The 213,542-nt window shown below is 41.6% G+C and overlaps 4 protein-coding genes and 1 long non-coding RNA gene across 7 annotated transcripts; 2 read left to right on the top strand and 3 right to left on the bottom strand.

Moving 5' to 3' along the window:
• The first annotated feature begins 14,439 nt into the window (after positions 1 to 14,439).
• Positions 14,440 to 45,222, top strand: dbndd1 (dysbindin domain containing 1). The gene is made up of 4 exons (XM_041192552.1): positions 14,440 to 14,685; positions 29,859 to 30,005; positions 33,755 to 33,895; positions 43,733 to 45,222. The coding sequence occupies exons 1-4, from the start codon at positions 14,655 to 14,657 to the stop codon at positions 43,906 to 43,908; spliced, it is 495 nt and encodes a 164-aa protein (XP_041048486.1). The 5' UTR covers positions 14,440 to 14,654; the 3' UTR covers positions 43,909 to 45,222.
• A 5,300-nt stretch (positions 45,223 to 50,522) lies between these two features.
• On the bottom strand, positions 50,523 to 95,647 carry LOC121280307 (AFG3-like protein 2). The gene is made up of 17 exons (XM_041192172.1): positions 95,334 to 95,647; positions 92,517 to 92,601; positions 91,788 to 91,850; positions 90,771 to 90,874; positions 89,919 to 90,068; positions 84,251 to 84,322; positions 82,135 to 82,259; positions 79,172 to 79,442; positions 78,296 to 78,433; positions 73,822 to 73,975; positions 67,870 to 67,977; positions 66,092 to 66,217; positions 65,338 to 65,448; positions 58,688 to 58,803; positions 57,334 to 57,534; positions 54,502 to 54,696; positions 50,523 to 52,656 (listed from the first exon to the last, which is right to left on the bottom strand). Exons 1-17 carry the CDS (start codon positions 95,415 to 95,417, stop codon positions 52,441 to 52,443), a joined length of 2,319 nt encoding a protein of 772 aa, XP_041048106.1. The 5' UTR covers positions 95,418 to 95,647; the 3' UTR covers positions 50,523 to 52,440.
• Positions 95,648 to 105,528: 9,881 nt separating this feature from the next.
• On the bottom strand, positions 105,529 to 166,972 carry def8 (differentially expressed in FDCP 8 homolog). 3 transcript variants are annotated; one of them, XM_041192211.1, is made up of 13 exons: positions 166,852 to 166,972; positions 153,321 to 153,369; positions 150,812 to 150,940; positions 142,259 to 142,368; positions 140,592 to 140,741; positions 135,547 to 135,688; positions 130,742 to 130,906; positions 120,804 to 120,931; positions 116,861 to 116,974; positions 115,104 to 115,184; positions 114,774 to 114,914; positions 113,419 to 113,528; positions 105,529 to 109,271 (listed from the first exon to the last, which is right to left on the bottom strand). In XM_041192211.1, the coding sequence occupies exons 2-13, from the start codon at positions 153,325 to 153,327 to the stop codon at positions 109,178 to 109,180; spliced, it is 1,371 nt and encodes a 456-aa protein (XP_041048145.1). In that variant the 5' UTR covers positions 153,328 to 153,369; positions 166,852 to 166,972; the 3' UTR covers positions 105,529 to 109,177. The 3 variants fall into 3 exon arrangements, with proteins under 3 accessions (XP_041048145.1, XP_041048147.1, XP_041048148.1); XM_041192213.1 differs by having other exon boundaries at positions 142,259 to 142,353; XM_041192214.1 differs by lacking the exon at positions 153,321 to 153,369.
• Positions 166,973 to 167,299: 327 nt separating this feature from the next.
• Positions 167,300 to 203,558, top strand: LOC121280216. The gene is made up of 3 exons (XR_005943566.1): positions 167,300 to 167,385; positions 168,508 to 168,768; positions 202,807 to 203,558. It is a non-coding gene; the product is annotated as an uncharacterized LOC121280216 (long non-coding RNA).
• LOC121280215 (tubulin beta-3 chain) lies at positions 197,047 to 207,147 on the bottom strand. Its single transcript, XM_041191972.1, has 4 exons — positions 207,034 to 207,147; positions 202,764 to 202,872; positions 201,991 to 202,101; positions 197,047 to 198,421 (listed from the first exon to the last, which is right to left on the bottom strand). The coding sequence occupies exons 1-4, from the start codon at positions 207,088 to 207,090 to the stop codon at positions 197,346 to 197,348; spliced, it is 1,353 nt and encodes a 450-aa protein (XP_041047906.1). The 5' UTR covers positions 207,091 to 207,147; the 3' UTR covers positions 197,047 to 197,345.
• Positions 207,148 to 213,542: the final 6,395 nt, after the last annotated feature.

Raw genomic sequence — 213,542 nt, 5'->3', positions numbered from 1 at the left:
CATAATGTTTAGTAGGTTCCTGGTACTGGAGGCCGTCAACGGAAGAGGCCAGTGCAAACCCTAGTTCTGTTGAAGGGTCATGAGGACTCGAAACGTCAACTCTTTTCTTCTCCGCCGATGCTGCCAGACCTGCTGAGTTTTTCCAGGTAATTCTGTTTTTGCAGTGCAAACCCTCCCAGTTAGAGCTCGGAACAAGCACAAACTCCTCAGCATGTCAGTAGGAAAATAGTCTCCTAAAGCATTAGGACAAATGTCCAGGATTTACATCGCATGAAGTAATATTTGTGGGTGGCTGCACATTTGCAAAAGAGAAATTGCAGCAATACCAATTTATAGCCATCCTTATGGTAACTGGTTAGATCATGTGAATTTATTTAATAGGGATCATCGGTCTATTTCTTTCCTTTCAGACAAAGAGAAAGATTAGTACAATATTTACCAACATGGGGCTCTGAATGCTAATGGGAGATGGTGCCTCAGATCTATCATAATTCAAGTATTTTTTTTACTGTAAGCTGACATTTTTAATGAAAATCATGGTTTCTGCGACCATTTCCACCAAAGCTGCCAGCATACATTTAAAAAGAAAGTAAAGCAGGGTGAATGTAGCCCAAGGCCTGTTGGAGCTGCAGCACCATGGACCTGAGTTTAGTAGATTAGCCGTCTACAGCTAGAAAGACCACGGGATGTTTACAATCTTTGAGGTGTTAAGGAAGAAAGCGGTCACTTCCACACTGAGAAAATAAAACCAGCAGAAGGATGATCCCATGCAACTCACTTGTCCATAATTCAGATGAAATCACCTCAGTGCCTCTCACACTACAGGTTGTGTATGTAGAGAACATTAGTCAGAGGAGGTGGAAAAATAGAGTCCCAAAGCCTCTTGTCCAAAAAAGAATCACAACCATCTATAATTTACACCATGGCAATTTACACCAGGGTCTCTCTGGGCCTGGCAGTGGCAGCGGTGGTGGTGATGTCAGAGGGGGTCAGGGGTGCAATGTCATGCCAGTGACCCTCAAAGTCACCACAGCATTGAATGTCTACACCACAAAAGCCTTTCAATCTGCTAGAAGGGACTGCATCTTATGGTGGTCTGCAACTCACAGCTGTATTAGCAGCTAATGCCAAAAAGTGCTATCACAAGAACATAAAAATTAGGAGCAAGAATAGGCCACAGACTAACAAACCCTTCTATTTCTTTCTACCTCATCTAGTTTATCCTTAAATATATCTAATCTACTCATGCCAACTATTCCACGTGGTAGCAAGTTCCACTTTCTAATCACTTGCTGGGTAAAGAAATTAATAGAAAAACAAGTTCCCTACTCATTATGGTCAATTTACCAATTGATTATATCCAGTTGGGGGGGGGGGGTAATCTATTAAACTAATTAATGCCCCTTCCAAATTTTTAGTTGGGTTTTGCATTAGCATCACTACTACCCACAGGTAGCTTCTCCATGCTGAATGTTTTCACAGCTGCTCACTTCTGGCTTGATTGTTCTTTCATTCATTTTACCTTTTTTATATAAAAAGAAAGCTTTTTCAGTGAACTTGAGTCAGAAGACTTGCTAGAAAAAATTCACCAGCTCTTGGAGGTGATGTATAGAGGAAGCAGGAAGATTTAGGAGTTATTACAAAACGTCTTCTCCCTCTCTTCACCATTAATACAATGGATAATACACCAGCATTAATAATATGGATTTATGCACTCATGCCAATCACAGAGACAGACCCTTGGGCAAGAATGTGAAATCAGTCCTGTAAGTATAAAACTGCATATTACTGCTATAAATCTCTACTGCAAAAAAACCTGTCTTCAAAACAGTAAAGAACAGCATCAGTATTGATAGATTTGTGAGGCAGTTGGTGCAGAATGTAGCCTTTTAATATATTTGATTCCTTCTGTTTCCATTTCATACTTAGATTTCCCTGAGTCATGCATTATTTCTCCATTGGATGGATACCCAGATGACTGTGCCTGTCAGTGACTATCCAAAGCAACTTGAGGTGATCTGCCCTCTGATTTTCTCTGCAGAAGCATTTAGATAGTCATTTTACTCTGTCTTCTGACGATCTAGCTAAGATTAGGGAGCTGGAGAAATGACAAAACTCCACCTCTTTAAGGATGTACACTGTGGGAACAGAGGAAACTGTGCAATGTTTCCTTTCATTTGTGAGCAGATTTGGGACATCAGCTGCCAGTGCCAGCAGACAGCTTAATTGTCAGTGTGCAATTCCGATTCTAGAGCAGCTGGAATATGTATCCCATGTGGAGGCAACAAAGGTTTCAATTAAACAAGGTTTCTAATTAAAGCCAATAACAAACCCTGTTATAATTTATAGAATCTTTTAATCAGTTATCATCTTTACAAGCATTCCTGAGTTAATTTAAGAATCTAAAATATTTTATAATGTATATGAACTCATTATTAAATATGTTTGTCCATCACTCAGATTGAGAAAGGAACAGCTGTTTGAAAAGAGGTTCAACTAAGAGCAGGGGGATCAACACAAGCCTTTCTAATTTAGTCTAATATGTGATGGGCCTGAATGATTTTTTTACAAATGCAAAAAAATTATGCCATCATGTAAATAATCTGATATTAATCTCCCCTGATGTAATCACAATCAACACTCAAGCCTAGCTATTTCAGTCAGTGTTAACCCATTTATTTTAAGACTGGCATGGTACATGTAGGTATCACGGTCTTCATTAAATGTAATTTCAGTTTTGATTTGAACTATCATTTTTTGCTTATAATTTAAGGTCCTCTACAAGGAAAAAATGCATTTATAGGGCATGATTCATATCCTAAGAATAGCCCAAATCACTTCTTTATCGTGAAGAACTTTTTAAACATGTAGCCATTTTATTATCATAGAATCATACAGCACAGAAGGAGGCTGTTTGGCCCATCATGTCTGTGCTGGCTCTTTGAAAGAGCTATCGAATTAGATCGACCTGAGGGGGCAGATATTAGAGGGTTAACATTCCATTTGATAAGCACCACACCCTTACTATTGCACTGAAGTGCCAACTGGATTACGCACTTAAGTCTTGAATGGGGGCTTGAACCTTCTGACTGAGACAAGAGTGGTACCATTGAGTCCAGTCTGACTCCCATACTAAACTCAAATGATGTAGGTCTTTTACTTTCAAAAGAGGCTTTGTGTTCAATGATAATGGCTGAGTTATTCTGAATGTATTGCATTGATGTCTAAACCATTAAGCATTTTAGCTGTAGCAATAGGAGTTTAGTGCATTTTGTATTTGTATCAAACATTTATGTAAGAAATAAATACATATACACATAAACCCACACATGCACATCCATGATACCTTAATCTGCAGCAGAAAGCCACCCTTTGATCACAGTATCTGGAGAACAGCATGTTTAACTTTAATTAGATTGTTATCATTTGCACATCCAATCTAATTAGTTAACCCAATTGTGATAAAATTATTGATTGGTTCTGGATTAAAGTATATCTCCAGATCACAAAATACAAAACAAGCAAATCTATGACACAGCCAAAGAAACACACAGATCGTCTTCCAATTTTATTTGCCACAGATAAAAAGGCTGGGCATGCGAGGTGCTGTATTCTTAAGGCTAAACTGTGGGTATCCTTCACATCACAGATTTTAATTTGACTGGTTAGTGCAACTAGCACAGGTTTAGTGCGGATGGGTTGCAAATCGGGGATATGGGCTTGGCAGTCAACACAGCAAACTCAAGGCCCACATTGAAAACTAATGATTGGAAAATGATGTGGGCTCCTGACCTCAAAGGAGCAGCTGCATTTTGCTTACCAATTACAATATGTGTGATTTGAGTTAATCAATCTCAATGCCAGTTGAATTATCACCAAGAACTGTGTGCTGCTGGTTCTGAAAACATTATATTGGATAATTTGGCAGATAGATTAATGAGGGTTTCACTAATCATGAACATTAAGCAGATAGAAAATAAAAAAGTGTGAATATTGCTTGGGTTCTGAGGTATATATTATTGTTCTTGCTGTTGGCTTTTATAAACCAAAAAACGGAAGGGTAATACGGCATTATTTTAAAAATAAAATCTGCTGATCGCAGCTTAATTTTTTGAGTAAATCTAAATGTCTCCCCAATCTATTGTTACCTTGGAGATAATCAGTCATCAACACAATAGTAAGGCTGCTGTTACACCTCTGGTGTGGTGAACTACTGTTCTTGTCCCTCTTATTTTTTGCCCGTCACACGGGAATTTGTCAAACAGGTGGAAAATCATGGCAACAGTTAGATGTCTTCCTACCTCATGGTACTGGATGCACAATGTTGTGTAAATACAATTGTTACACCCCTAACTTTAGATACATTTTTATTTTAAGTTTTCACTTTCTTGTTCTGGTAAATGATTTTGTCCTTTTTTTTTACTTTCTCAGACTTACTTTAAATTGAACTCCAGAACTATTGTGCAATTTGAAAAATTGAAAAATCAAACACTGCCTTAGGGCTTAGTCACATCCTTCGCCTGTGACTAACTGATAGCAAAAAATAATTCTTCACCATCTTCTCACAGACATTTTCATTTTTGAAGTATTTAAATCCCCACAAAGTCTGACAACAGTAACCCCACTAGGCAATTTCTTCACAAATAGTGTTCTTGACCCCAACAGATTTGCAGTCTGCCACATTGTTACTATTGGTAACAGCTTAGTCTGTTCTAATTTGTTGCTATAATGATTCATCCATCTCTCTGCAATGTGGTGAGAATACACCTTATGTTTGGAAATAGTTAGGTGAGAAATATGCTTCTGTCCAAATATTCAAAGCTAGAAACAATGTAGGACAGCACAAAAATAAATTACCAGCAAATGATGCAAGCTACAAAAAACTCATGGCATTAGATATAACACTTCGTCAGTATACATTGGTGCTTCAAAAGAATGATTTTTCTAACCATGAATTTATGTCCTCACATTTCCTAAAAAAAAAAGTATTGAAGGGAACATTTTTAATATTCCCATCTGCAACAATCTGACATAATCGTACTCACAGAACCATACCTTCTAGCCAACAACCCAGATTATTCCCTGTGTGGTTCTGCAGAGCTCAGCACTAGGTCCCATGCTTTTCATTGTATACAGCAATGATGTAGACTTAAATGTAGGGGGCATAATTAAGAAGTTTGCAGATGATACAAAAATGTTTGACAGTGAGAAAGAAAGTTGTAGACTGCAAGGAGATTTCAATGCACTGGTCAGGTGGGCAGAAAAGTAGCAAATGCAATTCAATCCAGAGAACAGTGAGGTAATGCCTTTAGGGAGGACAAACAAGGCAAAGGAATACACAATATAAGGTAGGAAACTGAGAAGTGTAGAGAACAGAGGGACCTTGGAGAGCATGCCCATAGATCCCTAAAGGTAGCAGGACAGGGAGATACGAAAACCTAAGAAAATCTTCTTTATTAACTGACGTATAGAATATAAGAGCAAGTAGATTGTTAGAACTGTACAAAAACAATTTAATTAGGCCACTGAATATATTCTGGTCACTGCATGACAAGAAGGATTTGATTGAAAGAGAGAAGGTACAGAAAACATTTTTGAGGATGTTGCCAGGACTGGAAAATTTTAGCAATATATTCTTTTTGTAACACAGGAGGCTGAGGGGATATTTAATTCACATATATAAAGTATGAGAGGCCTAGATACAGTAGATAAGAAGGACCTACTTTCCTTAGCAGAGAAGCCAATCGCCAGAGGGCATAGATGTAAAGTAACTGTTAGAAGGATTAGAGAGGAGTTCAGGGGAAATGTTTTTACCCAGAGGATGGTGGAGATCTGGAACTCACTGCCTGAAAGAGTGGTAGAGGCAGAAAACCTCACTGCATTTAAAAATGCTTGGACATACAACTGAATTGGGTTACAGACCATGAGTTGGAAAGTGGGATTAGGCTATATGTCTTTTTTAGCTGACACAGATGTGATGGGTTGAATGGTCCCCTTCTCTACTGTAAATATCTACGATTCTCTGATAGTCCAACATCAACAGAACAAATCCGCCAGAGGTGGCAGCACAGTGGTGTACAGTTGGCTGTGAGTGGCTTTAGAAGTCCTCAACATTGATTCTGAACCTAATGAAGTTTCGGAGCTTCAGGTCAAATATGGGCAAGGAACCCTCCCACTGATCACCACCTACCACCCACCCTCAGCTGATGAATCAGTACTCTTGTGTTGGACACCGTTTGGAACCAGCACTGAGGATACCGAGAAGATAGAATGTACTCTGGGTGGGAGACTTTGATATCCATCACCAAAACAGGCTTGGTAGGAGCTGGTTCAGTATTGAAAGACAAATCTGCCTGATTCACCCTGCAGCAGTTGGTGAGAGAACCAACACAAGGGTGAAACCTATTTGGCCTTGTCCTCAACAATCCATTTGTTACTGATGCATCTATCCATGCCACTACTGATAAAACTCATGGTGGAGACAAAATCCCAATACACACATTGAGAATGCCCCCCATCATGATGTGTGACACTACTGTGCTAAATGGGATAGATTCAGAACAGATCTAGCAGCTAAAAACTAGGCATCCATGAGGCACTGTCAGCCATGAGCAGCAGTAGAATATATTCCACCACAATCTGTAACTTCATGGTCCAGCATATCCCTCAGTCTACCATTACCATCAAGCCAGGCGACAAATCCTAGTTCAGCAAGGAGTGTGGAACAGCAAGCAAAGAGCAGCACCCGGCATACCCTAAAAATAAGGTACCACGCTGGTGAAGCTAAGCAATCCCACAACCAGTGGAGCAAATAAAAGCTCTGCAGTCCTGCCACATCCAATTGTAAATGGTGGTGAATAATTAAACAACTAATGGGAGGAGGAGGCTCTATACACATTTGTATCCACAATGATTTCAGAGCCCAGCATGTCACTGCAAAAGACAAGGCTGAAGCATTTGGAACCATCTTCAGCCATAAGTGCTGAGTGCATGATCCATCTCAGCTTCATCCTGAGGGTCTCATCCTCAAAGGAGCCCATCTTCAGCCAATTTGATTCATTCCATGTGATGCCAAGAAGTGGCTGAGCACAATGGATATGGCAAAGGCACTGGACCCAACAACATTCCAGCTGAAGTGCTAAAGACTTGTGCTCCAGGACTTGCCGCACCTCTAGCCAAGCTATTCCAATAGAGCTAAAACACTGGCATCCATCCAAAACAGTGGGAAATTGCCTAGGTATATTCTATTCACAAAAAGCAGCATAAATCCAATCTGGCTATTTACTGCCTCATCAGTCTACTCTCAATTATCAGCAAAGTGATGGAAGGTATCTTCGACCAGGCTGTCAAGAAGCACTTACCAAAAATGTACTCATTGATGTTCAGTTCGTGTTCCTGACAACTCAGTTTTAGAGTTCATTATGGCCTTGGTCCAACCATGGACAAAAGAGCTGAATTCCAGAGGTGGCATGAGATTGACTGCCCTTGACATCAAGGCAGTATTTGACCAAGTTTGGCATCAAGGCACCCCAGTAAAATTGGCTTTAATGGCAATCAGAGGGAAAGCTTTCCAGTGGCTGGCATTATAAATAAACAAAGGAAGATGGTAGTGGTTATTGGAGGCCAACCATCTCAACCCCAGAACATAGCTGCAGGAGTTCCTCAGGACTGTGTCCTCAGCCCAACTATCTTCAGCTGTTTCATCAATGCCCTTCACACCATCAAAAGTCAGAAGTAGGAATGTTTACTGTTGATTGAACAATGTTAAGATCTGTTTGCATGTCTCAGGCTGTGAAGCAGTCTATGCCTGCAGCAGAAAGAGCTGGATTTTGGGCTTGGGCTGATAATGTGGCAAGTAACATTTACAACACACAACTGTCAGGCAATGAGTATCTCCAAGAAGAGAATCTAACCACCTATCCTTGACTTTCAACAGCATTATCATTGCTTAATCTCACCACCAAGATTCTGGGGATCACCATTGACAGAAATTTAATTGAACTAGCCACATAAATACTATGGCTGCGAGAGCAGGTCAGAGATAGTGTATTCTTCAGTGAGAAATTCACCTCCTGACTCCCCAAAGTCTTTCCACCATCTACAAAAGCACAAGTCAGAATTGTGATGGACAGTCACTTGCCTGGATGAATGCAGCTCCAACAACACTAAAGAAGCTCAGCACCAACCAGGATGAAGTAGCTCACTTGATCAGCAGTCCATTCACCAGCTTAAACATTAATTCCCTCCACCAACAGTGCACCATGGTTGCAGAGTGCAAGATTCACTGCAGCAACTCTCCATTCTTTTTTGACTGTTTTTCCTACCTGTGACCTGTAGCTCTGAGAAGGACAAGGGCAGCAGTGCATGGGAATACCAACATCTTTAAGTCACATGCAATTTGACTTGGAAATATTTTGCCGCACCTTCATTGCAGCTTGGTCTAAATCTTGCAACTCATCACTGAACAGTACTGTGGGAGTACCTGCACGATAGGGACTGCAGCAGTTCAAGAAGGTAGCTCACCACCATCTTAAGGGCAATAAATGCTAGGGCAGAATCCACTGCTTGTTGGGCTGACTGGACGGGAGTGGGTGCGGTGGGCACGGAGCCGATCACCACCCGCAATCGGCTCATGACACCATTATATGTGGGCGGGCCAATTAAGGCCCGCCCAACATGACATGCGCCCAAAAGCCTCAGGGAGATAATTTTTTTTTATTTATTAAAATTTTAATAACTTAAGACATCTCCCCTCATGTCCCCTGTGCAGGTGGGACGGAGGAGGGAGAGTCAGAGCCTGTGCTCTTAATAAGGCAGAGGTCATGGTACATGTTGGTACCAATGACATAGGTAGAAAGAGGGATGAGATCTTGCATCAAGAATTCAGGGAGCTAAGCAGTAGACTGAAAAGCAGGACCTCTCGGATTGTAATCTCTGGATTACTTCCAGTGCCACATGTTAGCGAGCACAGAATTAGGAGAATAGCGCAGATGAATACGTGGCTTAAGAGTTGGTGCAGGAGGGAGGGATTTAGATTCCTGGATCACTGGGACCGTTTCTGGGGAAGGTGAGATCTGTACAAGCGGGGCGGTCTACATCTTAACCAGAGCGGGACTAACATCCTTGTGGATGGGTTTGCTAGTGCTGCTGGGAGGAGTTTAAACTAATTCGGCAGGGGAATGGGACACAGAATGTTAGCAGAATAGGGACACGTTATAATACAGTAAAACAATCAAGTCAGAGGGAGTACAGCTGTATTAAGTTTCAAGGGAGTAAGGCAAGGCTGGAAGGCCTCTACTTTAATGCCAGGAGTATTACAGGTAAAACGGATGAGTTAAGGGTGAGAATTGACACGTGGAATTGTGATATAGTAGCCATCACAGAGACATGGTTGAGGGAGGGGCAGGATTGGCAGCTCAACATTCCGGGATATAGAACCGAGACAGGGGATGGGGTAAAAGAGAAGGAGGCATTGCATTATTAGTTAAGAAGTCAGTTATTGCAGTAAGGAGAGATGATATTTTGGAGGGGGCATCAAATAAAGCTTTGTGGGTAGAGCTTAGGAATAAAAAAGGGGCAGCCACATTGTTAGGTATTTATTATAGACCCCCAGATAGTTAGCGGGAAATTGAGGAGCAAATATGTGCACAATTTGCGGAGGTGTGTAAAAACAATAACAATAGGGTAATTATATTAGGTGATTTCAACTTTCCCAACATTAATTGGGATAGACATAGTGTTAAGGGCTTGGATGAAGTGGATTTCTTGAAATGTGTACAGGAGAACTTTTTAGGTCAATATTGTAGAGGGTCCAACAAGGGACGGCACAGTGCTGGACCTAATTCTGGGGAATGAAGCTGGACAGGTGGCTGAGTTGGTGGTGGGGGAGCAGTTTAGTGATAGCAACCACAACATGGTATAATTTAGCTTGTTATGGACAAAGAAATAGACAAGTTGCAAAAAAATGTTTTGGATTGGGGGAGAGCGGATTTTAGTAAAATAAGGCAGGATCTGGCCAAGATAGACTGGGAACAGCTACTTGTGGGGAAATCTACAGAAGAGCAGTGGGGGGGGCGTTCAAAAAGGAAATGGGGAGGGTACAGGCTCAACATGTTCCCTCTAGAGTAATAGGAAGGAGTAACAAGCCCAGAGAACCATGGATGACCAGAGATATTCAGGATACGATGGGAAGGAAAAGAGAGGCTTTTAGCAGGTACAAGAGGAGCAAATCAGCGGAGGCATTAATGGAGTACAGAAAGTGCAGGCTGGAGCTTAAGAAAGCAATTAGGAGAGCCAAGAGGGGATATGAGAAAGCTGTGGCTGGTAAAAGTAGGGAAAATCCCAAGATATTCAATAAGTATATCAATGGGAAGAGGATAACCAGGGAAAGAGTAGGACCCAAGGGGGCAATCTATGGGTGGAGCCAGAGGACATTGATAGAGTGCTGAACAAATACTTCACGTCCATCTTCAGCCAAGAGAATGAGGATGAAGGTGTGGAACTTGGGGAGAGAGACTGCAAGGTTCTTGAGCAAATTGATATAGGGAGTGACAAGGTATTGGAGGTGTTAGCAGGTTTAAAAGTGGACAAGTTTCCAGGTCGGGATGATTTGTGTCCCAGACTGCTGAGGGAGGCAAGGGAGGAGATCGCAGGGGCTCTGACCCAAATTTTTAATTCCTCTCTGGCCATGGGGAAGGTGCCAGAGGACTGGAGAACAGCTAATGTGGTTCCGCTATTTAAGAAGGGTTGTAAAGATAAGCCAAGGAACTACAGACCAGTGAGTCTCACGAAGGTGGTAGGGAAATTATTGGAGAAAATTCTGAAGGAGCGAATCTATCTTCACTTGGAGAGGCAAGGTTTGATCAGGGATAGTCAGCATGGCTTTGTCAGAGGGAGGTCATGCCTAACAAATTTGATTGAATTTTTTGAGGAGGTGACCAGGTGTGTAGATGAGGGTAGTGCAGTTGACGTAGTTTATATGGATTTCAGCAAAGCCTTTGACAAGGTCCCACATGGGAGACTTATAAAGAAGGCAAATGCACATGGAATACAGGGTAATTTGATAAGGTAGATTCAAAATTGGCTTAGCTGTAGGAAACAGAGGGTGATGACAGAAGGCTGCTTTAGTGACTGGAAGCCAGTGTCCAGTGGCGTACCACAGGGATCTGTGCTGTGTCCCCTATTATTCGTCATTTATGTAAAAGACATGGATGACTATGTAGGGGGCAGGATTAGTAAGTTTACGGATGACACAAAGATTGGCTGGGTGGTTAACAGTGAGACTGAGTGTCTTGGGCTGCAGGAAGATATAGACAGGATGGTCGAATGAGCAGTTAAGTGGCAGATGGAATTTAACCCTGGAAAGTGTGAGGTGATACATTTTGGAAGGAGTAATTTGACAAGGAAGTATTCAATGAATGGCATGACACTAGGAAGTTCTGAGGAACAAAGGGACCTTAGCATGTGTGTCCATAAATCTCTGAAGGCAGAGGGGCATGTTAATGGGATGGTGAAAAAGACGTATGGGACATTTGCCGTTATCAATCGAGGCATAGATTACAAAAGTAGGGAGATCATGTTGGAGTTGTATAGAACCTTGGTGAGGCCACAGCTGGAGTACTGTGTGCAGTTCTGGTCGCCACATTATAGGAAGGATGTGATTGTAGTGGAGGGGGTGCAGAATAGATTCACCAGGATGTTGCCTGGGATGAAACATTTAAATTATGAAGAGAGGTTGGATAGACTTGGGTTGTTTTCATTGGAGCAGAGAAGACTAAGGGCTGACCTGATCAAGTTGTACAAGATTATGAGGGGCATGGACAGGGTGGCTAGGGAGCAGCTGTTCCCCTTAGTTGAAGGGTCAGTCACGAGGGGACACTAATTCAAGATGAGGGGCAGCAGGTTTAGGGGGGATGTGAGGAAAAACTTTTTTACCCAGAGGGTGGTGATGGTCTGGAATGCACTGCCTGGGAGGGTGGTGGAGGCGGGTTGCCTCACATCCTTTTAAAAAGTACCTGGATGAGCACTTGGCACATCATAACATTCAAGGCTATGGGTCAAGTGCTGGTAAATGGGATTAGGTAGGTAGGTCAGGTGTTTCTCACGTGTCGGTGCAGACTCGATGGGCCGATGGGGCCTCCTCTGCACTCTTTGATTCTGTGATTCTGATTCTTTCATGCATGTGCTTCTGATGTCACTGCACGTCATTTTATGCATTGGCGTGTGGGGCCCACTCCTGCACGTTGACAAGAAAATTCTTCCCCAGTCTTGCCAGTGATGTCCACACCCCATTGTAATGCCCAGTATAGGCATGAAGATATTACAAAGTTTAAAACTATATTTTTAAAATGGGCACAACAGCTTTCAAGATGGCTGGCAACATATCATGTGACTTTGGCAACATTGGCTCCAAACAAACCTAAAACTTAAGTAAATACCCAATTAAAATATGGGCAATCACAGCCACCTATGAAATTCACAAATCCCTTTGTTAAGAATGAACGATCAACAGAATGAGACTATCACACACCAGCTGACTCACCTTTCTACTTCACCCTCAGCCATAAAGACATCAAAACTCAATATATTTTCTGAAAGATATACAAAAGGATAATTTAAATTAAATGGGGTCATTCAATTACAAAAATTATGGCTGTCTCTAAAGTTCACAACATGTGAAAGGCTAAAACACAGGATGCAAAAAAACAAGCCGCTACCTTTTTTGGAAGAAGGACTTTGAACTCATAATTGGTCACATGGTTAAGGCAGCCATATTTGTCACCTGTTCTTTGAAAAAATAACAGAAGCTGTTCAGATCAGAAACACCATCTGAAAAGCCATCAAACAAATTGCAAAACAACCAGGCAGCTAAAGTAAACCTTGAAAGTGAGATAAGGACCTTCCTCCAACCTATTCCATCTTCAAGTTCACCTGAAAGCCAACCTCCTGGCAATTCAACTACAAGAAGCCTTGAGGGTTTACTGAAGATCCTCTGCTCTACAGAAGTCCTCCGCTCTAGCCAAAGCATTAATTCACCTAAGAAACTACAGGTCTGCTATGAAAGAGACTGAGATAATTACTACTTGTAATCATGTTTTCCTTCATTTGTCTCTAATGTATGTGTGTATGTGAGACGACTAATAAATAATCTTTTTTACTTTCAAATTCACAAAAAGTTTGCTGCTGGAATTATTTAAATTGGGACAAGCCGCTCTGAGGGTAAGAAAACACATTAACCTTACACGTAAAAACACTTTGATCAGACAACAATAAAATACATAAAATCCGTCTGAGGTGCCATGAAGGAATAAATACAACAGCATTTTATTGACACAAACACAGAGAATGCTGGAAAAACTCAGCAGGCCTGACAGCATCTGTGGAGAGAGAAAAACAAGAGTTGACGTTTCGGGTCTGTATGACCCTTCTTCAGCATTTTCTGTGTTTGTTTCAGATTTCCAGCATCCGCAGTATTTTACTTTTATCTTGGCATCTTATTGACACCTTGGGTGTTGGTAGTATTTATCTGATTGCCCCTTTACATTGCTGCACTGGTGGTTTCTGCAGCAGTGAACAATCTTTACAGTAATTCTTTTGTAGGAGAAAGAACAAAGTGTCTTGAAGCATGTAACGTCAAAGTACCTTCATTAGATTGCATGGGTGTTTGTTGCATTATGGAAATACTAATTTAGACGCACAGATTTTGATTGTTAGAATCGAGATTCAGGGAACCGAATTTAAGTTATTGACCTTTATTCTTTCAAGTCTTTAACTCTTGCAGACGCTTTTTTTTTGGCAGAGAAAAAATCTTTTCCAAACCTTCTTCCTCAGCCAGACCATAGATAATAAACTGGAACAATCTGTTCACTGGGTAACTCAGAGTTCACATACAATCCATCCAAAATACTATTTGTAGAATCGTGTTGCTTATTCCATCCAGGCACCACTTTTATATATTACAGCATTGGCCCGGAAACATATTAAGCATTTTTAGTAAAATGTTTTACTGGCAGCTAAAAATACAATGCATGTGACTTTCAGCTGTAACTGCGAAATGAGATGACCTCTGATCTCAGGTTCTGCTTAACAGACGTAATATTTTTACCAGAGAAAACTGTCAGAAAAAGCTGAAGAGGCGATGTTTAAAAAAAATCCCTGTGGGACAATGCAACAAAAGATGGTGTAGTCCATATGAATTATTGAGATAGTTTTCTTTTATGTTGAAAATCTGCAAATATTTTTCCCTCTTTCTGCACGACACCGCGATGTGCAACTAAATTCATTCTGTTTTTGTTGGCAATTCTAGTGAGTAATTATGTGATTCATTGAGTGAGATAGCGTGTTGAATGGTACGCCCCAGTCACAGTTTCTCTGGGCTGACTGCCAGAGACCGTCTGCAGTCTCTCATCCTCATTTGCAATGCAATGCTTACTTTGCACTGTAATCTCCCAATTTGCAATCTGATATGCTTGCAATGCATTGTTTTTCGTGCTGGTGCAATGCTCAGGTTTTGCAATGAGATGCTGCCTTTGAGATCCGGGTGGTGTTGATCTTTGGCACTACAACTGTGTTCTTACGGGCTCGCCTTTTTCTATCTTTTCTCTTCCTCTCTTAATGGTGCTTGCAAGAAGGTGGGATCGAGTCAGACTGTCTGGATGGAGAAACAAGGAGGGGCAGTAGCTCAGGGTAAGAAGCATCTTACACAAAAAAAGAGTTAACCCTTTACTGGAAGTTCTTTGTAACCTGCAGAGATGAACATGTTGTACACATTATGTGATTAAATGCAATTTTTGCATTGACTGGGACTAAGTCAAGAATATTTTAATCTATTATTTGTTTCGCGCACGACCAAAATGTGGGAGTATTGTGCACCTAACCAGTGACAGATTTATATCTTTTAATGTTCACTTATTACAAAACCACCACTCCGTAAACTTATTCCTAATGAATTCCTAGTCTAACATTGAGCTTAATATTTAACGTTCAATTGCTTGTTTAAATATTTAAATCTTATTCATATTTCATGTTTTTTTTTACAATTTCAAACAATAGTAGCCTTCCACAGATTTAATCCAAAAAAACTGTTCATATACGACAGTTAATTCAGTGCATCACTGATTTCTAACAATTTGCAAATGATATATCCACTGAGGAATATTGTACGGCATCACTGCACCTATAACTACTCCCGAGTATTTGCGGCGTTCACTTTTTTAAAATTCTGTTTCATTCAACGTATGATTTTTTAAAACACATGTTGACTACAGTATACGGACCGTTAGAACAAATGAATCAGAAAACCATGCTGGGCGCGGGGTGTGTGTGTATGTGTGCGGTTGGGTGGTTGGGTGGGTGGGGGAGGCGGGGGACGTCTTATCCGGATCAATAAAACATTGATTTCTTGCTGATATATGGTTCCATAGGCACCACTAGTAGCCTCCAGTACTCTTCACTTATTTGTCTGAACTTTGACTAAGGGTAGTGGCAAAAAATTTATCCACATGCGGCACCACAGCTGAACCAAATCCCATCCTCACCCCATTTCCAGGCAGGTATATTTCAAAACTCAAGAGGAATGTTGGCTGATTTCCTTCTCTAACCCAGGACTACTGAGATAGATTGGAACCATTCAAGCTTAACTAATTAAGCTCAGATCAATTCTAGGGTTCTTTTTCAGTGTAGTTCAGGTACTCATTGACAAAACTTGCTGAGCCAGTCTATGATCAGAGGATTATTAGGCATCATTAATATCCACTGTCTCCACATTAGGTAGGAGGAAAATTAGTTCTGGTCTATGTTCCCAATGACTGTCCTGTGACCCCTGCTAGAAGATCTATGTGTGGAAGTAGAGGAGGAATTAGAAGACTGGGTTTAACCAGGGCTGCACACCCCTCCATCCATCCACCTACCTCATCACAAGGAGGAGTAATCTGTTGATACTCACCTTCTTGGCTGCCTCACTGGGGCATTTGGTGTCTATGGAACTGTACCCAGGACTGCCAGCTTTGGTGGGAGGGAGGTTGTGGAATTAGGGGAGATAAGGGAATATAACAACTTGATTTATACAGTGCTTTAACAGAGTCTTACACAAATGGTATCTACCGCATACTATTACTAAAGAATAACATATAGATCAAGTTGTGCATAAGACAAGGCCCTACACATGGATTGAATTCTTCATAACTGTATTGCAAGCATTGATCTCTGCTTGTGTAAGCAAATGCAGGGAGAAACATAATGGCCTTTTTCCATATAACAGCCTTACTTCCCCCTCTGCCCTGAGCTCATGCTTGTACCCAGCTGTGGGCCATACATTTGTCCTCTGCTGCTAGTGGTGTGGTCAGGCAGCATTCAACAAATTGTGGTTCCTTCAGCTAAACATTAGGAAGACCAAAAGCATTGGCTTTGACCCACTGCACAAATTCCACACGCTCACATCAACTCCACTTCCCCTCTTTGGCCACTGTATCAGATTGAATCAGAATATTTGCAATTCCAGTTTGACCATGAACTGAGTTTCCCCATGTCTTTCCCATTACAAAAACTCTGTAACATCACCTGCCTCCACCCCTACCTCTGCCCATCTGCCATTGAAAGCCTCACCTATACTTTTATCATGCCAGGATATCACTGAAGGAGTTCCTCAGGGTAGTGTCCAAGACCCAATCATCTTCAACTGCTTCACCAATGACCTTCCTTCCATCATGAGGTCAGAAATGGGGATGTTGGCTGATGATTGCACAATGTTCAGCACTATTTGAAACTCCTCAGATACTGAAGCAGTTTGTGCCCACTTCAACAAGACCTGGACACATTCAGGCTGGGCTTATAAGTGGCAGCTAATATTCACATCACTTAAGCATCAGGTAATGACCATCTTCAAAAGGAGAGAATCTAATTATCTTCCCATGAGATGCAACAGCATTACTATCGCTGAATCCTCCACCATCAACATTCTGGGGATTGCTATTGACCAGAAACTGAACTGGATTAGCCATATAAATACTGTAGTTACAAGAGCAGGTCAGAGGCTGGGAATTCTGCAGTGAATAACTGACCTCGTCACTCCCCAGACCCTGTTGACCATCTACAATGCACAAGTCAGGAGTGTGCTGGAACACTCTTCACTTGCCTGGATTAGTGCAGCTCCAACAACACTCAAGAAGTTTGAAACCATCCAGGACCAAAGCAGCCCACTTGATTGGCGCCCCGTCCATAATCTTAAACATCCACTTCCTCCACCATTGGTGCACAGTAGCAGCACTGTGTACCATCTACAAGATACACTGCAGAAACTCATCAAGGCTCCTTTGACAGTACGTTCCAAATCCACGATCTACATCACCTGGAAGAACAAGGGTAGCAGATGCATGGAAACACCACCACCTGCAAATTATTCTCCAAGCCACACACCATCCTGACTTGGAACTATATCGCTGTTCTTTTACTATCGCTGGGACAAACACCTGAACTTCTTCCTAACATCACTTTGGGTGAACTGCTGTGGTCCAAGAAGGCGGCTCACTACAACTACCTCAAAGGCATTAAGGAATGGTAATAAACGTTGGCCTTATCAGCAATGCTCACATCCCAAGAACAAAGAAAAAAATCTCATCAGCCACTTATTCTCCATCCTCTAAACTTCAGATCATCAAATCTTTGGTGGTGACATTCTATCCTGCGCCAAGTCTTGCCATCCATAACCCTCGTTCTAGCTGATGGACTTATGCTTTTGGTCTTCCAATGCCTCAAATTTTAAATTTTCTTTCCTTGTTTAAATCCCTCCATACATCACTCTTCCCTGTCTCTGTAAATACCCCAAACTCACTGGTTTATCATGCATTCCTTCATTTGCCCCACTATTGGTGGCTGTGTTTTGAGCTATTGTATATTGCCCCTATGCTCTGGAATTACCCCAAATTCCTTCATCTCCCTCTTCCTTGAATCCCTTCTCTAATATCTTCCAAACCCTGGAGCTCCCTTGCTTAACAGCACTCTGGGTGTACCTACACCATAGGGCCTGCAGTGTTTCAAGAAAGCAGCTCACCACTAGCTTCTCAAGGGCAATTAGGGATGGGTAATAAATGCTGGCCTAGCCAGCGACGCCCACATCCCATATATGAATTTTAAAAATTGCCACTTCTGCTCACCACTTCAGTGGCTGTGAAGTGTTTTTGGACCTGAGATTGTGAAAGATGCTATATAAATGCAAATAAATTCTTTCTTTAAAAAATTATCAAGAGTTACAGGCCTGATAGTCAAAGTTTTGGACTACGGTTCAGTTCAAACGTTGATCGCAGCAAAGAAATCAACACGTTCACTCAAATTAGCCATTGGCAAGACACTGCTAGCTTCATATATAATGGTCACTCGGATTGATCTGTATAATTTACGAACGTTTCACTTTAAATAAGTTGACTTTTTCAAACTATACAAAATATTATAAGATATCTGCTATGTTTATTGAGCATATATAAGCTAAAGTCAGCAAATCACTTCAAAGTAAGCCGGGCTAGTAAGAGGACGAATTTAAATTAATAAAAATGATTTGTGTTCAGAATGCAGTTGACTGAGGTACAACAATAAGGGAGGAACAAGCTTTGGTCCTTGACTGTTTTAATGATGAAACTTAATTGAAGAGCAGATGTCAAATTCTGGAAAATATACTGCAGAAATAACGAAATTGAAAACAAAGTCCTGAGTAAATGTGCAGGATTTATACCCAATCTAAATCCAATCCTAGATTTCAGGCAAAAAGGCAATACAGTTGTGCATATAGTATGCCAGTATACCCAACCTTTCAGTGGGCGCCCTGAAGAAAAGCCAGCATCACAAGAGGCACTTCTTATTCAATTTAATCTACTGCGTTTGCTGCTCACAATGCGGTCTCCTCTACACTGGGGAGACTAAACACAGACTGAATGACCGCTATGCGGAACACCTTTGCTCAGTCCGCAAGCATGACCCTAACCTTCCTGTTGCTTGCAATTTTAATTCACCATCTTGCTCTCATGCTCACATTTCTGTCCTTGGCCTGTGTTATGATCCCAGCTGAGATTACTCCTGGACAAGCCTAATCCAAGGGTGGAACCCAGCTTGATAGGTTCTAACTTTTATTTGTTTGTTTAAAGACATGGAGAGTAGCTACTCAACAGATTCACCAGAGTCAGCTAATGAACTTTTAACAAAGGCATAAAACATTTATTAAACAAGAGATGAACTATATTACAATACCCCTTCACCCACTATACCTTTACAGATATAAACATATTTGTAAGGATAACACAAGTTACAAAAGCCATCTTAAACCTTAATGTCCACAGTAAGTACACAGTCCATGTACCAGTAGGCACCCTGTGGTCAGACACACCACACTCTGAAGCCAAGTGACAGATGCCACCTCAACCAAATGCTATAGATCGCTCACCAACTTCCCCCAGATGCTTGTCACACATGAGCCAACCGGCGTCACTGAACTTGTCATTCACTCGAGGGTTTCCAACCTCCAGTCTCCAAGAACTCACTTTGGAATCTTCCCTCAAACCGACGCTTCTTCTCAGACGCCTTCTGCAAGGGTTCACCTCCAGGGTTTCAGTCTCACCTTCTGATGTTCCTCTTCTCTGGATCACCATATGCATTCAAGCTGTCTTCCATGCACTCTCTCTCACTGGCTCAGCTGTCAACAGTACACACTATTTCGCATGCCCATAGCAAAGAGTTACTGACCTCCAATTGTCTCTTTGGACCTCCTTGCCTCTTGCAAGCTGGTGTCGTTTTAAATCTGCTTTTTGCAGCTTTTCTGTTTAATCTGATGTTTTGCGCCTTTCTCTCCGCCCCTCATTCTTAACTTCACTTAATAGTACCTTTTCCAGATTCCTGTTCTTCCTTTGACTGGAAGGTCTGCTTGGGATTTTCCCCTGTTCCACTCCCCTGGATTTTGGGACTGACTATCTGAACCTTCTAGGTGGCTTCTGCTTGGCAGCTGACTTCAAAACTGAACTCGAAACTGCTTTTCTAGTTTTTTCCATATGTGTCTGTGGGAGGGACCTGCTTCCCTGTTGCTAGGCAACAGCACTTTTTTTTCTATTATTGTTTGTTTAACTTAGCTTACAGTCATAAAACTCTCATTTAGTGAAACTAAAACTCCATTTGACCTTTCTTAACACATAGGCCAGAATTTTACAGTTGGCGTGCGGGCTCAGCGGGAGCAGGTGTGGGGGTGGTTGGGAAGCTGCCCGCAATCGGCTCCACACTGCCATTTTATGCGGGTGGGCCAATTAAGGTCCGCCCTGCGTGGATCGTGAGCGGAGATGCCTCAGGAAGATTGAAGCGCTTTTTTAAAAAATTAAATACAGTAAAAATTGAATGAAATGTCCCCTCGTGACTCTGTCACATGAGTTGGTACAAGTTTTTAATGTCAAAAATAAAGATTTTATTTAATTAGTATTAGCTTCAGGAAACCTCATGCCGCTCGTGGATGAGGTTTCCTAAAAAAATGTAAAGACGCTTGGCCTTTGCACCTGCCCAAGCAGCACCTGCCTGGACAGGCAGCGTAAATAATAGGGACTCGAACTCAAGTTCTGTCGAAGGGTCATGAGGACTCGAAACGTCAACTATTTTCTTCTCCGCCGATGCTGCCAGACCTGCTGAGTTTTTCCAGGTAATTCTGTTTTTGTTTTAGCGTAAATTTCAAGTTAATTAGATCCTTAATGGCCTTAATAGGCCTTTCAATTATCTGCAGATGCGCACCGGACTCTAGTGTGGGCCTGCCGGACGAAATATCGCATGAGTGCGTGGTGATGTCAGGACGCACACCCGACGTCATCGTGTGTCATATTTTGCTCCGGCATGTCAGGTGTGTGCCCGCACACCGAAGGTAAAATTCTGGCCATAGATACAGAAATAAAAATCAAACTTAAACTTTAAAGCTAAACTCATTCCTAACACCTGTAAATACCAGCATAACTTACTTAAACTGTCTCTACTTCCTAACAGCTGCTGCATTGTTCCAGTGAAGCCCAACGCAAACTGGAGGAACAGCATCTCATCTTTTGATAGGCACTTTACAACCTTCTGCACTTAACATTTAGTTCAACAACTTCAGAACATGAACTCTGTCCTCCATTGATTTTTTTCCCAAAACCAGCACCCCCCTAACCCCAACAGGGTCAGTCTGTAACGTGTTCTTATGATTTGCTTTCAGAGAGTGCTGACCCTTGTTCTGCTATTAACACATTCTGCTATCTGACCTTTGTGCCACTATTAGCACCTGCCTCAGTCCTTAACACTATCATCATCACTCCCTTTGTCTTGTGTGCATGACATCTTTGTCAAATCTTTCCTGAGCTCCCACCTATCCCTGACTTATTTTGCTCCACTGCCTCTCTTTAACAGTATAAAACCCATCACACTTCTACCTCTCTTCAGCTCTGAAGAAGAGTCATATGGACTCAAATTGTTAACTCTGTTTCTTTCTCCACACATGCTGCCAGATCTGCTGAGCTTTTCCAGAATTTTCTGTTTTTATTTCCAGCATCCACAATATTTTCTTTCATTCACAAGAGGTATGTCTTTTTGCCAAACCTCTCACATAAGGGATTAAGCAGTTGGAGATGAGTACGTCTGGTACGAGATGTTGGAGTTTGTTATTACTGGTCCCCGGACGAGGTCCCCCAATTTGTTATGGTCCCAGATGAGATACCCCAAATTGTTATGTTCCCGGTGAGGAGGGATGAATGGCTCCCTTTATTCAATCCTCAAGTTTGGTCGCAACAAAGTTAATTTAAAAAGGATCTCTTCCCTCATGGATACCTTTTCCTAGTCCAAATGTATTTATGTTTTAGAAGGAGCCAATTTAACCAGACTTTGAGTCAAAAAAAGTGAGAGGTTATTAGTTACCAGAAACCTGAGAAAAAATAGTAGAAATGCAACTCACATACACACAGCTTAGAAGTGAGAAGTTGAGTCCAAAAATAAAAGTTTTTTAAAAATACAAATCAATCTTTGGCTCATCCGTGAGGAGTAGGAGTGAGGAGGTGAAATGTTGCAGCCATCAAGTTGGGTGATGCCGGTAGATCTGACTTTGGCAGCTGAGCAGTTGGTTTGGAGACACTTGATTCTGCAGGTTGGCTGAAGGATTTGTCCTTTTTAACTGTGGTTTGTTGACTTGTGAAATGCCTCCAGCAAGCTGCAGGGATGCCTTGCTGATGTTCTTCAGCTGTGACCTTCACAGCACACACTAGCACAGCAGAACTATAACACCAGAACTAGCACGCACTGATCGGATTTGCAGCTGGCTTTTTAACCCCTTTTCTTGTGTATTCCTGGAAGGGAAAAACAACCATGTGTTTCGCCCAGAATCTGCTTTCTTTCAACTCAGATCAGTTCTACATTCTGGGATATAACACAACAGGAGATGGTTTCCGCTGAGCTGGTAATCAGTCTCCATTGTCTCCACAACCACAGGGGATTAGAGTTCAGTCTTTTGCATTACATCTCTTCCTTTGAAGTGTTTTTGTCTGAAGTAGGCCTTTACACCTTTTTTAAGTGTGATATTCCATTCTTTGGACTAGTCGATCAAGCCAAATCCACATAGAAATTTTCCAGCAAGTGGTTACTTTACAGTCTCAGCCAGCTTTTGCTTGTATGCCTTTTTAAAAAAACACGTCTTCCTCAAAAAGTTCAATATGCCGGTAAGTAATTTGGGCTGTGATCCGCTGTCATGATAACTTGGACACCTGGAATATTGAAGTGGCTGGCAAGTCAAAAGCTGTTCTATGCAGGTCCTTTATGCTAAAGGCAGATGTTTATTACACTGAGACTTGAACTACAGCTCTTAGGAGTTATTGACCATGAAATGTGGCTACGAAAACCCAGTTTTTCACTGCCCTGAGTACTATTTTGCATCCAAAACATGCACACATTTCTGGTGCTAGCAGCAACAGAAGCCATTTTGGTGAGAGCACAGGGAGCGTCCATCGGATGTATGTAGATTGTAATGTCGATCAGCGTGTAAAACTGATTTGATGCCAGCACTTCCGTTTTAGATTTCAGCTATTCAGCTCTAAACTTTGCACAGCTGAACACACAAGAGCTGGCTATTTCTGTGATCATTGAAGTGTTTTGTGGTTTGCAAATTTGTCTAAAGTTGCTGAAGTCTACAGGGACTGGCATGACACGTGAAGAACTTTGTCTTGGCTTCAAGATTTCTGCACAAACCACTTGCTTGCAGCCATGGGTGCAATAATTTCCGTCTCCCTTGGACTACAACATGACAGGGAGAATGAACAGCGGCAACACAGCTGCGCAAGCTGCTGAAGGAAGGAATGATAAAGGTGTGGTGCATTAAGCAATGTGTGAGGCTATTGGTGCAATTAGTGGGATATGACATTTGAAGGCACATTCACTGAAGTTGAATACACATTGAACTTCTGTGACACTGCATCCAGGTCCTGAAAGCTACTGTACTGCCACAGTGATATGGTTCTAGTGCCTTTGCAGGGCTTGTCTGGAGGGCCTCCTGGCCACATTAATAAAAAGATGGATGTTTTCTTTTTACCTGGATAATGCAGCAAGAGTGAATGCTGAGAAGTCTAATACCTTAATTTCTTTTTTCAGGAAATAAAGCAATTTACAGGCAAAGCAGGTTTAACAGATTGAGTATAACACATGTAAGCATGTGTGCTCTTGCTGTACTGATTTTCAAAGCACAAGGTGTCTCTGTTTCTACCATTCTTCTTCCTTTAGCTTGTATCTATCTTCTTCCCCTGACTGGCTCCCTTTACCACTTAACCTTCCCCTTCAGTAATTTCCATTCCTGACCAAAGCCCAGGTTATTCTGCACATATTCTTTCCTCTTATTTGTGTGTTCTCAACTTCCTATCTGTCTGCTCTCTATTTGAAAATTGCAAAGCAGCACTACATCTTTAAAAACTTTTCTATGTTTCAAACTTTTACAGCCAAAGGCTTCTCCTGGAAAACTTTCAAGTCTGCCTTATTCACTACACTACAGTTCAACTAAATAAAACCTTATCTTGCAGTAATGTTTTCTATTCTATTTTCTAAGCTAGCTTTTAAATGTATCGGCACCTGCTCCAGCCAGAGTGCACCACCCCTTTAAGAAGTGCAGGCTTGCTTCAAGTAATACGGAATGGCTTGAATTGGCGTTAATCCTTTCAATGTTTTGTGCTCCCTGCCATGGCGTGCTTCCATCCAACAACGTGCTTAGCACTCGCTGCGTGTTACAAATATTTAAATAAATAGGCAGCATGAAGTTTGTCTGCTGCCTGCATCAGAAGCAACAGACATGGTCAAATTGTATGTTGCAATCTCTGGGCCCTTTTTTGAGGAGTTACCGAATTTGGCGGCTGGGTGTGAATATGTGTATGGAATTATTCAGGGTTAAATTAACAGAGATCAAGTTCTGAACTATTCCTTCTCTCCTCTACAACAGTTGTGCTACAGAATTATTACAGAAGGTTAATCCTCAGCTGATAGGTACATCACAGTATCAGCAAAGTTATATGCAAGAAATATAAATGCATAATCATCTTGGAGCAGAAAAGAGGCAGTTCACTAGCAAAGACTAAGTAAATGGGTGTACTAAAGAGTTCACAACATTTGGTACATTAAGGGGTTCTCTGCTAGTGACTAAATAAGTCCTTCACAGACGTGATGCATTCTGGCTTGTAGCAGAGTAGGGTAGGGGTTAGAATAGTCAATGAATATATCCAACAAACAAAAGATATCCTCCTGTCTCCTATCTGACAATCATCAAAGAGCATTAGCAGTGGCTGTTGAGAAGACCGTGGCTCTCACTGTCCTCCTTTTCAAGTATAGAGCAACAAAATTCTGCTTTAGTTGTGTCAGCATCACTAAGATCTGTACTTGCTAACATTTATGAATGTGGTTAACAATGTGATAATGACCAGGCATTGGCCAGGACACCAGGGATAACTCCCTTGCTCTTCTTCGAAATTATGCTATGGGATCTTTTACATCCACTTATGCAGGCAGATGGGACCTCAGATTAACATCTCATCTGAAAGATAGCACCTCCAACAATGCAGTGCTTCCTCGGTACTGCACTGAACTGTCAGCCTTGATTCTATGTGCTCAAACTCTGGAGTGGGACTTGAACCCAGAACCTTGTAGTTCAGAGGCAGAAATGCTCTCAACTGAGTCATAGCTGACACAAAGTGGGAATCAACTGGGTAATAAATTAAATATTAAAATATTCTTTCATACAAATTATAAGTTCCATGATGTAATTTAAGAAAATATTGATTTCCTTACTTGATGTAGGGTGTCATTCCAAAGGACTATTTCTCCAATTTTAATTTTTTAAAAAATCCTTTCATGGGATGTGGACATCGCTGGCAAGGCCAGCATTTGTCGCCCATCCCTAATTGCCCTTGAACTGACAGGCTTGCTAGGCTACTTCGGAGGGCAGTTTAAGAGTCAACAACATTGTTGAGGATCTGGAGTCACATGTAGGCCAGACCAGGTAAAGACGGCAGAGTTATTTCCCTGAAGGACATTAGAAGGATGCTACAAAGTGTCAGCAAAAATTATATGCAAAATAAATGCACAATAATTGTGAAACACAGGATCGACAGTTCACTATCACAGCAAGATAAAACCAGTAAATGTTGGGAAGTCATAGTAGTCTATCAGCATGCGTAAAGAGAAAAGTAGCCACCAGAGCAGTTGTCAAAATGGGCAATCACACATGACAAGCCTCATACAATTCTTTGTTTGTGGTAATAGATACATTAGATGGGGGAAATGTAGCAGATGTATTGTACCTGATCTTCAGAAAAACCTTTGACAAGGCCTCACATGGAGCAGCACTAAAGAATAGTAAAGGCTATAGAGTGAGAGGATGAATAGCAAACTGAATTAAAAATTAGTGAGAAGGGAGAAAACGGAGTAAGGCCCGGACTTTAACTCCTGGCAGGAAGGACGGAAAGAGAGGCCAAAACTTCCCTTGTGGGGCTCCAGTGGCTCTGCAAGGAAAAGTGAAAAGTATACTTTCCTAGACCTCGTCATGTCCCAATCCTCTTATGATCTAGCTCAGCCAGGTGAGAAAACTGCAGGAGCTTCCATACTCAGATTGGTGTTAAAATTGCAGTAAGGACCTATTGATGTAATTGAATCGTAATCTGCAAATTTAAAAATGGATTTGCTGCCTTTGGGTACGCAGCATAGTTGCCCATCCAGAAACCTGTTAACAATCATGGGATACAGAAGGCTCAACTGTGGGTAGGTCACCTGGGTGATTTTAACTGCCCATCTGCCCAGTTTCCGCTAGGCCAGTTTTTCCACAGTGGTTGAGTTTAGATATTGATATCCCACAGGATTCAGTTTGGGGTCACTTCTGTTCACTGTATACATCTGTGAATATCAACGTGGATACAAGCCTAAGGGAAGTGGTATCAAAATTTACAGAGCTACAAATATATAAAGCTTAGTTCTTTTAGAAGCTATAAAGAGATATTGACATGACGAGGAAGGAGTTAAAGAATTGACAGATAGAATTCAGTGTCAATAGGTGTGAGATGATAAATTTTGGTAAAAGAAACAAGAGCAAACATTATATGATGAATGGAAGTAGGCTCAGTGCTATTTCCAGTAATTGAGTGGTCTGGAGCTAAGGGCCATGGATATAAGATTAAACGTAAAAGATTTAGGACCGAGAGCAAGAGAAGTCACTTTACATAGAGGGCTGGATTTTCAGCTGGGTGTGCGGGCACGTGTCCGACACACACGAGCTTGAAATAGCGCTCGATGACATCAGGCGATCGTCCCGACATCGTCGCACACTCGTGCGATATTTCGATTGGCGGGTGCGTGTGGGAGCCGGCAGCATGCCCGCCAACAATTAAGAGGGCTGTTAATTATTTTTAATTCATCTACGGGATGTGGGCTTTACTGGCTGGGCCAGCATTTATTGCGCATCTCTATTTGCCCCTGAGAAGGTGGTGGTGAGCTGCCCTCTTGAACCGCTGCAGTCCATGTGGTGTCGGTACACCCACAGTGCTGCTAGGAAGGGAAGCCCATTAATAACTTAATTAAACTGAACTTTTCCCTGCCTGTCCAAACCTTACCGTTGGTGTGCGGGCGAAAAGGCCAGGTGGCCTTTGGATTTTTGAGGAAACTCATTCATGTCGGAATGAGGTTTCCGATGTTAATTAAAAATAAAATAAAAATTTTAAAATCTAATTTTTAACATGTCCCTGCTCATGTGACAGAGTCATGTGAGGGGACATGTTTACCTTAATTTTAAAATCTTTATTTTGAATGTTAGAAATCTTCAGCTCCCTGAGGCAGCTCACTGCCTTCGGGGAGCTTTCACTGCACTCTCCCCTGCATATGCGCTGACTTCTGCATTCAGCCTCCTCCCCACCCCTCCCCCACCCTGGCAGTGCTGAGGCTCCCAGTGCGCATTTCACTCTGGCTGGCCCAATTGGCCAGCCAGCGTGAAATGGCGGGCAGGGCCCGATTGCGGGCGGCTGTCGGGTTTCACGGCTATTCCTGGCCCGCTCACCGCGCCTGCCCCTGGCCCCGTCCGACAAGGTAAAAATCCTGCCCACGGAGTTGTGAGGCTGTGAAATTCAAGTCCAGCATTAACGGTTGAGGCAGAAACAGGTCAACATTCAAGATTAAATTGGATGGCTGGATGAATTGATATGGGAGCAAGAAAAGTAAATGTAATTAGGACTACTTGTTGGTGTGGATGATAATTGCTGACACACACTGGGTGGGCTGAATGGCCTGTTTCCATGTTGTAACTTGGGTCTATTTCTATGAGCCAACATTTTGGGTTTAGACCCATTTGTCAGCAATAGAGATCATGATTACCACTATGGATTTCAGAGAAGCAGACAACTGCTGCTGGAACTTCACAGTACAAAGGGACATATTGCACACCCATGCTGTGGCCTGAGGGTGATAGCAAATTCCTCACATTTTATGGCAAGTTGTACTGCTCACCATGCACTCATAGTGTTCCTGCTATCTGCCTATCAACTAGTCAGGGGTCAAACCCATGTTTCCAAATTATTTAATGACCAACTAACAAAGTCCTTCTTGGGGACAGGACTTAAGGAGGCTCTATTTGTGGTCAAGGTTCCAAAATAACAGACTAGGGGTGGGAGTATAGAAGCATGTCAACCCTCACTGGTAAACTTGATAATCTGGTGCCTGGATCAGGTGAATTGCAGTATTCCAGAATGCTGTTGATGATTGACCAGCCAATGCAGTTCCTTAATGTGATCCGGAGAGACAAATCTAATTACTGGGGGTGAAGAATCTTCCCACAGTTAGAATACTCCAACTTGCTAACATTTGGGTTTAAGTAAATAACTAAGCTATGTCCTTTGTGATCATTCTTTATTAGGTAAACATAATTCTACCTATGCACATTTCTCAGTAGCTTGGTTTGGGGCTATAAGTGTGGTGCTGGTTTTCTTTCAGTTCCCTGCTAACAAAGGAAAAAAGATACCAAGGACCTACATCTGTATTTTCTCTTTAAGGATTCTGTCAAATCTTAAGTGTTTGTCCAGTATTTCACAATTTTAGCATAATCATTCTTTTCTTTTACTATGAATACACTGACATACTTTTTGCATATTTTACTAATAAATACCTGTCATGGCTTTAGCTGAGGTGCTCTTAAAGGATTACGATTTTACTTCAGTGCTAATAGGTTCGTTAAACTCTGAAGCATATTTGAAGTTCTATCTCTGGTAGAACTTAACATTATGATAAAAGAGAGATTTTTTTTTATGTTTTTAGTAATTACTGCCTGAGGCAATGGAACTTTAATAATATCTGATTATTTTTTGTTTTTAGTAACATTAAAAACAGTACAGAAGAAAGAGAGGTTTTTTTGGCCCTGTATACTGCTGCTTTTATCATCTACTCAGTGTGGTTTTGTTTGTTTTTCTTTTTGACGTTAACATAATGGAATATTCTTTACTGTGGTTTCTTTTGAATTGTTTTATAGAATGCACCATCTCTGAAATGTGAGCGGATTCTATTTGGTCTTTTCCTTCATGCCATGTAGTATAGTTATTTATTGGCAACATACCATTGTGCTCTTGCTGCCAAAGCAGCTGTCAATATTTAATGAGGTATGAGCTGAGAAATTAATTAGTTACCACCCTTACCAGATGGAGGCAAGTCAAACAGCAATTGCTTTACACAAATGATTTGTACAGTGAAATCTCTCCATTTGGACACACTATACTAACACGCACGTACATATTCTTTCGGCATAAATAAAAGTATATACATAAATACAAGCACTCACTTTTGAAAATAGATAAGACATACTTTACCCCCTCCATACAAGCTCAAATATTTAAATGCATACATAGTTCAATACATGCATATATTTAATACACACACACACACACACACACACACAGTATAACTGCATTTACCCTCTACGTGTGCACACATATAAATTCAGTGTACATACTATCAAGAACCACACTATGGTTGATAGAATTCTCTCCACAGACAAAGCCAGACATAATCAAATATGCCTGTGTTCTTGCTCACTTTCAGACACTCCACAAGCAAATATGCCCACATTCCACTAAACGCACACATACACAATTATATATACTGCATGCACTTTACATATCTTTACATAGATAGAGACACATACGGTAATTTTTTCACATTTGGTGTGACCACAGAGGGGTTATTGACACGGATGAGGAATTTTAAATGATGGTTTGGAGAATCAAGAACCAGTTTAGGGCAATGAGGATGGGAGAGGTGGGTAAAAAGCTTTATGCATTTTTAAAGTAATGTATTTTCCTTTCTCTCACATTCCCCTGATCTAGGAGAGTTTGATAAAAGCAAACAGAGTCCAAAGGAACCAAAGGGTCAAGAAGAGTCAGCGAATTCAGAATCTCGGATTGCCCCTGCAGATGATGAGGACGGAATCCCAATTTCCACATCAGGACTATTGCAGGTGGTGGAGAGAAGGCGTATGTATTAACTGCCCTAATATATTAACTTGCTTTTTTACTACCTGAAATGCATCCATAACATTCTGAATCTGATTATATAATTAACTGTGAAATGAGCAAAGTCCTTCTGGTTTATAAACATTTTCAGTAATGTTCCAGTGCATAATATATGCATTAATGCTTTTGTACATTGTGCCATGAGTTGGTGCAATGCAGATTTTTACTCCCAGTTTTCCAAACAGTCGGTTTATAACCTTATTCACCATTTGGAAAAGCTGTGTTAGCAAACAAGAAATAAGGGAAAATTTGCAGGTATATTAATCCAGTCCAACCTCAAATTGAAAGCCATTTTGGCAAATGTTTGGGAATAGTTTATCTGCTTGCCCATTTGGTTTTATGTTTGGGAAACATAAAAAGAGGGAAATATTTTATATCTTGTTCGATTATAGAATTTTAGAACGATACATCAGAGGAGGTCATTCAGCCTCTCATGCCTTTGTCGGTTCTTTAAAGAGCTATCCAACTAGTCCTTCTCCCCCGTTCCTTTCCCATAGCCCTACAAATATTTTTCCCTTCAAGTGTTAATTCAATTCATTTTTAACGTCATCATTGAACCTGCTTTCACCGTCCTTTCAGATAGTGCATTCCAAATCACAGCAACACTATGTGTGAAAAGAATTTCCTTATGTTACTTTTGGTTCTTTTGTTAATCACTTGAAATCAGTGTCCTCTGGTTTTCTACCCTTCTCCCACTAGAAACAGTTTCTCTTTATTTACTCTGTCAAAACTATTCACAATTGTGAACTCCTCTATCAAATGCCCCTTAGCCTTCTCTGGTCTGAGGAGAACAATACCACTTTTTCCAGTCCATCCACATATCTGAAGTCCTGACATTATTCGATTAAATCCCCTCTGCACCCTCTCTAAAGCCCTGACATCCTTCCTAAAGTGTGGTGCCTAGAATTGAACATACTGGGCTGTAACCTCCGAGCTTCCCCGTGCAGATTTGGGGGCGTACCCTGAAGGTGTGCAGGGGAATCCCTCTGGGAAGTTCCCAGGTAAGGGTTTGCACAGTTATTGCCCAGAAGTGCACACTTCCACTGGACAATTGCGCTGCGCTGGGAACCATCCGAAAATGCAGTTTAAATCGCAAACTTCGGATGGCTCCGCCGGGGTCATACCAACAGTTACTCAGAAAAAGTTAGAAGAATTAAAACCTCTTCTAACTTCTGGGTAACTTTTGTAAAGATCCAGACCAATCCCATGGGACTCCCCCCACAGCCCTGATCCCTCCACAGGACTCCCCCCACAGCCCCGACATCCCAGGGGACTCCCCCACCCCTGACTAACCACAGACCCCCCCCCACAGCATTCCTCACCTGACACACCTCCCCAAACCCCATGTCCGACCCACACACCCCGAATGTCTGACACCCCTCCCCAGCCCCCGAATGTCTGGCCCGCTCCACCCCCCTCCCGAAGTCTGACCCCCACAGCCCCCACCCTGGATATCTGACCCCTCTACCCCTCTGGATGTCCCCCCCCCTCCCCCAACCCCTCTGGATGTCCTACCCCTCCGGATGTTCCCCCCTTCCCCAAGCCCTCTGGATGTCTGACCGTCCCCCCAGCCCTTCGGATGCCCCCCCCCCCCCGCCAGCACCCCCACCTGATTACCGAACACCCCTCCCCACAAATCCTTTTCACTTACCTTAGGCATTTACATTCTCCCTGGCCTGTCACTTTCAATAGGATGCTTAAACTTACCTGCTTTACAGCAGCTAGTGCTTCAGTTCAATGGTGCTGGACTTCGATGCTGAACTTCAGAAACAGCTGTGCTGCCTGGATCTCACCTGGCTGGAGCTGGAAGGTCGGATGAGATAGGCACGGAAGAAATTTGATGTAGGTAAGTGGGCATAGAGTGGTAATCCAACACTGATTGCCATTCCCAGGAAGTTACAGCCCAATATTTCAGCTGAGGTCTAATTAATATTTTTAGAGGTAAACTATTCAGGCCAAATTCTTTATATTTTCGTAGTTGATAAAAATTAATTTTTGGATAATTATAATGAGGAGGTCTTGTGGCGCAGTGGGTGGCATCCTCGCCTCTGAGCCAGAGGTTCTAGGTTCAAGTCCTACTCCAGGACTTGATGGCCAAGGAAGGTATGTCCATAATGTGGCAAAATATGCTTCAACTTGTAAATCCTTCCAACACACCCCCAAGGCGGGTGATAAGAGTGGGAGAGATTCCTGGTCAGCTGTACAATGGAAAGAAAATTGGAGCCATCACTACCCATAGCTCCAGGACTACAACACAGCAATTCAAACTCTTTGGGAACCAGCAGGCTCAGTTGGCTGGACAGCCGGTGCAGATCAGATTGGTGCCAACAGATCCCCATTCTGGCTGACTCAGGTAATGAGGGGGGAGTGGGGAGTGTGAGAGGGGAGGGGGAGTGTGGGGGGAACAGTCCCAGCTTCTCCAATCTATCCATGTAACTGAAATTCCTTATCCCTGGAACCATTCTTGTGAAGCTTTTCTGCACCCTCCCCAATGCCTTCACATCCTTCCTAAAATGTGGTTCCCAGAACTGAACACAATACTCCAGTTGAGGTTGAACCAGTGTTTTATACAGGTTTATCCTAACTTCTTGCTTTTGTATTCCATGTCCCTGCTTATAAAGCCCAGGATCCCATTTGCTTTATTAACTGCTTTCTCAACCTGCTCTGACATCTTTGAGAATTTGTGCACATAGCACCAGGCCCCTCTGTTCCTGCACCCGCTTTAGAATTGTACTCTTTATTTTAAGTTGCCTCTTCTCATTCATCCTTCAAAAATGAATTACCTTGCAGTTCTCTGCATTAAATTTCATCTGCCGCTTGTCCTTCCGTTTCACCATCCTGTCTTGAAATCTGTCATTATCCTTCTCACAATTCACAAAACCTCAAAGTTTTGTGTAATTTGCAAATTTTGTGATCGCACACCCTAGTTTAGATCATTAATATATATCAAGAAAAGCAGGGATCCTAACAGACCGCTGGGGAACCCCACTATGTACCTTGTTCTAGTTCAAAAAACAACCATTCACAACTCCTCTGCTTCCTATCACTCAGCCAATTTATTATATAAATTAATAATGCTCAGGTCACACAATTTATTTTGGCACTGATTTCTGAACTTTCAACTCCTGTCCTTCTCCTTTCTCAATTGAAAACAAAAAAAAATTAACTGACATTTAGAATCATAGAGTAATTCTGACACAGAATGAGGCCATTTGGCTTATCCAGTCCATACTGGCTCTCTGCAGAGCAATCCAGTCAGTCCCATTCCCCAGCTTTATCTTCGTAGCCCTGCAAGTTTATTTCCCTTCCTGTTTCCATTTGAAATCATTGAACGTCTCCACCTCCACCACTGTCCTAGTCAGTGAGTTCCAGGTCATTAACACTCATTCCGGAAAAATATTCTTCCTCACATCCGACCTGCATCCCATGCACAAAACCTTAAATCTGCGTCCCCCTAATCCTTGTACCATCAGCGAATGGAAACAGCTTTTCTTTGTCTATCTTATCTAAACCTGTCATAATCTTGCACAACACTATAAAATCTCCCCTGCTTTGCTGCAAGGAGAGAAACCCAAGCTTCTCCAACCTTCTACACCACTAAATCTGCATTTTATATAAAAATATTTTATAGATACCTGTAACTTTTGAGCTTGACTGCTAAGGTCCTCCTAGCATACCAAGAATTTTCTTTTATGTGTTTGCATTCACAGAGCCTCTCAGCAGTGTCTCATCTCTTGAGGTACACTTTGACCTCATGGATCTGACTGAACTCACAGACATGTCCGACCAAGAACTTGCAGAGGTTTTTGCTGATTCTGATGATGAGAATCCACCGTACGATTCATCTACAGGTCAGTGTCAGTGAGCACATGCTGAGATGAAGACTAGCTCTCTAGCCCTGCTTAGTGCTATTCCATTCTGAAAATGAAGAGGAAATAGACGTGAAACATAATGACTGCATATTTGATGACAATTAAAATTAGAACTAAATTTATATGAAGACTAAAACTCAAGGGAAAAGATTTGAGATAAATAAATTAGATCAAAATAATACTTATTTGTAGGATTTAAACAACATAGCTAGTGATCTGTATCTTTCAAAACAGATGTTGAAAATTAAAATGTTTGGAGAAAGTATTCCACAGAGTCAACAGTTTTGAAATAGACAAGTTGGCCCAGCTGGTCTCTACTAGTGCTTAACCTAACCTATTCTCACTCCAATAATCTCTTCTCCCTCTTACAAATCTTAATCATTATTTAAGCAACAATTTATTTCTCAATATTTTTTCAGTTGCTTGAGAAGTGAACTTTGAAATGAAAGAAAAATAAAGAACAGCAAGATAAATAGACATAATATAAATGTTCTCGGTTCCACCCCTACTACAGCATAGATTGAACACATCCTCGTCCGTTCTGTAGATTATCTCCACGCCTGTGGTCAATTTGCTGGAGATGAGGTGCAGTATTGCAGCGAGGAAAATGGAAAAGAGTTGGTGCAATGACACAGCATGATTGACCCTAGTTTCAACTGAGATGGGGTTTGTGGTGGGTCTGTTGGTGAGGATTGGGGCTTGCATATCATAGTGGAGTAGTCAGGGAATGGTGACAAATTTCTGAGGGCAGCCAATTTTGAGGAGGATACTCCATAAGCCTCCACAGTTGAGTCAAAGGCTTTGTGAGGCCAAAAAAGGTCATGTACAGCAGTTGGTGCTGTTCCTTTCACTTTTCAGAAGTTTGCCACACAATGAAAATCATGTCTGTAGTGCCTCTCGATGGGCAAAAGCTGCACTGTGACTTTGGAAGAAGTTCCTTGGCTACTGGGAGGAGGCGGTTGAGGAAGATCCTCGCAATGATCCTCCCTGTGGCAGACAGGAGGGAAACCCCACTGTAGTTACCACAATCGGACTTGTCTCCCTCCTTGAATATAGTCATGATCACACTGTCCCTGAGATTCCCTGACATGCCCTCTTCTTCCCAGATGAGGGAAATGAGATTGTGCAGCTGTGTCAGGAATATATCTCCACTGAGTTTCAGAATTTCAGCAGGGATTTCATCTGCTCCAGAAGCTTTGCTGGTTTTTCACTGTCAGGCTGCTGACCTACATTCCCTTTCAGTCCCTGCATCTCTGACCTCCTCTAGGCTTCTCTTCCAAGAATTCTGTATTCCTCCAACCCTGGCCTTTTGTGCATCCCATTCCTTTCACCCCAATATTGATGGACTTGCATCAGCTATTTAGGCCCCATGTTCTACATTTCCCTCTCTAAATTACTTTGCCTCTCCTCCTCTAAGACACTCCTTAAGTTCTAACATCTTTTTAGGCTCAGTTTTTTTTCTCTCCGAATACACTCCTGTGAAGCTCATTGGGATTTGTTGTTCAGAGTTATACATATTATGGATTTTTAAGTGAGGATTTAGCTAAAAGATTGCTTATAAAGTAGCTCACTGCATGGTTAATTCTTTCTTGTAATCATTTACAATATCGATTATGTCATTTATTCATTTTAATACAATAAGATTTTAAAGATCTGTATAAATTTGATTCAATCCAATTTGGATTGGATGTATTTCACTTTGAGCACTTGGTAAAAAGTATCACTTTAGATAAACCATTTTTCTTTAATTTTACACAAGAGTAAAATAAACTCTATGGTGTATAAACTGAACATGTAAATAATTTATGGCACTGCAAGGAAAATTTGTTTTACACAGAGGATTTAAGCCTGTAGAAATAACTGGATGATTTATGGATTGAAGCACAAATCAGGACAACTTTCATGAATAGAACATAAAAATTGGTGGTTAAAGGAAAGTTGGATAAAAGGACTTGAGAACAGAAATGCACTAGAGTTAGGATGGCTGCTCATTTAGGAAATAAACACCAAAATGGGTCAAACAGTATTTTTCTGTGGGGCAATTTGTGTGCACTTCTATGTATAACTAATACTGTAAAATTCCACTTTGCAACATAGAGAAAATTTGGTCTTAAATGGTATGTGGGAACTGCTTTATCTACAGAGGAAACAGATGCAGCTTTTTTACATGGTTTCACGATGCAAAATATTAAGGTAAAATTGCAGCACTTAGTACCATAAGCTTGTTGTTCACTTCTACCCTTCTTATAGTTGGGAGGGGAAGAGAAATTATATACTGCTCAACACTTAAACTGATCATGTATTTCATTTTATTTGTAAACATAGCATATTTTAAAATAGCCTAAAAGTTAGCAGAAACATGTCACACACTCCTCCCCCATCCCCTGCTCCCAATTCTAGATACAGTCGGATGTCACTCAGTTTAATTAAAGAACTTTACAGATTAGAGTGTTCCTGTCAATTTCAACGACTAACCAGCGTTTTTAGATTGTATCGCATGCTCTGTTATTATTGTTGTGGGTATTAAGATGTGACAGTCATGGGTCTGGACTTACAAATAATGCTGGAGGAAAGGCTGTTAGTAAACTCTAGCTTTTATTGAATATTATACTAGCTATGTACAATTAGGACTCAGCATGAGGTTCTCCATGCTCTTATGCGATCTTACGTCACTGATGATGTAGACTATATATTTACATATTTAACATTAACCCTTTATACGAGTAAGAAAAAGTCCAAGGGATTGACACACCATCCCTGGTTAATTAGAAAGGATTAATAAGGAGGGAAGAATTAGAATGCGAGAGAAAGCTAGCCAGAAATATAAAAACAGATAGTAAGAATTTCTATAAACATTTTAAAAAGAAACAAATTAACAAAGTGAGTGTTGGTCCTATAGAAAATGAGCCTGGAGAATTGATAATGGAAAACAAGGACATGGCAGATGAATTGAAGAGGTACTTTGCATCAGTCTTCACTATAAAGGATACAAGTAACATGCCAGAAGCAGCTATAAATCAGGAAATGGCAAGGAGGGGGGAGCTCAGGAAAATTACAATCACCAGAGAAGTGGTACAGAGTAAATTGTTGGAGCTGACAAGTGCTCGGGTTCTGTTGGACTTCATCCTAGGCTATTAAAAGAAGTCGCTTGTGAGATAGTTGATGCATTGGTTTTAATTTTCCGAAACTCCCTGGATTTGAGAAAAGTAACTTTGAGGAAGTAACATGCTATGGATAAAGGTACTGTGCTTAGATTTCCAGAAGACATTTGATAAAGTGCCACATCAAATGTGTTGCGGAAAATAAAAGCTCATGGTATACGGGGTAACATATTGGCATGGATAGAAGATTGGCTGGTAGAGAGTAGGCATAACTGGATCTTTTTCAGGTTGGCAAGATGTAACAAGTGGTGTGCCACAGGAACAAAAACAGAATTACCTGGAAAAACTCAGCAGGTCTGGCAGCATCGGAGGAGAAGAAGAGTTAACGTTTCGAGTCCTCATGACCCTTCGACAGAACCACAGGGGGATTAGTGCTGGGATCTCAACTGTTTACAACTTATATAAATGATTTGAATGATGGGTGGGACAGTTGCCAGATTTGCTCATGAGACAAAGATAGGCAGGAAAGTTGTTAAGAGGACATAAGGAGGCTACAGAAAGATATAGATGGATTAAGTGAGTGGGCAAAGATCAGGCAAATTGAGTATAATGTGGGAAAATGTGAAATCGTCCATTTTGGCAAGAATAATAAAAAAGAGAGATTGCAGAGCCGTGAGGTGCAGAGGGGTCTGGATGTCTTAGTGCATGAATCCACAAAAGGCTAGTTTGCAGGTAACAGCAAATAATTAGGAAAGCTAATAGAATTTTATCATTTATTGCGAGGGGAATTGAATACAGAAGTAGGGGGGTTATGTTTCAGTTGTACAGAGCACCAGTGAAACCACATTTGGGAGTACTGTGTACAGTATTGGTCACCTTATTTGAGGAAGGATGTAAATGCATTGGAAGTAGTTCAGAGAAGGTTTACCAGACCAATACCTGCAATGGGTGGGTCATCTTATGAGGAAAGGCTGGACATACTGGGCTTGTATCGACTGGAGTTTAGAAGAGTGAGAGGCAACTTGATTGAAACATATAAGGTCCTGAGGGGTCTTGACAGGGTGGATGTGGAGGGGATGTTTCCTCAAGTGGGAGTCACTATTTAAAAGTAAGGGATCACCCATTTAAAACAGAGATGAGGCGAATTTTTTTCTCTGAGGATTGTGAGTCTTTGGCATTCTCTTCCTGGAAAGGTGCTGGAAGCAGGGTCTTTGAATATATTTAAGGCAGAGATGGATATATTCTTGGTAAGCATGGGGGTGATAGGTTATCGGGTGTAGGCAGGATGCAGATTTGAGGTTACTATCAAATCCACCATGATCTTTTTAAATGGCAGAGTAGCCTCGAGGGATTGAATGGTCTACTCCTGCTCCTTGTTCGCATTTTTGTATGTTCACACTACATCTCCCCCAAATCTGTGCCTCTAATAAATACTATTTACATTATCCTACATTCCCCCTTTCCACCCCGCCAAAGTCACTCCCTTCATCTCAGGCTCACAGAAATAAGCGCCGTGGTGGTTTCACCAATCTTCCTGATCTTGTTCTGATCTCTCTCTGAGGTTGCATAGGATTCAAGTTCTCCATATTCTTTCTGGAACTCAGTAGTTTAGAATGTGAACCTTAATAGACTATTGGTTCTCTGTTCAGGTTATCTTCCTGATCATATGGGTAGTTAGTCCATTCCATTGATGGTGGTCTTCTTGTAGGTATGAGTGTGCTTCTGTTTCTTCTAACTATCCTGTTCTCTAGTCTCTACATGATACGATCTCGGACTGTGTGTATTTTCCAACACTTAGCCTTCTCTATTCTGGTCTCTAATCCAGACTGATTCACCTGGTTGGAGTTCTGGTAAATCATGCACTCTATGGTATTGGTTGTAGTTTCTGGTCTGATTTGCATGATACTCCTCCTTTTTCTCCTTTACTCTACTGATATCAGTTGTTTTTAGACATGGCAAGAGTCTATGTGGAAGAACAGGAAGTTGAGTCCGTAGTCTTCTTCCCATCAGAAGTGCTGATAGAGCCAGCCCATTCTGAAGTGATGTGGTATCATTCATTTTCAACGAAGCTTTTAATGTTCTTACTCTTCTCTCGGCATCTCCCATTTGATTGTGGGTACCTTTGTGAACTGGTTGTGTGGACAAATCCATAGTTTGTAAATTTCTTGAACCCTTAATTTGCAAATTGTGGACTATTGTTGGAAATGACAAGATCTGGAATGCATGTGGGGCAAAAAAATTATTTTTGTGAATTAAAGACTGCTTCTGAGGTTGCACCATAAAGATGTTTAACCTCAATCCATCTGGAGCAATAGTCAGCAATAATACCATTGAGCTCAGAAAGCTCGATTCCAAGACATTCCCACAGTTTGGATGGGCATGAAAGACCATCAGTGGTACTCTTTGCTGTCGGCAATGGATTGCACAAGTGATGCAGCTTGAAATCATTTACTCTAGTGATTGAGAATCCTGGCCACCAGACTGAATTTTGCACTCTAACATGACACTTGGTAATGCTTAGGTGTCCCTTATGATGAGGTCCTTCAAAGTATACATAAGTTAACTAGTCGTTGACAATACTGAGATGTCAGCGTTGCTTGAAGTATTGTTTCAGGATGAGATTGTTTGGAACATATTTTGGCCATTCATTTTTGCAGTATTCTCTAATTTTAACACAATTTTCATCTGCTTTTTTGTGCTTGTCATATTTCCTTCAGCCTCTGTGTGATTGCTGGTAGGAATTTTGTAGCCAGTGAACTGTATGACTCCACATCCTCAACAAGATTTATATCCTCCTATTCAGGCTTCCCAAAAGGAATACATGACAATGCACCTACTGTTGTTTGTAGTTTGTCACGGTCATGTTTGTCTGGTTCCTTCACTTGCTGTTCCAAGGAAATCCTGATTCTGGTTTCTTCAAGGTTTTCCAATTCATCAACTTTATAGCTGAGTTGTAGATCTGTCCAAGCTTTTCGACTTAACAGTGAACATTCTTGACTGTGGATCACATACAAAGTTTCTGTGATTTCTCTTCCTTTGTATTGGAGCATAGCAGTCATAGTTGAATGCCAAAATAGAAACAGAAAATGCTGGAAAAACTCAGGAGGTCTGGCAGCATCTGTGGAGAGAGAAACAGAGTTAATGTTTCAAGTCTGTATAACTCATCTTCAGAGTCTGAAGAGTAAAACAGACTCGGAACGTTGACTGTTTTCCTCTCTACAGATGCTGCCAGATCTGCTGAGTTTTTCCAGCATTTTCTGTTTTTATTTCAGATTTCCAGCATCCACAGTATTTTGCTTTTATCATCGCTGAATGCCACCTAGACCATGAAGTCTTATGGTCGATAATACTCAGTTTTTATGAACACTACATTGATTGTGGTTAAGGTGTTGGTTTGGAAATCTAGGTTAAGCTAAAGCCAATAAATAAATAGCAGATAAAGAAAAGTTTTAAAATAAGATTTCACCCATTTTATTTTGAAAACCATTTCCAGTTAAAAATAGAATGCAGTAAACACTTATTTACAACTGTTGGCAGTAAGCCCCTAAAGGAGACCTGTAGACAAATGGCGAATAGAATTTCATTTTGTTTTTCCAAGTGATTTAAATGCAGCTGAAAGAGGAATTTGAATTATTTGGTTCATCCTGATTGGCTACTGCCCATTCCAATAACAACAAGCCCTTTCCCTCTTCGTTTGTCTAAAATTCAGTTAAAACAATGCTAATTTCTAAGACAGCAACCCATTTTTGAGCCTGAAATGTATTTTTTGTATTAAAACTTAGAAGCTGTGTAAATGGTGAATATTTGACTATATTGAGGACATTTTTTTTTAATGGAAACTTATGTTTTTTTAAGGACGACATGGGCTGAATTTTACTAGCCCTCTGAAGATGGGAAGCCTCACAAAACTTCTTTTTTATTCTTTCAAAGGATATGGGCCTCACTGGCTAGGCCAGTATTTGGTGTCCATTCTTAATTGCCCTTGAGAAGGTGGTGGTGAGCTGCCTTCTTGAACCGCTGCAGTCCATGTGGTATAGATACACCTATAGTGCTGTTAGGAAGGGAGCTCCCAGCAGCAGTGAAGGAAAGACGACATAGTTCCAAGTCAAGATAGTGTGTTACCTGGAGGGGAACTTGCAGGTGGTGGTGTTCCATGCATCTGTGATCCTTGTCCTTCTAGGTGGGAGAGGTCGTGGGTTTGGAAGGTAATGTCGAAAGAGCCTTGGTGAATTGCTGCAGTGCATCTAGTAGATAGTACACATTGCTGCCAATCTGTCAGTGGTGGAGGGAGTGACTGTTGAAGGTGGTAGATGGGATGGCAGTTAAGTGGGCTTTGTCCTGGATGGTGTCAAATTTCTTGAGTGCTGTTGGAGCTCCACTCATCCAGGCAAATGGAGAGAATTCCATCATGCTCCTGACTTGTGCCTTGTAGGTGGTGGAAAGGCTTTGGGGAGTCAAGAGGTGAGTTATTCTCCACAGAATTCCTAGCCTCTGACCTCCTCTTATAGCCACAGTATTTATATGGCTGGCGCAGTTCAGTATCTGGTCAATAGTAACCCCCAGGATGTTGATAGTGGGGGATTCAGTAGTAGTAATACCATTGAACGTCGAGGGGAGATGCTTAGATTCTCTCTTGTTGGAGATGGTCATTGCCTGGCACTTTGTGGTGTGAATGTTACTTGCCACTTATGAGCCCAAGCCTGAATATTGTCCAGGTCTTGCTGTAGATGGACACGGACTGCTTCAGTATCTGAGGAGTCGCGAATGATGTTGAACATTGTGCAATCATCCTCATTTCTGACCTTACGATTCATGAAGCAGCTGAAGATGGTTGGGCCAAGGACACTACCCTGAGGAACTCCTGCAGTGATGTCTCTGGTCTGAAATGATTGACCTCCAACAACCACAACCACCTTCCTTTGTGCTAGGTATGACTCCATCCAGTGGGGGTTTTTCTCCCTAGTTCTAACTGATTTCAGTTTTGCAAGGGCTCCTTGATGCCACACTTGATCAAATGCTGCCTTGATGCCAAGGTGATTCTTACCTTACCTCTAGAGTTCAGCTCTGTGTTTGGACCAAGGCTGTAATGAGGTCAGGAGCCAAGTGTCTCTGGCGAACCCAAACGAAATATGTGAGCAGGTTATTGCTGAGTGAATGCTGCTTGCTAGCACTGTCAGTGACACTTTCCATCACTTTGCTGATGATCAAGAGTAGACTGATGGGGTGGTAATTGGCCGGGTTGGATTTGACCTGTTTTGTGTGTACAGGGCAATTTTCCCCATTGTCGGGTAGAAGCCTGTGTTGTAGCTGTACTGGAACAGCTTGGCTAAGGGCACGGCAAGTTCTGGAGCATAAATCTTCAGTACTATTGCTGGAATGTTGTCAGGGCCCATAGCCTTTTTAGATCCGGTGCCTTCATCCACTCCTTTTTATGTGGAATAAATCGAATTGGCTGAGCACTGGCATCTGTGATGCTGGGGATCTCTGGAGGAGGCTGAGATGGATTATCCACTCAGCGCTCCTGACTGAAGATTGTTGCAAATGATTCAACCTTGTCTTTTGCATTGATGTGCTGGGTTCCCCCATCATTGAGGATGGGGATATTTGTGGAGCCTCGTCCTCCAGTGAGTTATTTAATTGTCCTCCATCATTCATGACTGGATGTGGCAGGACTGCAGAGCTTAGTTCTGATCTGTTGATGGCAGTGGTAGGGATCGGAATTGGAGGCCATTATCTTCCCACTGCCACGGGATACTCTCAATGGCAGGAATGGTAGCAGCATGGCCACCTGCCTCTTCTTGGCGGGTGGCCAATTAATTGATGAATTAACAACCACTTCTTGCCTGCATCATCATTTTACCAGTGTGGGGCAGGCCCCTGCTGCTTGGGAAGGCTGCCAGGGCTCTCCCAGTGGGTTCCTGGGTTGGGGGGGGGGCGGGGGGGGGAGGGTGGAGTGAGGCCCCCTTTACAACCACACCATGGGCCCTTGGCAGCAATGCCAGCCCCCATGGTTCCGATGCTACCGCTGGAGCATTCATCTTGCTGAATGCTGGGGCCTGCCTACCTGGCCCCAGCAGTGAAAAAAATGTACCTGACCTTCAAGGGTGCCTCAACACGAAGGCGTCTCCTCCTCCTTCTTGCAGCTTCAGTAGCAGCCACTTCTCTCGGTGGTGTTGCCAAGCTGGCAGCCCTCTGATTGGGCTGGCAGCTCTGAGAGGCAGGCCGCTGTCTCCAATTGAATGGTGGTCCCAGCAGCAGTCTCTTAATTGGGATAACCTGCTACTTGGGAAAATTCAGCCCATAAATCAGCAAACACCAATATGCACAAAGTGCTTTAAGACAGGGAGCCAAGGACAAGATGATGGGAAAAGTACTTGAAGGTCTGACTTATAGGGTTTACCACCTCTGATTGTTGGCATTCCTAGGGTTTGTTTGGATGACATCCTGATCCTATTTCATCAGATGACATGTAATCTGAACATGTAACACCTGATCACATGACATAAATATTATTGTATTTACCTTACAAAGGATGGGTCCCTTGTAATTGAGGTCAACATCCAAAAAAAATCTCGTGTATATATATTTTTAAAAAGTATAATAATCAATAACTAAAACATCCTCATCGTACCAAAGTATCAAGATATATCTTAGATCTTGGGGATGAAGTCTCTAAGATTCATCATACAGCTAATTGTTACGTTTTACTTTACAGAATTGAACCAACCATTGATGTATCCAATCATCTCACGTGGAACACATTTAAAATCCCCTTCATGGACAAGAGCCAAGAATGAACAGAGCAGGGAGAGGAAGCACCCAAGTGATCCAGATGTTCCATTGGAAATGTCAGATCATTTTCACACAGTTGAAACACACAAAAAACCCTAGGACAAGATTGGACCTTGCTTCAATAAAATGTACAGCGCTGAATAGTTCTGCCGCATCATTCATAATTGTTCTTCTCCCTCATTCTTCATTCATATAATTAAGTAGATTTTCACCAACTGTCCCTGCAGTGAATTACATAATGTTTATGCTTTCAGCGAAGGGATTTTTACCCTATGTAATGAAATCTATAAAAATCAACTATCAATCTTAGTCCATTCATATGCTTTTGGTGCTGTGGATGAGCCTGTGCTATGACCTTAGGACATTATATGAAAATATCTGAAGAACTGGAACTTTTTATTGCCTTGAGTAACTCAGTCAGGTGACTATCACTTTTTAGAAAACTCCTTGAAACAATAACAGAACATAAGAAATAGGAGTAGGTCATTCAGCCCCTCAAGCCTGCCCCACCATTCAATATGGCTGAACACATATGTCGTTTTAGAGCTTTCCAGGCAATTGTAGTCAATCCCTGTCCAACTAGGAATACTTGTTCTATATCAGCTGCTCTCGTGGAAAAATCTGACATTGTCCATTTCACCTCACATCAGGCTAAAATCTGTAAGTCTGCAACATGCTCTTCACAGCAAAACCAGTGGGAGAAAGTGCAGGTACTGAATGCGTAACAGAAAAATTAAAACCAATACAAATGGAGGTAAATACGGAATATCTCACCTATGATGATGTTGGAGGAAATCTTCCACTGGAAGGAGAGATGAATACTAATAAGTGTCTATGCAGTTTTCTGGAGTGAAACACCAAGATAAAAAAAATATTGTATGTTTCTCAGGCAACATCTCTAAACAGAATTTGTACACCAAACATAGATTCCTAGAAATGTGATAGAAGATTTTTATTAGCACTGAAATGATCAATAATGCATGGAATAAAAGCATCATAAATAAAATCACTAGTTTTCTTTTTCAGTCTCCAAACTGAATTTATAAGGAGGTAGCATTCTCTTTCCAGATATGTTTATCCTTTAAATGCATTGTCCTACATGTCTAAACATGCGAAAAAGGTATTCAAGGAGAAAAGGGTCTAACTGAGCCAAAACACTAACTCTGATTCCATATTATATACACACGTGGACAAAGAAACCGAGTTCAGTTTTAATTCCTGTTGTACAAAAGTCATTACCTCTAAACCAAAATATTGCACTGCCTGAAAACTAAAAATTAAATTGAATGATATCAGTCTGATGCCAACACTAAGTTATCCTGTTAAATTAAAATTTATCTTTGAGACCAGAAAGCAGCTCTTATTTTCTTTCAAAAAGGGTACCAGATTCCGCCCCCCTCCAACCCCCTGACACTGAAGGTATAATTTGAATGTTGTAGTTGGAACTAGGTGTTGTATCAAATGAAGTAGATTATTTTACTTTAACGCATATGATAGCATTCAATGAAATATGAACAGATATGCGGTGATTTGCTGTCTGGTGAACTGCCTTGGTTCAGGAAACTCCTTTATAATGTTTTTATTTGCAATTTTAAATTAACTTTTTCAGACTCACAAATAACCCTCAAGTTCTAGTCATCTTGTATATTGGTTCCTTAAAGTTGTATTATACTACTTTGGTAGCAAATCAGTTTAAGCCATTTATCATACAATAACTGAATGTAGAAAAATAAAATTGAAGACTTCTTGTTTAAAATGTGTGATCTCATTATTCATGTTACATTGTCCTTACATTTTCACACAGTTAAGTGCAAAAACTTATATCTGGTAATAAACATGAAAATTTAATACATGTAAAGTTAATACATGTAGAGTTAGAGCATCTGCTCTCCATACATGCTTTGTTCAATGCCCCTTCTCCCACCTGACAATACCTAGAATGCAAAATAATTAGAAGATGAAACAAAGTTCAAATACCAATGTCAGCTAAAATTCATGTTAACTTTTCTTTTGTTTATAAAGAAACTAATGAGTAAGGACCAAGATACATGGAGAAGATAGTGTTGAAAAGCTGTAATAGATTAAGAGATAATTATCAGTATTGCCATGTTCATATTTTTAAAAAAACAAAGAAAAGGCAGAATGAGGCAGTGTTTTATAGCTTTGTAATTTTAGGAAAGACTGACTTAGTTATGGTGCAGAGAGTCCTGATTCTCAATGAGAAATGCAACATTAATAGAACGTACTGATAACTAGGATGCTTAGTCCTCAGAAATCCTCAGTTTTATTTTATTGCTAATTAAGGTCTTCACCATAAAAATAATTGAACCACATGGATACACAAGGGCCATTAGTGAGATCATTAGAACATATATTTCCCCAACAGAAGAGAGAAGCTACATTCCCAGGGCAGCCATTAAATCTGCCAACCTCCATTGGGAAATTTGGATCTGGTGACAGGGCACTTAGATACCTTACAATGTAGAAAATTAGTCAATCTTTAGGGAAATAAAAATATATCAAATCCCCTGGCATTCAAACACGGCATCAGCACAGGTTAAGGAAGATTCCAAATGACATCTCTCCAATATTGTGGTGGCTGTCTTGTACTGAGCTAGCCACAAGGGAAGAACAATGGCATTTTAAAAAAATGTTACCTAATATGATACACATGCACACGTGGCCAGCTCAAATTTTATCAAGGGATTAACCCAAGCACTTTCATAACTTACAATGTTGATTAATTTGTGTATGTAATTTAGGGCTGCTTTCCACAAAGCAAATAATGGAATTGCAGTGATTCACAGGCAGAATAAGCCAGATACTTACCAATTACAATTACCCATTCCGAGCTTAATTTAGCACTTTTCTATTCGGCTGATGGTGTTTAAATCCTGAACTTTCATAATATCGAGGTTTTTTTTACCATGAGTAATTTCCTGCTGTAGTTGATCGCCCATCACTCTGTGCATGGTTTGTCAAGTGTAGTCTTCAGGGTGAGCAGGGTTTAAAGGCTGATGATAATTGGGCAAAGGATAAGTTCTGTAGTTCAGTCCTCATTTTAAAATCTTACTTTTGTTTGCAGTATACATTTTCTCGCCCACATCTATAATGGAAACTGCCTAGATAAGCTTTTAATTATGCACAAACCCAGCTAGTAGTGACACAGCAGCCCCATTATTTGAAGAAAGTACAATTAGAGCTTAACAAGTTTACACAGATAGCTTGAATTGTAAACATAGGCGTAGGAACTTACAATGAAAACGTAGGCAAGAAGTACACAAGATTTTTAGTGTATTAGATATAATTTGGTCTCTTGCAAAATCAACTTTGCATCTCCCAAAGTTTATTTGTAACTTTCACTATATATTGACTAGTGTTAAAAACTTGTGAAGCTATAGTCTGGCTGCAATTGTCAGTCTTCAGATCTTTCTGTAATACTTAATTTTTCCCAAGTTTTAAAACTGACCTTAAATTTACAAACTAAAAGATGTTATGATTTCATTAAAAATGGTACCCAAATCACGTTTAATCCAGTGAAAAGGTTGAGACGTGCATCACCTGGATTTTGTAAAAGGTACAGAATGGTGTTGTACAAAATCTCTCAAAATCAGGACAGCCTTATGCTCTTCAGACCAAAGTTACTTTTTCCAACCCCTGCATTCCCTAGCCACTGACCCCAGCCCGCTACCTTGCTACTGTCTGATGCTGAACCATACTGTCATATTTGACCCAGAAACAAGATTCCAACCTCATACCCACACTATCACCAGGACTGCCTACTTCAATCTTCGTAACAGTGCCCGACTCCACCACGTGTCAACTTATCTGCTACAGAAACGCTCATCCTAGCAAGCCTTTGTTACCATCTAGACTTGACTACTCTAATGCTAACCGGCTTTCTTTCTTTCATCTCTATAAACTTGAGTTCATGCAAAACTCTGCTGCCCATATTTTAACTCTCTCCAAATTCTGTTTGCTCATCAAATGTACTCACCAATCTACACTGACTCCTGGTCTGGCAACAGCTCAATTTTAAAATTCTCACCATTGTTTTCCAATTCCTTCAAGGCCTTGTTCCTTCCCATCACTGAGGTCTCCTCCAACCCACCACCTCCTCTCCTGGACATTTCTTCGCTTCTCCAATTTTGTCTTGTTCATTCCTGATTTCAATTATTCCATGGTGGCTGTGCCTTCAGCTGCCTGGCCCTAAGCCTTGGAATTCTCTCCCCAACCCTCTCTTGCATCTTTATCCTTCTTTATGACACTCTTTAACAACCACCCATGTGACAAATCTTTCCCATATGCCTCAATGTAAACAGTGTGTTCGATAATACTCCTGTGAAGCATTGACATTAGTGCTATAAAAATGCAAGTGGTTGTTTGGAGCTTCGGGAATCAATATTGTTCCAAAATATTTTATTGCTTATACTTCAGACCTTATTCCCTTTATCATCCCCGTTTGTCACTCATTCCAACTATACCAATACAGCAGCTTGCAAATAATCACATACAGCCCCAGGGTGGGTGAAAATAAACACATTGATCCATCATTCTTAAGTTCACTTTTCTGATCCAGTCACACTCCTGACATTGAGATACTGGACTGCCCCTTGGTTAAATAAAAAAGGAATTAAAAGTGATACTGGCTGGGTTTTGTATTTCTGGAATTTTCTGCTGTAAGTGATGGCACATATTCAATACAGAAATATGGACATGTAGAGATTAATGATGGAGCGATGCCATATATTTCCTTTTGCATTATTAGTGCAATAGCAACGCTGAATACTGATAACACCAGCATGTTCTGGCACCCAGCATTTAAAAAAAATCTTTGTTACTAATGCTACACAATCTTCTTTCAAGGGCAATAAGCTGATTAATCAGTTGTGACCTGTTCAGGTTACAGAAATATGAACATTCATGTATAGATTTTTCCTTCTTCACAAAACTGCATTAACTTTTAAGATTGCAAGACTGTAATGTAATAAGGCAACCACTTATCTGGACAGTGCTTTAGTGTTTTACTTTTTAATACCTTATTGCTGCTGATTTTCCCATCTTAAAATCTCAGCCTTATAAGAATTTATCGCAATACTACATATAAATTGCAACATAAATTCTGAAATTCGGTGGCCACTAACTTTCCATTGCCAAAAATGTGAAATATTGTGGCTAATGTAACACTTGATAAGGCACAATGATTACAAAACCCATAGTGGAGTAATTAAATACAGCTCTGTAATGCAAGCAGAAAAAAATATTAAACTCTTTTTTGTATAAAGGTCATATGAACATACAGAATTCAAAACATCTGTTCAAAGTAAATCCTCTCTATATAAAAGATATATGGGTAATAAGCTATTTGATGCAGCAATATATCTAGTAGCATGCGACAATATTCACTATACAAATGTTGTCAAAAGACAACATACAGTAATTGTAATCATAGGATTCAATCTCAGCAAACTAATTAGAGATTGACAATTAATTCAAACAATAAAATATGCTAAAATATACAGAATACTAATAATCATCTTGTGTCAGGAATGTCTCCAATAAACAACAATATTCAAGCTTTAACTGATAGGTAGCTTGAACCAAGTTTGATCCCCACAAGACTTAAAAACCAATTGAGGATGGCCGTAAAAGCAACACAAGATGAATGGATTACGGCTTATGGACTGAGCAAGTGAAGGACAGGTCACCCCAGATTGAAATTTGAGTCTGGTGATCTTCTAGCTTGGCTTCAATTTTGCAAGATTGTATCTACACCAAAACCCAAAAGCTATTGTTTACTTCACACCTTGATGATCTTCCATGCCAAATTAAAGCTGTGGTAAAATCCATTATAACTAATTATCCTACATTTGAGGCAAACACAGTCCTCAACCAGTGCAAATGGCATAAGCTGAAATTTTCTGTTATGATCAACTAAACACAGCTACTAACACTCATAAAAACAAAAAACTGCTGATGCTGGAAATCCAAAACAAAAACAGAATTACCTGGAAAAACTCAGCAGGTCTGGCAGCATCGGCAAAGAGTTGACGTTTCGAGTCCTCATCACCCTTCCACAGAACTGAGTGAATATAAGGAGGGGTGAAATATAAGCTGATTTAAGGTTGGGGGGTGGGGGGGGGGGGGGGGGGGGGGGAGGGGTGGAAGGGGCGGGGGTGGTGGTGGTGGTGTGGTTGTAGGGACGAGCAAGCAGTGATAGTATGCCCTGCTAGTCTTTCCACCCCACTCCCACTAGAGCTGTACCTTGAGCGCCCTACCATTCATTCTTAATTAGCACATTTGTTTAGACAATATCACCACCTTCAACACCTCTGTGTTCTTTTGCGACATCTTTTGATCATCTGCTCCTATCACTGCTTGCTTGTCCCTACAACCACAAACCGCCCCCCAACTTCTCGCGCCCCCCCACCCCCCCACCTTAAATCAGCTTATATTTCACCCCTCTCCTTTTTTTCACTCAGTTCTGTGGAAAGGTCATGAGGACTCGAAACGTCAACTCTTCTTCTCCACCGATGCTGCCAGACCTGCTGAGTTTTTCCAGGTAATTCTGTTTTTGTACTAGCACTCATGTTTGTGATGTTTAAAATGAAGCCATTAGCCTCTTTAGAAGGATTGATGCAGTTTAAGGAAATAATGCAGATCAAGGACAATTAAACTTATCTCAAGAATGAATACATGTTATCACTATACAATCGGTGCCTATACCTGACTTTAATGAAGGAAAAATTCAAAGAATACAGAAAGCAATGGAAGTGAAGGTTTTATCTGAGGCAAACAGGCTACTGAATGGAGAAAAAGGTTAATTTTGTAATCACATATAAAATTAACTACACTTAAGTGGCAACAATGGAGCTAGAAGTATAACACACAATATTTTAAATCTGACTCATTCATTCTGTATCAGAGATCAGCCAGGTAATCAGGTATCTTTTCAGGATTTTCGACCATTTTTTCTTCACAGAAAGGACTTTGGGATTGAGTTAGCTTTAAGGGTTGATTTTGGAAACAAAATAATTTATGTGGGTTTAAAAAATGTCACATGCTGCAGGCATTGAACACATGCATTGAACTAGATGGGCCCAGTGTGTGAAATTCACAACAGCAAGAGCCAATTGTCTGATCCCAAGTCAATTAGTCAAAATAGCCTTTTTCTTCTTTAGGAAAGCAGACTCAAGCCACAAGGGGAAATTAGTAGTTAATTTTACTGTTAGGCCAGGCCTACCATGGCAATAAAAATCAGCTGCACACCTTCTCTCCCCCCTCAAACACCCCTGCAGAGACAGAAAGGAATATTTGGCTAGTCAGGTTATAAAGCAGACAAGAGGCTGCAAGTTGTAGGTCAAGGGCTAGCTGCTGCAAAAATAAAATGCAAAAGATCAAGGTTGTTTGCAAAAGAAGTTGCCCAGAATGAAAAGAAATGGCAGAAGAAAACAAGTCAGTCAAGTAGCAGGGTTTATTATTGTTCCCAATTCATGCAGAGAGATGTGGGTTTGAGTTAATAACTGGAACCTGACTGACATTCTCTATGTTCACTTGCTGCCTTTTAAATAAAACAATATAACGATTCATTGATGGCCTTGTTTCGGTAAGTGTTTCTCAACACATCGTTGAAAAGAATCAAGAAACACACCAGTCAAGTGTGAAAGCACAATATCCAGTTCAGGTCACAAATGGGTCTAATTGTTATGTCCCTGAGTAACAGTATCATTAAGTTAAATTGCTTATGGGAGTGACCAGCTACAATGCACACAAGAGAATATCTAAGCTAAATGCTAATCACATCGCAGTGTCCATGACAACAGGAAATCAATCATCTTTGAAATATGATCAGTTTGAAAAAATTAACTACTCAACATAGATGGCAACATTCTTACTTGAGTGCTTAAGTATCGGGATGTATTTGTTTAGGCTATTATATGGAAAACAGCAATAAATGATGGAGGTTTCAAATGCATTTTAGAGGCATTGAAATACATTTTGGGTTGTGAATTCTTTCAAATATATGGACACCTACATCAGCTTTGGCTTGCACACACAATTAAAAATGAAGTGGATTCGGGGGTGGAGGCTTAACAATTCAAGTTGCTAAATTCATTTCTGTAGATAGTGAGAATAATTAGGAAAACCAAAAGTTAAAGATTAACAATTGTAGTACAGGTGAAGAATTTCTGCATTCAGAGGCAAACCTCACATACTTGCATAAACATCAAATCTTTCTGAAATTCTCAGCTTACAACCATTGAAATTTGGTCTATTTACTGATGGAACTTTTGAACACTCCTTTAGGTTCACTCTTGTTCTGTCGTGTGCCGATAAATAGATTGCATGTTCCTTCCAGAGAGGCAGGGAGAGAATGGCTTTATCAGATTCAGCCCAGTTTCAGGAATTCTGCAGACTCTGTCCAAACTGCTTCCAATTCAGTCGCAAAACACAGTCATGCAAAATATGGCTGCATCATACAACATCTCATTACCAAGGATCATCTTATATGAGAATGGTTCCAAATAACAGTGCTGTCATTCTCATTTTATCTTAGCAAAGTAAACCTTTCAATTTGGACAGCACTAAGCTCTCCAGTTGACAGAAAATTGAAAGGATGCTTAATATATTTCATGCTAACTGATTTTGTGGCAGATCCTCTTTACTCTCCTCCCTCTCCAGGTTCCAGTCCTTCAGACCTTCAGGTAAGGTGGTGTCCTCTTCAAAGCTGCCAGTACCTTCAACAAACTCTTCATATGTGGATTTTTCTGAAAATGGCCGTGGTCCCAAAAGATCAATCATGTCACTTTTATCAAGTACTTCCTTCTCTAGTAATCTTTCGGCTACCTGACAAAAGAAACAAACAAAAAATTATGGCTCTCAATTCAGTAGGATCAAAAAGAATGTTCCACACCTGGAAAGTACAAAATCTTGCAGAAAAACTTGGTGCTTCTGATTCCAAAGCTGCACTTTTGGTGCCACATATTTTAGGAAACAGGCTGGTATTGTCAAGAAAGGCCATTATTTTAGGCAATTTGGATAAAACCTTGCTTTGTTGCTTCAGAACTTTCTGGAGAATGCGGATAGTCTTTAACAAATGGTGTCAGAAACTATGTTCAGTGCTGTTGTCCTCCCCACCTTTTATTTGGAAGCAGTTAGGGGGAAAACAACAAACAGATGATTTAAAAGTCAATGCCTGCAAGTAAAAAAGAAATAGAAGCAGGAGAAAACCATATAGCCCGTTGAACCTGCTCCACCATTCAATACGATCATGACTGATCTTGGGCTTCAACTCCACTTTCCTACCCTCTCTCCTTATCCCTTTATTCCCCGAGACACTAAAAATCTGTTTATTCCTGCCTTAAATGTATTCAACGAGGTGCATTAACAACCCTCTGGGTTAAAAATTCACAATCTTTAGAAAGAAATAATTTGTCCTCATCCCAATCCCTTATCCTGAAACTGTGCCGTGTTTTAGATTCTCTGGCCAGCAGAAACAACCTCTCAATGTCTACTCTATCAAACCCCTTCAGAATCTTGTATGCTTCAATTGCCTCTCATTCTTCTAAACTCCAGAGAATCTAGGCCCTATTTTCTCAGCCTCTCTCAACTTCCTCATCCCAGGGACAAATTCAGTAAACCTTCACTATACTGCCTCCAATGCTAATATTTCCTTCCATGGAAGGAAATACAGAGACCAAAAATTCACACAGTATTCCAGATATGGTCTCAACAAAACTCTGTACAATTGTAGCAGGACTTCTTTATTCTTGTACTCTAACTTGCTTGCGATAAAGGCCAACATGCCATTTGCCTTCCTAACTGTAACTGCATGCTAACTTTGTGTTCCTTGTACAAGTACAGCTAAGTCTCTTTGAACATCCAAAACAAAAACAGAAATACCTGGAAAAACTCAACAGGTCTGGCAGCATCGGCAGAGAAGAACAAAGTTGACGTTTTGAGTCCTCTGACCCTTCAACAGTTTTTATCTCTTTGAACATCAACGTTTAAAAATTTCACACCTGCAAGGTCTTATGTTCAACAAGGGGTGATAAATTTACCCATTTGGAAGTCAGCAATGCAGGCTACAAATTGAAGACAGAAAAGGCCAAAAGGAATTCTTTTGATTGTTAATCTCACTTTTTTCTTGTTCACTTGCCAATCCAAGGGTGTTTACAAATTGGAAGGAAAAAAATAGAATGAAATCTAGTCAGTTAGTGCCTTAATCCATTAAAATGGTCTCAGTAACAGAGGGTATTGCTCAGCATTCACTGCTAGCATGATATTTTGCAATCTTTCACTGGTTCCAATCTTAAATATATATCAACTAAAATGATGTTTTCATATTTGTGTTAATTAGAACTGAAATATGAAAATATAACTTCTAGCAATGTAGGTCATAATGAAGGCATTGGAAAACTTAAAAGGATAATAAAACCAACATTGAAGATTTTACGGGTTACTCATTGAGTGGATGTTGACTGAGCAGTCATTAGTGCAAGAAGCATGGAATGACAGGATGCTATTTCTAAAATGTCCTTTGGGGTTTAATAGTTTTCCCAAAGAAAACAGAATAGTTTACTAGCTGGCAAAGAATGGGGACTGAAATGCATAGTATAGCAGTATAGTAATGTGAAGGGAGGAAGTCAGGTTTTGTAGAAATGATGCTCCAATAACAATACAATCACTTACTTTTTCAACTTCCAATCGCTTCTCTCTCAATAACGTCAAGGTTCTCTGGTTTGCTGTGCCAATAAGAGCCCGAACCTCTTCATCAATAATCTGCGCTGTGGTCTCACTGTATGGCTTTTCAACAATTGTATCACCCTGTCGTGGAAGGTCAAAGGACACTTGCCCAAGTTTTTCACTCATACCAAATTGAACAATCTGACAAATGGGAGAAGAAAATAGAGGATTAATAAAAACAGATCAGAATTCCCAGATAGTGAGGACACCAAACGAATAGCTAAGCCATGAGGAGTCGAGGTGGCAAAGCTCAATTTCCAGTTTCTGCTGAGTTAGCTGATTAGATGCAGAGCTCTTGCATCAGCTTCATGAGACTTGTTAATAATCTATAATCAGAGAGAAACATCCCATAGATCAAGTCTACCACTTACAGGATTGTGTAGCAAGTTATTTACTACTGTGATAAAAGCAAAGAACTGCGGATGCTGGAAATCCGAAACAAAAACAGAAACAGAAATACCTGGAAAAACTCAGCAGGTCTAGCAGCATCGGCGGAGAAGAGTACAGTTGACATTGAAGGGTCATGAGGACTCGAAATGTCAACTGTGCTCTTCTCCGCCAATGCTGCTAGACCTGCTGAGTTTTTCCAGGTATTTCTGTTTTTATTTACTACTGTACTGTTTTTCTAAATAATTAATAGCATAACTGAGTAAAACGAAGTGTATGCACATGAGAAGAGACTTTAACGGTTTGTTTTGTATCATTATACACGAGTCAACATTGATCGCTTAGCGATGGCCTCATTAGGCAGAAAACTCCTCCATGCTGAGATACTAGAACACTCATAACTCCTATTACTCCTCCAAAAGTACCTAATTAAGGCATCCATACCAATAAGCAATTTCAGACTATTGCATGATGATATCAGCTTTAGGAAGGGAGGGGATGGAGCAAAAATTTGAAAGTATGGAGTGCACAATGGGAGCTGAAGATATGGTTTTGGTCTTCCCAATATTTGAGAAAATCCAAGGCTGGACATTGGGCAACCAATTTGCCAAGAGGCAGTGCTGGGGTCATCATCTCAAATGTGGGATCTGGCCCCATGCATACAGGTAAGATCACCAAGAGGTAAGGGTTTGGGTGCCATAATTGAAGTTTTTACTATCTCTAGCTACAGTTAGATAGGCAAGAGTTCCCTTAAAGGATTCTTGCGATGATGATGATGCTGGCATGGCCAGAGAAACCATTGCTAGAAATACTATGGCTATGATTGGAACCCAAACAAGAGCAGTTTCAGTGAGCTGATAACAAAGGGGAGATTTCGGAGGAGGATTGTGTCAAAAGCTGAAGTCTTGGACAAATAGTCAAAGCCACACAGAATGCTGTGCCTTTCTCCAGGGCTAAGTCAGTGATTTGGTAGGGACCATAACATAATTAGAATGATTAAACCAGAGGAGTTATGGGAAAGACAAGAGTGGATCTAGGAGATAAAAACACATTTTAAGATGACTGGAGATGGGAGAGTTGTTAGTAAAGACCAGGATCTCTGGGATGGTGATAATTCTTTTTAAACATGTGGGGTAGTGCCTAAAGAGTGGGGATCTCTTACAATAATTAGCAAAAATGGGACTTAAGAAGGGAGGTTGGGTAATCAGAAAATCAGTGGGAATGGGATCAGTAGAGCAAGAGTATGTCTCATGTATGAAATGGGCTTTGAGAAGGTGGAGTGGATGGGGGCATGAGGGATACACAAAAATGCACACAAGAGAACAAAAGGAGAGAGGAAGAAGAGAAAAGACAAAGGTTCAGACTTAAAAATGGTACAGAACAGAAGACGAGAAGGTTTAGCTTAGGGAACAAGGGGAAGCAGAGGCAGATGGCTGCCTGGTCTCTTTCTTGGAGATAAAGAAAGCTACGAGCTCAATGAATTTGTTCCTGGAAGTGAACTTGGAGTGGGCAAAGAGGAGTTTGTTGAGATGGATGTTAATGGTGAATGAAAAGCCAAAGAGCAGACAGTAAGGAGCTGGAAGCAATCCGGAGGAGAGTATTTTTTCTAGGGATGGAGTAGAAGGATGGTAAGGCAATGTGTGTGGTAAGAACTGACTGGAGATAACAAGTTGGTGATCAACGCCACTGGAGATGGCAAGGTTAGAGCAATGGCTGTGAATTTGGATCAGAAAGTGTACATAGAGAGACAGAGGTTTAAAAAAAATCAAAATGGCCATTAAATCAGAGCAGAATGGAATACATATAGTGCACATCACAAATGATAATGATGGTCAGGCAGATTGCATTTGCTACTGCATTGAAAATATTTTTCTCTTAAATGGCACATATATAAACTTAAAATATACTGACCCAGAAAAAGTCATGTCCAATTCAAACTATTAAGGTTAGTTAAAAATATAAAAGGCATCTCAATTATTAGGCACCCCACCATTGCTGCCCTTCCCGTAACAATCGCTGCATTCAGTGACAAGAAGAATTTTGCAAAAATGCCTCTATCATAAATCAAAAAAGATGAATGTAACAGAACTCCTAAAAATGTTTCCACTGGCTCTATCCCACCAGGAGGAAAGAACGTTATATAAATTCACAACACACTTCTTTGATTGTCCAAGGAAAAAGTTTTTTGTCGTGGAGCAGGGGAGTCCTCCTTCTGCGAGTGACTCATTTGAAACCGGAGAAACTTTACTCGAGAAGCTTCAGAGTGAATCGCAGGTCAAACTGAGATTCAAATTCTACCTTTTGGATGGGTATCCTTGAGTGTTGGAGCTAACACACTCCCAAGGCCAACAAAACAATTGAGATGATAATCAGATACGAATGAGGATTTACCTGGGCATAAGCACTCTGTGTGATTTTTTTTAAGTCGTCCTGAGCACCAGTTGTGATGCGATCAAAAAATATCTGTTCGGCCACTCGGCCGCCAAGCATCATGCACATGCGGTCAAAAAGCTGCTCTTTTGTGTAAAGATACTGCTCTTTGGGCAAGTACTGTGCATAGCCAAGACCTTTCCCACGAGGTATAATAGACACCTGCAGAAGGAGATACACATTACACATTTAGGTATTTATAAATTTTAGTATGCAACATTACTTCATAAAATCTGAGCTAAAATTTATGCTATACCTAGCTCAACAGTTGAAGCGTGTCAAAAAACCTTCAATATGCCTAAAAGGAGAAAATCTACCTAAACAATGCTTTCCATTTAGGATTCTTCTATATATCATTTATTTGATTGTCTCAGGGAAAAAGTTTTTGGCAGTACAAAAAGTTTTGTCGTTTTTTTATCCGGGGACAATCAAAGAAGCTTCACCATAAAATATTAGCAGGACACATAAACAGAAATATATTTCTTTGAAAGCTTTTTTGGCGATGAAAAATAGATCAAAAATAAATACAAGGAAAAAGAATTGTATTTTTCTAACTTGGTAGTTAGAAATAGGTTTGGTGCAATCACAGTCTAAATTGAACAAAATGAAAAAGAGTTTACAATACAGGAATACAGTTTAATGTTTCCTAAAGAACTGGTGTTATGCATCGTCCATCAACACTCCTTGGCATAATTTTCTGAAGCTATACATTTTTTTTGCCATTAAAATTAATGGTGAAGCTCCTTCCCACAAGTGGAAAGTTGTAAAATTAGCCCTTTAACTGCTTTCTAGATTGTTGTGGTATTAAAAGGACATTTAGCTTATGCTGAACAAGTTATTATAAACTCATTCAAGAGACTTAATGCAAAAAAATGCTATTAAATTCCGTCTCAGATCATCACTTGCTGTCATAGCACTTCATTTCAGTTCTCCTCTATTAGGTTGTTTTTCAAATTCTTCCACCTGTTTGAAAGGACCAACCTGTCCCATTTAGTATTTCCATTAAGTGGAGTTGAGACCACAATCAGATCAGCCATGATCTTATCAAATGTCAAAGCAGGCTCGAAAGGCTGAATGGCTTATTCCGACTCCCATACCCTATGTTCCTAAGCAAACAGTCTGGGAATATCAACTTTTGGCCTGGATAAATCAGAGTGCAAAACCAGCAAACTGCTACTCCTTCACACATATTATTACTCCAATGCACTGTGCTACTGAGTTCTCATATCCTAACCAATGTCAAAATATTTAATGCATATTTAGCACGCACACTACTTCTCTTCCAAACATATAGAGATAGCAGTTAATTTGTTACTTTGAGCAGAGGGTCTGCATGCTCCAGGAACCAGCCAACAACTGCATGCCCAGCCTCATGATAGGCAACAGTCTTTTTCTCATTGGGTTGCAAGACCTGTGTTTTTTTCTCCAATCCTAAAAGGAAACATGAGTAAAAAATTATTAGCAAAAGAAAGATGAATATTTAAATGGATGGATTGAGCAGTGATATCTTGGCTTAGATGTTCAATATATCCCCTCTCCCCTTCCCCTCTACTGTATTTTCCAAATCAAAACTTCAACTAGTATAATGGTCAGCAAGCTAAAGGCTTAAGTAATCTCAGTATGATACAATTTTAGGTTATATAAGTTTCAAAGCTAGAGAAAAGGCAAATCTATTTCAAGCACGATAATGAGAGTGCTGAGGTGTACAATAAAGTGCTCAGAGGATGGCCTTGGCTGTGAGACAACTGGATTAAAAAGTATGCATGGTAACAAAGTTAAATTATATAAATGCAAGTTGTTGATGATGTACAGGTAAAAATTGCTCAATTAAGGGCAATATACTTATCACATACAAAGTTGTATTTACAGATACAAAACATAAATTTCAGAAAAAAGTTTAATTACAAAAGGGACAACAAATATAGGAATTATAAAATGATGATGTTACTATCTAAGATGGCTCCAAGGCTAGCAAGGTCCTGTCCTTTGTAATTCTATCTATTTGCATCCATCAACACCTGAGCTCACCCTGCCCAATTTCTTCTCCTCCATAATCCATTGTCCTAATAGGGATGGTGTTCCACGAAGAGGATTTGAGGAGTCAGGGCCCAAATTAAAACACAGAACATCAAAGATAATAATCTCTGGATTGCTACCTAAACCATGCGCCAATTGGAATAGGGTCAGGCAGATTAGAGATTAAACGTGTGGCTCAAAGACTGGTGTGAGGAGTAGGGGTTTTGATTCATGAGGCACTGGCATCAGTACTCGGGGAAGAGTGAACTATTTTGTTGGGACGGGCTACACTTGAACCGGGCTGGGACCAGTGTCCTGGCCAATCATATAACCAGGGCTGTGGACTGGACTTTAAACTAACAAAGGGATTGTGTGTGTGTGTGTGTGTGTGTGTGTGTGTGTGTGTGTGTGTGTGTGTGTGTGTGTGTGTGTGTTTTTGTGTTTGTGTGTGTGTGTATGGCAACGGAGCTGGTTTCCGATGAAGGGAGATTTTGAAATCAAAAGAGAAAGGTTGAGGCATCAGAACAGTATAGCAACGTGGGTAAAGTAAAACAGAACGGGGCAAGACAGAGAATTCAACAAAAATTGTACATCAACTAATAAAGGTCATTGTAGGGGATAGAAGTAAAAATGAAATTAAAAGTTCTTTATCTAAGTGCACAAAGCATCTGCAATACGAAAGATGAACTAGTGGCACAAATAGAGGTAAATGATTTAGATCTAATAGCCATTACAAAGCCATGGTTACAAGGTGAGCAAGATAGGGATACAAATATTCCAGGGTACACAATATTTTGGAAAGATAGACAGAATGGCAAAGGAGGAGGGGTGGCCTTGGCAGTAAAGGGTGACATAAGGACATTAGCGAGAAAGGATCTAGCCTCAGATGATCATGAAATAGAATCAGTATGATAGAAGTTACAAATAACAAGAGTCAGAAAACACTGATGGGAGTAGTTTGCAGGCCCCCTAACAGTGGTAATACCATTGGACAAAGCACTAACAAGAAATTACTGGAGCTTGTAAAAAAAGGCAATGCAACAGTTGTGGAAGACTTTAATCTTCATATAAACTGAGACAATCAAATTGGCAAGAGTGATCTAGAAGATGAGCTTGTGGAATATTTCATGACAGCTTCTTGGAGTAATAAGTTGTGGAACCAATTAGGGATGAAGCTATTATGTAATGAAGCAGAGTTTATTAGTAATGTCATTGTAAAAGGTCCACTTGGAAATAGTGATCATAATACCACTGAATTCCACATTACATTTGAAAGTGGCAGCCTCAATTCACTAACAAGAATCTTACACTTAAACAAAGCCAATTGCATAGGTATGAGTGGAGAACTGGCAAATACATAAATTGGGTAAACAGACTAAAAGGTATGGCTGTAGTTGAACAGTGGGAAATACTTAAAGAAACAATTCAAAATGTCCAACAAAAATATATTCCATTAAGAAACAAAAACTCAGTGAGAGAGACCCCTTTGTGGCTCACTCAGGAAGTTAGGGGCCATATTAGATTTAAAAAAGAGGCTTACAATATTGCAAAAAACGGAGGATTGGGAGTTTTAGAGACCAGCAAAGGACAACCAAAAGTTGATAAAAAAGGAAAAAATAAGATTAGAGTAAACTAGCCATTAATATGAAAACAGACTGTAAGAGCTTTCATAAGTATATAAATAGGAAGAGAGCAGCTAATGTAAACTTTGGACCTTTAGAAGCAGAGTCAGGAGCAATTATTCTGGGGAATGAGGAAATGGCAGAGGCATTGAACAAATATTGTGTCTGTATTTATAGTAGAAGATACAAGTTTCATTCCAGAAATAGACAGTAAACTAGGGGCTAAAAAGAGTGAGGAAACTAGGAAAATAAATATCAACAGAGAAAAAGTATTGGAAAAACTTGAGGGTCTAAAATCCGACTGATGGCCTAAGATTCTGAAAGAGATAACTGCAGAAATAGTGGGTGCACTGGTTATGATTTTCCAAAATTCCTTAGATTCAGGAATGGTCCCATCAGATTGGAGGTTGGCAAATATTGCTCCGTTTTTGAAGAAAAGGGGGAGAGAGAAAATGCCAGTTAGCCCAACATCAGTTGTTGGGAAAATGCTGGAATCTATTATTAAGAAAGTGTTAAGAATGCACTAAGTATTGTATGATTAGAACAAATCAACATGGTTTTATTAAAAGGAAATCCTGCTTAAAAAATTTATTGAACTTTTTGAGGATGTAACTAGATAAAGGGGAACACCAGTAGATGTAGTATACCTAGATTTCCAAAATACATTTAATGAGATGCCACACAAGGGGCTAATAGGCAAGATAAGGGCTCATGGGTTGGGGGTAATTTATGTGGCATGGGTAGAGGATTGGTTAACATTGAAGGCAGAGAGTGGGCATAAATGGGATATTTTCAAGTTTGCAGGTAGTGAAGAGTGGAGTACCACAATGGTCAGTGCTGAGGTCTGAGCTATTTCAATCTAAATTAATGACTTGGATGAAGAGACAGACAGCAATGTAACTAAAATTGCTGATGTAAAGCTAGATGGAAAGGTAAGCAGTGGGGAGGACACAGCGAGGCCACAAAGAGATATAGACAAGTTAAATGAGAGGGAAACAAGATGGTAAATGGATTATAATGTAGGGAAGTGTGAAGTTATTCACTTTGGTTGAAAAAAATAGAAAAGCTGAATAATTTTTTTAAAAGGTGAGAAACTTGTAAGTGTTGATGTTTAAAGAGACTTGGGTGTGCTGGTACAAGAAATGCAAAAAGTTAGCATTCAGGTACAGCAAGCAATTAGGAAGCCAAATGGCATGTTGACCTTTATTGCAAGGGAATTGGAATACAGGAATAAGTAAGTCTTGCAGGGTTTTGATAAGACCATATCTGGAGTAATGTGTACAGTTTTGGTCTCCACATTTAACACATACTTGCATTGGAGGTGATACAGTAAAGGTTCACTAAATTGGTCCCTGGGATAAGGGGGTTTTCCTATGATGATAGGCTGAATAAATTGGGTCTTTTTTCTCTAGGGTTTAGAAGAATGAGAGGCAATCTCAGTGAAACTTACAACATTCTGAAGGGGCTTGATAGGGTAGATTCTGAGAGATTGTTTCCGCTGGTAAGAGCATCTAAAACACGGAGGCACATTCTCAGGATAAGGGGCCAATCACTTAGGACTGAGATGAGGAGCAATTACTTCGCTCAAAGGGTTATGAATCTTTGGAATTCTCTGCCCAAGGTTGTATATGCTTTATCGTTGAAAAGACAGATTTTTGTTCTCTCAGGAATCAAGAGGTAGGGGGATCGGGTGGGAAATGGAGTTGAAGCCCAAGCTCAGCCACGATCATGTTGAATTGCGGAGCAGTCTTGATAGGCCATATGGTCCACTTCTGCTTCTATTTCTTGTATTCTTGTAATTGTTTTGGATCAGTCTGCAAGTTCCAACCAAAAGTTTAAAGCCACCTTTGCAGAGCGCATTGTCCATCCTCTGACCCAGCTTGTTTTGTTTTTAATATGCTCTTTTCCATAGATGCAAATCTACCCACACTTAGTTTTCCAGCCACTGGACTCCTCTGTCATCAGGACTGCACTGCACACTGGACTCCACTGAATGCCCTGGTTGTTATGACTTTACTTTGCAATTCACTACCTCAATTTTAAAGTAATCTGCTCCAGCCTCCAGTTGCCATCTCCCCTCTTACTGTTCCTGTTACCTGCTAAGCTTCAAGGTTTCTGTGCACTACTGGCTTCTAAACTTTACTCTGCTTCCACCTTGGGACTTGGACAGAAATGTGCCTTCTCTCGAGTTGAGGTTCATTTGTATGTTGGGTACGTTGCAACTTCAACCTTCCCTATTGCTTTCTACCAAGACATTATTCTGTTGAACTAGATCTATTCCAGTACACGGGATGCTTCTTCAGGCTGTCTTCTGTTCTCTGCTAGGGATTTTTCACTATGCTGAACATAGTTTGATCTGTTCCGACTGGTTCCCACCATGTTGTGTATTCTGCTTCCTTAGTGTTGTGCTGCTTCGCTGCTTTCCACTTGCATGTAATGGATGTTATTCTACAGAATTGCTTAGCCATCCTATGCTGGACTGGCTCAAGTTCTCACGACTTCAGATCTTGATCGGTCCTTACCTCCCTACAGTTGTCCCTCAGACCAACCTTAACTGAGCAAATGGATTTACCTTTCATCCTCCCCTGGTTTCCTGCACTTCACTACCCCTAGCCTTTGGGTTTATTCCCAATGCTTCCTGCTCCTCAGCCGTCATGTGCTAACAACTGAGGTCACCATACACTTCCCTGGGCCTCTGAATCAACCTCTGCTGGCTGATGGTCAATGTTCCAATTTGTCCTCAGACAATAAGGGATTATTGGGACATACTGCTGCATACAACACACCTGCTATTTAAATACAAGAAACAGTGTGACATTGCAAAGACTACTGCGAGTAAATCCCTAATTAGGCCTCAAGAAAGTGGTTATAAGCAGCATAAAAATGGAAGTAATCATTGGAATTTGTACAGTTACAAATAACTCTATTCCCAGCACCCGTATCTCATGTTACTGTTTACGGGTACTCTGAAGCCCAGACATGGTATGTGCCAGTTTAGTTCTGTCCCGTTTTGAGGTTATAGACAGATACATGGCCCTTGTAGCTGCTGTTAGAATCTAATGTACTGCATTATAAGCTCTCACATTGGTAACTCATAATTGCTTTCTATATCTGATTTTGCAGTCAAATTAACAGTATTCAGAAAAGAAAGAGATGCTACAATCCTAAGGAATCAGTATTTTTCATACAGATAGGCTGCAAACGGAACCTCAGAAACCAGTAACATTAAATTATAATCTGCTTCAAAAGAAAAACATGCTATTACACAGCATCTTTATAGGAAGTCTTTTCTACAGAATTGAAGTCAAGTGTTACTGGCATTAAAGATAGCAACCTGTGCATGTGCATTTATCTCTCTAAATCCTATCAGCTGACAACCTAAAGCTACCACATTTTGAAAGAAAGAAAGAAACTTGATTGTAATAGACTCTACAAAGACAAATTTTTCAATTGATCAATATTAAACAGGAACGCGTCGATTTATTAAAATGCATGTACATATGTTGAAAAAGATCAATTTAAGTGATCACACTGTAATAGATACGCTAAAAGGCATATGATGAGGTAGATGGAGTGGGAGGAGACTCGTTTGGAGAATAAACACCAACAGACCAGTTCGACCAAATGGTCAATTTCTGTGCTGTACATTCTGTGTAAAAATAGAGGGCTATTTATCATGGTGACATACGTGCATCGGGCTTCCTCCTAACATGAAATTATCCCTTAATTTACTTGACCTGCTATATGGAATACCTAGACAGGGAATTGAACAATGCATCTGTGAAAGCTTCATCGGTATCTGTTAAGTGGTAATGCATTTTGAATGCTTGAGTGAGGGAAATGCTGTCTGGTCAGCAACCTTTGTGTGAGGGACACAGATACAAAGAAACACAGGACTGACTTGCCTAGATCATTACTATCTGTATGCAGCTTTTTATTAAAAATCAAATTTTGCCTTCATGCCCACATTTCTCCTCTGGGTGAAAGCAAGATTATTAATTTCACATTGATCTAAGTTGGGTTGATTTTTCACAAGCACCAAAAGAGCTGGGAGCAGCTGGAAATCCAGAATTTAAAAGATCTACTGTATTTGCAGTTTTACCAGAGGTTATACAAGCAAGGAATAAACACAATGTTTTCACCAACAGTCTTTCAAAATCATAACTTGCTTGCATCTGAAACCAGTGAAGGAGCCATAGATCTCACCATCACTGGGGGCCATCAGCATCCCACATTTTCAAGGTGGAGAAATCATAGAAAACAGAAATAAGCAGATTCAAAACTAGGATGCTAAACACGCAACAAGCACACTTCAAGTCAACCTCACCTCCAATCACACGTTCTATTGCCTGTTCAAAGTGCTTCACATGGATCGATTCATTTAAATGGCGAGCAGCAATGAGAGCAGCTTCATTACATACATTGGCAATGTCAGCACCTGTAAAGGACAACGTGCTGTATCAGTCTCTAATACAAGTGATAAAAGTCTTCATTCTCTGAGATGATGGGAGTTTCAGTATTAGGGAATTGCCTTTTTTTCTACAAACTGTCAGCAGTAAGTTCTCCAAGGGCAATTAGATCAAGAATCAGATGTGAGATAAAACTACTTCTGCACTGGCCCAATCTTAATGTGAGATCTCTCCTTGCAGAACTCTGAGAGAGACATGACAATTTAGTAGCAGACCATCAGACTCAGTGTTACTAAGAACTTGATTCAGGCTACCTACATTTGTTTCAGATAGCTATCCAACTGGGAGATTTACGTATCATCTTTCTGACGGCTTCAAAACCAATATTATGAAGTGCATTATAGTGTGCAAACCCACAAACCCAATCACCAAGTCTATCTAAATAATGGTTATGAGTCAATGCCTGCCATATACCCTTAACTTTACTGTCACAAGGTATTTTTTCAAACTGTTGTACTGGTGTAAACTATAATACCCATTCAATCTTTCTCTGTCTTATGGGTACCTGGGGATTACATATAAAAGGGTTTGGTTATAAATTTGGTAACAAGCTCTACACCACATAAGGTCAGCAGTATATAATTAATTTCTCTATCTTTTTCTGGGACTCACCTGTGAACCCAGGAGTGAGTGCAGCCAGCTTACGTGCCAATGCTTCTTTATTGATACTAGGATTCATCTTCAACGGGCTGAGATGAACTTTGAAAATTGATGCTCGTCCTTTGATATCAGGAGGGCCTTCCATGTCAAAACAAATCAAGCCAAAGTTTAGATAAATTATAACAAACCTGGCTGATTTCACAGTGTATGAATGATACAAATTCAAACATCAATTAGGTCCTGTAAAACATCATGCACTGTTTTCTTCTGATTGCACAAAAATATGCATTACATATTCTATGTTTCTATTTTAGTTTTAGTAATGTCAATTGTTTAATTTGAAACAAATCTGTGGGAAGGATGCCATCTGTGGCACAAATTTAAATGAATCTATTTATGGAATAAATGTTATCCACTTCATCTGTAGAAGCTTTTCAATCATCACGTGCCCTCATCCCCTTTACATTAAAGCAGCTGTGAAGCAATTCGCAAAATTGGACAATTACTGTCCATTTGACAACAGTGAGGGATTTTTTAAAATCTTAATGTGAGAAAACAGAACCTAAGATTGTTCCTTAAACTATCATCTGATACCTGGTTTAACTCCAAAGGCAAAACTGAGCAACTTAAAACAGGAATCTTCGTTTTAATATTCTTGAGGCATATGTTTGCAAGTAATTCTATTATAAGAAACAATATAAGTAATCTTTATGAAAAAAAAGCTCTTAGTGCTGTATAAAATTTTGAGATAGGTATTTACAGTTCACTTTTTTGGTTTCCTAATTACTCTCTTGTATCTTCAAGGTTAATAGCAGGAATTACTCATTAATAAATGACTCTTAAATGACACCCATCAAGTCAGTTTATATCACACATTAAATACATCTTTAAAACAAAATCAAATGAAGAGCATTAAACTTTGTGGGGTAGAGTTTCTGTCATAAGCATAATTGAGAAAGGGTGCACAAAATGTGCTTGAATAATAATAAACAATATCTTTCCTGAACAAATGCAACAAGGCAGTGTAATAGAATACAATTGTTTCTTTTTTTCCTCCAAAGTATTCCTTGATATATTTAATGGTAATCTTGTGCAGTTTTACTAATACAGCTAAAAATGGGTTAAACTAAAAATAAGAATTTTTAATAAGGGTCCACTTCTGAGCAACCAGATTTAAAAATCATTGAAAATGACAGGGAAAACTATACAATCTGCTGCATCAGTGTACACTAGTCAATTTCGTAGGAAATTAATACTTCTTTGGCATGAAAAAAACTTTCAAAATGGGCCTGTGCACCTAAGAAAATTAGTGCAATTCGAAGAGCCTTCTGGAAACAGCAGATTTTCACAATGTCGACCTGGACATGGCTAATTTGTAGACATGGCAAGATTCAGGCAAACTGAATCTTGAACCAACATAAAAGATCACAGAAAGGACAAATACAATGTTGTTTTTGGACAAAACTCATGTTTAAAATTCTTTTGCACAGATTTGGCCGATTGTGCTGGAATCTGGGTGCAAAACCAGCAGAAACACCACCCTATTTATCGAGATTCAGAAATTTAACATGTACAAACAGTAAGTGGCCTGTGGCAAAGCAGCAGAGTACTTTCCTAACACAATTATGATGATTCTGACATAGTTTAAATCATGCCATGTTAGGAATTTCAATCTTACTCAGCACTACTGCAGAAAAAAGCCAATAACTTGATCTATATCCATCGTCTGGTAACTCACACAGTGAGCCATGAACTTTGTTGAGTGCGTAACTCATTAGCTGTCAACTTACCAATATAAATTTGCCTATCAAATCGCCCAGGTCTCATCAGTGCTGGGTCAAGGATATCAGGTCGATTTGTTCCTGCCAGAACAACAACATTGGTGCTTGTATTAAATCCTAAAAGAAAAAGAAAAATTCAAATGTGAAGTAACAGTCTGACCAGGTAGTTGCAAATACAAACACGCACTAATATTGTGTTGTGTCGTTATAGCGTGGAAAGAAAGCCAAAACTGTGTGTCAAAACTTTGTTCTTTTTGCTATCTTCAAAAATTGACTTTCTGATGAACCCAAAAAAATGGCTACAAGTCACATGACCTCAGGATTGGCCCTTTGTTCTGGAAGCTACCCACAGGAGTTACAAGAACAAAAGAATCCTCCTCTCATCACCATGGAATCCAACACCTAATTGTAGGGATATTATAATCACAAAACCAGGGGTTTTGCAGGTCAAAACTCGTTATTCCTGCAGAGCTGCTAACAGCCTCATCTCACCCGTGGGACTGCCAAGATCCATTTCAAAAGGGCACCATTGAGGGAACAATGAACATAATTTGCACCTTGATAAACTTACGCCTCTAGTGGAGTCAGAGGCTCTGCCTACACAATGGCTTTCCGAGGCAAGAAACTGGGACATTAGTCCTGAAATCAAAGCCTGTTCCAGAGATTGGATAAACATCCCTTTTGAAATAATTGTGGAGAAAAAAGGTCACATGACTCATGTGACCATTTTAAAATTTTTATATTCCTTTGAAAACTGAGAAAGCCTGTCTGCTGGTTAACATCCAACTGGTGAATGCCAAGAGGCAGAACTCCAGGCTGGACAACAGCCTATTCCTCAAAGCCTGTCTCTGCTGGAAGATTTCCTATCATCGTCTAGGAAACTAACCCAGTCTCTGTGTACGAACTTCATCTCGCGGTATCAGCACCAACTGTAAATAAAATTCCACACCCCCAGTCTTCAGTCAGCTGAACTCGAACCCCTACGTGAAAGAACTCCTCATTGGACACTGACTTGGGACTCTTCCATGATCATGAACTAATATTCATTTCTGTGGTTCTTGTATTGCTACTATCCTTTGTGTGTGTATGTGTGTGTGCGCATGTGTAGTGGAGTGGGACTCTGTGAACACTCCTCCCATAGGTTTTGAATGTGAATAAACTAACCTTCCGAGTTAATCATAACACGAGTTTGTTGCAAATTGGATCCTACAAACTGAGGGTTTGGGAAAACACGCCACAACATACTTTAAAAATAATTCAAAATACCTTCTGCTTACGGACAGTTGGTGAGAGGAAAGAAGTTCAGTTTACCTGTCTCTCCTGTCTGTAACAATTGACAGAGAAGATACACAACCTAGCTATGCCATCAGATTGCAAATTTTCTGTTAAATCTAGACTGCAGAATGTTCAAACTGTTTCTTCAAAATTCTCAGCAATTGACTTGGTGTACTAGAGGCAAGGTGGCTTCTTGTCATTTTCTGCAAAGGTAAACTGAACTTCCCCATTCAACATGAAATTCTTAGCCAACTTTTGCCCATTCCAAAATGTTTTTGATCAGAGACTTCACTACCACAGTCAACTCCAAAAGAACTATTTACAGAAACCTCTGCTGTTTCTATTACTTTGCAATAATTCCATCCATTTGCAAGCCTAATCAAAATTCAATTTATTTTTTCTCTCATAGATGAGACGGACCCAGCCTACCTTCTAGCCAGGATGTGGCTGAACATTGCTTGCCCTTTGCAATGACATAGCCTGTTGGAGCTGCTTGCTTTGTTTTGCTGGTCTACAGCAAATATTTTGATTGGTCGATGACTACAATGACAGCTCTCCTCACCATACAATGTTGCAGGTGTTTCCATGATGTCAATGTTAAGACACCATTTTAACAATAACCAATATGTGGCAAACAAAGAGGTAAAGCACACAAATTGATCAAATACACCAGCACACTCTGCTTTTCCCTCTTCCCACTTTACAAACAAACGCACAAAATGGTTAATGTATACATGTGTGCACTGTAGTGAAATCAGGTGCCAATCAACGCTGATTACTCATGTTTTAATTTACTAGTCAGAAATATAAGTCACCACATCTAAGTTCCCAAATCACTACATGTGGTTAATGGTTATGTATTGGGGAACACTGGTGTAACTGAAGTGCATATGCATATTTCTTGAAATTCTTGAAATTAGTTCCTCTGGCTCGTGGTTGAACAGGTTTATTTATGGCCTGACTGATTTTCTTTATAAATCTGATTCCCAAGGTCGACTTGAGGCCAATGACAATCTGAATCCTGAGCTAACAAAATACTTTCTGTTGATGGAAAAAATTCCTGTAGATTACAAATCATTAGCTTTAAAGTACTTAAAAGAAAATTTACAAATAAATGTGCGACAGCAGTTACAAAGTGTATGAGACACACACACAAATGGCACCAAATAACAGTGAATTCAAAGACACACTGTTTGGTAAGCAAAAGAGAGATTATGCTATGTAATGTTTAATTGGGGTTATTTATACATAGGGACTTAAAAGTGAAATTATTTGTTTAACCACATTAGCACTCCCCCTATGTAATGGCTCACTAAGTCAGAGGATATGCTATTTTACAACAACTGTTGTAATGTAGGAAATGCAGAAGCCAATTTGCACACAAGTTCCCAGAAACAGCAATGAATAAAATTACCAGACCATGGTGGGTTTTTTTTTAGGTGCTGGTTGGATAAACTTTGGCCAGGACACTGGTAGAACTTCCCAGTTCTTCTTCAAATAGCTTTTGTAAAATTCATTCACGGGATGTGGGTGTTGCTGGCTAGACCATCATTTATTGCCCATCTCTAATTGCCCTCAAGAGGGGTGTGCTGCCTTCTTGAACCTCTGCATTTCATGTGGTGTAGGTACATCCACAGTGCTGTTAGTAAGTTCGAGGATTTTGACCCAGCGACAGCGAAGGAACGGTGATATATTTCCAGGTCAGGATGGCGAGTGGCTCAGAGGGGAACTTCCAGGCGGTGATGTTACCATGTGTCTGCTGCTATTGTCCTTCTAGATGGTAGTGGTTGCAGATTCAGAAGGTGCTGTCTAAGGATCCTGGGTGAGTTGCTGTAGTGCATCTTGCAGGTGGTATACACTGCTGTCACTGTGCGTTGATGGTGCAGGAAGTGAATGCTTGTGGATGGGGTGCCAATCAAGTGGGTTGCTTTGTCCTGGATGGTGTCAAGCTTCTTGAGTATTGTTGGAGCTGCATCCAGGCAAGCGGAGACTATTCCATCACACTCCTGACTTATGGCTCGGCTTTAGGGAGTCAGGTGGTGAGTTACTCGCCACAGGATTCCTTGCCTCTGACCTGCTCTTGTAACCATAGTATTTATATGGCTATTCCAGTTCAGTTTCTGGTCAATGGTAACCCCCACGATGTTGATAGCTGGGGATTCAGTGATGGTAATGCCATTGAATATCAAGGGGCGATGGTTAGATTCCCTCTTGTTGGAAATGGGTCGTTGCCTGGCATTATGTAGCACAAATATTACTTGTCACCTGTCAGCTCAAACCTGGATATTGTCCAGCTCTCACTGTATTTGGACGTGGACTCCATGGGTTATTTTGCGCTCATCTGAGAGAGTAAAAAGGGGTCTCATTTTAACATCTCATCTGAAAGACAGTGGGCTGGATTTTCACTGAATTGGGATGACTCGGGAGCCCTTTAAAAATGGCGGCAAGGACCCGATTCACGAATTCCCGACCCCATTCTCAGGGTTTCCAATTTTTGGGAGTGCCTTTTAAGGGTGTGGACTGGTAAAGCCCACACCCTACACTCCCAGCCTGACAGCTCCTCTACAATTTCATGGAGTTGGGTCACATTTTCAATGAGTCATGGTTCACGGACCTCAGAGATCAGAGCTGACAATCAAGTAATATTTTCTCTGGGACTCAGGTGTTTCAACAGATTCTGGGCTCCTCGCCAAGCCTCATTATGTATACTTGGCTGCCAGTCCAGGCATACATTAGAGAACTAAAACACCTGGGCCTGAATTTTAAGCTCGGCGGACAGGAGTGATCAGCGTACCCAGGTGCGATTGGGAAACAGACCACCGACCGCGACTTTTTTAGCTGGCTGGCTAATTAACGGCCAGCCAGCGTGAAATGCACACTGAAAACCTCAGCGCTGCTGAGGTGGGGGCTGGAGGAGGGAGGGCAATGATGTTTCTGCAGGCGTGGGTGAGCACTGACAGAAAGCTGCCTCAGGGAGCTGCAGATCCGAAAACCATGAAATAAAGTTTTGAAAAATCAGGAAAAAAATGTCCAAGCATCGCAATCAGGCACCTGAACATGATAAAAATGCCGTCCATAGATTTTTATTTTAATTTTATTTAATAACAGAAACCTCATCCCGCCCTTAAATGAGTGTTTGATGAAAAATGCAAAGCCCGCCTGGCCGATTTGCCCGTCTGCCAACCGTAAGGTTAGATGGGTTACAAAAAAATCGGAGTCAATTACGCTGTTAATGGGCTTAATCGCCTTCAATTGTCGGCTGGACACTCGCCTGATGACTTCTCGCACGATTTTATGCCCAATCGGGTTGGGCAAGTGCTTAGCCAGGGGATGTAATATTCTGCCCCTAAGACTCAGAGGAAACATTACTTGATTGACAGCTCTGGCTTTCTGACCTATGCCATCAATTGCACGGTTTACTTACACAAGTTTAAGAGGTTTCAAGTGTTTGTAGTTTCAACTATTAAATCTTTAAAGGTTCTGGATGATTCATACTTTTATTGCCCTGTAGCAAAATGACTTCTTTTTTAAACTTAGTGGAAAGTTATGAATGAATGACTATTTTATACATCCTATTGTCACTATTGGATTAATTGGGTCTATACAGTATATAGGTCAATGGGCATAAAGTGCTATAGGTTGGTATAGGGGCATGAAGGGGTAGTGGTGACATGAGGCAGCATGGATGGGGCCTGGGGAATGGTGGGGAGGGTGAGTGGGTGTGAGGGATGAGGGCTGGAGGGCTTCTCTGTTTTTATTTTAACTGGGATAAAGAACCACAGCACCAAGGCAGGCCATTTGAACAGTCCCCCTTGGCACCTGGCAGCCCTGTGGCCTGTCTCTGAACCGTTTCTCGGGTCAGCTGGCCTGACTCCAGCCTGCAACTGTCCCCTAGCAATGAAGATCCCATCCTTGCAGGCACTTTCTCCTGAGGCGGGTGAGCTGAGCCGGGAATTTTCCCAACTCCCACTACCTGCCTCAAGGGTGAAAATCTAGGACAGCATCTCTTGATAGTACAGAACTCTTTCAGTACTGAAGTGTCAATCAACATTTGTGAGTAAATTTTTGGAGTGGGACACAGTCTTTTGAATCTGAGGCCAAAGCCAAAGAAAGTTTTCTAGAATTTTTACAGTTATTCTGGATATTATGTTCTCTGGTGAAAACGATAAATTGTTTTTACATATTGCTTTACCCATGTACTTAACTGATCTTACAATTTTAATTTGTATATGAGACGATAGGCATGATGTAGTAGACTGAAACTAGGCAACTTGCAGCACTGGAGATTGCAGATAATCATAGGAGTCTTGGGCTTGAGTAATATGGGGTTTGAGAAGCCCCTCGCCCCCACCCCACAACCTATTCTAGCAATATATCCAGTTTTCAATGCTTTACTTGTTTGATGCTGCATTTGTCGATTCTAGTTTGAATACAGTAGGCAAATTCAGTAAAGAACTAACATCACTGAAGAATGGCTTCAGGTCCTCAATGTACACAAGAACAGAGTTTGGGTGTATTCAAGCATACAGAAAAGCATTCCAAGAATTCTAAGAGAGTGTGTTCTATACCAAATCCTGTTATAGATAGAATATGTATGCTTAATATTTTTAAATTCCACGCCAATGTTGCACTGACTTTTGTACTATCCAAATACCAATCATGCCAACATTTATCCTTGTCACGTACCATCCATTTCAACCAGTAGCTGATTTAGGGTGTTCTCCTGTTCGCTCTGTCCACCAAAATTTCCTCTGCCCCGTTTCCTTCCAACAGCATCAATCTCATCAATGAAGAGAATACATGGAGCATTTTTCCGTGCCATTGCAAACATGTCCCTCACCTGAAATAGAAACTCAACAATTAGCAAAGTCTCCAAATCATGGTTTTTTAACTTGTCGCATTAAAATAGAAGTAATAATGCTTTAATATCCTTACAACACCCATCCCAGACCTACTCAGGCAAAAACAAAACATGCATTACAAATGAATGCAGAAATCCACAGGTAGCCTTAAGCTGCAAAACCCAAACATAAGTACTTGTGTCTGAAAGAGAGTGGGGGTAAATCAGGTACAAAATGAGCACTCAACTGTTAAAGCAGATGGTCTTCATAGCAATGGGGAGGTGTGTAACCCTCAGACTTTCTACATATCAAGTTATCAGAATATTACATTATAGTTCTGTCCTTTGGAAGTTTAACATTTCACACTTGCAAAGTTTTCAAGGAATTTCCTAATATTGTGAGTGAGTGCATAAACAAAGTTCTACGGTGACAGAACTGGCAGTAGGCGGTTGGGAAATTAGTAATGTGATTGCTCCACGTGGTTGATCATATGCGCAAGAGGCAGGAGCCATACTGCACTCCTGCCTTGTGATTAAACTTGGTGTGCTGGTAGCCCCACTCACATTGTTTCTCGGCAGCTCACCCATTCTGTGGGACAGGACAGGAGGCAAGAAATCAGGAATCTCTGATGTGATTAAAGGCAGACTGCACCTCTTAAGTGGGAGATGCATTATGACTGCATTCAGCCAAATTGTGTTGGAACAGTCCACAAAATAGGTCAAGATAACACAGGAAGAGCTCCTTAAATTTCCAATACTGCTCTAGAGGTGTTGGTGGAGGAAGTCAGGAGAGAGAGGTCCTCAGCAGGAGAAGAGTAGATTAATCCAAGAAGCAGAGCACTATGGACCTGGCTATGATGAACGAAATTTAATGATCTGACACGGGCTTCAAGTTCCAAGGTAACATCATCCTGACTTGAAATTATCATTACTCCTTCACTGTCGCTGAGTCAAGATCCTGGAACTCCTTTTCTAACAACATTGTGGGTGTATCCACACCACATGGACTGCAGCAGTTTAAGGCAGTGGCTCACTACCACCTTCTCAAGGGCAATTTAGTGATGGACAATAAATGCTGGCCTAGCCAGTGACACCTACATCCTGTGAATGAATAAATTTTTTAAAAGTGAGTCTTGCTACTCACACCTCTCATTACTTTCTGCTAAATAATTTCACCCAAAACCCTTGCCCTCACTTCCCATCAATCCCTTCCATTTACTGCAAGATACTTCACTTCCTGCACCTGCTACTGTCACACTTTTCACCTCCTACTATTCTCACAATTACTTTCCCACACTGGTGCTAACTTTCATACGCCAGCCACAGTATTCTACCCTGACGTGCAAGTCCTCAATACATCTCATTAGCATATAACTAACACTGTCTTTGTTCCTGCAGGACACGCAGGCACACAAAACAAGGAGAGAGGTGAGGACAGGGCTACCGTTAATCCACGTACTGTCCCCACTAGAAGTAGAGGACATGGAAGAAGCAGAGTACCTATGTGAGTCTCATTTCCGGCAGAGAGGAACAGCCCCCAGAAGATAAACAGGCATTCAACCATAACCCACCAGCTCAGAGATGGCATCTCATATCAGTAAATTAGAGGAACGTGGACTGGGAGATTCACTTTGCAATACTTAGGAGCAAGGGCAGGGGAATAGGACGCCCAAGGAACCAGCAAACTCAGAAAGTGAGCTAGCACTCCAGGCCTGCTGCAGGGAGCACAAGTGCAGACTCCAAGGTCCAGCCTATAGAAGATGACTGATGGCCATACACCCGGAACTTCTAAGTGCGCAACATCAAGGGAGCATGGAGTAGACCAGTTACAACCTGTGTGCGGTCTTGGTACACAGCCTCAAAAGCATGCAGTCAACTAAGAAGCAACCAATCAGCTCTGTGAACACTGTATTCAGACCACAGTGACAGTGCTCTGGTGAGAACTCTGACAACTTCAACAGGAACTTAATATGCCATCTTGGTTACGGGCTCCAGCACCTCTAGTTTCCGTGCATGAAGGAGAGTGTGGATAGCAGTTTTGAGAGTATCACATTCCCCCTAAGCTATGTTATTGCACAGCACAGTGGGAGTGCTGAGGTGCAGCCTCATGAGAGTGGCATTGACTCCGTGGGAGCGGCACATGTTGCCCTCTCAAAGGAGAAGAGCATGTACAGAAGGTCTAGGTCATCTATAAAGGCTAGCCAGAGTTAGTGGAGGCAAGGATCCCTTCAAATACACATAAATCCAACCTGCTTGCTGACTGTTGTCACTTTGATTTTCTGGGTAAGCTGAAGAATGAACAAATCAGGTGCTGTAGCACACAGAAGATCTCAAAAGAATCTGAAAATAGGTTCTAAACCTTTATTCAAATATCCTAATTAGGCTTGTGCTCTTTTCAGGTAACTCCCTGGGATGATTTAAACTCACCCAATCAATATGGCAGCCAATGCAGTTCAGGTGCAGATCAGGCTTGGGCATCAAAACCTAATTTTTGGTAAGCTTTTCCCTTGTGTTTCTTGCAAATAATGGACTAAACAAGGTCAGAAATTCTTCCCTCATGAGTCTGATATTACAATGCAATTAAAACAAACAGCTTAAAGAACAAAGGCTACTCATCTCACATATAGGGAAGGATACTATATGGAAGATAGACAATAGCAATTGCTATTTGAGAGCAGTTGAAAATGATCACTGGAACAAGAAAAACAAGTCAGACAGGAACACATGATCAGATAATGGGTGCAACAAATAAAATTTGTGCTTTGAAATGGAGCAGTCAAAGGAACTCCTTCCCCTTGACGTGCTGGTTGTGAAATCTGCCAGGGGGTACTCCACCACAAGCCTACCTTCACTGGGTCAATAAATGCTTTGGGGTTCTTACAGTTACACACACTATAAGATTGGTTTTATCGGCAACCTTGTAACTAGGGCCCAAGCCACTTGCTCACCATGCAAGCTTGATGCTGAAATAGGGCGCATCAAAGGCATCCTGCAGGATAATGGCTACCACGGTCAAATCATTTCACGCTGTATATCACGCAAACTCATGAGCGTGCCTAACGCCGTCACTTCTGGCCTTGAAAAGTGCCTAGTCTATCCCAGATTACTCTGGAAGGGTAAGGTACCTCATAACTATGAGCTGTTTCACGCTGCTACTATGCAGTAGCAACATGAGTGATATTAGCCACTTTCAAGGTGCTGCCGTCAAGCCAAAAAGACATACTGCCTATCACATAAATGAGTAATGTGATATATGAATTTCAGTGCCAGTGTGATGCTAGGTATGTAAGCCCTACCCCCTAAAGACTGGTGGATTGTATCAAACAGCATGTCCCAGCCGCTGTTTGCAACGGGCAGGGTACAGACCGTACCAACCAGCCTGTGCTCGCAAAACTCAAAACCCAGTGTCCAATATTAGATGTGATTCTGCGATTGGACAACATTTGCTAAATAATCTGCAGTGTGCTAAGAATTACGCTGACAACCAATTTAAGGTCATCATTCTGGCTTGCAGTGTGGTGCATTTGCATGTACTGGAAGCTACATATATTAGTACACAGGGCCCGCTTTTTGCGGACAGAATGAACATGTACACACATTGCACCTGTTTCAGCTAAACAAACTAAGTGACAGCCAACTGCTGACTCATTCCTCAGGGCCTTAACCAATCAGGGTCAAAGTGCCTGGTTTAAATTTCAAACAATGCTTGGCAGTTAACTGTCAGTCACCATTGCTGGTGCATTCTCCATGGCAACGCTATTTGCCGATCAATCAGCACTTTCTTCTCATCTACAGTATAAGCTGTTGTTTTCTCCTTATATTGGTATTCTTGCGAAGTATCCTGATGAGTGCACGACGAAAAGCATGTCTCTTTTTTCAACAAAATCAAGTTCTGTACTACCAAACAACTAAAAGTGGATGGGTAGGAATGAAATGAGATTCTACAGCCATTTCACCAAGTCAGTTATTCAAAATGGATAGAAATACTCCTTGTTTTTAACAGTTACTTGGCTGTCTCATCGCCTGCGGTTCACTACTGCCTTTGGTGCAGAATTAGTTGCCAAACAGAAAGACAACAGTGTTAAAAAAAATACTCATTTGAGGTGACATATGATTGGCTACAGTAAATTGTCTCCCAGTTTATGTGTCTGTGTGCCTGCGCGTGAGTGTGCGCACTGTGATGGCGTCCCATTCTGGGTGCACCCACCTAATGCCCACTGCCTGTTGGGATAGGCTCCAACTTCCCATGACCCTGAATTGGATGAAGCGTTTCTGGAAAAATGAGCAAGTGGGGTGACAAAGAGTAGCTCCCTTTCTTACCCTGGCTGGTCCAACACCAACAAACATCTCCAGGAACTCAGATCCATTAACAGTTATAAAAGGAACATTTGCTTCCCCAGCTGTCGCTTTAGCCAATAGGGTTTTCCCAGTTCCTGGTGGTCCGGAGAGGACAGCGCCCTGTAACCAATGAGGAATCATTACTACAAGTATTGGCTATGTTTAGAATCTGCAATAGAACATGTTTCCAATATATGTAGAATTAATATAAGCTCATCTATAAATAATTTTTAATGTTACTTTGCAAATGCTGCAACATAAACTGATGTGCATATAATCTATACATCCCAACTTTATGATTTGAAACTCTATACATTTTACAATTGTGCACTGCATTATTTCAATAACCTACAAGTAAAAACACATCAACTAATAAGATGAATCAAACTGCTTTTCTTTATGAGTTAACGTTCTGCATGGCAATGACCTTTCAAAGAAAGTGTAAGCAAAATTAAGAATGGGAAATAAGGAACAAATGTGTTTTTATATAATACTTCTCATGACCTTGGGACATCTCACAAAGTGCGTCACAGCCAATGATGTACTCAAGTGTTGCACTGTTCACCTTTAATGTTGGAATATTTTTATCCTACTCCTTTTGCAATATCCTACAAGGCACAGTTATCAACTGTAAGTCAACTTTCAACTAATGTGTGGAATAGGAAAGAAATTTGTTGCACAATATTTTCAAAGGTTTGCTAGCACCATGTTTATATTATAGTTGAGATATTCCACATGCTTATGCACTATAATTGGTAAATTCTTGCAAGTAAGATGCCACACTTTCTTCTGTTGCTTCAAACGCGAAACAAACTTTAGATTATCAATGAGGTTTTGTATAAAATATAGTTTCCATACCTTTGGGATCTTGGCCCCCAAATCCTGATACTGCTTAGGGTTTTTCAGGAAGTTGACAAACTCCATGATTTCTAATTTGGCTTCTTCACATCCTGCAACATCTTTGAATTTGATATCAATCTCATCTTTCAGTATTTTTGCTGTTGTTTCCCCCACACTGAAAAGTCCACCACTTCGCCCCCCACGGCCCGCTGCCATTGACCCTCGCCGCAGTGTATAGAGCAAAAAGCCGATGAGTAACAGTGTGGGGAACATGCTTAGCATGAACGAGCTGTAGGCAGATAATAAAACATTTGAACAAACAAAAGACTTAAGATAAAATGACTGCACCGACCCATGTTACCATACAAATCTGCTAATGAACTAACAAAAACAGAAAATGCTGGAAACACACAGCAGGGCAATCAGCATCTCTGAAGAAAACATAAATTTACATTAAAGGTGGAATAATCAGAAAATGAAGATGGGTTGGAAATAGCACCAAGACAAACCAGAGAGGAAACATGAGCATTAAGTCATTAAGGAAATAAAAAGTGTGCTGAGGAAGTTGGGAGGCCTGGGGAAATGCAGAAAATGGGGGAGATGGAAAGATGTAAAAACTAGGGGTCAAGAATGAAATTAAATCAGAATTAAAAATGAGAGTAAAACTAAAATCTGATCTGTTAAGATCAGAGGGCTGTCGAGTTCCTAGGAGAATGGTGAGATATGTACTTGAAGTCTAAAAAGAGCTTTGTCAGGGTAGCAATGGAACAAGGAGTCAAAATGATAAGCCACAGGTAGCTTGAGGTTGCACTTGTGAACGATACAGACATGTTCAGCAAAGCTGTTACCTAATTTGCGTTTGGTTTCACCTACACAGAAGGGATTGCACCTCAACAAGTTAATTCAGTATACTTAATTGTTGTATCACACAGGATGGTTTGGCACTATTGAAATCTGCATGGAAGGAGGTGGACTGGCGTGTATTGCCTTTGAAAGTAGGATTGGTGAAAGGGTAAGCCAGGGTGTCACAGAGAGAACAATCCCTCCGAGAAAGCAGATATGGGATGAGGCTATGTATTTGGTGGCAGAAATAGTAGAAATTTATCTAGCAAATGTGAAGGTTGGTTACATGGAAGAGAAATTCTCATGGTTGCAAGGAAGTTAGGGCAGAAGCATGGGAAGTGGGACAGGTACAATCAAAGACCTTTGTTAAAATTATGAGATTTATAAGATTATGATGTTTTGGGACTGTGTCTTTAATTTAAGCTAAAATGAAGGGGGTAATGTGACCTGCTCTGAACTTTGCCTGAGAGCAAGCCTGGGTGGTTTGATTGTTAGAGATTAAAGGGGGCCCAGGTTGTTTCACAGAAAAAGAAATGCAAAGTGTTTACAATGGCAGCAACCTGTGCTCTAACAATGGATGGACTGCGAGACTCTAAAATCCCAAGAAAGTGTTGAGAATGTCAGGTTTTAAATAACTGTGCTTTAAACTGTCCATTTACTTCCAAGATGAAAGAGAGTTAGGGTCTCAAGGGTAGCTAATCATCATTTTTACCTGGATTCAAGGACCATGTGATTCATGTTGCCATGGAGATGGACTTTAAGAGGGGAAACATCTAAGATATTCCTGACAACTCACAGCCAAGATCCGGGAGAGGGGGAGCAGCTATCACAGCAAGATGCTGTGGGTCGGCACACAGGAATGCCACTGGAAATTTGTGCTCAGACTGAAAAGTCTGAATTTATGTGGAGCTGAAATGAGGCTAGAAGATTTGTCTAGCTTGTGTTAGAGGGAGAACTGCCGAGGAAAAAAACTTCACTGTAAAAAATGGTTCTGAGATTAAGAGTTCCCAGGCTGATAAAGAAAAAGAACAGAAGTATAATCTTGGGAGCTAAAAATCACCTTGACTGGTTCTAGGAGAATTGAATGTCTACTTAAAAGACAGGGTAAAGTATATCTGTGAAGTGTATTTTCGATTGTGCTAAAAGAAAAAGGGCAATGTTCTGTTTTATGGTTTAAAGTATAAATTGTCTTCAAACAGTGTTTAGCCAAAGGTGATTTTAATCTTTTGTTAAGTAAAAATCTTGAAATGTGAAATCTTGTCGTCATCTTTTCAACTATTAACTGGAAGTTCAAATTTATTTTTAAAAGTCATCAGCCTCTTTAGAGGTCATAACACCTTGTTGACCACAGCAGAGGGGAATTTTTAGCGGACAAAAAGAACACTTCAGAAGTCTAGTGTGAAAGATGTGGCATTAGAACAGATTCAACAGATTAATCTGTCTGATGTCCTTCCCTAACTTGAATTGATGCATATTTTTAGCAAGAATACTTCATCTTTTAATTCACTATTGAAACATCTGGTGTATGTTTATTTTGCACCATATCTGAAAGCCCTTTAAATAATTTTAGGGTCTGGAAATTCAACATACATCAGTGCGATATGGGTTGTATGTCTCTGATTTTACAACATGTTTATCAATTCCAGACAATGATCTTTCTTGCTATTAAAAAACAACCCAGCAGATATTATCATTAAATAACAACATTGTACATGGTAGTAAATTACTCCAAAATTAAGCCTCCCCCTCAAACCTCTAAAAGATTTGCAGAATGTCATTCGGGTTTTTGACTAGTTTATTCTGGAGGATTTTTTTAAAAATTGAACAGAAATTGCTAATTACATTTTCAGGGAATCTGGCTTGGAGCTACTGATCTAGACATTGGGGGAAAAAAAATTACATGCAGTTGAAGTGGCCTTATTACTGCAGTAAACTCCTTTAATAACCACCTCTTACAATAGCAAATAAAGTTTGATACCAGTGAAATCAGTAGTCAAGATTGTCCCTATTTCTTGAATGTAAGTACCCAGGTCAGCAATATTAAATCACTATACATGCTCCTATACATACACTTAAACATAAGCCCAAGTCCTTATTTTAAAGGGTCACAAGCACACAACATTTGGTTTCCTGCTTACCCATCACTCTCAGTGTTGTACACCACAGCTGCACGATTTGCTGGTTCTATTCCTAATTCCTGTTGCACATTTTCCAAATTGCGCTCAAATGTATCTACACTTCCTATATTAAACCATACGCAGCTCTAAGTGGATAGGGGATAGAACACAAAATTAATAAGCAATCCAGTATCTATATTCCTATTTTACGTCTTTGTTATCACGTAACAAGTTTGGTAATTTAATAAAATTTTACTTGAACAATATTAAATGTCTAACTTTATATCCAGAGATCTTTTCTAAATTCCCTGAAGCACTAATTAAATTTGCACAAATTGAACATTAAAACAAATAGATTATTGGCCGCATTTGCTGCCAATACCATGCATGTGCAGTTGTACTGTTTTACTCAATGACGTCATTGTGAGCATCGAAGTAGGCAATGGCCAGGAGCAGAGATGCTCATCAAACAGTTACTGAAGACAGTGATTTAAAAAGCCTCACCTTCTTGGAGTTGGTGGGGTGGAGGGGTGAAATGGAGCTAGGGATCGGGATAGGGAACCTTGTGATCCACCCAGTGATGGGCATATTTCCGGATTACAACCTCCATACTCTGCATTTGCAGCTTTAGGGTTTCTTCCAGTTAGATCTTATTCGGATCCTGAAGCTGTTCACCCAGTTTCTGATCCCCACAGTGGACGGGCAGTCAGTGCGTGGCCTCCCCACAGTTTCTGAATCTCCCGCTCCAGAGCCTCTTCCCCTTAACCCGGCCCTGTCACCAGGAAGAAGCCACAGAGCCACTGGACAGATCAGGAGCCTGTCCTCCCTCCCCATCTCGATCCCCAGAAACAGCGGGGAGATGTCAGATGACTCAAATGTCAGATGGGGTGAATACAATTAATACTGAACTGTAAGGGTGGGGGCAAAGGCTGTGTGTATCTCCCGTAAATTACACCATTGGTTGTCAGTGCATGCGCGGACAAGTGCATCTTGCACGGCCACCTTACAGTGGCAGGAGACACAGTGTAGATTATTCCTCTACGGGGAGATAACTAAAGGGAGCACAGGTAAATATAGGTGCTATGATACTTTTTTCAAGATAATGCAGCAATTTTTTTTGGCAAGTAAAACTGAGTATTTTAGTTATAAATATAAATACCTTCACTCTTCAACAATGGGATTTTTTTCAGGAAAAAAAATCAACATTTAAACACACAAAGGATTTTGGGAGACAAATGGACTGAAATTTTACAAATTGCCCTTTGACCTGAGATTTAGATTCAAACGCATTGTTTTATGTGAAATGTGTTTGGATTGCATCAAAGTGGTTCTGAAAGGGCAGTACAATTGAGTACAAAATGATCATCTCAGAAAAGCTATAAAATGAAAAAACTTATATGAGCGTGGAGTTAAGATATGTGACGGGGAGATGCTATACCAGAGATGCTAAATATTGGGTGTTTAAAGTAGTCCCATTGGAGTAGTGTGCCTCACCTTGATTGACTCAAATTAATCAACCCATCAAATAACGAAGCAGTTTTAACAATCAGCATGATTCCTCTGCTCCTTTGTTTGGTGAAGAGAATACATGGGGCAAACAGTTGGCTTTAAAGAAGGGTTAAAAGGAGACAGCAATGGGACTTTCTCTTGGAGATCCAGAGTTCATCACAGTCATGGCACTTTGTGTGCATTTAAAAAAAAAGTTTTAAAATATATACATCACACTTAATGAGGCTTCAAAAACATTGTAAGTCCATATGAGTCTTCATCTAATGTATTCATCTAAAGGACTGCCAAATATTTTCTGTACTTAACAACTAAATTCCATAGCAGATAAGAGTTGTAAGCATGAGTTTTTAACTCAGATTATTATAACTTCAATGTGTATTCACCAGTATTGATGCGGAATACATGGAATGTTGGACACAAGTGCCCTCTATTGGCTAGTCTCATTTTAAAAGTTAAATGAAAATATATAATGCTGACAACACTCAGCAGGTCAAGCAGCATTTGTTGCAGAAAGAAGATAGAGGTAATGTTGCAGGTTTACAACCCTTTGTCAGAATCGTTCATCAAAAAGGACTGTACAGTTTTCACTATACCCAGATCAAAAAAATGTAGGTTAGTTTAGACTTACAGTATCAGTTGTAGTCCCTGGAGTGAAAATCACCCGCACAAACTGCTTGTTGACAACTTCTAGGCGATCGACCTGGAATGACAAATAAACAGAATGCACAGAAGTCCTCCATCAGCAATAGTGAGAAATGTGTTTTATGAATAGCTATGAAAAGGTGATACTTTAACACTCAAAAGAATTGTTTCGGTTTCTGAAGTTCTGATCTGTACAGTGAGTATACAACAAATCCAGTTCATAGCTTTCAAATTAAAATTCACCACTTCCACAAGTTCCTGTGTGATCCATCAGAGCAAATGTCTTTACCTTCAGCACAGAACTATCCTCAAAACTGAGATCATACTGCTGAAGCACAATGACACCAGCCTCTCCCCTTCATCTGTTCTCACTAAAACTGTAAAGCTGAAGTTCAAATAACTGTCGTTGAGTCTTAACTCACTGAAGTGGCCTACTGAGCCACTCAATTCCAACAAGGGGTGGATAATAAATGGAGGCATTTCGAGTGATGTGTACATCCAGAAAATAAAGTAAAAGCAGATGGTTACTTCAATACAAAACCCAGTTGCAGTGTTAACTTTCTCCATCACATAAAAACATTACTTAATCAATTTCCCACATGCTGTTTATAAACAATTGAGAGGTCAAATACAAAATAAACAATTGTTAGGTAATAATTAATTTTGTAACTATGAAATTTTGGTTTTGGTTTCAATAGCAGATTGAAAGGGACAAACTAGTACCAGTAAATTCAGTGGCAGCACTTGTAATGGCAACAGTCTGCTGAATCAGCCAAACACAAGGAGGAATTACTTTCTATGCACCATTATATTTCACTTCATATGTTGTAGCCTCTCTGCTTAAGTTTTAGCAAAACAATCTGCTTTTGAAATAACAATTAGTTTGACTTTTTGGGTGGAGTGAGGAGGGACAGGCTGCATTAAAGGTCAGGGACATCATCCAAATTAATGAGAAGAAATCGCAAAGATTAACAGGTATCTTTGAAGACACTCATCTGTCCCTTATTTAGGTAACGTTAGCCTGTAGCATTTGTAAAGCTTGTGTTTCTTTTCCATATAGGTAAACAAATCTTGAATTGAAACATAACAAATCTACCCAGTCAAACCCCTTAAGAATTTTATATGTTTCAATTACCTCTCATTCTTCTAAACTCCAGGGAATATACATCTAGTCTATTCAATCTTTCCTCATAAGACAATCTTCACATTCCAGGAATCTGTTGAGTGAACCTTTCTTATGTAAGGAGGCCAAAACTGCACACAGTTGCTTTAGATGTGACCTTACCAATGCTCTGTATGACTGCAGGAAGAGTTCTGCACTCTTATACCCAAATCTTTGTAACAAAAACTAACGTTCTCCTTCCTAACTGCCAAATGTACAGACACGTTAACTTTGCAAATCATGTACAACGATGCTCAGATCCCTCTGAACGCAAACATTTCCCAGTCTCTCACCATAGAATTATTCACTTTGGAAAAGAATAATTTTGTATCTGCCGTGTTCTTGCTCACTCACCCAGCCTATCTACATCCCTCTGTAGCCTCTTTGCATCCACCTCACAGCTTACTTTCCTACTTAACGTTATATGGTTAGCCAACTTGGATAGGTTACTCAGTCCCAACCCACATTATAATGCACACTGTGAAACCTACCAGTAAGTGCAACCCGCCAACAAGAAATTTTAAGCATATGCAATGAAATGAGAAAAGCCCATAAAATGACCAACATGTTTCTTTGGAAATTCAGAGTGCTGCAATGGATTTGGAGACAGAAACACAATTCACCCAAGTGGGACTGAACATGGGCAGCCAGGTTCTATGTTTCAGAGAAAACCAAATTGATGGCTGGTTTGTCGCTTGCCACAGCAAAGGTAGTATTGCTCAGTATACCTATCTTATGTTAGCATTCTTGAAACAATAAGGAAAGCGTCATAAATACATTGTAGTAGTAAAAGATCCCAGCCAGGAGAGATTACTACAACATTTACAGTTTATTAACAGCCTACAGCAGGGGTGTTCAAGCTTTTGTCTTCATGTGGTAGGTCTATATATGGTACCTCAGAGATCACATATAAAGATTAAATCCACTTTCCCATTAGTATGCATTTATATCAAATTGCTAGTATTAACAGATCTAGGTGTTTTTAATTCTGTGTTTCAACAAAAAAGGCAATGATGTGAAAAAACAGTACTTTCCCAACCTCCAGGCTAGAAAATTCAAACAGTACAAACTTTCAAATAAGAAATATAAGTACAGATAGGACTAAGATATCCAGGTATTAGGGGCTGTATGTAGCCATTGTGCCACAGGTTAAACCCACCTGGCATACCAGGATATATAAACTGAGTACTACAACAACTAGTACAGTATAGGCCTATACATTTTAGGAATTAATAGTTGGAGTACTCATTTTTATCAGCCCCAATTTTCTGCCCTTTTATCACCTCCTAGTACAGAGGCCGAAGATGCTGGCAGACCCGTCTAAGTGGTCAATCTTAAAATATGAGCCTGAACAGTAGAGAGGAATTTCCACCAGACGATATTGTTGGTAATGGCAGATTTCAGGTGACTGAGGACTGAGAAATTGGGCTGCAAATGCTTTGGTCCAGTCCATGTTAGATTCATGCATTGTCCCACTTTCTGTTTGGGGATACATAGCCAAAAACTTTTCTCCTACTCATTCTGAGCAGTAGGCTAATTACACAAGCATTCAGCATGTTAATGGAGGCCTTTAGCAAGCCCACTGAAGAGTGCAATCTTTAGACAAGTGATCCACAGAACAGGACCACACCCTCAGTCCTCTTGCCATTATAGCATGATGTCAAATGAAAGATGGTAAATATCCTCACTTAAAGGAACAGAAGGAAATAAGATTGTCATTTATTTTAATTATACATTTTTGGGCTAACAGTTATTATATAAATGCATTTTTCAGCTAATCTTTGGTGTATTTTTATTTCAAAGGGTCTGAAGTTATAAACATAACATTTTCAAGTTAACATTTCATATAATTTTCCCCTGCTTTTCTGAAACAGATCACAGGAGAAGTGTTTATCTAACCAGAGCAGAAAAATCATTTCCAATATCACAGGGAAACTTACTGTACAAAAACACTTTCCAAGAGTTCTGCAAAACAAAGTGCTCCTTAAAGGCGATGGGATATGTTAAGCATAACCCACAATGCAACATTCATTTCACCCAAGGTATACCACGATATTTAACTGGAACATACTCAGAATACATGCCCTTGGCCTTTGGCAAATCATTTTCATCTTAATGCCAGGATTGCTTTGAAAGCATTCCAGTTGTAATATATGTTTCCAGTGGCACTTAATGTAAGAAGGCATGCCAAAAAGATCAGGAAGTTACAGGGCAAATCTGGCTGTGTCCACTGTCAAGTCATTAAGACATGAAAATAAATCAAATTGGAATCTCACACTGCATTGTAAGGCCACATCATAATCACGAAACAAGACAACTAACAAACAAGCGAACTGACTCCCCCAGCTGGAATGATAACAAAGACTGAGACATCAAGACTCGTTATACCTGAATAAGTGCTAACAACCACCATTTTGCTCCTAAGGGAAATGATGGATTTTGGTCAGGAGCACAGAAACTGCTTGCAAGGCCGCAATTAACTCACTAGTGGGCCATATCACATGATCCCATGCTTCTATCTTTTTGGCTTGTTTTAATATTACATTTCTAGCCTCACAGCAGTCTGTGCTGATTTACTATTAACCGGAAAGAACTCCAGCAGCTCCGCACTGACCAAGCAGCCAGCCACCATCTCTCAACTCATTGAAGCCTGGTGATTTTAAAAGTCTCCAATCATCGCCTGCTAAGTGATCTCAGCACAAAAACCCCATTGTGCTACATCGACACTCATTTCAAGGATTTTCGTGTTGCTGTCTCCAAACAGAAACTCATCTGGGCTGAACCCCACGAGGAAGGAAAAACCTTCTGGGCTTTGACTTCTCGGACTCTGTAAATCACGTCAACTAATATTCATTTCTGTGGTTCTTTTACTGTTGTTGCCCGTAGATGTAAATCACCCTCTTTCCTACCACGTGGCGTGTGTGCACGCGCGTGCACATGCATACTCGTATCTGTCCAACATACCCCCCCCTCCAGGATTGAATGTGAATAAACTAAGCTTCTGAATTAATCATAATGCAAGTTTGCTGCAAGTTATTATTAAATTGGATCTCACAAACTGAGGGTTTAGGGAAACACGCTACATCCTACTTTAAAAATAATTCAAAAACATCTCTACTTACCGACAGGTGGGGAGAGGATAAAGGAGTTCAGTTTCTCTCTCTCCTGTCTCTAATACCACTATGATGCCACCATCCAAAATAAAAGGTCCATGACTCAATTTAAAAGGGCATGTAGAAGGGTTGGGGAATGGGGCATTAGATAGTTTGTTCAAAGGTAGCACAGGTGCAACAGATCGAATGGCCTCCTTCTGTCCTGTAAAATTTGATGATTCACTGATATCTGTAGGCCTGGCACACCTACCTGTCAATTACTGCAGTACATTGACTGTGCAGGCTCCGCATCATATCTGCTTGCTGATCTGTTCCATCTGCTGCAAGGATGCTGGCACCCAACCTGCACTATAGGGACAGCACCATCAGTGGCAGGCAAGATTACCAGCACACTTAATTCTTTTGTTTCCACCTCCATCCATTTTAGCACACGGATTATCTGCAGTATTAGCCAATACAGTGCCTGCAGAAGTATGGAACCAGTGACTGTTGCTTGGTCAGAGTAAAGTGCTATTTCATTTCCTCTACAACTGACAAGCATCAGGGAATCGGCATAGCTGCCAATGTTACTACTTTTGTTAAAGTGCAGGTAGGTGGGGTGATGGCAGGGGATTACCTTAGAAATGCCTCAAGGTACGCCCACTCTGCTCTCTATCAGTTCCCAGTTCATGTGAGGAACTGTTCACAGTATTGAGCCTAATCACCATGTTGTAGTGGTGTGCTCGGAAGAGTGTGCCCTGGGGTGATAAACAAGGCAGCTGTCCTCAGGCCCACCTTATATAGCAGCATGTCAATTTTGCCACACATCAGAGGGTTCAGATGTTGCACTGCTCCATCACTTTGCTACAGACTCAACTTCCTGCCTCCGTATATATTTTGTCTCATTGATTTATAGCTTGCATCAATTCAGCTTTAATTAAAGCTATGCTGATTTTTGTCCTGCTACATCAGTTTTAAATTTTTGAAAGTGAGTCAGAAGCTGACTTCCATAAAGGTCCCATGAAGTCAGCTTGTGAGCAAACTGGCAGATGTAAAGCACACCATAGCTCTAGGTGGAGCCTTAAGTGCCAAAAAAATCTGCACACATGCGTCTGCTGTCAGTTCAACTGAGAACATCACAAGTGAGCCATATTGTTGCCTTGCCTAATTTTTACTTTCCAGGATAAATCAGAAGTAGGAACCATGTGAGGTGAGGTGGCTCAACTTGTCAGCAACAAGGGATTGAATTTGGGGTCTCCCTCCCTTGTATGGGCAAGTGCTATATCTCATGGTATGCTGATCATTAACCATGAGGGAGACAAAGCTGTACAAATGCAACATTACTTTTCCATACTGTCTCACACTTCTCCCAGAGGGAAGCAGGTTATAAAATGACTTACCACACCACGTGCTAAGTAATAATTTACAAAATCCTTCCAAGTGATTTCCCTGCCAGGGTCTCGGTAGTAGAAATACACGAATCCAGAGAAAAGTCCAGCTATTCCCACAGCCAAATATCTAAATTCCTTATCATCCCATGGAAGGTCTCCCTAGAACAAAAAGAATGCCAAAGGCATCACATAAAGAAGTTTGCCTATATCAAACATTCAGTTTCTCAGAATTATTAGGCATAGAAGCTACTGGCAATCAAATTACTATAAGATTTGTTGGTAAGTTAACTTTCTAGTATAAAGCTTTTCAGTTGTGAAATACTAATAAATTGTTAAAACTACAAGATGGAAAATAAAGATGAAATCCTAGTTAAATATCAGATTACAGTGCTACGTGCAAGCTTATTCAACTAATGAAGTTATAATATGGTATGTGATTGTGCTCAGAGAATACGATCCCTGTTGTATGTTAGTGGTGTAACATAACTTATCATATTTGATTGTTTGAAAAAAGGAACTACTCAGAATTATTCATGCATTTAAAATACTAGAAATTCATACTTAAAAAAATTAAAAGTCAAAAGTTAAAAATATCCAAGTCAGGTTAGTAATGAAACTGTAGGGTCGACAGCTAAAACAATTCTTTAGAAATGTTAAACAACAAAAATAAACCCTCCACTAATAACTTGATTTTCTATATATATATAGATCTTGTTAGTAGATTTCATCTCTATATTGACAGATACTGTTGGTATTTGTTTCAATTATAGCGATTTTTATATTTCACAAACTTCACTAAAGGTACAGTTTAGCTGTGCCTATTAGTCAACAACAGGTGAGCTAACTTTCCCAAAAACAAACCTTCTGTAGCCGGTTCCACCAGGCAGAATCCTCTTTCTTCCCACCTTTTTTACCAGTGCCTCTTGCTCCACCTCCAGTACCTCCTCCAGACACTTTTGGCTTTGCTGCAAATGAAAGTATCACAATATTAACAGCATGTTTGATCTTTTACTTAGAAGTATTTATCTCTATTTTTATTCATTCATGCAATACAGTTGGCACTGGCAGCCCGCCATTTATTGGCCATCCTTAATTGCCCTCGAGAAGGTCTTGGTAAGCCACCTTCTTAAACCACTGTAGTTCATGTGGTAAAGGTTCTTCGATGATACTATTAGGTCGGGAGTGCCAGAATTTTGACATAGTGATGATGAAGAAACAGCAATATATCCCCAGGTCAGGATAGTGAGTGACTTGAAGGGTGATATTCTGCTGCCCTTGTCCTTCTATAGGTTGCAAGCTACCTGCACAAAACCATCCGTTAAGAGGTACAAAAGTAACTAATGCAAGGGGGGGGGTGGGGCCGGAGGCAGGGGTGGGGAGAACCAATACTGGATAAACTGATATCAACTAATGTAATATAGGTTGGGAAAGGTAAGTTATGCTTTTGGACTAGTAATCCAGAGGCCATGGTAGCTTAAAAAAATCTGGAAATAAAGAACTGGTATCAGTAAAAGTGATTGTGAAGCTCTAATTTTTTGTCATAAAAAATCTAATAGATGTATTCATGCCCTTCAGTGAAGGAAACCTCCGGTCCTTATTTGGTCTGACGCATATGTGTAAAGGTCTCACACCAACGTAATTGACTCTTAACTGTCTTAACTTAGCTACCTTCTCGGCGTAACTAAGATGGGCTATGAGTACCAGCCTAGACAACGAGATCTACATCTCAAAAAATAAATAATAAAAAGCTGTCCAATTAAAAATTTGATCATTACAAATATCAGTCGTGGAACAGAATGGGTAATAAAGACACTAAAACAGGGTGATCTATTCCATCAGGAGTTGCATTTTCAGAGTCAAAATCTGGGACTGCTTTACCTTTAATGTCACTAGGTTTTGGTCCTGTTGCCTGTTTATTTTTGGGGAAATACTTCTCAAATCCTGAAACAAGAAATAATTAAATTAAAACTTCCTTTCCTCATTACCTATGATAATGCAATTAATTCCTATTAATTATTTAAAATTCCCATCAAGATGAATTAAAATAAATGACATCCTGGAGAAAAAGACCATGTTGGATTCAGAGCAGTGGCACAGGTTTTCATAGGATGTCACTTCATTACATTGATATAGATCAATGTTGGTGACATTGCTGCATTTAACATTGCACGCCTAGTCCAAAAGGAAATAATCCTGGCAAGTTTCTTCTGGTTTCTAAAGCATATGCCACATATAATATTTTAAGGATTGAAGTGAAACTCGTGATGTTGAAAGTGCATTATGCAAAACATCAGTCAATGAACATTCAATGTTCTCAGATGCCATTTTAAATGGTGTCTTAACCAATATATGTGAATTTCATGCGAATATATTTAGCATTTGTAGGTCGATCAAAATCCCCCAGAGTGGGGAACATAGCAGCAATCTGCCAGAACTCTATTGTTGTGTGCAGATTTACAGCAGACATTTCACATACCATGCTACGTTAGACTTCAAAGCTGCTAAGTTGACTCTGGAGAAAAAAAACACATTTCAAGGCTAAAAAAAAATAATTATAAATCACTAGCTTGGCTATGATATTAAAAAAATGGATTTGTTTACACTTACCTTTTGGTTGTTTCGAAGTGAGCAATCTAAAAGTCAACATATTTTCTTGATATCCTGAACTTCTGTCAATACGTGGTCTGATATACTGGAGTCAGAAAAAAAATAACAATTATACTCAGCATAGCGATTCCTTCCTATCAGCAACGAAATATGATACAGTTTTCTAACAGATTTATTAAATAATTAATTTGGGAAGAGGGTCTTGTCCCAAGGCTGGTTAAAGCAAAATTTGAAACTATTTCCTTCAACTGTGTAAAGCTATTATCTTGCATCAATCATCTTTTAGCACACTATATTTCAGTTGTACTCCTTCACTAGCATCTGTGAAACAAGAAAAAAGGTCATGGCAGCATATTATGCAACCTGTGTTTCTATTATTCCTGATTTACGATATTAAAAATATGACACACTAAGCATTTATTTGAATAAACAGGGATGAAATCATTCCCAGCAAAATTCACTGCAAGTTGTATCTAATAAGCTTTAGTTTCATGGGCTAATTTACAGAAAACTTCTTGTGTTGAAAGTAGATTGGGTATTAAAAATTAAGAACAACAAAATAGTGTAGTCACTGTTGTAACGTGGGAAACCTGGCAGCTAATTTGTGCACAGCAAATTCCCACTATCTGCAAAGAGATCATGACTAGAATATGATGTTCATTGAGAGATGAACATTGACCAGGGCACCAGTGAGAACTCCCCTGCTCTTCTTCAAATGATGCGATGGGAAAGCAGACAGAACCTCGATTTGATGTCTCTTTCAAAGGAGGAACATCCAACAGTACTGCACAGAAATGTTTAATTAGATTATGCGCTCAAGTGTCTGGAGTGGGACTTGAACTGATAATCTTCTGACTCAGGAGCTGTTTGATTTAACAGTCTCAAAATGGAAAAATAGGGGAATTATTTTAAAGTAGTTACATCATTATATTTCCCAAACTATTATGACTTAAGCACTCCTACATTTCCAGTAGAAGCAGTATCTAATGGGCAGGTTTAAGATAATCTGCTTGATCATCCTGAAATTTTCACCATCTCCCCAAAAGCCCTCTCCAAGCTTTTCTTGGCCAGGAGGCCCATCTCCTGCTTTGATCCCATACCCACCAAATTGCTGATCATCCAACATGCCTTCTTGGCTCCCACATTAGCTGATATTGTTAATGGCTCACTCTCCAAAGGGCACTGTCCTTCAAATCTATTGTCACCAGTCCCCTCCTTAAAATGACTCCACTCTCCCAACAACCTACCACTGCATAAAATTCTTGAACATCTTGTCATCTCCAAATCTGTGCCCACTCTTCCTGCAACTGCATTTTTGAATGCCTTCCATCAGGTTTCTACCCCTGCCACAGCACTGAAACAGCCCTCAAAGTCACAAATGACACCCTGTGTGACCATGGACTATGGTAAACTATCCCTCTTCACCCTTCTTGACCTGGCTGCAGACTTCAACATGGTTGACACACCAGCCTCCTCCAATACCTCTGATATCCAGCCAGTGTGACTGCTCCATTATCCATCCAATCATTGCCAGAGAATCATCTGCAATGGCTTCTCTTCATGTGTCTACACCACTGTCTCTGGACTCCCCAAATGAACTATGCTTGGTCACTTACATATCTAAGTGCTGTCCCTCAACATCATCTGAAAACAGGTCAGGTTCCACATGTAGGCTGTGACACCAGCTCTACTTCATCACCAGCTCTCCCAACTCCTCCACTGCTTCTGATTTGTCATGCTGCTTGTCTGAGATTGTGTTCGATGGGCAGAAATTGCTTTCAATTAAGTATTGAGAAGACTAAGCCACATCATTCATTCCCCATTACAAACTGCTGGTTCCCTAGCCACTATCTGAGGCTACACCAGGCTGTTCACATCCTTGTCATTCCATATAATGCTGAGCTTCCAACTCCCTATACTCTCCATCACTAGGATCACCGATTCCTTTCTCTGCCACTGCCTCATCTATGCCTTTGTTAACTGCAGATTGTTCAAATGCTCTCTTGGTAGGCCTCATATCTTGCACCGATCAACTTCAACTCATCCAAAACCCTAGTGCTTGTGGCCTAACTCACACGAAGCCTTGTTCACCTAATAACCATGTCCTCGCTGATCTACAGTGACTCCCAGTCCAGCAAAGCCTTGACTTTAAAACTATATTCCTTGCTTTCAAAATGCACTATGGCCACCCCATCTCCGTAACCTTCTCCGAAGCCACAAACCTCTGAATATCTGCAATCCCACTCCTCTAATTCTGACCTCTTGCTGCACCATTGGCAGCCATGGCTTCAGCTACCTAGACCCCAAGCTCTGGAATCTCCTCCCTAAATCTTTCCACTTCTCTCTCTTTCCCCCTTAAAACACGCCTCTTCAGCGAAGGTTTTGGTCTCCTGCCCTACTATCTCCTTAACAAAGAGGCCAACTGACCCGCATTTTAAGGGATTGCGCCTTATTTTGACTGTTTGTCCCAGGTGCCTTAAATTCCGTATTTTAAGGACAACCTGTGAGACTGAGCCTGGCAGTCCTAGTTGAGTGATTTGAGGGGCACTTGAGAGTCAGCCAGCAGAACTAATTAAGTTCCGTGGCCCAGCAAACATCTACGTTAGGTCGAATATAAAATTCTCATAACTCTGACTTTTCTTCTCCTTCAAACCACCCCCAATGCCTCTCATTCGATTTCATAACAGTCGGTCCACCCCTGTTCTCTGATGTGGCTCGAGGTCATGTGGTTGGTGATATAATTCCTCTGCGAAGCGCCTCTGTGACACAAGTTCGCCCTCCAAAATCACACAGCCTGGGGGAGGTCCCCCAACTCACCCGGCGGCAGCAGCAGCAGCCGCGCTGCCCCGGCCACAGTCCCCGGCTCCGGGAGAAGAGCCTGAAGGCGAGCGCCATGGCCATGGCCCCGCCCGCCCTCCGCTCACGGCTTTAATCCACACTCCGCCAGCTCCAAAAATATTAAAAAAAAAACCCGATTTACTCAGACCGTGAAAGGACAAACTGCCCGTCCTTAACTCCCCCTCTGTAAAGTTTATATTTTAAACCCTGGAATGCTCAATGACAACAGCAACATCGAATGAAGTCCCCAGCCCTCCAATTAATGCGCTCCGGGTGGAACAACATCCCGTCAGCCTGTGCGTTCCGCAACTGACGTTCCGATGACGACAGCATTCATTGAAATCGCCCGCACTCATTGTTGTGACCGTCTGGGGGCTACAATTTCAAGGAGTTAAGGCTTGGCCTAAGTAGCCAAGTGGTTATGGTACTGGGTTTGTAACCCCAAGATCAAGAGTTCAAATCTCACAATGGCAAACTATGAAACAATGTAACTTCATCTGAAACAGATGGAAACAGGTTTACTCAAAAAGAGTATCAAGAGTTCAAATCTCACAATGGCAAACTATGAAACAATGTGACTTCATCTGAAACAGATGGAAACAGGTTTACTCAAAAGAGTATCAAGAATTCAAATCTCACAATGGCAAACTATGAAACAATGTAACTTCATCTGAAACAGATGGAAACAGGTTTACTCAAAAAGAGTATCAAGAGTCCAAATCTCATAATGGTAAACTATGAAACAATGTAACTTTATCTGAATAAACAGATGGAAACGGGTTTGAACTGGAAAGAGTTACATCTTCTCAAGGAAGTGCAGAGGGCTTGGCCTAAATAGCCAAGTGGTTATGGTACTGGGTTTGGCAACCGCAAGATCAAGAGTTCAAATCTCACAATGGCAAACTATGAAACAATGTAACTTCATCTGAATAAACAGATGGAAACGTGTTTGTACTCGAAAGAGTTACATAGGCTCAGGGCTTGGCCTAAATAGCCAAGTGGTTATGGTACTGGGCTTGTAACCCGAGTTCAAGGAGTTAAGATTTTTCTTAGAAAAGGCCAACACCAATCACTTCTGCGGGCAACAAAGTCCAACAAACTGCAAATTTGTTCAAATGAAACAAAAGCAAAAAAAAACTTGAAAATCTGAAATGAAAGCAGGAAATGCTGAAAATACCCAGCAAGTCTGGACAGCATCTGTGGAGAGAGAGAGAGAGAGAAACAGAATCAACACTGGGTCATTCCTGGAACCCCCTCCCTAACAGCACTGTGGGTGTTCGTACACCATATGGACCGCAGCTCGCCATCACCTTATCAACAAGGGCAATTAGGGATGGGCAATAAATGCTAGCCCAGCCAACGACGCCCACATCCCATAAATGAATAAAAAGATCTGTGACCAGAATTTAGTCAATCTGTTTTAGCAATGCTGGAAGATTAAATATTGACCCAGATACTGGGAAAACTCTCTACTTCTTTGACTAGACAGACTGAACAGACAGGCAGTGTTTTAGTTTAACAATTGATCCAGAAGGCCTAACACTATAATCAAAAATAACTTTCATTTTGATACTACATTGTAATTTCTCCTAATGTCCCAAAGTACTTCATATACATTGAGTTACTTTTTTCACTGTTATGCAGGAAAATATTAGAATAATCTTGAGAAATCATGAATATGAAGGATATTGAAGATACCATATCATTGCTGTGAAAGTATTTGCAGTTAACAAGATAGCATCAGTTTATGTTTATATTATATGAAATAAATGATTAGATAGCTAGAATATAGTGAACTGATGCACCAATACCATGTATATCAAAAAGCAATAAGTATAGATTTAATTGTGTGATGTGCCATAGAGTGCCTGATTTTCTAAATGCCATCAGGAAGTCCTGATTTATGGAGATTGAGTCTTCAGAGGAATAGGATGAAGAAATGCTGGCATTCTCCTTTCCCACTGAAGAATTCAAATCACTACTTGGTAACTATCACAGTCTCCACACATGTCCATAATGTAGCATCCAAATGGTCTGGAACCAGACAACCTGCCTACCCTCTGAGCTATGATGTATCTGTCAGATTCCTATTCCTGAATGACTTGCTGAAGTGGTTTGATTTCTAATAGTTTATTAAGTTTCTAATAGTGTATTAATGAGGATGCTGGATCAGCTTCAGTTAGCATCTGTGGATATAAATCAAAGGCCACCATGTGTTAGTGTAGTCAATCCTCTGTACAAGTAGGATACATTTAATATTACAGATTAACCACCTTGTGGTGGATTGCTGAAGGTGATTTTTAAAGATCATTTCAAGATGAAGCTTAAAGCACAAAATTCATTGATGACTTTACAGTTCTCATCTTTGCTCCTTCATTATTAAGTTTTCTCAAATGAACATTCAGGCTTATTACACAGCATAGATCTCAATATTCAAATGCTTTTCCCCATTTACCCCTCAGTTTCTAAATAGGATTTTTATTATCTGAGTTCATGCAGTTTCTCCAAAAAAGAGGAACTTACATGAAGCAAGCACATTTGCGAGCACATCACGAACATGTACAAGTTCCTTCCTCATCAGGTCTCTATATCTTTCATTGTCAAATTTAGAGTTCTCCTTCTGGAAAGGCTCATGCAGCTCTCCAGAACTATTCTTCACATGTAAGGCTCCAACCTCAATGAAATAATTTCCCATCCCAACATGGATCCACCATTCCCCACCGTCACATCTATTTTAGGTTTCCTATTACAACTCCCCCCACCCCGACCAACATCCAGGAATGAAAGCCACCAAAAAAAACCTTCACAAATCATCTTTGTCCAATGATGCATCCAGCTGTACAAACAAAATCTTGCCCTTGTGCAATCCTTTAGTGCCTGTCTTGCGGGTGCCCTTATCTGTCTTAAGCCGCTATGTAGTGCAACCCCGAGCCGACAGAATAGCTGGTGGAGGGCTATTAACTTTCACTGGGGAAGACTGCAAATGGGCTTGCAGGATGACTTCAAGCAGTTCTGGACCTCGAGGGCCCGCCATCAGGCAGCACCACCTTGTCTAGGCAGCAGCAGTCTGGGCTGGTAGCTGAGAGGTACCAGCAAGGACATTGTGGAGTGGCAGTAGCGAGAGGACAGAAGGTGTGTCCTTCATTGTGCAGCACCTCAGCAATCATAGATTGGACTGCTGTGACAGCTTGCGTGTCCTTTTGAGCTCAGAGATCTGCATCAATGATGGCAGCAGTCAGAGCCAGCATGTCAGCACGCATAGATCTAATTATCTCCATTTGAGCTCTCACTGCAGTGCTGAGATGTTGACTGCCTTCAACCTATGCTGCAGTAAAAGCTAAAACAGTGGCCACCAGATGCTCCATCATAGTTGGGTTGTTAGTGCTGTCATGGAGTTGGCCACAGTTTCCATGGTGGAAAAGATGGATTTCAAAACCTGCACGATGCCCAACTACATTTTGGAGTGGCCTTCTCCTCGGCAGTGACAGGAAGCGGCCTGGCAGGACTTCTAATGTACTAAACATCTTGGTGTGCACGTTCATCAGCATTCTCCTGAAAGCCACTCCATTGAAGTCCTCATCCGATTTCCCCATAGCAGAACTGGTCAATGAGTTCACCCTCTGAGGAGCTGGTACACGAGCTACCCCTTTTCTGTGGCCTGGTTGCAACCCGCTCATGCCTGGTGATTTACCATGCACAGATCCTGATACTAGACAACCCTCACATTCAAACAGTGCGAGTATCTGGCGCTAGTGAGCGTCAGTTGAAACGTAGATACCTCATCACTGCCATGGGGCTACTCTTCTTCCAGTCAATGTTGAGGCTGTCCAGGTGAAATTCATGGGTAACTGAAAAAATAAAGGCAAAAGGAGAGGTATGGAGAAGAGGGAGGAAAGCAGGAATTCCATGGACTCACTATCTGGAGCTTTCACTTAATGCCACATCTCAGGATGGGTGTGAGGAGAGAATTGAGAAGGGGCATAAGGCAGCCACTTACCATCATCCTAAATGGCTCAGTAACATCAGATTCCACAGGCTGTATTATTTTCAGACTATGATTTGGAGTACCATCTCCTTGAGGGGGCTGAGAGGATGAAGTCATGGCCATCTCCACAGGTTTTCTGGGTCTTCTTACCATTATGGGCCATTCTCTCCTACAAGAGAGAGGACAGAGTATCAACGTTTGTGCTGTAGAGTTTGTGGGTGATGTGCCTGCATAGATGCAGGTCTGTAGAAACGGCAAGAGGTGTCTGTGTTGCCATCACCAAAACATGTGAATGGATAAGATGGAGTATCTGAATGTTAGTTAAGTCCCGAGTGTAAGGGAGCATTGCTCGATGAGTGATGGGATGTGGTGAATTGATCAGTGAGGTTAGCGTTGTGGCATATATAAGCTGTAATGTGACTATGCATTCATTCATCTTGAACACCTGTGTGGTCATTAGCTTTTTTTCAGCACTGTCCATATCCTCAGGGTCAGACTCTGGGCATTCACCACTGTGGCTATTTGCTCACACTCCCCTCAGAGGCCTGGTGTATGAGGATCTTCTGGACCCAGAGCAATCTGGCTCCCTCCTGGACAAAAGGCAGCAAACACTTAATACTGGGAGTTCTCACCCTTGACTGCAGCACCATTTTCCATCGGCTTCACTCTTCCAAACGATGCCTCAAGAGCCTTCAGTTCATCAGCTTCTCTTTAATGGGGACAGCCTGCCTTTAAGAAAAGCACAAAGCTGATACACGCCCTGACTGAGTTCAGGGGCAACTGGCAGATTGGGACCCGCTCGGCCACACAATCATTCAGATGAGGTGAGTATACCAAGTTTGATTGTTGCTGGTGCAGGCAGTTCATAAATCATAATCCCTGATTCTCAAAAACCAGGCCACACACATTTCTAGCTGAAGGAGAATTTCCACTTTTTACCCAAAGAGTGGTGAGAGTTTGGAACTCAGGGAAGTTGAGGTAAATAGTATATATGCATTTAAGGGAAGGCTACATAAGCATATGAGAAGGAAATTGAGGATAATATTAATAGAGTGAGATGAAGAAGGATATTCATGTGGAGCAGTACTGTCATCATGGACTGGGTGGATGGAATGGCCGTTCCTGTACTGTATATTCTATGTAACCATGTAACCTGTCCTTAACTCTCAGAAACATAGAAAATAGGAGTAGGCCATTCACTTTGATCATGGCTGATCATCCAACTCAATAGCCTGCTCCCACTTTCTCCCCATAACTTTTGATCCTTTTCGCCCCATGAGCTATATCGAACTCCTTCTTGAAAGCATACAATGTTTTGACCTCAACTACTTTGTGGTAGCGAATTCCACAGGCTCACCACTCTCTGAAGAAATTTCTCCTCACCTCAGTCCTAAATGGTCTACCCCGTATCCTCAGACTGTGACTGCCCTGGTTCTGGACTCCCCCACCATCAGGGACATTGTTCCTGCATCTACCCTTTCTAGTCCTGTTAGAATTTTATAGGTTTCTATGAGATCCCCCCTCATTCTTCTGAACTCCAGCGAATATAATCCTAACCGACTTAATCTCTCCCCATATGTCAGTCCCACCATCCCAGGAATCAGTCTGGTAAACCTTTGCTGCACTCCCTCTATAGCAAGAACATCCTTCCTCAGATAAGCAGACCAAAACTGCACACAATATTCCAGATGTGGTCTCATCAAGGCCCTGAATAAATGCAGCAAGGCATCCCTGCTCCTGTACTCAAATCCTCTCACTATGAAGGCCAACATACCATTTGCCTTTTTTTTAACCATCTGCTGCACCTGCATGCTTACCTTCAGCAACTGCTGTACAGGACACCCAGGTCTCATTGCACATTCCCTCCTCTCAATTTACAGTCATTCAGAAAATAATCTGCCTTCCTGTTTTTGCTACCAAAGTGGATAACCTCACATTTATCCACATTTTGCTGCATCGGCTATGCATTTGCCCACTCACTCAGCTTGTCCAAATCACACTGAAGCATCTCTGCATTCTCCTCACGGCTCACCCTCCCACTCAGCTTTGTCTCACCTGCAAATTTGGAGATATTACATTTAGTTCCCTCATCTAAATCATTAAAATATATTGTGAATAGCTGGGGTCCCAGCACAGATCCCTGAGGTACCCCACTAGTCGCTGCCTATCATTTGGAGAAAGTCCCGTTTATCCCTACTCTTGATTTCTGTCTGCCAACCAGTTTTCTATCCATCTCAATGCACTACCCCCAATCCCATGTGCTCACTCAAGGCCGGGGGTGGAAATGGGAAAACAGTCACCTCTGTTCCTTTGCAAGGAAAACTCCACCCATCACTCCTGCCTTTGCTAATCTACATTGGCTTCTGATCTTCTAGTTACTAAAATTTACAATTTTCATCTTGTGCTTAAATTCATCCATTGTTTCATCCCTCCCTATCTTGGATTTCCCCTCGAATGCTGCAACCAGCCCTCCCACTCTTGTGCATTCTCCACCACTGGTGGTCTTGATTATCATGCTATTATCTGACCTCTAGTATTGGATGAGCAGAATTTCTTCCAATTAAATATTGGAAAAACTGAAGCCACCTTCTTTGATCCTCCCACCCCCCCCACAAACATCATTCCGTGGTATTCCGAGGCTGAACCAGACTGCTTTCAATCTTAATAAATATAAAAACAAAAAAACTGCGGATGCTGGAAATCCAAAACAAAAACAGAATTACCTGGAAAAACTCAGGTCTGGCAGCATCGGCGGAGAAGAAAAGAGTTGACGTTTCGAGTCCTCATGACCCTTCGACAGAACTTGAGTTCGAGTCCAAGAAAGAGTTGAAATATAAGCTGGTTTAAGGTGTGTGTGTGGGGGGCGGAGAGAGAGAGAGAGGTGGAGTGGGGGTGTGGTTGTAGGGACAAACAAGCAGTGATAGAAGCAGATCATCAAAAGATGTCAACAACAATAGTACAAAAGAACACATAGGTGTTAAAGTTAAAGTTGGTGATATTATCTAAACGAATGTGCTAATTAAGAATGGATGGTAGGGCACTCAAGGTATAGCTCTAGTGGGGGTGGGGAGAGCATAAAAGATGTAAAAAAAAAAAATTTTTTTTTCCTTTTAAAAATAAATTTTTTTTTCCTTTTTCTCTTTTTATAATGGAAATAGGTGGGAAAAGGAAAATCGATATAATTTATTGGAAAAAAAAAAGGAAGGATTTACAGAAAGGGGGTGGGGATGGGGGAGGGAGCTCACGACCTAAAGTTGTTGAATCCAATATTCAGTCCAGAAGGCTGTAAAGTGCCTAGTCGGAAGATGAGGTGTTCCTCCAGTTTGCGTTGGGCTTCACTGGAACAATGTAGCAAGCCAAGGACAGACATGTGGGCAAGAGAGCAGGGTGGAGTGTTAAAATGGCAAGCGACAGGGAGGTTGGGTCATTCTTGCGGACAGACCGCAGGTGTTCTGCAAAGCGGTCGCCCAGTTTACGTTTGGTCTCTCCAATGTAGAGGAGACCACATTGGGAGCAACGAAAGCAATAGACTAAGTTGGGGGAAATGCAAGTAAAATGCTGCTTCACTTGAAAGGAGTGTTTGGGTCCTTGGACGGTGAGGAGAGAGGAAGTGAAGGGGCAGGTATTGCATCTTTTGCGTGGGCATGGGGTGGTGCCATAGGAGGGGGTTGAGGAGTAGGGGGTGATGGAGGAGTGGACCAGGGTGTCCCGGAGGGAGCGATCCCACGGAATGCCAATGGGGGGGTGAAGGGAAGATGTGTTTGGTGGTGGCATCATGCTGGAGTTGGCGGAAATGGCGGAGGATGATCCTTTGAATGCGGAGGCCGGTGGGGTGATAAGTGAGGACAAGGAGGACCCTATCATGTTTCTGGGAGGGAGGAGAAGGCGTGAGGGCAGATGTGTGGGAGATGGGCCGGACATGGTTGAGGGCCCTGTCAACGACCGTGGGTGGAAAACCTCGGTTGAGGAAGGAGGAGGACATGTCAGAGGAACTGTTTTTGAAGGTAGCTTCATCGGAACAGATGCGACGGAGGCGAAGGAACTGAGAGAATGGGATGGTGTCCTTACAGGAAGCGGGGTGTGAGGAGCTGTAGTCGAGATAGCTGTGGGAGTCGGTGGGTTTGTAATGGATTTCAATCTTGTTATTCTATTTGATCCTAAGCCAAGCTTCTGGATGTATTCCTTTCCATCACCAGGACCACCTATTTCCACCTCATTATCACCACCTGTGTCAGCTTACCTGCTGCCAAAACCCTCATCCATGCCTTTGTTTCTTGCAGACTTGACTATTCCAATGCATTCCTGACCGGCCCTCCATTTCACAGCCTCCAAAACTCTGCTGCCTGTACTGTAACTCACACCAAGTCCCATTTAACCACTGCTCCTGTGCATGCTGACCTACACAGGTTCCTCATTTGCTAACATCTTGATTTTAAAATCCCTCCATGGCCCAACTTCACCGTTTCTGTAACCTGCACAAAGATCTCTGTAACCTGCACAAAGATCTCTGTAACCTGCACAAAGATCTCTGCGCTCCTCCAAACCTGACCTCTTGAGCATTCCTGAATTTGCTCCACCATTAATCATCGTGCCTTCAGCTGCCAAGGCCCCATCCTTTGGGATTCTCACTGTAACCCTGTCTCCTCCTTTAAGACGATCCTTAAAACCTAGCTTTTTGAACAAACATCTGATCACCTGCCTGAATATTTCTTTCGAGTTTGTGTCAAATTTTGTTTGATAATCGCTCCTGTGAAGTGTTGTGGGCTCCTTACCATGTTAAAAACAAACCACAAATTTAAATCATGTATCATTAGCCATAGGCAACAAATCCCTCCTTTTTGCCTTCCAAATGCCCACATCCCTCTCCTTTAAAGATACCCCACTTACGTACCCTTTAATTTCTTCTTCATAGGCTTAGTATCCGTTTATTTCCATAGATTTCTGAGAAGTGCCTTTGGCCATCTTTTCCCTGTTAAACATGCTATGCAAGTGCAAGTTTACATACGAACAAACAAATTAGCAAGAGTAGGCTGTTTGGCCCCTCAAGCCTGCTCCGCCATTTGATAAGAACATGGCCGATCTGATTGTGGCCTCAACTCCTCTTTCCCACCTACCTTCAATACCCTTTGACTCCCTTGTTAGTCAAAAATCCACCTACCTCTTCCTTAAAAAAATTCAATGGCCCTGCCTCCACCAGTCTTGAAGGGAGTTCCACAGACTCATGAACCTCAGAAAAACATTCTCCGCATCTCCATCTTAAATGTGACACTCCTTATTTTTAAACTGTGTCCCCTAGTGGTAGTCCCTTTTACAAGGGGAAACATCGCCTCAGCATCCACCGTCAAGTACCCCTAGGACCTTAGATGTTTCAATTAGATCGCCTCTCACTCTTCTAAGTTCTAACGTGAATAGCCCCAACCTGTTCAATCTTTTCTCATTACATAAAACCCCACCCCAAATATCAGTTGATTGAACCTTCTCTGAACTGCTTCTATTACAATCATATCTCTTCCTTAAATAACCAAAACTACACACACTACTCGAGATGCGGTCTCACCAATGCCCTGTACAATTGTAGCAAAACATCCCTTTTTTAAAAATATTCCATTCCCTCGCAATAAATAACTATATTCCATTTGCCTTCCTAATGACTAATGCTGTACATGCATAGTAACTTTGAGATTTATGTACAAGGGCACCAGATTCCTCTGTACCTTAGAGTTCTGCAATCTCTCCATTTAAATATACTGCTTTTCTATTCTTCCTGCCAAAATGGACAAATTCACATTTTCCCACAGTAGACGCCATCTGCCACAGTTTTGTCCACTCACTTAGCCCATTTATATTCCTTTACAGACTCATCCTCTTCACAACTTGCTTTCCTACCTATCCTTGTATCATCAACAAATTTAGCTAGTGGTATTGTCACCGGACTAGTATTCCAAAGACCCAGAGTAATGCGTGGGGGAGCTGGGTTCGAATCCCACCATGGTGAAATTTGAATTCAGTAAAAATCTGGAATTAAAAGGAGAGTTTGGAAGTACACTTCAGTTATTTAGACAATCACTAATACTGAGGTTATAAGCAAATCACAATTGTGCTGTGGTCAAATATTTCAGTTTTCATTTAGATTAGATAATAAAGAACTGCTCAAAATTTTGAATAGAAGTTCAATGAAGGAAACGAACAAACTTTGAAACATAATTTATTAAATATTTATTCTACACGTTACAATAAATGGTCACTAATGTAAGTTAAGCACCATAGACAGTATATTTGAGAAGAAACAGCACAAGATGTCAAGAGATGACCTTAGTGGACAGTATACAAGTGTTCTTTTTTGATTATTCATATGCAAATTAAATTACATTATAACTATATATAATTATATATAATAGACACATATATATATAATTATATATATAATTCCATTATAAAATCCCTGTAGTTTATATACACACAAATATGTAATTAACAATTATGCCAAGAACCTCCCTGTCATCATTTTCTAACAAGGGGAAAAATAAATCTGAGTTTGTAATATGTTTCAAGTGGTGATGTTTTAAAAGCACCTGTCCAAAGAAGTAAACTATTCATTGTATGAAAAGTACTTATACTACTACTGTAGGTACATTACCAATCACACTTTTTTGGTCAAATTTAAAACTAGTAGCTCTGTTGTTTCTCTATTTTAAAATTATGCAAGTGGCGGATACATGCAGCAGGTTTTGGAAAAAAAATAATGCCTCAATCACCTTACACTCAATATATTAACCTAAGAATGAACCCAAGAATAAAATGAAAAGTATTGAAGATGCTAGAAATCTGAAATAAAAACAGAAAATACAGGAATCACTGAGCAGGTTAGGCAACATTTCTGGAGAAAGAAAAAAGATTAGAGCGACATTTCAAGCCTTTGATCTTTTATCATGCCCAATGTTTCACGTCTATGACTTTTCATCATAACCCAACAAAGGAGGATTCATTGATCTAACACATAAACCTAACCTTTGAGAATTTTCCACAGATCTTGTCTGGCCTGCAAGCATTTACAGTATTTTCTGCTGATAATTAACTTCAAATCTTAGACTATGTTTTCTCTTTCAACAGCTGATCAACCAGCTGGTGCATACCAGCATTTTCTGTATTGATCCACAATCATTTCAAAGCCAAAGTGTAAGAACAATACAGAACCAGAATCAATGCTTTACATCAGTGTTCACTGGTCTGCATTTATTTAATGGATATATTTTCACATGGATAATCTTTAGTAAAAGGGTTAAATGGAACTACTTTTGGTCTGATTTTATCAAGAGCAAAACGCCATAGACATGGTGCATGTACCTTCCAAAGGCCAGTTGTCAGATTGGCTTCTGTTGACTACAAGTTATATTTGAATTTTAAAAAGACAGATGATTTTTAAAGAGATGAATAAAATAGTGAATGCACAACTACTTTAGGAGGATATTGAATAGTAATGCATAGGAATTTAAACATTTTCAAAAAAAAGTGCATAACAATGTTTAGTGCTACAAAATTCAGCTTTTTGATACAAAAATTTTGATTAGCAGCATGATTCTTTATATAGTACTGGTGGTAAGAATGCAAATGACTGTACAGTATTTAATTATATTTTACTTCAGAGTTCATCAAGAATGGGGGGGATAAACCAGCAAATCAAGGTATGAGAGATCTAATAGTGCGTCAATTACTTCCTCTCCCTTCCCTTCATTGTGTAACCTTACAACAATCAAGAAAGTCACCATAGACCACAAAAGGGAATACAAACCATAACAACCTCTTTATGCTGAGTCAAAAGGTATTTCCATTTTCCTTTTGATCTTGTCTTCTGTGTTGATATCTGCATAATTCCTCAGAAATTATCTACAAGCCAAACTGCATTACACAGCACTAATTAACGATTCAAAAGAAAGCATCAGACTGAAATATCAACCTCTAACACAATGTAACAATAAGTGTATTTTCACCCTTAATCCCACATCAGATTGTCAAAGTCAATGCAAATGGTGGAAGAGTCATTGTTATAGAGCTGATTGTTATTACTTTTCATCAGGCACGTTAAGCCAAATCATTGCTTATTGTTTGACATTCCTTTTTCCTATTGAATAACCAGAACCTTAGCTTGGGCAAAAGGATACTAGTGAAAAATGCAAGAAAGGAGTAAATACTAGGATGATCATCATGGTCCCTGGTTGACTGCCAGTACAAACTTCCAAAAAGCTGCGTCCCAAAAAGAAACAGATGATCTAAAGTGATTAACATGGCACAGTTTTTCACTAGACTAGCAAATTCCATTGGGAATTACAATATGGCATGGATTACATTAGTTATTTTACTCTCTTTAAAAATGCAACTGGTCCAACATCAAGATATTCTGTTTAACAAAACGATTACTAGTTTATTATTTCCAACAAGACTGAATTTAAAATCCAGGTGTCCATTTCACATCAAATTACTATAGCAATCCGCCAAACGCAGTCAATCCATATCTGCGCCAGACAGACTTGTAGCATTGAAAGATAGTCTTATTGATTGACCAACCAGCCATGGAGGGCTGGACCTAACACTGGAAACTAGATTCTTCTAACTCAGGTTTAAATAACATGCCCTTACCGGTGGTTCTGGCTGGACAAACAATGGAAAGTTTATTAGCACTTTGTACCAGTAACTGTGTGGTTTCAGTTCGTAAAGCACCCCTGTGCATAATCAGGGTCTGCCAAACTCCAAGCTCACATAAATGGGCTATATCCCAAACATTAGATCAGCAGAAACAACTGGTTATGTAGATTTTTTAGTAGCTTGGTTTGGAGACTCAAACACAGCACAGTAATGGGTTTTCTGGGTGTCAAGACATATAACTGACAAAAAGCAGTCTTTGGAATGACAAGTGAAAGTGACAATTGCTGTCAGCATGCTACTATTGATTTATCATTCTTTACAGTCCACTGCTGCACACAATTAATTATTTCTTAAACTGGTGCTAATCACTACAAGGCATTTTGATCCTCCATTTTATCACATATACTGGGGCACTGGCTTCCTAAAGCATCAATTTTTCTGTTTCCAAACGGTACAATTCTATTGTGCACTCATTCTCCACCCCTTCCTTTCACATAGTTCAGTTTCTAGTTCTGAACCAAATAATCAGGATTTGAAAATGATGAAATCTGAAACGTAACAAACCCAGATCTATAATTATTTGCCAATTTAAACATCGGCTCCATTAATTTAACAGAGCAGAGGCTATTAGAGAAGAAATTTCTCCTTTGCCAAGTTTAGACAGATGCTAGTGAGAAAAAAGGGCAGCATTACTAACGCTTTATCACATTCCTGGGATGAAGACAAAGTACTATATAGCTGCAAGCTTTCTCTTCATGAATCATCTCAAGACCACAATCCTATTCCTAGAATCCATTTAAATACATAGTTAGTGTTTCTGCAATCAGATGGAAATGGACTAAACATATAACAAAATGGAAATACAAAGTGCTCAGGAAGGAATGTGTATAAAAGTACACTGCTCTTGATATTATGGTCAGATTTTAATTTCTAAAACATGTTGCTTTCCTTTACTGGGGAAGCTGCCATTTTAGCCCTTCATCAACAGTTCGTACTTGGACTTCCCACATCAGGGACAATTTTTAATATGTTCATTCAAATCAAATCTCAATGCCTCATTCTAGATTTTTTGGTCCACTAATGGAATCGTTAACATCTACATTATCTTCCCACAAGATTTAACTTAGTTAGCTGGCAGGAAATGAAATGATCAGCATTACAAGTTTCCCAGTTGACAATTCTTCATTTGGGCTTAGGCTCAGTCAGGGTGAGTTGGTCCAATGTGAGACTGTCTTCTCATCGACAGCCGTGGGCACCTTGGACATGTGGTGGAATTGTCGTAATAACAATCTCTGCAAATAAAAAGAAACAAACAGCATTGTAAGATCCTAGTTACAGAAAGATGCACATTATTGCAAATCAAACTCAGTAGAATGCTTACAGATAACACAGGGCCTCTGATTTGCATGAAATTGCATGGGATCATAGATTATACAAAACAAACAGAAAAGGCCATTGTGGTTGTCAGGCTGATCCCAAAGCCCAAAATATACTATTTGCTTCCCTCCTACAATCTCTCAGGGCAATCTGTTCCCCACATGTGCCATTCTCTATCAAGCAGTTAACCCTAAACTCATATTTCATCTTTTCATGTAGAGTTCTTATATCCTGGATACAGAATTCATGGTTACATAAAATTGTCAGTTTAGCAGTTTCCAAGATTCCATTGAAAGAGTTTGATGAAAAGCTGTTACGAGCCTCCTTTGCTCCATTGTAAACATTCTCAATTTCTTTATTCCCTCCTCATAGCATCAACCCCTATTCCCTGGCAAATTTTGTTGCCCTGCTCCACAAAATCAGTGTCCCAATAATACAAAACTTAAGAGGACTGAAATATTGCTTTACACGTACCACTGCACATTGCATTATGTTCTATTCTTCTGACTATATACTCCAGTACACTGTTATCACTGAAACTCACTTTTATTCATGTTTCTGAAGATGTAATATCAGCTCCAGTTATCATGTTCTCTCTCCCTTTTCCTTCACCACTCTACTTTTAAAAGCACATTGACATGTTGTAACGGATGGATCCTTAATACAATAGGCTTGTATTAGTTTAAGTTGCTTTCCTTCCCTGTGTAGCATTCTACAAGATAGACAAAGAAAACACTATGCCAAAAAGGAGAAAAGGTTTTTATTTAATTCATTCAAGGGATATGGGCATTGCTGGCTAGGTCACTATTTATTGCCCATCCCTAATTGCCTTTGAGAAGGTAGTGGTGAGTTGCCTTTTTGAATCACTGCGGTTCATGTGATGTAGGCAGACCCACAGTGCTGTTAGGGAGGGAATTTCAGGATTTTGACCCAGCCACAATAAAGGAACAAAGATACATTTCCAAGTCAGGATGGTCAGTAGATTGGAGGGGAACTCTCAGGTGGTGGTGTACGTATGTATCTGCTGCCCTTTGCCCTTCTAGATGATAGTGGTTGTGGGTTTGGACGGTGCTAAGGAGCCTTGGTGAGTTTCTGAAGTGCATCTTGTAGATGGTACACACTGCTGCTACTGTGCATCAGTGGTGGAGAGAATGAATGTTTGTGGATGTGGTGCCAATCAAGCAGGCTGCTTTGTCCTGGATGATGTCAAGCTTCTTGAGTGTTGTTGGAGCTACACTTATCCAGGCAAGGGTAGATTGTGGACAGGCTTTGGGGGTCAGGAAGTGAGTTACTTACCTCAGGATTCCTAGCCTCTTACCCCTGCTCTTGTAGCCACAGTATTTATATGACTAGTCCAGTTCAGTTTCTGGTCAATGGTAACCTCCTGGGTGTTGATAGTGGTGGATTCAGCGATAGTAATGCCACTGAATGTCAAGGAGCAATGATTAGATTCTCTTGTTGGAGATGGTCATTGCCTGGCACTTGTGTGGTGTGAATGTTACTTGACACTTGTCAGACCAAGCCCAGATGTTGTCCAGGTTTTGCTGCATTTGGGCATGGACTGCTTCAGTTAGTTGTCGCGAATGCTGCTGACCATTGTGCAATCATCAGCGAATATCCCCACTTCTGACCTTATGATGGAGGGAAGGCCATCGATGAAGCAGCTGAAGATGGTTGGGCATAGGACAGTACCCTGAGGAACTCCTGTAGTGCTGTCCTGGAGCTGAGATGACTGAGCTCTAACAACCACAACCATTTCTTTTTGTGCAAGATATGACTGCAGGTTTGCTAGGGCTCCTTGATGCCACAATCGGTGAAGAAGGATGAAGAAAGAAAAGAAAATGAGAAAAGAAAAAATGCCATCCTTTTGAATAGTTGGATCCTACTGAGCTTCTATGATTATTTAATCATGACACACACTGGCACATCTGGATGGCTAGCCACAGTAAAGGTAGTGACAGCCTGAGAACAGGCTATGCATTGGTCCTCCTGCCTTCTGGCATTAGTTCAATCAGGTTTTAAAAAACGGGTTGAATAAACTTTTAAAAAAAGAAAATGTATCTGAATAACCCTGTAAGTTTCAGGCTCTGAAGATAACAGGATTAGTTACATTAAGAAGTCACATTCAATAACAGCGGAATACGCCCCCAAGAAAGTTACAAATTCAGAATCTTAATTCATCCATTTTAGAACATACCAAATTCTTTGTATGTCTTTAAAGATTCCAGAATTCTTACATCCACTGTTCTTCTTGGGACTCTATTTCACAGGTTGATTACTGAAGGAATAATTTCTTGAATGTCCATTTTACTAATTTAGACATATCTCTTGACTTACTCTTGCTATTTAACACAATAATATTTTGGATTTAACATTTTCATTATTGTAACATTTTTACATGCCTAAGATCACCACTCAAAGACATCTCGTTTTCAGGCTGACACACCCTAGTTCCTTCAGTCTTTTCTCATAACTCAGTCCTTTGACTATGGATCAGCGTTGAGACACGTTTCTGCATTGTCTTCAGTGCTTGAATATCTCACTCATCTTAGCAACCAGAACTCGACACTGTACTGAAGGTACAATCTAAGCAAAACCCTTCAGTCACAACTTTCTGCGTTTTACTGAAAGGCAACTTAACATTCCATTGACTTTGATTATTGCTGCCCTACATTGGTTGGACCTGTTGACCACTGAGAATACCAAGATTCATTGATCTCTTTTGGCGTCATACTTAGCTATTTCAATACCATTCATGTAGTATGTGTCGTATTCAATATTTCTTGTGTGTGCAGTATTATTTTTCTACATTAAACATCATGTTATTTTTCTCTAATGCAGAAGCAATATGCTGCAGATGCTGGAAATTGGAACTAAAAACAAAAAATGCTGGAAGCACTCTGCAGGTCAGGCAGCATCTCTGTAGAGAATGTGTATTAATGGCCGGAATTTTCCAGCACCTCCCCTCCTTGGATCCATTTAGGTTTCATTTGAACTTGATGGCTTTAAGCATTATAAGATGCAAAAGTCAGCAGTATATTTTTTAGAAAGTTTCATGTCCTCAACTGAACTTTTGTTGCATAACCTACTCCAATCCAGTTGTTATAGTTGTTTCCTTATTTCTTTCTTGCAGGTTGTAATACTGGTAGCAGCCTTCAATCAGATCACAGGTTGGCAACATGAGCACACAGGTTGGCAACATGAGCACACAGGTTGGCAACATGAGCACACAGGTTGGCAACATGAGCACACAGGTTGGCAACATGAGCACACAGGTTGGCAACATGAGCACACAGGTTGGCAACATGAGCACACAGGTTGGCAACATGAGCACACAGGTTGGCAACATGAGCACACAGGTTGGCAACATGAGCACACAGGTTGGCAACATGAGCACACAGGTTGGCAACATGAGCACACAGGTTGGCAACATGAGCACACAGGTTGGCAACATGAGCACACAGGTTGGCAACATGAGCACACAGGTTGGCAACATGAGCACACAGGTTGGCAACATGAGCACACAGGTTGGCAACATGAGCACACAGGTTGGCAACATGAGCACACAGGTTGGCAACATGAGCACACAGGTTGGCAACATGAGCACACAGGTTGGCAACATGAGCACACAGGTTGGCAACATGAGCACACAGGTTGGCAACATGAGCACACAGGTTGGCAACATGAGCACACAGGTTGGCAACATGAGCACACAGGTTGGCAACATGAGCACACAGGTTGGCAACATGAGCACACAGGTTGGCAACATGAGCACACAGGTTGGCAACATGAGCACACAGGTTGGCAACATGAGCACACAGGTTGGCAACATGAGCACACAGTCGTCAATACACTTCTCATTTAAAAGAAAATGAAGTACTCATCCTGTATAACCTCATCCTAATATGAACTCCTTAATGCATATATTGGAAGCCACTCATTTATCATGAGTCAAGGTTTAAATTTAAGAGTCTGGAATTGACACCTACAGTGTAATTGGTCCTGAACATCTACATCAACCAGGAAGTGAAACAAACATTAGCTTAAGTTCTATATACTAACCTGTGGAATACAGCTGAACAATCCTGGCACACTGATGTATGGCTGTCAAATGGAAAGAGCACATCTCCCTCTTTGCACAACTCGCAGACAAAACCTTTAGCTTGACATCGCTAAAAAGCAAGCCACAGAATCAAAGATAGATTTTGGTCCAATTAATAATTTTAAAATACAGCTTAATACAATCATTAGGTTAATGAATTTGCAGCATTATTGTAACATTTTATTTTATACATTTGATGCTTTTGATTAGAGATTGAAAACTTTGCTACAGATACATAAAGTGGAATACTACTCAGTAGAACATTGTCAATAAACTTTGTTTAGCACATGAAAGTATTAATTGATGAGAAAATTATGACAAAATATATAGGGGGAAATTAAGAACTCAAAAGTTGCAAACACAATGCAGAAAACTTTTAAACAATACTAATGGATAATGATTGGTCTGATTATTGGGCTCTGTAGGAGGCAGAGTTTAAAAATAAGGGCTCTCGCATTTAAGATAGAGGTGAGGAGAAATTTCTTCTCATACTACTGAGTGGTTTGCTATTTCAGAGGACAGTTGACAGTCAAACACATTGCTGTGTGTCTGAAGCCACACATTGGCCAGACAGGATAATAACATGTGAATGAAATGGGTTTTTATGACATTCTGATAGCTTCATGATCACCATTCCCGAGACTAACTTTTTATTCCAGATTTATTAATTAATTGAATTTAAGTTCCACCAGTCGCCATGATGGGGTTTGAACATGTGGCTCCGGAGCATTAGTCCAGGTCTCTGGATCTTTAGCTCAGTAACATAACCACTATGCCAAATCCCAACTAACTCAATTGCTGAAAATGTAAAATTAAGCCCAAGAGTGCAATGTAGAAAACCAGCTATTTAACCAATATTTCAGATGTCAGATATCAGAAATCTTTCTCCAATGATGATGATGTCTGGTCTGCTGAGTATTTCCATTACTTTATGTTTACACGCCTAATTGGTAAAACATTTAATCAAAATATTTCATTGTTCTACTGAACGGAAATTGAGGTATGGAATGCAAGGTCCGAGATTTCTGATGCATATTATTGCTCTTAAGGAACACGATTAACGTTTAAGTGAATTAGGTGACAGGGAAACTGTACAAAGTTTGGATATAGCTATTTCTTTTTCTGAAAAATAGGACACAAAAACATCACTCTGAGAAACAGTACTGTAATTCTCTTTACAGAATACAATAAACATGCAATATTTTTCTATTGGGGGACAAAGGTTGAGCGGTGCGTTTCCTGAACCTAAAAATCTCTCCTTTTGAAGACTGATGTAACCTTAAAGGATTCTTTAACAGTAAAAGTCTGACTGTACCTCACAGTCCAGTTTGATATGCTTTGCAAAGGTGGTGTGGATTTCAGTTAAAGTGCAGCTCAGGCGCCCAGTGGCAATGTCAATTAAATCCTGTAAAGAATACATGTCATCGTTTTCCACAAAGTGCTGTCGATCCTGTAACTGTAAATGCAAATATTTAGACAAACACTGAAAATTTCTTCCATAAAAGCTGGATATAATGCATTTTCTTCTTACAATTTCAAAGTAGCCAATTTGGACCAAAATGTTGATTTTGTTTTTCCATTTGAATCAATATTACAGCATACAACATCACTCATGGACATGGCTCTAATGACAGAACAAACTAACCTGTAACAGCAGCCTTGCCTCCATTGCCTCCTTACAGGTGATAAAATAGGGTTTCATTAACAGGATGTCTTGTCGGAGTTTCTGCAGGCAGAAACCAAAGGCAATACACGTAACTAAACAAATAATTTTTACATGCACTACGCTCCTTCAGGACAGGTCACTAAAATTTTGAAGAAGATTATTTCTATCATGCTGTTCTTGTTTAAAGAAAAACTAACTTAGAGGACAATGGAACATTTCATCAAGAACAATCTCTACTCAGTTTAACATTTCAGCATAAAATACTCTGCTAAATGTCCAGGACAGAAGGCCCAAACAGGCAAAATTCTCAATCTTTCAAAACTCAAGGGAAAGGATAGGGCTGAAGCTGCTTTTTGTGATATGCCATATATTCTGGATTAAAAATAAAACTCTCCAGGTCAGATTCTGCAGCCATTCTGAAAATTATAACAAAGGAAGATTAACTTTTACATTTTGTGAAAAGTCTTCAAGGACAGCGTTGAAACAAAAGGGACAATATTCATTTATCAGTAAGTACAGATTATTTATTTGTTTTATAACTAGAATCATAGAATGATTTAAGCACAGCTGGAGGATACTCAGGTCATGGTGCCCGGATTTGCTCTTTGGTAGGGCTATCCAACGAACCCCACTCTACTATTCTTCCCCATAGCCTTGTGAATTTTTCACTTTCAATATTTATCCAATTTTCTTTTGAATGTTATTTTTGAAACAGCTTCCATTATTCTTTCAGGCAGTACATTCATGACCACAAAAACTTGCTGTGTAAAAAAAGATTCCTCACGGTACCTCTGGTTCTTTTGCCAAAAACCTTAAATCTGTGTCTTCTGGTTACAGACCCTTATGCAACTGGAAACAGCTTCTCCTTTGCTCCAAAGCCATTCATGATTTTGAACAACTCTATCAAATATCCTCTTAACACTCTTTGCTCTAAGAGCAACCCCAGCTTCTCCAGCCTCTCCACATAACCGAAATCCCTCAGCCCTGATACTACTCCAGTAAATCTCTTCTGCACTCTATCCAAGGCATTGACAACTTTCTTGACGATAGGACTTTGTTTCTTGAAGGTAAGTGACCATTAATATTGAACCTAATATTCCAGCCGAGGCCGAATCAGTGTTTACTAAAAGGCTTAACATAACTTCCTTGTTTCCATACTTTATTCCTTTATTAATAAAGGCGAGGATCCCGTAAGATTTTTTAAACAGCTTCCTTGCCCGCTTAAAAGATTTGCATACATACACCTGAGGTCTGCTCCTGTAACCCCATTAAAATTGTATCATTTAGTACAAATTGCTTCTCTTCGTTCTTCCAAACAAAATGTATCACTTCACACTTGTGAAATTTCATTTGCCATGCGTCTGCTCATTTCATCAGGCTGTCTTTGCCCTCCTGATGCATTATTATCCTCCTCATTGTTTACTACATTTGAGTTTTTTCACCTGCAAACTTTGAAATTTTATATCAATACCCAAGCCCAGATCATTATTATATATCAAAAAAGCAGCGGTCCTCATATCGACCCCTGAATATTGACATAAAAGTGTAATGTTTTAAATAGTGTGTCAAATCACTGATTTGTAATTACAGGGTCTGTACAGTTCTTCCTAATATTTACATTATTTTCTAGTTAATGCCTTTAATAACTTGCACTTCTGACTGAATTTAATCAACACAAAGCAGGCTTATTTGTTGTACATTTTCAGTTGTAGAGCATACACTGGATCTAGGCATACCCGAATTTCCACCAATTCCTCCACATAGTTGAAGAGAAGCGGATTAATTGCTCTGAGTTTCAGTACCGGCCGGGAAATCATCAGTGTAAGGTACCTCATACTATAACGGCACACCTAATGTCAAGTAACAAGGAAAGAAAAAAAAAATCAGGCAAAGACCCAAGTAGCACAACCTCAAATAGCATCTGCAAGTGTTAAGTCTCCTAACTATAGAAGCCTCAAGTTTAAACGTATTCACATCCTCTGCCAAGTAATGCATCAAAACATCCCACACTGGTACCATTTTCAGACAGTTTGCAAAACATAGTCTAAGATACCTTGTGGTCTTAATCCTACCAAGATGGATTTAAGATCTGTCTAGTTTAAAATCAAAGATGGTGGGCTGGATTTTCATCCCTCCGTTCAAGTCAGAATGGAGGAGGGCTGGCAAAAGATATAGTGGATGGGACCCGATTGTGGGATTCCTGCCCCTATTCCCATTGTTGGCAATTTTAGCAGTGCAGGGTTAGGGTGCGTGTTGTGAGACCACACACAGCACTCCCAGCATTGCTGGCTGCATTGTGGGGAGGGCATTTCAGGCCACCTGTGATTTTGATGATGTGGACCAGCTTCTAAAAGTAGTATGGTTCACAGAGGAGTTACAAACCACGAGGGAAGCCCTGTTCCGGAATTGGGAACCTTTTGACAAAGATGTTGCCAACTTCAAACGTCATAATGAAATGCTAAATGATAAGTTAAATGCTTTTAATGAAGCAATTGATGATAGGGATTTGTTCTTTAAAGGTAACTGAACATTAAATTGACCAGTATTGTGAAAGTGGCAAAAACTTAAGATGCATCAGAACACATTATCCACTGGATAAAGTGCTCTTATTCATTGAAGAATATTGGCAATCTGTCAATTGTCCCCTGTGATTTAATCTTTTCATGGAAAGACAGCTCCGACATCTGTTTCCCTGCTTCAAAGTTTGAACAGATAGTTGAGCTCTTTCTATGACTTAAAAGTCTTTATCTATTCAGCTCTGGAAGTTTTGTTGACACAGTTGTGCAATGGAATCTCATCATGAATGCATGACTGAATTCTAAATTCCATTAATGGATTCAGCTCAGCAGGAGTTAAGAGCTGTCAAGGGGACTGAGAATTTGTCTTGACAGCTTTATGACCCTTTAATACGATTTTTAAAAAATGGAATTTGAATGAGGATGTTTATTTTGAGAGTTTTATAAGCATCTCAATGAATTCCTAATGTTATTACAGGTTCAAGATTTGTGTGCATAGTGGATACTGAGGTGGGGGGGAAAAGAGGAGGAGGGAGAGGTGACGATGCTAAGGCAGTGGGCCGATGGAGGGTTGGGGGGGGGTGAAGGTTTATGGGCGCTGAGGTGGCGGGGAGAGAGGACTGATACGATGGGGGTCGATACGGGGCAGTAAGGGGGGTTGAAGGTTGATACGGTGGAGGGGGGGCGGTGGTGGTGAAGGTTGATATGGGGGGGCTTTCAGAGGCCGTGACAACGACGTTAGCCCAGACAGCAGCCAGGATCGCGAAGCAGGAAAATAGTCTGACTCAATTTCTGTCTTGAAAATTAAAATTGAGCCCTATATTTTTTATATTTATTTGTGGAAATATGTGAACTTGTAGTATTATGCAAAGTCTAAATGTCTCCCTTACATACTGAAGATAATAGCTCTTTTGTTTTAGGGAAATGTACATCATGACTAAGTTGCTTTTGTCACTTTAAACATCTGCGCCTTATCAGGGTAGATGAGGAAACAAGCACTACAGCTGATTATTGGAGATTGCCAATCCAGCAATGGAGAGGATCATCATTTATTAAATCAAGTATGTTGTTGTATAGACACAAGCATGTTGATGACTAAAAATTCCTGAATCACTGATTTTATTTCCTGCTTTTTTCTATGTGGGAAGGTTACCATTATGGTATCTTCCTTTGCTCCAGTCCTGACTTCATAACAAAGAGGGAGTATAGCTGTTGCCTATCAAGGTTGCTTCAATGAACCTTTGTTTCACCAGACTGAAAACAAACATGAAGCCAACACAACAACTTGTATTTACCTTTCACATTTAACGTAATAAGACATCCTAAGACATGTCACTGAGGCATTATACAACAAAATAAGACAACAAGCCACAACAGGAGACATGAGGACAGATGACCAAAAGCTTGATCAAAGAGGTAGGTTTTAAAGTGTTCTAAAGGAGGAAAGTAAGGTAAAGAGGTGGAGAGATGTAGGGAGGGAACACCAGAGCTTAGGGCCTTGGCTGCTGAAGGCATGGTTAACGGCGGAGCGATTAAAATTGGGGGATGCTTAAGAGTCTGGAATTAGAGGAATGCAGATGTCTTAAAAGGGTCTTAGAGCTGGAGGAGATTAGAGAGATAGGGATGGGGCAGGCCATGGGGGTGGGATTTGAAAACAATGAGAATTTTAGATTGAGGTACTATTTAACCAGGAGCTAGTGTTAAGTCAGTGAGCATAGGGGTGATGAGTAACAGCATTTGGCAACAGTTAGGACATGGGAAACAGTTTTGGATGACAAGTTTATAGGGTAGAACATGGGAAGCCAGCCATGAGTGCATTAGAATAGTCAAGTCCAGAGGCAGCAAAAGCATAGATGATGGTTTCATCAACAGAAGAGCTGAAACAGAGGCAGAGATGTTATGGAGGTGGTAGCATAGTGGGCTACCAGTGACCAGAAACCAAACTGGACCAGACTTTTAAATACTGTGGCTAAAAGAGCAGGTCATAGGCTGGGAATTCTGTACCAAGTAACTCAGCTCCTGACTCCCCAAAGCCTGTCCACCATCCACAAAGTACAAGTCAGGAGTGTGATGGAGTACACTCCACTTGCCTGGATAGGTGCAGCTCCAACAACTCAAGAAGCTTGGCACCATCTAGGACAAAGCAGTCCTCTTGATTGGCACCCCAGCCACCACAATAAACATGTACTCACTCCACCAACACACAGTACACACTGCTGTCACTATCTACAAGATGCACTGCAGCAACTCACCAAGACTTCTTTGACAGCACCTTCCAAACCCACGACCTCTACCAGCTAGAAGGACAAGGGCAGCAGGTGCATGGGAACACCATCACCTGCAAGTTCCCCTCCAAGCCACCCACCATCCTGACTTGGAACTATATTGCTGTTCTTTCACTGTTGCTGGATCAAAATACTTAACACCCTCTGAAACAACGCTGTGGGTGCTCCAACAACACATGGACTGCAGCGGGTCAAGAAGGCAGCTCACCATCACCTTCTCAGTAACAATTAGGGATGGGCAATAAATGCTGGCATAGCCAGCAAGGCCCACATCCCTTGAACAAATACAAAAAAGGTAGAAGAGGCAGCCTTAGTGATGGTGCAGATATGTGGTTGAATGATAATTTCAGGCTCATATGGAAAGTGATCTGCAGCCAGTTAAAAACACAATAGTTACATTCACTTTGTTTTGTATACATAAAGAAACTGTGGAAATGTGATTACGTGCAATTTAAGGCATGCAAGTTTCCATGAACCAGGCTAAGCTCTGTAAACAAACTCATCATGTTAATTATTTTAATCATCTGTTATAGTTTGACCTCATTGATAATATACTGTGTATTTCTTCAAAAACAAAAAACTGTTTGTATACTGAATCATTCATTGTTTCATTTCATATTTTCCCCAAAATTTCAACAAGTTGCATGGTGAGTAAAAGGAGTAAACCTAAAACTATGCACGTGGATTAAGGATTAAGTGCCACAAAGGGCAAGTTACAAGAATTTTTTTTTGACTTGGAATAGCAATTCTGGGTAGGGCCAATATAATTTTCTGAATCCCACTTGACTACTTTCCGGTTTCTATCCACATAGCTGTTACCATATTGTTCTCCCTCCCAAACAGGAATAATATTTCTTCTTCCCGTCCATGACACTCACTTTATGGGTTTCAAAGTCCCAATTGTGTATGACACGTGCAGGGATGACCGCTACATCATTCCAATGGCAGCTGCTGCAGTAATATCGCCCTGTGTAGTCACACATACGCGCTTCACTAGGCACACCACCTGAAGTGTAAAATAAAAATCAAGGTGAAACAAGCACAAGTGGTGCTTTAAAGGCAGAAGACTTTTTAAAAAAAAAATCTGATTTTACGATAATGAAGCTAGTCATGAAACATCATCCCACCCTCCTGACTGGAGAAATCCTATGCATCTTCAGTCAGTTACACCACAGTCAAGAGAATTTTTGCACTACGTTTCTGGACTATATGAACACATTTATGTTTCAGAATTTCACATTGGTATGGCAGTATGTTTTATGTTTGCATCATTACTCTTGTAAATGCCATAATAAGTATGTTGACATCACTAACTATCAGTATAGTAGCCTGTGATGCAGGACCACAGTGGCTGTGTTGGAGAGAGAGAGAGAAGGGCAGGGTTGCACAGGACCTAAGCTTCTTGTTTGCAGCAACACTAAAGTCTGCATTTCTACAGCAAATGAAGTGCTTCTGTCTTCTTGCTTCTCCCAGAAAAGGACAGAATGGACTAGGACGATAGCAGGTGGAACTTTATGTGAAATACGGTGTAAGCATTTGAGGCCAGAATAGTGAAATCCAGAAGACAACAATTCAGTGGGGTGAACACTCATTTTAGGTCAACTTTTGCCAGAATGGCTGGGTCTTTGGACACAATCAGAAAATGTGACTATCCCTACCATCACCTCCCAAAGAATCTTTATCGAATCAATGTGTCCTCATGGATCTGCACTAGACTGGTGACCAAAAGTCTTGTCATATAATGAACGGTGTAGGGTATACTTTACAGAACAGGAAAGTTGACCCGTTATGAATGGACTTTTGTTATTGCATTCCGAGAATTAGTACGATCACTGTATATTTTTGCTTAAAAAGCTACTTATAAATAAATCTGGTGATTCGCTTTAGTTTTTGTTTGACAGTATGGTATTTAACCTCTTCATAATAGACAGGAGAAGGTGATGGATGTTGATGTGCTCTCCAATGCATTGTAATGTAATTACCACCACCAAACTGCCTGCCACAGATGCATCTATCCATGACAGTATCAGACAAAGCACTGTCTTCACATTGAGGATACCCTACTACCATGATAAAATGAATAGATTTCAAACAGATCTCGCAAATCAAACTAGGCAGCCATGAAGTGTACTCAACCACAATCTAACCTCATGGCCTGGCATATCCCCCACTTTACCATTACTCTAAGCCAGGGGAACAACACTGGTTCAACAAAGAGTGCAGGAGGGCCTGCCAGGAGCAGCACCAGGCATAGCTAAAAACGAGGTGTCAACCTGGTGAGGCTACAACACAGAACTCCTTGAGTGCCAAACAGCATAAGCAGCAAGCAATACACAAAGCTAAGCGATTCCACAACCAACAGATCAGATCTAAGTTCTGCAGTTCTGCCACATCCAGTCATGAATAGTGGTGACAATTAAACAACTGACTGGAGGAGGAGGCTCCACAAATATCCTCATCCTCAATGATGGGGAGCCCAGCATGTCAGTGCAAATGATGATGCTGAAGCATTTGCAACAATCTTCAGCCCGAGGTATTAAGTGGATGATCCATCTTGGCCTCCTACGGAGGTCCCCAGCATTACAGATGCCAGTCAGCCAATTCGATTCACTCCACTCGAAATCAAGAAACAGCTGAAGACACTGGATACAGCAAAGGGTATGGGCCCTGACAATATTCCAGCAATAGTACTGAAGACTTGTGCTCCAGAACTTGCTGCATCCCTAGTCAAGCTGTTTCACTACAGCTACAGCACTGGCATCTACCCAGCAATGTGGAAAATTGCCCAGGTATGTCCTGTACAGAAAAGGAGGACAAATCCAACACGGCCAATTATCGTCCCATCAGTTTACTTGTGGCCACCAGTAAAGTGATGGAAGGTGTCATCAACAGTGCTATCAAGTGGCACTTGCTTAGCAATAACCTGCTCAATGACGCTCAGTTTGGGTTACGCCAGGATCACTCAGCTACTGACCTCATTACAGCCTTGGTTCAAACATGGACAAAAGAGCTGAGCTCCAGAGGTGAGGTGAGAGTGACTGCCCTTGACATCAAGACAGTATTTGACCAAATGTGGCATCAAGGTACCCTAACAAAACTGGAGTCAACAAGAATCAAGGGGAAAACTCTCCACTGGCCGGAATCATACCTAGCACAAAGGAAGATAGTTATGGTTGTTGCAAGGTCAATATTCTGAATTCCAGGACATCACTGCAGGAGTTCCTCAGGGTAGTGACCTCAGCCCAATTGTCTTCAACTGCTTTATCAATGACCTTCCCTCCAGTATAAGGTGAGAAGTGGGGATGTTTGCTGATGATTACACAATGTTCAGCACCATTCACGACTCCTCAGATACTGAAGCAGTCCATGTCCAAATGCAGCAAGACCTGGGCAATATCCAGGCTTGGGCGGACAGGTGGCAAGTAACATTCACACTACACAAGTGCCAGGCAATGACTATCTCCAAACAGAGAGAATTTAATCATTGCCCCTTGACATTCAATGGCATTAGCATTGCTGAATCCCCCACTATCAACATCCTGGGAGCTACCAATGACCAGAAACTGAACTGGGCTAGCCACATAAATACTGTGGCTACAGGAGCAGGCCAGGGGCTAGGAATCCTGCGGCGAGTAACTCACCTCCTGACTCCCCAGTGCCTGTCCACCATCCACAAGGCACAAATCAGGAATGTGATGGAATACTCTCCACTTGCCTGGATGAGTACAGCTCCCACAACACTCGAGAAACTTGCACCATCCAGCACAAAGCAGCCTGCTTGATTGGCACCACATCCACAAACAAGGTCATTCCCTCCACCACCAACACACAGTGGCAGTACCATCAACAAGATGCACTGTAGGAACTCACCAAGTCTCCTTAGACAGCACCTTCCAACCCCACAACTGCTGCCATCTAGAAATACAAGTGCAGCAGACACACAGGAGCACCACCTCCTTCAAGTTTCCCTCCAAGTCACTCACCATTCTGACTTGGAACTATATCACCGTTCCTTCACTGTCACTGGGTCATAATCCTGGAACTGCCTCCCAAAGAGCACTGTGGGTGTACCTACACCAAATGGACTGCAGTGGTTCAAGGAAGCAGCTCACCACCACCTTCTCAGGGTTAAATTGGGATGGGTAATAGATGCTGTCCTAGCCAACAGTGCCCACATCCCGTGAATGAATTTTTTAAAACTGGTAACTTTCCGGTAACATGCTGCTCCGCTAACAGTATGCACATGGGTGCAAGTTTCACCTCAGAACAGGGTTGTTCTGCTTATGGAAATTAACTTTTTTTTTTGCAAAAATATACTTTATTCATAAATCTTCAAAAACATTTCGAACCATTTCAAATCACCATTACAAAAATACAAACAGGTTCAACTTTTACAACATGAAACACAAGGTGTATCAGAACAAACAATGAATATTTCAATCATTGGCAGACATACATTTTAATCTGTACAGCCTGAGGGGCTCTTTACAGTTCCCAGCTCCCCAGTGCACTGTGGCAGAAAGGTCTTAGGCAGCGACCCTTCCCCATTGCGCCTTTGCGGCGGCTGCCCCAAGCTTAACTGTGTCCCTCAGCACGTAGTCCTGGACCTTGGAATGTGCCAGTCTGCAACACTCGGTCGGGGACAACTCTTTGTTCTGGAAAACCAACAAGTTTTGGGCAGACCAAAGAGCGTCTTTCACCGAGTTGATGATCCTCCAGCTGCAGTTGATGTTTGTCTCGGTGTGTGTCCCTGGGAACAGCTCGTAGAGCACAGAGTCCTCTGTCACACAACTGCTCGGGATGAACCTCGACAGAAACCACTGCATCTCTCTCCAGACCTTCTTCGCAAAGACACAATCTACAAGGAGGTGAACAACTTCACTCTTCCCCACCACAGCCACCTCGAGAGCAACGTGCAGAGGGGGTGAGACTCCTGGCGTGTAGGAAGGATCTTACAGGGAGGGCCTTTCTCACCACCAGCCAAGCTACATCTTGGTGTTTGTTGGAAAGTTCTGGTGATGAGGCATTTTGCCAAATGACTTTGTCAGTCTGCTCAGGGAACCATCCCACAGGATCCACCCTCTCCTTTTACCTCAGGGCCTTTAAGACGTTACGTGCCGACCACTGCCTGACGGACTTGTGGTCGAAGGTGTTTCTCTGCATAAATTTTCCCACGAGGGACAGGTGGTACGGCACGGTCCAACTACTTGGAGCGTTCCGCGGCATCGTGGCCAGACCCATCCTTCGCAACACCGGGGACAGGTAGAACCTCAGCATGTAGTGACACTTGGTGTTTGCATACTGAGGGTCTACGCACCGCTTGATACAGCCGCACACAAAGGTGGCCATCAGTATGAGGGCGATGTTGGGCACGTTTTTTCCCCCTTTATCTAGAGGCTTGTACATTGTGTCCCTGTGGACACGATCCATTTTCGACCTCCAGATAAAGCGGAAGATGGCTCGGGTGATCGCCACCACATAGGAGTGTGGAATGGGCCAGACCTGCGCCACGTACAGCAACAGCGAGAGTGCCTCACACCTGATGACCAGGTTCTTACCCGCAATGGAGAGGGAGCGTTGCTCCCACATGCCCAGTTTCCTTTTCACCATAGACACTCGCTCCTTCCAGTTTCTAACGCGTGCCCTGGTCCCTCCGAACCATATCCCCAGCACCTTCAGGCCATCAGCCCTGACAGTGAAGGGGACAAAGGATCGGTCAGCCCAGTTCCCAAAGAACATGGCCTCGCTCTTCCCACAATTTACCTTGGCTCCCGAGGCCAGTTCGAACTAGTCGCAGATGTGGATAAGTCTGTGCACCAACAGCGGATCCGAGCAGAAGACGGCGACATCATCCATGTACAGGGAGACTTTGATTTGAGTGCCTCCACTACCTGGGATCGTCACTCCTCTTATGCCCGGATCCTTCCTGATGGACTCGGCAAAGGGTTCTATGCAACACACGAAAAGAACAGGCGAGAGAGGGCAGTCCTGCCTGACTCCAGATTTAATAGGAAAGCTATCTGATTCCCACCCATTGATTGAGACTGCACTACTGATGTTAGTGTAGAGCAGTTGGATCCAATTGCGACTTCCCTCCCCAAACCCCATTTTGGAGAGCACATCTACCATATAGCTGTGCGATATTCTGTCAAAGGCCTTCTCCTGATCCAGGCTGATGAGGCAGGTATCCACACCCCTGTCCTGTACTTAGGCAATCGTATCCCTGAGCAGCACAAGGCTGTCAGAGATCTTCCTGCCCAGCACAGTGCAGGTCTGGTCAGGGTGGATCACCAATTCCAGAGTGGATTTGACCCGATTGGCAATGACCTTGGACAGAATTTTATAGTCCACATTCAACAGTGAAATGGGTCGCCAATTTCTAATTTCCTCCCTTTCCCCCTTGTGCTTGTAGATGAGGGTGATAATGCCTTTCCTCATGGATTCTGTCATACTGCCGGCCAGGAGCATACTCTCGTACACTTCTAGCAGGTCTGGGCCGATCCAGTCCCACAGAGCCGAATACAACTCCGCCGGCAAGCCGTCGCTTCCGGGAGTTTTACTCTTCTCGAAGGACTCAAGGGCCTCAGTCAGTTCGTCAGGAGTTAGCGCTTTGTCCAGACTCTCCCGTGTACTGTCATCTAAGACCTCCGTGATAGAGGACAGGAAGGACTGGGAGGCCGTGCTGTCTGTGGGCTTCACGTCATATAATCCTCATTGAAGGATTTGCTAATCCTCAAAATTTCAGATTGCAATGACTTTACTGAGCCGTCTTCTTCCTTCAGGCTGCTGATCACAGAGCTCTCTCCGTGTACCTTTTGGAAGAAGAAACGTGAGCACGTCTCATCCTGCTCCACGGAGCGGACTCTGGAACGGAAGATGATCTTGGAGGCCTCCGAGGCAAAGAGCGAGGCTTGCTGGCTCTTCACCTCTTGGAGTTCCTCCTTGATATCGACCCCCATCGACCGCAGCCAGAGCAGGTTCTGCATGTTTTTCTGGAGTCGGGACATTTCCCTCTGTTCCTTTCTAGCTTTCTGGGTGCCTTTGAGGACGAAAAACCTCTTGGTGTTTCCCTTGATCGCTTCCCACCAGTGTGTCAGTGACTCAAAGTGGGGTTTCATGGTTCTCCAACCTTTGTAATCCCTCTTGAGCTCCTCAATGTTCTCTGGGGTCAGCAGTTGCACATTTAGCTTCCATGCCCCCCTGCCAACCCTCTGGTCCTTCTCTAAGTGACAGTCAGCCAGTACGAGGCAGTGGTCAGAGAAGAACACCGACGTCGGTGGATCTGACTGTGAATGCACGGGACACAAACAGGAAGTCTATCCTGGAACAGATGGACCCGTCAGGCCGCGACCAGGTGTATCTACGCTGCGCTCTGTCTGCAGAGTTGCTGAAGACACCGTGCAGCTTGGCATCCTTTACTGTTTCCATCAGGGATCTGGATGTAGCATCCAATTTGCTGTCGGCCCTGCCGGATCATCCAGCCGCGTCGATGATGCAGTTGAAGTCACCGCCCAGAATGACCGGCCTGGAGGTTGCCAGCAGCAGTGGGAGCTGCTGAAAAACCTCCAGCCGCTCAGCCCCTTGTGACAGGGCGTAGACGTTAATTAACCGGAGTGGAGCATTCTTATACATTACGTCTGCTACGAGGAGGCGCCCGCCCACCACCTCCTTAACCTGGGAGACGGTGAAGCTGCCTCCCCGCAGCAGAATCCCCAGGCCGGAGGAACGAGAGTCGTTTCCTCCCGACCAGATCGATGGCCCATAGGGCCACCTTCGTGACCATTGCCTGTAGGAGCTGAGGTGCGGTATCGCACACTCCTGCAGAAACAACAGGTCAGCTTTGACCTTGGCAAGGTAGTCCAAGGTCGCAACACATCGCGTAGTAGATTTAATGCTACGCACATTTATGGATGCAATCTTTACACCCATTTTAAAGCAGTTAGTTGCTTACCAAACCTGTTGTCTCTGAGAGTTCCTTCATGCCCGTAGTGTGCTCAAATTGCTTCACTTGGGATGGGCTGAGGAAAGCGTCCTGAACCTCCCCATTGGAGATGTTCTGCTCGGGTGGCATCTGGGGGTCTGTGCAGAGAGCGGGGTTTGAAATGTCCTCTGTTGGAGAAGCTTCTCCAATCCTCTCCCCCTCTGGGGCGTTGCTGCTCCCGGCTTCCCGAAGCTGGGGTGCGCTGAGCGCCTCATTGCTCCCAGATTCCTGGGGTTGTGGTGCACTGGCCTCTTTGGGTTGTGGGACAAGTTGGGGTGCGCTGGTCTCCTCATTGTCTCCAATGTTCTGGAGCTTGGGTGTCTCGTCCTCCAACTCCCTAGCGTTTTGCCGCTTCTTCTGTTGGCGCCGCCCTGGCACTTCTTCGTCCGAAGAGCTGCTGCTCTTGTTATCGTGTCGGATAGGAGACACCTCTTGACTCTTGTCTGGGAAGTGGCTTGGTTTCTTTTTAGCCCCTTCTTCCTTTTGGCTCTCTTCACCAGCTGCCACTCCCCCTGCTGTTTTCCCACTGCTGCCTCCTCCTCCTCCGTTGATTCGCTCTCCTGAGGAGTGGGAGGTTCAGGGGGCAGTGCTGTTGATTGGCTGTCTGTTGCCCCAATCTTTTCCTCCACCTTGTCTCTCTCTGTGTCCTCCTTTGTCCCGTTGTTCTCCCTGGGGGCCTTGGTGGTTGGAGTGACACGAGGCATTTCTTCTGCTTCCCCCCTCGTTGGCTTTGGCTGCCTGTGCATAAGTACGGCAACGTTTGGGGCAGGTCTTGTAGAGGTGATTTGCTTCGCCACACAGGTTGCAGCACTCAGCCTGTTTACAATCTTTTGTCTGGTGCCCTTCCTTTTTGCAGTTCTTGCAGAGGACGGCGCTGCAGTTGGCCGCCACATGACCGGACTTGCCGCATGAGCGACAAAGTTTGGGTTGCCCAGCGTAGACAAGGTAGCCACGGCTTCCCCCGATAGCGAATCTGGAAGGGGGGTGGAAAACGGCTCCCTTACCGTCGGTCTTGAGCGTTACCTTAACGTGGCGTTTACATGTCCAGATCCCCAAATTATCTTTAACTTCAGTGCAGCTCCCAACCTTATCGAAGTACCTGGTAAGGAAGATGAGCACGTCAGCGACAGGGACGTAAGGGTTGTACAGATGCACTGTCGCAACCCGTTCACGATGCAACGGTAGAACAAAGAGCGACTCCGCCGTCAGGATCTTCATTTCTGGCAGGTCTTTCTTTTCCTCAAACACCTTCAGGAGTTTGACACAAGCTGCCACTTGCTTGAAGGTCACATCAAAGAAACCAGCGCTGGGGAAATCCTGTAGGCAGTAGATCTCCGCAGCCTCGAAACCACACAGCTTGAATAGGATCCTCTTGGTGAAGAAGGTCCTATACATTCCTGTCCCTTGCTCGCTGCCCTTCACCATGACTCGGATGGTGTTAGGTACCCCATAGTAAGGGGTTTGACTGGTTATAGCCATTGCTCTTTCCCTGGCAGAAACGCAATGAAGGTCTCTCCCCTGCCAGGTAAGTATGCTTATGGAAATTAACTTGTGTTCTAAAAGGTGGGAGCATTGGGAGAAAGTTTGTAGATTTCAGTTAATGTGCTAAGAAGTGATGCCAAGGAAGTCACATCTTTATCGTGAGGAGATCCTAAGATAAGATTTACCATTCGTGAAATAAAACTCAATTGGCAACTTAATATTTTTGTTGGCAAACCATAATGAACAAATTTTGCAATCATCATTGAAATGAAGGATTTGAAACTATGGGGTGGGTGGGAGGGGCTGACCTCCTTTAGGGCAACAGATTTCATTGGATTTCTACATCTTTCCCAGTTTTCAGTAGTAAGTCTGGAGCACTTCCTCCCTTTCAATAACCAACAATACCCACCTGCAAATATTGGCAACTAATAACTAAGCAGCCTGACATTAAGAGATGATTCTGGGTTCATACTTTTTGGCAGACTAACTGCAAAGAACAAGATAAATCAAAATGCTCAGCCGAAGCTTCAAAGCAATGGATAGTTTTTCAAAAATAGTTCGATATTGCAGCCCATTCACTTTGAAGTGAAATTTTCCTTAAAAGCACTCATCTTTAGTAATTACCTAATGACAGCATCAATATCATATCTGCCTCACTGAACTAGAAAACTTTTCATTAACTCAAAAGGGCAACTACAAACAAATACACAGGAGCTCTCATCTTCTGATTACTCAACCATTCCAAAGCAAAATACATTTGTCAGATCTGCTTGGTCCAGACACCAAAAGTAATTCAGAAAAATACATTTTAATCAAAACAAGTACACAACCCTGTCTGTCAGAGTTGTCCCTTATATTATTCAATCTTCTCTAAGCCAAAAATTAAGACGTTACCCTCTCCCAGTCACATTCACTGGAGACTTCCTGCTCGGTGCAGATTTCCCAAGTGTGCTGCTAGTGTGATCCTACGTTCTCCCAGCTGCTGTGATGTGATCATTCCCCGATTTTGTTTTGAAGACAGTAAGGAAAATAAGTCTCCACAATCCAGTCTTAACACCTCAATATTAGCATGCAAAAATTCAGTGAAGCTTTCTTGATCATTCAATTATCCTGTCAAGATATACTGTACCAATATACATGGGAAAGTACCAAATTATACAGAAGATTCATTAAATACAGGTCAAATTAATAATATCAAAGTCTTCCATTACTGTTATTGAAACAAACAACCAGATTTTGATGTAAACCTTCCCCAACCTTCACCTTTATCAGAAAACGATATACTATTTATGTCAAGTATAAATTAACATGACAATTGTTTAAATTTCAAAGCAGATTACATAGTGTACCCACGTAGAGAAATTAGCTGACGACACTCTCCACATCGATAATCTTGCCTGTCCAGTCCCACCTCAGGACAGATATTGAGTTCAAATTCAGACTGGTGGCTGACCTTTGATCTTACACAGGATTTGGTGATTTGGTTCAAACACTTACTGTGACACCGGTAGTAACAGCCTGTCAACAAGGAAACTAAACTCAGTGAAAAATGGTGACATGCAGCAGTAGAGAGATTAGTCACAGCTTCTCATATAGTTTATTGTATTTACCTTCCTGACAACACACTCCTTTCTGGGTAAGAATGCTCTGTGTCAGTACATTGACTTTACACTAGACTGCAAGTGTGCCATACATTTGAATTAGTGTAGCAGGATTTCAAAAAGTACCGAAACAAAACATTTTATTTCTTCTCAGGATGAGTTAGTATCAAATTATATAACAAACAAATTATATTATTTATTAAAGCATCATCTCTTGAGAATGCCTTTCAACCCAGTTTATAACCTTGTACCATTTACTATATTTGGTTTGCAGTCAAAAGTACTGACATTATTCAGTATGTAAATCAAATGTGACTACTGTTCTACCAATTTAAACACTTTTCAAAGCATGAACAATAGAGCAGTTTTGCTTTCGTTGAGGGAAATGTTAATCTACACTTCATGAATGATTAAATATTTACCTAATTAAAACATTTTCATTCAATCTATTGTGTCACACTTCAAAGGTGTTACAGGTTAATTTTGCCCAACAAACTTAAGTCCTTATTTCACCAATAAAACATGCACAAGCCAAATTTGTTTAGTAACCAGAGGATTAGTGATTAGAAGAAAATTGAGTAATCAAATCTTCATTAGACAGAGAAAAAAGCCATTAAATGGACCAAATAATTTCTTCAGTTTTTTTCTTCCTGTTTATCCTCTTAAAAGACAAGATATTAGTTAGATGTAACACAACATTAAAAAAATTAATTTTTGGAAATAGTCACTTAAATTCATATGCAAAATTAGTTAAAGCTAGAAATGCCTGCAAGGAGTTTGTCACAAGAAGTCTTAGGAATTTCCTAAGGCCTGGCAATCCAATTACTGGGGGGAAAGGGCGGTTGATTTCTACCTCCTGCGGAGAAATAATGTGCAAGGGATGCATCAGCAGACTTGTATTTTCATCCCTCTCTCATGAAACTACAACACCTAGAGCATACTGTATGAAAACTTCCTAACAGTAAGGCAGGAGGCAAGGGAAAAATATGATTTTAATTTTATTCAATTTTTTGAAGACAAGACATTGAATAGCAAATCCCTAGTTAACGGTACTTTTTGGCATAAGGTTGTGTTGCTAAGGCAGCCTGCCTGATGCTTATGTCAAGAGCAGAGGGGGGTGTTTAGGTGTGCTTTCATGCCCTACAAACTTAGACATTGTGACCAAGGCCAGTCAGTCAGTCAGGCCTAGACTATAGTGAATGAGCACACAATACTGCTACACAACAGTGAGAACAATTCTCTTTGTTGCATTTATAACTTTTCTACAAGTGAAGAAAAACAAGAAAGAGCAGGAAGGCTTTAAGGGCAATGGGAGAAACAATACATCTTAAACAAAGAGTCAATGACACAAAATTGGTAGGCAAGGTGAATGTGTGGCAATAACTGGACATAAGACATTTTGTATTGCACAGTATACTGTTAAAAGCAATTCTGTAGAATAAGTGACCAAGTTCTTTCATTGAAGACATTAACATCTTCCTGGACCATAGGTTTCCCTAATGTTTTCAAATGCAGACAGCGCAAACAGCCAACAACAGTGCCACAAAGGTTACCCGTCCTGGAGTTGGCCACGGGGAGACCGTAGTCTCTATCTGTGCCCGAATATCACTATTACACACTCCAGCAAATACAAGTTAGCTATGGAAGTATAAAAGCTTTGCATTTTTAGCAAACAATGGGCTATTTTTCAGCAAAGATAAAATAATGCTGAACAGAACCAGATAAGGGACACTTACAATAGCAGCACTTTTCACAGAATGCCATAAGGTTTTTCTCCTAATAGTTAACATTGTGTCATCTCAAGGACTCCTGCTGAGCCAGTCGCAGTCTATTCAATGCATCAAGAGGGAGGATTGTTATAAAATAACTCATTTAGGCCCATGCCAATCGTCCTGCCTGCCAATTTCCTGTCTGTGTAGTAGCGTATTTGGCCACAATGCATCTTAAAAGTGGCTGTATATTAATATGCATTATATATAGTCATATTAGAAATTGTCTGGAACTTAAAATATTTCCAATTAAAGTTAAACAAATAGTCGTTTAGTATGGAAATCAAGTATCACTGAAAAAAGAGACATGCCTAAGCTTTTCATCTTGCACTCATCAGGACACTTCGTAAGAGTACCAATATAAGGGAAAACAACAATTTAAACTGTATGGGTAGAGAGTGCTGATTGGTTGGCAAGTGGCATTGCCATGGAGAATGCACCAGTGATGGTGACTGACAGTTGACTGTCAAGCATCATTTGAAATTTAAACCAGGCAGCTTGACCCTGATTGGTCAAGACACTTCCCTGAGTCAGCGAATGGGTGTCAATTTGTTTAGCGGAAACAGTTTATATGTTCCTTCTGACTGCACAGAACAGGGCCCATTATTAATGAGCAGCTTCCGGTACATGAAAATGCATCATACTGTAAGCCTGACTGAATCTTAAGTTGGTTGTCAGCATAATTCTTAGCACACTGAGGATTATTTAGTAAATTTTACCCAATTGTGGAATCACATCTAACGTTGGACACTTTTTTTTAGTCTTGTAAGCACCGGTTGGTTAGGTGTGGTCTGTACCCTGACAACTGTGAACAACGGCTGGGACATGCTGTTTGATATGATCCGCCAGTCTTTGGGATATATGGCCTACATACCTAGCATCTCTCAGTCACTGAATTTCATATACCACATCCTGTTAGTGGCAAACACCACACATGTTGCTACTGCATAACAGCAGTAGGAAACAGCTAGCTTCGCCTGTTACTCAAATTTTTGAGACACCCTGCCCTTCCAGGGTAATCTGAGGTAGAATGGGCACTTTTCAGGGCCGAAGGTGACGGTCTTAGGCCCATTCATTTTGCACTGCATATCATGCAAACTCATGATCTGATCAGGGTAACCATTATCCCACAAGATGCTTTTAAATGGCCCTATTTCAGCATCAAGCTTGCATGCTGATCAAATGGCTCAGGCCCTACTTACAAGGTTGCTGATAAGACCAATCATATAGTGCGTGGAACTGTAAGAATTCCAAAGCCTATATTGACTAGTGAAGGTAGGCTTGCAGTAGACAGTGGTAGAACCCCCTGGAAGATTTCTCAACTAGTACGTCAAAGAAGGGGTGTTCATTTAACTGCCCTCTACCACTGGTCTCATCGACAACCTTGTAAATAGGGCACAAGCCATTTGCTCACCATGCAAGCTTGATGCTGAAGTAGGATGCATCAAAGGCATCCTGCAGGATAATGGCTACCCTGATCAGATCATTTCGTGCTGTATATCACAAACTCATGAATGGGCCTAAGACCATCTCTTTTGGCCCTGAAAAGTGGCCAATCTACCTCAGATTACCCAGGAAGGGCAAGATATCTCAAAAATTTGAGCAACAGGTGAAGCTAGCTGTTTCATGCTGCTACTATGCAGTAGCAACACGAGTGGTGTTTGCCACCAACAAGATGCTGTCATCAAGCCAAAAAGATGTTCTGCCTGTCACATAAATGAGTAATGTGGTATATGAATTTCATTGCCACTGTGATGCTAGGTATGTAGGCTGTACGTCCCAAATACTGGCGGATCGTATCAAACAGCATGTCCCAGCCACTGTTTGCAACGGGCAGGCTGTACCAACCAACCCGTGCTCGCAAAACTCAAAATCCAGTGTCCAACATTAGTTGTGATTCCGCGATTGGACAACATCTGTTAAATAATCCTCAGTGTGCTAAGAATTATGCTGACAGCCAACTTAAGATAGTCAGTTGGGCTTGTAGTATGGCACATTTGCATGTGCTGGAACCTACATATATTAATACACAGGGCCCTGTTTTTTGAAGACATTGTCCTTGTTTCAGCTAAACAAAATAAGCTAACTCATTTCTCAGGGAAATGTCTTGACCAATCAGGGTCAAGCTGCCTGGTTTAAATTTCAAAATGCTTGGCAGTTAACTGTCAGTCACCATTACTGGTGCATTCTCCATGGCAACAGCACTTTCTTCACTATATTGGTATTCTTGCAAGTGTCCTGATGGGTGCAAGATGAAAAGCTTAGACATGATGTCTCTTCTTTCAACAGTATTAAAAGTTAAACACCTTAGTGCAACAGATCCTGCAAGTATGCTGCAATTTTGCTTCTTTAATAATGAAGCCTAAAAGGCATTATTACAAAGCTGCAAATTCCTTAGGTCAACAACTGTAATAACTCACTTGTATGAAGATTCAAATGCTAGATTTAATTGAGATGAAAATTTAAACTCTGAATTCTATAAAATGCAACCCTCTAAAATTTAACCTAACAATTATGTTGCCTAAAAAAGAAAATTACTGACTTCATTGGGCAATTTCCTCCTGCTGAACATACAAGCCTCCTTACAAAAAAAACTGCAGTAGTTCTAATATACATATCTATACTTTATTAAAGTGAATTATTCCAAAGTGGACATTCAAAAATACATGATAATTGGATTTTTTTTTTATTTGTTTGTGGGATGTTTACTTTTGTTTATTTGAGGATTTTATTCTAAATGGACCTCAGCCACAGCAAACGTGAACTGGGGTAAACATCAAGTATTCACCTGTGCAGGTATACCAGGTTTGAAGCAAGCCCCATATAATCGTGCTGCACTTGTCACAAAACTGTTTGACACTTTTGCTTTTTTCCTTGTAAAATCTATGTTCAAGCAAAATTTGAATATCTGGTTCATCTTCATCAGGGTCCTATAAAGAAAGTCAGCAAAAAAAAAAAATCAAATATCTATTTAACAATGGCACTTTTACATTAAGGTTACTGTATCATTTCTATTCAATGCGTGTAATCAGAGTTTCTCACTAACTTTGTAACTGAAGACCATATTCTCTTGTGGAGGCCACACTACCAAATTCACCTATTTCCTAACAATTTGTATTTATATAACACCATTAACACAACAAAACCCCCAAAGGCACTTCACAAGAGCAACTAACAAAATTTGACCCCAAGCCACATAAAGAAATATTAGGACAGGTGACCAAAAGCTTGGTTAAAGAGATAGGTTCTAAGGAGTATCTTAAAGGAGGAGGGAGAGGCAGAGTGGTTTAAGGGGGAGGGAATTCGAGAGCTTAGGGTCCAGGCAGCTGAAGGAATGACTGCCAATAGTGGAGCAAAGAAAATCAAGGATATACAAGAAAGGCTTGTCCTACGGTAAGGGGCAGAATAAATTGGGTCTGTATTCTCTGGAGTTTAAAGAATGAGAGGCGATCTCTTGTATGTTGCAACATAAAAGATTCTGATACGAGATTCTGAGGAGGCTTGGCAGGGCAGACACTGAGGTTGTTTCCCTTGGCTGGGGAATCTGGAATTTGCAGCACAATCTCAGGATAAGGGAGTCATCATTTAGGGCAGAGATGAGAATTTTTTTCACTCAAAGGATCATGAATCTTGGCAGATGTTCCATTGTTGAATATATATAAAACAGATATAGATTATTGGACTGTCAGGAAATCAGGGAAATGGGAATGGCAGGAAAGTGAAGTTGAGGCAGAAAGATCAGCCATGATTGCATTGAATAATGGAAGAGGCTCAAGGGGGTCTATGGTCTCCTCCTGTTCCTATATCTTATGTTACATTCTTAAATAATTTTAATTGTCAGTTAAAAAAACTGCAGTATAGCCCTCAAGATTCAAATGTTTTTCACATTCCCAAAACATATGAGTTACTTGTGTTTATGAATAGAGGAATCAAATATAAAAGTGAAGAGATTATGCTAAAACTTTAAAAATCACTAGTTAGGCCTCAGTTGCAGTATTGTAGACAATTCTGGGCACAATACTTCAGAAAAGATGTAAAAGCCTTAGAAAAGCTCCGGAGGAAGTTTAACAGACTTACCAGGGATGAGGGTTAAAAGAGAAGAGGTTGGAAAGGTTAAGGATATTCTCCTTGTAATAGAGAAGATTAAGAGGTGGCTGAATAGAGGTTTTCAAGATGAGAGATTTTGATAGAGTAAACTCTAGCATGTGGATCTATAACCAGAGGTCACATATCTAAAATCACTGGTAAAAGTATTAATTTATAAATTTTTAAGGTTAAATGTCTACAGGTTTTTGCGGGGGGGGGGGGGGGGGGGGGGTGGTGCTACTGGGGGGGACAAGTGGTGGTCACTCACTCAATAATTGTGCACTTATAAAGAGACACTCATTGACACTGTTGGTGGATTGTAGAGTTAGGAGCTATACACTTGTCTCACTTTGTGAACAAATCTAAAACTGAGTAAAGATGAACTTCTGGTCTTCTCCTTCATCAACTGACTATAAGAAGTTTAACAAAAAGATCTAGATGAGAGAAGAGGAGAAACATTTTCACTCAGTTGTCAAGACCTGGAACAGCCTATCTGAAAAGTTGGTGGAAGCTTACTCCATAAATAGCTTTAAAAGAAGTTAGGGTAGGTTCTTGAGGATGAGGAAAATTAAGAGTTACAAATAAAAAGCAGAGATGTAGGACTAAACACAACTGCTCTTTAAAACAGTTAGCATATCGGCATGATGGACCAAACAGTCTCTTTTCTGTGCTGTACATTTCTATGATTTTAAGAACTTTTGAGTCCTTATTATCTTACTGTGGTGGGATTCAAGCCTGTGTCCCCAGAGGATTAGCTTGGACCTCTGCATTCCTAGTCCAACGATATTACCACTCTGCCACTGCCTCCCCTACTAGGCTTCCCAGTCAGGGGAAGCAATCTCCACCCTGTAAAGCCCCATCAGAATTCTGTAGTTTCAATGATACAACCTCTCATTCCTCTAAAGTATAGGCCTAACTTACTCAGCCTCTCATAAGAGGACAACACTCAGCCCAGGGATCAATCTAGTGAATCTAGGCAGTCCTTACCTCCAAGGCAAATAAATACTTCCTTTGATAAGGAGACCAAAGCTGCACACAGTACTCTAGTTATAGTTTACTCAAAGCCCTTTAGAACTGTAGCAAGGCTTCCTTATCCTTTACTCAGCTAAGGGATTGGAGTACAAGAAATTAATGGCACAGTATGACTAATGCAAGAAAAACGGAAATTTGAGGAATTATCTGTGCGTTTTTTAAAATATCTGCAGTATGAACCTTAGTATCTCATATTATGAGAAAAAATATTATGTCAGTAATGCACTCTTGCTGAATGGCTCAGATATATAAATACTGTACCTGTCCCCTCAATATTATCTGACCTCAATGAAGTTATTACAAGCATTCACATTTTGTCATATCTAACTAGATGAAGTTGAGCATGTAAGAGATAGGAGCAGTAGGCCATTCATCCCTTTGAGTCCATTCCACCAATCAAATCATGGCTGATCTACTTCTACACTATTTTCCTGCACTATCCCCACATCCCTTGATGTTTCTAATATGTAGAAATCCATAATCTCCGTCTTCAACATACTCTACGACTGAGCCTCCACAGCCCTCTGGGGCAGAGAATTCCAAAGATTCACTACCCTCCAAGTCAAGAAATTCTTCTTCATCTCAATCTTAAATAGCCTACCCCTTATTCTGAGAACCCCGAGAACAAGGGTTCATACAAGGTGAAGAGCAGTTGTCTATAGGAGCAATCCCTGGATATGCAAAAACAAAATTAACTTCCATAGAGAACTATTGATTATGAATAGGCTTCAAATCAAGTTACACAAGTTTTTTTTACACTGGCAGGTGTCAGAGTACATCCTGTGACTACAATTAACCACAATTCCCAAACTAAGTTCACCAAGCTCTGGTCCTGACATTAGAAACTCAGCCCCTGCTCCTCAACGACCCCAATCTTTCTGGGGAGGTTCAGAGTCCTCAACGTACCAACATTTCAATGTCAAACAATCCACAAGCCTCCACTTTTGATCTAATAACTCATTTACACGATGCATCATGGCAAAATCATCTGAAGAAATGGGGATCATCACCCCCAGCTCTACTTTTAATCGCCTCTCGCAACTGCCTCAGTGAGATTATACTGCTTGTTGAAAATCCCAGCCTTGGATGAATCACAATTTCCTCTAGCTAAACACTGACGACTAAAACCATCACCTTCAGCTGCTCCTACAAACTCAGTATTTTTGACATCAACTCCTTCCCTTACTCAGCCAATACTTAAGGATGAACCAGAGTGCTTCTAACTTCAACATGCTATTCACCCTTGAGTGGAACTTCCAACCCTATATCCATTCCATCATCAAGACCATAGATTATTCCAATGCTTACTTGGTCAGGTTTTGATCCTCCACTCTCTCAGAAACAGATCATCCAAAACTCTTGTGCCCATATACTATCCTACACTGCCCTGCTCAATTACCACCTCTGTCTTTGTTGATCTATATTGGCTCCCAGTCTCCTAAGTTCTCAATTTAAAATTCACATCTTCGTATTTAAAATCCTCACAGCCTGAGCCCTCATCTGTCATCTCAAGTCCTGCAAATCTCCCTCCTGCATCCACCCACCCTGCCAATCTTTGCAATAAACTGTTCTTCTGACTCTAGCTGCTCATGTATAATCCTCCCCCATACACTGCTCCATTAGGTGGTTGCCACTTGAGCCTCCTAGGTTCCATACATAGGAATTTGCTCTCTAAACCATTCCCATTCCTTTCTCTTCCTTTAAACCCCGTTTAACCCACATGACTGATTAAGCTATTAGTCAGTCCTCCCAACATCTCCATTTTGGCTTGGTGTCCATTTTATCCATTGCGCCTCAGTGAAGAACTTTGGGACATTTTTTCTGCAGTGAAAGCATCACATGAATGCAAGCTATTGCTGTTGTTAAGGATTGCTGGAAATACAATGTTTTGATGGCACCGTTTCATGCAACTGAAGTCTTTCATTGCTGGTGCCATTCTAGTAAAGTCTCCTCTTGACTCTCTCCAAGGTCTTTACACCCTTCCAGAAGTGTGGTGCTCAGAAATGGACACACTGCTCCAGCTAGGGCCTAACCATGTTTTTATAAAGATTTGAGACAACCTCCTTGCTTCTGTATTCAATGCCTCAAGTTATAGATCCTGCATGCCTTTTTAAACAGCCTTCTCAACTTGTCCTGCCATCTTTAAAGACTTATTCATCTATCCTGGGTTTCTCTATTCCACAATTCCCTTAAAAAAAGTATCATTTTTGAAAATTGTTCATTCTACTCCTCATTTTTCCCTCAAAAATGAATCATTTCCCACATTTCTGCATCAAACTTCATTTGCCACATGTCTGCTCATTCCATCAGCCTGTCTACATCCTCCTGAAATGTGTTCCTATCCTTCTCATTGGTTATTATATTTACACAGTGCCTCAAAGTTTCCCTGCCATCGGCATCAGGTTGGCTGGCCTGTGGTAACCAGGTTTCTCCCTCTCCCCTATTTTGAGCATGCTAATATACTTGGCCAAGCAGGCAAAGCTCATTCCAAGCCTTTGTCAAAGTTACTTGACAAAACTAGTTTAATAGCACTTTATCTTACCATTGAAATGGCTATTAGTATCTTTCTGATGCTCCCTTCTCTACTCTTAATGGTAACACATCCGATCCCTTTATTGTCCTTCAGATCATTCCACTTGTACGCATCATTTTGTGGTTTACCCTCCCTTCAATTATGGTAGATTGTTTTTTATCTGTACACTGTACATTTCAAACCTGCAGTTCTTGTAGTTTAAGCCGGAGATGAATAAGTTTAACAACGGCATCTTTCTGCTTCTCTGAATGCTCTGGCAAATCTAATATAACTTGTTTCACCTCATCAATGGCACGCTTCAGATTTTCAATGTCTAATGCCACAAATGATCCCTGCATTAACAAAAACACAGAAAACAGGCAACGGTCAAGGTGAAGAACATGAAATTCTTTACTGCTTACATTAAGAGTGATCCAGAAACAAGCCAGCACTAAAACCTGTTATCATATGGAATGGTTACAGAACAGACATAGGCCATTCAGCTTGTCATGTCCATTCTGGAGCTCTACAAAAGCAACTCACCTAGTGCCACTACCCCACTTTTTTCCTGTGGCACTACAATTTTTTTTTCCTCTTCAGATAATGATCCAATTCTTTTTGAAATCCACGACTGAATGTGCCTCCACCACGCTCTCAGGTAGCACAATCCAGATCCTAACCACTTGCTGCATAAAAAAAAGATTTTCCTCATGTTGCCATTGCTTTTTTTTGCCAATCACCTTAAACCGGTGTACTCTGCTTGCATGTACATTTGAGCTTAAATTTCAGACCAATGACTAGATACAACCAAATACAGGATACGGCACCAATTCATCTCCTGGTGCTGTCTGGGGGGCAATTAGTGTGCAGTGTGCTGGATGTGCACTCACCAGCATCTGAGCAGTGGTTCTGGATTGATTGTGTGATTTCTCCTTCTATTCCAGGTGGCAGGGTGGCATGATCAGAGAGAGTAGTTTCCTACCCTGTGGTGGGGAAGCAGGTGCTAATGGGTCAGAAGATAGCCAGGGAAATGCCGTCAGCAGCCATCAAGGTGGTGTGGCTATTTTCTCTTGGCTGCCTCCAATTAAGTCACATTGCAAAAAGGCATAATACCAACACAATCCCGATCACCAAGTGTGAAAGAATAACATCTTATACCAAGTGCTGGAACAGTAAAAACACTTTGATATTCACGAACACAAACAATAAAGTCCTTCACTGGAAATAGTTTTTCTCCCAAGACAAAGCACCTACATGGCAACTGTGGAAACAGTAGCACCAGATTCTTCTGGACACATCACCATTGAACCTTCTTCAGACGCCGACACCAACAAGGCCATGGAGTAGGTTTATTTGTAGTGCTATTCATTATATTAATGTTCATTTTCAGTTGGCATCCAATTCATTTTTTAGACTCTATTTCAGAGCACAACTGCCCCCCAACCTATGTTTGTAAAAATAGATTTCTGTTGGATTGTTCCACAATTTGGGAGGTAGGAGGAAATATGTCATTACCTCATGCTTAAAACAGCTCTTTTATATTCATTGAAGAATAAAGAATTTGTGCTTAGAGAAGAGTCATCAGAAAGCACAACATAAACAATCTTAACCCTAATTCATTCCACAGAAGACTATAACACAGAAGATACTGAGCAACATTCTAGGCAGATGAATCTATACTGGAACCAAAATTATTTCACTGGCATCAGACTTGGGGTGAAGAGCATAAAAATAATTTTTAAAATGGATATTTCAGCTTCATTCCTTGTGAAAACAGGCCGTGTGAATTAAATACTTCTCTAAGGTTTATGCTCAACAATTTAAGTGTTTTACTTATCTGCATTTAAATTAAAAGAAAGTCAATACTTGCCACTGGTTTAGAGAAGTGATCCTCAGCCAGGCCAAGATCCATCACTCTGTCTGTATGTGCATTGACCTCCCTATACAAAGAGTCTGTGTATAGTCCTAGATTAGGAAAAACTGTATTTGTTAATGGAAATATGAGCTACTGAAAGGAAAAGTGATCCAGAAAAATGCAAGTATGTCTAGGAATTTTGTGCAAGTACTGCTAGCCCCAGCTAGTTAGGAGATATTCTCCAGCCAGCTTTATACGAATTTCACTGCAGAAGATTAACTGCAGAAATGCCCGATTCAATTTAAATCCTTAGAGGTTTTAAAATATATCAGCAAAAAAGCTTAAAAAGAAAATTTCAAGTCATACCTTTTATTTTAAATTCATTTACTTCAATAGGCTCAACCGTCAAGTTAAAAACAAACGAAGGAAGCTGACTCCTGTATCAACAGTTTTCGTTTACCAGATATGCATTACGTAATTTCTCTGTTGTTCCTCCCATCTTTCTTGGAGTCACAAGACTGGTTGCTTCAGCCTTAGCTTTCTCTTTCACCAGTCACATGGTTCTTCCTCACATTGTACACACTGGTCAAATTGATGTAGAAAACGAAACACTTTGCTTATGCCGTGGAGCTTGTACAATCTAATGTTAATTTGACCATAATCCAACTATATATTTTAAGAGGAGATTTCAATTTTTATTTCTTCCAGTTTACACCTGCTCCCCTAACCACAGCCCCACAAAGAGAGACTCATACTGGGTTACCGCATTATAAATCCCAGTAGGTCTCTGGTGTTCCATCCTTGTAATCATTCTTTTTTGCCTTCACCTTTAACACCAGCCTTTGCATTCATCAGAACAAAAACAGAAGCAGAAATACTTGGAAAAACTCAGCAGGTCTGGCAGCATCAGCAGAGAAGAGCACAGTTGACGTTTCAAGTCCTCATGACCCTTCAACAGTTCATGCTGCCAGACCTGCTGAGTTTTTCCAGGTATTTCTGTTTCTGTTTTTGTTTTGGATTTCCAGCATCCGCAGTTTTTTGTTTTTATCTCTGCATTCGTCAGATCATTTTTCACCGTTTCCAGTAATATCATAATTCCACCAGCAAACAGTTTCCACTCTGTTCTCAGCCTTTTGCAGAGTCTATTCCCTCTATGACACCGGAGATACACACTTGCACCACCCCACCATCTACTGCCTTTGCCCTGGCACCTTCCCATAGAAGTGCAGTGAATGCAACACCACTTACCACACTACTGCTCAGGGCCAGCAGTTCATATTTTCTTCCAGTAATGAAGAATACGCACATTTGCAAACTTTTGAGCAGGGGACACTGGAGATTGATTAGGAGCAGGAACATTGGCTGATGCACTTTCTGCTTTCTAATCAGGTAATACTGGGGCCTTCAATGCTGGCCCAGAGATCAACTAATTAATTTTAGATTAGAGACTGAACCTGGGACTTTTGCCTTTATGGTTCATTACACACAGGACAATGCAGGGCACTGGCTTACTAAACCATCTATTTTAGTATTCCCTGACATGCCATTCCAAATGAACGCGGTGTAGTGGGCAACTAGTAAGATCTCAACTTGGATCCAAAAGTAAATTGTATGGTATTCAACCCATGAACCCCGCCCCATTTGATAGATTTATTACAGGTGTACAATATTATAATAGGCTTAGATAAGATAGACAAGAAAAATCTCTCCCCAGTAGCTGATTAGGGGGCAGAGCTTTAAGATTTTAGGAAAATGATGCAGAGGGAATGTGTGGAAGAACCTTTTTCTGCAGCAAGTGGTAATGACTGGAACTCGCACCCATGAGGGAGGTGGAAGCAGAAACAATCAATGATTTCAAAAGGAAATTGGATTGGCACTTAAAAGAAATGAAGCTCCAAGGCTATTGGGATCAAGTGGGGGAGTGGGGCTGACTCAGTGCTGTAAATGACTATGGCCCCCAACTCAATACAACGAACTTAGTTGGTAATTCAGCAAGCAAACTTGCATTATAATCTGTGACCATTTCAAATACAGTGACTGACTTACTGGAGTACAATTTCAAGAGCACACCACAAAAATTATGAAACTTAACCAGAAAACATCACCCAAAACTTCCGGTTTCTAGGCCAAAAACCGGATGTACGACCCAAGATGTATTTCGGGACCCTGCAGAGTTCCTGATGCACGACATCTCTGGGAATTGAACAGCAAGTTTAAACTTCTGATGGGCTTCCCTACTGATCTCAGGGCCCTAAAGGCAGAAACTTCAGACAGTTCCAATGTATTTACGTGGATAGTTACCCAGGAAAAATGGGACAGAAAAGTCCTAGTCTAACTCCTGAGAAGCTATACAAACAACCCCGGCCCCCCTCCCCCCCATCACTTTTACTGACCACCACACTCCAGCCCCTCCAAATACCTGACTACCCCCATGACCCCTCGGCCCAACTAATCCCCCTGAATTCTCAACCATCTCGTCCTGACCACGTTAGCCCTCCCCCTGACCACTCTAGCCCATCCCGCCAAACAATGCTACGTCCCTCCTGACCATCCAACTATCCTGCTGAGCCAACTCACCCCACCACTTAGCTCATCCACATAGCCACCCTGCCAACCTACCCATTCGCTAACATTCAAACTGGACCTTTAAACTCACCATATTGCAGCTAGTGCCGACAAAGCAGGCATGTCCTGGTCTCCCCCCACTCTATAGTGCTGCGACAGAGGTCTTGGTGTGATCCTGCTCTCCACATTTCTGGTAAAGCTGGGCTTGGATGACCCAGCAAGAAATGTGGAGCAGCATCAAGTTGGGGGAAAGTTTGAGTGAAGCTGCAAACAGACAATGATCAATTACTTGAATAGAAAGGTTAGTGGATTGTACTGTGGGTGAAAACTGCTGACTCACAAAGATGATGGTAGCAATAACTGGACTGTATTGTATTGAAAGGAATTCAAATCTGCAATCAGATGTGAAGGGAAAGCTGGATAATGGGCCCTGAACAACAATAATTTGTTTTTACATAGTGTCTTTAACATACTAAAACATCCCATAGTGCCTTTTTTCTTTATTCATTCATGGGATGTAGGCATCGCTGACAAGACCAGCATTCATTGCCTATCCCTAATTGTCCTCAAAATAATAAAACGGTGATATATTTTCATGTGTGGTGGCATTTCCAAGCACCTAAGTGGCAGAGGTTGCACATTTGAAAGGTGTTGTTGAAGAAGCCTTGGCACTGAGTCTTGTAGATAGTACACACTGCAGCTACAGAGTGTCAATGGTGACGGGAGTGAATATTTAAGGTGGTGGATGGGGTGACAATCCTGGATGGTGCCAAGCTTCTTGAGTGTTGTGGGAACTGCACTCATTCAGGCAAGTGGAGAGTTTTCCATCACATTCCTGACTTGCCTTGTAAATGTTGGACAGGCTTTGGGGAGTCAGGAGGCAAGTTACTCGCTGCAGAATTCCCAGCCTTTGACCTGCTCTTGCAGCCACAGTACTTATGTGGCTGGTGCAGTTAGGTTTCTGGTCAATGGTGACCACTGTCCCATCCAAGGTGATGATGATGGGGGACTCAGTGATAGCAGTGTTGTTTAATGTCAAGGGGAGGATGTTGGAGATGGTCATTACCTGGCACTTGCGTGACATCAATGTTAGTTGCCTCTTATTAGCCCAAATTTCAACATTGCCTAGGTCTTGCTGCATGCAGGCACACAGTGTCTCATTATGCAAAGTGCTGTGAATGGAATTGAAAACTGTACCTTCAGCAGCAAATAATCAAACATCTGGTCCTCTGATGGAAGAAGTGTCATTGATGGAGCAACTGTAGATGCTTGGACCTAAGACATGATCCTGAGGAACTTCAGCATCGATGCCCTGGAGCTGAGATGATTGGCATCCAACAGCCACAACCAACTTCCTTTATGCTAGATATACATGCAGCCAGTTAAGAGTTTTCTCTCCAGTTCCCATTGGCTCCAATGTTACTTGGGGCTGATCGTCCCAGATTTGCACTAGGTGCTTTGGCGGTCATGAAGAAAAGACATTTTACCCTCCGGCCACAAGGGCAGATTTTCACGCTGTTTCATCCCCTTCCCACCTCATTAATTATGCGGTCACAGGAAACACGCTGTCTCACTGGTGGGCAACCTCCAAATCGCCCGCCATGCCGTTACCTCACTCTGGATGCCATATCTAAACTGCAGCCACGCACACAGTTCTCAATGTTTGGAGCCCAGGACTGCTCGGTGAAGACATGGCCCTGAAAGCCAAGAAGGAGTCAGTGACCCATCACTACGATGTCTTTTGAAGGCCTGTCATGATGCCCTCCACCCCCCGATCTGGCCAAAGGAGTTCCCACAATCTCACCACTCCGGCTTGGGAGGTGGTGGCAGTGGTGGCCAGCACCAACAATGCACAGAAGAGGTTGGCCATCCTGTCCAGAAAGAGGTTGAATGATCTCCTCCATACCATCAAGGTAAGGCAATCATTGCATCACTCTAAACTGAAACAATCACAAGGTCATCACACATTCACTGGCATCTCTCTCACCGCCTGCTCAAGGGACATCTCCACTCACTTTCTCTCACACCCTCACATCACCATCTAGCCTCATCTCCTCTGGGGACTGACTCCTCAGCCCTCACCATCTTAAGGCCACTTGCGCAGATCAACATGTGTCTCCACACACACCCTGGGATAGATCCCTTCCCCAGTACAGCCCTTACCCTGCAGCCTCTTCCCTTGCCTGAGGCTACTTCTACCCCTTCTCCAAACAAGCCCCAGCCCTGCAGCCGTTGAAAAAACACCTCACCCTCAAGGCTGGTCTGGTGGAAAGAGACCTGAGCCGAGAGCTCCCCTAAAAGTGACGTGGTGCTGTCTGCGAAGCCTGGCACTAATGACTGAGTGCTGCCTGAAGCAAGATAGGTAAACAAACCTTGAAATCCCGAGTGAAATGCAGCTTGCCAAATGCAGATTGCTTATGTACAGTTGTGAAACATGTTGCCGTGCAATCACACCAATGTGCCCGGATGATCCAGCATGAGGGGATGATTCTGGCAAGCAGGCCTTATAATGAGATGCTAAAGTAATGAAATTAGGTTCCCGACACGCTGCAGCAGGAAACTTGGCCTCCCATTGATGGGTGGAGTGGACGATCTCAAATTGCCTTCACAACAGCATGAAAGCGATCTTTGGCCTTCTCTTCATATCGTCCCCCGCCCGCCATCAACGGGCCGGAAAATTCCGGCCTGGGGCTCCTGGGTGCCACACTTGTCAAATGCTGTCTCGATGCAAAGAACATTACTTGCACCTCATCTTTGAAATTCAACCCCTATATCCATGTTTGGACCTAGGCCACAGAGATTCACAACAGAGTGGCCCTGGCAGAATGTGAGCAGGTTACCAGTGAGTGAGTTCCACTTGATAGCACTGTCAACATCACCTTGAAAATCTTTGCTTACGATTGAAAGAACCCTGCTGGGGTGGCAACTGGCTGGAGTGGATTTTGTCCTCCTGTCTGCGGAATGGACATACCCAGGCAATTTTTCACATTGCTGGATAGATGCCAACATATTAGCTATACTGGAATGGTTTGGCCAGAGGCATGGCTAATTCTGGAGCACAAGCCAGGATGCTGTTGAGGCCCAAAACCTTTGTAGTATCTGGAGTGTTCAGCTATTTTTTGATATCATGTGAAGTGAATTAAATTGGCCAAATACTAGCTTCTGTGACTGTGAGGGTCTCAGGGGGCTGAGATGGATCATCCACTCAGCACGTCTGGCTGTAGATGGTTGCAAACCCTTCAGCCTGGTCTTTTGCTTTGGTGTTAGCAGTCCTATGAGAAATGTCAAAAAACATTCAAAAATATCCTGCAAAATCAGATCAGCATTGAAGTGGGGTAACTGATTAGGGTGAAAATGTATTAATAGCTTTAGAATAGACAAATGTGGTTATGAGGGCTCTTTCTACACATGATGGGAAATCTAGCCAACACACAGGCATGATGGGTATATAGCCAGGACTGTGGGAACCCAACTACCAATCACAAGTCATAAAACTTAATGCTCTTCACGGGATGGGTAAAAAAATGTTAGGGTGATAAGAGCAGAGATTGAGAAGCATTAGAACAGAGGCATTCCCAGCCTCCCAGTGAGATAATGGTGACATCTGCAGCCTGAATAATTCTGCTCATTGGGTACATAACCAGAGGTTGTACTAGGTATTATAGCGAAATGTGATAACTAAAAGATATAAGTATGTTAAGTAGTCTTTGTATCAGAGAGACGCCCTTTAGAATCAGGCTGTGTCCTCCCAACATATACTTGTAAATAAAAGTCTTTGGTTAGTCAAAGCTTACAGACTCGAAAGTGGTTTCTTTTTCCACAACGAGTATCTACCTATATTTGTACTTTAGCCTAGAGACTAGATCGCGCTGCAGATGTTTAAGAGCTCAACATAGCAGAAACACCTCAATGCAACCCACCTTCAATATTGGATCTGGGACCGGCATGGAAATCCAAAGCTCATACCAGAAGCACATAAAAGACTCATAATGTTTAATTAAGAATGCTAAGATTGCTGTAGAACACTGTTGTGAAATTTGGCTGCCCCAGCACCAAACATGCCACATGATGCACAGAATTTAATGTGGCCCTCAGAAGTGGGTTATAATTTTGGGTGGGGGGGTGGGTGTGCTGGTCCAGAGAATTGGGAGTTTGGGAGGGAATTGTGGGGTGGTGTGTGCAATGCCCATTACCTTCCCAACGCTGTGGAATTCTACCATCTGAGGAAGGTAGAGAACAGCCTTCCCTCACCATCACCTGCTTCCTACCACAAGAGGCCAATTGAGGCCCTTAAGTGGCCAATTAAAGGCCACTGAAGGACCTCTTCCCCCTATCGCTGGCATTTTACCAGCAGCCGAGGGCGCACCCCGAGTAGGGAGACCATCCAGCAAAAGCTGGTGGCTTCAAGAGAAGTAGGAAACCTCCTGATCGGGCACAGTGCAGCCCAGGAAGGGCTCCCCCCTCAACCCACAGCAAGAGCCACCTCTGTGGTAACAAGCACTCTGCCCTCACCAACCATACCTTCCTCTGCCCCTCCACCAGGGCCTGCCTGACTGGCCCCCCCAACCCCGACCTTACTTACCTTAATCCCAGGGCGGCCTCCATGCTGCTCCTCTCAGTTGGGTGCAGACCCACTAGTGGCCACTTCTTCCGGTGGCACTGTGGGACTAAAGAGCTGCCAGCACTCCAATTTAAAGGCAGCTCTTGGAGGCGTGAACTTATCCGTTAATGGGACAGGAGCCCCCGATGCTAGGCAGTTAATTGCCTGATTGCTGCAGAGTCAGCTTGGGGCTCTCCAAACAGCCAGGGAGGGTTGCCCCTGCTTTCTGGCTCAATAGCAATGTGAACACCACCCCAACAAAATTCAGACTGATAAACTTACTCAGCAATTCATGGCACTGCAGTGGAGCTGTTTAAAAGGGTCACCCCCAACACCCACCCCACCCCCACAGAGTTAGTTGCTGATTTGTCCATTCAGGCTGCTGGTTAATTTCTGGGTGTTTTTTTCTGCCATCTACTACCAAATTCTAACTATCAAATATTTGATGCGTCGAACTGCTTTTATCTACCTTCAAACCACCAAGAGGTAGAGAGGCAGCAATGTCATAGATACATCATCACCTACAAGCTCCTCTCCAAGTCACAAAATATCCTGATTTGGACATTTATCACTGTTGGGTTAAGATCCTGGGAATTCTCTACTTATTATTGTGAGTACCTTGCAAGGACTGCAGCCATTCAAGTTAGCAACCCAGCAGCTACTCTGGGGAACCAATGCGAGTTTGGCCAGTGTCACCATATCCAGAAAGAAAATGAGAAAAAAATCTTGCAACCAAGATGTCAGCCAGTTGACCAAATGACAGGTTTTTCTCAGATACTACTTTGAGCAACAGCTGTAAAACACATAGCAGGAGCCCAATGACAACTTCTGATTTTTTTTCTCTTTCACCCTGTAGGTCAGAGCTCAGGGGCTGGCAGAGGATCAAATATGAAGGCATCTCCTAATGTTTGGTCCTGCATTTTGAAAGTTTAATATAGCACTTACCACTCTGTTCCTCTGAGCTAATTCAGTAAGTGGGTAAATACGTCAAAGGCAACAATTTCCTCTATTTGGTGTTTGTAATAAAACATGTTTTTTATGAACGCTGTTATCTTATAGAACCCAGAGGAAATCCAAAGCGTTGTGGTAGTTAGATTGTACAATATTATATAGCTTCAAACTATAAAGGAGTTGGTTGATCTCAGCTAGGATAATGATGGGGCCATGGCAAACCAGGCCCTGTAGGGAATGACAGAGCAAAGGAATGTGGAATACCTTTTGCCTTGACTCCAGTTCTCAATGATTTTTTCCATAACCCTTGGGAAATAATAGACCAGGATCAGTGCATACAGCACTCGAGTTAATCTAATGAATCATACAAGGTGGAAAAATACAAAAAAAAAGGATACTAGACTGTTCCCAATGACACTACAGTCTAGACTGATGAAGTTCACTGTTCTGACCTTTTACTGACAGATCACCCTCTTCCTCGCCGCCTTTCTCCACCTTTTCACCTGGATCTTTATTGAAGGGATTGAGATGACCTTGTCGAAATCGTGCCAGTCTTTCATCGTATTCCATGTCAATTTGACCTGAATAGGTAGAATAATTTAAAAATACTACATATTCCATTGAAGTGAATTTTTTTCGATATTTCAATTTTTAAAAAATTCATTCATGGGATTGGAAGCCAATGTCCAGTGGTGTGCCACAGGGATCTGTGCTCAGTCCCCTATTATTTGTCATTTATATAAACGACATAGATGACTATGTCGGGGGTAGGAGTAGTAAGCTTGCGGATGACACAAAGATTGGCCAGATGGTTAACAGTGAAGTTGAGTGTCTTGGGCTACAGGAAAATATAGATGGGATTGTCAAGTGGGCAGGAAAGTGGCAGACGGAATTTAACCTGGAAAGTGTGAGGTGATACACTTTGGAAGGAGTAATTTGACAAGGAAGTATTCAATGAACGGCATGACACTAGGAAGTTCTGAGGAACAAAGGGACCTTGGCATGTGTGTCCGTAGATCTCTGAAGGCAGAGGGGCATGTCAGTGGGGTGGTGAAAAAGGCATATGGGATACTTGCCTTTATGAATCAAGGCATTGGTTACAAAAGTAGGGAGGTCATGTTGCAGTGGTAAAGAATCTTGGTGAGGCCACAGCTGGAGTACTGTGTGCAGGTCTGGTCGCCACATTATAGGAAGGATGTGATTGCACTGGAGGGGGTGCAGAGGAGATTCACCAGGATGTTGCCTGGGATGAAACATTTAACTTATGAAGAGAGGTTGGATAGGCTTGGACAAAAACAGAATTACCTGGAAAAACTCAGCAGGTCTGGCAGCATCGGCGTAGAAGAAAAGAGTTGACGTTTCGAGTCCTCATGACCCTTCAACAGAACTGGGTTGTTTTCGTTGGAGTAGAGAAGACTGAGGGGCGACCTGACCAAGATGTACAAGATTATGAGGGGCATGGACAGGGTGGATAGGGAGCAGCTGTTCCCCTTAGTTGAAGGGTCAGTCAGAAGGGGACATAAGTTCAAGGTGAGGGGCAGGTGGTTTAGGGGGATGTGAGAAAAAACTTTTTTACCCAGAGGGTGGTAACAGTCTGGAGTGCACTGCCTGGGAGGGTGGTAGAGGCAGGTTGCCTCACATCCTTTAAAAAATACCCGGATGAGCACTTGGCACGTCATAACATTCAAGGCTATGGGCCAAGTGCTGGTAAATGGGATTAGGTAGGTAGGTCAAATGTTTCTCACGTGTCGGGGCAAACTTGATGGGCCAAAGGGCATCTTCTGCACTGTGAGATTCTGTGATGTGGGCAGCGCTGGCTAGGCCAGCATTTATTGCCATCCCTAATTGCCCTTGAGAAGGTAGCAAGTGAAATATGAATCAATGTCAGCAGAAATGAGAAATAATAGAAGTTAAAACATTGTACTTGTGTACTTTGGTGTTATTCCAGAATTTATGCAAGGGGTGATCATGTGCATTTGGGCTGTCAGCAGAATTACCAAAGAGAGATTAAAATGCAGTTTGGTATAAACAAGAGCTTCTTAGCAAGAAAAGATTGGCAGTCTGAGCCACAACTGTAGACCTCATCGTCTTTGTGGTTGGATTGTCATGTTGATTTGCTCATTGATCATTAACTCTAGCTCAACAAAGAATAAGTAATAGAAATTGAGATTATTCTTCAGACTAAAAATAAAATTCCAATTTCTGAATAAAAGTCCAATTTTTTTTTTTTAAAAGTCTTATGCAGTAGATAATCCCCCAGCCAATACAGCTGTTCCCAAGCCTACAAATGTCTTTACCAACTGACCACTATTAAATCACTGATTGAGAAGAACATGATTTCTGCTGGCCCTAGAATCAGAAATTGAGTCATGGCTATGAATCTATGTCTCCTCATTCTATGCATGGTGTGCTGCAACATTCGTTCTACCTCCTAAGTATAAAATGCAAAGTCTGCTGCACAGTAGAAAATGTTATTTCAGCCTATTATAATCAAGAGCATAAGAATTACTGTTGTGCACATCTCCATTTGAAAATTTCAAAAGCAATTACACGGTCGGCTGAAAATAAAAATCTAATATTCAGATGTTTTATGCCAACTCTCACATGTAAACATTTGTTAAATACTCTAGGCTAACAAGTATCACCTTAATGAATAGGGAGAATACATTCTGATCTAGATTTCAACCTATCTACAGGCTACTTGCTTGCTGATGCAGACAAGATTGTTTATCATGGATTATTACGCATCAAACTGGTCGCAAAGTTTAATCAGTTGGTTTAAACATGTCGCTCAGTAATGAGAATATATGGGTTAACAATGAAGACTATAATTTTCTAATCTACTACATTCTCTGACCATATAACTTTATTTCTCATCAAAAGCAAAACAATGAGACCCTTATAAATTGAAGCATGCTGGAAGAACAGTTGATTTGATAAGAAAATTGTAATCATACTCACAGGACATTCTGAACAACCCAAATCATTGTTACAACTTTTGTGACGGAGGCTGGAGAGCAATCATTTACTCAGCTAGAGTAGCACCCTTGCAAAAATTAGCTTATAAACAAAACACTAGAACTATATAGTCCATGGTTAGAGGCTAGACCCAAATAAAAGAATGAGGGTTTTAAAACATGGAATGTTTTGCCAAAGAAAGATCAGGCAGAGACTACGGCATCTCTTAAGGGTAGAAGCAAAGAAAGATGATGGTCTATGAAGATATTGTAATAGGGCACTGGGAAGTAGTTTTGACTTACACCAGCAAACAATCTACACAGACTTAACAGGTTGAACTGTTGGGAACTTCTATAATCCTTCTACAATTATAGATTATAAAAGTTTTAGAAGTTATGTGAGCAACCAGTGATTAAAGAAAGATTGCATTGATATAGTACCTTTCATGAGCACAGGACATCCCAAAGCACTTTATAACCCATGAAGAATTTTTGAAGTGTTTTACTGTTGCAAAATAGGAAATGAGGCAACCAATTTGTGCACAAACTCCCACAAACAGCAACTGAAAATAATCAGATAATCTGTTGTGTGATGTTAATTGTAGGATGAATACTGGTCAGGGATAGCCCCTCTTGCCCTTCCTCAGAAGAGCACCATCCATCTTCTACATCCATCTGAACAGGCAAATGGGGTCTCAGCTTAGCATCTCATCCAAAAGGCAGCACTCTCTCCATTCTGCACTGCAGCATCAGCCTTGATTTTGAGCTTAAGTCCTGCAGTAGGGTTCTAGACTCCAAGTTAGAAGGTTGTGGGCTCAGTGCTACCAGCAGAACCATAGATGTTACTAAATAGTATTTGGATGAAGTCACAGAGGTTACTACACTGTACAATATATTTACCTCAGTAACTAGTATGGGCCACATAGGTAAATGAACACTGTCCATTAATGTGACTAACAGTTGTTCCATGGTAGTCCATCACATGCAAACCATCAACCCCATCCTCATACACTAAGACAAAAGGTTTAGGCTGAAAAAACACTGAAGTCAAACACACAGATACAAACATGGGATTTTTAAAAGAATTGAAATGGAGAGGATTTGTAGTAAAAAATGCAATTTATTGGTATATTTAAAAGACTATATTTAGCACATTAATAAGCTTGGCTGGAGTGCAACCTCAATGGAGTGAGGGAGTTTGGTGAGCTGAGGGCAACTTAAATATCTTTCTAAAAATCTAATGTTGTTTGCATTTAACTGTTTAAATTCTAAGTCTCATCCAGGCCCCTAAGCTGGGAGATAGAAGTTACTAAAAACAAAAACAGAATTACTTGGAAAAACTCAGCAGGTCTGGCAGCATCGGCGGAGAAGAATAAAGTTGACGTTTCAAGTCCTCATGACCCTTCAACAGAACTGAGTACAATTAGGAGAGGGGTGAAATATAAGCTGGTTTAAGGTTGGGGGGGGGGGTCGTTGTAGGGACAAGCAAACAGTGATAGGAGCAGATAATCAAAAGATGTCACAGACAAAAGAACAAAGAGATGTTGAAGGTGGTGATATTATCTAAGAGAATGTGCTAATTAAGAACGGATGGCAGGTCACACAAGGTACAGCTTTAGTGGGGATGGGGTGAAATAAGACTAACAGGGCATAAAAGGTATAGATTTTAAAATAATGGAAATAGGTGGGAAAAGAAAAATCTATATAAATTATTGGAAAAGACAAAATGGAGGGGAAGAAACAGAAAGGGGGCAGGGATGGAGGAGGGAGTTCAAGATTTAAAGTTGTTGAATTCAATATTCAGTCCGGAAGGCTGTAAAGTGCCTAGTTGGACAATGAGGTGCTGTTTCTCCAGTTTGCATTGAGCTTCACTGGAACAATGCAGCAAGCCAAGGACAGACATGTGGGCAAGAGAGCAGGGTGGAATGTTAAAATGGCAAGCGACAGGGAGGTTTGGGTCATTCTTGTGGACAGACCGCAGGTGTTCTGCAAAGCGGTCGCCCAGTTTGCGTTTGGTCTCTCCAATGTAGAGGAGACCGCATTGGGAACAATGAATGCAGTAGACTAAGTTGGGGGAAATGCAAGTGAAATGCTGCTTTACTTGAAAGGAGTATTTGGGCCCTTGGACGGTGAGGAGAGAGGAAGTGAAGGGGCAAGTGTTGCATCTTTTGCGTATGCATGGGGAGGTGCCATAGGTGGGGGTTGAGGAGTAGGGGGTGATGGAGGAGTGGACCAGGGTGTCCCGGAGGGAATGATCCCTAAGGAATGCCGCCAGCGGGGTGAAGGGAAGATTTGTTTGGTGGTGGCATCATGCTGGAGTTGGCGGAAATGGCGGAGGATGATCCTTTAAATGCGGAGGCTGGTGGGGTAATAAGTGAGGACAAGGGGGACCCTATCATGTTTCTGGGAGGGAGGAGAAGGCGTGAGGGCAGATGCGCGGGAGATGGGCCGGGCACGGTTGAGGGCCCTGTCAACCAGCGTGGGTGGAAACCTCGGTTAAGGAAGGAGGAGGACATGTCAAAGGAACTGTTTTTGAAGGTAGCATCATCAGAACAGATGCAATGGAGGCGAAGGAACTGAGAGAATGGGATGGAGTCCTTATAGGAAGCGGGGTGTGAGGAGCTGTAGTCGAGGTAGCTATGGGAGTCGGTAGGCTTGTAATGAATATTGGTGGACAGTCTATCACCAGAATTTGAATCAGAGAGGTCAAGGAAGGGAAGGGAAGTGTCAGAGCTGGACCACGTGAAAATGATGGAGGGGTGGAGATTGGAAGCAAAATTAACAAATTTTTCCAGGTCCCGACGAGAGCATGAAGCAGCACCGAAGTAATCATCGATGTACCGGCGAAAGAGTTGTGGAAGGGGGCCGGAGTAGGACTGGAACAAGGGATGTTCCACATACCCCATAAAGAGACAGGCATAGCTGGGGCCCATGCGGGTACCCATAGCCACATCTTTTATTTGGAGGAAGTGAGAGGAGTTAAAGGAGAAATTGTTCAGTGTGAGAACAGACGGAGGAGAGTAGTGGTGGATGGGGATTGTTCGGGCCTCTGTTTGAGGAAGAAGCTAAGGGCCCTCAGACCAGCCTGGTGGGGAATGGAGGTGTAGAGGGATTGGACATGCATGGTGAAGAGGCGGCGGTTGGGGCCAGGGAACTGGAAATTGTTGATGTAACATTAGTAGAGCAAGAACCAATTCCTACAGGGTGAAAAAGTTAGTAGAAGTAAAGGAGTGCCTTCCTCCCCACTGAAACTTCCTCAGTCTCACTCCATTGAGATCGATTCCGGCGTTGGTCACACTGAGAATGTTTGGATTTATATGTTCTGAACAAAGGGACTAGCTGAGCCCTATTTGATGTTTTAATCTCAGATAGAAGTTATTTACTGGCAGCAGCTGAAATAGTTAATTGATAAAACTAGCTTGAACTGGTCTTTACTGTACCTGGGCTCAGCTAGTCCCTTTGTTCAGAACATATAAATCCAAACATTCTCAGTGTGACCAACGCCGGAATCGATCTCAATGGAGTGACAAGTTTGGTGACCTGACGAAGTTTCAGTGGGGAGGAAGGCACTCCTTTACTTCTACTAACTTTTTCACCCTGTAGGAATTGGTTCTTGCTCTACTAAAGGGGAAGAAGCAAGCTGTTTGGTGAGTTTACAGTAAGTGGTCAAGATCTATTCTATTCCTAAGGTTTAAAATTGTACAGGAATTTGTGATACGATTAATATATAAAAGAAAATAAATAAGTGAATAAAACAATTAAGTAATTAATTAAAGCACAGAAGGATGGCAGGACAGGTTATGTCTCATGGCTGCAGCACATGGGAGCTCCTGGATACCAGTGTGATCCAGGGCAAGCATGTCTGCAGTAAGTGTCTGCAGCTTCAGGAGTTTCAGCTCAAGTCATTGAGCTGCAGACACTACGACGCATCAGGGAGGGGGAAGTTACCTGGATGTTTTGTACCAGGAGGTGGTCACACCCCTGAGGATACGGTCTTCTGATTTGGAAGGCGGTTGGGGACAGGAGGGTGTGACTGCAGCGGAGGAAGGTCAGGGGATGCAGAGGGCAGGAGTGTCAGCCTCTGCAATTGTGCAACAGGTCTGAGGCTTTTTCAGCTTGTTTGGATGAGAGTGGGGGCTGCAAGGTGGATGAGCTGACTGACCATGGCACGGTGGTACAGGAATCCATTCAAGTGGGAGGAGCACAAAGGAATGTAGCGGTAGTAGGGGGATTAACACTGTTCTCTGTAGCAAAGAGTGAGAGTCCAGATGGCTATGTTGCCTACCTGGTGCCAGTGTTTGGAATGTTTGCACCAACATAGATGGACAAGGGAGGTGGTTCTGCATAGGCAGTAAGAGGAGCTAGGCATCAAATTAAGCTGAGCCTCAAAGGTAATAATTTCTGGATTATTACCTGAACCATGTGCAAATTGGTATAGGACAAATAAATGCGTGGATCAAAGACTGGTGTGAGAGAGGTGAGTTTCGGGCACTGGCACCAGTATTGAGGAAAGTGGGATCAATACCGTTGGGACATTCTACACCTGAACCACGCTGGGGCTGGTGTTCTAGAGGGCTGCATAACTAGGGAAGTAGAGAAGGTTTTAAACTAAATAGTGGGGGCAAGGGATTAAATCTGGGAAGATGTGGTAAATCAAAGAGTAGAGACAAGGCAAGAAAGGTAATAATAAGGGAAATGATAAACAGACCATGACAGGAAGGGACAGAAAGCGCAAATCCAAGAGTAAATCCACAGATGAGGCTAGATGCTAGAATAATAGTAAAAAGGACAAAACTAAGGGCTCTGTATCCAGATGTACATAGCATTCAAAGCAAAACATATGAACTGATAGCACAATAGAAATAAAGTATAATCTGATTGACATGGCTACAGGATTGGGACCTGAATATTGGAAGGACAGGAAATTAGGAAAAGGTGGAGGGTTGGCTCTGTTAATTAATTATGGTATTAGCATATTAGAGAGGGATGACCTAAGTTTAGGAAACCAGGGTGTAGAAACAGCTTGGGTTGAGGTGAGAGATGATAAAGGCAAGAAGTCACTTGTGGAAGTGATGTACAGGCCCCCTAATTGTTACCATATGGTAAGACACGGTATAAAGGAAGAGATAATAGGAGCTTATCAGAAAGGTACAGCAATAATCATGGGGGATTTTAATCTACAGATAGACTGGAAAAGTCAAATGGGCAAATGTGGTATAGATGAAGTCATAGCATGTTTTTGGGATAGTTCTTAGAACAGCACACTCTGGGGCCAACCAGAGAGCAGGCTATATTAGACCTGGTATTCTGCAACGAGATAGGATTAATTGGTAACCTCATAGTGAAGACGCCCTAGGTAGTAGCGATCTTAAAATGATTGAATTTTACATGCAGTTTGAGGGAGAGAAGAATGCGTCGATGACTAGTATTTTAAACTTAAATAAGGGCAATAATGAGGGCATGAAAGTAGAGCTAGCTAAAGTGAACTGGCAAACGAGGTTAAGAGATAGGTCAATAGAATTGCAGTGGCAGGCATTTAAGGGACATTTCAGAATACACAGAATAGATAAATTCCAATGAGAAAGAAAAATTCCAAGGGGAGAATCCACCATCTGTGGTTAACTAAAAAAAAAGTTAAAGATAGTATCAAACTTAAAGAAAAAGCATATAATTGCACAAAGATGGATGGCAGGTCAGAAGATTGGACAGAATATAAAGAACAGCAAAGAATGACAAAGATTAATGAGGAGGGAAAAATTAGAGTACAAGGGAAAGCTAGCTAGAAATACAAAGACAGATAGTAAGAGTTTCTATAGTTAGTTAAATAAGAAGAGTTAACTAAGTGGGTGATGCTCCTATAGAAAGTGTGCCTGGGGAATTGGTAATGGAAAGCAGGGAGATGGCAGATAAATTGACCAGGTGTGCTGCATCGGTCTTCAGTATAGAAGATATAAGTAACAACCTAGAAATAGCTGTAAATTAGGAAATGGAAGAGAGGGAGGAACTCAGAAAAAATTACAATCAGGCAAGTGGCATTGAGCAAATTGTTGAAGCTGAGGCTGACAAGTCCCTGACTCTGGATGGACTTCATTGTAGGGTCTTGAAAGAAGTGGCCAGTGAGATAGCTGATGCATTGGTTTTAATTTTCCAAAGTTCTCTAGATTCAGGGAAAGCTCCATTTGATTGGAAAATAACAAATGTAACTCCATTATTCAAAAAGGGAGGGAGACAGGAAGCAGGAAACTACAGGCCAGTTAGCTTAACATTTGTCATAGGGAAAATATTAGAAGCTATTAAAACTTTTATAGCAGGGCAGTTAGAAAAATTCAAGGCAATCAGGCAGAATCAAAATGGTTTTGTGAAAGGGAAATCATGTTTAACCAATTTATTGCAGTTCTCTGAAGGAGTCACACGTGCTGTGAATAACTGTTGATGTACTGTACTTAGATTTCCAGAAGGCATTTGACAAGGTGCCATATCAAAGGTTATTGTAAAAAAGCTCATGTGTAGGGGGTAACATATTGGTATGGATAGAAGATTAGCTAACTAACAGGAATCAGAGTTTGCATAAATAGGTTTTTTCCTGGTTGGTAGGATATGATGAGTGGTGTGCCACAGGGATCAGCGCTGGGGCCTCAACTTTTCACAATTTATATAAATGACTTGAATGAAGGGACCAAACGGTATGGTTGTGAAATTTGCTGATCACACCAAGATAGGTAAGAAAGTAAATTGTGAAGAGGACATAAGGGGGTTACAAAGGGATGTGGAAAGGTTAAGCGAGTGGACAAGGATTTGGCAATGGAATATAATGTAGGCAAAATGGTCCATTTTGGCAGGATGAGTAAATAAGAAACTTATCTGAATGGTGAGAGATTGCAGAACTGAGGTTCAGAGGGATCCAGATGTCCTACTACATGAATCACAAAGGGTTAAGTATGAAGGTATAACAAGTAATTAGGAAAGCTAATAGAATGTTATTGTTTATTGAGGGAAATTGATTACAAAGGTAGGGAGGTTATGCTTCAATTGTACAGGGGACTGGTGAGCCCACACATGGAGTACTATGCACACTGTATTAGCCTCCTTATTTAAAGGAAAGACGTGTAAGAAGCAGTTCAGAGGTTTATTAGGCTAATACCCTGAATGGGCAGGTTGTCTTAAGAGGAAAGGTTGGACAGGTTAGGCTTGCATCCATTGAAGTTTAAAAGAGTCAGAGGCGACTTGATTGAAACTTTAAGATCCTGAGGGGTGTTGACAGGGTGAATATGGATAAGATATTTCCTCCTGTGAGGGAATCTAGAACTAGGGGTCATTGTTTAAAAATAAGGGGTTTAAGACAGATGAGCAGAATTTTTTCTGAGCGTCATGAGTCTTTGGAACTCTTTCTCAAAAGGTGGTGGAAACAGAGTCTTTGAATATTTTGAAGGCAGAGCTAGACAGATTCTTGATTAACAAGGGCCATGAGAGGTTATCGGGAGTAGGCAGGGATGTGGGGTTGAGGTTACAGTCAGACCAGCCACGTTCTTATTGAATGGTGGAGCAGGCTTGAAGGGCCGAGTGGCCTACTCCTGCTCCTAATTCATACGTTCGAATGTAAAATGCCAACTTCACACAACAACAAGAAAACAATGGGCCTAAAAGTTCCTTCTAAAAACCACAAGTGCTTCAAGATTTGAAAACATTTCATCCATGCATGGGTAGAATAAACTACTGCTCGAAATTCTGTGTATGCTTCAATACAAAATTTAGTATATGTTTAAATTTCTGCTAGCTGCAGCAGCCCCACCCAATCTCCAACACACACACACAGACTCCTGACATTGAAACATAATTCTTACATATTTAATGCTACATTTAAAAATACTCAGGCATTACTGCAAGTACAGTGCACTGGAGACCACTGCTGTTCCAGGAAATAGTAGCACACAGCTCAAGATTTTCACAAGCTTATAATGTCAACCATAGATTTGTGGGGAGACAGCTAGAGGGGAGGACAAGACAGGGTCAGGGCAGGAGAGAGAACTGGAAGATATCTCAACATTGCAACCTGATTTTCAGGCCCAATAAGAAAGCCATTTTTCTAATTGTTTAATTGCATTAAAAAAATTTTCTTCATACTTAACATTAACGAGGCTACGTCTTTTCTGTTTCTTTCAATGCATTCTTTCAAGTGGAAATCGAAAGGTTTGATGTTGAAATGAGTTGAAAGCTTTTAACTTTATTACTCAAAGAAATACAGAGTTCAGCATGTCATTGATCCCAAGATTGCATATGCTGATTTATATGCATTTCAAGTTCGGGCATATTCTAGTGGGATTGGGAGGATATTTGGGTATAAATCAACATTGGCAAAAATGGATGAAGTTTCTGGCATATCCTCTGGGTTGTGTCCAAGAAACTCCAGAACCTATCATTGCCTCAATGAAACGATGGGTACAAGGGCTGGGTGGCAGAGGAAAGGGAAAGAAATAAAAACAGTCCTCTAAAGAGTGTGTACTTGAAGCAGGCAAAAGTACTTTTCAATGTAGGCAAAAAATGTTAATTCTGGGACATTCAAGACATAAATCTGGCCATGCAAGTCAACAAGATTTTAATAATGTAAACCCAGTTCAGAGAGCTTTTTATAACTTCCTGTCTCTGCATTGTATTGTGCAAAGTGTTCCCCTGATAAGTGTACAAGATGTAAGCAAGGAACAAAGGTGTAAAGCTGGTGCTGAGTAGGTCAGATTCAGCAACAGCATGTTTGCCTTTATTGCGCTCATCTGAAAATATTGGCACGCAAATAGTTATCGTTCTCCAAAAAGAACTGAGTCATAGGTCATGACATTTAACTTTCTTATATTATGCATTTATGGAGTTTCCATGAAGACAATTAACAGATACATATGAAAGGTGTATACATAACCAGTATGGGAACTGAAAGTTACCGTGCTTTGAGACAGTACTTGATTAATGTGTAACTCTTAACTCATGAGACCTTGCATTTCTTGAAAGGCTGAACAGATCTGGGTTTTGTCTTAGGAAAAAAAATGACTTAAAGGTGATCTGATAGATATCTTTAAAATTATGAATGGGTTAGATAGAATTGATGTGGAATGATTCAGCTCCTGAATTGGATAAAAGCAAGACATGTGATATTATAATAAAAGGAAAGCACTAGAGAAGTTAATTAAGCTAAAGGAAGACAATATGTCAGAACTTGACTGGATTATCCATGGAGCCCGCTGGAAGTGGGAGGAAATTCTGGACGTAGGGCTAGTGGTGTCCAAATAATTCAGATGATATGAGAAGAGTAAATAATTCTGAAGAGCAAAGGCTAATTGATAAGATGGGGGAATGGGCATTTAAAGTGGCAGATTGATTCAAAAGTAAAAATTATACACTGAATGGTGAAAATCTGGGTAATACAGAAGACAGCTGAAGGGTATGGACGTTCAGATTCATAAGACATTAGAAGCAGCAACTCAAGTGATAAGACCATCAAGAAGGTCCAATAATTTACATAGATTTTTCTTTTCCCACCTACTTCCATTATTTTTAAGTGTATTTCCATCCATTGTTTTATCTCTATCTTTTAGCCTTTTTTGATTCCTTCACCCCACCCAGGCTATCTGTACCTTGCTTGTCCTGCTTTCTACCCTTAACTAGCAAATTCCTTCGATAATATCACCACCTTCAACAACTCTTTGTCCTTTTGTCTGTGACATCTTTTGGTTATCTCCACTGGCCCTTTATTCAGCTCTACTTGTCCCATCCCCCCTTAAACCAGTTTATATTTCACCTCTCTTCTATTTTTACTTAGATCTGTTGAAGGGTCATTCGGACTCGAAACGTTAACTGTGTTCCTCTCCGCAGATGCTGCCAGACCTGCTGAGTTTTTCCAGGTTTTTTTTTTGTTTTGGATTTCCAGCATCCACAGTTTTTTGCTTTTATAAAATAAATAAAGTGCTATTTGACAAGTGGTATAGAATATAAAATCAGAGATTTAATGACATATTTCCAAAGAACACAGTTGGAGATGTGTGTATAATTTTTGACTCCACACTAAAGGAAGAATATTGAAAAGAGAGAGATGACAGTGCAGATTCACTTGGATACTGCTTGGTTTGAGGAAATACCTACAAGGAGCAAAACTTGAAAAAATTCGGCTTCTTTTTGTTAACAGCAGATTATGGTGTGATTTGTTGTATTTGATTAAAATTCTGAAGTGATGGGACATGGTAGCTGGAAAATTATCATTTCCAGTGGTTGAAGGGTTTTTAATGTGGGGATGTAGATAGGAGATTAACTAGAAACAACTTAGGAGAGAAAGCTGTAGAACCTTTTTTTCCACCACATAAATTTGAGGGGCCATGGAATAGGGTAGGGTTTGTATCCACAACCTTCAGACTCAAAATGAGTGTGCTAGCACTACAAACATGTCAACTCTTATGAATTCATCACAAAATGTTATTTCTGGGAAAAATTAAGCCTCATTTACGATCTCACATCTCATGATTTTTCACAGGCAATCTTGTAACTGCACCATTTGTAGGCTGCTCTATCCTATTGTTCCCCTGGATGAATCATGCCATGGATCATATAAAACTAACAGGTACCAATGGAGGGTCTCCACTATGCCAAAAGAGCCTGAAGCAGCTAAAACTGAAAAACCAACAGAGAACTGGAGCAAACAGCATTAGCTTCACCACACGCCAAGAGACGCCCACTGTAACAGGCAGCAGCCACCCTTGTGCTCCCACTCCCAGCAGCAACTCAACTATTCCAGTAAAACACATGTACTATCCAGTTCAGGTAGTCATGGAGACACTTCTCCCAAAGTGCACTGAGGTGATTTGTTTTCAGTTTGGGAATTTGGCTAACATTCAAATGATTGCAGGATCCATATCTACATTGCTGAATATAATTATTTTATTTAGTGAGCAGAACACTTTACAAGGAGCAGGGGAAAAATTATAGAGAAGCCCAATGTAAGGAAGTTTCCTGGTATATAACTGTCAATCAAAATAGATCATCATAAGCCTACATTATTCACCAAATCCAAAAACCAGTGATACTAGGTTGATATCTGCTGAGATTGAATGCACAGCTGATAGCAGGTAGGATACTTTTAGAAGTATTTTTAGTAAAACATTTTTAGATGCGGTAATATAGAGTTCTGACCTATTAGAAATTAAATAAGCCGCTAATGAGGTATACAAACCAACCATCAGTCTATATTTATGCTTGAAAAAGAAAGAAATTCATGACATTTATACCAAGTCTCTTGATCTTTGAAATGGTGGCATTGGCAAGTCTGCCACTGGGCTGAGGCTAACACCAAAAGTGCAACTGTTGCTATAGCATGTAAACTTAAATGTTGAATATATTGTTATATCATATATTACATAAAAATTACACAAGAACAGCCTAGCCCAACCAGAAGGCAAATGGAATGCTGGCATTTATTGTAAGAAGAATGGAATGTAAAAGTAGGGAAGTTTTACTGCAGCTGCTGAGACCACATCTGGAATACTGTGTACAGTTTTGGTTTCCTTATTTGAAAAAAAGATATAATTGAGTTAGCAGTTCAAAGAAAGCTCATGTGACTCATTCCTAGGATGAGGGGCTTATACCCACTGGAGTTTAGAAGAATGAGAGGTGATCTTACTGAAACATATAAGATCCTGAGGGGATCTACTAGGAGGATGTTTCCACTTTGTGGGAAAGACTAGAACAAAGGGACACAGTTTAAGAAAAAGAGACCGTTTAAGACTGAGGTAAGGGGAATTTTTTTTCTCTGAGGATAGTTAGTATGAGCAATTCTTGTCCCCAGAGAGCAGTGGAAGCTGGGTCATTGAATTTATTCAAGACAGAGATGGACAGATTTTTGATAGGCCAGTGAATCAAGGGTTTTAGGGGAGTAGACGGCAAAGTGGAGTTGAGACCATAACCAAATCAACCATGATCTTATTGAATGGCGAAGCAGGCTTGAAGAGCTGAATGGCATAAGTTCTATGTCCCTATAACCTCAACCCATGTGCCTGTCCTGCTCTCTTATCTCATTCTTGCCTTTTCCTTCAACCCTCTATCCAACTGAAACTTAAATATTGACATGGTGCCTGCATACTAGACTCTCAATCTTCAGTGTAAAAGAAAAGCGGTAAGTTTCCAATTTTGGCACAATCAAGGAATGGGGTACAAATTGTACTTAAAATTGCACTTAAGTTAAAGTTCAAGAATCTGCTAAAATGTAATAGCATAATCACAGACAAAATCTTTCATATATCAGCAGAGTTGGTCAACGTAATAGAAAATGTATTTTTCCCCTTTGCATTGATATTAATTGATGTACTTAAAACGTGCAGTTTTATTAACAGATGAAAATGGGCTTACGACAAAAAAAAGCATTCTTATAATCGAAGCATCTTGTCCTCTACCGGAGTTAACCTGCTGTTAAATCATTAATGATGGCTTTAAAAATTGCACGGAACAATTTACTTATTTCACTGTGTACACTAGTCAGTTTCTTAATTTTAAATAATAAAGTATTTCATTTACTATGAAAATGTGTGCAAAGAAACCAAACTCAGTTTACAGGCATTCCTCAAACACCAACAAATGAGCAGTTTTGAGAGGTTGATTCTGGCAAAATTATTTTTAAACCAGCTTTAAAAGTAACAGAAACTCAGCTTACACTTGATGTAACATATTTAAATTTCCCTAATCTTTTGCGTTAGTTTGATCATTTAACACATTGTGCTGATAAATACTAACGCAAACTCAAGTCTAAAATGTCTTCTGTTCTCTGTCCCAAGTCTCTTGCAGTTACTCTCAAACTTAGTCTGCTGCAATCCCCTCATCTGTTACACAAACATTAAGGTTTTGTCTTAAAACAATGAAATCCCTATAACTACACAAAAACAATGTAAACTGAATTTTCCACACGTGTCTTCCCTGCAGGGAAGAGGAAACATGCTGAATAAAAATAGTCAATTACTGTTAAAGTCACTTGTTATAAACTTTCAGTTTTAAAGTACTAAATTTCCAACTTGCCTCACTAAAATGAATGGATTCACATGCTTCGCTAAAAAAAAACAAGATTTAAATTTATCGGTAGGAATTGGCGACTGCAGGAGTAGAAGCAGCTAAATGTACAATTACTATCGCAATGGGATAGCAACTAGTACACAATGAAATGTCCACTCACGCTGCGCTATAACCACAGAATGAAGATTTTTTAAAGTACAGCAGAATATCCCATTTCTGAACCTCCCACTTGGATTTTAGTGCAACAAAGTAACAGTGGACCGAGTGAATGAATTAAGGATTACACAATCACTGCAGCTGCGGATTAGTGAGAACTAGCACAGTACACTGGATAGTAGCCAAGGGGAGCTGGGCCCAGGGCCGGAGTTGGGGAGAGACAGGGAAAGGTATCATTGTATCCCCTGGCTGGGAGGGAATAATTTGTATCGCCTTCATTTCATCCGAGGATCTAACAATTGCTGCATGGATACATCACTATAACAAAAAGCGCTCGAACACGGTACCTCATCGTTACGGTGTGAACGGGAGAGAAACCGGACAGAAGGGGGTAAATCAGACAGCCTGAAGCACCGGATCTACACACAACGACATGTTGCCCCACTGCATCTCCCCACATCAGCTACACCCAGCCCGCAACAGCGCCAGACCCACCCAACAAGGCTCCACCAATCAGGGTCCGCACCCTCAACAACCCGCCAATCAGAGTCCGCACCCTCAACAACCCACCAATCAGAGTTCGCACCCTCAACAACCCACCAATCAGAGTTCGCACCCTCAACAACCCACGAATCAGGGTCAGTACCCTCAACAACTCGCCAATCAGGATCCACATCTTCCGAAACCACGAATAACCATTCGCACCCTCTGCAGCTCGCCAATCACCATCCGATTCCTCTACAGTCCACCAATCACCACCTGCACTTTCTGCAACCCGCCAATCAACAAGCTCAGGCCGCAGGGCACCCCGGGATACTGGCTGACCCATACAACCCAGACAAGAGCTGGGCTCAATGTTTTAAGGATACACCAGTAACACCGTAAGTAAAATGTTTGGGTCTAGGGTTCTCATTGTTTGCTAAGCTCTCCTGTACCCGAGGGAGTCCAGCAACGGAGGGAAATCCCACTGCCCTTCGAACTATCCGCACACCTGGAATGTAATATAATTCCCTGCCGTATGGTACACAGGATTTGTTATAAAAGCCAAAAAAATACTGGAAATACTCAGCAGGTCAGGCAGTATCTGTGGAGAAAAATAGAGTGAACATTTCAAATGAAGATGTCCTTTTATCAGAACTGTTACCTCCTCGGTGCAATGATGTGCTGCTGCCTGGAATTAGTGCCGCTACTCGGTAGGAACCGATTGCAAAAAAGTGCAAGGCCACTATAATTTTTAGATCCACTGGAAGGCATGATTCCAGTGAACCGTCAGCGACCATGTGTCTGAACAAGCACAGCCATCTGCAACATTGATGCCTGACAGGGACGTCGAGCTGGTTTCTCCTTTGGCAGGAAACCTTCTGCTCAGGCTATTCCCTTCTTGCTCCTCTTTTCTGACTGCTGCACCCGTAGTGTCCATGAATCTGCCTTTGCTCCTGCAGATGTTGCTCCCCATCACTAAGCGATCCTATCTCTGAGTAACTTAATCACATTTCCTGTTACATACAAACTTATGAATTAGGAACAGGAATAGACCAGTTGGTCCTTCGAGTCTGCTCAGCCATCCAAAAGATCATGGCTGATCTGTTTAGTTAGGTCCTTCCTTCCTTTCAATTGGAATATGCAGTCTTCCTGAACCCCCATCAGCTTGTGAGGCCTGTAAGCAAAAGGACACATCTACTGTCCCAAAACTGCTCCAAACTTCCCTTGTTAAGAGTGAAGCAATATGACAGATAATTTTCCTGACACTATGGGTGGAATTTTCTCTTTTGCTGACTAAGTGTGGTGGCAGGCTGGTTAGTCGGCGAGTTTCATGCTGATTGGTGAAGTGGGTTCTCACAGCCAATCTGTTTGAAAGCTAATTAATTATGCATCAGCGAGCTGCTCACCGAATCACTTGGTGGGGTGGGGTGGGTGATTTGTCCACCTGCTGTAACCCCAAGGGGTTGTTGTTCCTGGCGCCATATTTAACCAGCACCCAAACACACATTCACTCTCTGCAGGCCAGCTGTGTGCTGTGGCCGAACAATATGTCCTCTAGAAGAAGCAAGCCCTATGTGCTTCCACTACTCCCTGGTGACTCCTTTCCAGACTGTCTGCGACACCGAGATGTCTTATTCCTGAGGGATGGAAGCAGGAGGGCAACCAGCCTGACCTCGCTGGTCTGGGAGGAGGTCACCAGGGACATCTGTGCCTGTGGCACACAGAAAAGAAAGACCCTGCAGTGCAAGAAGAAGATGAATGATCTTATCTGCTTTGCCAGGGTAAGTCCACCTTGTACTCAGTCTAGACTCACATTTTCGTAATGGCATCAGGGGCCCTAAGGGCTACAGTCCACAGGGATCTCACACTATTAGCAGAAGGGGTATCTGCACTGAATGTCTTACACACACTTTGACATCACCGCCATTTCATGTAGGGGAGGTGGTGGCATAGTCACCATCTAGTATTTCAGAGACCCTGGGTAATGCTCTGGGGACTGGGGTTCGAATCCCACCACAGCAGGTGGTAAAATTTGAATTCAGTAAGAAAGTCTGGAATTCAAAGCTAATTGCTGATTGTCATAAAAACCCATTTGGTTCAGTAATGTCCCTTTAGGGAAGAAAATCTGCTGTCCTTACCTGGTCTGGCCTACATGTGACTCCAGACCCACAGCAATGTGGTTGACTCTTAAATGCCCTCTAAACAAGGGCAATTAGGGATGGGCAATGAATGCTGGCCTAGCAGGTGACATCCATGTCCCATGAATGAATAAAAAAAAATCTGTCCTTACTGGAGACGGCACAGTACACACAGTAGCCATGCATGCTTCCCAACTTCTCTTCCATCCGTTCTCATCACCTTCCATTTCATCTGTCTTCATACTGCCAAGGCTAGCCCACAACCACAACAAGAGGGAGGAATCCCAGACCAGTGGGGGAACTCCTGAAATACAGGGGTTGACTCCATTCAAGGAGGAGGCAGCCTGAGTTGGCAGGGGAGAACACAGATTGCTCCTCTGGTGAAGGCAAGGTCGGTCTCCCTCAGCAAAGGAGTACAGATGAAAGTATTTGTTGAACACATCATGACCTTCACAGTGAGTTAAATGTAATGTTGGATTCTGCCTACTCAGAAACTGATTCCGTCCTCTTTCTTCCAGCCACCAGCAGGAGCACACTGAGACAAACCCCAGACAGTCCCTCAGCCCCAGCCCCCATCCACAATGGATGATGATACTGAGCGCCCACTAGCTGTTGAGCTGTTACTGCGTTCACCTGCACCCTCTGCCAGCTCAGAGACATGCACCTCGGTGGGTCCCAGATCTATATTTCACTATCTGGAAAACACAGGCAGGGCAACATCAGTCAGTAGTTGTCAGAGGCAGTTGCTAGACTGGAATGAAGGATGGAGGAGTCCGTCTGTGTTCTCTCTGATGTCCTGGCTCTGGCATGCAAGTGCATCAAAGCCTTCATTGAGGACCACAGTCCAGCAGTTTCTGTTGGATTTGCACATGGACCTACTGTCAGGAAAATTTAATAATGTTACTAGAATTTATTGGAAAATAGTGGTATCTGTGTGTGTGTTTGTGTGTGTGTGAGACCTAATTAGATTAAAGGCAGCTGGTCTGGAGGCTTTGATGTAACAAAAGATAGTCTAGGTTTGAAATATTAAGTGTGTAAACATGGGGGAAGTTTAGAATGTAAGGTGTAAAAGGACATTTGCATTTTTAAATAAACCGGATTAGATTGTTTTCAAAGGAGGGGTGAAATGTGTCACCTGGCCAGGTGAAGCTCAGAAACAGTGTATTTATTTTTCCCAAAGGTTACTGGTAAAATTAGTACTATGATCATTTTTATGATCAGGGAGGTAATGGCCAAAGACATGGTGAAACAATGGGAATTTGCATTCAAAGGAGAAAATATGTACAAAGGAGTGTAGGTTGTATGTAAAGGCAAGCATTTTAAGATTTAACAAGTGTGAAAAGCCTTCAGCATCTACGCCTCAAGCTGCTGTCTAGAAAGAACTGAAGTTAAGGAAACTCACTTTGAATTGGATTGTTCAGTGTATCATGTTTCTTTGCCTGGGTCATTTAAAATCTATGTGTTTTGCTGTTGCCTTAACAAAGGTGTAACTGGGGCTTAGATTAATTAGGGGATTTAAAAGTTATTATAGTAGTATTTTATAGGCATATGTATGTGCTTAAGATCATTTCTCTTATTAATAAATGTTTAATCTAGTTTTATAAAAACCTATAAGGCTCGGTGGCCTTATTGAATTCAAAGCCTGCATCTCGAAACATACAAATTGCAAAAGTAGTTGTGGCAGTTATCTCAAGTTTCCCTCTGGGATTTGAACAACTCAGCATTTACCATCCGCTAAGCCATAACACTGCTCTCCATCAATCTAGGCATAGGTAGGATCTAGGTGTGGCAAAAGGAGGATGGGGCACCTCGGCCTCCTTCCTCAGAGAATCAGCAGGAGCCCTTGGGCACCAAAAGAGTGGAGGAGCCTCTGCTGGACATCCTGGGCCATCCATACAGGAGGCTCTAAAGGTTTCCAGCCGCTCCCAATCCCCTCCACCTGTGATCCCATCAGTTCCAGCTGCTCAGGCCAAGGAGGGTGCACCTGCCCCACAGTAGGATCCCGGGCCTCCAGAGGATGCCCACCAAAGTAATCTCAGACAACAGGACATTGATGTCAGCAGGCTGCCTCCATCCCTGCTGCGGATGCCGGGGCTGCATCCAGGCATAACAGTAGAGTATGTAAAGTTAAGAAATTATAATTGGATACTGGTGGCACGGGTGCTTAGTCGCTGTATATATAATGCACCTCTGTAAATACTTGACTTTGTGATTCAGCATCTCAGAATGTGAATGCCTTATGCATCTAATTATATGTGCCATCTTATTTCAAGGGTGACCTAAGCTCCCACTGCTCAATGATCTGCCTTCATGTCTCTCAGATTCATGTAATGTTTAGCAAAGTCATGTTAGTCAATTGCGCCTAACGTCATCTAAGGGAGTCTGTCAATCCAGAGCCTAAAAGTGCATGTAGATACAGTCCTGCAGCACTCGATTGAATTATGTGTGCTGTTGTCTCTTAGAGGGTGAGATATAATGTCGTGGCATCAGATCTGAACTGTTCCTTGTGAGTGTGAAAGCACATTTCCTGAATGTATTGTGTCGCTGCCACCAAGTCAAAATCTAAATGGCCACTGAAAGTGTCATGTGCTGGTGGCAAAGACTGCACAATGTGCAGTTGACTCAGGCTGCATGCTGGTCTACTGCCTTCCACATTGCACAGGCCCCACAAGCTGCATTGCTTGCAGACCTTTCTGACATAATACCTTAATGATCCTGAAATCTACTGGTTCCAGCAGAAAAATGAGCTTGTTTGAGATGTGCACATTTGGAAAGGACTTCCTGATCACTTCCATGCCTCGAGGGGACAGGCAAAAATGTGCACTTGTCATCTTGTGTGGACCTCACTCCTCCTGGAACCTGGTGATAATCAGTGTGTAACGGGTACATCTTTTGCGTTGTGTTATTGCGATGGCATCCTAATGTGGAACCTCTCCATCCTGGCTCTCTTCAGTCCCGGCCCTTCCGAGGAAATCTCTGACTCCTCCATGTCTCCCTCTGGCAAGTGATCCCCTCTTTGAAGCACCAGGCTGTGCAGTATACAGCAGACCACAATGATGTGGGAACCCTCTGTGGAGAGTACAGTGGAGCACAACTGAAACGGTCCGAACATCGGAAGTGCAAATTAAGGATGCACAGATGCATTTTACAGGGAGAGTGCTTGTGAAAAGCAGCGAGGCCATTTACACAGAGAGCGCTTGTGAAAAACATTGGGGCCATTTACAGGGAGAGCGCTTGTGAAAAGCAATGGGGCCATTTACAGGGAGAGTGCTTATGAAAAGCAGCGGGGCCATTTACAGGGAGAGTGCTTGTGAAAAGCAGCGAGGCCATTTACAGGGAGAGTGCTTGTGAAAAGCATTGGGGCCATTTACAGGGAGAGCGCTTGTGAAAAGCATTGGGGCCATTTACAGGGAGAGCGCTTGTGAAAAGCAATGGGGCTATTTACAGTGAGAGTGCTTATGAAAAGCAGTGGGGCCATTTACAGTGAGAGCGCTTGTGAAAAGCAGTGGGGCCATTTACAGGGAGAGCGCTTGTGAAAAGCATTGGGGCCATTTACAGGGAGAGCGCTTGTGAAAATCAATGGGGCCATTTACAGGGAGAGTGCTAGTGAAAAGCATTGGGGCCATTTACACGGAGAGTGCTTGTGAAAAGCAGCAAGGCCATTTACACAGAGCGTGCTTATGAAAAGCAGCGGAGCCATTTACAGGGAGAGTGCTTGTGAAAAGCAGCGGGGCCATTTACACGGAGAGTACTTGTGAAAAGCAGCGAGGCCATTTACACGGAGATTGCTTGTGAAAAGCAAAGGGGCCATTTACAGCCAGAGCGCTTGTGAAAAGCAGCGAGGCCATTTACACGGAGAGTGCTTTTGAAAAGCAGCGAGGCCGTTTACAGCCAGAGTGCTTGTGAAAAGCAGCGGGGCCATTTACAGGGAGAGTGCTTGTGATAAGCAGCGAGAGAACAGTAGTTTTTAACAGTGAGAGGGTGCGAGAGGAGTGTGGCCTTTAAAGTGAGAGAGTGAGAGAAGCAGCGGGGCTTTTAACAGGGAGAGAGTGAGAGGAGTGTGACCTTTAACAGTGAGAGAGTGAGAGGAGTGTGACCTTTAACAGTGAGAGAGTGAGAGGAGTGTGACCTTTAACAGTGAGAGAGTGAGAGGAGTGTGACCTTTAACAGGGAGAGAGTGAGAGGAGTGTGACCTTTAACAGGGAGAGAGTGAGAGGAGTGTGACCTTTAACAGGGAGAGAGTGAGAGGAGTGTGACCTTTAACAGGGAGAGAGTGAGAGGAGTGTGACCTTTAACAGTGAGAGAGTGAGAGGAGTGTGACCTTTAACAGTGAGAGAGTGTGAGAGGAGTGTGGCCTTTAACAGTGAGAGAGTGTGAGAGGAGTGTGGCCTTTAACAGTGAGAGAGTGTGAGAGGAGTGTGGCCTTTAACAGTGAGAGAGTGTGAGAGGAGTGTGGCCTTTAACAGTGAGAGAGTGAGAGAAGCAGCGGGGCCTTTAACATTGAGAGAGTGAGAGGAGAGTGGCCTTTAACATTGAGAGAGTGCAAGAGTGTGGCCTTTAACACTGAGAGAGTGAGAGAGGAGTGTGGCCTTTAACATTGAGAGTATACGAGAGGAGTGTGGCCTTTAACATTAAGAGCGTGCGAGAGGAGTGTGGCCTTTAACATTGAGAAAGTGAGGGAGGAGTGTGGCCTTTAACATTGAGAGTATACGAGAGGAGTGTGGCCTTTAACATTGAGCGCGTGAGAGGAGTGTAGCCTTTAACATTGAGAGCATGCAAGAGGTGCGTGGCCTTTAACAGTGAGAGAGTGAGAGGAGTGTAGCCTTTAACTGTGAGAGAGTGAGAGGAGAGTGGCCTTTAACATTGAGAGCATATGAGAGCAGTGTGGCTTTTAACAGTGAGAGAGTGAGAGAAGCAGCGGGGCCTTTTGAGAGTGAGAGAAGCAGCGGGGCCTTTTGAGAGTGAGAGAAGCAGCGGGGCCTTTTGAGAGTGAGAGAAACAGCGGGGCCTTTAACAATGAGATCGTGCAAGAGGTGTGTGGCCTTTAACAATGAGAGCGTGCAAGAGGTGTGTGGCCTTTAACAGTGAGAGAGTGAGAGATGTGTGGCCTTTAACAGTGAGAGTGTGAGAGGAGTGTAGCCTTTAACTATGAGAGAGTGAGAGGAGTGTGGCCTTAAACAATGTGAGAGTGAGAGGAGTGTGGCCTTTAACATTGAGAGAGAGTGAGAGGAGAGTGGCCATTAACATTGAGAGTGTGCGAGAGGAGTGTGGCCTTTAACATTGAGAGCGTATGAGAGGAGTGTGGCCTTTAACAGTGAGAGTGTGTGAGAGGAGAGTGGCCTTTAACAGTGAGAGAGTGAGAGGTGCAGCGGGACCTTTAACAGTGAGAGTGCGAGAGGAGAGTGGCCTTTAACAGTGAGAGGGTGAGAGGAGAGTGGCCTTTAATAGTGAGAGATGCGAGAGGAGAGTGGTCTTTAACAGTGAGAGAGTGAGAGGTGCAGCGGGACCTTTAACAGTGAGAGAGTGAAAGGAGTGTGACCTTTAACAGTGACAGAGTGAAAGTAGTGTGACCTTTAACAGTGAGAGGGTGTGAGAAGAATGAGACCATTAAAGAGCATGAGAGGGAAAAAGAACACAGAGAGCAACTGATTGGTGAGTATTTCTAGTCTTTAAAGTAAAAATAAGGTCTTTAGCTTGTGTTTAGGTCTCTAGTCTTTTTTTCTCTTCTCTCATAGATAGCTTGTTAAGTAGAAGATTGATACGGGTGTGTATAAAATAATAATTATAATAAAGTGTAAAGAGTGGGAATACTAGAGTAATTAATTAATAAATTGAATAAAATACGATAGTGATGGCAGGATGGGTGATGTGTTCCTGCTACCAAGGTGATCCAGAGCGAACACATCTGTACCAAATGTTTGCAGTTCGAGGAACTTCGGATCCAAGTTAAGGAACTGTTGTCTGAGCTGCAGACATTGCGCTGCATGAGGGAGGGGGAAAGTTACCTGGACACTTTGCTCCAGGACGCGGTCTTTCGCCTCAGATTAGGTTAATCAAATTTGGTCTGTGACCAGGGACAGGAGGGTGTGACTGCAGGTGAAGCAGGGTTGGAGGCCCAGGGGTTAGTATTTGAGGAGCCTTGCCCCCTGCAACTGGCCTACAGTTACAAGGGTTCTTGCAAGCTTGGACGAGAGTGGAGACGGCAGGGAAGATAAGTGAACTGACCACGGCACTGTGGTACAGGGAGCCATTCAAGTGGTGGGAGGAAATGGGAGCATAGTAGTGGTAGGGGGATAATTAGGGGGATAAATAATGTTCTCTGCAGTCATGAGTGTGAGTCCCGAAGGCTATGTTTCCCGCTCTGTGCCAGGGTTAAGGACATCTCCTCAGGGCTAGAGAGGAACTTAGAGTGGGAGGCGAGGGATCCAGTTGTTGTCATCCACGTTGGCACCAACAACATTGATAGGACTAGAAAGGAGGCTCTGCTGAAAGAATTCGAACAGTTAGCTAAATTAAAAAGCAGAACCTCCAGTTACTACCTGAGCCACGGGCAAACTGGCATAGAGTAAATAAAGTCAAGGAGTTAAATGCATGGCTCAAAGATTGGTGTGACAGGAATGGGTTTCAGTTAATGGGGCACTGGTATCAGTACTGGGATAAAAGGGAGCTGTTCCGATGGGATGGTCTTCACTTGAACCGTGCTGGGACCAGTACTGCGAACTGAATAATTAGGGCTGTAGAGAGGGCTTTAAACTAAATGGGGGGGGGGGGGTTCTAGAAAGGGGATACGTAGGCTTCCAAAGCAAAAGATATGGCAGCCTTGCAGGGCAACTATTTAGGTAATAATACCCAGAGTTTGATAGGAACGGACAGAGTGTACAAACATAAAAAAAAAGCAGCAAATAGGGTCAAAGGGGGAAAAATGATAAAAGGGCAAAATTAATGGCTCTTTACTTAAATGCATGTAGTATTCGGAACAAAATAAATGAATTAATGGCACAAATAGAGGGTAATGGGTATCATATAGCCATTACAGAGACTTGGTTACAAGGAGTTCAAAGCTGAGAATTAAATATTCAGCGGAATGTGACTTTTCGAAAGAACAGGCAGGAAGGAAAGGGTGGTGGGGTAGCTTAGTACGAGATGGAATAAGTATGATAGCAAGAAAGGATCTTGGATCGGAAGATGTAGAATCCATATGGGTGGAGGTAAGAAATAACAAGGGGAAGAAGGCACTGGTGGGAGTAGTCTATATGCCCCCTACTGTAGGGCAGAAATAAATCAGGAGATAATGAGGGTATGTAAAAAAGGCAGTACCTTAATCATGGGTAACTTTAATCTTCATGTAGATTGGGAAAATCAAATTGGCAGAGGTAGCCACGAGCAAGAATTCATGGTGTATTTGCAACAGTTTCCTAGAACAATATGTTGTGGATCCAACCGGAGATCAGGGTATTTTGGATCTGGTAATGTGTAATGAGGTAGATTGAATAAATGATCTCAGAGTAAAAGATACCATAGGAAACGGTGACCATAATATGGTAGAATTTAGCATTCAGTTTGACAATGGGAAACTTGGGTCGGAAACAACTGTGCTAAAATTAAATAAGGGTAATTACAAAGGAATGAGGGCAGAGTTGGCTAGAATGGAGTGGGATAAGATTTTAGCAGAAAAAACGGTTGATGATGAACAATGGCAGACGTTTAAGAAAATAGTTCATGACTCACAACAAAGATATATCCCAGTGAGGAAGAAGAATTCAAGGAAGGGAATAAACCCACCATGGTTAACCAAGGAAGTTAAGGATAGTATCAAGTTAAAAGAAAAGACATACAATGTGGCAAAGACTAGTGGTAAGCCAGAGGATTGGGAAAGTTTTTAAAGCCAACACAAGATGACCAAAAAAAAGGGAGAAAATAAACTTTGAGAGTAAACTAACAAGTAATATAAAAACAGACAGTTAAGAGCTTCTTTAGATATATAAAAAGGAAGAGGGAGACCAAAGTGAAGATAGGCCCCTTACAGAATGCAGTGTGGGAATTAATAATGGGGAACCAGGAAATGGTAGAGGAGCTGAATAAATACTTTGCTTCAGTCTTCACAGTAGAAGACACTAATAGCATTCCAATACTAAATAATCAAGGGGCAAAAGAGGGGGAGGAAATAAATACAATAAATGTCACTAGAGAAAAAGCACTATGGAAAGTTTTGGGGCTAAAGGCCCATAAATCCCCTGGACCTGATGGGATATTAAAGGAAGTAGCTACAGAGATAGTGAATGCACTTAGATTCTAAAAAAATCCCAGAGGATTGGAAAACTGCCAGTGTAACACCCTTATTAAAAAGGGAGGAGACAAAAAACAGGTAACTATAGGCCAATTAGCTTAACATCTGTCATTGGGAAAATGTTAGAGTCTATTATAAAAGATGAAATAGCAGAGCATTTACAATTACATAATCTAATCAAGCAGAGTTAGCATGGCTTCATGAAAGGGAAATCATGGCTGACAAATTTATTATAATTCTTTGAGGAGGTAACAAGCAGGATAGATAAAGGGGAACCTTTGTAATATGTAATATATTTGGATTTCCAAAAGGCATTCGACAAGGTACCGTACATAAGGCTATTTAATAAGATAAGAGCCCATGGTGTTAGGGATAGTATATTAGCATGGATAGAGGATTAGCTAACTAATAGAAGACAGAGAGTTGGGATAAAGGGGGCATTTTCAGGATGGCAATCTGTAACTAGTGGAGTGCCACAGGGATCACTGCTGGGTCTCAATTATTTACAATATACATTAATGACTTAGATGAGGGAAGTGAATGTACTATTGCCAGATTTGCAGATGATACAAAAATAGATGGGAAGGCAAATGGTGAGGATGACACAACGGGTTTACAGAGGGTTATAGACAGGTTAAGTGAGAGTGGCAGATGGAATATAATGTGGGAAAGTGTGAGGTTATGCACTTTGGCAGGAAGAATACAGGAGCTGAATATTATTTAAATGGAAAAGATTGCAGAAGGCTGCAGCACAGAGGAATTTGGGAGTCCTTGGGAATCTCAAAAAGCTAACATACAAGTTCAGCAGGTAATAGGGAGAGCAAAATGGAATGTTGGCCTTTATTTCAAAGGGAATGGAGTATGAAAAAAAGGGAAGTCTTGCTAAAACTATACAAGGCACTAGTTAGACCACACCTAGAACACTGTGAACAGTTTTGGTCCCCTTATCTAAGGAAAGATATACTGGCATTGGAGGCAGTCCAAAGGAGGTTCACTAGGTTGATTCTGAGTATGGAGAGATTTTCTTATGAGGAGAGGTTGAGTACGTTGGGCCTGTACTCATTGGAGTTTAGAAGAATGAGAGGCAGAAACATCCTTGAGGGGCTTGACAGGAGGTTGTTTTCCCCTTGTGGGAGAGTCTAGGGCCGGAGGGCATAATCTCAGACTAAGGAATCGCCCATTTAAAACAGAGATGAGCAGGAATTTCTTCTCTGAGGGCGGTTAATCTGTGGAATTCTATACCGCACAGGGTTGTAGAGGCTGGGTCATTAAGTATATTCAAGGCAGAGATAGACAGATTTTTAATCAGTAAGGGAATCAAGGGTTATGGGGAAAAGGCAGGAAAATGGTTTTGAGGATTATCAGATCAGCCATGATCTCATTGAATGGTGGAGCAGACACGATGGGCTGAATGGCCTACTTCTGCTCCTACACCTTATGGCCTTATGCCAATGGATTGCACTATGATGGACTTTGTCACAGAATGTGCCGCATTGTATCTCTCCTCCGAGGCGCTTAGGATGTGGAAGTTGTGAGAACCCCCAGGGAACCTGGCGCATTCATGATCTTTTCCTGATGATTATCGCACACCAGTTGCACGTTGAGGGAATGGAACTCTTTTCTGTTGATGAAGGTCTGTGGCTGCTGCATGGAGTTCTTACAGTGACGTTGCTGTTTTCAGCCTGTACTCGTGGGAAGCCAGAGATCACTGCAAATCCCAGAAATCTATTGGCCTGGCTGGTTTCATCCAATGTGAATTGGATGCAATGATGTGCCTTACTGTAAAGGGTGGAGGACTGAGATACGTTGCATAGGTCCCCAGTGGCACCCTGTTACAAGGCCCTTGCAAAAATATTGAGTGCAGTAGTCACCTTTACAGCCACTGGCAAGGGATGGCCCCTCAGTCTATGCAGCATTAGATCTTCACTGAGAATGTGACAAATGAGAGCCACCACATCCCTTGACAGCCAGATGCGTCTATGGCAGTCTCTCTCAGTCATCTCTAAGTATGTGTCGGTACACCTTGGGGTGCGCTAGTCGCCTCTATGGGATGGGTCTCACCTCCTAAACCTCTGGATCTTCCTGGGTCCCCCCTGGACCATGCACCTCAGGCCAAGGCTCTTCTCTAAGCCCTGGCACACAGTGATGGGCTCTTCTTCTCCTTCGGAACACAGCCATCAAGAAGGCAGTATTCTGCACTTCCCCTCCTTCCTTGGGACACATAGATCACTCCTATGAAAGTATCTTACCCTTCAATGATCAACCTCCTATTTCAAGACAGAAAACCAGTGTGAAGCCCTTGGGCTGCGCTCATTAGATTCCCAGTTCCATCCTTGGCGGTAACTCAAGGATCATATGTGCCTATTAATTCCCCCAGCAACTTGATAGCACAATCGCAAATGGGATTGGAGAGGGTTGAGCACAGCCATATGATTTCAGAATCCAACTCTCTGTCAGGCTGCCTCATTAAGATTTGAAGACTTCCCATCCTTGTACTTTTGGAATTTTTGGAAGCTTTGTGCCCCCAGGTCTATGTGCAGGGACTCATGGACCATCTTGCATATGGCATATGTCCTGCTACCGCAATTCCCTAATGGTGTGGTCCCTCTTCCCTTTTCACATTCCTCTGATGGTAAAAGGCTCAATGAGACCAACTCAAATGTGACCCCAGGGCCTACTGTGTTATCGCATTAAAGCTTACCATGATTTGCAGTTCCTGATTCAATATCTTTTCAATAACTCTTCATTAATATTTTCAGTTGAGCCTTGATCTCATTGCTCTCATGTGCAAAATATTAGGGTGCCCGTTGAATAGGCCCATGAGTCCTGCTGTCAACTCTTCCCACATGGCCTTTGACCTCTCCCCTGGCCATTTTTTCCTTAGGATTTTTTTTTAACAGCGTCATTCCATCAGGCAGTCAACATGGTGGTGCTGCACTTTTACTTTGAGACCAGTTTCAAACCCTGCCCTGTCACCGTGGAAGTCCCTCCGATCATCCTTGAACCCCACAATGTGCCGGTATACCTCCCTCCAGTCACTCTCCAGTAACCCTGGAGCTTGTAATCATTATGAATATTCCTGCCCTCCCTCCTGAGCTCATCACTGTTGATGTCCCAATGCCCCGTGTGGACCTCACCCCTTCCCATCTTGAGGCCGTGTGTACCAACACATACAGAGACCACCCCCACCAGAGCTTCAAGTACCCCTCCCTGTATTACCTGTTCTCCATCTACAGGATGTAGATGCTTCCCCTAACCATGACAATAACATCTGCAGCCCAGTACCGAGCCACACACCCCCAGGACCCTTGGGGGTGTGTAAGGCATGGCCAACCCCACAGCGTGGACAGGCATTCCCCCTCTTTGATCCGGCACCATGACATGCATGCTACGCATAGCCTTGTAGCATGGCCCACAGAGCCCCATGACTGGCTTTGATTTCTAACCCCAACATGTGGCCCAATGAGACATAACTAAATGTGTGACTGCTGCTTCCCCTCTGGTTCCATCAAATCATCGCCTCCCCCAGTCAAGAGTCTGTGTGAACGCCCTCCCTCTCATCCAAAACTAACCCCCGCATGAGTCTGCATCCACCCCCTTCATGTCGGGCTCCAGTTTCCCCAGTCCCAGTCATTCCCCTGCATGCTAGCCCTGGCCTCCCTTGTTCCTCATAACCCAACCTACCCCCAGTCATTTCTCTGCCAGCCATCCCCTCACTCCGTCCCTAGGTCATCTGAAACTGGCACTTCCTCTCCCACCCCGCTACGACTCTGCCTATCCCCCACCTTCCTTCCCCAGTCTGGTCTATCTGGGTACAATGCAACTCTGTCTGCGCCGCACAACAGTCTCTCTGGCCACAGTGCAGCCCTGCCTGCGCTCATAAGTGTCTCCAGGTACAGTGCAGCCTTGTCTGCGCCCCACAACAGTCTCGCCAGCTACAATGTCAGCCCACCCACCCTGGTCTCACCTGAGAGAACAGCTTTGCCTTTGGTCAGGAGTTGGAGCAGCGGCGAGAGATGGCAGCAGCGCAGTGCAAGGTAGGCGAACACTGTGTTTACGCACCTCGAAGTCGCGAATGAAGTGAAGGTGGGCGCCACTTTTACTCCGCCATTGATCAGACCTGCTAAAGTGGCATGAAATTAGAAGGGATAGCATGATTCCAGCGAGTTATGATTTTGATGAATATTTATGACATGCTGATGCATGCAGATGGGGTTGACCTGCCATTAGGCCACCATGGAAGTCCTGAAGGGAATATTCCAACTTATCTTCCCACTAGAGGATATCCGACTTTAGGCCTCATACCCAATTTTGCATTCCTGGCCGCCATGATTCCTGCCACTGGTGGGGCAGAAAATTCCATCCTATACAACTGTTTACCTGTGAATGAGTAGCTTTTCTGAACCTATGTCCTTTAATGATGCTGCTTGCTGCTATCCCCCCAGTCTGACCTGCTACGCTGTATTTGTGCCTTCTCCTCCCTGTCTTTGAGATCCTAGTTGGATCCCGTGTGTCATAAAGAGAATTCAAAATTGGCCCTTAAAAGATAAGGTAATTAGCCATATTCCACAAGGGACCATAGGCATCTTTCTGTTAGAGAGAAACAAGAGGTTATATGGTTTGAGGGGCACTGCTCCACATTGAGTGTGGGGCAAGGCAAGAAGACAGGCCTTCATGTACAACCACAATCAGTACACGGATTTAACTCACGCTGTTGGTGTTATGCTGCACCACACTTTACCCAACCGAGCTAAATGATCCCCACAGCCTTTAAGAAGCTGATAATAAACTCATTAAGAGCCTTAATGACCATTTATCCATTCCAGGCAAGAGGCCTCTTCTGGCTTTTGTCGGAGCCTTTTAAACCTTAAAACTTTTGAACAACTTGATCAAAGACTAGTCTATAATATGAGAAATAAGATTGCCTCATTAGCCATTATTATAGTGAATTTATGTATCAGAAACAAAACAATGTTTCTGGGATATAATGACATGTTTCAGTGCAATGATGACCTCTGTTCGGTAAACTATTTAGGAACATTGAAATGTATAGGATCTGAGAAGACCAGTTCAGTCCCTCTGGCCAGCACCAGAATCAAAACTAGAATACACCGTTCACTAACTTTATCACTGAAATTGATTTTATCTACAAATTATTATCCAACTCCCTTTTAAAGTTTTTGATGTTATAAGCCTCCCTGGGCAGTCCATTCCAAAAATTGGTCACTCTCTATGTGAAGTAGTTAAATTGATCTGTTCATTCACCTTCCCTCTTTTGAGTTTCATCCCATGCCCTGACTTGGTAATTATTTTTCAGGGTTCAGCTTGCCAACTACAACAATTGTTACATTTTTAAAAGTACTTCATTGGTAATAAAACAATTTGGGAAGTTCTGGGGTTGTGGAAGGCACTATATAAATTCAAGTCTTAATTTCAATACACCTAAGAATAATAAACTCATCCATCTGTCATCTCTAGTGCAAATAAATTTAGATTCTGTTGTACCTCCTTTCAGCATGTTCAAGATGAAAAATGTTGAAAGGTTGAGAGAGAGGTAAGGAGCTGGCAAAGATTGGGGAGAGAAATTTCCAGATAGTAAGACAAAGGTGATTGAACACTGCTACCCATAATGGATTGAAGAGATGGGAAGGTGCACAAAAGACAGAGCCAAAAGACTGTAGGGGGAATAAGGAAATATCAAGTTTGGGATATTTGGGGGTTGGGTGGGGTGCGTTATGCAAGACCCTAGAAGGATTTAAAGATCATGGATCCAAAATTTAGTACATTGGTTTAAGGCACTGGAATGCTGCTTAGGGTTGCAGTAGGGTGCTTAAGTTGGAGTTTGGTGACTGAGGGAATTTAAGGGTTAATTTCTATCTAAAGTCAAGTCTTTCTTTAGTAATTAACTAAAAGTTGCTGTTTGGGTGGGAAGAAGGCGAGTTTTAGGCCAGCTTTAAAACAGTGTTTACACAGGGTCTGATTGCAGCTACAACTAGTTAATTAGATAACTGGCTTAAACAGGTTTTCAGAAGCTAGATTCAAAGAGTATAAAAACAGGCCATCTTACAGTGCTGACTTTGACTGTACTGGAGTGCTGCTTTGGGCTGCAGTAGAGTGCTTAAGTTGGAGTTTGGTGACTGAGCGAGTTTGGTGAGAAGGGAATGAGGTGATCCTTTGAGTACTGTGAGTACAGTCGGGTAAGTATTTACTACTTTTATCGCTTATAGTTTTTAAGTCTTATTTTGCGGTTCATTGTTTGTAAGGGCTATATTCTGTAACAATGAGGAGCAGGGAGAAGAGCCCTAGAGTAATTGGATATTATTTGATATTAAGTATCTTCCAAAAGGTTTAATTTAATTTAAAGGGGTAAGTCATGGCAGGAGAGCTCAAAGCCATGATGTGCTCCTCCCGCTCTATGTGGGAAGCCGGGAACGTTTCCAGTGCCTGGGGCCAGCACGTGTGTGGGAAGTGTCTCCAGCTGCAGCTCCTAGAAGCCTGGGTTTCGGAGCTGGAGCGGCAGTTGGGGACACTGGAGCATCCGCGAGGCGGAGAGTATCGTGGATAGCATGTATAGAGAGATGGTCACACTACAAGCTAAGAGTCCATAGGCAGGAAAAGAATGGGTGACCACCAGACAGAGCAAGAGGACTAGGCAGGCAGTGCGGGTATCTCCTGTAGCTATTCCCCTGCGAAACAGATATACCACTTTGGATACAGTTGAGGGGAATGGCCTCTTAGGGGAAAGCAGCAACAGCTAAATTCGTTATACCATGGTTGGCTCTGCTGCACAGGGGAGGAGTAAAAAGTGTGGGAATGCAATAGTTATAGGGGATTCAATTGTAAGGGGAATAGATAAGTGTTTCTGTGGATGCAAACGAGACTCCAAGATGGTATGTTGCCTCCCAGGTGCTAGGGTCAAGGATGTTTCAGAGCGGCTACAGGACATTCTGAAGGGGAAGGGTGAACAACCAGTGGTCATGGTATACATTGGTACAAACGACATAGGTAAGAAAAAGGGATGAGGCCCTAAAAGCAGAATATAGGGAGTTAGGAAGTAAGCTCAAAGGTAGTGATCTCAGAATTACTACCAGTGCCACGTGCTAGTCAGAGTGGAAATAGCAGGATGAATACGTGGCTGAAGAGATGGTGTGAGGGGAGGGTTTCAGATTCCTGGGACATTCATTGGGGCCGATTCTGGGGGAGGTGGGACCAGTACAAACTAGACGGGTTACACCTGGGCAGGACCGGGACTGATGCCCTAGGGGGAATATTTGCTAGAGTGGTTGGGGAGGGTTTAAACTAAAACGGCATGGGGGATGGGAACTTATGCAAGGAGTCAGAGGAGGGGGAATCAAGGACACGAAGAAAAGACAGAAAGGGGAATAAGAAAAGTGATAGGCAAAGAAATCAAGGGCAAGAATCAAACAGGGCCTCAGTGAAAAATAGTGGGGACAAGTAATGTTAAAAAGATAAGCCTTAAGGCTTTGTGCCTTAACGTGAGGAGCATTTGCAATAAAGTGGATGAATTAACCGCACAAATAGATGTAAACAGGTATGATATAGTCCAGATTACGGAGTCATGGCTGCAAGGTGACCAGGGATGTGAACTGAACATCCAGGGGTATTCAATATTTAGGAAGGACAGACAAAAAGGAACAGGCGGTAGAGTTGCATTGCTGGTTAAAGAGGAAATTAACGCAATAGTGAGGCAAGAAATTAGCTCCAACGATGTGGAATCTGTATGGGTAGAGCTGAGAAACACTAAGGGGCAAAAAATGCTATTGGGCGTTGTATATAGACCAGTGGTGATGTTGGGAATGGCATTAAAGGAAATTAGAGACGCATGCAATAAAAGAATAACTGAAATCATGGGTGACTTTAATCTGCATATAGATTGGGCAAATCAAATTATTAACAATACCGTAGAGGAGGAATTCCTGGAGTGTATCCAGGTTTTCTGGACCAATACGTTGAGGAATCAACTAGAGAACAGACCATCTTAGACTGGGTATTGTGTAATGAGAAAAGAATAGCTGGCAATCTAGTTGTGCGAGGCCCCTTGGGATGAGCAACCATAATATGATAGAATTCTTCATCAAGATGGAGAGTGATGTAGTTGATTCTGAGACTAGAGTCCTGAATCTTAATAAAGGAAACTACAATGGTATGAGGCGCAAGTTGACTATGATGGATTGGGAAACGTCACTTAAAGGGATGATGGTGGATAGGCAATGGCAAACATTCAAAGAGCGCATGGGTGAACTGCAACAATTGTTTATTCTTGTCTGGCGCAAAAGTAAAACAGGAAAGGTGGCCAAACCATGGCTTACAAAGGAAATTAGAGATAGTATTGTATCCAAGGAAGAGGCATACAGATTGGCCAAAAAAAAACAACAGGAGCAGTTTAGAATCCAGCAAAAGAGGTTCAAGGGATTGATTAAGAAGGGGAAAATAGAGTACGAGAGTAAGCTTGCGGGGAACATAAAAACTGACTATAAAGGTTTCTTTCGGTATGTGAAGAGAAAAAGATCAGTGAAGACAAATGTAGGTCCCTTACAGTCAGAAACAGGGGAATTTATGATGGGGAACAAAGAAATGGCTGACTAACTAAATACATACTTTGGTTCTGTCTTCACAAAGAAAGGCACAAATAACATACCAGAAATGTTGGAGAACACGTGGTTTAGTGAGAGGGAGGAACTGAAAGAAATCAGTATTAGTAGGGAAATGGTGTTGGGGAAACTGATGGGATTAGAGGCCGATAAATCCCCAGGCCTGATAATCTACATCCCAGAGTACTCAAGGAAGTGGCCCTAGTAATAGTGGATGCATTGATGGTCATCTTCCGAGATCCTATAAACTCTGAAACAGTTCCTACAGATTGGAGGGTAGCTAATGTAACCCCACTATTTAAAAAGGGAAGTAGAGAGAAAACAGGGAATTATAGTCCAGTCAGCCTGACGTCCATAGTGGGGAAAATTCTAGAGTCCATTATAAAGGATTTAATAACTGAGCACTTGGAAAACTGGCAGAATCAGACAGAGTCAGCATGGATTTTGAAAAGGGAAATCATGCTTGACAAATCTACTGAAATTTTTCTAGGATGTAACCAGTAGAGTTGATGAGGGGGAGCCAGTGGGTGTGGTTTATTTCGACTTTCAGAAGACTTTCGACAAAGTCCTACATAAGAGGTTAGCATGTAAAATTAAAGCGCATAGGATTGGGGGTAATGTATTGAGATGCATTGAAAACTGGTTGGCAGACAGGAAACAAAGAGCAGGAATAAACGGGTCTTTTTCCGAATGCCAGGCAGTGACTAGTGGGGTACCGCAGCGATTGGTTTTGGGACCCCAGCAATTCACAATATATATTAATGATTTAGTTGAGGGAACTAAGTGTAATATCTCCAAATTTGCAGATGACACAAAGCTTGGTGGGAGAGTGAGCTGTGAGGAGGATGCAGAGATGCTTCAGTGTGAATTGGACAAGCTGAGTGAGTGGGCAAATGCATGGCAGATGCAGTATAATATGGATAAATGTGAGGTTATCCACTTTGGTAGCAAAAACAGGAAGGCAGATTATTATCTGAATGGCTATAAATTGCGAGAGGGGAATGTGCAATGAGATCTGGGTGTCCTCGTACACTATTGCTGAAGGTAAGCATGCAGGTGCAGCAGGAGGTAAAGAAGGCAAATGGTCTGTTGGCCTTCATAGTGAGAGGATTCAAGTACAGGAGTAGGGATGTGTTGCTGCAATTATACAGGGCCTTGGTGAGACCACACTTGGAGTATTGTGTGCAGTTTTGGTCTCTTTATCTGAGGAAGGATGTTCTTGCTATAGAGGGAGTGCAGCGAAGGTTTATCAGACTGATTCCTGGGATGGCGGGACTGACATATGAGGAGAGATTAAGTTGGTCAGGATTATTTTGGCTGGAGTTCAGAAGAACGGGGGGGATTTCATAGAAACCTATAAAATTTTAACAGGACTAGACAGGGTAGATGCAGGAAGGATGTTCCCGATAGTGGGGAGCCCAGAACTAAGGGTCACAGTCTGAGGATATGGGGTAGACCATTTAGGACTGAGATCAGGAGAAATTTCTTCACACAGAGAGTGGTGAGCCTATGGAATTCGCTACCACAGAAAGTAGTTGAGGCCAAAACATTGTATGTTTTCAAGGAGTTAGATATAGCTCTTGGGGCGAAAGAGATCAAAGGATATGGGGAGAAAGTGGGAGTGGGCTATTGAGTTGGATAATCAGCCATGATCATAATGAATGGCAGAGCAGGCTCGAAGGGCCAAATGGCCTACTCCTGCTTCTATTTTCTACGTTTCTATGTACCAATGCAGGTCCATGAGGATGAGAGAGGCGGACAATTGGGGATTAGTATGGAACAGGAGTTTTTAACAATAGGAGTTTGGAGCTACATGTTCTTTCTCGGTCTTTCTGCTCTCCTGGCCGGCCTCTCATCTTTCACTCTCTGTAAAGTTGAGCTCATTTAAAATTTTGCTGTGCATATCGTAACTTGTACCAATTACTGTTCAACCGTCGCCCCTGTGCTCACTAATGAGCATTGGTTCCCAGTCTGGTACATGCTCCACCCTTGTTTCCAATCCCTCTGTAATTACCATCCTTGTTTCCAATCCCTCTGTAATCCTCATCCCTCCCTAGCTCTGTAATCTCCACCCTCTCTGTAATTTTCACCCTCCTTCTCTCTGTAATCTTCACCCTTCCCTATCTGTGTAATCTCCACCCATCTGTAATTTCATCCCTCCCTATCTCTGTCATCTCTACCCTTCTAATCTTCACCCCTCCCTATCTCTATAATCTCTTGCAGCCTGAGAATTTTATGCTCCTCCAATTATGGCCTTTTAAAAATCCCTGATTTTCGTCGTTCCAACATTGATGGCTGCGCCTTCAATTGTCTCAACCCTAAGCACTGGAATTCTCTCCCTAATGTAAGATAATGTATTCTTAAATACATATATACTCAGGATTAGGACTTAATAGAATCATAAAATGATTACAGCACAGAGAGAGGTTATTTGGTCCATCGTGTCCATGCTGACTCTTTGCAAGAGCAACTCAGCTAGTCTCACTTCTCTCTCCTGTCCCTGTAGTCCTGAAAATATTTCCTTTTCAGGCACTTATCCAATTTCTTTTTGAAAACCATGTTTGAATTTGCTTCCACCACACTCTCAGTGCATTCCAGATCCTAACCATTCACTGCATAAATAAGCTTTTCTTTATGTCACCGTTGGTGCTTTTGCCATTCACCTTAAATTGGCCCTTGACCCTTCCATCAATGGAAATAATTTCTCACTATCTACTCTGTCCAGATCACTCATGATTTTGAACACCTCTATCAAATCTCCTTTCAACCTTCTCTAAGCAGAAAAACCCCAGCTTCTTCAACCTATCCATCTAACTGAAGTCCATCATTCCTGAAACCATTATCATAAATCTTTTCTGCACCCCTTCTGAAGCCTTTATATCCTTTCTCAAATGTGGTGCCCAGAATTGGTTACAAATCTCCATTTAAGGCCAATGCAGTTTTCTATAAAGGTTCATCATAACTTCCTTGCTTTTGTACTATCTGTCTCTATTTATAAAGCCCTGGATCCTGTATGCTTTCCACTTTCTCAACCTGCCCTGCTACCTTCAACAATTTGTGCACATATACCCTGTTAGAATTTGCTTGTGTCCCATCAATGTCTATCACATCTTAGCGTGATTGTCAAAGAAGGATTTGTGTTAACATTAGAGATTAGTCAGAACAATGTAAGTAGCAACTCGCAGACATGTTGGCTGCATCCCATGTGAGGGCAAATATTGGGAATTGGCCAGAACAATGGAAGCACCCAAGCCGTATCCTATTAACTATTTAGGATTGTCGAGGGTTCCTATTGTAATATTAAGGCCACATGTCATGTTGAAGCGCTTAACAGTTAAGCCATCAAGATGGCTATTATGTCAAGTTTAGAGGTTTGGTGAGAAGGAAATCTCGTTTCAATTTACATTCTGAGCATCATGTGATATGATTCAAATGAAAGGGGATACAAAGATCAGGAGACAACCTTCTTGTGTCAGAGTTTATGGAACAATTGAAAGTCCCAACACCTACAGAGGCCAAATTTGATTACCTTAAGTCTGCAGGAAACCAGGTTGTATGAGTCTGTTGTATAACCGTAATAGTCATTATACTATTGGTGTCTGAGTAATAAACTAGCATTTGGACAATAGACTCAAACCTGAATCACAAAGAATCATTTAACTGAGTTTAAGGGATTTCCCAACATACCCCAAGATGTCTCTGTTTCTGAACTCCCATTTGAATTGCGCCCTTTATTTTATATTGCATTTTCTCATTCTTCCTACCAAAACTTACCACTTCACACTTCTTTGCACTAAATTTCATCTTCCACATGTGCAACCATTGCAACAGCCTGTCTATGTCCTCTTGGAGTCTATCACTATCTTCCTCACAGTTTATAATACTGTGTCATCTGCAGATTTTGAAATTGTATCTTGTACATCCAAGTCTAGATCATTAATATATATTAATATACAAAACAGTGGTCTTAGTTCCGACGCCTGGGGAACCCCACTGTATATCTTTTTGCAGTCCAGAAAAACAGCAGTTCACCACTATGTTTCCTGTCACTCACCCAATGTCGTATCCATTCTGTCACTGTCCCTTTAATTCCATGAGCTTCAACTTTGCTGGTGAGCTTATCACATGCCTTTTGGAGGTCCATATAAAACACATCAACCGCATTGCCCTCATCAGATTTCTCTGTTGCTTCATCAAAAACCTCAATCAAGTTAGTGACACATAATTTACCTTTTACAAATCCATGCTTGGCTTTCCTCAGTCAGTCTTCACCTGTCCAAGTAACTGTTAATCTTGTCCTAAAAGCTTTCCCACAACCAAGGTTAAACTGACTTATTTGTTGGGTTTATCTTTACACCATTATTTGAACAAGGATGTAACATTTATAATTCTTCAGTTCTCTGGTATCACCCCTATATCTAAGGAGGATTGAAAGATTATGGCCGCTACCTCCACAATTTTCACCCTTATTCCTCTCAATATCTTCGAATGCATCCCATCTGATCTTTGTGATTTATCAACTTTATTTAGAGCCATCCTTTCTAATTCCTCCTCATTATCAATGGGCTTTATTAGCCCATTCAACTATCTCCTCTTTCGCTATGATTTCTGTAGCACCGTCTTCCTTGGTAAAGGCAAATGCACTCATTTAGTACCTCCGCTCTGCCCTCTGCCTCCATGTACAGATCTTCTTTGGTACCTAATCAGCCCCTCCCCTGCACTTAATACCCTTTTACAGTTTATATGCCCATGAAAGATTTTTCGATTCCCCTTTATGTTAGCCGCCAGTCTCTTCTCATACTCTCTCTTTGCTTCTCTTATTTCCTTTTCCACTTCCCTTCTGACCATTGTATATTCAGCCTGGTTCTCACTTGTATTATTAACCTGACATCTGTCGTACACACCTTTTCTCTGCAGCATGTTACTCTCTATCACTTTCATCAGCCTAGGAGCTCTGGCTTTGGTTGTCCTACCTTAAAAAGTGGTCCATTGTTCCATTACAGTTTTGCCTTTGATTCCGATTTACCTGGACCAAACCAGTTTAGACCCCACTGAAATTGTCCCTCCTCCAATTAAATATTTGTACTCCGAATTACTTGTCCTTTTCCACGGCTAACCCAAACCTAATGATACTATGATCACTGTTTCCTAAATGTTCCCCTACTGACAAGCTACAAGCAGACAGGACTTCAACACAGAACTTCATACAGGGAGAGAGGGACCAACAACACAGCCACTCAACTGCTGTAATCAACCAAGCTAAAGAAGGACCACACCACAGTTCCTTGAAAGGGAAATAAAGAACCTCCTTTCTGGCCGCCCCCCCCAACCTGGTTCCATCTTCAAACTTACCTGTGAAACCAACCTCTGGCCAATCAATCTCTAACCATCACAACTGATTTTTAAAATTCATTTATGGGATGTGGACGTCGCTAGCTAGGCCAGCATTTGTTGCCCATCCCTAATTGCCCTTGAGAAGGTGGTGGTGAACTGCCTTCTTAAACCGATGCAGTCCATGTGGTGTAGGTACACCCACAGTGCTGTTAGGGAGGAAGTTCCAGGATTTTGACCCAGCTATAGTGAAAGAACGGCGGTATATTTCCAAGTCAGGGGGATGGTGAGTGGCTTGGAAGGGAACTTCCAAGTGGTGGTGTTCCCATTTGTCTGCTGCCCTTGCCCTTCTAGATGGTAATGGTTGTGGGTTTGGAAGGTGTTGTCTAATGAGGCTTAGTGAGTTCCTGCAGTGCATTTTGTATATGGTACGCACTGCTGCCACTGTGCGTAGGTAGTGGAGGGAGTGAATGTTTGTGGAGGGGTGTCAATCAAGGGGCTGCTCTGTCCTGGATGGTGACAAGTTTCTCAAGTTGGAGCTGCACTCATCCAGGCAAGTGGAGAGTATTCCATCACACTCCTGACTTGTGCTTTGGAGATGGTTGACAGGCTTTGGGGAGTCAGGATGTGAGTTACTTGCTGCAGGATTCCTAGCCTCTGACCTGCTTTTATAGCCACAGTATTTATTTGGCTATCCCATTTCAGTTTCTGGTCAATGGTAACCTCCAGGGTTCAGTGATGGTAATGCCATTGAGTGTCAAGGGGTAATGGATTCTCTGTTGTTGGAGATGGTCATTGCCTGGCACCTGTGTGGTGCGAATGTTACTTGCCACTTGTCAGCCCAAGCCTGGATATTGTTCACATCTTGCTGCATTTGAACATAGGCTGCTTCAGTATCTGAGGAGTTGCAAATGGTGCTGAACATTGTGCAATCATCAGCGAATATCCCCACTTCTGATCTTATGATGCAAGGAAGGTCATTGATGAAGCAGTGGAAGATGGTTGGCCCTTGGACACTACCCTGAGGAACTCTCGCAGTGATGCCCTGGAACTGAGATGATTGACGTCCAACAATCACAACCATCAGAAATACCTGGAAAAACTCAGCAGGTCTGGCAGCATCGGTGGAGAAGAGCAAAGTTGACGTTTCGAGTCCTCGTCAACTTTGCTCTTCTCCGCCGATGCTGCGAGACCTGCTGAGTTTTTCCAGGTATTTCTGTTTTTGTTTTGGATTTCCAGCATCCAGTTTTTTGTTTTTAATCACAACCATCGTCCTTTGTGCTAGGTATGACTCCAACCAGTTTCCCCCCTGATTCCCATTGAGAGCAGTTTTGATGAGGCATCTCTGCAATTTCAAAGCCTTTACTTCCACCAGCGTAACAACACAACTATGAAATAAAAGGCCTGCATCAAAACAGACTGAATTCATTTCATTTTTCTTAGTATTGTTTGTATCTTCACTTTACCTAGTTTTGTTGTGTGCGTGAGAGTGAGCGAAAGTGTGTATGACATGTAGTTTCTTTAGTAACCTCCAGGGCAAGGGTGTGAAAATAAATTAATCTTTTCCTGTTTAAAGACAAAAAAGCATGCTGCTGGCTTACCTGAAATCTACTCACTCACCCCAAGGGTAAGTAAAGGCACATCTCACATACAAATATATATGATCACGGGCAAAAAAATTGTTCGGAACACAGGAATCTGACCTCCCTCCTACACCATCTCTCCAGCCAAGCATTAAGCTGCTCTATCCTCCTATTTCTATATTCACTAGTGTATGAACCTGGAGCAATCTGGAGATGACTACTTCTGAGGTCTCGCTTGCTAGTACCCTTCCTAACTCCCTAAAACCTGCTTACAGGACCTCATCCCTCATCCTACCAATGTTACTGACACTGGTATGTACCATGACCTCTGGCTTTTCACCCTGCCTTCAGAATTCTGCAGTCACTGAGTAACACCCTTGACCCTGGCACAGGGAGGTAATATGTCATCTTGGAATCATGTCTGTGGCCACAGGAATGGTTATCTGTTCCCCTAACAATAGAATCCCCTGTCACTATCACTTTTCTAGTCTTCCTCCTGCCCACTATGCCATGGACTTGGCTGTGGTTGCACTCCCCAGTGGAACTATCACTTTCACCAATATTCTGAATTGAACACAAGTTGGAGAGCGAATACTATCTGTCTGGTCCTCCTTGACTGTCTGGTTGTCGCCCATTTCCTCTCAGCCTGCATAACCTTAAGATGCAGTTTAGTCTCATAACTAATTTTTTGGGGGTTTTTTTTACAATTTGTAGATTTTTATTGTAGCTATAAATAATTTAGTTGTTAAATTTATTCGTTTTCAAGGTGTTTTAAGGTTTAATGTGTCAGGATACTATATAGCTATTTGTGCCATTTTAGTTCTGCTAAGGTGTAGGATGAGGGTGGCAGGATGTGTGATTTATGCCTGTTAGTTTATTTTTGTCGCGATAGTGTGATGCAAGATAGCAAAACAGTCTTGAGATAGCAAGTAGTACAATGGATGATTATTTACATCCTAAATGATAAACAAGTTGACACCTGGGCAGTGAAATTAGGCTCCATGGCACTACTGGTGCCAGCACTATGGAAGCCTTAAAGTGAAGCAATGCTTTAGGTCACTTTCAGTGTGGCCTAAGTGGCCCCAATAGTGGGAAGAGTACAAGCACAGGCATTCCTTGTGTGTTCTGGAAGATTTCACATTGGACATATTGTGATGTTGAATGACCACTTCAGCTGATTTAATGCACACACTATAAATTTGGACCATGCAGGTCCAGTGAATGTCTGTGCTAACCACTCACTGCTGAAAATGCACTCAGCTGCACGGAGGATCCTCCACTAGTACTATTTAAGGGTCAGCTATCCAACTTGCAGTTGAGGTACTTATTACTTAGGCTCTTGCAAAATTTGGGGAAGTAGTACGGTGTCTTTTTGGAGGTGTTTTGGTGAGTTGCTGGCAAGAACTGTTGCAGCATGCTGAGACGGAGGGCAGAAGAGTTTTGTAACATGTCCACACAAAGGCTGTGACAATTGTAAAGTTGTAAAGACAGTTGAAAGACTGTAGTTGGAGTGCCTCTGGGTCTGCACCACATCAGGCAAATACTGCAGAGGCTGAAGAGAGATGTTTTGTGCAAAGGGAGGAGGAGGAGGAGTCTTCGCAGAAGGCCCTCCCACCAAGTGTTTTCCTGGAGTGTTCTAGAAAGCCAGCTGGTGAAGGATAGAACTTGAGCCAATCTTCACACATTTTTATAATCATTTATTTACAGAGATGCACTTTACAAACATGCATCTCCTAACCCAACAACCACAATTTCAATCTATTTCTATTTAAAGGAGCACAAGTGGATCCTCATGACCCACATACAATTAAACATAATTAATATGGAATTTAGAGAGTGCACTTCTCCTGCCTCCATCTGAGCCAGTGCCTGAGATTCACCAAGGAGCTGGTCGTGGAACTGTGCCACCTCCTTTTATGGGATCTACTGGAGCAATGCTCTGGAGACATGAGTTAAAATATCACCACGGCAGCTGGAAAAATTCAATTAATTAATAAATCTGGAATAAAATGCAAGTCTCATTAATAATCATGCAATTACAGTATTGCCGTAAAAACCCATCTGGTTTACTGATGTACTTCAGGGGATGAAATCTGCCATCCTTATCTGGTCTGACCTACATGAGACTCCAGACTCATACCAATGTAGTTGACTCTTAACTGCCCTCTGAAGTGGCCTAACAAGCCACTCAGTTGTAGGCAGCTCACCATGACCTGCTAACAGGCAATTAGGGATGGACGGTAAATACTGAACTTGCCAGTGATGCCCATGTTGAAAGAACAAATAAAAAAAAAACGGCAGAGGTGGTGGTGGATCTGGTAGGATGATATCACCTGTCAGAAATTCCGCCAGTTCCACCACCCTTGCCCTTGGTGTAATCTACCTCAGCACAAAAAGGCGTACATTAATGGTTTCTGAATGGCAACAGGTCACAGATAGATTAATTGCTTTTCAGAAACTGGCGTTTGCAAAGATAAATGGCATCCATGGCATGGACATTTGGGAGGGATGTAACAAGAGGTAAAGGTTTAGGAAGACAATTCAAGAGTGCAGAGGTTTAATAACTAAAGACTCTGCCACCAATATGAAGTGGAGAGGGGTCATGCAGGAGAGCATAGCTAGAAGAGTGAAGGATACAGGCTGCAAAGATAGGGTGCGACAAGACATAAAGGCATTTATAAATGAAAATTTTGAATTCAATATGTAGGTTTGATAGGAAATCCATGGAGGGCAACAACTGTTAGAGTTAGAATGCAAGTGCAAATTTTTTAATTGTTAGAGTTTGCACAGTGTCATGCTCTGGAGAGCAACCACCCAGTGGAAAGATGACCCAGTTGATTCTTTAGTGGTGCCAGGGTGAGGATGTGATTGTTACAGGTATTTTAAAAGTCTTCAACAATGGGCATTTATGCTTAAGGAAAATGGTTAATGATGGTATCCTACAGCAAATGGCAGATTCTAAAGTTTAAAATGTACTTAATTTCTTAATTATTCTTTTGCATTGAATTGGTTATGCATTATTTTCCTCCAATGCAATTTTTTTAAAAAGGAAAATGGGCTTGCATTTATACAGTGTGTTTCATGACTTCAGTATGTTCCATAGTTCTCTGCAGCTAATAAAGTACTTTTGAAGCATATTCATTGTTGTAATATGGGAAGCATGATAGCTAATTTGCACGCAGTAAGGTCCCACAAGCAAAAATGAAATAATGAACGGATAATCTGTTTTTGTGGTATTGGATGGGGGATAAATATTGGCCAGAACATCAAGCTTCTTCAAATACTGCCATGGGATAGTTTACATCCAATTGAGAGGGCAGGTAGGGCATTGAATAGTGCAGTACTCCTTCAGTACTGCACTGAAGTGTCAGTCTAGACTATTTGCTCATGTCTCTGACTGGAGCTTGAACCCACATCTTTCAGACCTAAATGAGAGCGATACAATTAATCCAAGGTAGAAACTTGATTGGTGATGTTCAAACATGGAATCGGAAGGATAGGCATAGATTTGAGAGGTGACGGCACGTTCAATGACTTTTCAGAAGAAAAAGAGGTTGAAGAGGAGTGATAGTTTGCAGGGATAGAGGAATTAAGGGTTTTTTTGAGGAAGGTTACAACAGTAGATTTGAAGAAATGGGGATGGTTCTTAAGGACAGAGAACTGTTTACAAGGTCACTTACAAAACGCAAACCATAGAAATAGTCAAATTAAAAAAAGGTTGTAGATAACCATAGCCATGAGATGAAGATTACAGTTGGCAAAGGATGAAAATTTAAGATTTAGAAACAAATAATTGGAGTTGGAATTTGTAAAGGTAGAGAATACAGGAAAACAGGCAATAAAGCTTCAAACTTTGTCAAAGTGTTGAAACCTTAATGTGAAGCCTATGCTCCATGGAGGTTTGAGTTTGTCTAATATTGTATATGAATGTGGTGATGTCATTCTTTAGCAGCAGACTAGAGGATACGGATTTTAAGTGCAACACTGATACAGCATATGTTTTCAGGCCGGTCCTTAACACATAGATGATGTTGGTTTTCTTTTATCCAGAATAATTTGGAAAATTCTTAAACCACAAGGTTTCCATAAAATGTCCAACATCAGAAAATGTTTCACAGCAATAATTTATTAAATATTTAAAAAATAAATTGGCAAAACAGTAAAAAATAAAATATCAGGAATTCATGTTATTAAAATAAAATTGGGAGTTTTAAATATCCATAACTTATAAAGAGTTGGTTGCTGACCAGTACTGAGTGTAAAGAGGATAACAGGGTAAGGTTATCAGAAGCAAGTAATCTATGACTGAGCTAACTCTTAGTAAAGACAAGTAAAAGCATGGTAAGAGAAGATCTAAGGTAAACTGTGTTTTCAAATCATCTCAGTGGATGATGAGTGATTCAGGTTTCATTTTGGACCCTGTGCTTCAGATTCTTCCTCATCATCCTCATACATCTCTCCTTCTTCTTCTGCTGTGGCATCTTGGTACTGCTGGTACTCAGACACCAGATCATTCATGTTACTCTCTGCTTCAGTAAACTCCATCTCATCCATACCCTCGCCGGTATACCAATGCAAGAATGCCTTCCTGCGGAACATAGCTGTGAACTGCTCTGAGATGCGTTTGAAAAGCTCCTGGATAGCAGTACTGTTTCCAATGAAAGTGGAGGACATCTTAAGTCCACGGGGTGGGATATCACAAACAGCCACTTTAACATTGTTGGGGATCCATTCCACAAAGTAGCTGCTGTTCTTGCTCTGGATAGCCAACATTTGCTCATCTACTTCCTTCATGGACATCTTGCCTCTGAAGACAGTGGCTACTGTCAGGTACCTACCATGACGAGGATCACAAGCAGCCATCATATTTTTGGCATCAAACATCTGCTGGGTGAGTTCTGGGACAGTCAATGCTCTGTATTGTTGGCTTCCTCGGGCTGTGAGTGGAGCAAATCCCGGCATAAAGAAGTGGAGGCGTGGGAAAGGTACCATATTCACTGCAAGCTTCCTTAAATCGGCATTAAGCTGCCCAGGAAACCTCAGGGAAGTGGTGACCCCACTCATGGTAGCAGATACCAAGTGGTTAAGGTCTCCATAGGTGGGTGTTGCAAGTTTGAGGGTCCTGAAGCAGATATCGTAGAGAGCTTCATTATCTATGCAATAGGTTTCATCTGTGTTTTCTACAAGCTGATGGATGGAGAGGGTGGCATTGTATGGTTCTACCACTGTGTCAGAAACTTTTGGAGAAGGAACAACACTGAAAGTGTTCATGATTCTGTCAGGGTATTCCTCACGGACTTTGCTAATAAGCAGGGTTCCCATGCCAGACCCTGTACCTCCGCCCAGGGAGTGAGTAAGCTGAAAGCCTTGCAAACAGTCACAATTTTCACATTCCTTCCTCACTACATCAAGGACTGAGTCCACCAGCTCTGCACCTTCTGTGTAGTGACCCTTTGCCCAGTTGTTTCCAGCTCCACTTTGTCCTGTGATTAAAAGGATGTCAAACATATTCATAAACATTAAAACAGAGGAGTTACAGTGAGTGTGCAAGGTGTAAATATATGTAGAAATAGCCACTGATATGGAATATTCTGGAATGGATTCCCTGCTGAGGTAAACATTTTAGTACAGAATTTTGATTTCTCACTCTGGTGGTTATATTGGAAGCTCTATTTAGCATCAGCACATAGACAACAAAACGTGTGTATTGACAGTCATCAAGGAGGAGAATATCAAAGCTAGCTTTTTGCTATAGTGTTATATGATTCCTTCAATCAACTTTTTTGCCCAGATCAGACCATAGTGATTTTATAGAAACAAAAATACACTTCAAATATGAAGAATGCATTTATCACTAAAGATGAATTTCATCAGCAAAACATAATTACTGTATATACTCCAGTAATGGTCGATCTCATGTAAAAGTTGACCCCCGACTTGTAGCCAAAAAATCCAAACTCTTTGTACTTATCACCCACTCACCAGTGAAGTCAAATTCATCCTGGTGCAAACCTACTCAATGATAGAATCATAGAATAGCACACCACTGATGGGGACTGTTCAGCCCCTAGTGTCTACGCACGTCAACACCTTGTCAAGACTGCCAACTCACTGGTGTGCGCTGAATTCCCACCAATCCTGCCCTCCAATATGGTAACATGATATCAGGGAGGAACAGCAGAATGAATTTAGTGTACACAAATGAATGTCTGTCTGCATGGAGCTTATTTATTTATAAATAAAAATTCAACTATAAAAATGCTTTTTGGCTCCTTTTTGCCCTACTTTTGGGTTTGGAATTGGTGGGAACAGTTTCCACTCTGGCAACTCTGAGATTACGAGATGATGGGAGAGGGTGGATTTCAACCCCTTGAAACTATCATTTGTGTAAAAGTCAACCCTCTAGTTTTTAGCTAAAAATGTAGTCATTAGAAATTTGACTTACATCAGTATATTTTGGTAAGATAGCTAATCTCTTGTGGTGTTGCACATCGGAAGTTAAATTAAATAGTTTTCTCTAGTAACTTCTGAACGACAGGTGTTAGGCCAGTTAGCCTTTAGACCTAAAAAGGATAGAACAGGGTACTTCCTAAATAGTGAAAAGCTAGAAACAGTGGAAGTCCAAAGAGACACGGGGGTCCAGGTAAATAGACCACAACATTGTCATGAACAGGTACGGAAAATAATCAAAAAGATTAATAAAATTCTAGTCTTTATATCTAGAAAACTAGAATAAAAGTGGGTAGAAGTCATATTTCAGCTATACAAGCCCTGGTTAGACCACACCTGGCCTACTGTGAGCAGTTCTAAGCACTCCAACTTGGAAAGATATATTGGCCTTGGAGGGAGCAAAGTGCATGTCTACCAGAATGAAACGTGGACTCTAAGGGTTAGATTATAGGGTAAGATTACAAACTAGGGTTGAATTCCCTGGAATTTAGAAGGTTAAGATGTTATTTGATCTAAGATTAAGATACTATAGCATAGATAGAGATTAAATTACTTCCACGGGTTGGGGAGAATAAAACCAGGCAGCATAGTCTAAAAATTAGAGTGAAATTAGGAAGCACGTACACATAAAGGGAGATAGGAATTTGGAATTATTTTCTGCAAACGGTGATGAATGCTCAGTCAATTGTTAATTTTAAAACTGAGATTTATAGATTTTTAAAAATTCATTCATGGGATGTGGGCATCGTTGGCTAAGCCTGCATTTTTTGCCCATACCTAACTGCCCTTGAGAAGGTGATGGTGAGTTTAATACAGAGGCCTTAAGTGGTATGGAGCAAAGGCAAGGCATACGGAGTTAGATCACAGATCAGCTTGTTGAATGGCAGAACTGACTTAAGGGGCCAATTGGCCTAATCATGTTCCTATGCTGATACATGGTTCAAGGGCAAGGAAAGGGCTCCAATGTGGCCAGATATAACTGAATTCTGGTTTTAAAGTCATAGGTTAAGTCCTTATTTTTTTTTCTCCATGATAAATACCCACACCTATATTTATAATGGGAAATTGTCTATGTAAAAATGTGCCAAGCTGTATTTTCACCTCACCACTAATGGTGGTGCAGCATCTTTCCTACTGAGAGAATGTAATTTCAGATTGACAAACATAGGCAGTTTCCATTACAAATAGCTACGTCTACATTTATAGAAGGAAATATGTAACACAGGGTGCTCACAAACACAACATTTTTAATATATTAGCATTCGATTTGCCATGTCATTGCACTTAGGGAGTCACATCTGAATGGGTCAAGGGTGAGGAACATAAAGAGAAAGGGAGATAGTGGCTGAAGCCTGAACAGGCTGTAAATATTCGAACGGAGGCACAAAATGGCAAAATTTGAGGTTAAAGCTCAAGGTATGAGGCCCAAATGTGCAAAAATTAGACAAGAGAATTTGAGAATAGGCAACAGCAGGTGGCAGTGTGATGAAGACTACCTCTTTGGAAGAATGTTATGGGTGACATAGGGAGCAGCAACAGTTTGAATAGGGCTGCTGTTCCAGTAGCTGGGAATGAGCCAGAGATGGGCAAGCCATGAATGTAACATTTGGTAGACAAAATCTTAACATAAAAATTGAAGCAGAGTTCCAGAATTTATGTAAATTACACAAAGATAATAATCCTTTAAATTAAGTTCAATATTCACTCACCACGGGGTGTGGGGTGTGGTAATGGTGGGGGTCAGTGGGGTTTGCTCAGTTAAAAGAAACAAGATGGCAAGTGAGCTGGCATTGATAGAATAAAAAGTTGCTACAGAGATCCTCAATGCACAATGAGTGCCAAGTTTACAAAGTTGAAGTCCATTTATATGCAGGCATAGGAAATTATAATGAGAAAAAAGTAGGTACAAAAGTGGGTAGAAATTTATCCAGGCCCAATTTTGTACCCATTTACACCACTATTCAGGCAGTGCATTCCCCCAAAAGGAAGGCTGCAGGCTAGCCTGAAACTGGGCCTTACAAATTCATTTCAATAATTTAGATTCAATAATTTCCAAAGGCAACTTACCCATCGCAGCACATGAATTTCTGGCCGTGTGTCTCACCAACAACAGTCCATGGGTAATTGCCAGGGGTGGTTGCAATCACAACTGTCAGGAGCTATGAAGCCAGGAGAAGCGCTGTCCTCTACCAGGCACCATAATTTTTTTTTCATTTAACAATCTTTCAAGAGGAAATCCTAGCCTTGAAAGCCTGAGCAGAGAAAGTCCAATACCTGTTCCCTGGGAAGCTCAATTTATCTGAGAGGACCTAAAACTGGTGCTAAGCCTCTCATCAGGAAATACAAGGGGCCTAATTCTCTTTCAGAGAGGCCACTGGATGCCTGAAAATCCTCCCAAGCCAATGTGGTGTTGAACATATTTCAGATGTCCTTGGAGAAATGGATCATTTTTGCCCTGATTTTCCATTTAGGATGCTGGGCAATAATGGCTGACTTCTGTCACAAAGTGTGCAATCAAATTAATCAACCTTCAATCATTTTTAGAAAAAAAGTCTATCTATCATTTCTATTTTTTTCTGTTTTGTGGTTGATTTCTACGTACCAAAGATAAAATTGTCTGGTCTGAAAAGATGTCCAAAGGGGCCCGATCGGACACTGTCCATTGTGCCTGGTTCCAGATCCACTAAAATGGCTCTGGGTACATATTTAAGAGCTGTAAAGAGAACAAAATCAGAATAGTCAGTAAATCGGTTTTACCTTGTGTAAAAGGGAAATTTGGCACAAGTAAGGAATTATTCCAAACATATGCATTCCCAAATCAGAAAGCTTTCAAACACATTGCCCAGGCACCTTCCCTATTTTGCTGTCCCACGAGGATATCCTGCGATAACAATTCATATTTCCATTCCACATGTGTGATGCCTTGAGTATAACTGCAGTATTAGTGCCAAATTCAAGATATTTTTATTATTAAAAATTGAGATAAATAGTCAATAAGACATTAGAAAGATTTAAGTAAATTAAGGATTAGACAATGCTAAGCTTCTTCTTTAAATGCTTTCAAATGTTGTCATATATAAAAAAGTGTTAACTTTTATTTAGGATCTATGTTAACTCTGTACTTGGATATTTGCATAGTTTTAATATTCCATGCATTTTATTGTTTAAAGTTCAGTTAAATGTTTGGACCAAATGTTTGCATCTCCAACAAACTTGAGAAATCCCAAAATACTGCATAATTTGTAGTTTTTTCAGAATTCAGCATAAACACGTTTGGCTTTATTACTTAAGGCGCTCTATTCTAACTTGTAGTTTCCCCTTGACATCACACAGTTCACAATGAACCTTGACATTATGTAGCTCTGTATGACTTACAAGACGCTTCATTGTAGTAGACACTAATTCTCTCCACCTGCAGGTCTGAGTCACCCACATAATTTCCACTGGGGTCGATTCCATGTTCATCACTGATGACTTCCCAAAACTGAGGAAAAAAAGGAAGAAAATCGAGAAATATAAGATAACCAGCGAGATTAATTAGCTTTAAGCTAGATGCTGTGTGTATATATTTGGAAGAAATGGAAAATAACTGTTCCAATCATGTATGTATTTCAGTGTGTGGCTAATTATTCTAATGTGACAAAATGATGGATGCAGGTCAATTATTTTTATTGACCAATAGCATAGTATACCATTAGCACTGGCTTTAACCTAAGCAGATATACATGTGAGATCTAATCATTTTTATTTGGCTACATGTCCCTAATAATTATGTTAAGGTGGTCAAGTCTTTTGCTTAATAAATATTACGTTTTTGCTTTGCTTTTGCCAAGATCTAAAAGGATTCCCGCATTTCAATTTGATCTCAACTGGAATATCAAAATCTATTTTTTCTCTCTGCCTCCAACTAAAGCTGGTATCTGATATCCACCACCACCACCCCGCTCCAAAGGTTCAAAAAATTGTCTCTATGGATTAAATATGCCCAAAGTTGCTCTTGGTATCTTGTGATGATTGCCTGAACAGACTCTCCGTCGGCTGACAGGCAGTAATTATCATAACATCAGGAATAGCAGTGGTGGGGACAGCAAGTAAAAACTAATTACATCTCGCTTCACACTATGATTTATGTGTTCTTTGAACTCAAAATAAAAAGAACATTTTCAGTGGATAACTTCTTAACATCAATCGCATTTATTAATTATGCTAGGTTGCAAAATATATTAAAGGCATTGAGGGAACATGAACCTTTCAGCTACTATTTACTTTGTAAGCTGAATACATATCCTAAACATAATTTACTTAGAAAAAATATAAAATATCTAATAATAAATTGTATTGGAATCTTATGGCATTCTTGAAATATGATTTTAAAAAGCAATTTTTGAAAAAAAAACTGCCACAATTTCAGTGAAGATAGAAACATTTCTCCTCTAACAATGAAATCAGTCATATGATTAAGAAGCAGCATGTTAAAGGAAGCCATTATGTATCCATTAGCACAAATACGTCATCATTTTAAAAGCTGCATGCAAACTAGTTGTAAATACCTATTTGGTAAAAGAGGGCACATTAACTATTATCATTAACAGCTTGGTTTACCGAATGAATTATATTTTCTGGGCTTTTCATGAATACAGCATGTGAAGCTCATTTTATTTCAAAGGAGAACATCAATGCAGCAATGTATACAGTTTTACCTGCATTATTATTTTACACTTTTAATGAAAAAGGGGTCATTCATTGCAATATGTTTAAATTTGAACTGTAAAAGGTAATGTTTCCTTCAGCAGCTGACCATGGTACTGAAAGTGCAAGCATTATCTAATGGTATATTTTAACTCCAGCTAATTTTGAGAGATTGATTTGGTTGCTTGAATGCACAAAGTAGCTTTAATGCTATTCTGCATCTCCTGGGGCTATAGTTAATTGAGTAGGAGCCCTCAGCTGTCCAATAAATCTGAATTTCCCACTTTGTCTCATTCATCTCAAGCTCACCTACTTTTCAACACCAGCTGGCAGATACAGCACCGATTTAATTTCTTCCTCTGCACCCTCCAGAGAATAAATTGGATGCACTCTAACATTTTGACTCCTCCCAATTCTATTATTCACCTCAGACCCATATGCCTCAATATTTAATAGACTCATATTTAATCTTTCCAAAATGTAATGCAACTTTAAAATGACTTTTACTAAAATTCTGATACTCTACTAACTAGCATATATTACATGCGTTTAAAAGGAGAATATGGTAATGATATAGTGAAAAGCACATAGATGTAATCCTGATATACAATCTTAACTGAGGAGATAAAAGTCTCCTCTTTCTGCTAGCTGAAAGTTGATATGAACCACAGTTCCTAGTAGGCCCAAGCCCACCATAAACAGCTTCCTGCAACATGATCCAAATTGGATCAGATTCCCAGAGCTTATTAGTATGTCTGATTTCTGAAGTGAAAAATCACACTCAGGTACCTAGGAAAAGGTTAAGTACATTGTCGGTCCAAAATTATAGGCAGCTTAGTTTACAAAACTGTAACTGCATTGCATGATCACAAAAAAGGAACATTTTATAGGTGGAAATTCAAGGCAAGGCCATCAAGATCTGAACAGAATTACAATCCTGAATGTTAACCTATTTGTTTTGTTATTTTAGATCTGGGTTGTCTATTTTGCATTTTTGGGTGTTATTTCAGATTTTCAATTCTGCAATTTTTCTTTTTATTTCTGCATTAACATTTTATTACTTATTTGTCTATTCTGTGAAGACATGAAAAAAGTGCGATTTTTACTGATACCTTGTGCCATTCTGCAGTTTAATAGGCTAGGCATCATAGTACAGAACAGCAGCCACCATTGATATGGCAGGTGTTATAGGTATTTTTTTTAAATTGGAAATGGTGAAGAGGGAGGTGTAGGAAGAAGTAACTACCCATTTTCATTGATTTTGTCAGCCAACGTATCAATTTGTCCATCCAATCCCACGAGAGGTTAAGAAAGAATGTTCCCTGGCTTTGTTTGGACCACTTTGGGTTGGGAATGATCTAATTTTTCTCGCTCAAAATGTTAAGACGTTCATCCGAAAGATTTCACTTGTGCTTGGCTGCAAAGATGGAAAATAACTCTTTTGTGTGGCGATGCCCCGATTTAATGAAGACCGTTTCCTTGGTTGCATCAAAGCCAACCACGCCCATATTTAACGCCCAGTTCTTCTTAATGGCGAAGAGGCCACCTGCAAGCAACCATCAAAGCCCCGGGCATTGTGATCCCACTCACGTAATCGTCAGAGCCTCTCACTCGATAGATAACCAGAAATGGATTTCAATACAGCTAAACCTTAACCCAGCCTGCGGCTTGGATCACTCGACAGATGCTACATTTAAGACTGTTCAGATATTTTCATGTCAGCTATCTCTGTCTTGGTTGCTTTGACGTCTAGCCACGTACGATATGTTGGTAATAATCCCTGCACCGTATTTAAACAACTCTTCTAATAATTATTCTACATTGAGAACAAAGACCCCACCCACCCCACACCTAAATGGATTGTGATTTTTCTGAGCGCATGAGTTAGCCTCTATTCAGACTTTCAGCTTCTCTCCAATGTTTATTCTGATCCCGTGTTTTGATCAGACTCAAAAACAGAATTACCTGGAAAAACTCAGCAGGTCTTCTTCTCCGTCGATGCTGCCAGACCTGCTGAGTTTTTCCAGGTAATTCTGTTTTTTTTTGGATTTCCAGCATCCGCAGTTTTTTTGTTTTTTTTTGATCAGACTCGTTTGATCTGAATAACAGGAGGGATTCCCCTTACAATAGATTAGTTACCCTGCCTGGCAGTCACTTTAAAATGCACAAAGCGGTTGCGTGCCATAACAATACATGAATTGAAACAATTTTGTAGATTGTCCCTGCTATTGCACTTTTACCGAATGTCATCGTTAAGCATTTGCTTGCAAGTTATTTTTAATTATATTTTAATATGTTCTCTACGCGAATAGAGGCGGAGAGGACAATGACCCACGCCAAGGTTATTCATCTTAGAGATCGGACTGTTTTAACTTCGATGCCAACTCTGAGGAAAGGCTTTTGAAATCAGGGCTCCAGCTCGAGGATGCTGATTTCGTGCAGATCCAGGCTTTACTTGCGATGGTGCCGTCCTCGGACAGTGCGGCAGAGCTGAGCTAATCCCCTTCTCCCCTGGTATCTGCAGTCTCGGGCGTGGCTGTCTGCAGAGCCCACGTCTCTATCGAAAGCAGCCCACAGGCGCAGATTCCAGAACAACCCTTCCACAGTGTAACAACACAACGGCGAGGTCCTAACTAAGACAATGCCAAACTGAAAATGCAATTACAAATCATCTCGATTTACAGGCTGAGCCATGAAAAGTAGAAACAGATGGAAAAACAGAAATAATTATATTTAACATTGAACAAAGAAGCTTATAAATAGAAGAATGACGTTTATTTATCGCAAACAAGACAGTATTGCACACTACCTCCTTATATGGTGGGTTTTATTTCACAAAATAATGCAGTGAGAAACATTTAAGTCCATTTATACTCAGTTTTTTTCTGTCCAGGCATAACCACTCAGCACCATTTACCATAATCACATAAATGCTTCCATATCAACTAAAATTTACCTTGGCACCGATCTGGTTGCCACATTGGCCAGCCTGGATGTGGACAATCTCTCTCATTCTCTCGCTGTTCTGCCTCTTGCTGTGGGTCGGTCAGAGTGCTCAGCAACCGATCCTGGCTGGAGAAGGCGGTGGGATGGTGCTGTCTGCTCTTTTATACCATTTCACGGCACCAGCTGATTCGTGCCACAAGCAGGTTGATTCCAGACGAGGATTACGTCAGTCTCCTGGGAGACAAGACTCAGCAGCCAATAAGGATCCAGGGGACACTGCAACATCCCTGCAACGCCAGAATCGCCTCCCACGAAACGCATCGCCACTGCTGCAAATACTGGCTATCCGATTGTGTTCGCCATGTTAGAAGCAAAAAAGGGGCAAACAAAAGAATGATGCTAAACTGCGAATTTACCATCCGATTAAATCGTTCGGAGTACTGGATAAGCAGGCCTTTATGAAAAACAAATCACTTTGTCAGAAACGCTGTAGTGTTGCAAAGCTCTGGTACCCATTAGATTTTTGTTTTAAAAAGATGCCTATAATGCAGTACAGGAAACTGTTTCTGAAAAAAAAATGAAAATACAAATACCAAAGCAGACTGTGGAAATCTGAAATAAAGACAGAAAATGCTGGAAATAATCAGCAGGTATGGCAACATCTGTGGAGAGAGAAACCGAATTAACGTTTCTGGTCTGTGACCTTCTCAGAACTGGGTGATAGGGTGGAGGGCAGGAGAATGACAAAAGGTTTCAAGGGAGGGGCAATGGGCAAGTGAAGAAGCAAAATGTATGTCTAGAATGACAGGATAACTATGTTGGAAAGGAATAAAAGAAAAACGAGAATGAAACAAAATTAAGGCAGAGGAAATTATCTCAAATTGCTGAATTAAGTATTGAGTCCAGAAGGCTGAAAAGTGCCCAGTCAGGAGTTGAGGTGCTGGTTCTCAAGCTTATGCTGAACTTCATTGGAACATTTTAGCAAATCAGGGGCAGAAAGATCAGAGAGAGAGAACAAGGTGGAGAATTGAAATAACAGTCAACTGGAAGCTTATTGGGGCCACTCCTGCAGACTGAATGGAAGTGTTCTGCAAAGCAGCCACCCAGTTCGTCATCTTGTCTCCTTCTAAGGGGAGACCACATTGTGAGTAGTGAATACAGTATACTAAATTGAGAGAAGTACTGGTAAGTTGCAGTTTCACTCAGAAGGAGCATTAGGGCCTTGGATGGTGAGGAGGGAGGTGGTAAAAGGGCAAGTGTTGTATCTTTTGCATTTTCATGGAAAAGGTACTGTGGGAAGGGGTGATTGAGGAGTGAAACCAGGTATTGTGGAGGGAATGGTCCCTTTTAAATGCTGCAAGGAGAAGGGAAATGAAGATATATTTGGTGATGGCATAACGCAGCAGGTGATGGAAATGGTGGCAGAAGATCACTTGATTACGGCAGCCGCTGGGATAAAAGGTGAAGACAAAGGGAACCCTATTGTGTTTCTGTGGGGCAGGGGATGAGATTAGAAGTTTGTGAAATAGAACAGACAAGGTCGAGTGTCCTGTCAATCACAGAGGTGGGGCATCTGTGGTTGAGGAGAAAGGAAGACATATCAGATGGAAGGTTGCATCATTCAAACAGAAACAGAAACTGAGGATGGAATGCAGTCCTTAAGGAAGCAGGGTGTGAGGAAATGTAAGGTAACTATGGGAGTCGGTGAACTTATAGTAAATATGGGGGAGACAGTGGAGCAGTGGCATTGCCACTGCATGAGTAATGCTGTGTCCCAGGGTGTTTTTTTAAAAAATATTTGTTCACATGATGGCTAGGCATTTATTGACCATCCCCAATTACTCTGGAGAACTGAGTGGCTTGCTAGGCCATTTCAGAGTCCTTGTCATTTCCAGTGCCTAGGTCAATGCCAGGTGGTCCGTCTGGTTCCATTCCTCTTAGACTTTTGTGGTTTGATACAACTGTGTGGCTTGCTTGGCCATTTCAAGGCATTTAAGGGCCACTTAACCACATTGCTGTGGGCCTGGAGTAACATGTAAGCTAGACAGGTAAGGACAGCAGATTTCCTTCCCCAAAGACATTCATGAACCAGGTGGGTTTTTGTGACAATTGACAATGGTTTCATGGTCATCATTAGACTTTTAATTACAGATTTTTTTTATTATTGAATTCAAATTTCACCATCTGTCATAGGATTCAAACCCGAGTCCCCAGAGCATTACCCTGTGTCTCTGGATTATTAGTCCAAAAACAATACCACTACACCACCAACTCCCCTGAATACTCAGCAGACCTGGGTTCAAATCCCACCATGACAGGTGGTGAAATTTGAATTCATTAAAAATCTGCAAATAGAAGTCTAATGGTGACCATAATAAACCATTATTGATTGTTATAAAAACCCACTCATGTCCTTTAGGGAAGGAAACCTGCTGTCCTTACCAGGTCTGGTCTACATGTGACTCCAGATCCACAGTAATGTGGTTGACTCTTAAACGGCCACGTAAGCCACTCAGTTATACCAAACCACAAAAAAGTCTAAGGAATGAAACTGGATGGACCACCCGGCATCAACACCAAGGCATCGGAAATGACAGTGGCAAACTCAGCCCTGTCAACCCTGCAAAGTCCTCCTTACTAACATCTGGTGGCTAGTGCCAAAATTGGGAAAGCTGCCTCAGACTAGTCAAGCAACAGCCTAACATAGTCATAATCACAGAATCATACCTTACAGATAATGCCCCAGACACCAGCATCACCATCCAGCAAAAGTGGCACAGTGGTATACAGTCAGGAGGAAGTTGCCCTGAGGGTCATCAACATAGACTCTGGACCCCATGAAGTCTCAAGTCAAACACAGGCAAGGAAACCTCCTGATCACTTCATACCACCATTGCCCCGCCACTCAGCTGATGAGTCAGTACTACATGTTGAACACCACTTGGAGGAAGCATTGAGGGTGAAATGGGTACAGAATGTGCAATGGGTGGGAGACTTCAATGTCCATCATCAAGAGTGGCTCAGTAGCACCAGTATAGACTAAGCTGGCAGAGGCCTAAAGGACATAGCTGCTAGACTTGGTCTGAAGCAGGTTGGTGAGGGAATCAACAAGAGGCGAAAACATACTTGATCTCATCCTCACCAACCTGCCTGCTGCAGATGCATCTGTCCTTGACAGTATCAGTAGGAGTGACCGCCACACAGTCCTTGTGGAGACGAAATCCTATCCTCACATTGAGGATACTCTCCATTGTGTTGTGTAGTACTACCACTATGCTAACTGGGATAGATTGAAGATCTAGCAACTCAAGACTGGGTAACCATGAGGTGCTGTGGGCCATCAGCAGCAGCAGAATTGTAGTTGGCCACAATCTGTGACCTCAGCCTGCCATATACCCCACTCTGCCATTACCACCAAGCCAGGAGATCAACTCTGGTTCAAAGATGGGTGCAGGAGGGTATGCCAGGAGCAACACCAGGCATTCCTAAAAACAAGGTGTCAACCTGGTGAAGCTACTTGTCTGCCAAACAGCATAAGCAGCAAGTGATGGACAGAGCTAAGAGATTCCCCAACCAGTGGATCAGATTGAAGTTCTGCAGTCCTGCCACATCTAGACGCGAATGGTGGTGGAGGAGGCTCTAAAAAAACCCCATCCTCAATGATGGGGGAGCCTAACACATCAGTGCAAAAGATAAAGCTGAAGCATTTGCAAAAATCTTCAGCCAGAAGTCCTAAGTGAACAAGTCATGTCAGCCTTCTCCGGAGGTTCCCAGCATCACTGATGCCAGTCTTCAGCCAATTCGATTCACTCCACGTGATAAATCAGGAATGGCTGAAGGCACTGGATACTGCAAAGGCTACAGGCCCTGACAATATTCCAGCAGTGGTACTGAAGGTGTATGCTGCAGAACCTGTGCCCCTAACCAAGCTCTTCAAGTAAAGCTACAACACTGGCATCTACCTGGCAATGTGGAAAGTTGTCTGGATGAGTGTAGCTCCAACAACACTTAAGAAGCTGGACATCATCTAGGACAAAGCAGCCTACTTGATTGGCACCACATCCACAAATATTCAATCCCTCCACCACCGACACATAGTGGCAGCAGTGTGTACCATCTACAAGATGCACTGCAAGAATTCACCAAGGTTCCTTTGACAGCACCTTCCAAACCCATGACCACTACCATCTAGAAGGACAAGGGCAGCAGATAGATGCGAACACCACCACCTAGAAGTTACCCTCCAATTCACTCAACATCCTGACTTGGAACTATATCACTGTCCCTTCACTGTCGCTGGGTCGAACCCCTGGAACTCCCTCCCTAGCAGCACTATGGGTGTACCTACACTACATGAACTGTAGCTGTTCAAGAAGGCAGCTCACCACCACTTTACCAAGAGCAATTAGGAATGGGCAATAAATTCTGGCCTACCCAGTGACACCCACATCCCATGATCAATTTTTTAAAAATTGGTTGATAGCCTATCCCCAGAAAGGGGGGCAATAGTCAAGGCTGAGAAGGGAAAAGTCAGAGATAAACCATATGAAAGGTGAGAGAAGGGCAGAAATTGGAAGAAATGTTGATTAAATTTTCCAGTGCAGGGTGAGAACAGGAAATGGCATTGATATAGTTATCAGCATCATAATAGTGCCCTGATAGTGATAATCAGTGTTGATTGGCTGTGATGCCTTAGAAGGGAGCCAATATCATGCACTGGCCTACACTGCTTAAAGCTAGATAGCACCTCTTAAAGGGGAGGTTCATAGTGACTGAAGAGGGTGATGGGAGTTGTTTGTGAGCTGAATCTAACCTGGAGCAGACAGAAGAATGGTACAAGGTGCAAGAGAGTGGGCAACAAGTTTTTGAGATGCTACAATGGAGGCCTTGGCAGAAAAGGTGCAGAGGAAGAGAGATGTCCTTTATCCACAGGGGGCCAGGAGGCTCTTCAGAACTCTCAGAAGACTGTGGGAGCAGATAGTCATCGAGGCCTGTGTTACTTACAGTAAATGGTTATAGTGGAATAATTAATCCAGGTTGGTCTTTTAGTTCAATCTGGTTTATTTTCAAGACAGCTCCTCAATGCTACTGACTTCCTAGTAGCTTCCACGCAAAATATCCCAGCTGTATCTTTTTATCCTGTATAGATGGGGTAATCAATGCCCATCACCTGTTTAACTAGCAATTGTCTTCAACAAGGTGATTGCTATGCAGTATGATTACTTATACATTAACAGATTCCCCTTTAATTATGTATATGCACACACAAAATATATACGTTTTTCTTCATTTCGTCATTATAACACAAGACACCCCTCTTCCAATATGTTTAGTAATTTCTTGGAGCAGGAACTTACTTTTCGTAAAAACAAAGTCTGCTAGTTGGTGACTTGTGTCAACTCATTGTATCTTAGAGATCTCCTGTCATTTCTTTTAAGGTGGCTAGGTATATTAGCCTTTTCCAGCAACAATATGTTGAATGAACATTATTCCAAAGAAACTGGTTATCAACATAACATTCTACGGGCAAATTTCTCACATTGCCCCTTATATAATATTTCTGTCAGTATACTGGATAAGCAAACCCTCATACCTATTGCTTCTACTAATTCCAGTGTTTCAGCAGTTAAGGTGCTTCTTACTGCCTTTATTTTCTTGGCCTCGCAAGTCAGTGGAAAACATTTATCATTCTTTCCCGCCAAGAATATGATAAACTCTGCTGTGCTAGAATACCCATCTGGAAGATTGGCATGTGAAGGAAGTATAGCTAAAAATGACCAACCTCGTACCTCCTGGTTCACCCAAGGCTGGAAACTTGAGTCCACATCTCTCTGAATTTAATCTTTTTTAGTGTTTTATTTGGCCTCAGAACTTCCTCACTGTTGCATGTTTCATCATAGTACTCAGCTCCAACACATGATAACTAGCATTAGGTCTAGTCTGAGTGCACAACCAGTTCAACTGCCCAATCAAACTTCTCAACAGTTCCATTTCTTCCTTGGTAGCAGGATCCGCTTTGCAAGGTTCTATCCCAACTTATTGGGATACGATTAACATTTTCTAGATAAGATTGTTGATTCAGTGTCACTCCTGACTTGCTCTGCTTAATATCTAAACCTATGTATTTCAAGGCTCCTGAAGCCTGTCTTCCTACCTTGCACTCCTTCTTCATCTTCAATTACCTATTGCTCAAATTCTATAGAATTTCCCCACAGGAAATCATCAACATGCATGATAAAGATTCCAGCTAGTTTCTCCTTAAGGTACCAGTAGAGCATCACAGGTTTTACCTTTAACTGAATGCAACCTGTTTTCAACTGGACAGACCTCACTGAAAAATACCATACTCTTGCCTTATCACTCAACCCATAAACACATTTGTTTAATTTCCACAGCTTTCCTTCTACATCACCGGCTTCTTTGGGTGTTTTAAAAAAAAAACTTCCCTTTGAAACTTCTCCCCCTGTAAAAATGCAGCCTATGTCAATTGATTTGCACTTCCAGGAACATGATGCCAAA

Source organism: Carcharodon carcharias, chromosome 7 (assembly GCF_017639515.1).
Source record: "Carcharodon carcharias isolate sCarCar2 chromosome 7, sCarCar2.pri, whole genome shotgun sequence".
Taxonomy (NCBI): domain Eukaryota; kingdom Metazoa; phylum Chordata; class Chondrichthyes; order Lamniformes; family Lamnidae; genus Carcharodon; species Carcharodon carcharias.
This window is presented reverse-complemented; position numbering and strand designations above follow the sequence as displayed.

Excerpts from the sequence above, each read along its gene's own strand:
- dbndd1 (XM_041192552.1), top strand. The coding sequence starts at position 14,655 with ATGGAGAAACAAGGAGGGGCAGTAGCTCAGG. Across the intron at positions 14,686-29,858 it reads AGGAGGGGCAGTAGCTCAGG|GAGAGTTTGATAAAAGCAAA; the intron begins GTAAGAAGCATC and ends CCCCTGATCTAG. Across the intron at positions 30,006-33,754 it reads GCAGGTGGTGGAGAGAAGGC|AGCCTCTCAGCAGTGTCTCA; the intron begins GTATGTATTAAC and ends TTGCATTCACAG.
- LOC121280307 (XM_041192172.1), bottom strand. The coding sequence starts at position 95,417 with ATGGCCATGGCGCTCGCCTTCAGGCTCTTCTCCCGGAGCCGGGGACTG. Across the intron at positions 90,875-91,787 it reads AAAACCTAGTGACATTAAAG|CAAAGCCAAAAGTGTCTGGA; the intron begins GTAAAGCAGTCC and ends TTTCATTTGCAG. Across the intron at positions 58,804-65,337 it reads AATAGAACGTGTGATTGGAG|GATTGGAGAAAAAAACACAG; the intron begins GTGAGGTTGACT and ends GTTTCCTTTTAG.
- def8 (XM_041192211.1), bottom strand. Across the intron at positions 140,742-142,258 it reads ATCACTTCTCTAAACCAGTG|GGATCATTTGTGGCATTAGA; the intron begins GCAAGTATTGAC and ends TTGTTAATGCAG. Across the intron at positions 109,272-113,418 it reads TGTTCAGCTGTATTCCACAG|AGATTGTTATTACGACAATT; the intron begins GTTAGTATATAG and ends TTTTATTTGCAG.
- LOC121280215 (XM_041191972.1), bottom strand. The coding sequence starts at position 207,090 with ATGAGAGAGATTGTCCACATCCAGGCTGGCCAATGTGGCAACCAGATC. Across the intron at positions 202,873-207,033 it reads GCAACCAGATCGGTGCCAAG|TTTTGGGAAGTCATCAGTGA; the intron begins GTAAATTTTAGT and ends TTTTTTCCTCAG. Across the intron at positions 198,422-201,990 it reads ACCAGACAATTTTATCTTTG|GACAAAGTGGAGCTGGAAAC; the intron begins GTACGTAGAAAT and ends TTTTAATCACAG.